We start from the raw sequence: 231,787 nt of genomic DNA, 5'->3' as shown, positions 1-231,787 counted from the left end.
GATAGATTCTTGATGAGTTATGGAATGAATGGGTATTGGGAAAGAACACAGTAACAGGCTTGTATGGAATGTCAGATCAGACATGATCCTATTGAAAAGCAGAGCAGGCTGGAGGTGCTGAACAGCCTACTCCAGTTCCTATTTCTTATGGTTTTATGTTCTTCATAGACACACTGGTCATCCTGTGCTGTATCATTCTGTGAGTTAGAGAATAGCATCCAATAATGTAGCACTCAGTAAAAGAATATTCTGTGCATGGGCATCTTCAGGTCAAAAGAGTTGCATTGCATTAGACAATACTATACAGTCATAGAGATGTACAGCACAGAAACAAACCCTTCGGTCCACCCCATCCACGCTGACCAGATATCCCAACCCAATCTAGTCCCACCTGCCAGCACTCAGCCCATATCCTTACAAACCCTTCCTATTCATATACTCATCCAGATGCCTTTTGCAATTGTACCAGCCTCCACTACTTCCTCTGGCAGCTCATTCCGTACATGTACCACCCTCTGCATGAAAAAGTTGCCCCTTAGGTCTCTTTTATATCTTTCCCATCTCACCCTAAACCTATGCCCTCTAGTTCTGGACTCCCTGACCCCAGGGAAAAGATTCTATCCTTTCCATGCCCCTCATGATTTTTTAAACCTCTACAAGGTCACCCCTCAGCCTCTAACATTCCGGGAAAGCAACCCCAGCCTATTCAACCTCTCCCAAGAGCTCAAATCCTCCAACCCTGGCAACATCCTTGTAAATCTCTTCTGAACCTTTTCAAATTTCATAACATCTTTCCGGTAGGAAGGAGACCAGAACTGCACGCAATATTCCAACAGTGGCCTAACCAATGTCCAGTACAGCCGCAACATGACCTCGCAACTCCTGTACTCAATACTCTGACCAGTAAAGGAAAGCATGTTAAACGCCTTCTCCCAATCCTATCTACCTGCAACTCTACTTTCCAGGAGCTACGAACCTGCACTCCAAGCTCTCTTTGTTCAGCAACAGTCCTTCAGACCTGAATTTATCTGAATTAAACTCCATTAAATGCCACTTCTCAGCCCTTTGGCCTATCTGATCAAAATATTCTGAGGTAACATTCTTCGATGTCCACTACACCTCCAATTTTGGTGTTATCTGCAATCTTACTAACTATACCTCCAATGTTCACAGTGGCACTCCAGTGATCACAGGCCTCTAGTCTGAAAAACAACCATCCACCACCACCCTCTGTCTTCTGCCTTTGAGCCAGTTCTGTATCCAAGTGGCTAGCTCTCCCTGTATTCCATGAGATCTAACCTTGCTAACCAGTCTCCCATGGGGAACCTAGTTGAACGCCTTACTGGAGTTCAGATAGATCATGTCCACCCCTCCGCCCTCATCAATCCTCTTTGTTACTTCTTCAAAAAATTCATCAGCAGTTGTTTTAATGTGGTTGTGGGCTACCACTATGCCTAGGGGATGGAGTAGTCTGGTGGTCACCTCTGAAATGTCTTTGATATATGGTAGAGTGACTAGAATCTCTGGGCGTATTATGTCTTCCTGTTTAGGTCCGTTGTGCAGGCATCGGCCAACTGAGCTTATCATGTAACCATTGCTCCTGAATACATTGTACAGGTATTTCTCCTCAGCTTCCCATAGTTCCAGAGTGCTGCAGTGTGTTATGGCTCATTTAAACAATGTCCTGATGCAGCTCCATTTGAAGGTGTTGGGATGGTTGCTTCTGCAGTTGAGTGTCTGGTCAGTGGGTGCGGCCTTCCTGTAAACACTGGTCTGCAGTTCTCCACCGGCTTTTCATTCTATTGTAATGTCCAAGAAGGGGAGTCAGTTATTGTTCTCTTGCACTTTAATGAATTTTATACCGGTTGATTCCTAGGAAGTCCTTTTTGCCTGCCTCCCTGTGGCTATATTTCATCTCTCGTATTAGGACAGCTTTTGCAGTGTCTGTGAGTGGTCGGTCAGATAGACTCTTGACACAGTTCTTTGATTTGTCCATGTCATTGCTATGTGTGAGCTTGGTTACTTTCTCTTGTAAGGCCAGTCCTTTCTTTGTTCTGGTCTGCTGGTTCGATTAGATTAGATTAGATTAGATTCCCCACAGTGTGGAAAAAGGATTCGCCGATCCTCTGAAGAGTAACCCACCCAGACCCATTTCACTCTGACTAATGCACCTAACACAGTGGCCAATTTAGCATGGCCAATTCACCTGACCTGCACATCCCTGGACTGTGGGAGGAAACAGGAGCACCCAGAGGAAACCCATGTAGATACAGGGAGAATGTGAAAACTCCACACAGACAGTCGCCCTATCTTATCTCATAAGACTTGCCAGGTTCCTGCACTTACAAAGAATGGAATCTGCATTATTTGGACACTTGGGAATTCTGCCTTTCGAGCTTGATTGATGAGGAAGCATTTAAAACTTAAAGATGGGTGACAGAGCAAAAAAAAGGTTTATGCAGTTATAGGAGTGTACAGGTAGTAGTTCTTTCCTGAGCTAAATCTACAGCAACCATCCTTTGGACCGAGGAATAGAAAACCCAGGAAGTCAATAAGGTGTCCATTGTGACAAACTTCATCAGTTGGTCTTTGAACTATCACAGAGAGTGTGGTCAGTGCTCAACAGGTTCAGGATAAGCCATGGCCCCTGTGTAGCCATCCTCCACTGGGTTGTTACTACAAACCCCTTATTCACTTACAAAGAGACAAACAATGCTGTACATTACCCAGGAGTCCCCTCTCTGAAGACTAATGCTTAATAGCATTATTCCTATAACAGGGCAACCAGAACTGGGCACAATATTCTAAAAGATGCCTCACCAACATTCTGTACAACTTCTATATAAGGTCTCAACTCCCATACTCAAAGTGCTAAACACTTCTTAACCACCCTGCCTACATGTGACACAAACTTCAAAGAATTATGAACCTGAATACAAGGGTCTGTCTGTTCTACAACACTACCCACGGCCATACTTTTAATTGTATGAGTCCTGCCCTTGTTTGTTTTATCAAAACACAATACCTTGCATTTATCTGAATTAAACTTAATTTATCACTCCTCAGCCCATTGATCCAATTGATCAAGAGATCTTTACAACCTTATAAAACCTGGATTTGATGATGACCAGATCAGATAGAAAGGAGGTGGCTTGTCCCTCTTCCGCGGTTATGTTAGAGCCTGGGTGTTTCTGGAGAAGGAGCACGCAGTGTCCACCAAAACCCTGGAGTTGTTCAGGGAGAGGTGGGCACCGCAGGGAGTGGAGTGTATTATTTCCCCGTCCAACTCTATTTTGATTTAATCCCTGCCCTCCCCTTCACTGTTTGATCATGCAGCATTGCCCTCTAACAAGGGCACTGCTTGTCACTGGCCACTTGGATGTTTCCTTTCTTCCTGGTGGTGGAAATTAAATAAAAATTTGTACACCTCATGTCTTTCACTGTGTCTCACACCTGCACACACACAACATGGATGCGGGGTAAAAATAAGATAAACAGGCGTGTCATTGCCAAAGTAAAAAGAAAGGACGTGGCTATGGAATTAAACATATTGGTGAAGGACAGAGAGCCAACTATCACTAGTGTAGTCTTCACATCGAGGTAATGCCTCCTGGAGTACTACATGGACTATATTTGAAGTTTGCCAAGGGAGACTATACAGGAGACAGAGGAGCCATTGCTCAGTGAAAGTTGGAATGCATCCAATTATAAATGGTCCAACAGAAGTGGAATACTGTTGGTGGATCATTTCAGATGGATCTGAGAGGTTCAAGAGAATGAAGAGGGATAATGTATTTTGTTTACCTTCGCAGGATACATGCACCGTGGCACAGTGGTTAGCACTGACACCACACAACACCGCGTCTCTGTGAGGGCTTCTGCCGGCTGTTCCAGTTTCCTCCTACAGTTCAAAGATGCACAGGTTAGGTGGATTGACTATGGTAAATTAATGTCCATGGATGCACAAGCTAGGTGGGTTAGCCATAGTAAAGTGTTGTGGGACAAGGGTCACAGCAATGGTCACAGCACCAAACCTTGTGGCACTGCGTTGGTCACAGGCCTCCAGTCTGAAAACAACCCTCCACCACCACTCTCTATCTTCTACCTTCAAGCTAGTTCTCCCTGTATTCCACGTGATCTAACCTTGCTAACCAGTCCCCATGAAGAACCTTGTTGAAAATCTTACTGAAATCGACGTAGATCACACCCACTGCTCTTCCCTCAACTATTCTCTTCATCACTTCTTCAAAAAACTCAATCAAGTTTGTGAGACACGATTTCCCATGCACAAAGCCATGTTGACTATCCCTAATCAGTCCTTGCCTCTCCAAATACATGTAAATCCTGTCCCTCAGAAACCCCTCCAACAACCTGCCTACCATTGATGTCAGGCTCACTGCTCCCTGGCTTTTCCTTACCACCTTTCTTAAATAGCGGCAAGACATTAGCCAACCTCCAGGCTTCCGGCACCTCACCTGTGACTATCGATGATACAAATATCTCAGTAAGAGGGCCAGGAATCATTTCTCTAGCTTCCCTGATCAGGTCCTGGGGATTTATCCACCTTTATGCATTTTAAGATGTCCAGCACCTCCTCCTCTACAATATGGACATTTTTAAAGATGTTGCTATTTACTTCCCCATGTTCTCTGTCTTCCATCTCCTTCTCCACTGTAAACATTGATACAAAATCCTCATTTTGTATCCCCCGATCTCCTGTTGTTCCACACATAGGCAGACTTGCTAATCTTTAAGGGGTCCTACTATCTCCCTAATTATCATTTTGTCCTCGTTTGTAGAATCCCTTCGGACTCTCCTTAATCCTATTTGCCAAAACTATCTCTTCCCCCCCTTATTACCCTCCTGACTTCCCTCTTAAGTATACTTCTACTGCCTTTATATTCTTCTCGTGATTCATTCAATCTCTGTTGTCTATACCTGTGGTGTGCTTCCTTCTTATTCTTAACCAAAATCTCAATTTCTCTAGTCATCCAGCATTTCCTGCACCTACCAGCCTTGACCTTTATCCTAACAGGAATATACTGTCTCTGGACTCTTGTTATCTCATTTAGAATGCTTCCCATTTTCCAGCCGTCCCTTTACCTGCAAATATCCACTGCCAATCAACTTTTGAAAGTTCTTGCCTAATGCCATCAAAATTGGACTTCCTCCAATTTAGAACTTCAACTGTTAGATCTGGTCTATCCTCTTCCCTCACTATTTTAAAACTAATAGAATTATGGTGACTGACCCCAAAGTGCTCCCCCACTGACACCTCAGTCTCCTCCCCTGCCTTATTTCCCGAGGGTAGGTCAGGTTTTGCTGCTTCTGTAGTAGGTGCATCCACATATTGACTCAGAAATTTTTCTTGTACACACTTAACAAATTTCTCTCCATCCAAGCCCTTAACACTATGACAGTCCCCGTCTATGTTTAGAAAGTTAAAATCCCCTACCATAACCATCCTATTATTTTTAGGAATAACTGAAATCTCCTTCCAAGTTTGTTTCTCAATTTCCCTCTGACAACTCGGGGGCGTCTATAATACAATCCCAAGAAGGCGATCATCCCTTTCTTATTTCTCAGTTCCACCCAAATAACTTCCCTGGACATAATGCCAGGGATATCCTCCCTAAGTACAGCCATAATGCCATCCCTTACCAAAAACGTCACTCCCCCCTCCTCTCTTGCTCCCTTTTCTATCCATCCAATAACATCTATACCCTGGACATTAAGCTGCCAGTCCTGTCCATCCCTGAGCCACATCTCTAATTGCTATTATATCCCAGTCCCATATTCTAAACCATGCCCTGAATTCATCTGCATTACCTGTTAAGCCTCTGGCATTGATATAAATGCCGTTTAATTTATCAGTCCTACCTCGTTCTCTGCTTTTTTCCTGCTTACCGAATGTTTGACTTACTCCTTTTACCAACTGCACTAGTCTGAGACTGATCTCTTTCCTCACTGTCTCTCTGGGTCCCTCTGTCGCACTTACTAGTTGAAATCCTCCCAAGCAGCTCTAGCAATTCTCGCTGCTGGTATATTAGTCCCCTCCCAATTTGTCCCTCTTATACAGGTTACTTCTACCCCAGAAGCGATTCCAATGGTCCAAAAATGTGAATCCTTTTCTCCTGCACCAGCTCCTCAGCCATGCATTCATCTACTCTGTCTGCCTCTACCTATCCTCACTAGTTCATGACACTGAGAGTAATCCCAATATTACTACCCTCGAGGATCTACTTTTTAACTGTCTCAAGATAAGTTGCTGGACAGAGAAATAATTTAAATAATCCTTTGATTAATTCTTCTGTATAAAATCCACTTTCGTTGAGTTCCCCAGTCTTGCAAACTCCCAGCCTATCTCTTCCCAAAGCTTTGAACATGCTGGCACCCTATCAAATCCGAGCCCCTTTCTCTTGGAACTCCATACCTGAATCCGTCCAATTGAGGTTCCACTTGTCCCACAGGTGTGAAACAGTTCACATCAAACTCACAAATGACCTCCTTTTTGACTGGGATAGATGGAATTGATCCCTTTCTATATTTTTGCTAATCCACCTCTAGCTTTTGACCTGGTTGACCACATCATCCTCAATAATAAAGGTACAGATACATGGTGGAAACTCAGCTTGGGGTCAAATAGACAACAAAAGGTTGAGGGTAACTGCTGCAGAGGTGGGAACGGGAAGAGAACCCAAAGCAGGAATTGCTGGTAATAAACTGGATGGATGAGAATGGAACCAAGTTAAAGTAGGAATTGGATTCTGGGTAATCCAAGATGGAGGATGGGAAAAATCTCTGGCTGGAAGAGCTGCTCCTTTTTTTAACGTATTTTAGATGCTGGAGGTGATTTCCTCGAATTCCAGGAGCAGAAATTACTGCTTTATATGCTGTTGCATTGTTTTGGAACTTTGGAAAAAAAAGTCAAAACAACAGCAGTTTTAAAGGGAAAAGAGCAGACAAAGGAAGCACATGGTGAGGACTGTGCAGGAGAGAGAGAGAGAGAGAAAGAAAGAAAGAGAGAAAGAACCTGTACAGTTACTGCCTTTGCTATTTTTGAATTCATGTGTCGCTGGACATCGGAGTGCATCTGGGAAAATTAACAAACAGTGAATTTCACAACTAATCTTGGAGGAATCGGTTTGGGCGAAGTTCACAGCACAGAATCAGATAAGTTAATTGTTGTTTTAAGTCTGTCCAAGAGAAAGGCTGCATTAGTGAGTACAGTGGGTTCTTTCTTGATTATATGTTTTTGGAGTCTGTGGATTGTGAAGGAGCAAAAATGGCCTTTGCAGTGATATGTACTTCTTGTCAGATGTGGGAGTTTAAAGAGAGTTTAAGGGTTACTGCGGATTATATCTGCCACAAATGCTGTTGGATGCGAATCTTATCAGATCAAGTGGATTGGTTGGAGAGACAGATAGAAGTGATGAGGAATTTGCAACAGCAACAGTATGTGATGGATGGCAGTTATAGGAAGGGGGGAAGTCTCAGATACAGTCACATAGATGGGTTAACTCTAGGAAGGGTAAGATAGGTAGGTACCTAGGGCAGGAGTCTTTTGTGGATATACCCTTTTCAAACAGGAATGCTGTTTTGGAAAATGTAGGGGAAGATGGATTCTCAGGAGACCATAGCATGAACAGTCAACTTTCTGGTATTGAGACTGGCTCTAATGCAATGAGGGGTACGACGGCTTCCAAGAGATCAATTGTGTTAGGGGATTCTGTAGTCTGAGGTACGACAGACATTTCTGTGGCCAGCAGAGAAAAAGCAGAATGCTGTGTTGTTTCCCTGGTGCCAGGATCAAGGATGTCTCAGAGAGGGTGCAGAATGTTCTTACGGGGGAGAGGGGCCAGCAAGAGGTCATTATCCACATTGGAACCAACGGTATAGGAAGGGGAAAAAGTTGAGACTCTGAAGGGAGATTACAGAGAATTAGGCAGAAATTTAAAAAGGAGGTCCTCAAGGGTAGTAATATCTGGATTACTCCCAGTGCTATGAGCTAGTGAGGACAGGAATAGGAGGATAGAGCAGATGAATACATGGCTGAGGAGCTGGTGTATGGGAGAAGGATTCACAGTTTTGAATCATTGGAATCTCTTTTGGGGTAGAAGTGACCTGTAGAAGAAGGACGGATTGTAACTAAATTGGAAGGGGACTAGTATACTGGCAGGGAAATTTGCTAGAACTGCTTGGGAGGATTTAAACTAGTAAGGTCGGGGGGTGGGGGGGGGGGGGGGGGAACCCAGGGAGATAGTGAGGAAAGAGATCAATCTGAGACTGGTACAGCTGAGAACAGAAGTGAATCAAACAGTCAGGGCAGGCAGGGACAAGGGAGGACTAATAAATTAAACTGCATTTATTTCAATGCAAGGGGCCTAACAGGGGAGGCAGATGAACTCAGGGCATGGTTAGGAACACGGGACTGGGATATCATAGCAATTACAGAAACATGGATCAGGGATGGGCAGGACTGGCAGCTTAACGCTCCAGGACACAAATGCTACAGGAACGATAGAAAGGGAGGCAAGAGAGGAGGGGGAATGGCATTTTTGATAAGGGATAGCATTACATCTGTGCTGAGGGAGGATATTCCTGGAAATACATCCAGGGAAATTATTTGGGTGGAACTGAGAAATAAGAAAGGGATGATCACCTTATTGGGATTGTATTATAGACCCCCGAATAGTCAGAGGGAAATTGAGAAACAAACTTGTAAGGAGATCTCAGCTATCTGTAAGAATAATAGGGTAGTTATGGTAGGGAATTTTAACTTTCCAAGCATTGACTTTGACTGCCATAATGTTAATGGTTTAGATGGAGAGGGATTTCTTAAGTGCGTACAAGACAATTTTCTGATTCAGTATGTGGATGGACCGACTAGAGAAGATGTTTGATCTACTCTTGGGAAATAAGGCAGGGCAGGTGACTGAGGTGTCAGTGGGGGAGCACTTTGGGGCCAGCAACCATAATTCTATTTGCTTTAAGATAGTGATGGAAAAGGATAGACCAGATCTAAAAGTTGAAGTTCTAAATTGGAGAAAGGCCAATTTTGATGGTATTAGGCAAGAACTTTTGAAAGCTGATTGGAGGCAGATATTCGCAGATAAAGGGACGGCTGGAAAATGGGAAGCCTTCAGAAATGAGATAACAAGAATCCAGAGAAAGTATCTTCCTGTTAGGATGAAAGGGAAGGCTGGTAGGTATAGGGAATGCTGGATGACTAGAGAAATTGAGGGTTTGGTTAAGAAAAAGAAGGAAGCATATGTCAGGTATAGACAGGATAGATCGAGTATAAAGAAAGTAGGAGTATACTTAAGAGGGAAATCAGGAGGGCAAAACGGGGACATGAGATAGCTTTGGCAAATAGAATTAAGGAGAATCCAAAGGGGTTTTACAAATATATTAAGGACAAAAGGGTAACTAGGGAGAGAATAGGGCCCCTCAAAGATCAGCAAGGCCACCTTTGAGTGGAGCCACAGAAAATGAGGGAGATACTAAATGAATATTTTGCATCAGTATTTACTGTGGAAAAGGATATGGAAGATATAGACTATAGGGAAATAGATGATGACATCTTGCAAAATGTCCAGATTACAGAGGAGGAAGTGCTGGATGCCTTGAAATGGTTAAAGGTGGATAAATCCCCAGGACCTGATCAGGTGTACCCGAGAACTCTGTGGGAAACTAGAGAAGTGATTGCTGGGCCTCTTGCTGAGATATTTGTCTCATCGATAGTCACAGGTGAGGTGCCAGAAGACTGGAGGTTGGCAAACGTGGTGCCACTGTTTAAGAAGGGTGGTAAAGACAAGCCAGGGAACTATAGACCGGTGAGCCTGACGTCGGTGGTGGGCAAGTTGTTGGAGGGAATCCTGAGGGACAGGACGTACATGTATTTGGAAAGGCAAGGACTGATTCGGGATAGTCAACATGGGTTTGTGCATGGGAAATCATGTCTCACAAACTTGATTGAATTTTTTGAAGAAGTAACAAAGAAGATTGATGAGGGCAGGGCAGTAGATGTGATCTATATAGACTTCAGTAAGGCGTTCGACAAGGTTCACCATGGGACACTGATTAGCAAGGTTAGATCTCATGGAATACAGGGAGAACTAGCCATTTGGATACAGAACTGGCTCAAAGGTAGAAGACAGAGGGAGGTGGTGGAGGGTTATTTTTCAGACTGGAGGCCTGTGACCAGTGGAGTGCCACAAGGATCTGTGCTGGGCCCTCTACTTTTTTATCATTTACATAAATGATTTGGATGCGAGCATAAGAGGTACAGTTAGTAAGCTTGCAGATGACACCAAAATTGGAGGTGTAGTGGACAGCGAAGAGGGTTACCTCAGATTACAACAGGATCTGGACCAGATGGGCTAATGGGTTGAGAAGTGGCAGATGGAGTTTAATTCAGATAAATGCGAGGTACTGCATTTTGGGAAAGCACACCTTAGCAGGACTTGTACACTTAACAGTAAGATCCTAGGGAGTGTTGCTGAACAAAGAGACCTTGGAGTGCAGGTTCATAACTCCTTGAGAGTAGAGTCGCAGGTAGATAGTATAGTGAAGAAGGCATTTGGTATGTTTTCCTTTATTGGTCAGAGTATTGAGTACAGGATTTGAGACGTTTTGTTGCAGCTGTACAGGACATTGGTTAGGCCACTGTTGGAATATTGCATGCAATTCTGGTCTCCTTCCTATTGGAAAGATGTTGTGAAACTTGAAAGGGTTCAGAAAAGATTTACAAGGATGTTGCCAGGGTTGGAGGATCTGAACTACAGGGAGAGGCTGAACAGGCTGGGACTGTTTTCCCTGGAGCGTCAGAGGCTGAGGGGTGACCTTACAGACGTTTACAAAATTATGAGGGCCATAGATAGGATAAATAGACAAAGTCTTTTTCCTGGGGTCGGGGAGTCCAGAACTGGAGGTTTAGATAGAGAGGGGAAAGATATAAAAGAGACCTAAGGTGAACGTTTTCATGCAGAGGGTGGTACATGTATGTAATGAGCAGCCAGAGGATGTGGTGGAGACTGGTACAATTGCAATATTTAAAAGGCATTTTGATGGGTATATGAATAGGAAGGGGATATGGGCCGGGTGCTGGCAGGTGGGTTGGGATATCTGGTCAGCATGGACAGGTTGGACCGAAGGGTCTGTTTCCATGCTGTACATCTCTATGACTCTAGTCCCATGCACCTGCACAGTAGAGGAGGGTTGGTTAAACAGGGACAGTGTCTGGGTACACACACAATTCAAGTTTACTGAAACTAGTATACGTGTGTTAAAAGTATTCATGACCAATATGAAAAATGGCATGATCAAATAGTCACAATAACTATCTAATGAGGATTGAGGCCTGAGTCTTGGTGTGGTTATGTCTGCAATGTGGCAAGTAGTGGGAGGGGGACGCTTTGAAAGAGGGGTGGGGGGGTTTGCGGTCCCCTCTTTTCCACCCCTATAACTGACCCCACTAGTCATTCTATACTTTGACGATGGGTCACTGGACTTGAAACATAAAAACATAGAAGATAGGAGCAGGAGGAGGCCATTCCACCATACCGCTATTCATCACAATAATGGCTGATCATCCAACTTAATAGCCTAATCCTGCACTCTCCCCTGAACCTTTGGTCCCATTCTCCCCAAGTGCTATATCTAGCTGCCCCTTAAATACATTCAATGTCTTGTCATCAACTACTTCCTCTGGCAATTAATTCCACAGGTCCACCACTCTTTGGGTGAAGAAATGTCTCCTTATCTCCATCCTAGTGGTCCACCCAAAATCCTCAGACTGTGACCCCTGGTTCTGGATATACCCACCATCGGGAACACCCTCCCTGCATCGACCCTGTCTAGTTCTAATCCACCTTCCAGCAGCTGTCAGACTTATTGGGTTTCTCCACCACTGTTTTTGTTTCAGATTTTCAGCATCTACAGTCCTTTATTTTTAGACTCAAGTGGCAGAATAAGTGGGACATTTGCTGTTTACAATTTAGATTTATGATTATGAACTTTGGAATCAGATACATAATTTCTAAATTTACAGATAACACCAAACTGGTGAGTTAGGGGAGGGGTGTGGGAGATTAAAATGGAGAAGAATGACAACAAATTACAGGAAGGTAATAATTAACTTGCAGAATGGACAGATAGTTGGCACAATGGATTGAAGTTTAACTTGGGTAAATGCGAGGTATTGCATTTTGGTAAAACATACAAGGGCAGCAATTATAAAATTAAAAGCAGAGTGATGGATAGTGTTGTAGAACAGAGAGAAGTAGGGGTTCAGCTACATGATTCTTTAAAGTTTTTGACACTTGTAGACAGGGTGTTTAAGAAGGCATTTAGCGCGCGTGCCTTCATTGCTCAGGCTTTTGAATATAGATGTTGGGACGTCATGTTGAGGTTGACTTTGCATGGGGCTCTTTTGGAGTACTGTGTTCAGTTCTAGTCACCCTGTTAGAGAAAGGATATTATTAAGCTGGAGAGGGCTCAGAAATGTTTTACTAGGATGTTGCCAGAGAATTGAGAATTTGAGTCATAAACCAATGCTAGATAGGCTGGCACATTTTTCACTGGAGCAGAGGAGGTTGACAGTTGACCTTACAGAGGTGTATATATTCATGAGTGGTGTGGATAAGGTGTTTTTTTCTTATGGTGGGGGATTTCAAGACCAAGGAGTATGTGTAAAGTGAGAGGGAGGAAGTTTTAAAAGACATGAGGGGGTAATTCTTTGACACAGAAAGTAGTTCATGTATGGACTGAACTATCTGAGGAAGTGGTGGTTTCAGATACAGTTATAATGTTAAAAATAAATTTAGGTAAATACATGAATAGGAGAGGTTTGGAGGGATATGGGCCAAATACAGGCAGGTGGGAATAATTTAATTTGGGATTATGGTTGGCATGGACTGGTTGGACTGAAGGGTCTGGTTCCATGCTCTATGACTCCATAACAAGAAAAAATGGGAAATGTACAATTTGGGAAAAGGAACAGGGTCACATTTGGACTGGAGGCTGCAAGTCTCGATGTGGTAGAGAAGCAATGGGATCTCTGAGTAGCAATACACCAATCACCAAAATTGCACCTCAGAGATAGCAAGATCGTTAAAAACAAACAAACAAACCATAGCATTTTATTTCTAGAGGGATAGAAGTAAAAATAAAAATTATGAATTTGTTTAAATCTGTATGGCTACTCCATATTATCAGGACATAAGGGCACTTTTTGACATGGTGCAAAGAGGATTTATAATGATGATAAAAATGATGCTTGCTTTGGGGGGAGGATAGCTTCTTTCTCCTTCCTGTGGAAAAACAGAATCTTGTTGATCAGCCACGATCGTAATAAATAGCAGCACAGGCTTGAAGGGCCAAATGGCCTACTCTTGCTCTTATTTTCTATGTTTGATTTCTAACACCCAGAATTAACGTGGTGATCATGGGTAAAATACACTGTTCAAACCCCCCACGGTGCACATCAAGTGGCAAATGTGATCAAGACAGATCCAACAGATTTCTCAGTAATTCCCCACTTGACAATAAGGACTCAATGAATCACCAAATCTTATTTTCTTCACAAGGGATTACAACTCTTCACTTCTGCTGATCAGCCTTGAAATTCCCTTTTACGAGCGGTACCACTGAAATAATGCACTGCCTCAATGAGTCCGCCTGTTCTCATCAATCATGACTCTGAACCCATATTCCAGTACTCATTCACAAGCATAACTCCAGCTCGACATTGACAGGTAGTTTCAATGAGAAAGATAGGTTCCTGTGCTTTACCAAGTTCTAATCGTGCTCAGTTATATGAAGCAAACACTTCTCCATTCCCACACTCCAAGTTTTAATCCTTGCAGTTTGTTTTTGAGCCCCTCAACTTCCTCTATGAGTCAGTAATCTTGTGTCTTCCCAGGACCCTGTCTGCATCCTGAATCCTTCACTTAGCCACTTATTAATTCCTCGAGCTTATTCCCAAATTTGTTCTAACAGCAAAAAGCCGTGCAACTGCTCTCAACTCCTTCCCTGCAGACAGCTAACTGTTTCTCTACTTCCAGCTAATAAACTCAGTCCCCAGTGACCCCTGAAATGTATTGATTAACTTTTTAAAAACTTGCGGAAGTCTTACTCCTGTCATGTGGCAGAATTGAACATTGCCCCCAAACGTCTTTTGGAAAGTCCTGTTCTCTGAATATTGTGTTCTGCGAGAATGTTGGAAAGAAATTTCACCACGCCTACTCACGTGAAGAAGGAAATCTTCATCGTAGTGAAGGATTTTTACAATGGGTTTGAAAATATAGCAAGTTTTTTCTGAGAAATCTCGAACAAATAGGTTACTTTATACTATACAGATAACCCATTTATTTACACATTTACAGATAGTGTAAAAGCTTAATTTAAACAAGAAAACGTACACATAACATGATTTAAATGTCAAATACTCCTGATCATCAGCAGGAAGCCATTGCCTCAAATAAGTATCAAATTCATTGCTGTGAAATTATACAGTCATCCTGTAAATCCATGTTTTTTTATAAATGGTTCATTATTATTGTAGTCCCCAGTTTCTAAAGACAAAAATAAAAAGGCACAGTCCTTACAAGGACATTAGGAACAACATTGGAATTATGTTATGTATGTCCTTCTTGCTATGGCTTCCTGCTATGTGCTGACAATCAGGAGCCAAAGAGTTGTTTAGAACCATCTGATTGGTTCTTAGCAAACTGAGCAGGTTGGGACAGGAAACAAATTACAGAGACATAGACACAAAGAGAGAGAGCAAGAGAGAGAATGGTATGCAGTTGTTCTCCCAATAGAGGCTACCTGTTCTCTGCAAGAAAAAAATCCACTTAAACTTGAAGAAAAGTGGTTTTGTTCCTGCAGCAGTTGCTCTCAGCTGTAATCTTAAATTGATCAATCAGAGGTATTTTGCAAGTGCATTAGTCACTCGGTACTTCTTACACACCAGCAGAAGCTTCCAGGTGAAAGACAACTGAACACCAAAGGGCTGTCTAGCTGAAGAAGAATAATCTCAACAAGGAATCAGGAAACAAAACTAGCGAATAATCAGTGTTGCCTATTTGCTTGTCTGTGTGTGTGTAAAGGGTGTTTTAAAAATGAACTACTGTTTTAATAAGGAACTATATATAGTTGGTTTATATCTGTAACTATAATCTAATTACTTATAGTAAAAAGAAATCTGTGTTTAGTACAGAAACCTGGTTCATGTTTTCTATGAACTTTTGTCTGAATTGTAAATTGTGGTATGGTGCATACTTTAAAACTAACCAACTTTAACACTGCAGGAATGGGGCAGCTTGATTTACAGCATGGTATCTCAGTGAGTCATAACAAACTCTGGACACAGCATTCACGATTACATTGTCTTTCCCAGCAAACACCTTCAATTTTTAAGTTGATGAGCTGCAGCAATCTCAAGTAGAACAGCCTGGGATTTTTCATATGGAACATTTCCAAAAGCACCAATGAATAACAATCAGTATAAACTATTTTCTCTGGAGTATTTGAGGCATATACTTCAAGATGGAGATGAGCCAAAATGAGATGTAATATTTCTTTCCTGACGGTGGAGTATGTTTCAGATTAGCATTAACTTACTGGAAAACTGGCCGACTGGAAGCTAAATGTCATTGTCATCGCCTTCTAATACTGCTGCTCCTACATCTACATCACTGGCATCAACAGCCACTTTCAAAGGTCTACTGAAACTCAAGAGGAGCTAAAACAGGCTTATATATTGACACGACTTTCAAAATAAGACTATAAGAAATAGGAGTGGAAGTAAGGCCATTCAGCCCACCGAGTCCATTCTACCATTCAATCATGGCTGTTAGGCATTTCAACGCCACTTACCCGCACTGTATCCCTTAATTCCTTGCAAGATTTTGTCAATCTCTGCCTTGAAGACATTTAATGTCCCGGCCTCCACTGCACTCCATGGCAGTGAATTCCACAGTCCCACCACTCTTTTGCTGAAGAAATGTCTCCTCATTTCCGTTCTAAATTGACCCCTAACTCTAAGGCTGTGCCTACGGGTCTACCTGATGAAAACATTTCTCCAGCGTCCACCCTTTCTAAGCCATACATTATCTTGTAAGTTTCTATTAGATCTCCCCTCAACCTTCTGTACTCTAATGAATACAATCCCAGGATCCTCAGCCGTTCATTGTATGTTAGACCTACCATTCCAGGGATCTTCCGTGTGAATCTCCGCTGGACACGCTCCAGTGCCAGTATGTCCTTCCTGAGGTGTGGGCCCCAAAACTGGACATGGTGTACTAAATGGGGCCTAACCAGAGCTTTATAAAGTCTAAGCAGCACCTCACTGCTTTTACATTCCAACCCTCTTGAATTAAATGACAACATTACATTTGCTTTCTTAACCACGGACTCAACCTGCAAGTCAACCTTTACAGAATCCTGTACAGCACTCCCAGATCCCTTTGTACTTTGGCTTTATGAATTTTCTCACCATTTATAAAATAGTCCATGCATGTGTTCTTTTTTCCAAAGTGCAACACCTCACATTTGCTCACATTGAATTTCATCAGCCATTTCTTTGACAGCTCTCCTAAACGGTCTATATCTTTCTGTAGCCTCCCCACCTCCTCAGAACTACCTGCCTGTCCACCTAAATTTGTATCATCAGTGAACTTTGCCAGAATTCCCCAGTCTCTTCATCTAGATCATTTTTTATATAAATTGAACAGCTGCAGCCCCAACACTGAACCCTGTGGGACACCACTTGTCACCAGCTGCCATTCCGAAAAAGAACCTTTTATCCCAACTCTCTGCCTTCTGTCAGACAGCCAATCCTCAATCCATGCCAGTAGCTCACCTCGAACAACATGGGCTCTCACCTTACTCAGCAGCCTCCCGTGAGGCACCTTATCAAAGGCTTTTGGAAGTCTAGGTAGATTACATCCACTGCGTTTCCCTAGTCTAGCCTACTTGTTACCTCTTCAAAGAATTCTAACAGGTTTGTCAAGCATGACCTCCCCTTACTAAATCCATGCTGACTTGTTCTAATTCTATCCTGCACTTCCAAGAATTTAGAAATCACATCCTTAACGATGGATTCTAGAATTTTACCTACAACTGAGGTTAGGCTAAACAGCCTATAATTTTCCATATTTTGTCTTGATCCTTTCTTGAACAAGAGGGTTATAACAGCGATTCTCCAATCATCTGGGATTTTCCCTGACTCCAGTGATTTTTGAAAGATTACAACCAATGCCTCCGCTATTTCTTCAGCCACCTCCCTCAGAACTCTAGGATGTAGCCCATCGGGGCCAGGAGATTTTTCAGTTTTTAGACCTTTTAGCTTATCAAGTACTTTCTCCTTTGTAATGGCCACCATACTCAACCCTGCCGCTTGACTCTCCTTAATTGTTGGGATATTACACCTGTCTTCCACTGTGAAGATTGACACAAAGTATTTGTTAAGTTCTTCATCACTAGTCTCCCTGCATCAATTTGGAGTGGCCCAACAATATTTTTGATTCTCATTTGTTTCTTATGTATTGAAAGAAACTTTTACTATCATTTCTAATATTACTGGCTAGCTTACCTTCATATTTGATCCTCTCCTTCCTTATTTATCTCTTTGTTATCCTGTTGTTTTTGTTGTCTTCCCAATCTTCTGATTTCCCAGTGCGCTTGGCCACTTTATAGGCTCTCTCTTGTTCTATGGTACATTTCCTGAGTCCCTTCTTCAGCTGTGGTTGTCTAATCCCCCCTCGGGTAATCTTTCGTTTCTTTGGGATGTACCTCTGTACTGTGTCCTCAATCACATCCAGAAACTCCTGTCATTGTTGCTCTACTGTCTTCCCCACTAGGCTCTACTTCCAGTCAATTTTCATCAGTTGCTCTCTCATGCACCTATAATTATCTTTATTTAACACCATTACATCCAATTTTGCCTTCTCTCTTTCGAACTTCAGACTGAACTCTACCATATTATGATCGCTGTCTCCTAAGTGTTCCCTGACATTAAGATCTTTTATAAAGTCTGGCTTGCTACATAGCACTAAGTCTGGAATAGCCTGCTCCCTTGTGAGCTCCATCACAAGCTGTTCCAAAAAGCCATCCTGTAAGCATTCCATGAATTCCCTTTCTTTGGATCCACTGGCATAATAATTCACCCAGCTATTTGCATATTGAAGTTTCCCATGATCACCACAACCTTACCTTTCTGACATGCCCTATATTTCCCGGTACATGTTGTGCCCCTGGTCCTGACCACTGCTGGGAGGTCTGTACATAATTCCCATTATGTTTTTTTTTACCTTTGTGGTTCCTCAATTCCATCCACACAGACTCCACATTATCTGACCCAAAATCATTTAATGCCATAGATTTAATTTCATTCTTAACTAACAGGACAACACCATCCCCCTGCCCACCTCGATAAGTTGTAAATCCTTGGATGTTTAACTTCCAGTCCTGAACCCCCTGCAACCACGTCTCTGTGATGCCTGCCACATCATAATCATTTACGATGATTTGTGCTGTTAATTCATCTACTTTGTTTCGAATGCTTCGAGCGTTCAGGTAAAGCATTTTCTTAATGCTAATTTTCTTATCCTCATGATTTCCATCACATCTAAGGTATCCTTCCTTTTTGCTTCATTGCTAGTCTGCCTTGAACTTAAACCCCGCACACATGCTAACCGGCTGCTTATCTTACTACTTGATTCTATATTCCCTGTTGCTTTCCCTTTCCCTCGACTCACAAGTTTAAAGTCCTAGTGACCACCCTATTTATCCTTTTCGCCAGAACACTGGATCCAAATCGGTTCAGTTGGAGACTGTCCCATCGGTATAGATCCCCCCGGTTCCAAAACTGATGACAATGTCCCATGAAATGAAAACTGTCTTTCCCACACCAATCTCTTAGCCGCATGTTTACTTTCCTAATTTTCTTATCCCTATTCCAATTAGCATGTGGTTCAGGCAGTAATCCAGAGGTTATGGCCCTCGAGGACCTGTTCTTCAATTTCCTTCCAAGTGCTTGATAATCGTCTAACAGGTCCTCCTTCCTAGCCTTGCCTATGCTGTTTGTGCCAATTTGATCTTCAATGCAATTTAATAGGATTCTGTCCAGTAAAATGTAACATTTTTCTTCAATGTATTTGTTCAGGGAGCTAATATCTCACTAAATTTTGGGATAAGCTTTCTTTAGAATCCAAATATCCTCCCCAGGAACTGGAGGAACTCCTGTTTTGTTTTAAGGACAGAGAAGCTTCAACTTTAGCTTTGTGGGGGAGCACTCAACCTTGCTCTACATGCTCAAGATATATGACCTTAGCCCAGTGGGTCCAGGGGTATATCACTGGGTTATGAGGTGTCCCAGGCTCAGTCCCTGGAAAATCCCCAAAAACTGTGTTACAATCCCATACCAACTTATCTTACAATCTGTTTAGATATCAGTACTTTTTGTTTTTTTTTAAAGTAGATAAAATTTGACATCAAGAGACTTAGTAACAGAATATTTGATTTTGAACAAACAGCAATATTGTACAATTTAGAACCAAAATACAATATACAAAGCAACAATAAGAAACAAAGAGGAATTATGAAAAAAGACTGGCAGCTAACATAATTGAAAATCCTAAGACCTTCTATAAGCACTTCAATATGAAAAGAGTGGTACTGGAGAAATTGGGCTGATAAGGAACCAAAAAGGGGTTTACCCTTAGAGGCAAGAGGCATTGTTGACATGTTAAATGAATATTTTGCATTGGTCTTTACCTACAATGCAGATGTCTCCCAGGGTGACAAAGGAGGAACCAAAGTCATTAGTAGGGTTTAATATTCATAAGGCAATTAACAATTGTATTGGGTAAGCTGTCAAAACTTAAAGTTGGTGAGGCCCAGGACTTGAGGAACTGAATCCAAGGATATTGAAGAAAATGATTGTGGAAATTATGGAGACACTGACAACATTCTTCCAATCTCCCTTGGATTTGGGGTTATATCAGAAGACTGGAAAATTGCACACATCACACTTTTGTTTGAAAAAACGTTACAAAGGTGGTGCCAGTAATTACAGATCTATCAGTTTAACTTCAGTGGTGGGCATACTTCTAGAAACAACTATCCAGGATAGTCATTTAGAAAAATGGGGATGGATTCAGAAGAGCCAACATGAGTTTAAAGGAAATTCAAGTATAACTAACTTGCAGGTTCTTTTGAAGAGGTAGCACAGATGCTTGTTGAGGGAAAGGCTATTAATGTGATGTAAAATAAACATGGGTGTGATCTAAAATGTAGTTGATATGGTGCGACACAGCAGACTAGTGAGGAAAGTTATAGGTCATGTAATAAAAGGAACAGTAGCAACATGGCTACAAAAAGGATATGAATCATTGAGTCATGGTTAATGGGTATTTTGCAAGCTGGAAGAAGGTTTGACACATTGTAGTGGAGTCAGTATCGGGACCCTCACTTTTCCTGCTATATATATATATATATATATTAGTGTGCAGGGGACAATGTCAAAATTTTCAGATGACATAAAACTTAGAAGAATTGCAATTTATGAAGAATACAGAATAGAACTTCTAAAAGACGGACATATTAGTGGAGTGTTGGATACATGGCAAATGAAATACAATGTGGAGAACTGTGAGGTGATGCATTTTGGTACAAGGAAACTGCAGAGACAGCATAAAACAAAAGATGCTAATCTAAAAGATGTGCAGGAGTTACCTGTGTGTATAAGTACATTAAAAATAGTAGGACAAGTAGTGAGGGCTGTTAATAAAGTATACGATATTCTTGACTTCATAAATAGGAGAACAGAGTACAAGAGGAGGGAAGTTATGAACTAATACAAGTCACTTGTTACATCTCAGCAGGAGTATTTTGTTCAGCTCTGGGTGCCATATTTTAAAATTGAAAATGCATTGGAAAGCAGGCAAGTCTAAACAGATTATAGTCAACACAGAATTTGTTCCAACTGTAACGCAATAGAAGTTTCCTTTCACAGGAATGGCTCCAAGATGAGACACTTAATTAATGATAATAGATTGGAAAAGATTGTTTTCTTTGGAAAGGAGGAAGCTAACAGGAGGAGGTTTGATACAACTTTTTAAAATGCTGAGGGATCAGGAAAGAGTGGGTATGAAGAAACTATTTTACTCATAATCGGATTGAGAACAAGAGGTCACAATTTACATGCTTTGCAAAAGTAATTGTGAGGTGACCAAAAAACTTATTCACACAACATGTGGTTAGGATACGAAATGCACTGCTTGCAAGTGTGATAGAGGAAGGCTCAATTAAGGCATTCAAGAGGACATTGGATAATTATTTAAATAGAAATAATGTGCAGTATTTCTTAATCTGTCATAGGACATGGGCATTTCTGGCTGACCAGCATTTAATGCTCGTCCCTAGTTGCCCTCAAGAAGGCGGTGCAGTCCATGTTCCCCCAGTAGACTCACATTGCCCTGAGGGAAAGAATTCCACGATTTTGACCCAGTGACAGTAAATGACTGGCAACATATTTCCAAGTCACGATTGTGAGTGGTGGCACTCCCATGTATCTGCTGCTCTTATATTTCTAGATGGAAGTGGTTGTGGGTTTGGAAAGTGCTATTTAAGGATTTTTAGTGAATCTTTCCTGTGCATCTACTAGATAGCATACACAGCTGCTACTGAGCATTGATAGTGGAGGGTGTGAATGTGGTGCCAATCAAGCAGGCTGCTATGCTGTGGATGATGTCAAATGTCTTAAGCGCTGTTGGAGCTGCACTCATCCAGGAAAGCGGGGAGCATTCCATTACACTCCTGACTTGTGCCTTGGTGATCAGGTTTTGGGGTCTCAGGAAGTTAGTTAATTACTGCAGGATTCCAGCCTCTGACTTGCTCTTCCTGCCGCAGCATTTAAATGTGGAGTCCAATTGAGCTCCTGGCCAATGGTGAGCCCCAGGATGTTGACAGTGGGAGTTTCAGTGATGATAATGCCATTGAATGTCAAATGGTAGTGTCTCCTAATGGAAATGGTCATTGCTTGATAATTGTGTGGCATGAACATTACTTGTTAATTGTCAGCTAAGCACAGATATTGTGTTGGTTTTGTTTCATTTGAACATGAGCTTCTTCAGTATCAGAGTCGTCGCGAATGGTGCTGAACATCAGTGAACGTCCCCATTTCTGACATTTGGATGCAGGGAAGATCATTCATGAAGCAGCTCAAGCTGGTTCAGCCTAGGACACTACCCTGAGAAACTCCTGCAGATATGACTTGGAGTGGAGATGACTGACCATCAAACACCACAACCATCTTCCTGTGAAGGGCTTATGCCTGGAACATCGACTCTCCTGCTCCTCGGATGCTGCCTGACAAGCTGTGCTTTTCCAGTGTTACACTTTTTGACCTTGACATCTTCCTATGTGCCAGGTATGACTCCAACCAGGTAATGGGAAAAAGACAAGAAATTGGCTGGAAGTTTTAATGCTGAGAAAATCAGTGTAGACATGGCGTGCCAAATGATCTCCTTCTGCATTGCCCCAATTCTAGTAAAGTACCTGTGCAGCATTCAGTTAGCTTGTGGTAAACATGGGTAATGCACTTATTGAACATTGAACAGTGCAGACCAGATAGCAAATGCACTCAAGCCAGATCCCAAGGATTACTCCCAAGATACTAATATGATGGGTCATTGGATCTCATTAAATTTCCCAAGAGACTACAATTCTTCACAATTGTTGATCCAGCCTCCCTCTCAAGAACTACACCATTCAAATCTGCTCCTGCTCTGATCAATGGCACTACTTTCCTGGGTCTATATTCCCTTGGACTCTGAAACTACACCCCAGTACTCATTCACAAGCATAATTCCAGCTCTTAACTAACAGCTAGCTTCATAAAACAGGATATGTTCTTGTACTTTCCCTGAACACTAACCTTGCTCAACTTTATGAAGCAAATACTGCTTCGGAACTTTTCAACCTGCACTTCCTCAGCTGCCCTGAAGTTTTAATATTTACATCCTTCTCTGATCTCCTCACGACTTTCCCAAAAGCCAGCAACTTCTCCACTTTCTCAGCTCTCCATTATGTTTTCTGAACCTTAACTCCAACACTTAGGCATTTACCAATTCCAAGAACTTCTTCCCAAGTTTGTTCTAACAGCACAAAGCCATCCAACTGTTCTCAATTCCTTTCTTGCAGGAGAGCTGAAAGTCAGTACTCCCGAGATGGAGTCTGACCCTCTCTCTACTGCCAACTATTTAAACTCTGTCCCCAGGAATGTTGTGCATTGTTCTTAGTTTTGTCACGAGAGTTGCAAAATTGTTACTGTGCAACAGGGGGGCTATTCACTTCATCATACATGTATTCAGCCTCCAAATCAGCAACTCATTCAATCATTTTACATCTTTGTTCTCTGTCACTGGAAACAGGTTCTTCATATTTGCTCTATCAAATCTCCCATTAACTTTCTCTGCTTAAGAAACATTTTAGATGGCAATATCTGATTCTTTAGTTCAGTACTAGTTGATTGACAATGAAAATAGTATTTCAAACACCATTAACTCAATTCCTCTTCATAAAAGATAGTGATTAGTCAGTTGTATTAATTCATACTGCTACATTTCATATATCAGAAATGAAGAGACCGACATATTACTGAAATATCTGAAATGGGAGAATAGTTTACTTTTGCATTGCATATTTTAACACCAAACATATGTTAAATTCTAAACAGATTAAAATCATCACAGAATTTGTTCCAACTGTAACACAGTGGTAGTTTTCTTTCAAATATAGAACTGGGAGATTGGTGTGGAGAAGAATCATGAATGATTCCCAGAGGCCTATCCCTTTCTCTGTACAATGGCCATTTCCATTAGATGACTAACTTTCAGTAGATCACGTGTTGCTGTCGGGTAAGAAGCAATTTATCAGAGGTCAAATTGCTCTGACCGCAAGTTAGGAATGCAAGTTAGGTATTATGTACATCAAACTCACTGTTACTTGACAACCTGGGCCAACAAACATAATCATGGAGGGTTGTTTTTTTGACTGGAGGCCGATTTCCAGCAGTGTTCCAAAGGGATTGGTGCTGTGTCTGCTTTTGTTTGTCATTTATATAAATGATTTAGATGAAAATATACAAGGTGTTGTTAATAAGTTTGAGGATGACACCAATATTGGTAGCATAGTGAACACTGAAGGTTATCGAAGATTACAACCAGACTTTGATCAATTGGGTCAATGGGCTGAGGAGTGGCAGATGGAGTTTAATTTAAATAAATGTGAGATGTTGTATTTTAGTAAATCAAAAAAGGGTAGGACTTGCACAATTAAAAGTATGGCCTTGGGTAGTGTTGCTGAACAGTGACATCTATGTTTTAGGTACATAATGTTTTGAAGTTTGCTTCACATGTAGACAGGGTGGTTAAGAAGGCTTTTAGCACACTTGCCTTCATTGCTCTAACCCTTGAGTAAAGGAGTCAGGAAGTCATGTTGAGGTTGTACATGACATTGGTGAGGCCTCTTCTGGAGTACTATGCCCACTTCTGGTCACCCTGTAATAAGGCGGCTATTACCAAGCTAGAGAAGGCTCAGAAAAGATTTGCTGGGAATTGAAGGTTTGAGTTATAAGGAGAGACTAGATAGGCTGGGACTTTTCTCACAGGAACACAAAAGGTTGAGGTTTTTAAAATTATGAGGGGTAGAGATAAGGTGTGTGACAGGTATATTTTCCCTAGGGTGTGGGATTTCAAGACGAGGAGGCATTTTTTCCAAGGTGAGAGGAGAAAGATTTAAAAAGGACACGAGGGGCAATGTTTTACACAAAGTGTGGTTCAGAAGCGGAATGAACATCCAAAGGAAGTGGTGGAAGCAGGTACAGTTACAGTTACAATTTTGAAAAGACATTTAGATCAGTACACGAATAGGAAAGGATTTGGAGAGCTATGGGCTAAGTGCAGGCAAATGGGACCAGTTTAGTTTGGGGCTATGGTTGGCATGGACTGGTTGGACCCGAAGGGTACGTTTCCATGCTGTATGACTCTGTGATTATCTATATGACTATCATGGCAACAGGATTCCTCATCAAAGCAGAGATAGATGAGTTCACTTGTGACAGTGAAAGGGGATGTCTGCAAGAATAAGTGAATAGTCATGAAATAATATAGGTGCCTGTCAGAAGAAGCTAGATAAAGACACACAAGGGAGGTAGATCCAGAAGGCTATGTTAATAAGTCAAGATGAAGGAGGATGGGAGGGGGCTCCTGTGATGTGTGAACATTTGTGTAGACACTTTGGTCTGCATGGCCTATTTCTGTAGTGTAAATTCAATGTAAAATCCTTTATCATTTAGTTTTTGGAGGCAATATGTGCAAGTATCACTTGTCATCTTTACAGCAAAGACACAGGACAAGGGAGGTGATTTTCAATCTGATCTACAACATTCCATTACACCAAATGGGAACACTCATGCCTGAGTCAGAAATATAACTTGTGTTTGTGAAACTAGAACATATTGATATGACTTTTTCAAGAATGTGCTATTTCCCCTTCAGCTACTTCAAAAATGGATAATCCCCCAGGAAAACAAAGAAGATAAGTTATTGAAAATGGATGGAGATAATTGATACGTTATTGATCAGGAAATGCTTGGCACAGTTTGACAATATAAACATCCATTTTTAGTAGCAGTTATTACGTTCCTGGTCAAGCAATGACTTGATTTTAAAGTTGTCATCCCTGTTTTCAAATTCCTCCGATGTATTCACTTCCAACCAGCAACCCTCTCAGATATCTGTGCTGATCTGATTCTGGCCTCTTGAGCAGCTTTGATTTTAATTGATGCACTAATCGGTGAATAGGCCTTCTGCTGCCTAGGCCCCAAACTTTCCTTCCTTAAATATTTCTACTTCTCGCTCCCTTGTAAACGCTCCTCAAAACTGACCTTGATGATGAAGTTATTCACAATTTTCCTTAATGATTGCCATGTTATTTGCAGTTTTGTTTTGTATTTTCCCTACAAAGTGCCTCAAATGTTCTAATGCATTATTAAAGATGCTATGCAAGTGCAAGTTGCTATTCCCTCAGAACTGACTTCAAATACAAAACATTTGCAGAAAAGGTTTTTCATGAATCCAAATCCTGCTTTTTGGTAAGGGGTGGCATTAAAGCCACTAAGTACAAAATTGCTTTGAATAAACTGGTTTCAATATAGAAACAATTGCCTTTGACTTTGTTGTTTAATCTATTTATATCAAAAGATAGAACGCTGATCCACAATTCAAAGTCTACAGAGGCTGAGATAGGAGCATTTGTGATTCCAATTGAGGTGTATACATCTTTAAAATATACTTGTTAAATTAAAATGGACAAAATTTTGGGTTGTATGAATTGATTATTTTCTTCTTTGCAGATATCAAAATCTGAAAAGTTTAAAAAACTTACAGCAAGATAAAATTAATCAAAATAAAAGACAATTTTAACAATTTGTTTGAATGAGTTAGATCAACCCGGTTCTGAAAAAGATGCATAACAATTTCATTGTGTACAAAACTTTGTAGCAAATAATTAGCAAAACTCTGTTTCAATTATATTTCAAATGACTCATGCAAAGAGAACATAAAATGAAACAAAATGGAATAATTTGAAATTTTTGGATGAGATTTTTTGATAGCACACAGTGAAAAGGTCACAAGAGTCCTGAAGATTTAACTCTGTTTCTCTTTTTACAGATGCTGCCAGACCTGCTGAGCCTTTTCCAGTATTTTCTGCTTTAATGCCAAGTTTTCCAGCATCAACAGTATTATATATTAGTTGGAAGACAGTTCTGGATCAGCACTGCTCAAACTTCATTGTATCTCATTGGAAAGATAGGTTGACAAAGTCCCTTGCAACCTTCCCCAAAAGCCTTTGAAGTGGGTGAAAAGGGATTTTGAAACTTTTTTCTTTCCTTAAAAAGCTTGCTTTATTCATAGTTTCCTTAATTGAAGTGAAGCAATCTTGAACATAAGGAGGACTGAGGTATGTTCACAATTTCCAGCACGTTTGTTTTAAATAAACCTTGCACCTTCCAAAATTGTGCACGTCTCTGGCAGCCACACACACAGCGAGAGAACAGACTCCATAGTGAAACGCTAGTGACACAAACAAAGTGAAAACAAAAGCAAAATCAGTTAAAATTATGAATGAATGAATATGAGGACGGACAGATATGCTATGCACAATGTTTCAGCCTAAAAGCTGCCAAGCTAATCTTCCGAGTTAATATAACTCTTGATTCTTTTTTTTAAAAACAATATAGCAAATCATTTTTATGTATATATTTATATAAAAAGGCTGACTAATTTCCATGGCAGTAATCTGTTTGCTTAATCCAACACAATCTTTTACATCATTCTGGCTATTTGGTGCATTTCCTTTCCTTACAGTAGCCCCACCAGATGTGCAAATCAGTATCTGGATGGTGACCATGAAAAGGAAATGCATCTTTTGTCCACACAAAAAAAGCTACAGTAACCACCGGAGTAAAAGATAAAGTCACCGTAGTTGTACCAGACCTCAGGGTTGCTCTTTCATTACATGGAGACAACTGGTGGTGGTTTCAAAAGAGGGTCACCACACCTCAGGCAAGGGGAGAAGTTGAGAAGGAGTGTCATGGTAACCTCAACTGTTGCAGGAATTGAACCCACACTGCTAGCGTCACTCAGCATTGCAGACCAGCCATCCAGCCAACCGAGCTAACCAACCCCTAGCCACTAGAGTAAATGAGACATGTTACAATTGACAAGCTCAGAAGTGTAGGTTATTTCAAGCCACTGTATGCTTTAAAAAAAAATTAGTGTATATACACCATCATATAAAGAGATAAATAAAAAACAAAAATGTGCACCCTGTACAAGTACAGTTTTAAAAATTAATTTTTTCAATAAAAATATAATTATTTCAAGTTCTCAGGGTAGCTTTGCTATATCGGCTAGCTGCATTTACACTGTTCTTTCCCTTCCACATCCTTTCCCCTCCCCATCGACCAAAACAACTCGACATTTCCTCTTCAGTAACTGATGGGGGTGAAGCGTATATTCTTAATTTCCAGCTCCAGCTGTTTCACTCGAATTTCCTTTTGCCCCAACTGCTCACGTAGCCTTCGAATCTCTTCTTGTTGTCGGTAAAACATCTGCAGAAGCTGGACAAAAGTAAACCAGAAGTCATGTTTTTTCCCCTCAAGAGAAATCATTTTTAATTGGAAAGCTTTGCCTGCTTTGATTAAATCTTTCAAGGGTTACGTGAGAAAAACCTGAAGTGGCTGATCCAGGAAATGCTTATTAGCAAAACTGAGGGAGAGCTGGTGACTGAATACATGACTAGCTAAAGGAGAGGCAGGCAGTCGTTTCCTCCTCAGAGGGTATTATGCAGCATTGTTGGCCTAGGAAATGGGAATGCAAAGGTAAACAACCAGTGACTAAAACCACCAAGACAATAATTCAGTGAATGAGCTGAGGACCTGCTTCACAGCAGAGCATACATAAATGAATGAAACACAGAGGGGTTTTGGACAGTACGTTTCAGGGAATTAGTATGCAGATGTAGCAAGTGATTAGGAAGACAATTAGAATGTTGACGTTTATTGGAAGGGGACTGAAAATATAAAAGTAAGGACATTCTGCTACAGTTGCATCGAGTGCTGATGAGGCCACAACAGGAGTACCGTGTGGAGTTTTGGTTTGCTTATTTCACAAACAATGTAAATGCATTAGAAGCAGTTCAGAGACAATTCACTCAACCAATACTTGGGGTAGGCTGGGGTGTTATCATACAAGCACAGGTGGGTTTGTATCTACTGGACTTTAGAAATAATGAAGAGTAACCTTATTCAAATACAAGGCCCTGAAGGGACTTGACATGTTAGATGCTTCCTTTGTGGGAGAGGCTAGAATTAGGCACATGGTTTAAAAACGAGGGGTCCTCCATTCTAGACAGAGGTAAGGAGGATTTTCATTCCTCTCAGTCCTTGACAGTCTTTGGAATTCTTTTCCCTAGTGAGAGAAGGAGGCAGAGTCATTGATCACTTTAAAGGCAGAGGTAGACAAACTATGATGATAGGGATTAGATGGGAATATGGAGTTGAAGTTCTGATCTTATTGAATTGTGGAGCAAACTAGGAGGGGTCAAATATGGTACTTCTCCAAATTCATATGCTTACATGCAACAGACAAGGACAAACTGTTTCAAATGGCAAGAAAGTTGGTAACTAGAAAGCACAGATTTAAAATAACTGCAAAAAAAGCAGATATAACACGAGGGGAAAGTAAATTACAAAGTGATTTATGATGACCTGGATTGCTTGAAAAGGGACAAAGTAGACGAAATCTGAAAGAGTAGATCCCATTGGGAACCACAAAGGTAATATGTTGTAGACCCAGAAGGAGTGGGCAGAATCCTTAAAAAATATGTTGCATCAGTCTTTACGGAAAAGGACAGTGAGGGTATGGATTTCAGGATGGAGGGTGTGAAATATAAGAAGAAATTAACAGAGAGAAGAGATAGCCGGTTAAGCAGCTTCAAAAATGGATAAATCCACAGGCCTATAAGCGATGTAGCTGAGGCTGTTGAGGGAGGCAAGATATTAGGGGTCTTTGGCTCTAATTTTCAAATGCCCGCTGGTCACACGAAGTACCAAAGGACGACTACTAATGTTGACCCATTGTTAAAAAAATGGAGGAAGGAATAGACCAGAAAATTACAGCTCAGTCAATCTAATCTGAGTGATGGGGATTAGAATTAGAAATAATTCAGAGGAACAGAATATATCTGTACTCCAAGAGATATGGATTAATCAGGGATAGTTGGCATTGATTTGTGAAAGGAAGGTCATGTTTGACGAATTTAATTGAATCTTTTGAGGAGGTAACCAGAAGCATTAATGAAGGTAATGCATTTGATAATGACTTATATGGACCGCTTCAAAGCTTTTGATAAGCTGTCTCATCAAGAAAGCAAGAGCCCATGCAATCCAGGGCAAAACTTTAGGTTGGAACCAAAATTGGCAGACAGGTAGGAAGGACAGGATTGTATTACGAGGAATGTTTCTGTGTCTGGAAAGCTGTATTCAATAGGCTGCCACAGGGCTCAGTGCTGGAGCTCTTCCGGTTTATGATGTACATTCATTTGGACTTAAACAATCAAGAAGTTTGTAACCTTCAGAAGGTTACTTGACAATTGATCAAACCCCCAATTGATCAGCTGGTAATTAGTAAGGTCAGCCTTAAACTGTGAAGGACATCAATGGATTGGTGAGCTGGCCAGAGGAGTGGCAAATGGAATTCAACCTGGAAAAGTGTGAAGTACTGCATTTGGGGAGGGCTAACAAGACAAGGGCAACACGCTGAATGGTAGGACCCTGGAAAGTACTGACAATCGGAAAGTACTGGAAAGTATGGACCTTAACACGCATACCTATAGATCCCTGAAGGAAGGAGGGCTGTTTGATAAAGGCATTTGGGATACTTGCCCTTATTAGCTGAGTCGTAGAATACAAGAATAGGGAGGTTATGCTGAAACTGTGTAAAAATCTGGTTAGGCCACACCTGGAGTACTGCATGCAGTCCGGTTAATGCACTGAAGTGAAATGTTTTCACCCAGAGGGTGATTGGAGTATGGAACTAACTGCCTGGAAGGGTAACTCTCGTGATATTACAGCAGTGTTTAGATATTTACATGTATTGCACAGACTCCAGTGCTACAGGCCAGCTCTCCTGAATAGGTCCAATCAGGTTTTTTTGCAAATGGTGAGGAGATACTCTCAGAAACTCAGGGCGGGGAATAGAAACGGTCTGTAGATATCTGAAGGCATAGTCCAGCATTAGGTTGAGAAAACAAAACTCAATATAGGCTTTTATAATTCTATATATTTTTGAGAAAGTGTTTCTTAGCTGGAATAACATAAACACAAAAAAGAAATATATCTTTTTTCTGATTCTTATTTCATCATACCTCATTCTCTGTTTTAGGAACTGGACACTGTGACAGATCATAACCATTTGTGATGAAACCCTTCCTCTGATCTTGTACTTTCTCTGCATTCCTTTGTTCTTGAATGTCCGGAAATGTATTCGTTGTCACTTGTTCTTTTTTGGTGTGTCTAGATGGGTCCCACTGCTCACTTCCCATTTTCAGAGGGGAAGACTGTGGGGTGTTAAAACCAGGCTTTAAGGAGACAAATATAGGATCTGAAACAACAGAAGACAAAAAATGTGACTGAACCAAAAATATGAACCAAAAGGAAAGGAGTTAAGACAATGAATAATGAGCAAGCCTATTGAGATGCAAAATTGTCACATGCATGGGTAAATGCCAGATTTGGGCCTCTGAATCAGATGGGCATGAGTTTAAGAGTCACTCCTGGGAGTTGAACCGAAAATTTCAAACAGTTTTCCCAGTGTAGTGCTGAGGGTGTGCTGCACCTTCGGGAGGGTTATTGGGCGATCAGCCAGTCACAGATGCTGGTCAGTAGTTTGCAGGCCCAGCTGGGGTTGGCCCAGTGAGGGGGCTAGTGAGATTGCATGGGGGAAGCCTCCAGCATGGAGTGACTGTAGTCCACAGAAGAACTGCAATGTTTAACGTTTAACTTTATTTCTTTATTTTCCCTAATTTGTACTAGGAAGAACTGTAATGTAGAACTTTTAGCTGTTTTCTTTATTTCTCCATTTCTGTGGCTTACTTTAGTATTTATTTTTGTTTTACCTTAGATTTGTAACTAGCTACTTTATATCGAAGATGGTGCTGAGTGTGGTGACATTACACACTTTTCACTATACTCCTGTATTTCTGTACCTTGAGTGCACATGTCAATAAAATCTAACTCTAATTCTTTTGGAATTGAAGTTAATTTGTTAAATGATTCTACATGGGGAGATGGAAAGTTTTCCTTTGTAGAGGAAGTTGATTGGTCAGTTCTGCATTTCTCTCCTGACAATTTTAGTGCCTCAGCTGCCTCCCACCCACCCCATTCTTTTTTTACATCCACCTGTTAAGAGGTGTTATTACATACTTCTGGATCAGGTGGGACTCAAACCCATCCTCCTGGCTCAGATGTAGGGATGCTACCACTCCATCACGAAACCCCCCCCTCCCCAGCGACCCTTTATATTTTCTTCTTTTTCACATCTGGAAGGGCTCTCACACCCAACTGAATATGTTTTGTTCCATCACTAAATCACCCTTTAGCACTGAGTCACAAGTCTTTCCAATTAACCAAATTATGGGCAATGCCAAGCAAGGGCAATGCAGACCACCAAAGATGAGGGAGAGGTAGGGGGCAAAATCTAAATACAGTAGGAAGGGGGGGGGGAGGAATAAAGGACCCCCATCCCCTGCATGCCCTCCTTTCTGAAAAGTCATTGAGTGTATCAGTGAATATTGCATGCTCCCTCTCCAAAAACACGCAGGCATGAACATAGCCATGGAAGAGGGGCAGACAATAAGTGACTTAAGACCCTTCGCACAGCCTATCCAGACCCAACTTGTCCAGGCCCAGGAGCAGACCAATGAGAAAATCCTCTGACCTGCTCACAGCCCACTGCACCAGATGCCCAAAGATAGGGAGCATAAGGCTGAACTGCAACCAAAATCACAACAGGTTTTTCAAATAACCAGAAATCACCCAAATTCAATATAAACATAGTACATGGATTCCACAAGGCAACAAAATACTGTTAGCTGTAAACCACTGAAATCTGTATTGTTCTTTCATTAATTTACGCAAGATGTGGGCATCGCTAGCTGGCCAACATTTATTGCCCATCCCTATTTGCCCTTGAGAAGGTGGTGGTGAGTTCCTTCTTGAACCGCTGCAGTCCACCTGCTGTGGATTGACCCACAATGTCTTTAGGGAGGGAATGGTAGGATTTTAACCAAACGACAGTGAAGGAACAGCGATATATTTCAAATCAGGATGGTGAGTGGGTTAGTGGGGAACTCAAAGGTGATGGTGTTCCCATGTAACTGCTGCCCTTGCCCATCTGGATGGAAGTGGTCATGGGTTTGGAAGGTGGTGTTTGAATTTCTGCAATGCATCTTGTATATAGTACACACTGCTGCTACTGAGCAATCAAGCGGGTTGCTTTGTCCTAGATGGATTCAAGTTTCTTGAGCGTTGTTGGGACTACACATATTTAGGCATTGATGAGTATTCCTTCACACTTCTGACTTGTACGTTGTCGATAGTAGACAGGTTTTGGGCATAGTCAGGTGGTGAGTTACTTGACGCAGCGTTCTTAGTCTCAGACCTGCTCTTGTAGCCAGAGAGTGTTTATGTGGCAAGTCCAATTGAGTTTCTGGTCAATGGTAGCCCCCACGATTTTGATAGTGGGGAATTCAATGATGGTAACACCACTGAATGTAGAGGTGATGGTTAGATTACCTATTCTTAGAGATGGTCATTGCCTGGTATTTGTGTGGCATAAATGTTACTTGTCACTTGTCAGCCCAAGCTTAAATATTATCCAGATGTTGTTGCATTTGAATATGGACTGCTTCAGTATCTGAGGAGTCACAAATGGTGCTGAACATTGTGCAATCAGCTAATGTCTCCACTGCTGATGTTATAATGAAGAAAAGGTAATTGATAAAGCAGCTAAAGATGGTTGGACCTAAGACACTAACCTCAGGAACTCCTACAGAGATGTCCTGGAGTTGAGATGACTGACCTCCAACAACTGCAACCATCTTCCTATGTGCCAGGTATGACTCTAACTAGTGGAGAATTTGCCCCCTGACATCAACTGATTTCAGTTTAGCTAGCGCTTCTTGATGTCACACATGGTCAAATGCAGCTCGATCAAGGGCTATCACTTTCACCTCACCTCTGGAATTCGCTCTCTTGTCCACGTTTGAACCAAGGCTTAATGAGATCAGGAGCTGAGTAACTCTGGTAGAACCCAAACTCGACATCAGTAAACAGGTTATTGCTGAGCAGGTGCTGCTTGATAGCACTGTTGATGACACCTTCCATCAAGAGTAGGCTGAGGGCCGGTAATTGGTTGAGTTGGATTTGTACTGCTTTTTACACACATAACATATCTCGGCAATTCTCCACATCGGCTATGGGAGCAACACATTCTGGAGCACAAGTCTTCAGTATTATTGTCAGAATGTTGTCAGGGCCCATAACCTTTGCAGTATTCTATGTTTCTAACCATTTCTTGATGCCACATGGACATCAATCTGAGCAGATGCAGTTTTGGTTTAACAACTCATCGGGAAGGTGGCCACTCCAATGATGCAGTACTCCCTCAGTGCCTGAATATTTGCTACCAGCCACTCTGGCCACTGTTTTGTTGATTATTAAACCAGAGCATGAAACTTGTCTTAGAACATAGAAAAATACAGCACAGAACAGGCCCTTTGGCCCACGATGTTGCACTGAGATTTAATCCTAATGTAAAATATAGTAACAACCTACGCACCCCTCAACTCACTGCTATCCATGTGCATGTCCAGCAGTTGCTTAAATGCCCCCAATGACTCTGCTTCCACCACCACAGCTGGCAACGTATCCATGCATTCACAACTCTCCATGTAAAAAACCTACCTCTGACATCTCCTTTATACCTTCCTCCTAATATCTTCAAATTATGACTTCTCATACCAGTCAATCCTGCCCTGGGAAAGAGTCTCTGGCTATTGACTCTATCTATTCCTCTCATTATTTTGTACATCTCAATCAGGTCGCCCCTCTTCCTCCGTCTCTCCAGAGAGAAAGGTCCGAGCCTATTCAACCTTCCTTCAGAAGGCAAGCCCTCCAGTCCAGGCAGCATCCTGGTAAACCTACTTTGCACCCTCTCCAAAGCCGCTATATCTTTCCTATAGGAGGGCGACCAGCACTGGACACAATATTCCAAGTGTGGAGCTGCAGCAAAACCTCACGGCTCTTAAACTCGATACCCCTGTTAATGAAAGCCAAAACACCATATGCTTTCTTAACAACCGTATCCACTTGTGTGGCAACTTTGAGGGATCTATGTACTTGCACACCCAGATCCCTCTGTTCCTCCACACTGCCAAGAATCCTGTCTTTAATCCTATTTGCAACATTTGAGTTCCACCTTCCAAAATGCATCACTTTGCATTTATCCAGATTGAACTCCATCTGCCATTTCTCAGCCCAGCTCTGCTTCTGTCTTTGTTGCGCTGCAGCCTGCAGTAGCCCTCTATACTATCAATGACACCTCCAACCTTTGTGTCATCTGCAAATTTACTAACCCACCCCTCAACGTCCTCATCCAAGTCGTTTATAAAAACTACAAAGAGCAGAGGCCCAAGTACAGAGCCCTGCGGGACCCCACTCAACACTGTCCTCCAGGCAGAATACTTTCCATCTACAACCACTCTCTGTCAGCCAGCCAATTCTGAATCCAGATAGCCAAATCTCCCTGTATCCCATACTTCCTAACTTTATGAATGAGCCTACCATGAGGAAATCTATCAAATGCCTTGCTGAAGTCCATATACACCACATCCACTGCTCGACCATTATCGACCTGTCTTGACACCTCCTCAAAGAACTCAATAAGATTTGTGAGGCATGACCTGCCCCTCACAAAGTCATGCTGACCGCTTTTAATCACACTATGCTTTGCCAAATAGTCATAAATCCTATCCCTCAGAATTCTTTCCAAAACTTTGCTGACCACAGACGTAAGATTGACTGGTCTGTAATTGCCAGGGATTTCCCTATTACCCTTCTTGAAAAGAGGAACAACAGTTGCCTCTTTCCAATCCTCTGGAACGACTCCCATGGAGAGTGAGGAGGCAAATATCCTTGTCAGTGGCTTAGCAACCTCCTTTCTCGCTTCCCGGAGCAGCCTCGGATAAATCTGGTCTGGCCCTGGGGACTTATCAATCTTAATGTTTTCCAAAATTTCTAGCACATCAACTTCATCAATCTTGATCTGGTCAAGACTGTATCCCAGCTCCTCTAAGTTTTCATTTATAACAAGTTCCCTTTCCTTGGTGAAAACCGAAGCAAAAAGCTCATTTAGGGCTTCCCCTATCTGCTCAGACTCCATGCATAAGTTCCCTCCACTATCCCTGATCTGCCCTACCTTCTCCCTGATCATTTTCTTATTCCGCACGTAAGAGTACAATGGCTTTGAGTTCTCCCTAATCCTTCTTGCCAAGCCTTTTCGTGCCCCCTCCTGGCTCTCCTCAGTCCATTTCTGAGTTCCTTTCTAGTAAGCCTGTAATCCTCTAAAGCTGTGCTAGATCCTTGCTTCCTCCACCTTACGTAAGCTGCCTTCTTCCTTTTGATGAGAAGTTCCTCTGTTCTTGTCATCCAAGGTTCCTTAATCTTACCTCTTCTTGCCTGCCTCAGAGGAACAAATTTGTGCATCACTCGCAACAACAGCTCCTTAAATAGTCTCCACATGTCTACTGTGCCCTTCCTGTGGAACAACTGCTCCGAGTCTATACTTCCCAACTTCTGTCTGATAGCATCATAATTTCCTTTTCCCCAGTTAAATATCTTCCCTCGGTAATTGCTCCTTTCACTTTCCAATGTTATGCTAAATGTGAGGCAGTTGTGATCAGTCACCGAAGTGCTCTCCCACCGCAAGATCTGACACCTGTCCTGGCTCATTGCCGAGCACCAAATCCAAAATGGCCTCTCCCCTCATCAGTCTGTCGACATACTGAGTAAGGAAACCCTCCTGAACACACCTGACAAAATTGGCTCCATCCAAATCATCTACACTTAGGAGGTTCCAGTCGATATTGGGAAAGTTGAAATCACCTATAACAACAACCCTGCTACTTTTGCATTTTTCCAGAATCTGCCCGTCTTGGAGATCTTCAATCTCTGTACTGCTATTAGGTGGTCTATAGAAAACCCCCAATGCGGTGGCTGTTCCCTTGCTGTTCCTAACTTCCACCCATACTGACTCAGTAGACAAAACTTCCTCAACAACCTTTGTTTCTGTAGCTGTGATGCATTCTCTGATTAGCAATGCTACACTACCTCCTCTTTTTCCACCCTCCCTGTTCTTTTTAAACATTCTAAACCCTGGAACATCAAGCAACCACTCCTGCCCCAGTGAAATACATGTCTCCGTTATGGCCGCAACATCGTAGTCCCAAGTACTGATCCATGCTCTTAAGTCTGTCACTCTTATTTCGGATACTCCTTGTATTAAAGCATACACACTTTAACCGATCCCTTTGTTTCATCGGGTGAGAAACCTTCCTTTTAGATTCAATATATCCTGTCACTGACACGTCTGCAACTGTCCCCCTCTCAGACATGTGGCTCTGATTCCCAGCCCCCTACCAAATTAGTTTAAACCCTCCCGAATCGCACGAGAAAATCTCTCACCCAGGACTTTTGTGCCCCTCCAGTTCAGGTGCAACCCGTCCTTCATGTACAGGTCCCACCTTCCCCAGAAGGTATCCCAATGGTCTAGGTATCTGAAGCCCTCCCTCCTGCACCAACCTCACAGCCACGTGTTAAGCTGCATTCGCTGACTGTTCCTCATCTCACTATCTCGTGGCACCGGTAGCAAACCTGAAATCACTACTCTATTGGTCCTGTTCTTCAGTTTCCAACCTAACTGTCTAGTCACTTTTCAGATCCTCAGTCCCTTTCCTGGCTATATCATTGGTGCCTATATGTACCAGGTTTTCTGGCTGCTGACCCTCCTCCTTCAAAATCTTGCAAAACCTGATCGGCAACATCCTGGACCCTGGCACCAGGGAGGCAACATACCTCCCAGGAGTCCTGTTCCTGACCACAAAATCTCCTGTCAATCCGTCTAACTATTGAGTCCCCTACCACTAGCGCTTTTCTATTTCCCACCTTCCCTTCTGAGCCACAGTGCAAGGCTCAGTGCCAGAGATCTGACAACTATGGCTTCCCCTGGTAGGCTGTCCCCACCAGCAGTATCCAAAATGGTATACTTATTGCTGAGGGGAACAGCCACAGGGGATCCCTGCTCCGACTGTCGGTTCCCTTTCCTCCCCCTGACAGTAACCCAGCTGTCCTTATCCTGTGTCTGGAGAGTGACCATCTCTCTGTACATCCTCTCAATTTCCCCCTCAGCCTCCCAGATGACCCATAGTTCATCCAGCTCCAGCTCCAATTCCCTAACTCCGGTTTCGAGGAGCTGGAGTTGGGTGCACTTCCCGCAGATGTAGTCGGCAGAGACATGTGAAGTGTCTCTCACCTGCCACATTCTGCAGGAGGAACTGCCCTAATGTCCATAACCCGTTACTCTGAAAGCCCGCACAGAACTAAACAAAAGAAGAGAAGGAAAAACAAAGAAAGCTCGCCGACTTAAAAACCTTCCCAAATGTCCTTCGCTCCTCCCTCACACCTCTTGGCAAATGGAGGCCCTGACGCCTGAACTGAGTCTTTTAAACAGTAAGACAATTCAGCAAGGCCCCAGGGAGAATATAAGTCTGCTGAACGTCAATCATTACGGCAACAAAATGCGGCAATCTGCTCATTGAGATTCCCAGCAGTCTACCAACGTGTCATCCAACCTCATGAACACTAACCCATCTACTGTTAATGAGTCGAGTACTAATTTGGTGATGCGATTAAACCAGGATTAGTAATTTTAAGAAAGATATTACAGGAATCAAGTTTATCTCTTCCTGAAGAGAAATTAAGAATTGCAACTCATTCCCAGTTTATCATAGAACATAGGGCATAGAACTATACAGCGCAGAACAGGCCCTTCGGCCCTCGATGTTGCGCTTACCTGTGAACTTTTCTCATCTCGTCCCCCTACACTATCCCAAAATCATCCATATGCTTATCTAAGGACTGTTTAAATCTCCCTAATGTGGCTGAGTTGACTACATTAGCAGGTAGGGCATTCATGTCCTTACCACTGTCTGTGTAAAGAACCTGCCTCTGACATCTGTCTTAAATCTATCACCCCTCAATTTGTAGTTATGTCCCCCTCGAACACGCTGACGTCATCATCCTAGAGAAAAGACTTTCACTGTCTACGCTCTCTAATCCTCTGATCATCTTGTACGTCTCTATCAAATCCCCTTTTAGCCATCTTCTTGCTATTGAGAACAGGTTCAAGTCTCTCAGCCTTTCCTCAAAAGACCTTCCCTCCAGACCAGGCAACGTCCTGGTAAATCTCCTCTGCACCTTTTCTAATGCTTCCACGTCTTTCCCGAAATATGGGGACCAGAACTGTACACAATATTCCAAGTGTGGCTGCACCAGAGTTTGTATAGTTGCAGCATGATATTGCAGCTCTGGAACTCCATCCCTCTACGAATGAAACCTAACACATCGTAGGCCTTCTTAACAGCACTATCCACTTGGGTGGCAACTTGCAGGGATCTATGTACATGGACTCAAAGATCCCTCTGCACATCCACATGACCAAGAATCTTTCTATCGACCCAGTACTCTGCCTTCCTGTTATTCTTCCCAAAGTGCATCACCTCACATTTAGCTGCATTGAACTCCATTTGCCACCTCTCAGCCCATTTCTGCAGTTTATCTGAGTCCCCCTGCAACCTGTAACATTCTTCCACACTGTCCACTACTCCACCGACTTTAGTGCCATCTGCAAATTTACTAATCCACCTACCTATGACTGCGTCTATGTCATTTATAAAAATTACAAACAGCAGTGGTCCCAAAACAGTTCCTTGTGGCACACCACTAGTAACCAGACTCCAGGCTGAATATTTTTCATCAACCACCAATTGCTGCCTTCTTTCAGAAAGCCAGTTTCTAATCCAAACTGCTAAATCACTCTCAATTCCATGCCCCTGCATTTTATCCAACAGCCTATCATGTGGAACCTTATTGAAGGCTTTACTGCAGTCCATGTATACCACGTCAACTGCCCTACCCTCATCGACATGCTTGGTCACCTTCTCAAAGAAGTCAATGAGGTTTGTGAGAAATGACCTGCCCTTGACGAAACCATGTTGACTATCTGAAATCAAATTGTTGCTTGCTAGATGATTATAAATTTTATCTCTTATAATCCTTTCCAAAACCTTTCCTACAACAGAAGTAAGGCTCACTGGTCTACAATTACCTGGGTCATCTCTACTGCGCTTCTTGAACAAGGGCACAACATTTGCAATCCTCCAGTCCTCTGGTACCAAACCTGTAGACAATGATGACTCAAATATCAAAGCCAAAGGCTCTGCTATCTCCTCCCTATCTTCCCAGATCCATATGTACTCTGTAATCATGTACAAATAGGCTTTGTGTTGAACAAATGTTGAGCTTTCTAATAAGTGACATACATCACTACCTTTCCCTGTAGAACACAAATGGGATGACTGACAGACTAAATGAAATTGGGATGCTGGAGTTCAGAGGTTATCCAGAAAAAGAAGATGTTGAGAGGTTGCTTCCCTGGCTGGGGAATCTTGCATTGTGTGCTGGTGATGGTGAGAGACTTGCGGACTTTAGGAAGGATCTTTGGGCTAAGGAAAAAGCCATACAGTTGACACATTACTTGAAACAGGACACAAATATGAAACGATAGCAGCAAGCCAATAAAAATTATGTATTTTTTTGTGCTCTCAACTATTGCTCTGGTCACCAAACAGCATCAAACCTAGAGGATTTGTAATTGATGTGATTGCCTGCACCTACCAAGAGCTGTCCAGCTTTTCTTGAAACCTGTAAACTAGGTGGCACCAGAAGATATGGGACACGTGTACAAGTCAGACCCCACAACAAAGCACAGATGACCAACATCATGGTACAACACCACAATCCTGACAGCAAGGTGGGTAACAGGGGAGTGCATCATCGCACTTTGTCAGTAAGGTTTAGAGTTAACAAAGTGAACAGTAAATTTCAGAAGAACGATCAAGCTCTCCACATTGTCAACCTCACACACCATATCAATGGTCTAAGGTGGTCAGAATCTTTTACAATCATTAATGTCATGTGCTCTAAAAGGGCAGTCTTGGCCTAGACCAGAAAACGTGCTTTGATGACGACATCGTTAAAATTAATGTTTTTCAGAAGATTTAGCCAAGTAAAACATGTCTAAGACTGACCTTTATTGGCTCCACTGAGCCATTCTTGTGCAGTCATTGCTGGCTGTGCTCCGGCTGTCATTGGATAGATATCATCCTGGTATGATTCAGACTGCAAGATACAAGGGGATATAGAATGACTGTATTGGCTGCATCTGCATCAGTATCCTTTGTCCATCATAACAATTGCATGCAATCTCTGGCTTCTTTAGAATACTTTTCAAGTCCAATTTTACCTGTTATGGTCTCCCACTTTCCACCTGCCACAGACCTGAGCTTATCCAAGTCTCTGATGGCCTATCACCTACCCTTCACTCACACCAAATGGACCGTGCCCCAGAGTTTGAATGGAGATAACTGAAGAGATAGTGAAGGCATTTCTGGTGATGTTTCAGGGATCATTATAATCAGGGCATGTCCCAGAGGACTGGAAAATCACTAATATGGCACCCCTGTTTAAAAAGGGAGTAAAGCAAAGGACAGAAAATTACAGACCAATTAGCCTGACCTCAGTCATGCGTAAAATCCTGGAATCCATTGTGGAGGATGAGTTTTCCAAAGACTTGGAGGGGTATTATAAATTAGGGCAAAGTCAGCCTGGTTTCATTGAGGGGAAGTCATGCCTGATAAATTTGCTAGAATTCTTTGAGGAAGTAACAAGCAAGGTTAGATCAAGGAAAACTTATGGATATTATCTACCTGGACTTCAAGAAGGCCTTCGACAAGGTGCCGCACAGGAGGCTACTGAGTAAGATAAGGGCCCAGTGTCAGAGGCAAGGTGCTAGCATGGATAGAATCTTGGCTGTCTAGCAGAAAGAGGGGGAGTGGGGATAAAAGGGTCCTTCTCAGGATGAGCGCCAGTGACAGTGGTGTTCCAAAAGACTGAATGTTGGGACCACAGCTTTTCACTTTTTACATTAACGATCTAGATGAAGGAGTTGAGGGCATGCAGGCTAAATTTGCAGATGATACAAAGATAGATTGAGGGATAGGTAGCATTGATGAGCCAGGGAGGCTGCAGAAAGATCTGGACGGTTTAGGAGAGTGGGCAAAGAAATGGAAGATGGAGTATAATGTGGGAAAGTTTGAAGTCATGCACTTTGGTAGGAAGACTTAGAGGCATGTAATATTTTCTAAATGGGGAGAAAATTCAGAAGTCTGAAGTGCACTGGGAGTTCAAGTCCAGGATGCTCTCAAGTCAGTAGTTAGGAAGGCAAATGCAATGCTGGCATTTACTTTGAGAAGACTTGAATATAAAAGAGGGGATGTACTTCTGAAGTTCTAGAAGGATCTGGTCAGACCACATTTGGAGTATTGTGTACAGTTTTGGGCCCCATATCTCAGGAAGGAAAGTATGGCCAAGGAGTGTGCTCAGGGGAGGTTTATGAGAGCGATCCCAGGAATGAAAAGCTTAACATATGAGGAACATTTGAGGACTCTGGGTTTATATGCGATGGAGTTTAGGAGGATGAGGAGGGATCTAATTGAAACATAAAGAATACTGAATGGCCTGGACAGAATAGATGTTGGTAAGATGTTTCCATTGGTAGGAGAGACTAAGACCCAAGGACAGAGCCTTAGAGTAAAGGGAATAACTTTAGAAAGGAGATAAGGAGCAACTGCTTCAACTAGAGTGGTGAATCTATGGAATTCATTGCCACAAGGCTGTGGAGGCCAGGGCATTGAGTACATTTAAGATTGAGATAGACAGGTTCTTGAGTATCAAGGGGATCAAGGGTTACAAGGGAAAAGTGGGAGAATGGGGTTGAGAAACATGTTAGCCATGATTGAATGGCGGAGTAGACTGATGGGCTGAATGGCCTAACTTCTGCTCTTATGTCTTATAGCCCAGGAGAACAAGTCACTGCATTTATGTTTGGTCAGGTTCAGACCTTGGATGATTGTCTCTGGGACCCAGAACATAGCTGGATCCCAGAAGATGGATCTAGAGGTTACTCTCAGTTGTGTCTGAGCAATGCCTCCTTGCTGTCATAGGTGAGCTGGAGGGAGCTGCATTTAACAAAGGATGCAAAAGAGAAGAATACACGACGAGAGAGAGAAGGAGGAAGCTGCAAGTTGGAGAGTCGGACGGAAGGTGGTTGCAAGTCAGGTAGATGTAGACTACAAGGTGTCAGGGAGAGGGCAGCCACTGCAATGTTAAACAGAAGGAAGCTACAAAGGAGACAGAACAGTTTCAACCAGTCAAAAGCAGAACACAGACCTCACTGGGAGGCAGCAAAACTTGAAATCACTGAGGGAATTCATTCCTTACAAATCAGTGTGGAATTTGTAGTTTAACATTATGTTCAGAAGCTACTATATTGGGAAAATGTAATCAATGCTACAAAAATGAACAATGTTCATTTAGATCTGTGACCAAGGTCAAAAACATAGCAAAAAAGCTAGTAACTGCCTGGTTAAAATGTTCTAGGTTTATGAATAAATGATGGAAACACTGTGGTGAGGGCTATGCAAGGTGCACTTTTTTTGAGCAAAAAATGTTAGGTAGTTATTTTGAAGAAGATTTTCGTTGCTAACATATGCCTGTTGAGTTGTGCTAGTTTAAATAATGTGTTATGTAGTAAATTAATGCTTTCCTTGTTTCTTCTGGATAACACTTAATCGAGTGTGGATAATTGAAGATATTGATGAGTTCTTCAAATTCTGCTTCTGCAAGAGTTGAAATACTGTATATGTAAAACAAATACTGAAGGCAGTGTTTCTACTCTTCTGCATCAACTAACAAATGTGTTTGTGAGATCGAAAAAGTAGTCCCTGAAAAATCACAAAAGTAGTCTTTGAAAAATTAACTTTGACATAGGGCCAGGCTCGAATACATGGAGCTACTTATATAGCATGAACAACCAATTTGTGTACAATTGTCTGACAAAGTTTTTGGTTTGGGGAAAAGAGATTTGACCTGGGGAGAGGGGGTGGTGCAGCAGAGGCACAGCATGGGACAGGGTGAGAAGAGCCTTCACCAGGGTGGGGGGTTGGGGGTGGAGTACAGGAAGTGGGGCAGCATGGGGAGATGGGGAGAAAGGCCTTGGCAGGGGATAAATGGGGAGGGAGTACTTGGATGTGAACAGGTTAGAGTGAATGAGCAGGGGCTGAATAGGATAGGTGTGGAGGATAAGCTGAGTTATGCTATCCTGGGAGGAGGGGAGGGGAGGAATTGAGTGGGGGTATTGGTTGAACTGGACAATGTGCAGGGGGTGAGGGTGAACAGTGATGAAGATGAGGGGGTTGGGGTAGGATGAAGGAAGGATTAGAGGATGAGGTGAGGGTGAGGTAAGTTGAAAAAGGGAATGTGCACAGCTTGAGTGTGTGGGAAGGGTTATGAGACGTTTGTTCGGCAAGTGTTCAGGGTAGGGCTAGGATGGGATTACAGGTAAAGGTTGTTGTGCTTTGGAATGGGGGCTCAGTGAGCTACTTCATTCATAATACTGTGGGAAGTTGCTTGTTGGCATCTGTTTATTATTTAGAGAAAAACTACGCCAACAGAAACAATCAAAATCTATTTATTTTCATTAGGAGAGACAATGGTTGTTTCAAAAGAAATCTTCCAAGTACTGACCTGAATGCTGTAAATCAACAAAACATGTACCAGCAGCAATGGAAACTTTCATTGCAAAATCTCAAATATGGACAGTGAGAGACTCAGATTTCTTTAGACTGAAAGTTTGGTAAACGTAGCGTACTTATTCCCATCCAAACTAATCTAGACTTATTTGAGTGGGAACAAGAAGTGCAGCTTACATTTTGCAAAATTGGATTAATATTTGTCCCAAAAGCACAGAAAATATGTTCTAGTGCTTTAATGGGGTATGGGTGGGCTGGCATCCATTTCAGAGGACAGTTAAAGGTCAACCACATTGCTGTGGGTCTGGAGTCAGAAGTAGGCCCGACCAGGTAAGAATGACAGATTCCCTTCCTTAAGGGACGTGAATGAATGAGATGGATTTTTTTTAGTGTAACAACTGATGATAGTTTTGTGGTCACAGTCACTTAAGTTAGTTCTTACATTTAGGAAGATCTGAGAAACCACAAAAATAGCATCAGATAGAAGTCTTGGTGCAACTAAACATCATGACTCTGATCGTCCTTCACCTCATTAATGAGCTGTCAAGTTGTCTCCTGGGAGAGGCAGAAAACCAGTCAAAAGAATAATTTCTCTCTGGTGAACCTGCAAACATTGGTTTGGCCACGGCTGGAATGTTGGTCCCGATATTCGAATGATCAGACAGTTGCTGCAGCCATACAGAGTGGGGCTCTTTGTTGGGACCATGTGGAATCCCTGATGCAGCTGATTCTGTGGTAACTGAATGTTCAAATGAATTCTCCCCAAGCCCAGTATCTTGACCTCTCCAAGAAAGCTGAAAATGTGTTGCTGGAAAAGCGCAGCAGGTCAGGCAGCATCCAAGGAGCAGGAGAATCGACGTTTCGGGCATGAGGCCTTCTTCAGGAATGAGGAAAGTGTGTCCAGCAGGCTAACATAAAAGGTAGGGAGGAGGGACTTGGGGGAGGGGCGTTGGGAATGTGATAGGTGGAGGGAGGTCAAGGTGAGGGAGATAGGCCGGAGTGGGGGTGGGGGCAGAGAGGTCAGGAAGAAGATTGCAGGTTAGGAAGACAGAGCTGAGTTTGAGAGATTTGACTGAGACAAGGTGGGGGGAGGGGAAATGAGGAAACTGGAGAAATCTGAGTTCATCCCTTGTGGTTGGAGGGTTCCTAGGCGGAAGATGAGGCACAATTCCTCCAACTGTCGTGTTGCTATAGTCTGGCGATGGAGGAGTCCAAGGACCTGCATGTCCTTGGTGGGAGGTGGTGTCCAACCCCAACCTCACTATCAAACCAGCAGACAAGGGAGGCGCAGTAGCAGTTTGGCGCACCGACCTTTACACCGCTGAGGCTAAACGCCAGCTCGCGGACACCTCCTCCTACTGCCCCCTTGACCATGACCCCACCTCTCACCACCAAACCATCATCTCCCAGACCATCCATAACCTCATCACCTCAGGGGATCTCCCACCCACTGCCTCCAACCTCATAGTCCCACAACCCCGCACCGCCCGTTTCTACCTCCTGCCCAAAATCCACAAAACCTGGCCGACCCATTGTCTCAGCCTGCTCCTGGGGTATGGATAAGGTGAATAGCCAAGGTCTTCCCCCAGGTTGGAGCGGCATTCAAAAACTAAAGGACATAGGTTTAAGATGACAGGGGAATAATTTAGAAGGGGCCTACAGGATAATTTTTACACACAGAGGGCTATGCCTGTATGGAACCAGCTGCCAGAGGAAATGGTAGAGGAGGGTACAATTACAAAATTTACAAGACATTTGGACAGGGCATGAATAGGAAAAGGTTATGAGGCCAAACTCAGGCAAATGGGACTAGTTCATGGACAAGTTGGACCCAAGGGTCTGTTTCCATGCTGCATGACTATGACTCAAAATGACAATTCTGCTGGGCAACTTTCTTGTGTTTGGAATCCTCCAAAAGTCTCTATTTAAGTCGGATCATTCAAAAGGCTGCAAAATAGTTACTCAGGAAAAGCTAAATAGCTGGTCTAACTCCTGAATAACAATTAAACTGACCCTCAACTTACCACATCCTCCTCCATTACACTTTCCCCAGGACCCTTACACAGCCCAGACCCTGACCCAACACCACCCAAGATCCAACACACCCCACTGCTGGATTGGAGACTCTTCCCTGCCCCAGGATCCAAAGCCCAAGGCCTCCCCCCAAGACTTCATATCCTTTCCTGGGACATAACCCCTTTTTACCCAGATATTTCCTATTCACTCTGACATACCCTAATCACTTATCTGATTTCCTTGCCACTTGTACCCTGACACTTACTTTACAAACCTATCTTTTCAGAAGAGCTGTCAAAGTGGCTGTCTATGATGCTGGACACTTAAATTACAGAATGCTGCAATTGACTGCTGTGAAAAAGTGATTTATCTTTACCCCAACTATCCCGCACTATGAGGTACCAATCAGACTATGGGCTTGGCATCTATGAACGAGCCGTAAACAGAAACTCAAGACAGAAATGTGGAGCTCCTACATAATGTAAAAAAAAGATTGGAATGGTAATCTCTGGGTACCCCTCTTTTTGACCAAGCTTTTAGTCACCTAACAAACAAATCCCCTTACATGGTTCAGTGCTCAATAACATTCCTGTGAGACGCTTTGGAAGATTTGAGAGAGAGAAAGAGAAGGAAAGGCTATTAGGAGTAGCAGAGACTCATTGTAGCATAGAGACCAGCACTGACCAGTTGGGGAGTATTTCTATGTTTTTCTTACCCGTCGAGGTACAATCATTGAGATGGGCTCAATAAGGCTCTTGATTGTCACTAATTTGTAGAACCTGAAGACTTCACAGATCGAGACATCCAAACCCCTCTTTGGCATTACACCTGCAAATTAAAATTAATATAAAAATTATACCCAGTGCTGGTAGGCTTTCACATCCAACACTGACTGCAGCTTCTTGTTGCTGCAAGTTCTCCTCACCCAAAGAAGGGGTTATACTCTATCAGTAAGTAGTTGGCTACCAAGTTGCTTAGATCCATTTAATGTGGTGGGCTCATTGATTCTGTGTTGATTATTAGGGTCAGTTTGCTATTGGGACTCACTGTGCTTGATTGGTTGAGACTGCATATGGACTCAGCGAAGTAAAAGAGCAGAAAGCTGGAGCTGAAGAATGGAATAGATACTTTAAAATGTGGTGAATAAAAGCTGGTACACACTCCGAGATGGGCATCAACTCTGCATAACTCAGATATAAAATAAACAACACAATGCTGTAACCAAATCATACTGCGTCTGCACCGGTCCCCACTGACTTGTTTCTGAAATCCCCACCTGTATGCCCCTGTTACATCTAAACCTGACTGTTTCAATGATCATCTGAGACAGCTTCCCACTTTATAGCTTCCATAAACTTAAACTCATCCAAGACATTGTATGCCAACTCACACCAAACCCGGGTTTGGTCTGTGCCACTGTCCTTGCTGACTTTCATTGGTTCCCTGTCTGGAAACATGCAAACTTCAGCCAGACACTCCTCCAAGATCAATTCAGGCCTTGACCTTAACTGATTCCATTTGCTACCTGGGATTCAAGCTCCCCAATATCCTCCCTAAAACCTCCCCACTTCTCTAACTTCCTTCCTTCTTTAAGGCACTCCTTAAAACCGACCTCTTGAACAATATCTCCCCATATGGATCAGAGTCAAGGTTCACTTGTTAGCACTCACATAAAGTTCACTGTGACATTTTATTGTGTTAATGGGGAAATTAAAATGCACCTTGTTGCTTGAGGCATGTTTCTGTTTTGCTGCAGAAGTATTAGAAGGAAGAAAAAATTAAGCCCTTGAGAAGTTTGGACTTGAAACTGAAGCAAAATCCTTTCTCTTGGATTTGTGAACAAATGTTAAATACTAGCCACAGCTTAATAATTGAACAAAAACAGAAACTTCTGGGAAGATGGAGGAGAAAGGCAGGGAACAGGGTGGAATTGCAATCACAGAAGAATGACACTGTTCTCCACATGTGGGCGGCACGGTGGCACAGTAGTTAGCACTGCTGCCTCGCAGTGCCAGAGACCCGGGTTCAATTCCCGCCCCAGGCAACTCTCTGTGTGGAGTTTGCACATTCTCCCCGGGTCTGCGTGGGTTTCCTCCCACAATCCAAAGATGTGCAGGTTAGGTGAATTGACCATGTTAAATTGCCCATAATGTTAGGTGAAGGGGTAAATGTAGGGCTGAAGGGCCTGTTTCCACACTGTAAGTACTCTAATGAAAACAGGCACTTTCTAAAATCTCAACCGACTCAAGCAACAGATTATACCATGTTTTGATTGTACCACGCATACGCACAATGGATTCAATTCCGAAAAAAAAAATCGTTCATGCTCAAGTACTGGAATTTGCTATGATTCAAGTTATTGTGTGATAAAGTCCAGCGTAATAGGAGGCCACTCAGCCAACAGCTCAAGTACAACCAGGGTCCAGGACTGATTCACGTGTCTGCAGATTGTCTAGGCCTGGGGAATGTGCAGAGGGAATGTACCAAAATGGCATCTAGGATAGGAACTGCAGTTATTTGGAGAAACTGGAGAAGCTGGGGATGTGCATTTTGCAGCAGTGTATATGGTGTGCACCTGTGTGGTGTAGCAAGCATGCATGTGTGTGATGTGTAAGCAATGGTGGGAGAGGGTGTGTGAGTATATAGTCTGTGTGCATTGTGTATATGGCGTCTGCATGTTTGTGCATGTGTGTGATGTGTATGAAGTCTGTGTGTGTAGGTCATGGGGGTGGTGGCGGCAAGGGTGGGGGGTGGTCGTGGGTGTGTGGTCTGTATGGTTTTATGTGGTGTATGTGAGGTATGAGAGGTTTATGTGTATATCTGGTGGTGGGGGAGGGTTGTATATGATGGTGGATGAGAAGAATTATTTTTCGTATTTGTGCTTTTTGATACACAATGCACAGGGATTTGGGTAGATCTTTCAAAGAGCTGGCAGGTTGTTGGTCCAAATAACCTCTTCCTTTGCTACATCACCTTATCCCTCAACAGTGCCTACATTGAAGAAATATTACATTGAAGGGCAATATATTTCTTCAAGTGTCACTAAAAGGAGTGAGGTAATATCTCTACAATCACAGAACTATGCCATTCGGTCCATTCTGTCAATGCCAACGGAGGAATTGCCTCCTGCCATTTCCTGACCTCATCCCTCCCTTGGCTCTGGAAAGTTTTTCTCCCCCAAAATTAATCTAATTCCCTCCTACATAATTTAGTTGAGCCAACCTCCAACATACCCAGGCGATACACTTGCAACCCCAAGCACTCGCTGCGTGAAAAAGTTCCTCCCCATTCATTGATTCTTTGACCAATTATATTGAACCTATGACCCTCAGGTCTTTATCCATCCACCAATGGAAGCTATTTTTCCTAACTAGCCAATTATCATCATTGCCCACTCACTGGACATTGGTAATTAATTACATCTCAATCATAAATACTGCTGGTTTACATTTTTTTACCATTTTAAAAAAATAAGCTTTTTACCACTTTAAATAAATTCTCTCAAGCCAGGCAAACATACCCATTCCTTTTTGAGGAAATGATGAGCGAAAATCCATCAAGAAATGAAGATAAGGTTTCTCAGAGCTCAATTCATAATATCTGATATTTCCTTCACCCTAGAAAAATGCAAGGATGAAAGTAGGTAACGAGAGGTGTGTGTAATTGTTGCAGCTTTCAATAGAGAAAGTGTTCTAACAGACTGTAATCTCAGATAGACAAGGATGATGTTAGAATAATTGCTCCCTTAAATTAATGATGTAAAATGCATCAGAGCAAAGGGTCAGCCTCATGCAGAGATATTACTCTTGTGGTCAGGTCAGCAAGGGTCTGAATCTAAATCAAGCAGATAATCTAGCCCCACACTGTCGGAAGTGCTGTTTTATGTATATAAAAAAAATTTAACAAGAACACTCTATACCCTGGCCCCATCTGGGGACAGGCTGGGAGGGTAGAAAAAAAGTTAGTATAAACATATTTCAGAGGTGGGGATGGTGCGAGACAGACTTGATAGACAAGCAAATCTCCTGCCACCCACTCCATATTTCCATAATTCCATACACTCAAAGGATATCGGGGGTAAAACAGTGGAATAGAATTTGACAAAGGGGCTCAGGGAACTTAAAAGGCCAGCTCAGGATCGGAACAAGACGCAGAGAGAAACAATTCTGGAAATAAGCCAGTCATCTCTTTGGGAATGTCTGCATCGCAGAGTTGTCACAGTGAATTTTGGAAAGATTTCTGCACACAAGGTGGTAGTAATTTGGAATTCTCTACCACGACAGGACAGTAAATGTCAGATCAACTGTTAACTTTGACCTCAGGACTGATAATACCTTTGGCTGACAAAACAAAATCAAGCGATCTGAGGCAAAGGTGGAAAGATGGAATTCGGTCACAGATCAACCATGCCTTGCTGCATGGTGGAAAAGATTCAAGGGTCGGTATAGTCTCCTCTTCTCCCTGTGTTTTTACAGAACCAGCTTTTACACAAAGGCTGCCACTGGAACAATGCCAGATGATAATATATCTGACTGCTGTTCAAAGAAAATTACTAACATGCTTTGGAGTGTTTAGTTAGCTGTTTCTCACACAGGTTAGAGGAAATCAGTTATTAACTTATCTCACATTTGTCATGATTGAAACAGACATAATGCCAATGGCAGCCTGAAATACTTAAGATACCTTAAAATGTAAAATACTTGTAAACTATCGCAGAGGGAGGATAAAGAATTAATGAGAAGGGAATGAACAGTCTAGAAATAATGCTCTTAAACATTCAGTAGGAGTATATTTTGACATGGAGCTAAATGGTAAATGGTGCATTTTTGCATCAGCCTATTCCCCTTAGGAATGGTGCAAAATTAGAGCATAATTTCAACTCCTTGAGGCTGTTCCAGCCCCAGTCCTTTAGATCATGGCTGATCTGCATCCTAACCCCATTTACTTACTATTATAGTCATAACCTCAGTGCCCTTACCAAACAACAACAACAAAACAAATCTCCATCAGATATGAGATTGCACACCTCTTCTGATTTTCATTGACATTGACTTCAACCTCGCCTGTACTGTTTGCTCAAATAACTCATTGTGATTAGCAGCCTCCATTGGAAACCTGGCCAAGGTGGAATGGATTGCTTGAAGATAAGTATTTACAGTGGAAGCAAATAGGTTGCTGTCATTCTGAATGGAGTTCACTTTGACACTGAATAATAAAGAAGTATGGGATCATTATCGTCTTTATTACCAAGTTAATAACTTGGGGGAAGAGGTCCATTTGCATGCTTTAGAATCCTCATCTTTCACTCTCTCCAGCACTCCTGTCATCTCTGTTTCAATGGGAAACTATCATCTAGGTTCTATACAATTCCACATCACCTTGCCCGTTAATGAAACTGCCCTGCATCGACTTGGCAAGAATCTACCCGAAAGCTTGTCTTTAATGTGAGGCCAGCGATCTTACCTTTCCTGCCAAGTACAGCATGTATGTGTCAGGGTCATAGAATGGAAAAAGCACTCCCAGGGACCCGTCCAGATCCTCCTCCCGTAAAGGCACAGATATGTCATCCTGAATTAATAAGAAGGAGTGCTTATTAATGCAAAGGGGAAGAAGAGGCAGCTGACTCAATCACTTAAAAAGTAAGGTATCATGTTTAAGTTGTATCATGTTTACAGTTGTTAGCTGGTAACACCATCCAGGACTCAAACATGTAGGCTGACACACCCAGGGAAATACTGAAAGAATGCTGCATTTTCTGAGATGCATCTGTCAGAGGAGTTTGAAAAAGGCTCTGTCAGTTCCTTAGTGAGATTCTAAAGTTCCCATGGATCCCTTTCAATTATTGCTGAGTCCCTTACTATCAAGAACATAGTATTACCATTGACCAGGAATTTAACTTCACTGACTATATAAATACTGTGGCATAAATTCCTGCATATCATAGACCAGTTAGTATTACTTCAGTCACCACTAAATAACAATAGCTTTATTAGTCATGTCTAACTCGACAGCACTCCTTGAAGGAATATGCATGAAAGAAACTGAAAGTGAAAACGTGAAAGAAAGGCAAAGAGGTCTTTGCTGCCCACATCCCTCCAGATGGTAAAGATCTCAGCTTTTTTAGAATAAACCGCATCATTGTACTTGGGAAGGGGGACACATTGCCACAAAATGATTTTTTAAAAATTATATTGTTGCTTTAAAAAGTGAGGAACTAAAGAAAATTGCCCAATTTTACATCGGTGGTTGAACAGCAAACCACAAAATTTGGGGTGAAGAGGGCATTTCTTGGATTGAAATATGGCAAACTGTGCAACCTCATTCAATAGGTTACTATCGGTTATGCAGTTATGGACTTTGCAGGGTCTTCTTATTTTTGTTGCTTTTAAATCCAATACCTAGGTCAGTTTAGTTTCGTGTTTTTTATTTGTACTGATTTGGTATGATTGATTGGCTTGATTGATCATTCCAGAGGACTGTTGAGAATTAGTCACATTGTTGGAGTTAAGTATCAGACAAACTGGATTAGGGCAGCAGGTATCCTGTGAAGCCAAGGAAGAGCGAACATGTTAGCAATCCAATAGCTTTATAGTCACTTGCTTTTATTCTAGTTGCTTTTTTTAAAAATTTAATCTAACTAAATTTAATTTCACAAATTTCAGTTCTGTAATTTGAATATTTAATCCATAGTTATTCCACGCCTCCAGATTGATTTCCTATGGTTCCCTAATGCAGATGCACTGAATTGAAATTGCCATCCTTCTTTGTCCCGCTCTATTTGTACAACACTTGGTTATGTCCCAACATGAAACTTTTGTGGTTCGTACTCAGATCTCCTCACACAGCTACTCCTCTCCTGGCTCTACAATCGATGATGATCAATTAATAAAAATATGGATAATTATAATAAAATAATAATTAACATACTCTCAGTGTTGGTGTCCATGGCAGCTATCGTGAGTTGCTGTAAACCTCATCTGATTCATTAATATCCTTTAGGAGAGGAAATCTGCCATCCTTGCCCATTCCGGCCTACATGTGACCCTAGGCCCACAGAAGTGTGGTTGACACTTAACTACCCCCTGATTTGCTAGATTGTATTGTTTAGCCAATCAAGAGGAATTAATTATTTGAGGGTAATAAGTTCTGTCCTTTATAGTGATGTCCACATCCCATATAGAAAAATAAAGAAAAAATATAAGTAAATTATTTTTATCTAATTACCACTGCAGAGACACGGCTTCAAGGTGATCGAGGTTGGGAAACAAATGTCCCTTGGAACATCCATTTCAGAAAAGCAGACAAATGACAAAGGAGAGGGGTAGCCATGTTTGTAAAGGACCACAAAAAGACCATGACAAAGGACCTGGCCTCAAAAGATCATGAACTAGAATCAATATTTGTGGAAATTACAAACAGTGAGAGTCAGGCAAAGGAACAGGAGTTATACCATTGAGCAGAGCAATAAACAAGAAATTATTGGAACTGGTAACAATTGTAATATGGTAATTTTGAAGGTATTGTAATTTTATCTTCAAATAAGGTAAGCCATTAAAATTAGTAGGAATGATTTAGAAGATGAATTGGCAGAATGATTTCATATCAGTTTTTTTAAAAGCAATATATTGTGGAACCATAAGGATGTGTAATGAAGCAGGGTAAATTAGTAATTTCACAGCAAAAGTACCAATGAGAAAGGGACCATACTATTGAATTCCATGTTAAGCTTAATTGTGACATACTCCAATCATAAAACAAAAATGTTAAAGTTAAAGACAATTATGTAGACAAAGAGGATAATTGACAAAGATGTCCAGCAGTGTACCAAAAGGATCAGCACTGGGACCCTTATTGTTTGTTTTGCGTTGGGGGCAGATTTGCAAATTTGCAGATAAAACCAAGATTGGTAGCGTGGTTAATAGGTTACAGGAAGATTCAGATGGATTGGTCAGATGGGTAGACCAGTTGAAAATGATATTTAATGATGATTTAAGACTTAAACCACTGATAAGGATGAGGTTGATGCGCTTTGGAGGAGATACAAGATGAGGGGGTGTTTAATGAATGGCAGGACACTGGGTAGCTTAGAGGAATAGAGGGATCTTAGGCTAATTATTCACAGATCCCTGAAATCTGCAAAGCATCTGAGTAGGATTGTTAAGAAGGCATATGGGGCACTTGCTTTCATTGGTTGTGGGATAGAGTGTAAGAGCAAAGACATAATTTTGGAGTTGTACAGAGCATTGGTCAGGCCCCAGCTGGAGTAGTGTGTGCAGTTCTGGGTCACTTCACTACAGGAAGGATGTGATAACACTAAAGGGATTACAGAGGAGGTTCACTAGGATGTTGCTTGCAATGGAGAAATTAAGCTACAAGGAGAAACTAGATAGGTTTGGATTGTTTTCTTTAGAGCAGAGAAGACGGGGAGACATGCTTGAGGTAAAGATGAGAGAGGAATATTGACAGGGTAAATAGACAGCAGCTATTCCCTTTGGTTGAGGGGTCAATTACAAGAGGACATAGTTTTAGGGTAAGGTACAGGGGATTCAGAGGGAATTTGGGAAAAAAACATTTTCAGTCAGCCGGTGGTGGGAATCAAGGATGCACTGCCTGAGAAGGTAGTGGAGGCTGGAAATCTTGTAAAAAATTTGGATGAGTACTCCAAATATCATAACATTCAAGGATCCGGAATAAATGCAGGAAATTGGGATTAGTGTACTTTTAGTGGTAGTTATGTTAGTGCAGATTTGATAGGCCAAAGGGCCTTTTCTGCACTTTACGAATCTATGAAGCTATGAAAATCTCCAGTAAAGAGGTTTACTTGGATGGTGAATGGCTTGAAGGGAAACTTGCAGATGGTGCTTTTCTAATGTATCTGATACTCCAACCTATCAGAATGGCAGGGTGGCACGGTGGCCCAGTGGTTAGCACTGCTGCCTCACAGCACCAGAGACCCAGGTTCAATTCCAGCCTCGGGCCTGTGTGGAGTTTGCACATTCTCCCTGTTTCTGCGTGGGTTTCCTCCAGGTGCTCTGATTGAGAACAAAGAAAATTTACAGCCCAGGAACAGACCCTCCAAGCCTGAGCCGATCCAAATGTACTGTCTAAACCTGTTGCTCAATTCCTAAGCATTCCTCTGCTCCCCACCTACTCATGCATCTGTCCAGACACATCTTAAATGAAACTACCGTGCCTGCGTCTATCACCTCTGCTGGCAACGTGTTCCTGACGCCCAGCACCCTCTGTGTGAAGTACTTGGCCACGTATATCCCCCTTAAACCTCGAACCTTGAAAGCATGACCTCTTGTTATTGAATCCTTCACCCTGGCAAAAAGCTTGCTTATATCCACCCTGTCTATACCCTTCATGATTTTGTAAACCTCAATCAGGTCCCCCTTCAATCTCCTTTTTTCTAATGAAAACAAACCTAACCTACTCAACCTCTCTTCATAGCTAGCACCTTCCATATCAGGCAACATCCTCGTAAACCTTCTCTGCACCCTCTCCAAAGCTCCACATCCTTTGGTAATGTGGCAACCAGAACTGTACACAGTATTCTAAATGCAGCCGAGGCAATGTATTGTAAAATTTTAACAAGACTTGCCAGCTCTTATATTCAATACCCCGCCAATGAAGGCAAGCATAATATATGTCTTTTTGATGACTCTATCCGTGCAACAACCTTCAGGGTACAATGGGCCTGCACTCCCAGATCTCTCTGCCCATCAATTTTTCCCAAGGCTCTTCCTTTCATTGTATAATTCGCTCTAGAATTAGCCTTGCCTAAACGCATCAGCTCAGATTTGTCTGGACTGAAATCCATCTGCCACTTTTCTGCCCAACTCTCCAGTCTATCTATATCCTCCTGTATTCTTTGACAGTCCCTTATGCTTTCTCCTACTCCACCAATCTTTGTATCATCTGAAAACTTATTGATCATACCAACAGTGCCCTCTTCCAGATCATTTATGTATATCACAAACAACAGTGGCCCCAACACTGACCCCTGTGAAACACCACTGGTCACCTTTCTCCATTTCGAGAAACTGTTTCCTCCCACAGTCCAAAGATGTGCAGGTTAGATCAATTGGCCATGCTAAATTGCCCATAGGGATGCATTAGTCAGGGGCAAATACAGGATAGGGTAATAGGTGTGGGTCGGTTACTCTGAAGGTCTGTGTGGACTTGTTGGGCCGAAGGGCCTGTTTCCACACTGTAGGGATTCTGATTCTTGACTGATAGAGGTCACAGGAAAATAAGAAAATATAAACCTGAAAATAAAACAAGGTAAATTGACCAACAGAAACAATCCACATCAATGACAGGATATCAAGAGGAATTAAAATTTTCTTTCAAAGGGAGATTATAAAACTGGAACTGGAATTTTCCACAGAAATTGGTTCGTAAGAACGAGGAATCAAGGAGTTTTAGAGTACAGTCAAAAGAGGGCAGCATTGTTCTATTAACATTTCTGGCATACAATCACTGACACAGTGAATTAATTTGGAAAATATAGGCCTGTTGCTGACAGTTTACTTCAGCAAGCTCTTTCACAGAAGTACTCTTTTTTGCCTTCTTCCTTTTTAGGATTAAATTAAACTGAGGTCCACTCTACCCTTGAGAGAGGACACCACACTGGACAGCAGTGGATCAGGAAGACAACTTCTCAGGGAGGAGCAATAAATGCTGGTCTTGCCAGTGAACCATGAATTACAAGTAAATCCCAGAACAGGTGGTCTCACTGCCTCCTGATATTCCATTAGCCAATATTGAAAAAAAGGATCATTTTTACATTATTGATGCAATTTCAATATCAGAAAAAAAACATTTTAGGAATGGAATTTCAAAGTTGAAATCCTTAGAAAACAATAGCTACAATTTAACACCAAGATTCCTTTACTGTTAACAGAATGAAATCCATTGAAATATGTACATACTGTAATGATTATTCATAATAATCAGACTTGCTTCATGTCATTAGGCGTTGTGGCTGCCAATATGAACAGAAGACATCGTTCCAGGGTTTGTCTACATCCTGATCTTTGAGGCTCATGAATAAGTGCATCAATTTGTCAAGCCTTCTTTGACAGCACTCCCAAACCCATGACCTCGACCACTTAAAAGGACAAGGGCAGCAGATGTACAGAGCACCACCATCTGCAAGTTCCTCTCCAAGCGACCCATCATCCTGACTTGCAATTATATCATTCTTCCTTTGCCATCACTGAGTCCAAATCCTGGAAGCCCCTCCCTAATTGCACCGTGGGTGTATGTACACCAGATAGACTCCAATAGTTCAAGACATTCATGACATTGAAGTTGGGCAATAAAACATCAGTGACACCTACATCCTACAAAACTAACTTTTTGAAAATTATTGTAGAAGATAGAATGTGGTGCTGAATGCAACTTAACTGGCTGGGAGGAGGAAATCGTTTCACAAATTTGGCTCATTTAAGACAGACATTTTTTTTTCTGAATCAGTGATGTTGTCTTTTAGTCAAGACATGTTAACCCATAGTGTCCACCTGCTGGTTCGAGTAAACCAGAGGTCAAGGGCATTTATAGAAAAGATGATCAAAATTTCTCAGTGCTACACCCTTCCTTGTGCACAAACGCAACAAAAAATAGACTCACCAAAAGTGTATCATATTCAGGATTAGTGAGACTTTGGCTGTGCGAAGTCTGGCTGCCTTTCTTGCCCACACAATAGTGGATATTCCACAAAAGCAACTTGAATGTGAAATGTTTTAAAGAAGCTAATAAATCTTTACACATGCAGAAATCAATTCATTTGACTATTTCTGAAAAGAATCTTAAGTACTGTCAAAGCCTTGCACTCTTCAGGTCTGAATCAGAAGACTACCAAAACTGAACAGAGACAACAATTTATACTGCACAGAGAGAAGTGTACTGACTGGTTGGCAGATAAACCCTGATTGGCACAGTCATGGAGTATACAGTAATGCCAAGTTTCCACTTCAATTCAAACCAGGCAAATTAACTGATTGGCTGCTCCCACCAAGCTTTTATTTAGTAGGTAAAAATGCAATGTGGCAACATTTATTTCTACTTCATTTGGCTAAGATTCATGTCCTTCAAAATTACTTAATTAAGGTAATGTGAGAGACGAAGTTTAAGCAAACTTTTAATTAGTTATACAGTGCTTTCTCCAAGTTTCCCATCATGTTAATTGTTGGTTTAAGTCAACTAACAATTCAAGGAATTTTTAAAGAGCATTTTGGAAGATTTACATGTTAAATGGAATCAGTTAAATGTTATGTCGGCATGGAGGGAAGTGTACAAGAAAACACTAAATTGATAACGAACACTGAATACATGTCAATACATGAATTGGAGTGGTTCAAAAAGGCAGTCAGCCAACACCACCTTCTCAATGGCAACTAGAGATGGACATTAAAGGAAAGTGGAAAAAGGTTTATGAGAAGTTTTCAGGGTTAAAGAACTCTCATTACGTGGACCTAGCTACATTGGAGTTGAGAGGGCTGTTGAGTTTAGTTGAGATGCTAAGAGGAGATTTGTTAGAAAAATTAATAAAAGTAGATAGAGAGAAGCTGCCATTGGTATAAGTCAAGAACCAGCACTAGGACACAGCACTAGGGTAGTTGGCAACACAAGAAAAAACTTTTATTTATTAAGCAACAAATGGGTCGGATCCAGAATGGAGATGTGTAGTAAAAACATCTTCAGTTAAGGTTTTGACAGGGAATTAAATGAATATCTGAAGCACATTTGCAGATTACAAAGAAAGGGCATGGAAGTCAGACTAGTTGGGTTACTCTTGCAAACAGTATGGAAATGAGGGGCTGACTGGCTTCCCTCTGTGCTGTAGCCATACTATAAATGTACAAGATTTCCCCTTAAGGTTTCTAACATGCTTGCTATTTTTAAACTAGCACCCATCTTCATTTACCTCATCCCAGAGGGTAATTTGTCGATTATTCCATTTGGAATAGCCAGTGGACATCACCATCTTCAAATTGCCGAGGTACAGAACTTTGTTGGTCTTGTGGGACTTGGAGTTGGATTCCTGCAAATTATAAGCATACCATTCGGTGAAGAAAGCAAGAGACAGACTTGAACTCAGAAGTGATGAAAGGTGCATTGAATCATCAACACATTAGGCTGAGTCATTCACATCTTAATGACTGGATATAAAATGTACAGTAAAACAAGTTTAATATGCATACATATAACATACGTTTAATATTTAAATAAGCAAATAAGATACCTATTGCAAAACTGCCAAGGTTGGAATGTATGGAGGAGCAGGTGCAAGCTAAATGATTAACTACTGCTCCAGTTCCTAAATACTGTTCATAATATCGTACAGTATGAGTTTAACACTCATTTTAGTTTTCAAACCCCTCATGACCTTGCCTGTCCATACGCCTGCAATCTCAAGTTTCAATAATGCTCAAAAATCACACTGTTTCTCCAATTTTGGCTCCTTAACAGAACAAAATATTCCGCAAGCACTTTTTTGGAGCAACTGTTGAACAGCATTCTGACACCAAGCCACATGAGATGATGTTGGGCCAGCTGACCGTAAGTTTGGTCAGAGGGGCAGGTTTAACAGTGTGTCTTAAAAGAGGAGGGAGAGATAGAGAGATAGAGAGGTGGAGAGGTGGAGTGGGAATTCCAGAGGTTAGTGCCCAGGCAACCCAAGATATAGTGACCAACATTGGACTGACGAAAATGGATGGGCAAGAGGTCAGAACTGGAGGAGCTTGGAAATCTTGGAGGAGCATTGGGCTGGATGAGATCTCAGAAATTTGAGGGGTTTGGAGGAGGAACAAGTGGAGAGAAGAGGCAAAGTTGTGAAGTGTTTGGAAAACAAGTTTGTATAAGATTGTGGGGATTACTACAGATTCTTGATGGATTGCCTTGAAATCGCTGAGAATGAAAATATTAATCTCCTGGACTCCGCTGCATAACCGATCAACATCTAAAAACTACTGAGATTTCATTTATTTTATTTGAATTCTGATGAGGCCACTAAAGGAGGTAAGCTATGTGACCAAATCTGTAGAAGACCCCTGGCCCTTGATGAAAATATCACATCACTATTTGAGAGAACTTACTACGTGTAAATTAGCTGCTGTGTTCCCACCTTTACAAAATGTGACCACATTTCAAAACATGCTTTATTGGCTGTAAGATGTTTGGTGACATCCCGAGTATGTGAGAGGTGCTATACAAATGTACCTTTCTTTTCTAATTGATACGTTAGTTAGAACAGTTCCTCATCACAAGCATTCTTGTTCTCTGTACTTACCTGTAAAACTTTTCCTGTGTGACTATCAATGATTCGTATTTTCTTATCTTTGCAGGAAGTCACGAAGCGACTGCCATCTGTGTTGAAAGACATGCAGAGAACAACATCTTTGTGGCAGTCGAAGATTTTCACTGGATTATGAATCACTTGCTCTCCCGAATTCAGGTTCCAAATCATAACCTGGAATGACAGTGAAAGGTTGTAAGAAATGTATTTAACACACCATCACCTCTTCTTCACAGTGTTAATGAAGGAGTTCAATTACATTAGTAGGATATCTACAGCATAGCTGAAAGGCCATTAATGCCCAACATGGCTATATTAGATCCTTGATCTTGAGAATGTATTTGCAGACTCAGCCCAGGAAGCTCTATACAGTAACTACTTCTTTACTTACACAAATTCTCCCTCTACTGTCCAATCTAGAGAACACAGCCACATCCCCTGATACAGGCAGAGAGGGAATGGGGATAGAGTTGGGGAAAAGGGGGAAAGGAGGCTGGGGGACAGGGGACAGAGAAGGTAAGTGAGAAATAAAAAAGAGATATTGATACGTCAAAGGACTAACCAAATTAGGTTTGAAATGCCTAAATTATCCGGTCTCCAGCTCCCAGATGAACAAAAACAAAATAAAAACAGGACTGAATATATACACATTTGTGAATCAATCCAACTCTGATCCCTTCTTATTTCTGTCTAATAGAGACTGGCAGAATACCGGCAAAATCTCACCAAAAATATAAACATTTGTAAATGATGGATAATAATGGCCAGATGGTCCCCATGGTCTGCCCTGTTTAGTCACTTTGTAACCAAGCGTCACGACTTAATGTTTCATCCTTATCAGCAGACACACTTTAGACCATCCACTTAACGCAAAGAGGTCATTTGCCTGTCCAAGTGAGAGACACCAAAAAGAGAAAACGGTTTAAGGAAGTGCTATCAATGGATTGGGATGATCAAGTTTGACAGAGTTGGTTTAGAGAGGCTAAACACTGAGTTGCCTGGAATAAAGTGGATGTGAAGAGCAATGGCAACACAGTGCAGGCATTTATCAGTGTCCAAAAGGAACATTATTACTGTGCAATTGCCAGATAATTATTATACATAAAACCTCATGTACAATTTTTAAAGGGATTAGTTTTACATTTAAAGTTTGTGATTTACAGCCTGGATGAAATAACCGGAAATATCTTCCTGAAGATTGTCTTTGGGAAATGGCTTCCTTACCCTGTAATCATAGCCAGCACTGAACAGAATATCCCTGGCTGTTGGATGCCACTCGATGAGTCCAACTCGCCTTGAGTGACCCTGAAGCTCCAACTTTGGGTTGGTTATGTTTTTTAAGACTCCACATTTAGGAATTTCCCATATTTTAACCTGTCCAGAAGAGAAGAAGTTGAAACGGTATTCTATTAAAGTGAAAAAGTTGTAAAAAAGGAAAATCAGCCTTCATCCTTTTTATGGATGACCCAACTGCGACCCAGATCTTTATAAAATGGGATGAAAGGGTCACCGGAAAGACCAGTATTTGTTCCAATTTTGAATCACAAACTGAGTGGCATGCCAGACCATTTCAGAGGGCAGTTAAGAATCCAACACACTGCTATGGTCTGGAGTCATATGCAGGCCAGACTGGGTAAGGGGGAAGGAAGGAACATTAATGAACCAGCTAGGTCTTTAAACGACATTAAAGTTTCATTATGTTAAGTAGGTTTTGAACCTGATATACCTATTAAGTGAGTTAAACCTCCCCCAGCTTCCACAGCGGGATATGAACTGGTGTCCCCAGAGATTTCATAGAATCCCTACAGTGTGGAAGCAGGCCACTCAGCCCACTGAGCCCACTGCACCCTCCAAAGAGCATCCCACCAAGACCCACCCCATCCCTGCATTTCCCATAGCTAATCCACCAAGCCTGCACATCCCTGGACACTATGGGCAATTTAGCGCGGCCAGGCTATCTAATCTGCAAATCTTTGGACTGAGGGAGGGAACCAGAGCACCCGGCAGAAACCCACGCAGACACGGGGAGAACCTGCAAGCTGCACACAGATAGTTGTCCAAGAGTGGAACTGAACCTGGGTCCCTAGTGCTGTGAGGCAGCAGTGCTAACCACTGAGCTGTCTCTAGATTACTAATCCAGCATTATCAACAAACTACTAATAGTCACAGTTACAGAGAGACTACTGATGCTTGCTGTGATTTGTGTACATATGTACAATTGTTTAACTTTTGGTATCCAAAAGTCACTGCACAGGTTTCAGCATCTTGTTGAATGCTTCATGCAGCCAATGTTGTGGCATGTATTTGAGAGGTAGATATAAACTAAGTTCACTGCAGAAACATAAGAATTGTCCATTCAATGCTAAGTGTATTTTTAGCACAATTACAAGTGTTGATTGCTCCTAAACAGCCTCTGTGGCACTATTTTCGCAAGTGTGGAGTCCCACTCTGTCACTTGTTAATTATCCTTAGAATTTTCATTCTCCCTCTGTTTGTTTTTGTGCATCTGACTTGACATTGAATTCACTCATTCTAATTTACATTTCTTTCTTAATATATTAGTTCTTTTGCTACCACAAAGCATGGCGGTGAAATGTCAATTTAGTCAGTCGGAGATTGAATTCTGGTCCGTGCTTTTGATCTTAATTATCTTCAGCATTGGGTTCAGCTGATCTGGTGGTGCCCCCATTATAATTTTATAAACTTGAGGGTTGGGCTGTTTTCTGCTCCGTGGTAACTGTGTCTCACAGACCGCCCATTATACTTTGTTAAGTAATGACTATGATTTCTCTCTGCCTGTCTGCAGATACTGTATATATATTCTCTCTTGGAGAAACATGGATAAATAAAAGGCCAGCCACCAAGGATCAGTAAAGGGCAAACAGTGCCTGGGCTTGGGTAAAGTGATTGGGGAAAAGAATTTAATAGCTTGCAGATTATACTATTTAATAAATTGTCAAGTTTAGTGAGCTTCCCAGCTCCAGATTTCGAGGGCCATAGACAGAGTGGTGGGATTGACAGGCACAGTTCTCCAGGTAAGATGAACAAAACTGGACCCAATACTGCAGGTGTGGCCTCACTAAGGTAAATCATAATTGCAATAAGCTTTTTCACTCTTACACACATAAATCCCTTCATAACAAAAGTGAACAGACCATCTGTCCATCCCTAAGATTCATGTTCAAGGACACTCCAAACACATCTGAATTAATTTCCCAGTCTGTGTCTTTAATTGGCTTATCTATTTACCCTCCAAAGTGGATAACTTCATATTATATTCAAACTGTGATTTTCTTAACTATTGCCATGAGCATGGATCATTATCCCAGATCACCTGTGGACACATCAAGCTTTTAACACAGGATTTTGTTTAAAGAGAAGAGGACTGATAAAGTCATGATGACTGCAGATGCAAATTCAATTGTTGCTGCTTTGGGGAGGAAATCTGGAATGTCACATTCTATAGAGTCAAGGAGATGTCAAACAGAAAGACTAAAAAGGAGATAATAAAAAGGTGATTACACCTACCTTTGCTCAGCAAAACACCATTTCCTACAGACTTGCCTGTAATTTTTCCCTTCCAGAAAAAAAGGGTTAAAAACAAGCTTCAACTTTGGCCTCTGTGTGATCATGCCCTTTGTGTGTTAGTGGCCTGATGCCCTAGTGTGTTAAATAGTGTGCTTTGAGGATCACAGCTTGGAATAGCTATTAAACACCCCAGCACTGCAGGTAGAAAAAGGCAAAAAACTTTACCTCACTCTGAGCAAGAAAAGCCTAACCAAAGAGAGTATAAAAGAATTTCAATCAACTTGCAAAACCACAAATCACAAAAATCAACTGTTCAATTACCAAAATCCATACAACAACTAATAACCACTGTAACAGATCCTTCTTTTTAAAAAAATGTTTTTTTGAGGGCTCATTTCTTATTCCCAATCTCTGTATATGTGTTATTTTATCTTACATTGTGAACTGATAAATGCACCCTTATATTTACTCAAGAAAGCCTAATCAAATTGGCTTGCTTTAAAACATAATTTTCTTAGTTCTGGCAGAAAGGTATCCGCAAGTGAAGACATCCTTTTCAAATGGACCCTGCTGCAACAAAGAGATAACAACAACAACAAAGAAAAATAGGAGTGATATTACATTCCCCCTCACCTGGGAGCTTAGTAACTTGGGGTATCCAGAGCTTGTAACCATGAAAGGTTAGGGAAATTTATCCAGGATTTGGTCATAACACCACTCAGTAGACCTATCCCTTTGCAGTGTCTTTGCATCCTCCTCACGGTGTACATTCTTATTTAGCTTTGGGATGTCAGTAAAGTTGTCGGAGTTGACAATTGAAAATAGCTAAGGCTCAAGCACTGATCCTTTTGATAGCCCACTGTTTACATATCAACCTGAACATGACCCATTTATTGCTACTATTTTCTGTCTGCAACAAATCTTCAATCTGTGCTAATGTCCTATTTCCAAAAGCCGTACTTTGGTGTAACCTTTATCTTTAAGAAATACCTTTTTAAATGCTGTTTAGAAGCACAAATAGACGAGATCCACAATTTATTTATCCTATCATTTACACCTCAAAAAGCTTTATCAGGTTCATTAAACATTACTTGCCCAAGACTGGAGCAGGTTACAGAGTCAGCAAGGGTTAGGAGGCCCATAAACATGTTTAGAAACAAGATTGGGAATTTTAAAATAAACCACTTCCAGAACAGGAGCTGAAAGAGATCAATGTGCACACAGACAATGGGTGAATGGATTTGATGAATACAGGCAGAGGTTTGTACATTGAAATTTATATGGGCTGGTAGGTTGGCCCAGGGCCATTAGAATAGGCAGGTGTAGATGTAACAAAAGCATGGATGTGGATTTAAGCAAATGAGCTTGGCAGGTGCAGAGCCTGGAGAAGTTGTATCAATGATCAGAGATGGTACTGCATCTCGGCTCTCATTCTCCCTCTAGCTCCTTTATTCTATATGTCAATCTCATTGCCTTTCTTTACACCTTTGAGAATACATACTACGTCCTGCATTCTCAGCGTGCATTTCACTTTAGTAAGAGCTTGGTGTGGAACTTTAATCAAAAAGCCTTCTGGGACTCCAGGTAAACGAAATCAGAAATGGTTCCACTGTTGATTTTATTGGCTGTCTTTCCCTGGCAAACAGAAATAGAAGGAAATGTGAGGAATTAGTGACTTACTGTGCTATCTTCAGAGCTAGAAGCAATGATGTAGTCGTCAAATGGATTCCATTTGATGTCCAGTACATTTCCTCTGTGACCACAGACTTTTGGCTGAAGTGGGTCTACTTTTCCTGTCTATTAACAAAGCGATATTAATGTTAAAAGCTTTGCCATTCAAAACCCCATAGCGAAACACAGTAAGTGCTCAAGTCAAACCACCCTAACAAATTTAGGATACATCACCTAGAAACATGATCAAAGGGGAAGAAATAAATTGGTCATGAATCATTGCAGGAAACTTCAGAGCACTCAGCAGCATGAATTGGTAGAATGACTTGCCCACAACCACCACAAATGACAGTCTAAAATACTTTTATCTAAATAAACACAAATCAATACGGGGTCAGTCAAAGATCCTCTTGAACGTAGATTATATGGTTGAGTTCTTTTCCTGTTGATGCCAAACTCCATAGTAATTAAGCAAGTCACATCTATTTCTGATGTTTACATCAGAGTCATTGGGACGTTAACAGAAGACAAGTTGTTAAAGTATAAACACAACTCCAGATTAACATCAAAAGGCTTGCATTTGTACGTTTTATCCATAATCTCTCAGCATTCCGAAGCAGATTATAGCTGATGAATCACTTCTTAAAGTGTGATCACTGTTATAACGTGGCAGCCAACGTATGTGCTACGATGTCCCACAAGCAACAATGATAAAATGCACAGATTATCAGTCTATGGAAACACTATTTGAAATTAATGTTGAGAATACCTAAAGATTTTCCCTGCTCCTGGAAATAATGTTGTCTTATATCCACCTAAGGACAAAGACATGGCCTTCATTTTGCATTTCATTCAAAACAAATCATCAGTGACAGCCAACACCCCCTCAGTGTTCCATTGGGAACTTCAGCTGAGGTTTCATACTCATATTACTGTAGTGGGACTTGAACTCATGGCTTTCTGACCCAAACCCAGGAGTGTGGTCACACAGCCATTTGAGGAGCCTTTGACCGACAGCAACTTGAATTTTGCTGATTCTACTAGAATACCCTCATCAATAGGTCTAGCCTTCAGAGGCAGAGTTTCCACCAAGTGGAAGTTCTAAAGATCACATAGATCAAATCAGAATCCAAGTAAAAGTAGAAAGGGCTGGAAAGATTCAGAATGTTTCCCTCACCACAGCCTGCCCTGACAGAGTCAATGGGCCAGATTTTACTGGTGGGTTTGAAGGTGATGGGAATGTTAATGGGGTGTGGGGAGAGATGCAGATAAAATCTAGAGTGGTCACCCACCATGTTTCTATTTGACTCCAATCTGTCAAGAAATTACCTAGGTGGGGAAGCAGCTTTGGACAGTACACTTACCCTGGGGATTATCGACAATCTCAAGTGACCAATTAATGGCTACCGTAGAGATGGCTGGGAGGGCCATGCCTTGGGTAGAAGTCTGGCACCTTTAGCTGCAGGAGTTGGTCTCAGGCAAGAAAAAGGGAAACCCTTTTACAGGTATTTGGGGCTGTTGGAGGTACCCACCCAAATGGTTCTCTCTCCATTTGTTCCCACCTTCCAACTCAAGCAGATGGTGCCCCGTTTCTCTGAACATTTTCAGGACTTTGTTTTCATTTCAGATTCCCAAAATGCAAGGAATTTTGCTTTTCTATCAGAGTTGACGAAATTGTCCCAATCTCTTTTCTGTTTCACTCCATTCTGTAGGCACGTTATGTCTACTTCTGTATCGGCGCAAATTTCTTTCAGTACAAATTTTTTGACAGCAACTAATGGTCAGCAGAAAAATCTACAGATTCAACTTCCAGTAAAATAGACCTTAGATGTCCAACCACCAAAAAGCACAATATGAAACTGAGCATGCATGAAAACCAATGACTTAAATTCTAATCAGTCATTTTCTAATTCATGATTTTCATTTCCTCAAGTGTTACTTTCACAATTATTGTTTACAAGATTTATATAAATTTTCCAACACCACTCATTTTAAACATGGACATTAAGCTCTTTACTTCAAACCCAACAGTGTTGCGTTTTTTTTTAAAAAAACAGAAGCATGTCAAAATGAATCTTGAAATTAATGTTTTGATTTTTTTTGATATTTAAAAGAGGGATACACTCCTCACGACTACATAGTAAAGAGAAAAAAAAATTAAGACTTACAAAATGGCCAAAGTAACACAATTATCAAAGAATGATTATAGAACAGAAGACCATTCAGCCAGTCATATCCATGCCAGCTCTGGAGCAACAGCACCTTGGCAAACCTCACTCCTTCATTTTTTGTCCCCCTGTGGCCCTGCAAATTTTCTTTCTTTGATAATGATCAAATACTCTTGAAATCCAATATGGAATCTGCAACAGACGCACTCAGGCAGTGTTTCTTATTCCTCCACAATATACCCCATACAAAACTGCACCTGAAAGAGGTTTCCCTATTGCAGTCAGGTGTATGTTAAACATAGAATGATTTCGATAGCCGGTGTTGGACTGGGATGGACAATGTTAAAAAATCACACAACACCAGGTTATAGTCCAACAGGTTTACTTGGAAGCACTAGCTGATCAGAGCAGTGCTCCTTCATCACTTGCAGCATAAAAACAGGCCACACTGATGTTTATGCTCCATACAGGACTCCTCCTATCCCCCTTCATCTCATCCCATCAGCATATCTTTCTGACCTTTCTCCCTCACATGCTTAGCCAGCATTCTTTAAACACTATTCACCTCACCCTATTCCACTGTTCTTTAAGTATCAGCTCTTATCAGTGAGGTGATCGCTGAAATGTTGACACAGTAAAAACATCTTTATGCCATTGTGGACAAATGGCTGCATGTCCCAATTACTGATTCATTTGGAGTCCAATTCACACAACTTTGAAAGACCAAATTCACTCCTCTCATCACTGCACACTTACGTCATATGGCATGTCAAACATTTCAACTGATCTATTTAACTGCAGACTGTGAAAGGAACATTCAGATCAATGTATATTAGCGTTCATTGTCGTCATGCCGATAATCAGTCTTGTTGTACCTGCAACTCAAATGAGTTAAAACATAGAAAAGAGCAAGTGGAAGGTTGACTGGCTAGATATCCTTAAAATAATGAAAAAGCTGATGATAGTATAGGTACGAAGAAAACATTTCCAGTTGGAGACCAAAACTAAAAGGTCACAAAGATAAGATGCTGTGTTGCAGTGTTGCAGTTGCTACAGTGAATCGGGGTTGCCATGGGTAAATATACACATGTTGTAGTCTGGAGCTTGGATAGAGATGGTAGAGGCTCAAACGTTCTTTCCATTGCTCGAGTGACCGGGAATCTGCCCACTCTTACCACCCACCCATTGGTGTGTGTTGGAAGGATATTCCAGTTTGACCAGGTTATCAATATGCCTTCCTTGGCCATCAACACTTGGAGTGGGATTTCAACCTGAGACCTCTGGCCCAGTTCAACAAGACCTCCTCAAAATAAGTTCTTCACCAATAAACCTTGTCAAGACCAGCAGAGCTCAAGTGACATTCTGTACTGACACAAAGATAGGTGGGACGGCACATTGAGAGAATGATGCAAAGTGGTTGCAGAAGGGTTAGACTAGTAAAGGGAATGGGCAAAATCTTGACAGATGGAATTTAATGTGGGAAAATATGAGATTGCACACTTTGGTGAGAAGATTAGAGAAGCTGAATATTTTTAAATGGAGCAAGACAGTACCTACTGAAGTGTTTGATGGCTCCCAGGAAAATGCCCTCCTCAAAGACCACCAGCTGCTGATAACTAATGAAGCACTCACATTGACATAGGACCTCAAATAGAAACTTACTAACTCATCTGAAAAGTCCAACTCAAGCTGCAGGAATAACACCTTAGTTCACAGCGTTCCACACTCAACATGGAGTTCAACACTTTCAGACCATGAACCGTGTCCTCCATTACAATGTTCCACCAACCCGCCGAGTGTCTGTATCTTATTTCTCATTTGCCATCAGTGAGAGTTGGCGTCCATTCTGCTGTTAACACCGATACTGGATTTACGTCTTGTCGTTCATCATGACCATTCCCTTTGCCTTTTGCTCAGTGCCACCTGTGACCTCGAATCTCCCTCATCCTATCACATTCCCTTGATCTACCATTCTATCCCTCTAGCCACTCCCCAACTTTGTCCAAACATAAAACCCATTACTTTCCACCTCTCTTCACCTCTGAACGGAGTCACATTCGACTTGAAATGTTAACTCGGTTTCTCTTTACACAGATGTTGCAGAGTTTTCCCAGCACATTTAAATATTCTGTTTCTCTGGTATCCAGAATATTTTGTTTCTCTTTCAATAATCTAATAGTATTCAACACTGACTCCTTTAACCATACAGCAGGTGAGTAACTGAGATAAATAGGATACAGTAGATGCATTTAAGCAGAGGCTGGATAAACAGGAGGGATAAAGGTAAGAGATGAAGGTGAGAGAGGAAGTTGAGAGAAAGCTCATGTAGACACTAATGTAGACTAGTTGGGCTGAATGGTTTGTTTTATGCTCTGGACTTAATTTCTATAGAACCCAGCAAAATAAGTTTTAAAAGGCAGAGGCAGGAGTCTTCATCTGGACTACTAATCACATTGATTTTTTGCAAATAGATTCAATCTACTATAGAAAAGAGATCTTGGGGAATAAAGGAGGAACAACTAGTGAGTAATGGTTATTGGAACACCAGTGTTAAACGATAAGTAATTAATAAACCAAAAACATTTTTCATTTTCAAGTCAAAAGGCTGAAATTCGTACCTGGCCAATGGGAATGATGTAGAAAGCTCCACCTCCTGCACACTCAGTCACTACCGCAATGAATTTTGGATTCACAGAACAGAAATAGTTGTCTTGAACACTCTTAGTGATGGGGACCCCATCATAGCAATTCTCCTTTGTGGCTGCCTTGCCGTACACATGACGGAATTTTGACATGCGAAACTGAGGCCGCCATGACATCTGCAAGATAGGAGCAAACTTAAGTCACTAAAACAGAATATCCACAACAATTTACATCAGTCACCTCTTCAGACTGGAAAGCCTGAATGGCCTACTTCTGCGACAGTTTTTCACATTTCTATTAAGACAATTAGAGCCCATAGTAGTTGGAGGGAGTTTACTTGAATAGATAAAGGATTGGCTAACAGAAGATAGAAAGTTGGGATGAGGAGGGTGGCATTTTCAGAGCAGCAACCTGCAAGTAGTGGAATTCCAGAAATATCAATGCTGGGGCAATATATATTAATAAATTGGATGATGGGAGTAAATAGACTATCGCTGAAAATGTGTTGCTGGAAAAGCACAGCAGGTCAGGCAGCATCCAAGGAGCAGGAGAATCAACGTTTCGGGCATGAGCCCTTCTTCAGGAATGAGGAGAGTGTACCAAGCAGGCCTCCTTCTTCAAAGACCGCAATTTCCCCCCAGACATGATTGACGATGCTCTCCACCGCATCTCCTCCACTTCCCGCTCCTCCGCCCTTGAACCCCACCTCTCCAATTGCCACCAGGACAGAACCCCACTGGTCCTCACCTACCACCCCACCAACCTCCATATACATCGTATCATCCGTCATCATTTCCGCCACCTCCAAACGGACTCCACCACCAGGGATATATTTCCCTCCCCTCCCCTATCAGCGTTCTGAAAAGACCACTCCCTCCGTGACTCCCTTGTCAGGTCCATACCCCCCACCAACCCAACCTCCACTCCTGGCACCTTCCCCTGCAACCGCAAGAAATGCAAAACTTGCGCCCACACCTCTCCCCTTACTTCCCTCCAAGGCCCCAAGGGATCCTTCCATATCCGCCACAAATTCACCTGCACCTCCACACACATCATTTACTGCATCCGCTGTATCCGATGTGGCCTCCTCTACATTGGGGAGACAGGCTGCCTACTTGTGGAACGTTTCAGAGAACACCTCTGGGACACCCGGACCAACCAACCCAACCACCCCGTGGCTCAACACTTCAACTCCCCCTCCCACTCCACCAAGGACATGCAGGTCCTTGGACTCCTCCATCGCCAGACCATAGCAACACGATGGCTGGAGGAAGAGCGCCTCATCTTCCGCCTAGGAACCCTCCAAGCACAAGGAATGAACTCAGATTTCTTCAGTTTCCTCATTTCCCCTCCCCCACCTTGTCTCAGTCCCAACCCTCGAACTCAGCATCACCTTCCTAACCTGCAATCTTCTTCCTGACCTCTCTGCCCCCACCCCCACTCCGGCCTATCACCCTCACCTTAACCTCCTTCCACCTATCGCATTTCCAACGCCCCTCCCTCAAGTCCATCCTCCCTAACTTTTATCTTAGCCTGCTTGGCACACTTTCCTCATTCCTGAAGAAGGGCTCATGCCTGAAACGTCAATTCTCCTGCTCCTTGGATGCTGCCTGACCTGCTGCGCTTTTCCAGCAACACATTTTTAGCTCTGATCTCCAGCATCTGCAGTCCTCACTTTCTCCCGTAAATAGACTATCACCAAATTTGCAGATGACACAAAGATAGGTGGGAAGGCACATTGCAGAAGGTTTAGACTAGTAAAGGGAATGGGCAAAATTTTGACAGATGGAATTTAATGTGGGAAAATATGAGATTGTGGACTTTGGTGAGAAGATTAGAGAAGCTAAATATTTTTAAATGGAGAAAGACATTAGAAAGTTACAGAACAAAGGGATTTAGGAGTCCTTGGCTACGAATCACAAAAAGTTAGCATTCAAGTTCAGCAGGTAACAGGGAAGGCAAATGGAATGCTGGTCTTTATTTCAAAGGGAATGGGGTATAAAAGTAGGGAGGTTATACTAAACTATATATCAGGCATAAGTAAGATCATGAACTGCTCTGAGCTCTTTACCTGAGGAAACATACACTTTTGCATTGGAGTCAGTCCAGAAAAGGTTCACTGGGTGATACCAGGTATGGAATGACAGTCTTATGAGGAGAGGTTGATTAGGTTGGGCCTGTACTCACTGGAGGTTAGAAGAATGAGAAATGACCTTATTGGAGCATACAGAATTAATCAGAGAGTTTACAGGGTAGATATGTTTCTCCTTATGGGAGAGGACGATAATTTCAGAATAGAGAGGGCTGTTGAGGCTGAGTCATTAAGTATATTCAAGGCCAAGATGGACAGAATTTTAACCAGCAAGGGAATCAAGAGTTATGGGGAAAAGGCAGGAAAGTGGAGCAGACAATTAGCCAATCAGTCATGATCTCATGGAAAGGCAGAGCAGACTCAGGAGGCTGAATGGCCTACTTCTGTGACATCTTAGTCTTAACATGGTCGGTGAAAATAGTAAAACCTCAAGATCACCCAAATTTGTAAATTCAAAAGACCTTTTTGTGGGGGTAGACAGAAGAGGGAATGATAACTAGCAATCCTTGCAAATGTTCTATGGATACACATTCAAATCCCACCAAAGAAGGTGTTGAAATTTGAATTCAATCAAAATCTGGAACTAAAAGCTAATCAGATTCATGAAGAAAGAAAAGTGCCATCTGACTTTGATGTGACTCCAGGCCCACGGCAACGTGGTTGACTCTCAACCACTCTTAGGGCAATCAAGGATAGGCAGTAATGTCCATGAAAGAGAAACGTGTCACAATAATTATATAGGAGAGCTGGCAGAGGAAGTGGTTGAGGCTGGTACAATTGCAACATTTAAAAGGAATTTGGATGGGTATATGAATAGGAAGGGTTTGGAAGGATATGGGCCAGGTGCTGGCAGGTGGGACTAAATTGGGTTGGGATATCTGGTCAGCATGGACAGGTTGGACTGAAGGTCTGTCTCCATGCTGTACATCTCTATGACTCAATGACTAAAACTACACAAATAAGACTGTTCTACATCAGTTTGAAGGGTTAGTGTGTGAATGAGTACAATAAACACCACCTGCTGGGGAAACACGGTTAAAGCAAAGAAGGCAATTGTGAGAGACAGACTTGAGGATGATATGCTCTATCGGTCTCTACTGGTCATATTCATGAGGCATGTAAAAAGCTGCATTACTACAATTAATGTCATATTGTTTACTTCAACAGGTTCTTAATTAGACCTGAAAGGTGGACATCTGAATCTACAATACACCACTTCTGAACTGGCCCACAACAATTTGTACATAGCAAGCTGACAGATGGACAATAATCTGTTCTTTGGGATGTTGGTTAAAGGATAAAGGCTGGTCAGGATACCAGGGAGAGCACATACTCTTTTTAGAACATTGAACAGCATAGCACAGTACAGGCCCTTCGGCCCTCGGTGTTGTGTCGGCCTTTTATCCTACTGGGGCAGCACGGTGGCTTAGTGGTTAGCACTGCTGTCCCACAGCACCAGGGACCTGGGTTCAATTCCAGCCTGAGGCGACTGTCTGTGTGGAGTTTCCACATTCGCCCTGTGTCAGCGTGGGTTTCCACCGGGTGCAACGGTTTCCTCCCACAGTCCAAAGATGTGCAGGTTAGGTGAATTGGCCATGCTAAATTGCCCATAGTGTTTGGTGCATTAGTCAGAGGTAAAAGGGTTTGGTTGGGTTACTCTTTGGGGGGTCGGTGTGGACTTGTTGGGCCGAAGGGCCTGTTTCCACACTGTAGGGAATCTAATCTAAGATCAGACAAACCTACATACCCTTCACTGTACTAACTTCCATATGACTATCCAAGAGTCTCTTAAATATCCCTATTGTAAATAACAAATATCCCTCATGTATCTTATTCAAATTATTGCCATGGGGTCTTTCACATGCACCCCTCCACAGCTGTCCCTATCATTATAACCCTCTCCATGCAAACCTCCAAAGGTCAATGCACTCCTCCAATTCTGGTCTCCCATATCCCAATTCTCATCTCTCCATCATTGGCAGTCATACCAAAGCTATTTCAGCCCTGAACTCTGGGAGTTCCCTCCTGAAATCTTTGCCTTCCCTACATCCCTCCACCTTTATGACTCTCCTCAAAACCTACATCGTTAATCAAGCTTTTGACCAAATGCCTTTTGCAGCCTAAAAGGTTTGGTACTCATTTAGGAGAAATGCCTTGGGGTTATTTGGTATACTAATGGCACAACTTAATGCAGTTGTTGTTAGATGAAGATAGAGATGCAAAATAAAAAGCCTCTGTCTCCCTTTGGAATGTATTTGAGCCTAAATTACAGGTCACCCTCGGAGCACAGACTCTTTGCTGTCCACTTTGAAATGATGTGATAGAATTGAGCAAATAAAAAATGCATTCATTATGAAAAAAGATTTGGCCTCATGATGAAATTTTCTGGCAAACCTTGTTGTTCAGGAATGACAAACAGTTCAGAGCTTTGTGCTAGTCTTATCGCACACAGCAACACAATGATGCATTCTGGTGGAACTGGCATCATTCCACTGTTTACCACGGAAAGTGTTGGCCACTGCTTTTCCCAAAATAATCACTTCTTAAAATGAGGCAAAAGAAGAAATGTCCCTGGAAGTCAGACAGTTACATGTTGAGACAAAGCACAAAAAGGAAAAGGTGAGAAATAGGAAAAAACCAAACAGAAATGAAGACAGTGAGTAAAACAATAGGACAGAAAGAGAAAAAATGAAAACAGGAAACGTAAGGGGAGAAGCAGAGACAGAGAGTGGGGAGGCGGGCGGGGGAGAGAGAGTGAGGTGGCGGGTGGAGGGAGAGAGAGTGTGGGGTGGCAGACGGGGGGGAGAGAGAGAGGAAGAGAGAGACACAGACACAGACACAGACACAGCGGAGGGGGGGGGTTGTGGTTGGCAGCAAGGGAAGGGAAGCAGCAGCAGCTGGGGGTGACAGTGAGAGGGAGAGAGACCAGACGATGGAGGAAGAGAAGGGGTGATGGGGAAGAGAGAAAGAGAATGGGGAGTGGCAGAGGGAGAGGGAGGGGGAGAAGCAGAGAGGGAGGTGGATGAGGAAGAGGGGGAGAGGCATGGATGGGGAGATAGAGCAAAGCACAGAGGGAAGAGCAAGAGATAAAAAGGTGGTACAAGGCAAAAAATAAAAAACTGTGCTGAAATAGCAAATATCACAAAATTCAGAATCTCCCAGACAGCAAAGTATTTGTTAGAAGTGTAGTCACTCTTGCAGCAAACAGGCAACCCATATCCACACAGCAAGATCCCACAAACATCAGTGTGATAATGACCTGAATTAATCTGCTTTAGATTTTCTTTGAGCAGTAACAATAACAGGACACAAAGGATATTATTCCTGATCTACACTGAGATAGTTCTTTTTTATTTCAAAAATATACTTTCTTCATAGAAAATAAATCTTTGGGTTCAGAAAAGATTTACAAGGATGTTGCCAGGGTTGGAGGATTTGAGCTATAGGGAGATGCTGAACAGGCTGAGGCTGTTTTCCCCGGAGCGTCAGAGGCTGAGGGATGACCTTATAGAGGTTTATAAAATCATGAAGGGCATGGATAGGATAAATAGACAAAGTCTCTTCCCTGGGTGGGTCATCCAGAACTAGAGGGCATAGGTTTAGGGTGAGAGGGGAAAGATATAAAAGAGACCTAAGGGGCAACCTTTTCACGCAGAGGGTGGTATGTGTATGGAATGAGCTGCCAGAGGAAGTGGTGGAGAATGGTATAATTGCAATATTTAAAAGGCATCTGGATGGGTATATGAGTAGGAAGGGTTTGGACGGATATGGGCAGAGTGCTGGCAGGTGGGACTAGACTGGGTTGGGATATCTGGTCGGCATGGACAGGTTGGACCAAAGGGTCTGTTTCCGTGTGGTGCATCTCTATGACGCTTTGACAGTTAATGAACCTGCTCAGATCTATACTCTTTTTACTAACAGATGACAAATTAAGTCTTTGATGTCCACCATACTCTATATTTACAGACGACCTCGGCTTATAGCTGAGGCGACAGTGAAGCCCAATTACTGAATGGGCCCCCCCTTATTCTTCGGCAGAGACACCTTACACGGTGGTCTTTCCCCACCTCGCCTTGGCGGCCCCAAGCTTCAGCGCATCCCTCAGCACGTAGCCCTGGACCTTGGAATGTGCCAGTCTGCAACACTCAGTCGGGGTTAACTCCTTTAACTGGAAAAACCAGCATATTTCAGGCAGACTGAAGAGGGTCTTTTACCGAGTTGATGGTCCTCTAAGCACAGTTGATGTTTGTCTTGGTGTGCGTCCTGGGAAACAGACCGTAGAGCACAGAGTCCCATGTCACAGAGGCCCATTCCAGAAGGTGATGGTTGACAGTCTCATCCCCTCCACAGCTGTTTCGAGGGCAGCGTGTGGTGGCGCAGAGAGTCCATCCGGGAATCTCACAGGCAGAGCCCTTCTCACCACCAGCCAAGCCATGTCCTGGTGCTTGTTTGAAAGCTCTGGCAATGAGACGTTCTGCCAAGTGACTTTGACAGTCTGCTCAAGGAATCACCCAAGAGGATCCACCCTCTCCTTTTGCCGAAGGGTCTCAAGGACACTATATGAGAAATTTGTGAAGAAAAATACCTTTGATCTACACGGAGATAGATGTTGATGTTGAATTAGAAAGCAACTAGAGGAAATGACAGTTTCTGGAGTTCAAAAGTACCTCAGTGACATTAAAACACTTTAAGATGATTTCACCCGGTCAAAGGCACGACAGAAATGTACAATAGCTGTGCTGCTTGCATCCCTCAGAGCTATCTATTAACAGATACACGCATGCTCTGAAGTATGAAGTTGTGCTGCTGCAATAGGTTTAAGGTCACCCTATATAAAAGAGGTTCTGACCCACTGGATAAGATGCAGTTATGCAAGTAGCAAACTCTAAAAGAAGGTAAATCTAATTACTCCAAACTGGCATGCTGTTCTGTCCTTGAATGCTGACAATACTTCTGTCTGCTGTTCAGAGTGCTTCATGAAAGCATTGGCCCATTCTACTCAATACACAAAGCAAAATCAAAGTTATCACTCTCCGAGGGTAGAAGCGATTCTCTAAACAAATGCTGCAACAATGTTCCAAACTAAGCTTGCATGCCAGAGTATGTGAAAGAAAAAAACAAAGTGAGAGAGAGATAGGTTAGTCAGATTTATATAAAACATTGACTTAATGCACATTTATCCTATGAAACATTGTTATGTTCTTTTTAATTCACTTATGGGATGTGGGCCAGCATTTATTGCCTGTCCCTAGCTGCCCTTGAGAAGGTGGTGGTGAGCTGCCTTCCCAAAACCGCTGCAGTTCACAAGCTGTAGGTAGACACATAGTGCTTTCACAAACAGAATTCCAGGATTTTAACCCATGACAGTGAAGGAATGGCAATGTATTTCCAGATCAGGATGGTGAGTGGCTTGGAGGGGAACCCACAGGTGGTGATGGTGTTCTCGTGTATCTGCTGCTGTTATCTTTCTAGGTGGTAGTGGTCATGAGTTTGGAAGATGCTGTCTAAGGATATTTGGTGAATTTCTGCCATCCATCTTGTAGATGGTACATAGTGCTGCTACTGAGCGCCAACGCTAGAAGGAGTGTCTAGGAGAAAGTGAGGACTGCAGTTGCTGGAGATCAGAGTCAGAAGGTGTGGTGCTGGAAAAGCACAGCCAGGTCAGGCAGCATCTGAGGAGCAGGAGAATCGATGTTTCGGGAATAAGCCCTTCATCAGGAATGAGGCTTATGGATCAAGGGAGCTGTAAATGTGGTGCTAATCAAGTGGGCTGCGTTGTCCTGGATGGTGTCAAGCATTTTGAGTGTTGTTAGAGCTGCACTTATCCAGTTAAGTGCAGACTAATCCATCAGACGCCTGACTTGTGCCTCGTAGATGGTGGACAGGTTCTGGGGAGTCAGGAGGCGAGTTACTTGCAGCAGGATTCCTAGCCTCCAACCTGCTCTTGTAGCTACTGTGTTTATATGGGTTAAGCACAAATCATGCTGAAAAAATATAAACTGTTTCCCTCTTGAGCTAAAAGGTTTGCTTTATTCTATTGCTTCAGTATATCAGGACATAGCTCTTTACCTTTGCGCATTACTATAAAAACTCATGATAGATAATCATTCTCCCATTCACAAAAAAATCTTTAGACTCATTCCACAATTATCCTCTTCACTTTCTTTTGACTTACATCCGTCCTATATATATTTCAGTGAAGAGCAAGCTTCAAAGCCAGTCAAGTAGCTACTTTTTTGAAATCTCAGCATTGTTGCAATGTAAGAAACATAGTTTTCAAGACATAGCACAAAGTTCCACAAACAATATTAACAGAATACCAGGTAAGGGCGTTTTTATGCTGCACTGTTTCCAGTGTTCGTGCCGAAAGAAAGGAAGAATTTTCATTCATGCAGTGCCTTTCATAATCTCTGAATATTCAACAACATTTACAGCCACTGAGGTACCTTTAGAAGTGCTGAAACGAGGCAGCCAATTTATGTACAGCAAGATCTTACAAACAGCACTGAGGTGACCAGTTGATCTACTTTTAATGATACAGCACAAATATTGTTCAAGGCATGCAGAAGAACTTCCCCTGCCCTTTGAACATGCAGTGGGGTCTCATACATCCATCAAGTAAGTGGAGCTGCAGGACAAAAATCTTAAAATTCAGTCCAATAATCACAAACATAATGACAACAGACCTTTTTTTTCAATAAAAAAAGTGTTTCTTTAAAGCAATAAATGTCCAATCCACGATGTTGAATCATTCAGTCGAGTGACTGGTATAAATAAACAGTTGAGTTGTCATCAGCTTCAAGGTTAATGTTGTTTCTGAATTTTGCATTGAGCTGGAGTCATAAAGTCATACAGCACGGAAACAGACTCTTCGGTCCAACCAGTCCATGCTGACCATAATCCCAAATTGATCTAGTCCCACTTGCCCATATCCCTTCACATCTTTCTCATTCATGTACTTATCCAAATGTCTTTTAAACGTGGCAGCATCCATCACTTCCTCTCGACATTCATTCCATACACTAAACACTCTGTATTAAAAAAAAGTTGGCCCATGTATCTTTTTAAAAATTTTCTCCATTTGAATTGTCTGAATACACATTACTGAATAATACAACATCAGGGAAATCACACAGCCCACTGCAGGAAAAAGAAGCTGTCGCCCTCCACTACATTTTTAATTCTTCATTCATTGGATGGAAGTGTGTCTTACTGGCTAGGCCAGCATTTATTGCCCACTCCTAATTGCCCTTGAGGTGGTGGTCATGAGTCACCCTCTTGACCTGTTGCAGTCCACGTGGTGATGCTATTGCCAGAGTACTATTAGCGAGGCTGTTTTAAGATTTTGACCCAACGATAGTGAAGGAGTGGTGACATAGTTTTAAGAATGGTGTGTGGCTTGAAGGGGAACATATGGATGGTGGTATTCCTATTATTCTGCTTATTTTGTTCTTCTAGGTAGTAGAAGCCTTTTCTTTAGATGATGTGTCAAAGGATTCTTTATAAATTGCTGTAAGACACCTTGCCAATAGTGTACACACACTGCAGCATGCCAGTTGTTGGCAGAGGGGGAAAGAGTGAATAATGAAGGTGATGATACAAATCAAGTGGCTGCTTTATCCTGGATGATGCTGCGATTAAAGTATCAGCCTATGTTTTTATAAAGCTGCAGCCTTCTGCATTTTTGGCAACAAAATAACATTAGCCCTGGCAGTCAGATGATCATTTGGTACTTAACTATGTCTTTTGATCAGTTTAATTTTTAAGAACCAGAAGGAGGTGATACAAAACAAAGAATGTGGCATCTGTTACAAAATTGCACTAAATGCATCAAGGAAAGGTGTCTCTGATAATGATCTAGCTAAATTGCCAAATTAAAATTTCTCCTTTTAGCCTCGAGATTTAATTTGCGCTTCAAACACATTATGTTTAATTATCACATATTACATTTAATCAACACTCACTTGTGGTTTCTAACACTTTAAGTACCACCTCTCAGCTTTTCAAGTGCATCTCATCTGTTCATAACAAACCAATTTTTGGTAAGGAAATAAGCAGATAGAAAAACAGAAAATTTTCAAACATTTTAAGGCTGTGTTTTAATGCTCTCATGGACTCAGCATGGTTACACACTCAATGCTTGCTGCAATCCTCTGCCATATCGTTAAGAAGGAGCAGAGATTCATGGTACCGTAGTTGGTAAGGAAAAGCAGCACACAGCTGACAATGTGATTCCCCAACAAAACAAATTTTTGGTAATAGTCAGGCCATCACGAGGAAAATTCCAAATATAGATTAAAACAACTTGCACCTACAGCACCTTCAACCTCATTAAGGGTCCTCACAGGAAAACACTTGGGCAAAATTTGTCTCTTAAGCACATTCGTTGACATTAGGTCAAATCATCAAAAGCATGCTGAGAGAGGTAAATTATAAAGAGAGGGAGGAGGTGATAGGTATTTATTGCATTCTTTTCCTCACTTCCCAATTCTTGCCCTGTCTCTGTACTAGCTTAACAACCTGTTACATTTTGCTAAAATGTTCAGGTTCCGAGGAAGAGAAGGTTCTTCCTTTCTGCAGAGACTAACCAACCTGTTGAGCAATCTCTGTTTAAATAACAAATTGAATGAGATAGCCAATTATTTCTATATATCTAAATGGCCAATATTGCTACCCACAAGCACTCTCATGAAGGAAATGCTGAAAAGGAGGTACTTTCATTCAGGGACAGATCAAACTGGGATTAGGACAAAAGACCAGGTCTCAAAAAGCAATGCTAATTGTCTAAATGTATAATTACAAAATATGTCAAATGAATCACATCAAATAGAATGAACACTAGGAAGATAAAGGTGATTTTAGATTTGCAAACTATCCTGCTGATCATTGGATGCTGGTACATAAGATTACACATCAAGAGAGTGCGAGTGTGTGCGAGTGCCTGTGAGTATGTGTTGGGGAAGGGTGGTGGTGGGAAGCCTTTTAAAAATGTTTAAAAAGCAGAAAACTCAAGCTCCACTTCTCCAGAAAAGCAGTACAAAAACTGTTAAACCAGGAAAGCAAAATACTCATTCTTACTGCTTTAGTGACCAACAGTCAGTTCTTTAAAAAGAAAACAAAATTCCAGATGAAATATTCAGCAAAGATGCAGCTCCTGTTACATTGTGTTCACATTCTTTGCGCATGGTTCTTTGGCAACAGAATCCATTTAACAAAGCAGAGCAGCTCAGGCAAAGCAGACAGATAGGATCACACACGTGTGAAACCTGGTCTGTGCTTTCAACTGGGTGGAGCTCTGGATTCTCATCATTCAGGTGAACAAAGTCATTGTACATTTTAGACTGAAATTTGTCTGAAGGGGAAAACGTGCTCAATCTACTTCTCCTTCCTCCCTTCTTTCTTAAGCATTCCTTGGCTTCAAGGATGACTGATGTCATGCTCTGCTTTGCCAGGTTCTGGAGCACCAGAGGCTGAGGGGTGACCTTCTAGAGGTTTATAAAATCATGAGGGGCATGTTTAGGGTAAATAGACAAAATCTTTTTCCTGGGGTGGTAGAATCCAGAGCTAGAGGGCATTGATTTAGGCGAGAGAGGAAACATCTAAAAGGGACCTAAGGGGCAACTCTTTCACGTAGAGGGTGTTGTGTGTATGGAATGAGCTGCAAGAGGAAGTGGTGGAGGCTGGTATAATTACAACATTTAAAAGGCATCTGGATGGGTATATGAATAGGAAAAGTTTAGAGGGACATGGGCCAAGTGCTGGCAAATGGGACTATATTAGGTTGAGAGATCTGGTCGGCATGGACGAGTTGGATTGAAGGGTCTGTTTCCGTGTTGTTCATCACTATGACTCTACTCCTCCAACCCCATCCTCAGCAGATACATCAACCTTTTCCTGACTACAATCAGCTCTGAAGAAGGTTCACTGGACCTGAAATGTTTACTTTCTCTCCACAAATGCAACCAGACTTGCTGTGTTTCTCCATCAATCTCTGTTCATGTTTGTGTTGGACATTAATGTGGACAGTTTGCAATTCCCATCAGGAATACCTGAAGGGTTAACTACTTCCATTATTTACAGCTGACATTTCCTTCACCAGGAGTCCTGGATACATACCCAGTTTATTCATACACCGAGACACACTAGGACTCAGCACTGTTGCATCTCATTTCTTGTGTTGTGTCACTGGCAGTGAGAGAAAGCAAGGGAACTATTAACAACCCTTGTACATCCATAGCCAAATACTGCTCATGGACTGAAGTAATCACATACAACTTGCTGTTGTCCAACAGCACACTGCAAGATAGCAGAACACCATAAATCACACTGAGGAGGTTGTAGTTATGTCAATGGAGTAATTAAACAAAGGTTCATGCTGATGTTCTGTGGGTATGGGTGCAACTCTCACCAGGCCGAAGGGAATAATGGCAATGTGTCAAGTTGTCAAATCAAGATACTGTATATGGAATGGCCAGCACTGTTAACCATCCATATTAGGGAAGAGAATTGTTATATGAAGGATATTATTAAGCTAGAGAAGGTTCAGAAGAGATTTACCGGGATGTTGCCAGGTTTGGAGGTACAAGGCTGGATAGGCTGGGACCTTTTTTTTTTACTGGAGTGTAAGAGATTGAGAGGTGACCTTGTAGAAGCTTATAAAATCTGAGGGCTACAGATAATATTAGTGGTAGGAGTCTTTTCCCTCGGATGGGGAATTTCAAGAGAATGGTGCACGTTTTTAAGGTGAGGGAAGTGAGATTTAAATAAGAAGTGGTGGATATGGGCACAGTTGCAACATTTAAAAGACATTTGGATAAGTACATGAATAGGAAAAGTTTGTAGGGATATGGGCAAGGAGCAGGTAGGTCAGACTAGTTTGGGATAATGTTCGGCATGGACCGGTTGGACTAAAGAGTCTGTTTCTGTGCTGTGTGACTCTGAGTCTATGATGAATCGAGCTGACTAACAATATGTCCCAAACTAAATGCAAGTTAATACAATCTATGCTTAGGTTGACTCAGGATTGAAGATGACTTCCTCCCATTCCAGTTCAGTGCATTTTAATATGGTTAGTGAGTCCAATATGTGATCTGGTGATCAGACCACTGGCAGGACATTTGAAGGATTGGTAGATGGGAATGGGAGGATGGAGGTGTAGGGCAGGATTGGTATTTGAAGTGATGTTCATTCACTACCCAGGCTTGACCTCAGCACTTCAAAGCCTCTCAAGGTTCCTACTATCTTCCGGAGTGCTAATTCTCTACTTTAGCTGACCATGAAGCAGAGATGCGTGGCAAAATCAGTGAGGATCCTGACGTTTGTAGGGATGCTTTGAAAAATGTTCCTAAAACATTTCCTCGGTCCTTCTGGACTATCCTGCAGCAACAATGTTTAGAACAGATCAATTATTTGGAGCCTGGTGTCAGACATGAGAGTACCCACCAGCAAAACAGGTTTTGCGTACTTAGCCCTGAGATGAAATTAAATGATAACCTGTTTTGAATGTGGAAAACCAAGTTAATTTCTGCTGCTCCGAAATACTTTGTCGATCTGCATTGTAGAGATGCATGGTAAGTCACTGGACTAGTAATCCAGACTAAAGCTTTGGGGACCAGGGGTTCCAATCCTATTGTGGCAACCAGAGAATATGAATTCAACTACAAAATCTGGAATCTTGTGATGGAGTGGTAGTGTCCCTCCCTCTGAGTCAGGAAAGCTGTGTTCAAAGTCTCAGCCACTCCAGAAATAAAATCTCTGAACAGGGTTGATTAGAAAATATCCAGAAATTCCTGAAGAACGGCTTATGCCCGAAACGTCGATTCTCCTGTTCCTTGGATGCTGCCTGACCTGCTGCGCTTTTCCAGCAACACATTTTCAGCTAGAAAATATCTGTGGAAAGCTAGTTTCAGTAAAGGTGACCACAAAACCACCACCAATTCTTGCATAAACCCATCGGGTTCACAAATGTCCTTCAGGAAAGGAAACTGATCATCCTTCCCAGGTCTGACCAACATGTGACTCCTGACTCACAGCAATATGGTTCATTCTGATCTACCCTCTGAAATGGTCTAGCTCGCCATTCAGCTCAAAGGCAACGAGGGATGGGCAATAAATGCTGCCCTTGCCAGTGAAGTCCATACTCCAAGAAAGAATAAAGAAATAAATGTTTACTTTAAGTTGCTGTATCATTGATAGCATTTCAGCTTGGAGGCCTGGATTGCTGTGCAATCATTCTGTTAGTTAATAGTTTTTTTGCTCAGGGAGGGGGGGGGGGGGGGGGGGGGGGAGTTAAGGAATACTGGAAATATTTTATTGAGCTAACAACAGGAAATACAATAGGAGAAGTGGTTACATGCTATCCTGCCATTCCCTTAGCCCAAGCGCCTAGTAAATTTTGACTTCGTGTTGGTTCCTGTTCTGACAAGCTTTTAGCTCACAACAAAATAAAACACAACACTACGTTTTCTTTAAAAAGCATTACGCGAGACAACAAAAAAAAAATTTGTGTATTCCGAGAAAAGGAGAATCTTTCCGTTTCCCCTTCCCATCCCAAGATTAATGCTTTTCTTCAAATCACAAAACAAAAAGTCAAATCTTGGGACAAATCATTAACACTAGTTAGTCTGGATTTGTATGTCAATCTCCAAGAAATTATGACAAATACTGAAAATCAGGAATTGAACTAGAAAATGCAGGTAATACACAGCAGAATAGCCAATGCTTGACTAAACAAACTAGATTAGCACTCAATGTGAGACTTGCTTCGTTTTAACCAACTCTACATTTTAAAGATTCCAGATTTTGACTTCATTTCCTGAAACAATCCCATCATGGAGACTCAATTACTTAGTTTGGGTGAGAATTTAACTCATTCTGAACAGCTCCTTATCTCTAGGGGTATAACATTCAGGCAAACATTGGAAAATTGTACATTATGAAAGGACACAGATTTAAGAGGTTCAGCAGAAGTATCAGGGCAACCTGAGAAGATTTGTTTTTGAAACTCAGCAAGTTTATGACTTGAATCGGGCTGCCTTGAAAGAGCAGTGGAAACAATTGATAATTACTTTCAAAATGGAATTCAGAAAGGGAACATTTTGAACGACTTGGAGAAAAGAGCATGGGAGTGGAACTGCTGAATAACTCCTTCAATGAGCCAACAATATTACAATGGACTGAGTGGCCTCCTCTTGTGCTAGAATTCTAAACACCTTAAGATTACACTGCTCTCAGAGGTCAATTGATGATTCTGGGTTAAGCTACCATTTCTCTTAACTGTGCTTCAGAACTACTTTCTATCCAAACCGTAATACAACCATGAGTTAAATTACCATGTGCCGCTACTATGGAGACCTTTCATCTGTATTGGGCACTGCTATTTATTTCTCAGACTCATATTACCAGCCAATCAAAAGGTCTTCAATCGCAAACACCAGTTTTGTATTCTATGCCCAAGTTTGGTTTCTGTTTGGGCCACGTGTTCGTGACAGTTGAATGTGGACAAATACATTTCGTGTTCAAGAACTGGAAACAATCAGACATTAAAGTACTAGTGCAAATCTGAGAAAATAAATTGCATACGTTTAAAGCAAAGCTTGACGAATTGCATTCAACACCAAATCAAATGTCGAAACATGCTTTCTAAAACAAACTAAATAGGTGCAAACTTTGAGTGCAGCAGTTTGCTTCCTTCAGCTATTTATTGTGACTGCTAACATAGGATTACCCTTCACCAGATCATAACCACAGCTCTAATTTTCTGTCGTCATTCACACTACTTCCAGACCCATTTTTTGTTTACTTGCTTTTTTTCACCCTCATTTAGCCTTGCACCATCACTGCTTTTTTAAAGAAAGTTACATCGTGTTAACCTTCCTTTTATCACAGACCCACCCTATTGTCCTCCCAAAACCACTCCATTTGCCCATCTCAGAACCTGTGTAAAAGCTATTAATATTTTGTAACCAACATCACCTCTGTCAAAAACGATGGACACATTTGATTGTCTCCTGAAGATCTCTCCAAGATCTGCTGGGATTATTCAACACCTGAATCAGGTCAACTCATGTCTAACCAATGGGATGTTAGCCTTTACTACAAAGGCACTAGATTATGAGAGGATGCAGTTAGAGATTCTTACTATGACCATACCTGGAAAGCAGTGTGTAGCTTTGGTTTCTCAATAAATAGCTGAAAATGTGTTGCTGGAAAAGAGCAGCAGGTCAGGCAGCATCCAAGGAACAGGCGAATCAATGTTTCGGGCATTAGCCCTTCTTCAGGAATCATGCTTATGCCCAAAACGTCGATTCTCCTGCTCCTTGGATGCTGCCTGACCTGCTGCTCTTTTCCAACAACACATTTTCAGCTCTGATCTCCAGCATCTGCAGCCCTCACTTTCTCCTTTCTCAATAAATATTATCCTTACTTTCAGGACAAGTGCAAAGATTCATGAGATTGTCTCCTGGGATGAGAACATTGTCTATGAATAGAAACCGAGTAGATTGGACTGATGTGAATCTTTGGTGCTACAGCGATTCAAGGAATATTGGGAGCAAGCAGGAAATTTGAGCTAAAGCCCAGGATCAGCCATGAACATAGTGAATGGCACAGTAGGCTCCAGAAAAAAAAAGTTATTAAAATTATTAAAAATTCTAATTATTGTGTTGTTGAGATATACCCTTGAGAATTTTAAGAATGAGAAGTTCTTGCTAAAATATAAAAGCAGAGACTCCCCAGGGGGAGGGGGTGAGGTCAGCAGGCAACCAGAGGCTGGCAGCTCCTTTGCTTAGCAGCGCCACTGGAAATGTGGTGGTTGCTGCTGGAACAACAGGAATGAGGAAGTTTCAATTGAGCACAGAGTCTCTTTAACTTGGGGGAGTGGGGCGGAGAATAGAGAAGGTAGTGGAGCTCGTGTACACCACCATACTGCCTTATTCAAAGCCCTTCCTGCCCTCAAATATCTCACAAGAGAGATGGAGATTTCTGGTCATTGTCTCAGAAATAGGGGCCAACCATTCAGGACAGGAAGTAAGGAGAGATTTCTTCAGAGGGATGTGGAGTTTTACAAATTCTCCACCACAGAGGGATATGGATTGATTCATAGTCGCTGAATCATAAAATGGTTACAGTATAGAATGAGACCATCAAGTCAGTCCATCGTGATAATGCTGGCTCTCTGCAAGAGTAATTAATCCTTTATATTCAAGTCAGAAATTGATTAATATTTAGGCACCTCCAGGAATAGTGACAGAAGATATCATTGAGGTAATAATTAGTCATGATCTTACTGAATGCTGCAGCAGACTCAAGACAATAAAGTTGAGTATAAGTTCAGATCCTTTGTCTTAGGTTATACAATACAAAACAGCACAGGAAAAGGCCCTTCGACCCACCAAGCCCACGTTAATTCCTAATCATTATTTAGGTCCACTACTTATTGCCCATACATAGTTTCTATCCCTTTATTTGTCTCCCATTCATGTGACTATTAAGGTATGCCTTAAACGTTGCCAATGTGGCTGCTCCACCACCTCCTCTAGCAGTATTTTCCAGGCATCCACTGTGAAACATTTTCCCTGCACTTTTCCCCTAAACTTTCCCCCTTACACCTTGAATCAGTGTCCTCTTGACCTTTCCATGCTGGAAAAAAGCCTCTGACTATCTACCCTATCCATGCCTTTCATAATTTTGGAGACCTCTAACAGGTCACCTCTCAGTCTCCGTCTTTCCAGTGAAAACAGAGTTTATCCACTATCTCCTCATAATTAAAACTCTCCAGACCAGGCAACATCCTGCTAAACTTTCCCTGCACCGTCTCCGAAGCATCCACATCTTTCAGGGGGTGTGGCAAGCAGAACTGCATGCAATATTCCAAATGTTTAAACAGCTGTAACATAATTTGCCAGCTTTTATATTCGATGTCCTGGCTGATGAAGGCAAGCGTGTTGTATGCCTTCTTGGCCACCCTAGCCACCTGTGTTGCCATGTTCAGGAGTCTGTGGACTGGTACACCCAGAGCCCTCTCTATGCCAATGCTCCCAAGGGTTTTGCCATTTATTTTATAATTTGTACCTGATTTTGATCTCCCAAAATGCATCACCTCCCATTTGTCCAGATTAAACTCGAGCTGCTACTTCTCTGCCCAAATCTGCAATTTATCTATATATTCCACTGCAGCCTTTGACAATCCTCCTCACTATCTGCAACGCTGCCAACTTCATTGTGTTGACTTACTCAACAGTAGTCACACATCTTTCCCTAACCTCAACATTCCTCACTACCCTCTCTTTGGTGAATATCGATGTAAAGTATTCATTAAGGATCCCAACCATTTCCTCTGACTTCAAACATAACATCCCTCCCTTTATCCTTGTGTGAGGCTACCCTTTCCCTAGCTACTCTCTTGCTCCTAATATATGTACAAAATGCCTAGGAAATCTCCATAACCCTGCTAGCCAAGGACACTTCATAGCCCTTTTTACCCCTCCTAACACGCCATGAGCGCCTTCCTAATCTCTTTATATTCTTCAACGACTTCATCTGTTTTTAATACTGATTAGGAATGCTTTTTTTTGGCTCAGCTGAATCTCCCCTGTCATCCAAGGTTCCAGAAGACTTTCAAAGGTCCTTAAAAAGACTCCAATGTGTCGGATGTGGATTTGCCTTCAAACAGCCAGTCCCAATCCACATTTTCCAATTCTTGCCTAATTCAGTTAGTGTATGCCTTCCCTCAATTCCCTTCATCCGAGGTCCACTCTTGTCCTTATCCATAAACATCTGAAAACTACAGTATTATGGTCACTATTCCCAAAATGCTTCCCCACTGAAACATTGATCACCTGGCTGAGCTCATTTCCCAGTTCCAGGTCCAGTATGGCCCTCCCCCTTGTTGCATTGTCATTATACTCTTTCTAAAAACTCTCCTGGGCACACCTAACAAACTGTTCCCCATCCAAACCCCAGCACTATGGGAGTTCCAGTCAATTTGGGGGGGAGGGGGGGGGAAAGAGTTAAACTCACCCAGCACACAACAACCCTGTTATTTTTACATCTTTCCAGGATCTGACTACATATCTCTTTATCTATCTCCCACTGGCAGCTGGAAGGTCTGTAGTCCGACAATCTTGGATCTGACTGTAGTTTGGGTCACCATAGTCAAGATACAGCAGTTGCTCCTATCAATGAGTAACATGGATCACCTTCTAACTTTGGAAATGCCTTCTTATTTATCACATCTCACTATATTGTCTCATAGCAGCAATTATTTTGAACATCTTTAATAGGATTATAACAAAGTATCTCAAAATCCTGGTGAGATATTATGTGATTTTAAGTATTCCCACCTGAAATCACTGATTGGTATATGGCATCTCACAATAAACTTCAAATACTACAGAATTCTGATGCTAAATGTAGAGCTAATCAAACTGCTCAGTAAATCCACTCATTAAATTATGCATTTGCATAAATTTGTACTAATCAATCTCTGTAATAATAAGCGGAAATAATTTAACAACTAGATCATGCATATAAAACATACAATTTTTAAATTTGTGCAATGATTGAAATTGAGTCTATTTGGTAAAAAAAACTGCTCATGCACATTAATCCTTGAGGAATCCTAAATGCACCCGTTATATGCCATGTACAAAAACAGTGAGCCATGATGTCAGGGAGCACTTCCCCAGATTATGGAAATCTGAACACCCTTTTCCCTCTCTCAAAATATTTTTGAGGCTGTGGTTGGGGTGGGGGGAGGTGGAGAAGTCAACCGAAAATGTTACAACTATGATTGAGGGATTGGGCATTAAAGGTTACAAAGCGATATGGAATGCAGAGTAATCAGATCAGTCATGATCTTATTGAATGGCACAGCAGACTCCGTGGGATTGAGTAGCCTTTTGCTGTTCCTAATTTTCATGTTCCTGTAAAAGGGTGGGTAAAGAGCTTTAAAACAGAGATCAGCCATCATTTAGCTCAGTGGAGGGATAAACAAGGCAATATGATTGGCCTGTTCTGAAGGGTCACTGAACCCTAATTTTTTTGATTCTACTTTCTCTCGAGAGATACTGCCAGACCAAAAACAGCAATTTCTGTTTTTGTCTCAGATTTCCAGCATCTGAATTTTTAAAAAATCTAATTGGCCTTTTCCTGTTCCCACTCTATGTTCTAATCTATGACTATTCCAATGCTCTCCTGGGTGGTCTCTAACCTTCCATTGTGCTTAAATGTGAGCTTATCAAAAACTCTGCTGTCCATTTCCTGCTCACACCAAGTCCATTCAGCCTTCACCTCTGTGCTTGCTGCCCTAGGTTAGCAATCAGTCCAGCAACGACTTACTACTGAAATTCCCCATCCATCTTCACGATGTTCCTTAAAACCAATTTCCAGCAAGCTTCACAGCAGAAGTGAGTTCAAGGGTACAGGAAAAGGTCTAGCAGGATACCCAATGAGATGCCCTGCTCCGGCATGGTTCAGTCCCAATCAATCCACTTTATATAAAGGAGTCCTTGAACAATAGAAAACAACTTTGTTCTATATCAGCTATGGCTCAGTGGGCACAGCACTCTCACCTGAGAGTCAGCATTTTGAGTTAGATATCCACTCCAGGACCTGAGCACAAAATCGAAGACTGGCACTTTGGTGTGGTATTGAGGGACAGCTACTTTGTCTGAGGTACAGTTTCATATGAGAAACAGTTGAGGCTTGTGCTTTAAGTCAATACTGCTACCTATACAGAGAAAATACTAATTTGGAGCAGTTCCAACTGTGGGTGTCTGCACATACATTGTCCTTGAGGCTGCTTGCTCCTAATTGCTAAGTAAAGCTCTTGCAATGTTCTGAAAATAAAGGAGTGTTACATCAGTTATCATGGGTTATCAAATACAGCTCTCTGGTGTAATGTCTATAACCTCCCTCTTTTCATATGCTCACTTTAGATTGGTGCTTTATCTCTCAGTGACTGGCAAAATCATGTGACCAGTTACATCATAATGTACATGAAACTCACTATATTTCACTGTTAGTCCTTTCAGATGAATGTAAAAGATCATATGGCAGTCTTTCAAAGAAGCATAGGGGATGTTAACCCAATTCTGATCCCTGAGTCATATCATGCAAATGGATTATCACATTGCCCTTTGTGGGAGCTAGCTGTGTGTAAATCGGTTGTGTTGCTACATTACAACACTGACAATACTTCAAATATTTTATTCACTAGAAATAACCTTTGAGATATCCTGTGATGATGAAAGGTGATATAAAAATGCAAGTGTTCTTATTCATGTTATAAAGATATCCAGAAATGCATCATAAGTACGCTTCCACATCAACTATCCAATAATAAGTCCAAAGCGAATCACTGTCTAACTGATTAACTGCATGAGCTCAAATTGTTGTAAATTTTGTTCTCCAGTAATCTCTTCATAAATTACAGTTTAATCATAAAATAAGTGTGTTCCTCTAATAGCTAACTTCTAACAGTGGCCAAAGTATAATGTCCTCATTAACATTATCAGCAGCCATCAGGGTTCATTATCAACTACTGTATATACATCTCACATAACGGAATCATTGAATTCCTACAGTGTGGAAGCAGGCCATTCGGCCCATTGGGTCCACACCGACTGTCCAAACAACATCCCACCCAGACTCACCCTACCCCTGTAACCCTGCATTTCCCATGGCTAACCCACCTAGGCTGCACATCCCTAGACACGAGGGGAAATGGAGCATGGCCAATCCACCTAACCTGAACATCTTTGGATTGTGGGCGGCAACTGGAGCACCCAGAGGAAACCCACACAAACACAGAAAATGTGCAAACTCCACAGACAGTCGTCTGATGTTGGAGTTGAACCCGGGTCCCGTGAGGCTGCAGTGCTAACCACTGAGCTACACCCTATCAATCAACTGACCCCAGGTAAATGTTTGCAAATCATCACAAATGACTCACTTAATTGCAATCAACACAAGATAGAATTATGCAAGGTTGAAACTGGTGCTCAGCGTGTCAGAGAACGTACCGGGTGACCTAATCGCAACAGGTTTTCCCAGGGGCTGTGTCATTTTTCAGTTGGAACACAAACAGGTAAACTTTGCCACACTGTCAAACATTCATCAGATACCAACCTCAAGCAGCACATGTTTACAATGGTCATTAAATTGTAACTTAATAAGAAAAGCTGTACCAATGATAAACTAGTGAATACAGAGAATGGCATTCCTTCAAAAACTGTGACTTCAGTGCAAGAAGATCTCTGTGACCATAAGAAGTATTCCAACTTTCAGGCTAGGATTCAAAAGATAAGCTTTCAAAATATTTCATACAGCCAATAGAGATTTAAAAACAAAAGGGACTCTAATATTTGTTAAGATACTTAAACATTATATTTGTGTTGTACACTGACGTTTACTATCCAATAGGTAATCTCTCTCTCTCTCTCATATTCAGCATCGAGTCCCTTTCCAACACAACCACGCTCATTATAAAGTCTCTCTTTCCTTCGATCATTCTTCTCAACGGCTCTCCTTTCACACTGTGCCTTCTTAGGGCTGAGAACTGAGACTGTCTAAGAATTTATACAAGTATTTGAAGATGACAGAGCAAGTTGAGAATGTTGCCTGGAAGAATTTGATAGTGATGTTCAAAATTATGAAGAACTTTGACTGAGTAAACAAGGAAACACTGCTTCCAGAGACAGAGGGGTCAGTAACTCAAGAACACAGATGTAAGGTGCTTGATGAAACAAGAAATATTGAAAAGGAAACAATGAAGTTGCATAGGGAATTATAATACTATGATTTGGAATTTGCCAGGAAGGCTGGTGGAAAAAAAATTTAATGGTAACTTTCCAAAAGATGTATGGACAATTGCTCTAAAAAAATTGTTATCGGGGTTATGGAAAAGATCAGCGACTTTGTGCTGATTGAACAATTTGGTCTGGCGAATAGAGATATAGGAGGGGATTAATGGCCTCTTATTGTTCCATCAATTCACCCAAGTGGCCATCGGCACATATGATCTTTGCAGTGAAATTAGGCAAGCTTTTAAAATTATGAGGTACATCGGTCCAAACCCTCTCATGATGTCCAATGGCACACATTTCTAGCAGAGTTTGCTGGATGACAATCAGAAGTGGGAATCCCAGATATTTATCCTTTACCCTAATCTGGAGAAGTCAGTGTAATTCACCGCCATGAGAATTTAATTCAGTACACGTCAGTGATCAAACTGGAATTTTCTCAACAAGACAGCAACATGTCTTCATTGCGTTATGCACAGTAAATGGATCACTGCCCTCCTCAATGTTTCTTTCTTTGATCCTTTCAAATACTGTCCAACAAACTCTCTTCCCGATGAGAGTGGTGCTGGAAAAGCACAGCAATTCAGGCAGCATCAGAGGAGCAGTAAAATCGACGTTTCGGGCAAAAGCCCTTCATCAGGTATTCCTGATGAAGGGCTTTTGCCCGAAACGTCGATTTTACTGCTCCTCGGATGCTCCCTGAACTGCTGTGCTTTTCCAGCACCACTCTAATCTGGACTCTGGTTTCCAGCATCTGCAGTCATTGTTTTTACCAACAAACTCTCTTGCTGAGGTGATACCTCACCTCATGTGCTGTGCACAGATTTGGTCTGCTTACCCAACGACGGCTATCGTTGTCTCGAAGATGATGCTGTGAAGATTCACTGGATTAATTCCTGGGATTGATGAGAGACTGAGTAGATTAGGCACAGTCTCAGAAGAAGGAGATTGTTTAAGATTGAGATGGTGAGAGATTTATTCAGTCAGAGGCAACATAGGTCAGGTGACCAAATGTCACTGAAAGCGGCATGTTAAAAGGCAGAGAATGTGTTAAAGGAAGTGAACAAAGGAGCTTAGGGCCCTGGCAGATGAAGGCATAGGGATTAATGGTGAAGCACAGGAAATTAGGAAGACCATGAGTGGGAAGTTAGACCACACTTACAGCAGTGTCTGCAGTTTTAGCCTGGTCTCAGGAAAAATAATATTACCATTGAAGGAGAGCAATGAAGGTTCACCAGACTTACTCCCAGGATAGTGGGACAGTCCTACAAATAGAGATTAGGAAATTTGGATTTGTGTTCTTCAGAGTTTTGAAGAATGAGAGGTGCAGTCATTGAAACTTACAAAATATTTAAAAGGAATAATCAAGTTGGATGCAGGTAAGATGATTCCCCCGTTAGGGGAGCCTGGAAACAGGGGCCATCATTTAAAAATAGAGGGGATGCCACTTGGATCAAAGATGAGGAGCTTTTATTTTTACTTAGAGGTTTGAATATCTTTATCATAGAGGATGGTGGAAACTCAGTCTTTAAGCATATTTAAGATAGAGGTTGATAGATTTCTGATTACCAACAGCACTGACAGTTATGGGGATAAGGGGATGGGGGAGCAAAGAAGTGTTTGATCAGCTATGATCATATTGAGTAATTGGGAAGGTTCGATGGACTTAATGGGCTACTCTTCTTCCTACATTGCAAGATCTAGACTGACAATTCTAGTGCAGTACCAAGAGACGGCTGTGCTGTCAGAGATGGCAGCGTTCAGATCAATGTCAAACCAATGCCCTGCCTGCTCTCCAAGGTGGACATAAAAGATTTAACTATTCCAACAACAACAGGCAATTTTTCTCTGGTATTGCAGCAAATATTGATCCCTCAAACAGTATCACTAAAATACAGATTATCGGGTCATTATCAGATAGCAGTTAGTGTGAGTACACTGTTTGTAAATTGGATGCACTGTGCAAATTGGCTACAGTGCTTCCTACACTGTGATCATTACTATATTTCAAGAAGATTTTTTCTCTATTGATGTTATATGCAACAATGAGTTGACATTGTTAGTTTGCGAACTTATTCAACTCACTGAAAGACACTCTTTGGTCTGCCCGAAAATACTTGGTCTTCCACAGCAAGGAGTTCATCTCGACCAAGTGTTGCAGCCTGGCACATTCCAACATCCAGGAAAACTTGCTGAGGCACATACTATAGCTTGGGGCAGCTGCCGCCAAGATGTAGTAAGGAAAGACGCATCATCTAAAGTATTTCTGCCGAAGTTAAATGGGGAACCATTCAGTTATTGGACCATCCCAGTGCCTCTATATATTTAGTCTTGTACCAGTAAGAAATGCCTTCAGTTTGTTTGTTTTCCATATAAAAAGACTGGACGAAATCAAACTGCTCTAATAGCTATATATGTGTGTATAGATTTTTATGAATAAAGAAACTTTCAAAATAAGAAAAATGCCAAGCCATCTCAGGTCCAAAAGATGTTGAATGAAATATGAATAACAGGCTATAGTTACAAGGTATTTTCTCGGAAGCATATAAAAGGGAAGTTGCCACTGTCCTACCGGACCACAGGGCTGCTCTCTCGGTAGACAGAGATAACTAATGGGGAATCTAACTAAAGGGTCACCACACCTCAGACAAGGGGAGATGCTGAGAAGGTGAGTACTTTATGCTGGAAAACGGGACTACATTAGGTTGGATTATCTGGTTGGCATGGACAAGTTAGACTGAAGGGTCTGTTTCCATGCTGTACGTCTCTACATAAGCTCAGCTGATGTGTTAAGCATATATTAACAAATAAATGAATTAATTCTTTAAGGGAGAAACTGATAGAGGTGCTGCTTTTTCATGCATCATTTTATGAAGAAAATTACTTCGCAAGTACAACGAATGTTCAGCACAAATGCATAATTTCTTTGAGTAATCGAAGGGTCGAATAGGATATAGTGCCAATGTACGAGCACAGTGAATGAATGAGTGAGAGAGAGGTCAGAAAGAAACCTACAGCTTGGCATTTAGGATTTCTCATCTGTCGACAATCATTTTTGGGCAAATTCAACAATTCAAAGATCTGCTTCAAAGCAGCAAGGTCAAAAAGAAGCTGATCCTCGAATAATATGCTTGCAACTTTCACTCAGCTGCAAATGACCCATGTTCACAGAGGCCAGCTGCCTTTGTTATTAAGATGAAATGATATTCATGTAATCAGATACAAAGGTCCATATGCCACAGAAAGAGCTGGAAAGCCACAATTACACGCTTGCTCACACTGCTACTGTTGAGGCTTATTTGCATTAGCAACGCTTGTAGAATTTTGGCATGACAATGATTGCAATTTTAGAAATTTAGAAGTGGTGGCCTTCACTCTCCAAAAGACCCTTTAAAAGATTTTGTTTTGCATAATCCTTAGAACCTGGTGGTAGCTAAGATATGACCCATCAAACTGTCCCCATTACCACCAACCCCTTCCCTTCCCCTCCCATCCATAGCACTATGCTTATCTCAAGAAAGAATAAAAGGAAAAAACAAATTAAGAGATGCTACAACAAAATGATGAAATCAATAGGATTAAAGATGTAAAGTAACAAAGATTGTATTTATACTGGCCTTTCACAATCTTGACTCACCTCACAGAAGTTGAGATGATGTAAGAAATGTGCTGGCCAATTTTGCATTTTCTGGAAGTTTGCTGTGCAATGTGACAATGATCAGATAAAGGAAGGATAAATATTATCCTGGAAACTGGGAAGAACACCCCTGTATCTTCCTTTTCGGAATACTGTTCAGGCAATCTTTTCATCTGCCCTAGGAAGCAGGAGAGATCCTAATGAGAAGCACAGCTCTCCCATGTCACGGTCAATATTCATCCTCAAGGCCCAGGTAACAGAGTGTCTAATCATCATCATATTGCTGTTTGTAAAATCTTGGTATGTACATATCAGCAGCAGAAACTACACTTCGAAAAGTTACTTCATCAATTCTTAGACATTATCCACTCTTGTTTGAGTCCTGCAAGAAATTAAAGCAATGTCAAGCCAGCTTAACAACCAAAATTATCTTGCAGATTCAAGATGCTGCTGTTGATTTCTTTGATTTTATGAATTTCAAAGTATAATTTCCCTCATACATTCATTCCAAATTTAACTCTGCACTCAGTAGGATTACTTTCAGCAGATTTACAGCAACATGAAGCATACACAGTCATAGAGTCATAAAGCATGGAAACAGTCCCTTCAGTCCCACCAGTCCATGGCAACCATGTTCCCAATCTAAACTAGTCCCAGCTGTCTGTGTGGCCCAAATCCCTTCAAACCTTTCCTATTCATGAACTTATCCAAATGTGTCCTAAACACTAACTATGCATTGCATCCACCACTTTCTCTGCCAGTTCATTCCATACATGAGCCAGTGTAAAAAAAGTTATCCCTCATATCCTTTTTGAATCTTTCTCCTCTCACCTTAAAAATATGCCCCCTAGTTTTGAACTCCCCCTACCTAGGGAAAAGAACTTTGCCATTCACCTTATCTATGCTCCTCAGTTGGCCGGTAGGGTTACAGATTATAAAGGCGTATTAAAGTTAACTCGGCACACTCCAAGATTGCTCCTCTCCCTTTTCATTTGCGTAAGAGCAACACTGGATCAGGAGGGTGGCCATTCAGCCCTTCAAGTCTGCTTCGTCTTTCAGTTGATCTGCACCTCAACTCCCATAGATCTAACTTAATTCCATATTCCTTAATATCTTTTTATAAAGACTTAGCTACCTCTCTTTGAAAGCTTTCCAATTGACCTTGCTCTGAGGGGAGGTTGGCAACAGGGGTGTAGGAAAAGTTGTAGGAGTCCAAGGTGAAACTGTCTGGTCAAATAAACAAATTAGCATTTTTAGAGGGTTGGAAAAGTAAAAACAAATGTATTCTCACACTCCCTTAAAGAGGATATGTTAAAGTCCATCAATTATCGAGAGACATTGTTTCTATTCAGTGTTTTAGTTGGCATGGTAACTATTATTTTATGATTCAATGTAAGTGCATCATTTCAATGTTAGGCTAATAAACATATCTAAATAAAGACTTATCACTCAAGTAACAAGGTAACTGGAATTGCTGCACACTCCAAAGTGCTGGGAAGCTCAGCGGAAAATTATAGAATCATAAAGACGTACAGCATGGAAACAGACCCTTTGGACCAACCCATCCATGCCAACCAGATATCCCAACCCAATCTAGTCCCACCTGCCAGCACCCGGCCCATATCCCTCCAAACCCTACTTCCTCTTAACTAGTTGAACAAAGGTAGTGATGCTTATTTGAGATTACCTGGATGTTGCTGTATTACATATAATAATCCAAAGGTCACCTCATGCACTCAAAACAAACAGAATTAACTAACAGTGCAAGTGCTCAACTTGGTTCCATAGCAGACGGAAACCATCATTCAGGAGAAAGTAGAATAAACCAAGCATTAAATCAAAACCTGTGCAAAAGGCTAGTATTTAAAAACTTGAGTATCTCAAATTACCATTGTCAGATATTTTCCAAATTCTTTTCATTTATCAGAAAATTGTAATGAGTCTCAGCTCAGATCTTGTGAAGGACTGGTGAGAATAGGTGGCCTCCTCTATGTTTATTGGGAACTACTCAGAGACACATTGTTCAGAAACGCAGAACATCACTCAGGAGGCAAGAGGCCCTGCTCAAAAACTACCTCTTAACTACCAAGCAAATTTTCCTTTGTTGGGAAAAACAAGAACCTATTGTTTGCCTAGTTTGTCTACTTAGTTATTCACATAGATGCGTATATCTCCTGAGCATTTGTATAGCTGCTTTTACCACCTCAGAATGTCTAACTGTTGATGTGAAGTACTTTTGAAATGTGTTCACTTCTGCAACGCAGGAATGGCTGCAATATGCGCACAGCAAGCTCCAAAAGGATAGCAATGTGAGAATACCTAATCCATCTGATGCTTTAAATTATGTGAGTTGAGGGATAAATATTGACCAGGTCCCTGGGAAAAACTTCCATGTTTTTCCTCAAATTAAGTGCCCTGGGATTGTTAGCGATTATCCCTGAAAGGACAATCAAGACCTTAATTTGAAACCTCACCTCAACAGTGCAGCACTCCCCTACACTGCTGCATTGGAAGAGAGAGGATTCTGGGTAATCCAAGATGGAGGACAGGAAACATTTCTGGTGGAAACAGCTGCTCCTTTGAGTTATTTTAGGTGCTGGAGGTGATTTCCTCAAATTGCAGGAGCAGCAATTATTGTTTTATATGCTATTGCATTGTTTTAGAACTTTGGAAAAGTCAAAACAACGGCAGTTTTAAAAGGGAGAAGAACAGACAAAGAAAGCACATGGTGAGGTCATTGCAGGAGAGATAACCTGCACAGTTACTGCCTTTGAAGTTTGAATTCATATATCGCTGGACATCGGAGTGCATCTAGGAAAATTATCAAACAGTGAAATTCACAACTGATCTTGGAGGAACTGCTTTTGGTGATATGTCTCTTGATTAAACTTAAAATATAAGGCATTACTATTAATTTAACCTGGGGCAGTGTTTGTAGAGGAATAAGACGGTGTTATTTTCTGGTTCTATAGATTGTGAAGGAGCAAAAATGGCCTTTGTAGTGATATGTACTTCTTGCCAGATGTGGGAGTTTAAAGAGAGTTTAAGGGTTACTGCGGATTGTATCTGCCACAAATGCTGTTGGATGCGAATCTTATCAGATTGAATGGATCGGTTGGAGAGACAGTTAGAAGCAATGAGGAATTTACAACAGCAACAGTCTGTAATGGATGGCAGTTACAGGAGGGGGAGGGGAGGGGGGTGGGGGGGTAGGGGGGAAGAGAGTCTCAGATACAGTCACATAGATGGGTTAACTCCAGGAAAGGTAAGAGAGGTAGACAGCTAATGCAGGAGTCTTTTGTGGATATACCCATTTCAAACAGGTATGCTGTTTTGGAAAATATAAGGGGTGATGAATTCTCAGGGGAACGTAGCACGAACAGCCAAGTTTCTGGTATTGAGACTGGCTCTAATGCAACAAGGGGTATGTCAGGTTCCAAGAGATCAATTGTGTTAAGGGATTCTCTAGTCAGAGGTACAGACAGACATTTCTGTGGCCAGCAGCGAAAAAGCAGAATGGTGTGTTGCTTCCCTAGTGCCAGGATCAAGGATGTCTTAGAGAGGGTACAGAGCTCAACTTTTAACAACATCAACTTGCATTTATAAAGCATCTTTAATACAGTATAAAGATCCAAGGTGCTTTGCAGGAGCAGTTATCAAACCAATTTTGACAAGTACAAAAGGAGATATTAGGACACGTGACCAAAGACTGGTTGAGAAGGCAAGTTTTTAAGGAACATCAAAATGGAAGAAAGTGAAGTAATGTTATGCTGCCTTTTCACTGATGTTCTATTTGAATTCTTGAAGAAGCTTGTACACAGACCTGTTTTCCTGACATGATCCTGACATCAGTGACTACTCAGTCACAGAGTCATAGAGATGTGCAGCACAGAAACAGAGCCTTCAGTCCAACTCATCCTTGATGACCAGGTATCCTAACCTAATCTTAGTCCCATTTGCTAGCACTTGGTCCATATCCCTCTAAACCCTTCCTTTATATATACCCAGCCAGATGCCTTTTAAAAAGGTGGCTCAGTGATTAGCACTGTTGCCTCTCAGCGCCAAGGACCCGGGTTCAATTCCGGCCTTGGGCAACTGTCTGTGTGGAGTTTGCACATTCTCCCAGTGTCTGCGTGGGTTTTCTCTGGGTGTTCCAGTTTCCTCCCACAGTCCAAAAGATGTGCACATCAGGTGAATTGGCCATGCTAAATTGCCCATAGTGTTAGGTGCATTAGTCAGAGGGAAAAGTAGGGAAATGAGTCTGGGTGGGTTACTCTTCAGAAGGTCGGTGTAGAGAGTTTGGGCTAAAGGGCCTGCTTCCACACTGTAGGGAATCTAACCTAATCTAAAAATGTTGCCATTGTACCAGCTTCCACTACTTCCTTTGGCAGCTCATTCCACCCACGCACCATCATCAGTGAAAAAAATTGTCCCTTGGGTCCCTTTTAAATCTTTTCCCTCTCACCTTAAACCTATGCTCTCTAGTTCTGGACTCCCCCACCCCAGGGAAAAGACCTTGTCAAATTTATCCTTATCCATGCTCCTCATGATTGTCTAAGCCTCTATATGGTCACCCCTCAGCCTCTGACGCTCCAGGGAAAATAGCCCCAGCCTATTCAGCCTCTTCCTGTAGCTCAAACTCTCCAACCCTGGCAACATCCTTGTAAATCTTTTTTGAACCCTTTCAAGTTTCACAATATCCTTCCTAAAGTAGGGAGGCCAGAATTGCATGCTGTATTCTAAAAATGGCCAAACCAATGTCCTGTACAGCTGCAAGATGACCTCCCAACTCTTATTCTCAATGCACTGACCAACAAAGGCAGGCATACCAAATGCCTTCTTCACTATCCTATCTAACGGTGACTCTACCTTCAAGGAACTATGAACCTGCACTCCAGGCATATTTGTTCAGCAACATACCCCAGGACCTTACCAGGAGGCAAAATACTAGACTCTATTACATTGGATAGAATTACTGGATATTTAGAAAGTAATTGTCTAGTTGAGGAAGGTTAACATGGATTTTTGAAAGAGAAAATCATGTTTGACAAACCTGTGAGTTTTTTTCCCTGGGGACGTTATTAGCAGAATCAATAAGAGGGAGAGTTAATGGACTTTCACAAGGCTTTTAATAAATTCCCATACAAGAAGTCAGTAAACAAAATGCATGGGGCTAACAATAAATTACTAGCATGGATTGAGGAATGATCAACAGGCAGAAAGCAGAAAGTAGCCAGGTTGTCAGGCTATAACCAGTGGGAAACCCCAAGGGTTAGTGCTTGGGTCCAGCAGGTATCAACGAATTGAATTGGCAGATGGGAGTCAATTATATTACTTCCAAGTTTGCTGATCATGCAAATCTTTGGGAGATTGTGAACTGTGAGGAGGATGCAAAGGGGTTTTGGGGAAATTTGCTCACACTGACTGAGTGAGCAGGAGCATGGCCTAAGTGTGGCATTATTCACTTTGATAGGAGGAATGAAAGTGCAGAATATTTCTTCAAGGGAGAGAGTTTAGAATGCGTTATGTTGAAAGGGACCTGGGTGTCCTTCTTCATAAGTCACCATGATCTAGTATATAGGTGCATCAAACAGTTTTAAAGACAAATGTTATTAATCCTTTATCACAGAAGATTTGATTATCAGAACAAAGAAGTCTTGCTTCAATTATATAGAACACACTTTGAGGCAGCACTTGGAGGTCAATATCAGTTCTGCTTCCCCTTGCCGAAGGAAGGATATAATTGCCATGGCAGCTCACCAGTTTGAATTCTGGTGGCCGCACTGTCCAATAAAGAAAACTTGAGGAGACCGTTCCCATATTCCTTGGAGAGGAATAAAAGGTGACTTCCCATAAACTTACACAATACTTAAAGAAATAGACAGAGTAGATGCAGAAAGGATGTTTTCCCTAGCGATGGGAGCTAGGGCCAAGGAACAGTCTCAGAATAAAAAAGGCAAACAATTTAGGATTGAGCAAAACAGGAGCTTCATCATTCAGAGGCTGGTGAATCTTCGGAATTCTGTACCAACCATAGAGAGCTCTGAAAATTCAGTCATTGAATAAATTCAAGACAGAGATCGAGAGATTCTAGTTATTATTGACATTTTGCATTTTGACATAATGACATGCTGCATTTTGGGAAAGCAAATCTTAGCAGGACTTATACACTTAATGGTAAGGTCCTAGGGAGTGTTGCTAAACAAAGAGACCTTGGAGTGCAGGTTCATAGCTCCTTGAAAGTGGAGTCGCAGGTAGACAGGATAGTGAAGAAGGTGTTTGGTATGCTTTCCTTTATTGTTCAGAGTATGGAGTACAGGAGTTGGGAGGTCATGTTGCAGCTGTACAGGACATTAGTTAGGCCACATTTGGAATATTGCATGCAATTCTGGTCTCCTTCCTATCGGAAAGATGTGAAACTTGAAAGGGTTCAGAAAAGATCTACAAGGATGTTGGCAGGGTTGGAGGATTTGAGCTATAAGGAGAGGTTGAATAGGCTTTCCCTGGAGCATTGGAGGCTGAGAGGTTTATAAAATCATGAGGAGCATGGATCGGATAAATAGACAAAGTCTTTTCCCTGGGGTGAGTCCAGAACTAGGGGGCATACGTTTAGGGTGAGAGTGGAAAGATAGAAAAGGGGCAACTTTTTCATGCAGAGGGTGGTACGTGTATGGAATGAGCTGCCAAAGGAAGTGGTGGAGGCTGGTACAGTTGCAACATTTAAGAGGCATTTGGACGGGTATATGAATAGGAAGGGTTTGGAGGGATATGGGCCAGATCATGGCAGGTGAGACTAGATTGGGTTGGGATATCTGATCAACATGGACAGGTTGGACCAATGGATCTGTTTCCATGCTCTACATCGCTTAGGACTATATGACATTAAAAGAATATGGAGATAGTGTGTGAAAATGGATTGGAGGCAGATGATCAGCCATGAATGGCCTACTCTTGGTCCTACGTTATATTGAGTGATGGGTCCCTCATCCGAAATGCTACTCTTTGTTGCCAAATGTGGCTGTGTTGGCAACAATCTTGTCCTTAAAATGCAAGGTACTACGTTCAACTTCCACTTCACTGATCAAGCACCAAGTCTAGTCTTAATCAAATGCTCCAGTGCAGTACTAAGGGACAGCTTCAGTTGTTAAATGGCCTCCTTTCAGTTGAGACGTTAAACCAAGTCCCCATTTACTTCCCCAAAAGGGTGTGAAAGATTATGTGGCACTATTTCAATGAAAAGCAGAGGAGTTCTCCCCCAGAGCTCTGCTCATTTTTAAACCATCAACCAATATCAAAGACAGATTATGTGGCCATTATTACATTGTTTTCATGACTACGCAACAGGGAGTGCATTTCAGAAGTTTGCATTTGAAAATAAAGCACTGAGATGTCCGGTGTCATGAAAAGCACTATGTAAGTTCAAAACTTGCTTCTTTTAAAAAAAAAGGTTGAGTATTATTTTCACCCCCCAGAAGAAATATTTCAGCAATTCTTAGCCTGAGTTATCTTGTCAAAAGTTATGACTTAATTGTAGGTGATGCACTCCATATTTGCTGCCAGAAGCAATATCTTATCACTAGTCCAGAAACACATCACACAACACTGGCTGGCTACACTGATTCTGATACTACACAGAACCAGAAGCTGCAAAAACAAACATCATTCATTTTTCCACATTGTTCAGCTGTGATCTGGAATGCTGTGCCTCAAAAGGGCTGTGGATGCAGATTTAACAAGAACTTCCAAAAACATGATGAGATATGTATTTGAAAAGGGCAAAAATATAAAAGGTAAAGGACTGAGAAGTTAGACTAAATGAATAACTCTTTCAACGAGTCAGCTAAAGAACAGAAGAAATAAGAACAAGAGCAGACCACACAGTCCCATCGAGCCAGTTCCTGCACAAACAAAAACAGGAATTGCTGGAAAAGCTCGGCAAGTCTGGCTGCATCTAGGAAGAGAAATCAGAGTCAACTTTTCGGGTCCAGTGACCCTTCTGAGAATTCAGTCTGTTCTATCGTTCAATATGACTGAGAATTAAATAAAAGCAAAACACTGGGGATGCAGGAAATCTGACAAAAAAAAAGTGCGAGAGAAACTCAGGAGGTCTGGCAGCATCTGTGGAGAGTGAAATAGAGTTAATATTTTAAGTCCCGTATGACTTCTAATCACAAAGGAGAGTCACTCCAGACTTGAAACGTTAAGTCTACTTGTCCCTCCACAGCTGCTGCCAGACCTTCTGAGTTTCATGACCAAGGCTAATCCTGAGTGACAGCTGTACTTTCCTGCCCACTTCCTATATCCTTTGATTCCCTGGAGAGATCAAACATCTATCCATGGCCTCCATGAATTTATTCACAATGGAACATCTCCAATCCTCTGGGGCAGAGAATTACACAACCCTCTGAATGGGAGGCCATTTCTCCTCATCTCTGCTGTTGACAGGCCCATTCCTCTGAGACTATGCCTCCATGTTTTAGATTCCCCAAACAATGGAAAAATGCTCCCTGTATCTCCCCCTATCAAGCCTCATTTGAATCCTGCCTGTTTCAACAAGATTGCCTCCCATTCTTTTAAGCTTCAAAACAATATAGGCCCAATTTGCTCAGTCTCTCAACAACACATCCCAGTGACTATTCTAGTACTTCTTCGTTGCACTGCAAGTACATTTTCCTGAAATATGGAGACCAAAATTGGACATAGCATTCCAGGTGCATACTTAATGACCACATCTGAACTGGGAAATATTCTAACTCCACATCACACAATAATCTGCTGTGAGAGCAGGTCACCCAAAGCCTGTCCACTATCTTCATGGTACATAGCAAGAATGTGATGGAATATTCTTCATTTACCTGGATGCACTGCAGCTCCACCAACACTCGAAGTTCAACACCATCCAGGACAAAGACATCTGCTTCGTTAGCACCCCATTCACCAGGTTGCACAGTGCATATCATTAACAAAATTCTCTGTGGGCAACTTCAACAGCACCTTCCCAATCCACGGCCTCTACCACCTGGAAGGATGAGGCCAATAGATGCATGGGAGCATCACTAGCCGAAAGATCCCCTCAAGCTGCACACTATCCTGGCCTGGAATTTTATAACAGTTCCTTCACTATTACTTAATCAGTCTCCTTTCTAACAGCAATGTGGGTGTCCTTATAACCCCAAAAGATTTTTTTTATTTCAAAAATATACTTTATTCATAAATGATTTGATGGTCTGTACATTGGATCATGCCATACATATGTCCATATTTACAAACACAGATTCGACTTTATTCTTGTCCTTTACAATCCTGTGCATTTTTTCAATCTTGTATATATACATATATTTGGCTGAGGCATCAGCAGAGCCCAAAAAAACGTCTGTATGGGCCCCCTGTTCTTCTTTCGGCAGGCCGATCTTACACAGTGGTCTTTCCCCACCGCGCCTTGGCGGCAGCTGCCCCAAGCTTCAGCGCGTCCCTCAACACGTAGTCTTGGACCTTGGAATGTGCCAGTCTGCAACACTCGGTCGGGGTCAACTCCTTCAGCTGGAAGATCAACAGGTTTCGGACCGCCCAGAGAGCGTCCTTCACCGAGTTGATGATCCTCCAGGCGCAGTTAATGTTCGTCTCGGTGTGAGTCCCGGGGAACAGGCCGTAGAGCACGGAGTCCCGCGTCACGGCGCTGCTCGGGACGAACCTCGACAAGCACCACTGCATTCCTCTCCAGACTTCCTCTGCATAGGCACATTCCAGAAGGAGGTGTGTGACAGTCTCGTCCCCCCCGCAGCCACTTCGAGGGCAGCGTGCGGTGCGGCAGAGAGTCCGGGCGTGCATAAAGGATCTCACAGGCAGAGCCCTTCTCACCACCAGCCAAGCCACGTCTTGGTGCTTGTTGGAAAGTTCTGGCGATGAGGCATTCTGCCAAATGGCTTTGACAGTCTGCTCAGGGAACCGCTCGACAGGATCCGCCCTCTCCTTTTCCCGAAGGGTCTCAAGGACGCTACGTGCTGACCACTTCCTGATGGACTTGTGGTCAAAGGTGTTTTTCCTCATAAATATCTCCACGAAGGACAGGTGATACGGAACGGTCCAACTACTCGGAGCGTTCCGCGGCAGCGAGGCCAGGCCCATCCTTCGCAACACCGGGGACAGGTAGAACCTCAGTACGTAGTGACACTTGGTGTTTGCGTACCGGGGATCCACGCACAGCTTGATGCAGCCACACACAAAGGTGGCCATCAGGGTGAGGGTGGCATTGGGCGTGTTTTTTCCCCCATTGCACCGGTCTTTGTACATTGAGTCTCTTCGGACCCGGTCCATCTTTGATCTCCAAATGAATTGGAAGATGGCCCGGGTGACTGCGGCGGCACAGGTCCTGGGGATAGGCCAGACCTGTGCCACATATAGCAATACTGAGAGTACCTCACACCTGATGACCAGGTTTTTTCCCGCGATGGAGAGCGACCGTTGCCCCCATCTGCCTAGTTTCTGTCTCATCTTCCTGATCCGCTCCTCCCAGGTCTTGGCGCACGCCCCAGCCCCCCCGAACCAAATACCCAGCACCAAAAGATTGCAGAGGTTCAATAAGGTGCCTTACCAACACCTTCTCAAGGGAAACTAGGAACAGATAATCAATGCTGGTCTAACCAGTTACACCTTTAGGTTGGCAAAGGTTGAATCCAATCAAGAGCTAACTCGTTCACAGCTTCAAACAGAGGGGCAACATGTCTCATTTTGAAACTTTTATGAGAGAGGTCATTCAAAGATTTTCACACAGGATAAATGTTTATAGTTGTGCTTTCACGAAATAACAGTTTAACCTGCCAATCAACAGCAATTGGAAGAAGTATCATTTCAAGTTGTGTTGCAACTTTAAAACTAGTTTTGGTTTGCCACCATGCACAGTCCATTTTCCAGGCAATGATGAACATAGTTTAAGCAGTAGCTTATGTGCCTTTTGAACCTCTAGATACTGCAGGAACTCACAAAGTTATTTTAAATATTTTGAGAGAATGCTCCTGCTTGCTTACTGGAAAATGCTTAATTGGAGTGGAGCTCAGCTCCTGTAGATAAGTTCCCACAAACAGATCTCTCTAATTGAAACACTGGTGCAGAATTGAGCAATGTGAGAAATCTCCTGTTGATTATGAACAGGAGGATCATAGCTACAATATAAACACAGACTCCAAAAGAAAATAAAATTACTTATGTAGCTCAGAGAATCCTGAAGCACTTTACCGCTAATGAAGCACTTCTGAAGTGTAGTCAATGCGGTAATGTAGGATATACAGCAGCCAACACCCATGAATGATAATGAAATCATAAATCGTCGGTTTCATTGATGTTTGGCTGAGGAATAAACAGGACTAAGGTGAACTCCCTTGCTCTTCTTTAAATTCACAGTTGTGAATTTTTTTGTATTTGTCCAACAGGGCAGATTACACTTCAGTTCAGCATATCATAAAACCATAAGAAATAGGTGTAGGCCATTCAGCCCCTCAAAGCTACTCCACCATTCAATAGGATCATGACTAATCCAACATGCCTCCATCCACTTTTCCTGGAACTCCTACCTATCTATCTCAGCCTGAAACATAGACAGGAACTCTGCCCCTACAACCCTCTGTGGCAAGAAGTTCCAAAGGCTCATAACCCTCAGAAGAAATTCCTCCTCATCTCAGTCCTAAATGGGCACCTCTTCAATCCAACATGTCCTCTTCTCCAAGACTCTACCACAAGGGGAAACATCTTCTCAATATTTACTCTGTCAAGCCCCTTAAGAGTCCTGTACGTTTCAATCAGATCACCTCTCATTCTTCGAAATTCCAGTGAGTAGAGTCCCAACCTGTTTAATCTATGCTCCTAAGACATTCCCTCCATACTGGAAATCATCCTAATGAACTTCGCTGAACTGCCTCCAAAGAAATGACATCTTTCTTTAATTAAGGAGACCAAATTGCTCACAGTACTCCAAATGTGCTCTCAACAGCACCTTGTACAGTTGCAGGAAGACTTTCCCACTTCATAGTCTAACCCTTTGAAATAAGGGCCAATATTCAATTAGCCTTCCTGATTACCTGAGAGACAGCATGTCATCTGAGAGACAGAACCTTGGTCTGTGTACCATCTTTGACTCGAATTAAAACCTTTGTGACCCAGAGGCAAGAGTGCTTCCAAACAATGTGACAGCTAAGGCCAGAAAATTCCTACAAGTGAGATGGGTGCAATTGGTTCATGCCAATTGTTGAATAAGAGTGCTGTGTCTTTCCTTCAAGGTTCATCAAATGCTAGTTCAAATTCCTTTTGAAAATTGGTTTTCTTGTCTTGCTACTTCTCTTACTCTGTTTGAAATTAGAAATCTTGGCCATTTTTCTTGAGTCAATGGAAATTAAAATCTTACGCAGTGAACAGAATCATCTGCCGCTTTGCTAAGAGCCTCTGGTGCCTGATGTCAATCAATCTCACCCCCAAGAAAGTTTAAAATTACTGTGCACCAGTCAGTAAGGCAAGCACAACATGAACTTTAATGTTCAAGGATTGGAGCAAATCAACTCCTGCATGAAAATGTGTTGTCATGTGGGAACAGGCAGAAACTGGACTTGTTCATTTGGAAGTTATGAATAATTATAAACTCTCGTATTACCAGTCTTGTAAATTTGGAATTTGCATTCTTCTTTCCTTCACAAGCAGGGGAGAAAGAATCTGTTTTACGTCAGCTACAATACAGAACCCTACCTTAGTGTCTTTAAAGGGCATGAAACTAGACTAATCACCACATTTACACCGAAGGAAAAGGGGTCCAGTTTCAGCAAAGGGTAAGCAAATATTATTTCTTCAATCTTGAAGCTATACAAAAAAAAATTACCATTAAACAGACTTCACAAGAGCGAATCAATCAATGGAATCAAAATCACTTGTCTATACTAAAGAAGCAAAGTACGCCAGTGCAGAATACCAACTAAATTTTGGCCAATGAAGTTCTATTAAAGTGCAGTCAATGTTCTCAGTCAGAAAAGCAGTGCTAGTTCATACATGTTAAGCTTCCATGAACATCAATATGATAATGAACAGATCATGGATTTGAAAGATAACTATTGGGCAGAACGCTAGGAACACAACTCCCTTGCCTTATTTAAAATAGTTGTCATAAGTTTTGGACCACACTAAACCTCTCAAAATATTTAGAAGGTCATCTAAACCCTAACTTTTTCTTATTTTAAAAAGGTAAATGTAAGGTGTTGCATTCCAGTTGCAATTCAACTGGTCAAACTACCAGCTTTTAAGCAAAACACACTTCATCCATCCACTATAGTTAAAATATAACGAAAGAACTGAAAAATCCGAATTACTTAATCTATTGGAAAACCTAACAGAATAGTAGACCCAGTTACAATCAATAATTAACTGTTCTAACATAGTAATATCCCACAAACACACCCTTGGCAAAAGGCAAATTCGGAAGACAGATTATTTCTCATGCAACTCCACCAGCAGGAAGAGAACGCACAGCTTTTAGCTGTAATCGAAAAGGGGAAAGAACAGTTTCCACTTCAAACCCCAAACAGTAACTGCTGAAAGCTAAACTAAAGATCGGGTTCTGCAGGAGCCTGACTACACCCATCCAGGCTGCTGCTGTTGTTCCAACTTTAAAACCAAACCCTAAAGCCTCAAAAGCAGTTTATTCTAGTGTCTACTCAGTACCTCTGCCTTAAAACCTCTCTTCAAAACAAAACCCAGGGCAAAACATACCTCTTGAAGTCACAGTATTGTCATGCTTGGGATCTTTACATTTATTTGAGGCAGATGGTTTCAGTTTATACTGGAGAGTGTTCTTTTCTCAGTCTCCATGATAACAGTAGTTCAGCTAAGAAAGGACCTTTGTTTGTGAGGGAGTTAAAAACAAACAAACTCTCTTGGAGACACTGGAGAGAATAGAAGCTCCCAACTATAACATTCCACATCAGTATTATTATAGTTAATGCTGACAACCATGATGCATTGGCTAGCACTTTTGACAAAGCTAGAAGTCTTGGAATTTGAGACCCACTCAGAAGCACGAAAACACCATGGATGTTGACATTCCCGGTACCAGTACTGAGGGAATGCCTGCACTGCTACAGGGGTCATCTTTCAGCTGAGCTGCAAAACCAAGGCCATCTTCTTTAGTGGACATGCATTTTCATGGTACACTTACAAAAGAAGAACAGCAGAGTTTTTCATGTCGTGCTGACTGATCTTTATTCTTCAGCTTACACTTGATGGAAAAAGAAACCCCTAAGTTATCTGGTATTATCACATTGCTGTTTGTGGAATATCATGCACTAACTGGCTGCTATATCTCCCACGTTACAGCAGCGAACTGCATCTCTAGAGTACTTCATTGACTATAAAGAGCTTTGTGATGCCCTCAGGTGGTGAAAGGTGCCATGGAGTTGCAAGGCTTTCTTTTCCACTTGATATAAAAATGTGTTAAATGCAAAATACTCCTTTCTCCCTCGCAGGTTATCTTATATTAAAGTATCAGCCATTGTTGAGATAGTAGCATTTTTCCCCTTGGCGTTCTACTCTTAGACTAGAGTATAAACATTGAGGCAGTCAGTCCAGTGCTAGTACTGAAGGTATGCCACATTGACAAGCAACGTATTTCCGATGAAATGTCAATTCAGAGATCCTACCAGACTGTCTAAGTGGTTGTACAAGTTCCCATGGCCACTAATTCGAAGAGAAGGTGGTGCTTTCACCAACGACCCAGCCAATGCTCAAACAATATCAGTGGAACATACTGATCTGGTCACTGCTGTGGGAGCTTGCTCTGTGTGACTAGCTGACGCATAACAGTGACTACACTTTTAAAAGTACTTTATTAGCTTTGTGTCTCCAGTGGTTGTGAAACGTAAAGGCAACTCTTTATTATTGTTTTAAAGTCATTGCAAAGCATTAATTTAGCTGTTCCTTATCCTATAAATGTATTTTAACTTATTTCAGAATACATGGGATGGTCAAGAAGAAAAGAAAATAATCGGCTTCCATTTTGTAATTCACAGAAATTAGTCACTATGAGTAAAAGGGAACAAGAATCTGAAATAAAGGGCAACAGGTTTTTCCAGAACTTATGAAACAAACTTTCAGAGGATATGGTTTACAACATCTTCCAGAACAAGGAGTTGACCTCGACCCAGTATTGCAGATCAGCACAATCCAAGGTCCAGAACTATGTGCTAAGAAACGCACTACAGCTTGGGGCAGCTGTTGCTACCAAAGCGCACTGGGGAAAGACTACTGTCTGAGGTCTTCCTGCTGAAGTTAATGGGGGTCCATTCAGTTATCAGACCCTTCTAGTGTTCAAATGCATGTTAATATAGTCTTGTATATGTAAGAGATGCCTTTGATTTGTTTGAATAGAGTCAAACTGCAATGTTTGTTGGTTTCTTTGAGACACATTTGTACAGAACCAAATTGTGTTTGTGACTATGCATTTATACACAAAAAATATTTTTAAGTTTAAATATACTTTTGAAATAAAAATCAACTCTGGTTCTCCAGGGTGATTATCCCTGTTGCAATTGTCTTATCAAACTCCATATTAAATTTTAGATAGAGCCAAACTATTCACAACAAAAGTTACGAAACAGTGTCTCAATAGCAAGTTGAGGAAAGGAATGCTGCAGGCACCCCCTTTGACAAAATCAGCTGGAGATTTTTCAAATACCTCTGATGGCAGAGTGATAATTTGACACATGTTGAAAGTAAAACTAAAAAAGTTGCCAGCTTCAAGTTGGACCAAAGCAGGCTTAAGTTGGCCAGATGGGAACCTCTTGTCATCCCAGATCACAGATCACCGATAACAGTTTCATCCTCAGTCTGCATTCGATACTTGTAACTATGACAACCGAGTACACTAAACAGTGAGCAACACAGCCTTTTTTTTTGCTTAAATAGTAATCTTTTGGTTCGACAAGTTCAATCAATTTGGACCATTGCCAGACTGTGCCTACTTTACTTTGCTTTTCAGTGGGGGTGAGGGTAATTCAGTGTATTTTAAATTTACCCTCTTACCATTTCACTAAAAGAATGTGAACTGTGCCGTACCACACCTGTCCATTCCTAAAGGCAATGTTTCAGACATGCGGAGGTCTCCTGTGGGTAAGGTGACCTTGTTCATGGGGAAATCTACACAGTGAGCTAACTGGCAGTGGAGAATTCCTACCTCCACCCAAAAAAAAAAATCTCGTTGCCTAGATTTTATAGCCAAGGTTAATGGGTAACGGACAGGTCACCATTCTGCAACCAGCAGTTCAGAACGTGAGCCTTGGAGAGTTGACAAGACAGATTTATCAGAATGTAATGGTTAAGTCACCATAGATTTTCCAGAGCATCGGGCTGCTCTTTCATTAGAGAGAGATGACTGATGGCGCTTTAACCTGAGGGTTACCACGCCTCAGGTGAGGAGACAGACTAAGAAGGAGGGTCCGTCGTCATAACCTCAGTCAGTGCAGGAATTGAAACCACACTGTTGGCTTTACTCTGCCTTACAAATCAACTGAACTAGCACCCCCCCACCCCCCATTATCAACGTGATAAAAGTATATGGTGAAACTGCTTCTGCTGGTGGAATCCAGAACAAAACAGGCTGCCGTCACCTGACAAAAAGAACTAGCCCAAACAGACTGAAATTGTGAGGCTCTTTTGTACATTAGGCCGACTTTTTATGAAATGACCACCCCCCCCCCCCCCCCCCCCCAACACCAAGGGAGGGGCAACATGGAATACAATAGGTAGCCTATCAACTGATTTTACTGCAGACAGTGGACAGGAACAAGGAGAAATTGGGGGTGGGGGTGGATCGGTAAGTTGTCAGGCAGCCTGCACACCATTAGGTATACTGACAACCTTAAGTGGACAACAAGTGTCGACTTAAAAGCATTATCCCATCACAATGCAACAATGGAGGGCGGGGCAAGAGGAGTAATAGGACAGTGTTCATGGCTGAGGTCAAGCTCAAAAATCTCTACATTTATAAGTTTGCATTTTCATCGGGTCACTAATGTAGTATGGGTACACAATCCTTTATCTGAAATCTGAAATCCAAAGCTTGGTCGTGAAGTTTTTTTTTGCATAACAAGATTGTTTGGCGTGCGAACAGGTAACCCAACTCCGCACCCACTCAGATGTGACATGGCAGGTGCTAACTGTTTCTCAGCGCACGTACTATTCACATGTGGGTCTGCTGTTCAGCAAGGTTTTTTTTAATTTCACTGTGAAAATGTCATTTATTCCAAAATCCAAAAAATTCCGAAATCCAAAACAAAAACTGGCCTCCAAGGATTTTGGATAAAGGATTGTGTACCTGTAAAAGGTTCAGCATGTCAAATAACATGCGACATTGAGTCACAGATAAGGGCAGGTGATCAAAATTTAGGTTAAATTATAGGGAGCATCTTAAAGCCATTTTACAGACGGAATTCAAGAGATTAGGATCTGGACAGCAATGAAATTTAGCCACTTTTTAAATCCAATTCCATGAGATCCACTCCTTCTGAGGGAAATCAAGACTCCTTTCCCAAGTGGAAAGACTACATAGGAAAATCTGGACACGAGGGGGTCAACAAATGAGATATGGGTTCTTTGTGAAACCACAGAGGTGGATCATGCATCCTGAATCCTAATAAGGAAAGGTTGTGTTGTTACATTACCAAAAAGAAATTAGCTGCTGCATTTTTCCTACAGAGCAGGGGGGGATTTGGCCCATCCCACTTCAGTGATCACATCATACCACTTGACAAATGGCTGCTTCCTGCACCATGTGTCAACTTGTCATTACATCACCCATCATGTCAAATCAAGTCAGAACTTGCCAGCATAGCACAGTGTTTCCTGGAATCGATACACACGCAGAGAATCATTGAAATTAGAAATCATTATTTCTGTCTCCAAGCTATCACCACCTTCAACAATAAACTTGTCAAAACTCCTCAGACTAGCCCAATGTGAACGCTAAGACTCTTGTGCCAATTTGTTCATCCTAGGGTAAGCAAATTAGACAAAGCTTGATAAATTGAAAGATAGAATCTCCCACCAAATCTCAGAACATGGTTTAAAACTTTGAAATATGGGTCATTTGTTGCTCTGTCTTTTGAAGTACCCAGCCACTTCGAAGGAATTTCTAAAACATGATTTAACAAATACACCCTTTGCCTCCTTGTTTGACTCATGTACTCCTGAAAACCACATTTCCAGAGGGCACAGATTTAAGGAAACTGGCAAAAGAACTAGAAGGGAGATGAGGAGAACTTATTGTTCCACAGCAGGTTATTGTGATCTGGAATGTGCTGACTGAAAAGGACTGTGGGCAAAGAGCCAATAGTAACATTCAAAAGGGAATTTGATAAATACTTGAAGCGGAGAAAATTGCACGACAATGAGGAAAGGGCAAAGGGAGGTCTTGACACAAGTAGAGTGGCTCAATAGCTCTTTCAAAAGGACGAACACAGCCCACATAATTTGGATGGCCTTCGGTGATTCTGTTCTATGAATCCTTCACTTTATCTCATTCAAACAGTTTTGCAACGTCTGACAATTAATTAATTAGAGCAAATCAAGAATCATCCAGGACTGAACGTCAGATAAGTGGTCTGATGATAAAGTGACAGAAAGCGGCCATGAGAGGTGGTGGTGAGCGAGAACAGAGTGGCCAGTGAGACCTGGCATCAGGTCTTCATCTTGTATTCAACCCTTCATTCTGAGGATTTCCCAAGAAAATGCCAATAAGGATAACAAAAATGTCACCAGCAGAAAAGAAATTAAGAAAATTATCAAATATAAACAGAAAACAGTAAAGGTCACAGACCTGAAATGTTAACTCCTGTTTCTATCTCCACTGCCTGATCTGACTAAGCATTTCAAGAACGTTACATTTTTATGAATGAGGGAAATCCACACTAGTGTTCTGTTTTAAGAAAAAAAATCCCTTTTGTTTAGTAAAGATCAAAATTAATAACAAACCAGAGTGAAACAAAAAAAACTTAGCAAATTAAATTGAGGTGTAATTCCTGATGCTGATAAACTCACTCTGGGCCTATGGTTACAGAAGGCCTCAGGCCTACTAATGAACACCATGTTCACCCTGTTCATGGACAGCCCTGACATTGTCATAACCACAGAGACAATCCAAACATTCCTCTCAACTCTTCATCTCCAGTGCTATGCCTTGCAACTAAGTTTAGTTTAGAATGCTTAAACTCACGCTTACAGCTCACAAAGAGAGAGGACACTCAGCCCAACAGCTTGGAGATGCATTCAAACACAAGCACCCGAAGTACAGAGGTCAATATTGGTTCGCCACTTGAAATTCATACACACTGAAATATAATCTGAAATTGCACAGTCCTGCCCAAAAATGTGTTTTATTCGGTGCAGATTATGTTCAACAGAGTACATTACTTTAATTCGGTTTCAAGCTATGATCAAGGTCCTTCTAATAGGGGTCAAATTTTGCTGCTTCATTTCTCACTAGTGTTACCAATTCTTGCTTGGCCACACTTCTGGGGGCTTGATCATATGGCCTGTGCCTCTAAATGTCCTGTCTCCGCACATGCTACTGGTCACGCAATGTGTCCCTTTTTCTTTAATTCATTCACAGGATGAGAGTGTCGCTGACTGGGCCAGCATTTATTGACAATCCCTAATTGCCCAGAGGGTAATTGCTGTAGATCTGGAGTCACATGTAGGCCAGGCCAGGTAAATATGGCAGTTTTCTTCCCTAAAAGGACATTGACGAACCAAATGGGTTTTTCCAACAATCAATAATGGATTCATGGTCATCGTTAGACTCTTAATTCCAGATTTTTTATTGAATTCAAATTCCATTGTCAAACCCAGGTCCCCAGCACACCAGCTGAGTGTCTGTATTAGCAGTCCAATAATAATACCACTAGGCTATCGCCTCCTTCACTTTGCCCTGCATTCCTGTGACCAATCAGATAACCCTTTACTTCTAACTGGCTTGTTTGTTCACCATGGATGATGTTTCTTTTGGTTCCAAAAACAAAGAAAATTAAAAGAAAATACACAATGCCCTGTGACTTCTCATCTTAGCTGTGTTCTGCTCACTAATTCCTAGAAACTCCAGGGCAATCTGGAGAGTTGGCAAGACAAGTTAGAAAGAATTTTGCAATTAGCCCGCAAGACAAGTTAGAGAGAATTTTACAGAGCTGACACATGTCAATGAACCAGATTCATCAAATGAAAAAAAATAGCAAACCTTGCAATTGGTCCAATTTGGGGAATCCTAGCAACGCAGCTATCCAATGTAATGCCTGACCAAGAAAGACTCAAGATGGTGATTGGATTAAACAAGTCTTCTCTAGAAGGTCATCAGCTTCAGAATCCTGAAACAGACAAGATAGATTTTTCAACATTGTGCAGAACACTTGCCCCCAGTAACTAAACTTATTGACACTAAAATAGGATGTATCATGAGATTATAAATGACAGACACAGCACAAATGGTGGAAGATGTTTGGAATTCTCTTGTGCAAATAGCAATGAATGGTAGATTTATCCGTCAAATTTAAATCAGAGATTGGCAAGATTTTGGTATGCAGAGTAATTTAAGAATATGGGTCAAAAGCAGGTATGGCTGTCAGGTGGCATAGCTACAATATCTGACAGAGTGGCAGAACAGGCTCATTTGACTAAAACCCTCCTCCTGTTCTTAAGTATTTTTATAGCAGCATCAGTTGATAATTCTTACTATGTTATTTTCCAGATTAAAGACCTGTCATTGCAAAAATCAAAATTAAATCATCTATAAATGTCCACAATCAGTGTCTGGGTATATAATTAAAACAGAAAGTGCTAGAAATACTCAAGTTAGGCAGCCTGTATGGAGAGAGGAGTAGAGTTAAGGTTCAGTTTTGGGAAAAGAGAGAGAAGTAACAAAGTTTGACAGGCAGGGTGATGGGCAGGGGAGGACTGAACAAAAGGTAAAACCTGCAACAGTTGCAAATCAGGAAAGGTTAAACAGCAAAAAAAATGGATCATGATGCAAGGCCGCACCTGGAATACTGTGTGCGGTTTTGGTCTCCATACTTGAGAACAGATGTACTGGCACTAGAGAGAGTGCAGAGGAGGGTCACTTGGTTGATTCCAGAGTTGAGAGTGTTGGCTTATGAGGACTGAGTTAGACTGGGATTATATTCATTGGAATTTAAAAGAATGAGGTGGGGATCTTATAGAAACATAAAAAATTCTGAAGAGAAGAGAGAAGATAGATGTAGAGAGGATGTTTCCACTGGCAGGTGAAACTAGGACAAGAGGGCATAGCCTTAAAATCAGGGGGAACAGAGTTAGGACTGAATGGAGAAGTAACTTCTTCACCCAGAGGGTTGTGAATCTGTGGAATTCCCTGCTCAGGGAAGTAGTTGACGCTACCTCAGTAAATGCTTTTAAAATTAAGATAGCTTTTTTTGAACAATGAAGGAATTAAGGGTTACGATGAGAGGACTGGTAAGTGGAGTGGAGGCCACAGAACGATCAGCCATGATCTTACTGAGTGGCAGAGCAGGCTCGATGGGCCAGATGGCCTACTCGTGTTCCTATTTCTTATGTTCTTAAGAAGGAAGTGATAAACAGCAATGGGACACATGAAAAGAATCAAAGGCAAGTCAGGAGGGAATACAAGTAGCATAGCAGCCCAAGAATTGGAATGAATGGTTACAATGTCAAATTATTCAACTCAATTTGGAGTCCAGAAGACTGTAAAGTGATTGGACAATCTAAAAGCACTCACATAATCTCTTTAATCAGTAAAGTGGAGACATTTGTTAAGCCTGCTGCCAAAATTCAAGGCCGCAATCACTCTGCATAGAGAGAGTGAGATGCTCACTAATCAGCTAAAATCAGTCCCCAAACAAATACTATAGATACTTTTCAGTCTATAACCCATTCTGCCACCTGCAATAGTGGTTAAGTAAGGAGGGGATTGTCTTAGATGCTGTGTCTTCAAAACCCTAACCATAGAAGCAAAATGGTCATCCCCCCAGGAGACAAGTGCGGAGTCAAAGGAATGGGTGAGAAAATCTTCCAAAAGTTTACAAAGTATTAGAAGTAACAGAAATAGGTCATTTGGCCTATCAATTCTATACTTGTGCTTATGCTGGATAATGAGTCTTGTTCCAACCTTCTTTGAATCCCAGCAGCATGTTCTTTTATTCCTTTCTCCTTCAAGAGTTTACGCAGCTTAAAAGGTATATGCTCCTCATCTCAACCACTCCCCATAGTAATGAGTTCCCCATTCTCACTACCCTCTGGGTAAGCATATTGTGCCTGAATACCCTGTTGCTTCTACAAGTGAATATCTAATAATTATGGTCCCTGGATCAGATCAACCTGACAAATGAAAACAGTTCTCTACATTTACCCTAACAAACTTCATGATTTTAAAAGATCCTAGTCCTCATCTTTCTTGAGTAAACAGCCTTTGGGGTGGCCTCCAATGGGCATAGAGGGCTGGAAAGAGAGGCAATAGACACCCTTGCTCTGCCACCAGGTTTCGCTTGGCAACACTGTGAGGTGGTGTCCATCTCCTTCTCTGCAGGTACCATGACCTCCAGGACCTTAATTGGGTGGCCCATGGGTGTGCCAATCCCTCCTCCATTTCTGGTTAACATCATAGAGGTGGATTCTGACCATGGTGATGATGGCATGGCATGGAGTTTAGAGCATGTCTGTGTCCAAACCAACCTGTCCTGCAAAGTTTCAAAGATTTACTAATGAATTAAATTCAAATTTTTAATTGGCCATGGTGGGATCTCAACTCCTGCTGACAGACTGTACATTCCTGGTCCAGTAATATAATTATGATGTTAGCAAACACTTGTGTGCAATATCATGCATAATCTCAGCTCAGTTCATCTGGGTGACAGGAACCTCAAACAGCAAAATGTGCCTGTCACATTAAGTTTCTTATGCTGAGTATTTACAACAAAATGTAGATCTGCCTCCAATATGAAAGGAAAACATTAATTTTCATTTTATGCATATTAGGATCTGTTGCTATCTGCCACACTCTCACAATGGGCCATTTAATTACTTCTTTCCCCTTCCATCCTGCAAATGGCAATTTTACTATTTTACTGAGATATTGAAGGGTTGTACCCGATAAATCCATTGCTGAACTATAAAACCAAAATATATTTCTATCACAATAAGACGTGCTCTTCCACATACCCAATTTTCACTGCATGTATGCAATCACGCTAAGCTTTTCCCAGAGGGCACAGACAATGTGTTAAAAGAAATCTGATGAAACACAGAGGAGTGGCTTGCCTTTTTCAAAGTCCACCCTGATTAATGTGAAATTCATCAGCACTAACCGAAAATACACTTTTAATTGCTTTTACATGGGTTTGTTATCACCGTCGACAGAGTCAGGCAGCTGGGATGCTACACCGTGACACCTCAAAACTACAGGTACTATCTAGGCATTCAGGGCATATTCACACTGGAGCCTTCTGTTGATTCACAAGTGCAGATTGTACAGGATCGGTGGAAGGTCTGTTTTTCTTCCTCTCATAGCATCTTGAAAGCGATAAGCTGTTTTAAAGCAACACCACTGCCTTCAGGGGGAGCCTGAAAGCATCAGCAGCCACAACCCCATATTCCTGAAACCTGTTCATCAGGGGAGGTTCTACACAGGAGCAGAAGGAAAATGAAGGTGGAAGGCTGGCCAAAAATGTGATCAAATGGATGACTTCCACAGCAAATAATAAAAACCGAAACAACTATGGATGCTGTCAATCAGAAACAAAAACAAAAGTTGCTCGAAAAGCTCAGCAGCTCTTCCGCATCTGTGAAGAGAAGTCAGAGTTCAGGTTCTATGGATTTCTCTTCACAGATGCTGCCAGATCTCCTGAGCTTTTCCTGTAAGTTCTGGGTTTTTTTTATGACTTCAGCAGCAACTTACACTTGTACACACCTTTGGATTAGTAAAACATGCCAACTTCATTGCAGCATTAAGAGACAAAATTTGTCAAGAGGAGATTATGACATATGGTCACAGAGGTAGATTTTAAGGGTCTGAGTAACTCCTGTCATTGCACTGACAGTGGTATTGACATCTCAGACGCAATCGAGAGCCAGGCGATGATGCTAACTCCACCCACATGCACTTGCATGATATTACCGATTCCCAAGGAACCCTTGCCACCCTCCATCTGCTCAGTGCTGCACTCGTCACTTCACTGAGTTCAGCCCCAATTCTCCTACTACCTCTCTCACTGTTTCACTCAGCACCATCCCTCCCCCATTCAGTGCTCCACTTGCTACCCTTCCTGGTCAGTCCACTCCTCACCCCTTTGCTACCTCTCTCCTCCTTCACTACGAGGGACAGTGAACAATGAGGCAAAAGGATTGTGAGCAGGAGGGAAGCAGTGAAGAGGGAAAGGGATAAGGCAGTCAAGGGTTTGACACTAAGCAAATTATGTTTATTTAAAAAAAACTTACATACATACATAGTCACTAACGCAGTTCTGTTCAGTACCATCTTTGCACATGAAGAACAAAACAAAACATTGGAGATTGACTTTCCCAACAGTTCCAACAAACCAACCCCAGGCATTTCTTACTCATGCAAGATACTATTTACACATATTTGAGGCACCGGAAGGGTCTCCCATTGTAGTTTGGCAGAAAGATGGTGGTCTTTCCCTACTGTGCCTTGGTAGCAACGGTCCAAAGCTTTATTGCATCTCTCAGTATGTAGTCCTGGATCTTGGAATGTGCAACAATTGGTCAGAGTCAACTTCTTGCACTAGAAGATCAACAAGTTTCAGGCAGACCAAAAAGCGTCTTTCGCCAAGTTGGTGGTCCTCCAGGTGGAGTCCATGCTTGTTAGTGTGCGTCCCAGGGAACAGCCTGTAAAGCACAGACTCCTGCATCTCTCTCCAGACACTTTTTTTTGCAAAGGCACATCAAAATCCTAGATTTAATTCATTTAAGATATTTGTAAAACACTCATTTTATCGTACCTATCCATTGACACAGGCATCTCACTGTTGCATTGTTGCAAGTGTTGCTACAGTCACTGTGACTGCATGAGTGGTAAGTGTGTGCATGCCTTGCAGATGCAGTGGACATAAATGCAGCCTTTAAAGATGGTCAAAAAGAGAGAGCTTCTTTTTGCCATTACCTTTCACTTTCAGGCCCAGATCTACCCTCACTAGAACAGCTATTCTCAAGCACATGCCAACTATCTCACCAACTGAGCTAACTGCTCCCTGCAACCCCCTCACAAATTAGGAGAGGTTTTGGGAGGGAATTTCAGAACCAAGGACTCAGGCAGCTGAAGGCATTGCCACCAATAACGCAGAGAATAAAATCGAGGATGGAAAAAGGGTTAGAACCAGAGGAGCACAGAGATCCCTGGAAGGGTTGTGGAGTTGAAGGAGGTTACAGCGATCAGAGGGGGTAAGGTCATGGAGGGAAGACAAGTACAGTTGTCCCCTTGTACTCACTGGGCTACGTTCCAAGACCCACCGTGGAAACCCGAAACTGCGGATAGGACTGAACCCATTCATCTCAATGGGAAACTTACCTTAACGGCAGCCCCGAGTCCCTGGTTTTGGAAGGTTCCCTACAATATGTTCAAGCCATGGTAAACCATGGGTAACTGAAATCACGGAAAAGGATTCCGCAGGTATGGGGTTCACCCTGTAAGTGAATTTTAAATTTGAGGTTTTGAAGGACCAGGAGCCAGTACAGTGTACATTAGGATAGTGGTCCACTCTTACACTGGCTCCATGCCATTTGGAGATCAATGTTCATCGAATAAAGAATCATTGCTTTGGATTGAAAGATATAAACATCAACGTTGTAGATTATAATGTGATTGAATGCTTCCCTCTTGGAGTAATTATCAAAGCAATTGAAAGCACAGGTCCCAAGGACTCGCATTTTACAACATCTGTGAACAGAGTCAGCCAATATGCAGCATGGGATTGTTTCACAGTAGAGTTGATATACTTGCATTTGGAGGAGAAGGGACTTATTAGGGATAGTCCATAGGGCTTTATGCAAGAGAGGTCTTGTCTCAGAAATTTGACTGAAATTTGAGCAAGTGACAAATATGATTGATGAGGGCTAGGCAGTGAATGTTGTCCATAATGACTTTACTAAACATTTGACAAGGATCATGGAATTCATGGTGAATTGCTGAGTTGGATACAATATTTGCTTGGCCATAGATGAAAGAGGGTAATTGTGGAGGATTGTTTTCCTGACTAGAGGTCTGCGACCATGATGTTCCACTAGAATCAGTGCTGGGACTTCTGTTATTTGTAAAATATACAAGTGAGTTGAATGCCAATGTCAGTGGTCTGATTAATAAGTTTGGAGAAGTGAGTACTGCAGATGCTGGAGATCAGAGTCAAGATTAGAGTGGTGCTAGAAAAGCACAGCAGGTCAAGCAGTATCCAAGGAGCAGGAAAATCGACATTTCAGGCAAAAGCCCGATTCCTGATGAAGGGCTTTTGCCCGAAATGTCGATTTTCCTACTCCTCGGATGCTGCCTGACCTGCTGTGCTTTTCCAGCATCACTCTAATCTTAATAAGTTTGCAGATGACAGAGAAATTGATGGAGTTGTGGATAGGAAGGAAGGAAATCAAAGGATCCAGTAGGGTTTACATTAGCTGAAAAGCTGAATTGAGGAATGACAAATGGAATTTAATCTGAGCTAGTGTGGAAAGACTCATTTTGGAGGTCAAATTTAAGAAGAAAGTGTGCAGTAAATGGCTGGACTCTTAGGAACTTTGATATACAACATGATTTTGCGGGTCCAAACTCATAGCTCCATCGTGGCAACACAAATGGATAAGGTGGTAAAGAAAGCACGTAACAGCATACGTGTCTTCATCGGTCAGGACACTAAATACCAACATTGTTAATTGTACAAGCCTTTGGTCAGGCCACATTTGAAATGCTGGTCACTGCACTATAGGAATAATGTTATGAAGATATAGGGGTACTGTACCTTTAAAAGAGTTGAAAAGCTAGCAAGGACTTAGAGAAGCACAGAGGGTCCGTTACAAGGTAACAATGTAACATTTGGTTGAAATAACTAGCTAAGAGCTGTGTTGCCTGGATACAAAAACAAATTCAATTTCGGCCAGTTTAAATTATGCCCCAAGATACCAAACTCCAATCAAGTTTGAATTTAGTATTTTGTCAATATTAAAACCAATGAAATGATCCGATGTTTTGAAATATAAATATCAGACATTGTTAACAGTTACCCAGAGCAGCAAAGAGTAGCTAGCACCAACAACTACACAGAGACTGCTTGTAGAACAATCTGTTCTCTTAAAGGTACTTTTATCTACCAAGACCTGTGAAGCAGAATCGTTAAGAAGAAAAGAAGACCGAGGAAAATCTACAGAGGAAATTTGGCAAAGCTGCCTGGTTTTGAAAGTTTTCTTTGTAAATTGTAATTGGAAATTATATCGGACTAGTATTACAATCAGGGAAGTAAAAGATAGGTTTAAGAGAAAGGAGTTGCAAATAGTTGTTAGTTAATTATTCGCTGTTAGATTTCTAAAAAAAATAAAATTGTTAATTTTTACTTTAAATAGTAACTTTTGGGATAGCTCTTTCCCTCTCACATTTTAACAGATTACAGCACGTGGTGAATCTTTTCTATATTGCTGGTTTAAATTAGCAGAGGGGTTTACCCAGTGTCATAAGAGTAATGTGGTGGCTTTGAAGAAGATGCAGAAGAGGTGTAGTTGAGTGGATTGGAGTGTATTAGCTAGAAAGGAGGAGAGGTTGGACAAACTTGGATTCTTTTTGCCAGAGTCTTAGTGAATGAAGGGTAACCTGGTAGAAGTATATGAATTTATAAGAGACATGGAAAAAGTGGATAGTTGGAATCTCTTTCCCAGAGTGGAAATGTCAAACTCCAGGATGCATAGGTTTAAGGCAAAAGTGGAAAAGTTTAAAAGGACATGTGAAGAAACTTTCTTTTTTAAACACAGAAGGTAGTAGGTGCTTGGACAGCACTGCCAAGGGAGGTGGTAGAAGGAGATATGGTAGCAAAGTCTAAAAGGCATTTAGACAGACTCATGAACATGTGGGGACACAGACCATATGCTGGTAATTGGAATTAGTTTAGAAGAGCATACTGGTTGGCACAGACATGATGGGGCAAAGTGCTGTACAGTTCTCTGTTTTATGTTCCACATCTGCAATTTTTAAAATGGCTTCTTTCTAACAATAAAAAAAAACAAACTGACCCTACATTTCAATGTACCTTATTAGCTGTAGAGCATTTTGTAATGTCCCAGTAAGTGAAAGATATACTAGAAACATGAATCTCTTTCTCTCATTTTTCCCACCAAACATGAAATGATCACAGCACAGCCAATAGGTTAGTCTTCAGAGAAATAAATCAGGCTATGCCTGGGGTATTTAAAAGGACTGGTGCAATTGGAAATGAGAAAACCATGATGCAGTTGGCCATCACAAATTTGGAAGGCATTGTGGCCTTTTTGGATCCTGCCTGGTTTAGTGTCTATAACTCAGTGGTAAGTAGTTATGAAAATGTTTCCTTTTAGTGGTATATCCTCAAATGTCTGGTTATTATAGACATGTAAAATTTAAAAGAAAGACTCAAAAGAAATTCCCAGAATCATATATTCCTATTCTAAGTAGGTCCCAGAACATTGATATATAAACTGTAGGGAACAATTTTCTTTTGACCATGATTGTTAAGTGGGGCAGAGGGCTGGGGAAAAGAGAACAGAGCAGATGGCAGCTTGCAAAAAAACTTAACAGCACTCAAATTTTTTGTGAGTTGCAGTAACCATTAGCCTGGGAAATTGGTGAGATTATGTTGCACGTGAAATGTAAAGGCCATTTCTTACTATCAATAAGTTTGCTTAATAGCTATCTGTTTCTCATTAATCACATTGTGCTGAATCTTACAGATATTTGGCCAAGTGCAAGTCGCATTGAATTTGGTGAACAATACTTCCTGCCAAGTGAATTTTCTCACCATGTTACTTGAGGGTTCAGCTCCCCCTGGTCAGAGTCAAGTCTGATTTGCACCCCACCTTACCACTTACCATTCCTGGAGCAACCCGCCAATGCTTGGGAGATCTTGGGAGGGACCTGCATTCTAAGCATTGTGCATCGAACAAGCACTGTCAGTCTGAAGCTGCCTGGCATGGATCCTGACACTTCTGAGGAATCTCGCGAGGTTACTTCAGAAAACAGTGAGCAAGATACAACGAGGTAGCAAAGTGGCTAGCACTGCTGCCTCATAGTGCCAGGGATCAGACTTCAATTCCAGCCTGGAGTTTGCACATTCTGGCTGTCTGCATGGGTTTCCTCCCACAGTCCAAAGACGTGCAGGTTAGATGTGAGATTACAGAGATAGGGCCAGGTGTTGTGTTTGGATGGGATGCTGTTTGAAGATTTGAGGGGCTGAATGGCCTCTTTATACACTGCATGAATTCTATAATCTTAACATCAAGATGGGCCTTGCCAACCATCTCACCCGGATCTACCACTCATCTCATCATAACCCAGAAGGCTCAGGGCCTGGTAAGGCTCTGACCATGCACTTTTCTTGCGTTGCACTGTTTCTTCACTGAATCCTTTCTAATGATAAACTCCACTGCTTGACCAACTCCATCCACCTCAACTCCCAATTACACAGTGGTCTGAATCAGTAGAACCCTGGTACCCTGTTCAACCTTAAATTGAGCTTCAAACCCTACATTCTAGCCATTCTGTTAGTGCAACATCAACTTTGCTGAGGTCTTTGTCACAGTCCTCCGATTCTTCCCACCCCCCGCAGAAATCACACTAATTCAAAACCTGCTCATGTATATCTCATCCAGCGGCAAGTTTTACTCACAGAGACGTAATTGAACAATTTTAAAATTGTCATTCCACTTGTCAAATCCCTCAATGGCATCACCTCTCCCCCTTTCTGTAACCTCCTCCAAGATATCCTCACACATCTAATTCTAACCTTTTGAGCATCCCCACGTTTAATCTTTTCACAGCGATAGCTGGTCTTCAGCTACTTCAGTCCTAAACTTTGGAATTCACTTCCTAAACCTCTCCACCTTTCTCTTCGTTTTTAGAATTCTCTTTAAAATCTACCATTTTGACCAAATGTTTTTGCAACACTCCAATTAACTCATGTGGCATTGTGTCAAACATTGTTCAATTACACTCCTGTAAAGTAATATGGAAAGTTTTGCTATTTTAAAGGAAATGTACGGAATCAAAGTTGAGATTCCCTCACCCTCCTAATGTGTCAATCCAATAAAGCATTAAATTTCACATGACCTTTTTCAAATCCCTTCAGGTTCTCATGATCCTAATTTGGAAATCTTAATTTGCACTAGACCCCAACCACTTCAAGAAAATCCACAATTTCAACAGGCTGTGTTCACTGCGTACCCAAATACTGAACTACAGAAGCAATCAGCCCAACATCCAAAAACAAAGCTGCATTAGAACATTATTTCAATGTTCTAATATTTCGACTATCACCTGATGAAGGAGCGTTGCTCCGAAAGCTAGTGTGCTTCCAATTAAACCTGTTGGACAATAACCTGATGTTGTGTGATTTTTAACTTTGTACATTCCAGTCCAACACCGGCATCTCCAAATTATTTCAATGAGCCACCACACACTGCAGCATAGAGGAATTACAAAGAGCAAAGGAAAATCATCTACACAGTGTATTCAAAAAGAACAGGTACCCAATGAACACAATCCGCTGATGTCTCGGCAACAAATCCAAACAAGCAGACAAGACATGTCCAGAAACCCGAGCCACTCTCCCCTACATCAAAAACATCTCAGAAATGGCTGCCAGACTACTTAGACCTCTTGGCATCATGGTAGCCCAGAAACCTACCAATACACTAAAAACAGCAGCTAATGAACTTGAAAGACCCTATACAGACAACAAGCAGAACTAATATCATTTACAAAATACTTTGCAAGAACTGTAGCAAACACTACATTGGACAAACAGGCAGAAAACTAGCCACCAGGATACATGAACATCAACTAACCGCAAAAAGACATGACCCACTCTCACTAGTATCTTTACACATACAGATGAGGAAGGACACCACTTTGACTGGAACAGCACATCTATCCTAGCACAAGCCAAACATAGACACGCACGAGGATTCCTAGAAGCATGGCACTCCAACCAGAACTCTATCAACAAACATATTGACTTGGATCCCATTTACCACCCTCTGAGAAAAAGAACAAGAAATGACATCACCAACCCAAGGAAACCTTAACACATAACTAAAAAGCGGGCCATACCACCAGTGCTTCACCAGAGGCTCACTGATGATGTTGCCTAGTATGGTGACGGAACATCTGAAAATGAACCTTCCAGCTCAGCAAGCAAACTTACATCATAAGTTTAGTGTATTTATATTAGATGTCAGCCAAGACTTAGAGGATAACATTCTTATCTATGAAGACAGAAGATTGTAGGATCATGACCAACTCCCAAGGCTGGATCACAAAACTAAAGCTAGACTACTTCCAGTGCATTACTACTGTTACAGTTTCCTGATTTACAACATGAAAAATATCCTAGGCATACAAACAGTGTCATTCCATCCCAGATCAACCAATCATGACTAAAAATGTGAAGAACCTCACAAAGTTTGGTAAATGTTTAGCTAATGTCTGTCCTTTTGGGTGAATGCAAGAATTTCCTGGTCCCTATTCTGCTGATATCATTAGTGATATGGTAAATTGTGAGGAGGAGAGCCTGAAACTACATCATGGTATGGATAGGTTGTTCAGATGGCAGAACAATGGCAAATGGAATTTAATTGTGAAAAAAAAGTGAGGTACTGCATTTGAAGAAGACTAACATGGTGACTCAGTGGTTAGCACTGCTGCCTCACAGCACCAGGGACACGGGTTCGATTCCCACCTTGGCTGACTGTCTGTGTGGAGTTTGCACATTCTGCCAGCGTCTGCGTGGGTTTCCTCCGGGTGCTCCTGTTTCCACCCACAATCCAAAAATGTGTGGGTCAGGTGAATTGGCCAGGCTAAATCGCCCACAGTGTTAGGTGCATTAGTCAGGGGTAAATGGTCTGGGTGGGTTACTCTTCAGAGGGTAGTGTGGACTTATTGAGCCAAAGGGCCTGTTTCCATACTGTAGGGAATTTAACCTAATCTAGTCAAACAAGACAAGGCATACGTATTAAATGGTAGGACCTGAGGAAGTAAAGAGGGTCATCGTGTGGATGTGCATAAATCCTCAGGACCATTAGGATAGGTTGATAAGATGGTTAAAACAGCATATGGGACACTTGCCTTTAACAGTCAAGGCATCAAATACAAAAACAGGGAGGCAATGATGTAGCTGTATATTACATTAGTTAGACCTCGGCTAGAGTACAGTGTGCATTTCTGGTGACTCCCTGTAGAAAGGATGGGCCAGAGGGGATTCACCAGGATGTTGTTTGGGCTGAAGCTATGAAGAGAGACTAGACAGGCTAGGGTTGTTTCTCTTAAAACAGGAAAGTCTGAGGGGTGATCTGATTGAGGTGTACAAAGTTCTTAGGCGCATAGATGGGATAGATGGGAAGAAACGTTTACCCTTAGTAGAGGGGTTAATGACCAGGCATAGAGGATTGTGGGTATCTGAAATTTGCTGTCTTAAAGTGGTGGGAGAGGCAGGAACCTTCAAGAAATTTAAGAATGATTTAGACAGACACTTGAAATGTGACTGCACATAAGGTTGTGGGGCAAGTGCTGGAAAATGGGATTAAAGCAGATGGACCTTTGAAAACTGGCTCAAACGCAATACCATGGGCCGAAGGGACTCTCTCTGAGCTGTAAAACCTCTATGACTCTGTGTAGGTGAAGAGCAAGGGAGTTTTCCTGGCCAATATTTATCATTCAACCAACATTACACAAAAGAAAACAACAGATGATGCAGTCAGCATCACCCAACCTGCTTGCAGGACCATGCTGTGCACAAGCTGGCTGCTGTATTTCCTACAAAATGGAGACTATACTTCAAAAGCACATCACTGGCTGGTGAGGCAATGGAGTGCACCAAAGTAATGAATGACACAATAGAAATCCATCTCGACATTTGTGAATATGAAAGCATCAGGAAGTACATATGGCACCACAATCTCCAAACTAATTAAAGGGATATCTACTACATTCATGAAAGAGGGAAAAAAACCTCCCTTAGTCAATCTGAGATTATTTATTAATTTTATATTAGGTTACCAAACAGGGAAACTTATCCCCTGATCCAGCTGCTCCCATTTCCCTTCAGGTCATGCTGAAATGATAAGAATATTGCAGCTGTCACATTGTAATATGTACCACTTCTGGGTCTGGTTTAGTCAGGAAAGCGTGAATCATTGTATTATTCAGTCTAAAACTAGGCTGATCAGCCTATTGTGCCTGGGTTGGCTCTTTGAAAGAGCCATCCAATTAGTGCCCACTTCTTTCTCTCAGACCTGCAAAGTTTTCCCAATGCTGCTGGCGTAGTCTCACCAAGACCCTGCTCAGTTGCAGTAAGACTTCTTTGCTCCTGTACTCAAGCCCTCTTGCAACTAAGGCCAACAAACCTGTTGTCTTCTGGACTGCTTGCTACATCCGCAAGTTTACGCTCAGTGATCTGTGTCCTTGTACATCAGTCACTACATACATCAACTTCTCCCTCTCAGCAGTTAAAATAATTTCTGATTTTCACACTGAAGCATATAACTTCATATTTACTCACACTGTACCAAATCAAATGGGTATGTGCCCACTCATTCAACTTGACTAAGTCACCACGAAACCTCCAGATATTCTTCTCACAAATCCACCCAGTTTTGTATCATCAGCAAAACTTGAAAATATTACAATTTCCCTTATTCAAATCATTGAAATATATTGTGAATAGTTGGATCCAAGCAGCAATCCCTGCAGTACCCCATTTGTAATGGTCTTTCACTCACAATAAAATGGCTCATTATTCATACTGTTGTTTTCTGTTTGCCCTCAATCCATGTCAGCATATTACCAACAATCCCACGAGCTCTGATTTTGAGCAACGACCTCTGAATGTGGGATTTTACTAAAAGTTTTCTGAAAATCCAAACACAAACATTGGCTCTGCCTACCTATTCTGCCAGTCATGTCCTCAAAAAACACTAACAGATTTGTCAAACATGATTTGCCTTTATTAAATCCATTGACTTTGTGTAATACCATTGGGTTTTTTTAAAATGTCCTGTTCTCACATCCTTATAAGAGATTCCCATCATTTTCCTATCACTAATTTTAAGGTCTGCAGTATAATTCCCATTTTTTTGTGCCTCCCTACTTTTATAAACAGAAGTTACAATCGCCAACCACCAATAAGCTGGGACTTATTTGTTCTTGAACCGATGGCAATCTCCTTTAATACCCTGGATGTAAATTATCAAGCCCTGGGGATTTCTCGGCTTTCAGTCCCGTTTATTTCTCCAGCCCTAACTTATTCTTACACTGATAATAATTTTCTTCAAATTTCTTCTTCCCAAAGGACCGTAGCACCAGCATTCTCACTCTTATATTTCTTTTCTAAACCTCCAAGGACCACACACAGCAGTGACTTCCAGAATGGAAGGTCAATGCTGCTAATGAGGTCAGCATGCTGACCACAGTGCACAGACCCTCAGAGCGAACGTGGGCATGCACACCCAGGCAGATTAGAGGGGAGTTTGGCTAGCACTTTCAAGAAGCTTTTTGTGACTCCTGTAGACAAATAAGAAAAGTAGTTGTTTGATTACTCTGCCGTTTCATTGTTCTCCATCATCAATGCCCCCATTCCAGACTGAAAAGGGCCTATGTTTGTCTATACCAAGCATTTCCTTTTTGCATACTTTAGAAGCTCTTACATTGTTTGCTGGTACAATTGCAACATTTAAAAGGCATCTGGATGGGTATATGAATAGGAATGGTTTAGAGGGATATGAGCCAAGTGCTGGTAAACGGGACTAGATTAGGTTAGGATATCTGATCGGCATGGACGAGTTGGACCGAAAGGTCCGTTTCCATGCTGTACATCTCTACGACTTTAAATCCCAGTCTTCCATCACTCCATACATATTAAAATCCTTGCTTCAAACCTTCCGTAGTCATGCTGACCACACCCTGCCAATCTATCCTCTCGCCCCTCTCTCTCTCTCTCTCACGCACACACACACACACACACACACACACTCTTCAAAAAAGTGTCTGTAGCACTCCTGATGCAGCAGTGTCAAGCAACATAATCAATGCTTTGTCCTTCCCAATGACGATGGTCAATGGTCACACAGATGAACTTCCTAAGGATGTCCTTTAAACATTTGCATGGGGCATTCCTATTCCATTCACTACTGTTCAGCCCTCTGCACATACAAGCTTTAGCAGACAACTATCATCTATCCAGGGAACACAAAAATGACAAAAAAAAGGTGGGAAGGCAAGTGGTGAGGATGTCACAAAAGGAGCCCGCAGAGAGATACAGACAGATTAAGCAAGGGTGCAAAAACTTGGCAGATGGAATAAAGTGTGGGAAAATGGGAGGTTATGCACTTTGAATACAGAAGAATACAGAGCTGAATATTAATCAAATGGAGAAAGACTGCTGAAAACTACAGAGCAGAGGGATTTGCAAGTCCTTTCCATGAATCACAAAAGGTTAGCATTCATCTTCCACAGGTAATGGGAAAACAAGTGGAATGTTGGCCTTTATTTCAAAGGGAATTGCTGAAACTGTACAGGTCACATCTGGAATACTGTGAACAATTTTCATTCCCATATCCAAGAAAAGAGACACGGGATTTAAAAGCAATCCAGGCAAAGCTTGCAGACCCGAGCCCAGGAATGGAGGGACTGTCTTATGAGGTGAGGTTCAAAAGGTTGGGCTTGGACCTACTGGAGTTGAGAAGAATGAGAAGAGACCTTATTTTCATATACAAGATTCTTAGAGAACTCAACTGGGTAGATCTGGAAAGTTTTCTTGCCTCTGTGGGACAGCCTAGGACCAAAGAGCATAATCTCAGTGTAAGGAGCTGCACAGGTAAGACAAAGTTGAGGATTTGTTTTTGCCCAAGGGCATTGAATCTGTGGAGTTCCTTACTACAGAGAGCTGTTGAGCTGCGTCATTAAAAGTCTGGCTATCTCAGCCTTGACAATAAGTAGAGTATGTAATAAGGAATAGGAATCGGCAAAGCCTTGATTGGTGGAAGGGCCTGTTCCAAGGGTTGTGGAGAAAGGGCAGGAAAGTAGAGTCGAGGATTATCAAACCAACCATGAGCTCACTGAATTATGGTTAAATTTGATGGCTTGAATGGGCTAGTTCTGCTCCTTGTTCTTATTGTCTTAGGTCATGTCATCTGCCCAACATAATTAGATTTGTAGGAGAATGGTCATGATACCAGTGAACTTAGTGGTTCACAAGACTTGAATGTTTGTGATGCAGTGGATGTTGAAGATGCTGTGGACCCAGTGCCGGTGAAAATGCTCTGCAAGGCATATATGACAGTGGTACAGAACCATATCTCAGTAACACACAGAAAGGGTGGTGAGGATGACACCTTTGCACGCTTAAGAGTTTGGTCTGTGTTATAAACTTGTGGGTAGTGCACACTCATTTGTACAGAGTCTGCCAAATACACTGTTTACTTTATAGTCTACTGTCAACTTCCGGGTCTATGGCACATCAGATGAGACGATGCTCCCCCAAATAGTTAAATTGCATGACGAGATTCAGCTTGATTCCCTTGATGACAATGCATGGCGATCTCTCTTCTTCCGAGAGAGCAGGCTGATGCAAAACTACTTTTTTCTTTAAACTTATTTTTAATCTGAAGAATCGTGCTACCTCAGAGAAGTGTGTTGTTACATGTTGACTGATGGTGAGCCAATCGTTACAGAAAAGAATAATCTTTGAGATTATCCTGTGTTACTGAACCCAAAGAATCTTTTTGCCCTTCACTTTCCCTTTTCATTTTGTCATCTTTGGTTCTCAAAAATGTCTACACCTGACCCATATACACAGTCTCTATCTAGTTCAATCCAGGGAATCAGTCTCCCAGGAGATACCAACGTTGCGTACTTTGAGCATATCTTTTGCTTGCTTCTGGTGCCCTCTGGTCAATCTCCCCTGACTGAGCTGGGAGAAGACCACTAAGCTTTGGAAGCCCGATATCTGATATCTGAAATGTATGACCAATGCAATGATATTAACGGTGAAATGATTGTAGCCTCTGTGCCTGTTTACGAGAGGACATGATATTGCTGCGTCTGTTCTCCCACTTGGTATGTAGTATCTTTTACAGACAACAATGACGGAATAATTCCAGACATGTCCCTTGTGCACTTCCTTTATTTCACCTCCCCCATGCTGTAAGATAGGGAGCATGACTGGGTGGTACAACACGTTTGATGTTGAAACCTTCAAATAAACACACACAGTCGGAGATTAAATAATTTACTACTTATTTGATAACTAAGTTGCAATCCAGCAGGGAGCTTGTTCTAGTCTGAGCGTGATAGCTAGGAATATTGAAAGAGAGAGAGCGTTGGGGTGATGACAGAACCTTGTTTGATTCCTGTCTTAAACAAAGGAGTATGTAATGGACCATTTTATCAGAGGAAATGAGGAGAGGGGAGGTCAAAGAGAGATTTCAACACAAGGATGTGAATTTTATGATCCAGGTATTGTTTAACTGGAAGCCAACGTAAGCCATCGAGCACAGGGGTGATGTGTGAGCAGGCCTTTGTGAAGTTTGGATGCCTGACAATTCTATTTTGATAATGATTTTAAAAGCATGGAAGACAAACTATTATTAAACAGAAATTTATATATGCTTCAGAATGTGGTGGGGATGGGTAAGAGAAAGGGGGGGTGGGGAGGGGGAGGAGAGAGAGAGACAGAGAGAGAGAGAGAGAGAGAGAGAACACATTTTAAAAAAGGCCTTGGGCGTGAATCTTAAAATAAATTCCTCTCCACTTTTTCAATGACAGTACTAACTCTTACTGGGACAAATGGACTAAGAACCACAAGGGGAATAAAAAGCCACAGTTAATCAACAATTGACCTTTGTACCATTCCTCACTTCATCTTAAACCTGAAGTATGGGTGGGGCACAACTGCTTGACAGAAGTTGAGAACGGTGTTGTAAAGGATTACAGCCATTGGTAAGGCATTTATAAACAAGTTTGATATCTAATGGACTTGTTTCAATATTTACTGAAGAAATCATTCAAATACATTCGTTAACAGAACAAAGAGTGCCAAGGCCAACTCTCCTTTGCTGCAACCATTTTAGTCACCTTGAAAAAACCTCTTCATACACTTGCCTGCTGCAATAAGAGTGCTACAAATTTACTATTGGAAATTTCACCAATGGAGTCATCTCACCCTGCAATCCCAACACTAACCTTTTCATTAAATTCCAATATCACAGCTTCTGAGTTCATGAAAAACTTAGCTATGCACTGCTAATCACAGAAGTCAAGACCAGGCTCCTGGGTTGAGACAATGCAAACAGGATTAATTTGGACACTGCTCTGCTTATCATTAACTGGCACCTACTTGAACAGGACTGTGCCAGTTGATTAATATTTCCACTTGATCAAGAGATCCACATGAATCAATGTAAAAACACACACTAAGTACTAGAAATGTGATGCAGAGGGTATACACATCAGTTAAAATTTACAGCAAATCATGTAAATAATAATGCACTTTGTCTGAGATTAAAAACTTACCAACAGAGAGCCTTCTCAATCACCCTCCACTGACTACTCAGAGATTACGATAATATAGTCAACTTCCGGTCTTTCAGCTGTATAATTTTGCCTGTTTATGGGTGTGTCAGTTCATAACCTGGTTAAAACTAAGTTTACTCCCAAACTCCCCATCCTACCCCCATCAGATTCTTATGCGAGGTGCATTTACGGCTTGGATTTTCACCATGTCAGCTTGCAGGCAATAGGAAATGTCCCAAACTAACCATTCTGCCTCAGAAGAAGGTGCCTGCAAGATTAGGATCTTCATGATGGTGGGCTGGGTTCAAGCTGTCCCATCAGGGGTAAAAGTTCAGAAGCATTCACAGAGTTGGGATGCCAGGGCCAGCTATTTATAAAAGGTTTGTGATAGTGTGGCATTTCATTGCAGTTATAATGAAAACAATAGGGCCCTCTAACATTCACCCTTAACATCTCCTGATCCCTTAAAACACTGCCCATGCCTTCTCATAACCCCTGTGCCAAGCTATGTCCCCAGCATACACCATAGGCTGTTCATAATTCCCACATTAAGGATTGCCCCTCCATGTCTTCACAGACCCTTAATGCAAAGCTACAAATTTCACGATTGACATCATCATGTATCAATAGCACAATCCATTACTGCTTGAAACCTCTAACTTGTATAAATAGACATCACGCAGTTGACAGAGGAGATCAAAGAGCTAGAGTTCTCTGTCAGCAATTTGGGTTCAGCTGTTTCAATAGTCTAATGGAGGTATGTGCACTCGACCAATCCTCACTATTTGTGCTTGAAATGTTTACTTTGAAAAAAGTTAGAAGTTATGAAAGAATTCCTGTTGTTTAACAGTTTTTATAAACACATCTTATTGTCAATACAGGGTTCACTGGCTCTATCTAGTGAGTAAAAGGGGCATGGAAATACAACAGCTTGCCCTGGAGGATATGCTTGGCATGTGGATTACAGTTAAGAACAAGGTGGAATTGCCAATTATAATGCTTCACATTCTAATTGGCTCCCTGGTGTTTTACTAGCTTGGGCAAAATATAAATAGCACTGTTACTGTCTGTGTTAAAGTCATATTGACAAAGAGCCATTGATATTTACCTAACTTCAAGACCATAACCAAAATGAAAGCAATAGGAATGGCATCTTTCACAGATACATTTTCACCCTGCTTCACTTTCCAGCGCTAATATTCTCTCAAATTCCTCAGAGCAGACATATCCTCTCGGCCACATTCATGAACATTACCCGTATGCACTGAGCTAGCTAAAGTTCAGATATTAACATACCAATCTCACATAATCCAGATTATCAAAACTGCATTGGATTTATTTAGGTCAGAACATGAAAACTTAAATCCCATAAAATACTAAGGGACATTTGCAACCAGGCTTTTGTTTAAAATAAAAATCACAGCAAAAATCCAAGTCTGCCCCAACAACGGACATTGAAAGGACTTGTACTAGTACTCTTCATACTCCAAAATACATCACAGCCTATTCAATGCTTCTGAAGTATAGTTACTGTTGTAAAAGTAGGAAATGCTGTAATCGGTCTGCACAAGCAAGCTCCCATTAACAATAATGTGCAACATAGGCTGGAATAACCAGAAAACCTCTCCTAATTCTCCTCAAATAAGGGCTGGGGAATCTTCTACACCCACCTGAAAGAGCAGGCAGGCCTTGGGCTCACTAACTCTTCCAAAAATTATAGCAGCACCACCCACCCCAACTGTGGGGCACCCCCTCATCTCTGCAGTGCCTGGATCAGCCTGGGTTAGGTACTCCGGTCTCAGGAACAATGTTTACAAACCCACAACTTTCTAACAAGGAGGGGGGGGGAAACAGACATAAATGTTACCCATTGAGTCACAGCTGACAAGTCATACCAATAGTTTATTTTAATTAAATCCTCAATATAAAATGTTTTGGGAGAAATCACTCGAAATCCTATTGAAACTGGTGGAAGGTGAGCCTCACCAGAGTTATACCAGGACCTTGCAGAGCAATTTCAAGCAAACACCACACTCAAATTTGTTCACATCAAGTTAAATAGCATTAAATTAATTTATTGCCTTCATAGAACTATCTTAATTGGAGATTATATAATCGTTTTCCTTACCTGCTTTTTCCAACACCTGACATAACTTATGCTGTGATACAGTTCAAGGCTTTGTTCTCATTCATTACAATATCAATTTTTTTTAGAAATCATGGGGACTTTGTTCCTGTTTTCTAGAGCTAGGGATGGGCCTGACCAACCTTCTCACTGGAATACGCAAACTCAACTTCCAAATAAAACCCTAACACAGCAATCATTCTAGTATTTGAAGTATAGTGGAGAAAACATAAACCTTATCAGAAACACTCAATACTGATTAGAATGATACAGCACAGAATGCCATTTGGGCCGTTGTACCTTTGTCAGCCTCTTAAAAAGAACTAGGAGAAAGTGAGGACTGCAGATGCTGGGGATCAGAGCTTAAAAATGTGTTGCTGGAAAAGCGCAGCAGGTCAAGCAGCAAAGGAGAAGGAGAATCGACGTTTCAGGCATAAGCCCTTCTTCAGGAATGAGGAGGGTGTGCCAAGCAGGCTAAGATAAAAGGTAGGGAGGAGGGACTTGGGAGAGGGTCGTTGCACCACTCCCCCAAGTCCCTCCTCCCTACCTTTTATCTTAGCCTGCTTGGCACACCCTCCTCATTCCTGAAGAAGGGCTTATGCCCGAAACGTCGATTCTCCTTCTCCTTTGATGCTGCCTGACCTGCTGCACTTTTCCAGCAACACATTTTTAAGCTCTTAAAAAGAACTATCCAATCAACTGCCCCCAACCCCCTTCAAGGGCTTAAAATTTTCAGTCAATGCATTTATCCAATTCCCTTTTGAATCTGCTTCCATTGCCTAACCTGTCATAGAGTCATAGAGATGTACAGCACGGAAACAGACCCTTCGGTCCAACTAGTTCATGCCGACCAGATATCCTAACATAATCTAGTCCCATTTTCCAGCACTTGATCCATATCTCTCTAAGCCATTCCTATGTATATACCCATCCAGATGCATTTTAAATATTGTAATTGTGCCAGCATCCACCACTTCCTCTGGCAGGTTATTCCATACATGCACCACCCTCATAAGAACATCAAAGTAGATTTGAAAGAGTGCCACAATGTGGTGATGTTAGGATAGACGATTAAGGAGATAGGAAGGCAGTGGGTTGTAAAAGATTCAGAAAGGGAACTTCAGGGATTAGGGATTTGGTGACAGAGGGCATGGCCAGCAATGAAGTTGCTGAAAAAGTTACCCCCAGGTTCCTTTTAAAATTTTCCCTCTCACCCTAAACCTCTAGTTCTGGACTCTCCCACCCCAGGGAAAAGACTTTGTCTATTTATCCTATCTATGCCCCACGTCATTTTATAAACCTCAATAAGGTTACTCCTCAGCCTCCAACACTTCAGGGAAAACAGCCCCAGATTATTCAGCCTCTCCCCGTTCTCCTGAGCTCCTCACTGGTTATTTTTTCAATGATCTTAAGTTTGTCAGAATTCTCTTGCTAGTCAAAACAGTTTCTTCTAATTTAGTCACATCAAAACCTTGGATAATATAAGCATTAAAGTAAAAAGATGGAATGAAAGGGTTAAAATAGATGAGGCCAGGTTTGGAGTTTGAACATTGCAACAGAGGTCACAGCATTAGATGTTATCAAACCTCAAAAACTGACCAATGTTCAGTCAGAAAGTCATCTGAATCCTGACCCATGTTAAAGCTTTGCAAATCCCAATCGAACCACAGACAATAAATTTTAAGGTAGTATTTTTCAGCACTGGCTCCTATCACAATTGTGTCCTCACTTTGTACCTTGTGCAGTCAACATCAGGTATTGATATTGGCCCAGACAGAATGAATCTAAAGGTTTCACTTTTCACGTTGTCGCTTGTAAGGATCACATTACAGTATAAGACAATTCCCATGTGTACAATGGGGTAAGCTGGCGTAAACACAGGAGCTGATACATGACCCAACCTCCCCATGGTCGAAACTGAACAGCAGCAATATATATGTACATAGTGCTTTGCATGTGGTTAAACAACCTGAAGTGTTTCATAAGAACACCAAAGTAGATTTGAAAGAATGCCACAATGAGGTGATGTTAGGATAGACGATCAAAGGTAGCTTCTTAAGGAGTGTCTTCAATATGGAGATAGGAAGGCAGTGGTTTGTAAAAGATTCAAAAAGGGAATTTCAGGGATTAGGGATTTGGTGACAGAGGGCATGGCACCAATGATGCAGCAATTAAAACCAGAGATGCAGTAAAAACCGAAATTGGAGCAGTCTAGAGAGCTCAGTAGGTAGTGTGGCTGGAGATAGTTACAAAGATCGAGAATGGTGAAGCAATGGAAGGATTTTAAAAACAAGGACGTCACTTCTAACTGAGAACCAAAACAGATTAATGGGGTGATGAATGAACACTCTTGCTGCAAGTTAGGATATGGGCAGCAGAAATTTGAATGAACTCAAGTTTGCAGAAGCTGCAAATCAAAAGGCAGGCAGAGCACCATTGCTTTCATTATTTAGAAGGATGGGGTGTTCAGGAGTATAAGTTTCTAGCATAACAACAGGTCACTGAAACTAAAACAGTCTCTACTAGCATTAAGGATCAACTTGAACCTCTTCCACCAGTATTCATCTAAATCCACCATTGTAACCTTTTCTCTCCTTCTCCCTCAGAAGTTTATGCCATTTCCCCATAAAATCAATCATGACTATTACCCTCAACCAAATTCGTTCAACGTTCTGATCATTCTTTGAATAAAGTAGTTTCTCCTAAAATCCCTTTTGGACTACTTGGTGACTATGTTATATTTTCAGTCTCTCATCATACTTTACCTGACCAGAGGGCACATTTGCTCTGTTCCCACCCCATCAAAACCTTTCTTAATTTTAAAGACCTCCATTAGGTCAACCGTCAGCCTTCATTTTTCTTTGAGGAAACCCTCTCAGTTCTTTCCTGTAACATATGCAGAGATACTCTGTAAAATACCTTGACATTCACTTGAGTGGATTGAAGCAGAAATTATGATTAATGCAAATCGGTCTGTCTTGAATGGTACTGAATACAGCACAAGGTGAAAACCTAGAAATTACAGAACAGGAATACAAAAAGTTGACAAAAAGGTGTTAGTAATGGAAGATAATTCATTGAGGGTAAAGATCAAAATTCATCTGGGTTTATGAGACGTTGGCATTGAAGAACAAACACAGATTTATTTTTGTTGAAAAGATGCTTAGAATTGATGGAGGTTTTTTGCCATGGTTACAAAGACAAGACTTTCACAAAAGAAGAGACAACATGTGCCCACTGTGAGAACACTTGGCTTTGAAAATGTTTCTACATTAAAAGGTGCTATGTCATGCCAGTAGCTGTTGAATTGCTAGAAGATTTTCGAGACAAAATACAGAATAGTGATAGGAGAAGTTACTTAAGTCTCCCATTTAAGACAGATGAGGAGGAATTCTCTATTTTACATGGTAATGGAATCTACAGAATTCTTTACAGCAAAACGTTGTCAAGAAGAATATTGGAGACTGAGTATGACAGATTTTTAAATCAGCAACGGAATCTAGGGTTATAGGGGAAAGGCAGGAAAGTGGACTTAAGAATCATCAGATCAACCTCAATCTCATTAAATGCAGAAGCAACTCAATGGGCCAAATGGCCTAATTCTGCTCCAACACCTTATGGTCTTATTAATGTCTATGCTGTGCCCATTTAGGAGACAAACTGGTTGCTAACTAGAAGCCTTCGAATCTCCTTAAAAATCTAACACAAAAATAATTCTAGTACTAGAAAAAAACATTTTACCCAAAACACACATCTCATTACTGCAGCACAGGTGAAAAACGCACAAGGATTTCCCATTGCAATTGTGTGGATTTACATCATTCCTTTCTTCAATCAACCTGAGAAATGCAAAATGTTTCCCGCAGAAGTTATACATTACCATCCCAAAACATTGAGCAAGCCATTTATCTCAGGTTTTCCAGGAACCTCACTGCAGATGGTCCTGCCTGAATATACACTGTATAATTTTAACAAAAGCAAAACACAGCAGAAGGCAATCTAGCCATAAGGGATATCCTCAATTCTATTCTTTTTGTTCCAAAATTCCTGTATGTTAAACATTAACTTTATTCCAAAGAAAGACAATCTACATCCGAATACACCCACAGGTGACAATTACAGGTCAGTAATGAAAGCTATCCATCGGCCCCTCCCCATGTTTAGGGATATCAGTAACCAATCAAAAAACAACATTACAATCAACGTTACAAGGAATGTTGCAATCAGCACTCGGAGAACTTTGTGAGGGGGTGATAACCAGGTAATTTTACTGGATCTTCCACTAACACCTTCTGGAACAGCTCCACTCTAGGCTCCCCTATTTAACACCGGTGCTTAGCTGGTCGCAAGTGTGACAGGTATTCAATCTGACTGCAAAAGTAAATGCAGAAGCTAGTCTTGATTGTCCAGTTTGCTTCTAACAAAGTTGGGAAAAAAAATAAAAGTTGAAAAAGGGAAGTAAGTATATAAGGGAATTAGATGAGCTAAATACTAGTCCAAAAATTTGAACTTTGCAGAACGTAATGCAAGTTTATGCATGTCCTAAAGTTCTCATGACCAGAGAAGTCAAGACTTACCAGAATCAATAACATCTTTGAGGAAGCTTCGAAATGGGCTTTCCCATGGTTTCAAAACGATTTGAAAAGAAATTGCTTACACCAAAGCAGTTCTCCCTTTTGTTTTAAGACTCCAAAGTATCATGCAACAACTTTAATTTATGTGTCACCTTTAAGAAAACTAAAGACTTGCATTTCTTCAGTGGCTATCAAAAGCACTAGAGGAGGTAAAGTGATTTGTAGCCAATTGAAGGACTTGTTAAAAATGTAGTTACACTTGTAGGAAAGTAATGAACACTCCTGTGCACTCGAGAGCAATATGGGAAAAGGCCAAAGGCAAGCTTGGAAAACTTTGAAGTGACAGGTTTGACAGTGGAGACAGACAAGTTCCAGGTGGAAGTAGAGATGCCAATTTTGCTTGGCTGTGCTCCAAGCGGTTTTGTCATGCATCATTTGCAAATATTCTTGCACTGCACAACGCGTCTATTACTGCCTGGCCCGACCTGCTCACTGAGCAGGTATGAACATCTCCCTAATCATCGTTCCTTCTCACAACTGTTGAGAGATTTTTCAGAAGCAGTACTGACTAATGCAAAGGGAATTAAAGCATTGGAAACAGATTAATGGGGTGATGAAATTAATGGGGCATTGAAAAGTCCAATGCTTCCTCTGCTTGACTTGTGAAGGATTGACATTTCAAAACAAGAATCCCTATCTGCAAAATAAACCTATGATCACCTTAACCTCTGAATCTAGAAAGAAGCATTGAAATCAGGAACAGAAGTGAGCCTTTTGGCCATTCAAGTCTGCTCTGCCATTCAATAGGATCATGGCTGATCATTGAACTCAGTACCCTATTTCCACTTTCACCCCATACCCTTTAATCCCTTTAGCCATGAGATATCTCTCTCAGATATTTATAAATCTCCTTGAAAACATTTAATGTTTTGTCCTCAATTACTTTCTGTGGCAGAGAATATCATTAGGGTTAACATTAGCTACCCACCAATTCAGAGGCGCTGTTCTAGAGTCTATAGATACTTGCAATGGTGGTCATCTTTTATCAACTATTTCTTGGGCCACTTCCTTAAATACTCTGGTCGTAGATTACTGGACCATGGAGGTTTGTTGGCCTTGAATTCCCCCAATCTCTCTGACACTATTTCCCTAGTAATACTGATTTACTTTAGTTCTTCTTCCTCACTCGACCATCCAATTTTTTGGGATGTTCTTGGTGCCCTCCCTTATGAAGGCAAAACCAAAATAAGCATTGAAGTGATCTGCCATTTTTTTTTCATTTCCATAAAAGGCATTCCCTGTTTCTGACTGTAAAGGGACCTACATATGTCTTTAGCATTCTTTTTCCCTTCACATACCTATAGAAACTTTTATGATCAATTTCAATGTTTCCAGTTTACTTTCATACTCTATTTTTCCCCTCTTAATCAATCCCTTTGTGTTCTTTTTCTGAAATCTAAACTACTCCCAATTCTCAGCTTTCCAGCTTTGTTAGAGCAATTTGTACACCCCTACCTTGGGTCTAATACTACCCCTAATTTCCCTTATTAGCCATAGGCCAGACCATTTTTCCCATTTTATTTTTGTGCCAGACAGGAATAGACAATTTTTCCAGGTCCTTCATGCACTCAATAGGCATTTGCCCTTGCTTATCTATTATCACCCTTTAAGTAATACTCCCTAATTTATCACAGCCAGCTCACATCTCATACTATTTTAGTATCCTTTATTTAGATTCAGGACCTTAGTCTCAGAATCAACTATGCCATCACCATCTTAAAGCATTTTATCATATTGTGAGTCATCCCTAAGGGGTCTTGCTTAGCTAGACTGCCAATTATTCCATTCTCATTACACAGTACAGAGTCTAGGATGGCCTGTCCTCCAGTTTGTCGTCTGGATCAACATGTTGAGCAACCATCTTGGACACATTGCAGGAATTCCTCCTCTATAGTATTGTTACTGATCTGATTTAATTAACCTGTATGCAAATTAAAGTCACCCATAATTACAACTGTACTTTTATTGCTTGCATCTCCAATTTCCTGCTTAATGTCTTCCCCAATGTTCCCACTATACAATGGATGTCTATTTACAAACCCCACTATCATTTTCTGCCCCTTGGTATTTCTCAGATCGAATCAGCACATGTTAATATATCCACATTTTTGTAATTCGCGAATCAGTCATTGAATACAAAAATTTGGAAAGGCATCTTTTTATTTCTTGCATTTTTGGACCATGGACTAAGAAAGAACGTAAAGGCAAAATACTGCAGATGCTAGAAATCTGAAACAAACAGATTGCCGGAGAAATTCTGGCAGCATCAGCAGGTGGAGAGAGAAAGAGCCAATTTTGAGAGTCTGGACTAACTCCTGTATATAAAGAAGTTGAGAAAATTATCAAACCAAAACTTGACCTCAAGCCACATGTGGAGATATTGGGTCAAACGTGAGGTCAGAAGCTGGATCAGAGAGGTACAGATCTGCACTGGAATGAGTCTCCACTCAACCAGACAGAGACCTGGGGAATGCCAGGGCCTGTCAGTCAAATCACCTGATTTGGGTACTGTTTTCACTGAGGATAGGTGGTACCGTTGCCATAGGAATGACTGTTTCAAGTAAAGTACTCTAATAGGAAGGTCATCATTCCCATAACCCCTCATAAAACGTGAATGATAAGACCTTTGAACTTTATCTGACAGTGTCTCCATGTAGTGGATCCAACACCATTGGTATTCAACTGGCCTCTGACCTATCCATCACCTTTCCCGCTGATGATGAGATGGTACTGCAATGGAAGAGGGGGCTACTCCACCTCTACCATCCATGGCTGCTTTCCATGCTCCCTCATCTCCCAACCTTTCCTAGAGGGCTGGTAAATATTTACCCAATATTAAGCAGCTCACTGGTGTTTACTTTGTAATCACAAGCATCCAAGAAGCTCCTAATGTAACAGGTTTGAGGAGCTGAATGGTCTTTCAGTTTCTCCAACACTCCAAGTCAGTACATTTAATTTTACAAAGTAACTTCAGAGGAAAAATTGATCCAACGTAAAATAGAAGCTTGATGAAGCCACGATCTTGTAAAGTTTCTCTCGTGTCAAAATATGAGATGTGTCTTTTTAGAAGGTACAATCTAATTAAGGTCAAAAAGGTTACGAACATTTTATAAGAGAGTTAGAGGATAATGGAACACCATCTGCAAATGCCTACTCTCCAGGGTGTACGCAGACTGACGTGTGTGTAAGGCCAAGAGAGAACAACACACGTCAGTGGAGTATCAGAGTGCTCGTCAGAGGTCACAGGTCATCGCACTTCATAAAAATTACAGAGTAAGACTCATCAGGCTCTCAGACACATGTCATCATTCATCATACTGATTTTAGACTCCAATCTAGTGGCATCATGGACTAGGCAAGTAATCCATTGACAAGGGTAGCCAATGCATGCAAGTTCCCCTCCAGTCACACACCATCCTGACTGAACTATACTCACTTACCCTTCACTGTGACTGGGTCAAAATCCAGGAACTCTCTTCCTATCAGAACTGCAGGTGTGCAGAAATTCAAGGCAACAAGGTTTATGTAAAGTTCTGTAGTTCGAGTGCTGGTTGTCATGGTTTTGGTTATGTTCGCTGAGCTGGGAAGTTGATTTGCAGAGGTTTTGTCCCTGTAGGACCTACGTAGATGACACTTTTGTTATCATAAAGAGAACAGATATTGAGAACACACATTGGATTATCAACACCATACTCAGATTTATGTGAGAAGAGGAAGCCAACAATCAACTCCCATTCCTGGATGTGATTGCAGAAAGAACACAGAACGGTGAATGCACCACAAAAAGAAGTGTACAGGAAAACCACACACACCAACCAGGACCTGAATTACAACAGCAACCACCAAAATACATACAAGAGAAGCTGCAGTAGGAGCCTGTTCAAAAGGGCACTCCCGACCTACGAAGAGAAGAATACCTCTACAAAGTATTCACCAAGAACAGATATCCCCGCAACTTCATCCGCAGATGCCTAGCAGACAATCAGCATGATGAGGACATGCCATGACCCAACACACTAGCCATTCTACCTTATATAAAAAAGGTCTCGGAACTGACAGCCAGACTTCTCCAACCACTAGGATCCACGACAGTGCATAAATTGACAGCCACACTCAGACAACAACTCACCAAGATAAAAAGGACCCTCTACCCATCATGTGCAAGACTAATATAATTTACAGGATTCCACGCAAAGACTGCACGAAACACAATATAAAGGTAAACAGGCAGACAACTAGCAATCAGCATCCATGAACACCAACTTGCCAGTAAACACCATGACTAGCTGTCCCTAGTAGCCATACACTCAGATGACAAGGTCCACAAATTTGGCTGGGACAACACAACGATCATAGGACAAGCTAAACAGAGCACAGCCAGAGAATTTTTAGAAGCACGGCACTCAGCCAAGAACTCCATGAACAAGCACATTGACCTCGACCGAATACACCGGCCACTACAACAAACAACTGGTACCGGCAACTGGAAGCAGCAGGAACAGAACCAAAAAAATTCCAGAAGAGACAGTACAGCACAGCATTGCTGCACAGGAGGCTCCACAGCACTGAAGAGGTCACCTCAACAGGGGACAAAACATCTGACATATCAACTTGCCAGCTCAGCGAACATACCCACAATGATTCAAGACAACAGTTCATCACCACCTTCTGTGATGGACAATAAATTAGAGATGGACAATAAATTCTGAACTAACCACATCACTTGAATTAAAATTCATTAAAACTTAGAATTGGTATCCTGTGTGAACAAGTTTCTTCCCCTTTATTTGACATTTTAAACCTCTTCAAAAACACTCAACCTGAAAGAATGAGAATTCACAATGATTGTCCACTTTCTAGGCAAGCAAAACAGTTATTCATTATTTTGTTGCCAAAATGCCACACAGATCATCAGTGGTCCATGTATCACACTTTAAGAACCCCCTGTCGCAGGACCTCTGTGGGATATTTGCAAATGCTAAATCAATATATCTTGTTTGCTTCTTGCTGGCTAGAAAGATCTATGCGCTATAAACTCATGTCACATCCTTTATACCAAACCTTTGATGTGGTAAAATATCCCAAAAGTGCATCATAGGTGTATTATGAAACCAATTTTGACACTAAAGCAGCATAAAGAGATGACTAAGTTAAGAGATGTAAAGATTAGTCAAGGAAATGGGTCTTAGGGAGTGCCTCACAAGCAGAACAGTAAGGGAGATAGATCAACTTATAGAAGTTCATAACATCATGAGGGGCGTAGATATGGTGAATAGCCAAGGTCTTTTCCCCGGCGTGGAGGTGTCCAAAACTGGAGGACATAGGTTTAAGGAGAGCAGGAAAGATTTACAAAGGCATCTAAGGGGCAGCTTTTTCATGCAGAGGGTGGTGCATGTATAGAATGAGCTGCCAAAGGAAGTGATGGAGGCTATTACAATCACAGCTTTCCAAAGTCATTTAGAGGGTTATATGAAAGGAAGGGTTTAAGAGGGATAAGGGCCAAATGCTGGCAAATGGAACTAGGTTAGCTCAGGATATCTGGTCAGCATGGACATGTTGGACTGAAGGATCTGTTTCTGTGCTGTACAGCTCTATAACTGTATAAGAGGTCTCAGAAGGGAATTCCAGAGTTTAGTTGCCAGACAGCTAATAGCACTGCCAGTAATGATAATACAACTAAAGTTGGAGATGGGCAATATTGCTGGGTGTTGGGGCTGGGGAAAGTTGCAGAGATAGGGAAGTGAGGCCTTAGTGTGACTTGAACACAAGGAATTAACTTTTTAAAATTGAGTCATTGCTAGACCAGCAACTAATGCAAGTCAGTGAAAACAGAGGGTGAGGAGACTTGGTGAAAGTCAGCGGTCAGACAGTAGAGCTTTGAAATGAACTAAAGCATGAAGAGAAAGTGCGGAGAGAGAGGCTGGCAATGGAACAGTTGAATCTAGAGGTAACAAAGGCCTGGATGAGATACTTGGAGATACAGCCCGAGAGTGCAGCATAAGCAATGGCCCATTAAGTTATGGCAAAAACTAGCTAATTTGTACACATCCAAAATTACTGGGTTGCTACAAGCCTACTAAATATTATTCTATTGATCTTGTTCCTGTTGGACAGGCAAATACAACAAAAAATATTGGAATAGCCTAATCTCAAACTCCCATTAGTCTCGCACTGCAACCTGAAACAAAGGTCAGCACATTTGTCCAGATGCTTTGGGATTTGTCCATATGCTCTGGGACTCCACTTAACTACATCAAGGATCATTTACTTCTAACCAGTCTCCATCAGACATTCCCCATTGGCTCATTCACCATGTTGTTTACTTTTTATCTGCATCACTGAGAAACAGTTATCATTCGATATTGTTTGACAACCTATTGCTGGGTTTCAGCTGATGCAGTGTGAATGATTGTGATGCAAAGGTCTGACTTGAATGTCCACAATCACATTTTGAGGCGTTTCTTGTCTTCCACTTGCGGACACATCTTCCCTGGCTTGTCCAGAAGTGGCTGTACAGATTTTTCACGGAAGTTTGAAAGTTGAGACATCACCATTTGGGCCAGTGACCAGGATGCAGTTAGTTATGTTTGTAATCAACCAAGAAGTTGATGGACAGCTAGGACTGTCACCAGTTTGTAGGGCATGGACAAATGTTCCCACATGGACAATAGGATTTCAGGTGATGTCAACAGGTTTTGATATAAGAAGTCCTGTATCAATGCGAGTGCTTCATTATCTTTCAGCCACTGATGTTTTTTGTGGAGGGTGTGACCCATTATGCACCAAAATAGAAAGCCAGCCACATTGTGTTGGTTCCTAAGATGGCTATTCCCAGTGGTGAATATTGACCTCATTTGTGTGGCAGCTCCTGAGCCTGATTGAACAGCAGTTCTCAGCTCCTGGGTAAACCAGGTCAACTGAAGCAGAACATGCTGTATTGGCTCTGCTGCCCCTGGTGCCAGCTGTCAATTCCTACATGAGATTTCCTCTCATGAAGATGGTGGCTCTTGCCTTCTGGGGGTGGTTGCTGGCAGAACAAATGTAATCAAGTGTGATGCCAAGGAAAGAACACAGCAACTTTCACATGGCTCTCCTGTTAAAAAGGAGGCTCGAGAATCCGAAATGCTGTAAATCAATTCTGTGAAGAAAGTGACCTAACCCCAGGCAGTAGGCTGCAGAAGCAAGCAGTAAAAAAAAAATCAATCATGCTGTGACTCGGTCTAGTACAGTTGCTTCATAAACTATTTAACCACATAGAAGGGCCTTTGGTCAGAATGGTGAACCACATACTAAATTACAATGTAAGGAAAGTCCTGTTGGTCCTCTTCCAGATTATATTTTTGGCAATTCAAAATGAGAAAAAAAAGTGTATTTATACAGTGCCTTTCACAACCTTAAGTTGTCCTGAATAGACCCCTACCCATTAATCCTAAAGAAACTCTATTCTTTCCCCAAAACTCTATGAATGTCTATTTTTTCAAATATTTATCTACTTCTCTTTTGAAGGGAGTTATCAAACCTACTTCCACCACCCTTTCAGATCATAAGTCATTGTGTTTAAAAAGAACACCCCTTCTCATTTCCACCTCTGGTTCTTTGACCAATTATTTGAAATCAGTGTTTTCTGGTTACAATCCTGACACCAGCGGAAACAGGGTTTTCCTTATTTCACTCCAATGCAACCATTCACAATTTGGAACACTTCATAACTTTAGGAGGTCAGTTAGGGAAAGAAATGATTGACAAAACTCTGAATGTAAAATCCAGTAGGATCTCCAGAACTAAGCCTTTTGAGAGATGATGATATCTGAATTGTACTTCTATGAATATGTCCCTCAACATAAACCACCACATGACAGCTCAAAATATTGTCTCTCTCCACGACTCTTGAAATTTGAGAGTCACGGATTGATTTTTGCAGCCACGTTTCCACGGTCTTACTACCCCCTATATTAGGTGGCAGAATCATTTGGTAACAATATTTTGCATTGGTGTTTGGGAAATTTTTTATTCACACAGGCACAGAATTAGAAGAATTCACCAATATCCCCAGAAATTATCATCGCTTCATTAAAGTTAAAATAACAACACCTTAAGGAAGCATTAATTTCCGGGACAGCATAATACTTAATTCGACGCAAGAAACTAGGCATGGGTTGGGAACAGAAATGTTCATTTAAAAAAAAAACAAACACTTCTACACACAAAAAGCCATCATGCTAAATGTGCTTTCAGTGGAATGGTGAGGTAAGAATTAAACCGTTGCATGTTTGGCTCCAATTTATAATATTAAGACAGCTTGAGATACGATAGCTCATAAATACAAATGTTTATGAAATAAAATCGATCAATTTTAAATTGCATAATTGACACAGTGTTCATTACAATTGCACCCATCACCTTTTCCCCCTATGTAGCGAATCAGCACACAGGTTGGTCTGCTGTAACTTTTGCCCACACATCAGGTGAGGCCAAGATTATATCTATAGTTGAACTGTCTGCACAACACCACTTGGACAAGATTGCAAGTGAGGATGGTCACTGTCAACAGACCTACACCTGAGCATTATGTCAGCCTCTTCAGGAAAGTGTGAAAATCTAAACTAAAACTAGCATAGAATTTTACACAAGGAACCTGTCCACTTAGCCTAACTCATCTACGCTGTGTTCATGCTCAACATGAAGCTCCTCACTCCACTGTATCTCATCAGTATGCCCGTCCATCTCTTTCTTTTTCATGCGTTTATTCATCTTTTTCCTGTGATATATCCATGTTATCCTCAACAAGCACTCCAAATAGTTCCACAAAGCAGAGGGAGAAGGGAGAACATGTTCTTTCCTTCAAGCTATCTGAAAGCAAAAAATTAGCTGCCATGAACTAACAATACCCTGATAGTCAACTGCAAGGTAACCTGTAGAGAAAACCACCTTTGCACAAATTGCAACCATAAACCCTGAGACTGGTGTTTGTTTGGAAGTAGCATTTAAATATCTACATAGACAGAATGACCAAAAGGAAATAAGACTGTTTAAATATCAAGAACAACAGATACTTGCTTTGCCTCATGCATCTTCCCACAGCACCTTATAATCAACAGATAGATTCAGAGAGCAAGAACTATTTTTCTTTTCATGAGGTTTTTCTGCAAAATTGCAATAGTGAAAGAAAATTGCTTCCCAAGTTAAAAGATTATACCTTGCATACTAAAAGAATAGTATAAACTCTTCTAGAAGCTGTAGCTAGATCAACCAACGTAAAAATCTTCAAAGACTTGCAACACAGAATGTCACACAATGTTCAAACTTATTCCCTGCCAGAATAAATGTGTAAATATATCTGCCTATATACATAGCATGATTTAATTCACCTCTCATACACCAAAGTGAAATTAGAGGCAATCCACAGGCACTATTCAATTTAGAGCTTGGTAAGCCAATTGGAAAAGCAAATGAGCTCCAGGCAATCTCCACACCTTGACAGTAACACACAAGAGGGTCATCAGAAACGTACTCTGTGGGCTATTAGCATTAATTAATACATATTGGAAACAGAAGCCGACCAAAAAATGATAGTTAAATAAAATGGTAAAGAAAAAAATAAGTTCAAGGCTCACTGAAAACAGATGAAATAAAATGTCAAAATTCTCCTTCAAAGGTGTGGAAGATTAACTGACTAAAGTCCAAGATTTATCATGTACATTTCAGAATAAAGAAGTTCACTGCACTGGTATCTCACTTAAATCCTATTGCACCTTGGGCAGTGCAGAATGTGGAAAAGTATGCACCAGAATTCATTATCCACAGCTCCATCTGCACTATACCTCACAAACATATACAGACAGAGGCACACTTACAGTAATGAGGAAGGGTTCACATGCAAACAAGAACAGCAATGCAACTGGAGTCCTAGTCAGCACCAAGTAAATTGTTTGAAGCCACGTATGATTGAAAATACCCAGTAGATTATTCATGAATGGATTAGAAAGCAACAAGGGATGATCCCATGGCCAGTATAGCCTCAGACATCCATATGCATCTTATACCACCCCCTTAATACCAGGTAAGGAAAGGTCGACCTGGACTATTACAAAATAAAGCTGGTCAGCATTCTGAGTTTGTTTCAAATTTCCAGCATCCTCAGTATTTTGCCACAAATCCTGGGGTCTGAGTGAACAGTAACACATATATAATAATGAAATTAGGTGTCTACACTGAATATTTCATATTACTTTTGTAAAAAAATTACTTTGCAAAGTGCTGTGATTACTGGTATATGACTGAAATTTATTCAGTTATAGCTTCCAAAAGGGAACTGTCTCAATATTTGACAGCAAAATAAATTAGTGATATGAGAAAAAGAAAACAGGGAGAAGTGAATCTAACTGGACTGCTCAAAACACCCAACAATGAATCAATGGGCCGAACAGCCTTATTCTGTGCTGTATTATTCTACAATTCTCAAAACTTCTCTCAGAAACAGAACTGTCATAGTGGATTCACATTACTTCACTGTCAAACTCCACCTGTTAGCAACCCATAAAGCACTCAGTATGCAGTTAGCAAACTGCATAGAAAGGCTTTTGTCCACAGCCTGACTCCTTGTTTTGTTTCTTATACAATTGCCTATGAGAAGAGGCCAAACTGATGAATTCCTGCTGGTCTTTGTATCTCCAAGTGCAATTAACAGGGAAAATGCCCAATCATCTATATCGTAGGGTATATGTTGTCACGGTGGGTAGTATTAGGTAATAGGAATAGGTAAGAGGATTAGGTAAGCAGAAACCAGGTGGAAATATATCCAGGGACTAGAAGCATTGCCATGTTTTCACACTGTAGGGATTCTATTAAAACAAAATAATCATTGTGCAAAAAGCCAGTCAGCAGATTCATGCTATACTGACTGGTATAGAATAGCATCCCAACTGTGAATATTAGCAGCCAATTGGTATCCATAGGCAGGTTTCAGCGGCTTAGTCTGCTGGCAATTAAGCAAACAAAGTAATCCCCCACATGGATACTGAGAGGGCAGAAAGAATTGCATTTGTATAGCACCTGTGATCATGAGATACCTAGGCACTCTAGGGATTCTATGTTTCTACGAGAAGGCATCCCCATTGAACTTTGTGGCCAATCATGTACAGTACTCTTAAAGGGGAGTCACTTCATTATGTAAGAATGATGGGAACTAATTATGACACAGCAAACACTCACAGGCAGCAAGGTGGTAACAGGTAGGTAGGCTTTTTGATGCTGGCTGAGGAATTAGGGAATGAACCAGGCCAGTTATCGCACACAAACAAGGACAAAATGATAAATTCTGATCAGGACAACAGGGAGAACTCATCAATTCCTATTTAAAATAATAACATGGGATCTTCGATGTCCAAAAGGCAGCACCTTCAACAGTGTCGAACTGGGTGGGTGGGTGTGTCAGCAGGGGTCAGATAAAAGATGCGATCACGTCTCAGGAGTGGGGCTTTAATGCACAAGGTTCTAACTCAGAGGCAACAATGTGACCCACTGACTCAGGAAGATTGAACTGATGGCTGCTTCCCATCTCTATAGAAAGGAGAGAGAAAGCAGAGCTGCTCGAGGCTGTTAAAATCATGAAGCAATTTGATATGGTCATTTGAAGAGGAAACCAGACCCAGTAGCCAAAAAAAAATTGTTCATAATAAATCCCAATAGGAGCCTCAGGAGAATGATCTGAATTGCTTCCTAATGAAATCACCAAATAACACATTCATTTAAGAGGAAGCCAGATAAACACATGCAAAAGAGATTTTTTCTTAAAATCCAGATATCAATGGGGTTGGATGAACAATGAAGGGGAAAAAGGTTCCTGTGGAGTATGACACCACTTATACAGAGGATTAGGCAAATAGAGTGTTCCTGTGCTCCACGTTCTGTGTAGTGATTTCAGTTTTAAAGTTCACATGGAGTGAGGGAGAGATAGAGCCCAGTCGTTTACCCCACCCTGTTGAATTGCCCATCACTCACTGACTCAGTTAATATAAATACAATGGTCACTGGAACTACTAGAAGACTGCCAGTAGCCCTGGGACTGTGTCCTATCAGGTACAAATATCACAGAGACAGAAGCCGAGAAACAACTAATTTATTTTTTAAATCGGCAGTCCTGGAACCAGCTAATAGCATGTGTTATTTTGTGCAAGAGATGAGATCTGATGCAAAATACATGATGTCACTGGAGGTTGAACATAGCAACATTCATAACCATAATGCAAAAACAAAAAGACTGTACATATCTACCCATGTTATTAATCATTTGCCTGTGCAGCAAGATATTTTTTCGTCAATTCTCACTGCAAATTGCCTGCGGCTGCCACATTCCTGTATGTGGGATAATATTCTCCCCAGTATTGCCCACACCACAGTGAGAACACATTGCAGTTTCCATTCTGTACAGAACAGGCTAAGCCAATTCATTTGCACCCCAACACATTCAGGAACTGGCGCAGCCTCTTCACAGTCTAAGCAAAAACAGCGGCCTGCACCTTTTGGACTCTGGATCATCGGACACAGCAAATACAACCAAAGATCTGCTTTGGAGCCTCATGGGTATCCTGATGCACTGATCGCCATGGCAACTGCTCGGAAAGTTTGAACTTCTGACAAGCAACCGCCCTGCTCCCTCTGGACCCTCTGTGAAAGTCTCGGAAACTTTGTAAAGTTCTGATGTAATGACCTGAATTGTTACCCAGGAGATATTAGGCAGCATAATTCTAGTCTAACTCCTGGGTAACTACACAACTGACCTTCCATGCCCTTCAATCATATTTTCCCTCCAACTCCCTGACATCACCTGATTAACTGCCTACTACCCAATAGGCCCATCTTCTGACCCAACTAGTTCCCACCACCCAACATTCCCTCCTGACCCACACATCCATTCATCAACGTACCAAGCTATCCACATACCTATTCATTCTAATTACCGTCCATTCACTCATATACCCATTCACTAACATTCATGAACTTGCCTTACAGCAGCTGGTGCTGCCAAAAAGCAGTACTGGTAAGCCTTCCCACCTCCTGACACTCCAGCACTGCAACACAGCTCTCTGCAGGACTTTACGCTTTGCATTCCAGGCTCAAAAGGCCTGACCAGAAATGCTGAGCCATGCCAGGGCACAGAAACATAAGAGCAGAGTGACAATCCTATGATGACTGATGCTCAGCCGAATATCCAGGCCAGTCTCACATCATTATCAGTGCACTGTACTTCCTGTAGTTAATGTCAAACATTGACACAAATGACAGCTGAAATTTCCGTTTAATTTCCATTTATCCGATGCAACAGAAGGTTATAAATAATCAATGAATTTACTACACATATAACCATTTCACCAGCATCTGTTTTAGTCAAACTGATAGAATGGCATAGTGTTACTCTCAATGTAAGCAGCAACAGCACATTTCTGATGGATGGGCTTTCTACACAATAATGAATTGATTCAAAGAAACTAACTCCTGTATGAATTTCAAATATCATTCAGTATTATTTTTTAAATTTTTTTCATAGGTCACTGGCAAGGCCAGAATTTGTTGCCCATCCGGATTTGCTCTCAAGATGATGATGGTGAGCCCTACTCAAAAAGTCCACTGCAGCCCATGTGACGTCAGGACACCCACAGTGCTGTTTGGGAGGTGTCCCAGGATGTTGACCCGGAGGCAGCGAAGAACAGCAATATGGTTCCAAGGCAGTCAGTGTGTATCTTTTATTGGAGGGGGGTGGGGGGGAAGAGAGAGAGAGAAAGAGAGAGAGAGAGAGTGTGAGTGTGAAGGTGTGGTAGGTTGGTGTTCCCATCCATCTGTTATCTATGATTATCCTCAATTTTATTTGCTCCATTACTGATGGCCATTCCTTCAGCTGCCTGAACCCTAAGCTTTTCCTAAATCTCACTCTCTCTTCTTATAACTGACTTTAAATGTTGGGCCTCATTTGACAATTGCTACTTCAAGTATCTTGTTAAAGATGCTATGTTAATATTGTTGTCAGTGGTTTGGTGGCTTTGCAAAGGCATTTACAATTTTACACAGCTGAGATCTCTGTGCAATTTTGCCTCAAATCCAAGTCTGCATGAAACAGTAAAAGAGTTGTCTTATTGTCAAACTATCATTCCCACTGAAATTTGCCAAAAGCTTATGGCATAAGAAAAAGTCATTTGACCTATCATGTCTTTATCACCCAAGAAATAAGTCATCCAACCAGATCCCACTCTCCAACACCTACTCTGCAGGATAGAGTGCATGAAGCTGATAGATTTAGAAAGTGCTTTTAAAGGATGTTTGACATGCTATTGCAGTGCATCTTGTAACTGGTACACGGTTGTCAGTGGTGGAGAAAGGGAATGTTCAAGTTGATAACCTAAGGGAAAGAAAGATCTTGGCTTAGAATTGCTTTTTGTTATGTGCCCCATACGGTTCTACTATCCACCTTATAATACATATAGTCTATCTTGCCTCGCTAGAGTCAAAGTATTATTCATTCAGCTGTCATGAACTAATGCAATGTCAACACAGAGTCCACGAAAGTAATTATCGAACAGAATTTTTTGTTTAATACCATAGTTACAACACCTATTTGCTCAGTATTAATTAGACTGAGCTATGTCTATACAAGTTAATTTTAAAAAGTTTCCAAGTGAACACTTTTTTAAGAAAGCAATTCTACCCTGGCGCATTTTTTCAAATGGCAACAATTCATCTTGCCATAGTTGATTTTAATTTCATTATTGGGGTTATTCGATGTGAACAACTTTTGAGGTTCTAAAGTTGCAGCCTCTGCCTCTGACAGTTAACCCAGCCGCCATCTAACCTGCCAATGTCCTGACTCACAAGTTCCAGTCACCCATCACTGCAGTGCTCACTGACAACTTCCTCCATTGTCTTGCAGCACATTATCTTATAACTTCCTCCAGCACTAACAGTCTGACACCTCTACTCTCTTCCAATTCTGATCTCAAGAGTCTTCAACTTTAAATTACATTACTGTAGAAGGCTGTGACTTGAGCTGCACGGAACCTAATTCCGACCCTAAACCTCACAGATGCTCAGGGAGTTTGACAAAATAGATGTGGATGGGTTGTTTCACCCTGGGGGAGTCGGACCACAGGGTGCACTCTCAGAGATCACCCAATTAAGACAGAGATGAGGAGGACTTTGTTTCTTTCAGAGGGTAGTGAATCAATGGAATTCTTTAGCAATGAGGACTGCAGAGTCTCGGTCATTCATATTCAAGGCAGAGATAGAAAAATTTTTAAATCAGAAAGGGAATCAAGGGATATGGGGAAAAAGGAAGAAAAGTGGAGTTAAAGGTTATCAGCTCAGCCACAATTTCATGAATGAAGGAGCAGACTCAATGGGCTGAATGGCCTACCACAATGTAACCAAGCAATGAACTGAATCTAGTTGAAGACAAGAGCCTCATCTCATGAGGGTACAAGTGGTTTTTCTCTAATACATGAAAGGAATCGAATCCTGTGGATTCCTCCAAGAGGAAGATGATATAAAATCTGTCTTATAAGGAGAAACAACACACTTCACACAATATGATGAGCAGGAGTACAGAGGGCTCATATAAAATTAAACTTTCTTGATTAACCCACATGCCTTTTCAGTCACTGTTTTATCCTGTCTCTCAGAATTGATTCCAATAATTTATTAAGGTTTGAGAGGCTTAACAAAATAGTCTATAGTAATTTAGTTTATTCATTGCTGTAATTTTAAACAAAAGGCAAATATTGTCAATCCACCATGTAATCATTTACAAATAGCTTATAGGTCAAGGAAACAAGTTCTAAGCTCGATCTCCTTGGACAGCATACTTACCTGAGCTGGAAGGATGTGGATTCAGGATTTCAGCATAAAAATCAAAAATGATGCTCCTGAAGCAGTGCTGACTGATCGTTATGTTGCCAGAGGTGCTGTCTTTCAGATGTGGCGTTAAACTGAGACCATGTCCACCATCTCGGGTGCATTTTAACTTAGCGCACAGCACTATTTTATAGAGGAACAAGGATGTCATCTACCGGTGTCCTAGCTAATGTTTATCCTTCAATCATCTCAAAATGGAGCATAACCACTAGAAGAGTGTCATCAATGTGCACCTTCCACAAGAAGCGCTAAAGCAATTCCCCAAAGCTCCTTTGAGAACACCTTCCAAACTCATGGCTTCTAACATCCAGAACACAAGGGCAGCAGATGCATGGAAACAGCAGCACATGGAAGTTCTCCTCAAACCACATACGATCCTGATTTGGAACTGGATCATCATTCCTTCACTACTATATGGTCAAAATCCTGAAACTTCCTCACTGATATAGCTGAACAAGAAAAGCAGCTCACCACTAACTTAGTGAGGAGGGCTATTTGGGACAGTTAATGAATACCAGCCTAGCCAGTAATGCCAACATTCAAACAATTTAATTTTAAATGTTCTTGAACTCAACTTTTTAAAATTCCATTGTGTTGTTCTTTGTTCCATTTATGTTTTATGTACATTTTTAAAATTCTATTCATTTCCCATTTTTAGTCCCTCATGAAACAGCCTGATATCTATGATCAGTAGTGATGTTGACACTTAAAACAAAAATTGTTTATGAAGAATCGATTTTTCTTTCCACTCAGTAGCAAGGTTAAAGTGCGTTTCAGTTTATCTAAGTGATTTGTTCCAGGCTGGAAAATGAATGTTAACTATCAAATTCCTTCCACCCAACAGCTACCCACAAATTTGGGAAGCAACTTCACAGGGTCCAGTTCCTTTCATTAGTACCTAACCACTCGACAGGTCTCGTAAACTTGTGAACTGACAGCTTGTATAATGTACAAAGTTGTGATAAGATTATCACAAAAAGAAACACTTGCATTTATATAGCACCTTGCATATGAACATAAGATGGAACAGTTGGTAGCAATGCAGCCCCTCCACAATTCAATACGATCATGGCTGATCTCATCTCAGTCTTGATTCCATTTTCCTGCCTGCTATCCAAAACACTCAAACAAACACCAATTAAAAATCTATTGCCTCTTTAAATTTACTCAATGCCCTTGCATCCAAAACACTCTGGAGTGGGGGGGGCGGGGGGGAGTGGTTGGTGAATAACTCTTTGAGAGAAGAACTATCTCATCATTTGTGTTTTAAATCTGCTATCTCTTATCCTGAAACTTGGACCCCTCATTCTGAATTGCCCCACAAAAGGAAGCAATTTTTACACATCTACTTTGTCAATCCTCTTTAGCATCTCATATACCTCATTAAATCTCCTGTCATGCTTCTACGCCCTGGATAGTGTTCCCTAACCTGCTCAATCTCTTTTCATAAGACAAACCCCTCTTCTCTGGGATCATTGTAGTGAACACCCCCTGAACTGCCTCCAATGGAACTAGAGCCCTCCTCAATAAGGTGATCAAAACTGTACACAATACTCCAGGTAGGCCATGTACAATTACAGTAACACTTCTCTATTTTTAAACTCTATTCTTTCTGCCAGAAATTCCAAAGCTTCTTTATCGCCTGCTATACTCGAATATTAATTTTCTGCATGTCACGCACAAGGACACTCAGATCCCTCTGCACCAAAGCACTCTGAAGTTTCATCACCTGAGGACATCCCAAAATAATTACAGCCAGTGAAATATCTTTTGCCAGTGTAGTCACTGTTGTTCTGTAGAAAACAGAATTTGTACACAGTTAGTGCCAAACTATAATACGATGAACTGAAAATGTTCTTTTCTATGACGTTGGTAGAAGAATAAATATTGTACCCTGAAATAGTGCTATGGGCTCGCAACAAGGAACACAAAAAAGCCATTCAGCTGCTCTGCCTGCAAAAGGACAATGGCTGGTTCGGATTGTAATCTCTATAGTCCCACCTATCCCCAATAACCTTTCACCACAACCCCCTTTACTCAACAAGAATCTATCCACATCTGCTTAACAGTATTCATGGACTCTCCTTCTACCATGTGGATTTCCACAGACTCTGTTTTAACAAGCAACCTCTGGTTTAAAAATAGTGACACCAAGTTCTTGATTCTCCTATAAAGAGGAAGCATTCTCTCCTCATGTACCCTGTTAAGATCTCTTGGAGTCTCACATGCTTCAAGTTGGCATGGTGGCACAGTGGTTAGCACTGGTTCAATTGGTTCAATTCCCACCTTGGGCAACTGTCTGTGTGGAGTTTGCACATTCTCCCAGTGTCTGTGTGGGTCTCCTCCCACAGTCCAAAGATGTGCTGATTAGGTGAATTGGCCATTCTAAATTGCCTGTAGTGTTAAGTGAAGAGGGGAATGGGTCTGGGTGGGTTGCTCTTCAGAGGGTCGGTGTGGACATGTTGGGCTGTTTCCACACTGTAAGTAATCTAATCTTCTCAACCTCAGCAGGTAGAAGCTCTTTTTGCTTAAATTTTCTGCATTGAAAGAATGATTTTAAATTCCTTATTGTTAAGTTGTGTCAAGAGGGATAAGTGGCATCTAAAGAAGACCTTGAGCTCATTTTCTGATAAAGCGTCACACAAACACATCGTCATTTGTTGATGTTAAAAATCATACAACACTAGGTAATAGTCCAGCACTAGCTTCCAAATAAATCTGTTGGACTATAACCTGTTGTTGTGAGATTTATAACTTTGTCCACCCCAGTCCAACACAGCACCTCCAAATCATTTGTTGATGACAGAAAACATTAGCACATTTATAGGCTATTAACAAATGTAGATAAACAGCTTAATGTCTCCAGTAAGACAGTAAACAAGAGAATGCCACATGATTGCATTGATTTGTTATGGTCAACAACAATTTCTAGACAACATTGTTCTTTTGTACTCAAATTTACAAGTTGAGATGATTAAAAATGATAAAGGGATTCAAGTAAAATAGGTACCGAAAACCTGTCTCAGTGAGTGGAGAAATCAAGAACAAAAGGGCCAAATGTACTAATTAGGTATTGGTCACTTACGAACAAGAGGAAGACACTTTTTCACATAAAAGGTTAATGGAAATCTGAATGTCTCTTCTCATTCAATCATCTCTGGTCAATACTGAGTGGGGTATCAGTCAAAACTTTTGAGACAGAGAATAGGATTGTTTTAAACATCTATTCATAGGAATCCTTCCCCTGAAACCAAAGAAATACCTTTCCAGCCTTGAATTAAATTGAAATTATTGTCACGTGTACAGAGGCACAGTGAAAAGCTTTGTCTTGCGGGCAATACAGGCAGATCACAGAGTTAAATTGCACAGATAAGTAACTAAATAGGTAAACAGCGGCAAAAAACAGAAACACAAGTACAGGCGAATGCTAAGAGTTTGAGAGCCAATTCAGTATTTCTTGCAGCTTTTCTTTGAATTACCCTGGAACTCAGAACCTCAAAAGAGTCACATTCAAATTGAAACATTAACTCAGCACAGGTGCTGCCAAACCTGCTGGGTTTCTGCAGCACTTGGCTTTTATTCTGGATCTCCATCATCTCAGTATTTTGCTTTTATTTGTGGAGGTGGTAAGAGATCTGACCAATCTTTTAACCACACTCCAAAGTTAATTTCAGTGGTTGCACTGTCCTACAGGTTAACATACAAATTGAAAGCTGCTGCTACTCATCATGCAACTGGAATTCTCACATTATCAACTGTCAAACAAAGACGACAAACCCCTCAGTCACTTCTTTACATGAACATGGGCCAGTTTTACACAATAACAGGATGCTGAATGATGTTTTTAATTTCAAAATTCTAATTTATTCATAAAAAAACCTTTTTATACATACATAGTTACAAATGGTTCTGTACATTGCACATCAAGGAAACAAACAAACATTGGAGTTTGACTATCCAAACAAATCAAAGGCGTGTCTTACTTAAACCACACAACATTTACGTGCATTTGAGGCACTAGGAGCATCTGATAACAGAATGGACCCCCATTTCAGCAGAACTTGCAATGAGTTTGAACTGCCCCTGCATCTCTCAGTTCAAAAAATATTTGCCCCCAGGGTTGCTTCATTATAAGCTCCCATTTTCAGGGAGGGTAATAGGACATAAAGACGAGAATGAATGAGGCAAGCAACAGGTCATCACCTTAACAATGAGATTGAAGGATTCGTAAATAAAGGTTTGGAGCGATATGGGCTGGGTACTGGCAGGAGAGACTAGACTGGGTTGGGATGTTTGGTCGGCATGGATGAGTTGGACCAAAGGATCTGTTTCCGTGCTGTACAACTCTCTGACTGTAAGTCTGAGAAAGATAGCGAATTCAAGAGGCTCAATTCAATATAAGAACGAGAAATACCAAAAGGGAAACAAAAACTGTCAGAAGAGGAAGAATTATATTCTGTGTGCACTCTGCCAAAAAGCTGGTCTTTGGCTGATGGTTCACCCTGAGCTGTTTTTCTTGGCAAATTTCATCAGTGGCAGTTTGCCACCCTCTTCCAATCTCAGGGAAGAGGGCAAGGAGGCAGATCCTAAATCAACATCAACAGAGCAGGAATTGAACTCATGATAACAAAACAAAGAACTCTGAAAGCTGAAGATCTGAAGAAAACAAAAACAGATATTGCTGGAGAAACTCAGCAGATCTGACAGCACCTGAACTAAAGAAGGGTCACTGGATTCAGAGCGTTAACTCTGTTTTTCTCTCCACAGATGCTGCCAGACCTGCTGAGTTTCTCTATCAAATTCTGTTTTTGTTTTTTATTGTTTGTTTTGTATTGAATCCATGATGTTAATGTTGTTCTGAACTACATGCTGGCTATCTATGGAACTGAACTAACAACCTCTTCAGAGTGACATGGAGAATGAAAGCAAAAGATGAGCGAGAAAAACATTAAATTTAAATTTTAAAAATGACATTTTTTAAATGTCTCCCTGAAGGTTCAAAACCTGTTTTTTTTTACATTTGTAACAAATCATTTTCAGAGTCATGACAGCTGGCTGACAGCAATTAACATCTAGCGCATTAATATAAAGGCACTTACTTGCATGATAATTACCAACTTCACTAAAGTCTGAACAGCAACTAATGGACAAATACAACCAATTTGCCTGTTAAGAAAATTGGAATTGTAAAAGCAAGATGCAGTTTATGTGAAGCAGACAGATATTGGAAAGGTGCAAAATTAGACAAATACATTAGAACATCCACATTTAAACCTTGCATCTGCCCCTCAACTGAAGCTTCCATATCATATACATTTGGTGATAGTCTTGTTAATTTGTGAGAAAATATATTGGTCCATCGTTCCTCTCCAATTAACCTGTATTGACATTATTTAACCTGCTTTTTATAGCAAAGATTTGCTTTAGGGTACATTTCATAAGCCTCGTTGCAAGCTGCTGCTTTTACTTTCATGATTCAAACCCCATAAATAAATTAACGAATGTCAAGCAAGAAATACAGTAAAGAAATTTAGAAATTTTGGTCTCTGAATGTAACACAATATTCTTTTAAAAATATTAATATGATGTTTAAGTTTTGTTAAGTTTGTAGGACTAAAATGTTGAACTTTATAGATTCTATATTCAGTTCAGCATTAAAGGGTCTTTCATCCAAATCATGTGACAGTTCATTGCTAATGTCTCTTTTTATATTGTCTTTGAGTGCTTGGAATTTTTTTTATTCATTCAGGGGATAAGAGTGTTGCTGGGTAGGCCAGCATTTAATGCCCACCTCTAATTGCTGAGAGGCAGTTTCCTTCCCTAAAGGGCATTAGTGAACCAGATGGGTTTTTCCTGATTATCAAAAGACTCTGAATTCTAGCTATTTATTGATTTCAAATCACACCACCTACTGCGGTGGGATTCGAACACAGGTCCCCAGAACTTTATCTGGGTCTCTGAACTAAGAGTCCAGCGATAATACCACTTGGCCATCACCTCCCCTTGCCCATTGAAAATGGTCAAGACAGACCATAAGGCAAGATGGAGTGGGTGGAGGCATGAGGTCTGTAAAGAATCTGTTCCTTGGCCAGGCCAGTGCTAATATGTACAATTACAAAATGAAACCATTTAAAGTGACTGTTCTAGGCTGAAACAAAATAATAGTTATGAGGACTGATGTAATTCAGTAAGTTCAGGGGAGGGTGAATGGAATATAATGCGAGATAGAATACTATTTACTGCAGTTTAATCTCACGGCCCAGCATTTCCTCTGTGAGTATACAAGTATAAATTTGAAAGGCTTCCCATTTTTCTGATGTCAAATACTAGCCAAGAAATCTGTCCAATCTTTACAAGGATTTATAGCCCGTGGAAACATCAGAACCAGATCAATAACACTTATCAAATTTTAAAGTTCCAGATCTTTCAATCATCATTTGTAAATATTGCATCATATGAGACAGCCTACATCCAGATCCCTTATGGGAAGACAGCTACAGTGTTGGAGATGCCATCTTTACAAAGAGGCAGTAAATTGAGGCCTGTCCTGGCTGCATGCAAAGTACCCCACAGCCACTATTTTGAAGAGCAGGAGAATTAAAAACTAAATTAAAAAGTGCTTTGCTGGCTACAGTTTGGGAATATGCCGAGGTTGTGGAACTTGCAATAAAAACACAAGTTTTTCCTTTCACCTACTGGGAACTCACTCAGCCAAAACTGCACAATTTTTAAAAATCACAATGTTCATGTTTTGCAAGGTTGGTTTATCAAGAAGAGGTTTTCTACTCTAGATTTTGAAGAAAGAAGACATACCTTGACTAGTTGCCAAAGGTCCTAGCAATTAATCCGAATGAAAAAGCAATTATTTGTTCTGCTATTGTGCAATGCACCTTGTTGTTTAAGAAAAACAACTTCTAAAATGACTCCTAAAAGACGTGATGTATTCTTATCCATTCGTCACTAGATAGGCCCATGACAAAGGAGAATTGACTGCAGCAAACTACAGTACTACAAACAGTCCTTTCCACACATTATTAAAGGTATCAAACTCCCCAGATGTCAGCAGTGGTCATCTGGGAAACAGCACATGGTTGCAATGCTGCAGGTCTGACTCCCACCACAAGAAAACCAGGAAAATCACAAGGGAAAAATCTCAAACCAGTGAATTTAATCATTCTAGGATTACATTGACAGTCTGCAGCTGAAATACAATATCTGTGGGAGCAGCAAAAAAAAAACTGCAAGTCCAGCAAATTCAATCCAAATCTGAAACTTCATCCAGAAGCTTCTAAAATGGATTGGGTTAAGAGTGTATGCTAGGCAAAAAACAAAGTCCGAAAAGCAAGCCACACTTAGAAAATGATGTGGAGGTGCCATTGTTGGACAAAGTTAAAAATCACACAGCACCAGGTTATGGTGCCACAGGTTTATTTGGAAGCACTAGGTTTCAGAGCACTGCTCCTTCAGCAGGTTGCTAGCTATAACTTGGTGTTGTGTGATCTTTAACTTTGTACACTTAGAAAATACAGAGGCCTTCACCAAGGAGGCACTGTAGAAAGCAACAGGAGACTCCAGCAGGTGATGTTAGAGATCATGAACAAAGAACATTAAAACTCAGGAACAGGCTCTTTAAGTATTCCAGTTCCTTTCAGTAAACCTGTCACCTATTTTCTAAGGATTTGTATCCTTTTGTTTCCAAGGTGAAAGTGAGTATTGCAGATGCTGGAGATTAGAGCCAAGAGTGTGGTGCTGGAAAAGCATAGCCAGTCAGGCAGCATCCGAAGAGCAGGAAGATCAGTGCTTTGGGCAAAAGCCCCCCACCAGGATTCCTTCATTCCCGAGCTTCTACCCAAAACGTCGACCCTCCCACCCCTCGGATGCTATCCGACCGGCCGCGCCTCTCCAGCACCAAACCTTTGGCCCCTTTTTGCTCCCTGCCCATCATGACTTGATACATCTTGAAAGACGTGATCATTCCCACCCCTACCACCTCTGCTGGCAATGCGTTCCAGGCACCCATCACCCTCTGTGTGAAGAACTTGCCACACATATTTCCCCTAAACCTTTCCCCTCTCACTTTGCACTTGTAACCCCTAGTAATAGAGTCCTCCATTCTGGGAAAAACTGTCTTGCTATCCAATCTGTCTACACCTCTCATGATTTTGTAGGCCTCAACCTCCTTCTTTCCAATGAAAATAATCCTACTCTACTCAACCTCTCCTCATAGCTAGCACCCTCCATACCAAGCAACATCCTGGTGAACCTCCACTGCACCCTCTCCAAAGCATCCACACCCTTTTGGTAATGTGGCGACCAGAATTATATGCAGTACTCCAAATGTGGCTGAACCAAAGTCTAATACAACTGTAACATGACCTGCCAACACTTGTACCCAATACCCTATTTGCTGAAGGAAATCATGTCGTATGCCTTCTTGGCCACTCTATCAACCTCTGTTGTCACATTCAGAGCACAATGGACCTGAACACCCAGATCTCTCGATACATCAATTTTCTCCAGGACTTTTCCATTTACTTTATAGTTTGCTCTTTAATTGGATCGTCCAAAATGCATCACCTCGCACCCGTCCGGACTGAACTCCATCTACCACCTCTCCACCCAACTCCCCAATCTACCTATATGACTAAGGGAAAAGATCAGAATGGGAAAGCAAAGGAGTGAAACCGAGATCTCACAAGGAGTGTCATAGACATTGACAAGGTGCAGCTGCAAGTAGTGGTGAAAGAGCCAAAAAAGAAATTTAGACCAGGGCTACAGAATCATGAAGGCTTCAGAATTTAAGCTGAAAACAAGTAAATTTAAAAGAAATCGATCAAATGATTCTAGCACTAGAAGAGTCAGGTAAAATTCAAGATTTAAGGAGGACTGGTAGTTAAGCTGGGCAAGATTTATGATGATCGCAGCCAGAGATGGTTTGGATCATTAAGAGACAGAAAAGCACCATTTCATCAGGGAAGAAGTGGGAAAATTCCAACTCGGCTGTAGAAAGTGGAAAACATTTAGAAGAATCAGGCAGCCACCATTTTGATTATAAAGGTAGGGAAATCCAATAAACATAATAGAAACACAGTATCAAAAGATAAATAAATGAAATTTTTAAAAACTTGACAGCAGTAAATCACTGCAAAACTCCCAATAATACAAGTTAAGACTTTATAGAAGAATTTAACATGGTCACACAGAAATACAATAAAAGGATGACAGATAAAGGGAAAGCTGCACAAAGCTGCAAGCTCGACACCAATTAAATAGAAAACATTTGTGAATATAAAAGATAAGCTTAAGGAATAGAAGATTACAAATAATATTGTGATAATGCAGATAGATTTGAAACAGCTTACTGGGATTAATCAGCCCATTAAGAAATGGAAAAAGATATAATTCCTAGCATACTCAAGGTCAGAAATTAACCATACAAAACACCAGAGTGGACTTCATGGAGGCGAGACTTCTAAAGACATAGCATTTCCCTAAAATCAAAGTTAAAAATCACACAACACCAGGTTATAGTCCAACAGGTTTAATTGGAAGCACTAGCTTATGGAGCACCACTCCTTCATCAACCACCTGATGAAGGAGCGACGTTCCGGAAGCTGAGGCTTCCAATTAAACCTGTTGGACTATAACCTGGTGTTGTGGGATTTTTAACTTTGTACATCCCAGTCCAACACCAGCACCTCCAACTCATGCCCAAAGTCAAATACTGAGTCCAGAGGAAGCCCACTGAGAGTGAAACGAATGGAGGAGAACACATGTTAAAAACCTTATTATAGAATAGCAATCTCATTCAAAAATGGTAACCAAGACAGTAATAGCAGAAATTAGTGATTCTAGCATTCTGGGATTCACAGAACTTGTTTACCTCAATAGAGATCCCTCATTCCTGATGAAGGGCTCATGCCCGAAACGTCATTTCTCCTGCTCCTCCGATGCTGCCTGACCAGCTGTGCTTTTCCAGCACTACACTCTCCACTCTGATCTCCAGCAGCTGCAGTCCTCACTTTCTCCTATCTCAATAGACAGCCTATTAAACTTAAGCTGGACATCAATGTCAAGATCACTATCTATCAGACCAATTACCAAAGCTGAAGCAGCAGTTATAGCTTACAAAGATGAGATTCCATGGCTCAGCCATGGAATAACTTCGAAGTATCAGAATGCTACATTACACTAGAAGACAACACTAAGACAATTGAAATGTCTATGTTGTTTTCAATCAATCAACTTCACTTTTGAACTTGCAGGCATATCATGGCTTCAACTTCCTTCAGAGATTAGGAGTTTGACTACCTTCCAAAGAACAATTTGGTCCAGAAGTAAACCTTTGTCAAACAACCACATAAGAGGCAACCTGTAGAAGATTTCATTGGGTTTCTTATACTTTGTTTTAGAAATAATCTGTTGAGATTATCTACCATGGTGTGAAAGAAACATTTGATATGGCAAAGAAGCAAGCCAACAGAGGCTCAATCAAATTTGACAAGAGCGACAGACTGACCAAGACTGTGCTGGCATTCACTAGTATTGTGCTGAAGGAATACTACAGCAAAGATTCAGTGAGATAACCACGAACACATACCATCAGCATTTCACAATGATGGACAATTTTCAAACCATTTTTAACTATTCACACATCTCATTAGCACCTTGCTTAGCATTTAGATCTCTCTCTTAGCTTATCATCAGCTCTTTCTTTGTCTATCATTCCCTCTCTTTCTGGGTTCTATCTCCAAGTATTCTATTCACTCCCCTCTCACTCTGTCATCAGCATAAACTCAACCTTACCCAGTTGTCTTCAGTTCTAAAAAAAACGTCACTGAACTCAAAAGTGTTAACTCTGCATTCTCTCGACAGATTCTGCCAGATCTGCTGTGTTTATCCAGTATTCTCCAGTTTTGTTTCAGATTTTCAGCACCAACAGTTCTGTGCCCTTATTCTAATATGAACTGCTCCTGTGGTTTAATGGTAATGTCCCTACCTCTGGACCAGGAGGCCTGAGATCAAGTCCCCACCTGCTTCAGAGGCACATAATAATATCTCTGACAGAGTGCTTAGAAAATGACCTGCCCTTTGGCTGGTTCCAAAACGTGACAGAATCCCTACCATGTGGAAGCAGTCCATTTGGCCCACTGAGTTACACCAACCCTTCAGAAAGCATCGCACTCAGACCCATCCCACCACCCTATCCCTCCTGCACATCGGGCAATTCAGCATGGCCAATCCACCCAACCTGCACATCTTTGAGCTATGGGAGGAAACACTCACAGACACAGGAAGAATGTGCAAAACCCACACAGTCGTCTGAAAGTGAAATCGAGCCCAGATCCTTAATACTGTGAGGCAGCAGTGCTCACCACACAACTACTATGCTATTCTAAAAAAAATCATCTCAAAATATTCCATGAACTCCTCACCCAGGCTATTACTGCCGATCTGTTTTTTTTCAGTTTATTGGTCGATTAGTCATCCATAATTGCGTTCTCCCTTTATCATAAGCAGGGAGAAAGGGAGGACTGCAGATGCTGGAGATCAGAGTCGAGAGTGTGGTGCTAGAAAAGCACAGATCAGGCAGCATCCGAGGAGCAGGGGAATCAATGTTTCAGGCACATGCCCTTCATCAGGAATCCTGATGATTGAAAATACTTTCAAGATACTAGGAGTGATCATCTGGGAAATACCACAGAAAGTACAGTATAATGCCATTCTTTCACGGTCACTGAGTGCAATCCTAGAACTTCCACTCCTCATCACGTGAAATGTAGCTATTCAAGAAAACAACTCACCAGCACTTTCTCAAGGGCAATTAGGAATGCAGAAGAAATGCTGGACCAATGCTCACAGTCAATGAAAAACCAAAAGCCTGTGCAGAAATACTTAAGTAAACTGGATCTGTCACGTGGACAACATGCACTGGCTCCAAGTAAGAACAAAGGGACAAAGTAAGATGGACAAACATCAAGGTACAACTACTTTGATTCAAAAAACAAAAACATTTTGCAAAATAAAAAGATTGCAACGTGATTTTGCAGTTCTGGTCATCTGAGTCCTTAAAGCTCACTTTACAAATTGAATTATTACATTACTGTCTGAGTACAGACGCCCATTTACAGACACTGCTCAAAGATAAAAGGTCAAGACCCAGCTTGTTTGTCTTCTATCATCTTGAATACAACATGATAGAACAGCTTTACTGACTAGTCATAGCCAGCAGTCTTTCTTGCAATTAGTCCACAACAGTCTCAGACATGAGGCGAACTTTCAATCTTCTTATTTAGCCCATTTCTCTCATCCATACATTAACAGTTCAAAGACATCTAAATGATCTTTAGTACAATAACTTCAGTAGTGTGCATTAAGTAAAATATGATAATTATCTTCCACCCACAGGACAGACAGTTGATTAAAAGTTATTGCTGCACCCTTTTGGAGCTTTGCAACAGCTCCAGTTCCTGAAATAGCGAAATGCAGTTGACTCTGTTGACCTGACCACTAGCTGTGAGAAGGCACATTACAGACTATAAACAGGGTAATTTTTTAAATCCTCATTTTTAATACATTGGATAATACATAACAGCAACAAATGACCATACAGTTATCTTCTGCTTGCAAAGGGGCTTTTACTTTGTTTTTTCCCAATGATCAGTTTCAGCAACAACCTTTATTTATTTAGAACCTTTTGAGGTTATTGGATGGGCAGTGAAAGTGGATGGCATCATAGTAATATCCCTGGACTAGAAGTCGAGAGGGCAAAACTAATGCATTGGTCACATGGGTTGAAATTGCATTGCAGCAGTGAAATTTAAATACAGTTAATAAATCTGGAATTGAAAACTTGTCTCAATGATGCTAACTGTGAAAGCATCACCAACTGTTGTAAAAATCTACCTGGTTCACTATATCCTTTAAGAAAGGAAATATATGCGTGTCTCCAGATCCAAAACAATGCGTTTAAATCTTAAATGCCCTCTGAAATAGCCCAGCAAAGCACTTAAAATTGGGAGCAAAAAAATGCTGGCTTTGCCCATCCCCTATGCAAGAATGCTTTTCAAAATATCCCAAGGCACTTCACAGCATGATTAATCAAACAAAATGTAAGACAAGTTGCATAAGGAGCTAGGAGGATACACAACCAAAAGCTTGATCAAAGAGGTAGATTTTAGGGGCTATTTAAAAAGGGGGAAAGAAGACAGAAGTGAAGGGAGTAAAGTGCAGAGCTTAAAGCCCTGTCTGGTATACATGGTGCAGAAATTTCTGCCTTTGTTGCAGAAATTAAAATCTGGGATGCACATTGAATCAAAATTGGAGGAGTGCAGATACGTTGGGGAGTTGGAAGACTGGAGGAGGCTAAAGAAATAGGGGACTACATAGAGTGGATTGAAAACAAGGTTGAGAGGTTGTAAATTGAGACTGTTTGAAGAATATTGTCATAAACTAATGCATAGCTTTGAACAGTTTATCCTCATAAGATGACATAATGTTTAACTTTAACAAAGAGGGGAGAGAGGAATTGATTTGTGCTACAACTTATTTTTGTATCAAGTCAAATTTTATGCCCCCTCCGTACACATTCACACTCCGATTCTCTGCTAACCTGTGAATTTGAAGCTCAACCATCCAAGTTCAGCTCCAAGAAATGGAGCACTTAATCAGAGCTGGCATTTCAAGAGCTGTACAAGACAGAGTCCTGCATCTCTGGAATTTTTCAAATTGATAATATTGGTGCAAGGGGAGAGAAGGATCAGACTTCTATCCATTACATTGAAATTAGAATTACAACACTCCCTATTAACGTTCTTTGAAATTGGATTAAAGAAGATGGGGCATAGGATGTATATCAATAATCGTTTGGAGTTTATACTGCAGGATTAACGGTTGGCTATTACATTTTAGATGATTTGGCACCACAAATTTAGATTAGCATTACAAATGCTTTCATTTTAAACTCTTGATATGTGGAGCAATCTCTCGTCAAAATAAAGAAAAGGCACTCTTACGTCCACTGCCCTAGTGATCAAGTCTGCTGCACCCACTCACTTTTAACAAACATTTTCCTTGCCAGTATTCTTGAATTTCTGGACTCTAGTATAGACTTCAGCTCCACAGAGAGACAGACTAAGTCTTCATGTCTCCGGTTTCAGTCTCAGCACAGACCTGCCAACCATGCAAGTGTGACTGCTACACCACTGAGGCCCAGACCATCCTCATGCACACTTCCTGTAGGATTGTCTGGTTACTCATCAGGACTATAAACCATGACAATTTTTAACCTCCTGACCTCATTGCCATCACCAACTGGATGCAAATCTGAAAATATTGTGTTGTTGGTTGAAATAACTTGAATCTCTCTCGAAGACTGCTATCTCTAAAGCAATAACTTCATTATAACATATGTCCAATGATGAAAACAGTCCATTACACTAACTTCTTTCCATGCTACTTTCTCTTAGGCTCAAACCACAAGTGTATATTATTTTCCATTCTATCAAAGATTATTACAGACACAATTCAATTCTGGTCTCCCTGCAATAGGGAAGATGTAGTACAATTTAAAAGGGTGCAGAAAAAGGTTTACAAGGATGATGCCAGAGTTCGAGGATTTGAGCTATATAGGGAGGGGCTGAACAGGCTGGGGCTATTTCCTCAGAGCGTCGGAGGTTTATAAAATCACGAGGGGGCGTGGATAGGGTGAATAGTCAAAGTCTTTTCCACCGGTAGGGGAATCCAAAACTAGAGGGCACAGGCTTAAGCTGAGAGGGAAAAGATTTAAAAGGGACCTAAAGGACAATTTTTTCACGTAGAGGGTGGTGCATGTAGAATTACAACATTTAAAAGGCATCTGAATTGGAACATGAATGGGAAGGGTTTAGAGGGATATGGGCTGGAAAATAATTTGATTAATTTACAATATCTGGTTGGCATGGACAAGTCAGACCAAAGGGTCTGTTTCTCTGCTGTATAACTCCAGGACTCTGTTACAGGACTTACTTTTAACACACTCCGTCCGACTACCTGCAACAACTCACATTTACAGTATATAGTGCCTTGAGCATAGTGAAAACATTCCCAGACGTTTCACAGGAATGGTCTATGACAAAATTTGACAAGTGATTTACTTAAGGAGACATGAAAACAGAGAGACAAATGTTTGATCAAAGAGGCAGGTTTTAAGTACTCTTAAAACAGAATACTGGAGCTTGAGACCTGGCAGTTTAAAGTAGGGTCACCAAGCCAAAGGACGGGGGAGGTGAACAATTGATAAGAATTTAAGGAAGTCTGAGATCCAGGAGGGGAGAAGGTTAACGCTAGTGTACATGGTGGGGATCTTGCCGCCTGCGGGTTAGTAACCAGGGAGAAAAATTTTGTACACCAGAGGAACGAGGGTTTTGACGCTTAAAACTCACTGAATCAGGAATCTCACATTTACTAAAACAACATATGCAGGTGTCACACTCCAGTAGATCCAGGAGAGGGCAAGACTGAGTTTAGGAAACATGGCCAAATAATTAAAAAACAACACGAGTTCTTTTTGAAAAAAAAGCAACGTTCATCTCAGAGAAAGGGCAGGCAGAACAGCTTAGTAAACATTCAGCAATATAAGAAGTGTACATTTAACAATCAGAAAGGAATTATACATTTTCGTTTTTAAGTAGTTTTTTTGTGGGGGGGGGGGGTGCTAGGCGCCTTGTGGGTTCAAGATATTTTTGTTTAGAGACATGATCTTGCTCCAAGAGGCTGAAGAAAGTGAGGGGTTGATTTTCATTGAACAGGTGCCGGCTTCGACTCTTTTACCCCAGCTTTATTTTATTATTAACGTTGCTATTCTGGTCAAACAGCAAGACGGGTGGGAGATGATTTACCTTCATGCGCCAACAGAATAGGGTATTGTCTTATCGCCAGTCATGAGCATTTACACAACAATCTTATTGTTTAAATAATGCCCATGTAAAAGGTAACTGATAGGCAGGAGGACAGGTGAGGTACTTAAGTCTCTATTTACATTGCATGGCCATGTTTTTTTCTCTCGTTGTTTCTTACCTTGCAGGCACTCCTTCAGGTTCTCACACACACAGCCAGGTAACAAGCTAAGCACCAGCTCAAGTTTCTTTCTCTCTCCCTCTTTTGTTCCTGTTCAAAAATATCGTGCCCGTTCCTTTGCCAGCAGCTTCCCGGGGGGGTGACTTGAAAGCCCTGAGCTTCTGCCGAGGTCCAATGTTCATTCATAAAACATGCCGTCAGTACCAGGCAGGACCAGAGAAACAGGGAGGGGGAGAAAGAGGTGGGGCTGGTTTAAAGAGAGAGGGAGAAAGGGCACCCAGAGAGAGGGGCACTCAACGTTGTAACTAGGACTGAGAGGGTAGCAGATAGTGATGATCCTCCTCCCTTTGTGCAGACTAGAGTTGAAAGCAAGGAGATTTAACGAGGCGGAGTCTCTCTCTCACACACACACAGCAGCAGCTGCAGTATTCACACGTAACACAGCAATAACAGGGTGCGGCAATTTCCCGCATCTGTGCCCTTTTTTGCTTTAAATGTGTTATTTTCTGTGCATCTAAGTCTCTTCATGCAAAATAACATTCTGCATGCCTTCAGTAAGTAAGAATTCAACCTTGCACCATCATCCCTTTTGTCATTTAAGCAATTCCCCTTCCCAGACCTTTCCCAAGCCTCCTCTGTACCTGCAGCAATCTGCAAATAACTTCCAAACTCACAACATAGTGGGGGAATCTTGAAGCCCAGAAACGGGTTCTCCAGCTCTGGAGAAAATCTCGCCGATAATGACACGGGGTGTCCCCGAAAGACTGCTCCTGGATCTCAGCAAATTCTTTACATTCCGTGTAAGTGCCAGGCCAGGGAACCCGAGAAAAGGGGTGACTGGAAAGAAAAACTGGCATTGAGTATTTATATCTGACAGAAATGGCCTCAAAGGGAGAATGGCATTGTCAAGCTGTAATGCAATGCTCTGCAAGGATTTTTTTTTTAAAACTCCGTGTTCAAAAGTAAATTCTTTTATTGGTAAAAATACTTACCAAGGTAGATGTTGAGGTTGGTTTTCACCTAGTTAGGGTACATAGACCATCGGGTCAGAGTAAAAGGTCAGACATTTAGCACACACATGTTGAGAAATCAAAGGATTGTGAATATTCGGAGTGGTTTCACTTATTCAATATTGCGATCAGTCGATTTTTGGGGAATTGAAGGATGTGGGGTTGAGACAGAAGGTCAGCCTTGAATTCATTCAATTTATTGGCTCATGGGAGACTCTCTTCCCTGGTCCAGCATTTATTGCTCATCCCTAATGGCCCTGGAGGTGGTGCTTTGAACTGCTGCAGTCCATGTGGCCCAGGTACATCAAAAGGTGCTGGAGGAAGGGAGTTCCAGGATTTTGACCCCAGTGCCAGTGTGAGGGAACAGAGATATAGTTGCAAGCCAGGATAGTGTGTAGTTTGGAGGGCAACCTGAAGGTATTGGAGTTCCCATGTATCAGCTGTCATTGTCCTTCCAGATGGGTATGGAAGGAGCTGTTGAAGGGGCCTTGGTGAGTTGTTGCAGTGCCTGTTGTAGATTGTCTACATTTCTGCCACTGCACACCCATTGGAGGGAGTGAATTTTGAAAATGCTGAATGAGGTGCCAATCCATTAGGCTGCTTGCAGACAGAGTGGTCCAGGCCACTTTCTACCCATTAGCTTTGTGGATGTTTGGTCAAATCAAAACAAAGGAATATGAATTCATCTAAGAAAATGATGCCCTGTAGTTGCTGCAAGAATTAAAATGTATTTAATGTACCTTTTAGCAATAGCAGGATAAATGAACCCAATAATATTCATCCTCAATATGGGATGTAGGCATCTTCTCCTTTCTGATGTGCATTCTGTGTCTGCAATGACACTAATAATCAGACATATAAACTCCTGAAGTAAGACAAATGAAAATTCATTACTCAATAATTGCTTAAACTAACTGGACTGTAGCTGATGATATGATAACAATCTTGGAATCCAGATAACTAAAATAAGAATTACCATGTGGCTTTAAGATTCAGTTTCTCAGCATTTTCTTCAAGTGGTCCTACTACCCAATTCTCTCCCCTCTCACACAGTCCCACTCTTCCTGCGCACCCCCATGACTGTCCCACTCTCCTTGTGAGATAGTCCCACTCTATATACCTTGATACTGTCCCACTCTCTCCTGCCCATGGCTCTCCCACTCTCTCCCCAGATACTGTTCTCCTTCTCCCCGAGAATGTTCCTCTTTCTGTCTCCCCTTGAAACTGTCCCTGTTCTCTTTTCGACACTGTCCCACTCTCTTGGTCTGAGTCTGCTCCATTCTTGTCCTGCCTCAATTCTGAGCCACTCCTAGTGCACTGTGGGTAACACTGTTCCCTCCAAGCTGTGGGTTCAAGGTTCACTCCAGAAACCTGAGCATCAAAATATAGGCTTACACTGCAGTGCAGTACTAAAGAAGTGCACATCTAGATAACATCTTGTGGGGAAAGAATTAGGCCTTTCCTTCATGATCAAAATCCTGGAACTTCCTTCCCTTTGGCATTGTGGATGTCCCTACACAACATAGGGGGCAATGATTCAAGAAAGCAGCTCACTCACCACAGGAGCTATTAGGGATGGACAACAAATGGGTGACACTCTCATCCCAATAAACACACATTTCAAACTAAAGTCAGACATGATCAGAGCGACTAGTCCATCCACATATAATTGTGATGGCTCTGCCTTTCGTAAAGAGTACTGTCACCATCGACAACTAACCTCTCAGAAGTTTGTAATATCTTAAGAGATATAGTGAATATAGAGAAGAAAATCAGATGAACTAATTTGCAGTACTGGGGGAGGGGATATCTGAAAAACTCTTCTCTGGTCCTTTTAAATGATCAAAACTAATCCAGGAAGCCTCATCAACATAAACTTGTGGTACTGGGCACACAATTCTCACAGGTAGTAATGCAGCTCCATCCCAACCAGGAAGATGTTAGCTTGCTATTGAATCAGTATTCATTGGAAGAGTCAGTAGGTTCACTCTAACCTGGAAAACAAGCAACTACCTTGTTTTGTTCTCCTCAGTGTTATGATGAATCCTCATGAGACAGTCCCCAATTTGTTTTGGTTCCAGATGGGGCACATCAAATTGTCAAGCTCTGGGATGAGGACGGATGAATTGCTCCTCTTGGTTATTCCCCTTCAGTTGGTCAAAACAAGGTCATTTTAAAAGATCCTTTACTTTGTGGATGTCTTTCGCCCAGAACTTCAAGTAACTTCATTTTAAAAGAAGCTAATTTAACTGGGCTTTCCATAATTAACAAAAAGAATAAGTTTATTCATTATTGAATATGAGAACAAACCCACACACACATTATAAATAAGAGCCAAGTCATAGAATCATAGAGATGTAAAGCATGGAAACAGACCCTTCGGTCCAACTTGTCCATGACGACCAGATATCCCAACCCAATCTAGTCCCACCTGCCAGCACCTGGCCCATATCCCTCCAAACCCTTCCTATTAATATACCCATTCAAATGCCTCTTAAATGTTGCAATTCTATCTGTCTCCACCACTTCCTCTAGCAGCTCATTCCATACACGTACCACCCTCTGAGTGAAAAAGTTGCTCCTTAGGCCTCTTTTATATCTATCTCCTCTCACCCTAAACCTATGCCCACTAGTTCTGGACTCCCCCACCCCAGGGAAAAGACTTTGTCTATTTATCCTATCCATGCCTCTCATGATTTTATAAACCTCTATAAGGTCACCCCTCAGCCTCTGACGCTCCAGGGAAAAAAAACCCTAGTCTACTCAACCTCCCCCTATAACTCAAATCCTCCAACCCTGGCAATATCCTTGTAAATCTTTTCTGAACTCTTTCAAGTTTCACAACATCTTTCCGATAGGAAGGAGACCAGAATTTCACACAATATTCCAACAGTGACCTAACCAATGTCCTGTACAGCTGCAACATGACCTCCCAACTCCAGTACTCAATACTCTAACCAATAAAGGAAAACATACCAAATGTCTTCTTCACTATCCTATCTACCTGTGACTCCACTTTCAAGGAGCTATGCACCGGAATGCCAAGGTCTTTTTGTTCAGCAACACTCCCTAGGACCGCCCCATTAAGTGTATAAATCCTGCTGAGATTTGCTTTCCCAAAATGCAGCACCTCACATTTATCTAAATTAAACTCCGCCTGCCACTTCTCAACCCATTGGCCCATCTGAACAAGATCCCGTTGTAATCTGAGGTACAATGCTGTCCACGACACGTCCAATTTTGGTGTCATCAGCAAACTTAGTAACTACACCTCTTAAGCTCACATCCAAATTATTTATATCAATGATGAAAAGTAGTTAATCCAGCACCGATCTTTGTGGCACTCAACTGGTCACAGGTCTTCAGTCTGAAAAACAACCCTCTACCTTTGAGCCAGTTCTGTATCCAAATTGCTAGTTCTCTCTGAATTCCATGAGAACTAATCTTGCTCACCAGTCTCCCATGGGAAACCTTGTTGAACGCCTTATTGAAGTTCATATAGATCACATCTACCTCTCTGCCCTCATTAATCCTCCTTGTTACCTCAAAAAACTCAATCAAGTTTCTGAGACATGATTTCCCATGCATAAAGACATGTTGACTATCCCTAATCAGTCCTTGCCTTTCCAAATACATGTACATCCTGCCCCTCAGGATTCCCTCCAACAACTTGGCCACCACTGATGTCACGCTCAATGGAATATAGTTCCCTGGCTTGTCCTTACCACCCTTCTTAAACAGTGGCACCATATTAGCCAACCTCCAGTCTTCCGGCACCTTACCTGTGAGTATTGATGATACAAATATCTCAGTAAAAGGCCCAGCAATCACTTCCCTAGCTTCCCACAGAGTTCTAGGGTACATCTGATCAGGTCTTGGGAATTTATCCACTTCAATGCGTTTCAAGACCTCCAGCACTTCCTCCTCTGTAATATGAACATTTTGCAAGGTGTCCCTATTTCCCTACATTCTATATCTTCCATGTGCCTTTCCACATTAAATATTGATGCAAGATATTCATTTAGAATCTGCCACATCTCCTGCAGCTCCATACAAAGGCCGCCTTGCTGATCTTTGAGGGGCTCTATTCTCTCCCTAGTTACCCTTTTGTCCTTAATGTATTTGTAAAATCCCTTTGGATTCTCCTTAACTCTATTTGCCAAAGCTATGTCCCCCTTTTTTCCCTCCTGATTTCTCTCTTAAGTATAGTCCTACTGCCTTTATACTCTTCTAAGTATTCACTAAATCTATCCTGTCTATACCTTACATATGCTTCCTTCTTTATCTTAACTAAACCCTAAATTTCTTTAGTCATCCAGCATTCCCCTTACCTACCAGCCTTTCCTTTCATCCTGACAGGAATATACTTTCCCTGGACTCTAGTTATCTCATTTCTGAAGGCTTCCCATTTTCTAGCCATCCCTTTACTTGCGAACATCTGCGCCCAATCAGCTTTTGAAAGTTCTTGCCTATTACAGTCAAAATTAGCCTTCCTCCAATTTAGAACTTTAACTTTTAGATCTTGTCTATCCTTTTCCATCACTATTTTAAAATTAACCCCAAAGTGCTCCCCCATTGATACCTCAGTCACCTGCCTTGCCTTATTTCCCAAGAGTAGGTCAAGTTTTGCTCTTTCTCGAGTAGATACATCCACATACTGAATCAGAAAATGTTTTTGTACACACTTAACAAATTCCTCTCCATCTAAACCCTTAACACTATGACAGTCCCAGTCTATGTTTGGAAAGTTAAAATCCCATACCATAAACACCCTATTATTCTTACAGATAACTGAGATCTCCTTACAAATTTGTTTCTCAATTTCCCTCTGACTATTAGGGTGTATATAATACAATCCCAATAAGGTGATCATCCCTTTCTTATTTCTCAGTTCCACCCAAATCACTTCCCTGGATTTATGTTCGGGAATATCCTACCTAAGTACAGCTGTAGTGCTATCCCTTATCAAAAAACTACTCCCCCTCCTCTCTTGCCTCCCTTTCTATCCTTCCTGTAGCATTTGTATCCTGGAACATTAAGCTGCAAGTCCTGCCCATCCCTGAGCCATGTTTCTGTAATTGCTATGATATCCCAGTCCCATGTTCCTAACCATGCCCTGAGTTCATCTGCCTTCCCTGTTAGGCCTCTTGCATTGAAGAAGGGCTAATGCCTGAAATGTCGATTCTCCTGCTCCTTTGATGCTGCCTGACCTGCTGCGCTTTTCCAGCAACACATTTTTCAGCTCTTGCATGAAATAAATGCAGTTTAATATATTAGTCCTACCTTGTCCCTGCCTGCCCTGACTGTTTGACTCGCCTTTGTTCTCAACTCTACCAGCCTCAGATTGAAGTCTTTCCTCACCATCTCCCTGGGTCCCACCCCCTCCATCTTAGTGGTTTAAATCCTCCTGAGCAGCTCTAGCAAATTTCCCTGCTAGTATATTAGTCCACTTCCAATTTTGTTGCAATCCGTCCTCCTTGTACAGGTCACCTCTAACCCAAAACAGCTTCCAATGATCCAAAAATGTGAATCCTACTCCCTTACACCAGCTCCTCAGCCATGTATTCATCTGCTCTATCCTCCTATACCTGCCCTCACTACCTCATACCACCAGCAGTAATCCAGAGATTACTACTCTCGAGGACCTTCTTTTTAAATTCCTACCTAACTCTCTGTAATCTCCCTTCAGAATCTCAACCTTTTCCCTTCTTATGTCATTGGTTCCAATGTGTACAATGACCTCCTGCTGGCCCCTCTCCCCCTTGGGAACACTCTGCACCCTCTCTGAAACATCCTTGATCCTGGCACCAGGGAAACAACACACCATTCAGATTTTTCGCTGCTGGCCACAGAAACGTCTGTCTGTACCTCGGACTAGAGAGTCCCCAAAGACAATCGATTGCTTGGAACCCAACATACCTCTCATTACATTAGAGCCAGTCTCAATACCAGAAACTTGGCTGTTTGTGCTACATTCCGCTGAGAATCCATCAATCCCTACATTTTCTAAAACAGCATACTTGTTTGAAATGGGGATAGCCGCAGAAGACTCCTGCACTAGCTGCCTAACTCTCTTACCTTTCTTGGAGTTAACCCATCTCTGTGACTGTATCTGAGACTTTCCCCATCCTAAAACTGCCATCCATCATATCCCCTTGCTCTTGTAGATTCCTCATTGCCTCTAACTGCCTCTTCAACTGATCCATTCGATCTGATAGAATTCACAACCAACAGCATTTATTGCAGATATAATCGTTGTTGTGGTTCTGTTCGCCGAGCTGGGAATTTGTGTTGCAAACGTTTCGTCCCCTGTCTAGGTGACATCCTCAGTGCTTGGGAGCCTCCTGTGAAGCGCTTCTGTGATCTTTCCTCCGGCATTTATAGTGGCTTGTCTCTGCCGTTTCCGGTTGTCAGTTCTAGCTGTCCACTGCAGTGGCCGGTATATTGGGTCCAGGTCGATGTGTTTGTTGATAGAATCTGTGGATGAGTGTCATGCCTCTAGGAATTCCCTGGCTATTCTCTGTTTGGCTTGCCCTATAATAGTAGTGTTGTCCCAGTCGAATTCATGTTGCTTATCATCTGTGTGTGTGGCTACTGAGAATAGCTGGTCGTGTCGTTTTGTGGCTAGTTGGTGTTCATGGATGCGGATCGTTAGCTGTCTTCCTGTTTGTCCTATGTAGTGTTTTGTGCAGTCCTTGCATGGGATTTTGTACACTACATTGGTTTTGCTCATGCTGGGTATCGGGTCCTTTGTTCTGGTGAGTTGTTGTCTGAGAGTGGCTGTTGGTTTGTGTGCTGTTATGAGTCCTAGTGGTCGCAGTAGTCTGGCTGTCAGTTTGGAAATGCTCCTGATGTATGGTAGTGTGGCTAGTCCTTTGGGTTGCAGCATGTCCTCGTTCCGTTGTCTTTCTCTTAGGCATCTATTGATGAAATTGCGAGGGTATCCGTTTTTGGTGAATACATTGTATAAGTGTTCTTCTTCCTCTTTTTGTAGTTCTGGTGTGCTGCAGTGTGTTGTGGCCCTTTTGAATAGTGTCTTGATGCAACTTCGTTTGTGTGTGTTGGGGTGGTTGCTTTCATAGTTCAGGACTTGGTCTGCGTGTGTGGCTTTCCTGTATACCTTTGTGCTGAATTCTCCATTCGGTGTTCTCTGTACCATCACGTCTAGGAATGGGAATTGGTTATCCTTTTCTTCCTCTCTCATGAATCGGATTCCTGTGAGTGTGGCGTTGATGATCCAGTCTGTGTTCTCTATTTCTGTGTTTTTAATGATTACAAAGGTGTCATCCACATATCTGACCCAGAGTTTGGGTTGAATTTGCGGTAAAACTGTTTGTTCTAACCTTTGCATTACTGCTTCTGCTATGAGTCCAGAGATCGGTGAGCCCATGGGTGTTCCGTTGATTTGTTTGTATATCTGGTTGTTGAATGTGAAGTGTGTTGTGAGGCACAGGACTAGTAGTTAAGTATGCCGTCTTTGTTGATAGGTTCAATGTCCTGTTGTCTGTTCTGTATGTCCAGCAGGTTGGCTATTGTTTCTCTGGCTATTGTTTCTCTGGTTTTCACCTCTATCGACAAAACCCTAGCCAGAGAAACAATAGCCAACCTGCTGGACATACAGAACAGACAACAAGACGGTGAAACTATCAACAAACACGGCATACTTAAACTACTGGACCTGTGCCTCACAACACACTTCACATTCAACAACCAAATATACGAACAAATCAACGGAACACCCATGGGCTCACCGATGTCTGGACTCATAGCAGAAGCAGTAATGCAAAGGTTAGAACAAACAGTCTTACCGCAAATTCAACCCAAACTAGACAGGGGACGAAATGTTTGCAACACAAATTCCCAGCTCGGCGAACAGAACCACAACAACGAGCACCCAAGCTACAAATCTTCTCCCAAACTTTGAGCAGATATAATCCTCAGTAACCCATAAACACTCCCTAAACTCCCATATCCAACAAGAAGAGCATATCACTCTACTAAGGGCCATTTTTGCTTCTTTCACTCGACAGACCCAGAAAATAGCACTGTCCTATTTCTGTACAAAACACTACTCCAGGTTAAATTAATACGTATGGCTTATATTTTAAGTTTAATCAAGAGACAAAGCTCAATAAAACATGTAATCAAGAAAGAACCCGCTCTACTCACTCCAGCAGACTTATTTTAAGGCCACGCTTTAAATTCCACTTAATTGCTTCTGTGCTGTGACCTCACCCAGAAAGGTTCCTCCAAGATCAGTTGTGAATTTCACTGTTTTGTAATTTTCCCAGACACTCTCCGATGTCCAGCGATACAAGAATTCAGCAACAAAGACAGTAACTGCTAGCTCTGTCAGTTAGCAATGTGGGTTTCTTTCTCTCTCTCTCTCTCTCTCTCTCTCCTGCACAGACCTCATCATGTGCTTCCTTTGTCTGCTCTTCTCCCTTTTATAACTGCTGTTGTTTTGACTTCTTTTTCTCTCCAAAGTTCCAAAACAATGCAACAGCATATAAAACAGTAATTGCTGCTCCTGGAATTCGAGGAAATCACTTCTAACACGTAAAATACCTCAAAAAAGGAGCAGCTCTTCCAGCCAGAGAGTTTTTCCGTCCTCCATCTTGGATTATCAAGTCCAAGAAGATAATTGTGAAGGAAATGGTATGAGTCTGAATTGTTTGTGTAGAGCAGGTACAATGATATATCAGTCATTATTGGATGGCACAGTAGTGTTGATATTGACAGTTGTGCAGTTGGTTTTGAGATTCTTGGTTTTGCAAGTTGGTAGATATTCTGTTGATCTGCTTCCTTTCAATATGACTGAATTCCAATATTCAGGATGGGAGTGTGTCTTCCCCTGCAGTGTCTTACCTGCAGCGTAGGTGTATTTAACATGGATGTCATCAAAGCTGTGACCACCCCCTCCCCCCAACCCCAACAGCACTGTAATGCAGACACTAGGATGTTCAGATAATAACACACAGACATATTGCTGAAGTTAATTTTTAATATTGTATTTTTATATATTTCTGAAGGATAAAACAGGCAAGTTGACAGGAGGTGACTTTCTGATGAGAAGGTGGACAGTGAGTCTCTTATTATCTCTTCTTGTAATTTAGATTAGAGTAGATTCCCTACAGTGTGGAAACAGGCCCTTTGGCCCAACAAGTCCACACTGACCCACTGAAGAGTAACTCACCCTGACCCATTTCGGTCTGACTAATGCACCTATGGGCAATTTAGCATGGCCAATTCACCTGGCCTGCACATCTTTGGACCGTGGTAGGAAACTGGCAGAAACCCATGCAGACACATGGAGAATGTGCAAACTCCACACAGTCGCCCAAGGCTGGAATCAAACCTGGGACCCTGGTGCTGTGAGGCAGCAGTGCAAACCACTGAGCCACCATGCCAGAGTGTCTCTATCTCTCTCTGTTTGAAGTTTCCCTGACACTTTGCAGGTGCGACATTCCATGGGCTTCACACACCATTTTGCCAGACAATCAACTGATATACAGTTTTATTTTTCCTCTCTGCAGCCGTCCTTTTCAAAAATAAACAATGTTTGAAATCAAAAGAATAACACGTCTATAAATATTTTTGGGTTCTGATCCATCATTGTAAAACCTGACTTGATTCTATTGGCCCTGGACTAAAGGTTGTGAGTTCAAGTCCAACTGCAGAGATTTAAATTCAATTCTCATGAACCACTGGGCTTGTCTGCTGGATGTCCAGAGTCATCACAAATGTGAAAATTTGATTATATCATCAAATTGCACAATTTTACATAACTGTCTAAATCAGGTTAACAGAATACGCACACCACGCATTTTAGTTAACCAGAAAGGAACACTAAAGCTTGAAATCTACCCCCTTTGAAAACGTTGATATACAAACAAACTGAAACACAAATAGACAGGATATGAAGGATGGGAAATGATTGGCAAATCAAGGAGAAACAGTTCAAGTATGATTAGTGAGTTTTCAGATGACATCAAAATTAGAGGTGTAGTGAACAATGAAGAAGGTTACTTCAGAGTAAAGGGGGATCTTGATTAGATGGGCCAATGGGCCGAGGAGTGGCAGATGGAGATTAATTTAGATATATCTGAGATGCTGCATTTTGGAAAGGCAAATCAGGGCAGGACTTATACACTTAATGGTCAAATCCTGGAAAGTGTGGCTGCACAAAGAGACCTTGGAGTGCAGGTTCATAATTCTTTGAAAGTGGGGTTGCTGGTAGATAGGATAGTGAAGGCCGTGTTTGGTATGCTTGCCTTTATTGGTCATTGCTTTGAGTATAGGAGTCGGAAGGTCATGTTGCAGCTGTACAGGACATTGGTTTGGCCACTATTAGAATACTGTGTGCAATTCTGGTCACCCTGCTATTGGAAGGATCTTGTGAAACTTGAAAGAGTTCAGAAAAGACTTACAAGGATGTTGCCAGGATTGGAGGGTTATAGAGAGAGGCTGACTAGACTGGGGCTATTTTTCCTGGAGCTTCGGAGGCTGAGGGGTGACTTCACAGAGGTTTATAAAATCATGAGGGGTATAGATAGGGTAAATAGACAAGGTCTTTTCCCCAGGGTGGGGGAGTCCAAAACTAAACTGCATAGATTTAAGGTGAGAGAGGAAAGATTTAAAAGGGACCTAGGTGCAAATTTTTCAGGCAGATGGTGGTGCTTGTATGGAATGAGCTGCCAGAGGAAGTGATGGAATTGCAATATTTAAAAAACATCTGGATAGACATATGAATAGAAAGGGTTTCGAGGGGTATGGGCCAAATGCTGACAAATGGGACTTGATTTATTTAGGATGTCGATCAGCATGGTTAAGTTAGACCAAAAGGTCTGTTTCCATGCTGTATGTCTCTATGACTCTATAACAGTGTCAGGCAAGAACTTTTAAAAGCTGATTGGGGGCAGATGTTTGCAGGTAAAGGGACGGCTGGAAAATAGGATGCCTTCAGAAATGAGATAACGAGAGTCCAGTGACAGTACATTCCTGTTAGAGTGAAAGAAAAGAATGAAAGGTGTAGGGAATGCTGGATAACGAGAGAAATTGAGAGTTTGGTTAAGAAAAAGAAGGAAGCATAAATCAGGTATAGACAGGAGAGATCGAGTGAATCCTTCGAGTATAAAGGCAGTAGGAGTATAGTTAAGAGGGAAATCGGGAGGGCATAAATGGGACATGAGATAGTTTTGGCAAATAGAGTTAAGAAGAATCCAAAGAATTTTTACAAATATATTAAGGGCAAAAGGGTAACTAGGGAGAGAATAGGGCCCCTCAAAGATCAGCAAGGCGGCCTTTGTGTGGAACTGCAGGAGATGGGAGAGATTCTAAACAAGTATTTTGCATCAGTGTTTACTGTGGAAAAGGACATGGAAAATATAGAATGTAGGGAAAGAGACGGTGACATCTTGAAAAATGTCCATATTAAGAGGAGGAAGTTCTGAATGTCTTGAAATGCATAAAAGTGGATAAATACCCAGAACCTGATCAGATGTACCCTACAACTCTGTGGGAAGCTAGAGAAATGATTCCTGGGCCTCTTACTGAGATATTTGTATCATCGGTATTCACAGGTGAGGTGCCGGAAGACTGGACGTTGGCTAACGTGGTGCCACTGTTTAAGAAGGATGGTGAGGACAAGCCAGGAAACTATAGACCGGTGAGCGTGACATCAGTGGTGGGCAAGATGTGAAAGGGAATCCTGAGGGACAAGGTTTACGTGTATTTGGAAAGGCAAGGACTGATTAGGGATAGTCAACATGGCTTTGTGCATAGGAAATCATGTCTCATGAACTTCATTGAGTTTTTTGAAGTAACAAGCAGATTGATGAGGCCAGAGCAGTAAACATGATCTATATGGACTTCAGTAAGGCGCTCGGCAAGGTTCCCCATGGGAGACTGGTGAGCAAGGTTAGATCTCATGGAATACAGAGAAAACTAGCCATTTGGATACAGAACTGGCTCAAAGGTAGAAGACAGAGGGTGGTGGTGGAGGGTGTTTTTCAGACTTGAGGCCTGTGACCAGTGGAGTGCCACAAGGATCTGTGCTGGGTCCACTACTTTTCATCATTTACATAAACGATTTGGATGTGAGCATAAGAGATATAGTTGTTAAGTTTGCAGATGACACCAATATTGGAGGTGTCATGGACAGCGAAGAAGGTTACCTCAGATTACAACAAGATCTTGACCAGATGAGCCAATTGGCTGAGGAATGGCAGATGGAGTTTAATTTAGATAAATGTGAGGTGCTGCATTTTTGGAAAACAAATCTTAGCAGAACTTATACACCGAATGGTAAGATCCTAGGGAGCATTGCTGAACAGAGAGAACTTGGAGTGCAAGTTCAGACCTTGAAAATAGAGTCACAGGAAGACAGGATAGTGGAAGAAGGCATTTGGTATGCTTTCCTTTATTGGTCAGAGTATTGAGTACAGGAGTTGGGAGGTCATGTTGCGGCTGTACAGGACATTGGTGAGGCCACTGTTGGAATATTACGTGCAACTCTGGTCTCCTTCCTATCGGAAAGATGTTGTGAAACTTGAAAGGGTTCAGAAAAGATTTACAAGGATGTTGCCAGGGTTGGAGGATTTGAGCTATAGGGAGATGTTGAATAGGTTAGGGCTGTTTTCCCTGGAACGTCGGAGGCTGAGGGGTGACTCATAGAGGTTTATAAAATTATGGGGGGCATAGATAGGATAAATAGACAAAGTCTCTTCCCTGTGGTGGGGAAGAACTAGAACTAGAAGGCATTCATTTAAAGTGAGAGGGGAAAAATATAAAAGAGACCTAAAGGGCAACCTTTTCAAGCAGAGGGTGTACGTGTATGGAATGAGCTGCCAGAGGAAGTGATGGAGGCTGGTACAATTACAACATTTAAAAGGCATCTGAATAGGTATATGAATAGGAAGGGTTTGGAGGGATTTGGGCCGGATGCTGGCAAGTGGAACTAGATTGTGTTGGGATATCTGGTCAGCATGGACGGATTGGACCGAAGGGTCTGTTCTGGTGCTGTATATCTCTCTGACTCTGTGACTCTAATTCTAGAAGGACCAATCTGGAAAACAGGAGTTGATCCGATATTTTATTTTTAGCTGCTTCCATTTTGCTTTTCTCTTTCCATTTTCTTATTGTGTCATGGGAGGTGGGCATCACTGACGAGGCCAGCATTTGTTACTCATCCCAATTAACCAGATGGCAGGAGAAGCTCAAACACATTGCTGTGAGTCTGAGTTCACATGAAGGCCAGACCAGGCATGGAGAGAAGTTTCCTTCCCAAAACTGAACCAGATGGGTTTTCTTGACAATTGACAATGGATTCATGGTCATCATAAGACTCTTAATTCCAGTCTTTAATTGATTGGACATTGTTGTTGCTGAGGTGAGATTGATTGCCCATCAATGCCATCTTTCATCCATTTTACTATACTGAGTCCCTTTCAACCCACACAGATGTTCAATTGAAAAATGAGCCAAAAGACTTGTTCCTGGGCACAGCTGTCCAGAATGCACCCACATAGTGTCATTCCATCTAACATTCCCCACTACCCAAACCCCTAGCCCCAACTGCTTGAATAAGGCAACAGGACAGCCACAACTCATTAAATTCCATTAACTCATTTGTAAAAGTGCAACATCATTTCTACAGTTTCCTTGGCTCAAAACATTATATCTTCCCATTTTTCAGTCTTCGGTTCAAAGAAACAAAAGTAATCTTTAAACAACATCTCATCTGACACACCAATGCATCATGAAGGAAGTGTTGCACTGTCGGAGACGCTGCCTTTTAGAGCAAACATCCTGCTGCCTGCTCATTAGGATGTAAAACGTTCCATGTTACTGTTTTAATGGAGAGCAGGAAGTTCTCTCTGAGATTCTGGTCAATATTCATGAATTAATACCAGCAAAACAGAATATATCTTTATTATATTATTATTTGTGACTTTACCTCTTTTTATTCTTTTCCAGGATGTAGGCATAGCTGACTATTGTTGCTATCACTAATTTCACCAGAATTGCGTGGCTTTGTTGTGGTTCTGGAGTCATATGTAGGCCAGATCAGTTAAGAGAAGCAGATTTCCTTCTCTAAAGCACAGTAGTAATCCAATTGTGTTTTTATTGCAGTTGATGATAGTCTCCTGTTCATCCTGACTGAAACTTGCTTTTAGAGTCATAGAGATGTACAGCATGGAAACAGACCCTTCGGTCCAACTGGTCCATGCTGACCAGATATCTTAAACTAATTTAGTCCCATTTGCCAGCACTTGGCCCATATTCCTCTAAAATGTGGTGCTGGAAAAACACAGCAGGCCAGGCAGCATCCGAGGAGCAAGAGAATTGATGTTTCGGGCATTAGCCCTTCTTCAGGAATCCTGAAGAAGGCCTAATGCCCGAAACATCGATTCTCCTGCTCCTCGGATGCTGCCTGGCCTGCTGTGTTTTTCCAGCAACACATTTTTCAACTCTGGTCTCCAGCATCTGCAGTCCTCACTTTCTCCATATTCCTCTAAACCCTTCCTATTCATATACTGATCCAGGTGCCTTTTAAACGTTGCAATTGTACCAGCCTCCACCAATTCCTCTGGCAGCTGATTCCATACACGCACCACGCTCCATGTGAAAATGTTGCCCCTTAGATTCCTTTTATCCCTTTCCCCTCTCACCCTAAACCTATGCCCTCTAGGTCTGGACTCCCCCACCCCAGGGAAAAGACTTTGTCCATTAACCCTATCCATGCTCCTTATGATTTTGTAAACCTCTTTACGGTCATCCCTGAGCCTTCGACGCTCCAGGGAAAACAGCCCTAACCTATTCAACCCCTCCCTTTAGCTCAAATCCTCCAACCCTGGCAGCATCCTTGTAAATCTTTTCTGAACCCTTTCAAGTTTCACAACATCCTTCTGATAGGAAGGAGACCAGAATTGCACGCAATATTCCAAAAGTGGCCTAACCAATATCCTGTACAGCCGCAACATGACCTCCCAACTTCTGTACTCAATACTCTAACCAATAAAGGAAAGCATACCAAATGCCTTCTTCACTATTCTATCTACCTGTGACTCTACTTTCAAGAAGCTAGGTACCTGCACTCCAAGGTCTCCTTGTTCAGCAACACTCCCTAGGACCTTACCATTAAGTGTATAAGTCCTGCTGAGATATGCTTTCCCAAAATGCAACACCTCGCATTTATCTTAATTAAACGCCATTTGCCACTTCTCAGCCCATTGGCCCATCTGATCAAGATCCCATTGTAATCTGAGGTAACCTTCTTCACTGTCCACTGCACTTCCAATTGTGGTGTCATCTGCAAATTTACCAACTATACCTCCTATGTTCATATCCAAATCATTTATATAAATGATGAAAAGTAGTGAACCCAACACTGACCCTTGTAGCACTCCACTGTTCACAGGCCTCCAGTCTAAAAATCAACCCTTCACCAGCTCTCTCTGTCTTCTACCTTTGAGCCAGTACCCAAATGGCCAGTTCTCCCTGTATTCCATGAGATCTAACCTTGCTAACCAGTCTTTTAATTTCAGATTTTTATTGACTGAATTGAAATTCAACTACTATGGTAGAATTTAAACTTATGTTGCTCATTACATGAACCTAGTCATCTGGATTATTAGTCCAGCAACATTACCATTATGGCTACCACATTTCCAGCATTACTTCAAAATTGCTTTTTTAGCTGTAAAGCACTTTGAGACTCTGAAGGTTGTGAAAGGTGCTCTATAAATGTAATTTTTTCTTTCTAACACATAACGAGAAAGAAGTTTTGGTCAATAAAGCAAATAACTTGGCTGACCCTTTCCTCCAGAGACATTGAAGCTGAATCCAGTGACGCCCATTACTGCCCCATTTCTGTCAGAAATAGGAAAACATTAAGAGTAGGATTTATGTCTTACAGGAATATCCCAATAGCTTTTGCAGGCAGTAAATTGTAATAACTTCAGCAGATGCTCTGGTGTGGGCATACTTGCAATGAGGTCTTCACAGATTGTAACCATGAATCTCTGCTTGCCTCAGTTCCAAATCACTTGATGCATTTATCCATTGCTGCTTTGGGTGTGGTTAATATTAGAAGCAGTGCTACAACAAAACCTTGAATTTATATAGCATTTTGTAGGTGCGGCTTGGAGGGATCATTGTTCTAAGTTATATAAATGATATGTAGAAACACTGGAGAAGCTGTAAAAAAGATTGGCAAGTATAATACCAGAATGGAGATATTAGGGCGGCACAATGGCGCTGTGGTTAGCACTGTTACCTCACAGAGCCAGGGACTTGGTTTGATTCCACACTTGTGCAACTGTGTGAAGTTTGCACATTCTCCCTGTGTCTGTCTGGGTTTCTACTGGGTGCGCCGGTTTCCACTGGGTGCGCCAGTTTCCTCCCACACTCCAAAGATGTTCAGGTTAGGTGGATTAGCCAGAATAAATGCAGGGTTTACAGGGATAGTGTAGGGTCTAGGTGGGATCCTCTTCGGAGGGTCGGTGCAGACTCAATGTGCTGAATGGCCTGATTTCACACTGCTGAGATTCTATGATGTTATAAAATATCAGGGAAAGAATAAAGAGGGTGAGACTCTGCACTAGAAAAGAGAAGACCAAGGTGTGACCTGGTAGGACAACTTAATATTTTGAAGGTTTAAGATAGACTTTGAAAATATTTCCATTTGTGAGGGAATCTAAAACTAAAGGCCATAAATACAAATGTCACTGATAAATCCAATAGGAAATTTAGGAAGAAAATTCTTGCCCCAGACAATGGTGGGAATGTGGAGTAGTTGAGGTGAATACTATAGTAATTGTAATGAGGTCAGCCAGATGGTCCTCATAGAATATGAATTCCCTGATTGAGGGTGTAATTGTGGTGTAATCAGGGAGTTCTGGCTGACAGATATAAACAGCAGTGTCAGAGGTTCTGTTCACACTGAGAGTTGGCTCTGAGGGAATGGGATCAGTGTCCACTTGTAAATAAAGGGCAACTTAGTGTTAGGATACCAGTTTTTGTGGAGTTATTTCAGTGCCAATGAGAGAAAACCATACTTCTGAAGAAATCCGCTCACAACAGTCATCTTTGAGTTGGGGTAAGCATTTCTGGCATCATGCCATTATTCAGGAAGCTTGACTCATTCAATCCTACCACCGAAGATTGGGCCCAGGATGTGGAAAGAATGTGTGGCCACTTCCAGGTAAATAACATTGGGGCAGATGTAAAGGAATGAATAATTCTCCTGATAGCTTGTGGACCCACAGCTTTTTTGGGTATTAGGAGCCTAACTTTCCCTGAGGCACCAGATACAAAAGCCTTTCAAGAGTTGACAAATTTAGTTTAGGATTATTACAACCCAAGCCTCCTCGAATTCTGAGCTACTATAGGTTTTCCTCAACAATTTGAGAACTGGGGAAATCCATATTAGGATTTTTGATTAGGTTTAAGATGACTGGCAGAGACATGTGAGTTTGTTTTAACCCTTAATGAAATGCTGAGAGACTGTTTGATATATGGGATTAATGATGTAACTCTGCAAAAGTGTCTACTAGCTGAAGCCCAACTCAACTTCAAAGAGGCACTGCAACTGGCTTTATCATTGGAAAAAGTGGCAAATGGCATGTATGAGTTGCAGAGTGGGCACCCTCTCCAATCCAACAGTGCATTTGTGTAAATGCAATTGCATAGCCTCATTCTGGACAGATCCTGAACAGAGGGATTCCAGGTCAGCACAAAGCAAAACCCCAAACAAAGCCAAGCCTGGGGCAAATGGTTAAAATATTCTTCAGGATCTGGGCCAGTAAGCCATTGTAGTTGCTGGTGGTATGCAGACTCAAGACAGCAAAAGAGTCCCACTAAACCTAAATGGAGTAAAAGAACTCATAGATCTGTATCCAGAAGAGCGCAGATCCTGGAAGGTCCACATTCATCTGGTTTGGAACGGTTACATTGCTTAGCAACATCCAAATCAGAGCCAATAAAAATAAACATTTGGTTAAATGGTCACCCAGTATTAATGTTTCGGTAATCACAGAACCAGGCTTTAACAAAATTTGCTCTAACTTCAATCATTAAGTTTGCACAAGACCTCAGCCAGACTGAGAATCTATGCCAGGAACCTTTACAGATTAAGGGTAAAACTTTGATTCCAGTCCCTTATGAGCAGCAGCTGGTTCAGTTCCCACTGATTGTAGTAAAAGGCTCAGGTGCTTGATGGTGGAGAAAGATTCACCTTGATTGGCTCAACATTTTTCCTTTAGAAAATGGTTGTCTAAACATCCGGAAGTTTTTCGGGAAGGTCTAGGGACTAACAAAGGAGCCAAGGTCACCTCACATGTTGACCAGGAAGCAATTCAACGATTCTACAAGGCCCACCCAGTACCACTTGCCATATGGGCAAAAGTAGAGGCAGAAATTAGAAGGCTGGAAAGTGAAGAAATCATCAAACCAGTCCACTTTGTGGACCAGTTGTACCAGTTGTGAAGTCTGATGGGTCAGTTTGCCTTTGTGGGGATTTTAAACAAACAGTAAACAGCTTTTTGCAGCTGGATAAATGCCCAATCCCTCGCATAGAGGATTTATACACAAAGCTCACAGGGAGGCTGTTCTTCACAAAGCTGGACATGAGCCAGGCATGCTTGAATTTGCAATTAGATGAGGATTCCCAAATGTCTGCTCCAATTATTTACACCCATAAGGGTTTGTACCAAGATACAAGGCTGCCAATTAGGGTATAGTCAGCCTGTGCAATTTTTCAGCAGATGATGGAGAACATTTTACAAAGTCTACCCCAGGTCAAGGGCCATCACAACCAGAATTGAAACCCTTTTGGACACAGAGAAACCAGATCACAGTACTGGCTGAACTCTGCCAGGGTGTTCCAGGAGGATGTTGGCGACAAGTTATATCTGGTGGTCAGGATTGGGTGCAGACATAGCTGTATTGGTGCCAACAAAGACAAACATTACCACCAGCAGCTTCCCACATTCATGGTAATGGCCAAGAAAACCCAGGGCTTGGTTACACCTTGACTATGCAGGTCCTTTCATGGGCTCAATGTTCTTAGTAATTGACGATGCCCACTCAAAACAGCTGGACATGCACTGAGTTTGTCAAAAGGAGATGATGATACAAAAACTGTGCATATCTTGTGCAGTACATGGACTCCCAGAGGTATTTGTCACAGAAAACGGACCATTGTTTACCAGCGGGGAGTTTGACTATTTCTTAAAGTCAAATGGTGGGGGGGGATCTAAGATGGCAGCGATCTGAGAAGATCACACTGCAGAGCTTCGCATCGCAGCAGGAGCAGGACAGTCCTTTAACCCACCCAACCTAGGTCATCAGGATTTCTTGGGGCATTGGAAAGATTGTGGAGCCCCAAGAAACATTTAAAAATGGACTTACCTGTCTTGTCAGCTGTCCAGAAATACCTAAAAAGGGAGGAGGAGCATCTGAGGCCGGGCCTGCAGCTCAGCCTGCAGCAGCCTCAGAGCAGATTACTCTCCAGGACCTGGTGAACCAGCTCTCGAAATCTCGCGAGATGTTGGGGAAACAGATTGAAGAGAAGCTGGCTCCAGTCTCTCTCCTGCTGCAGAAGCATGAGCAGCAGCTGGGAGACCTGGAGAAGAGGACGGATGAGGTGGAGCACAGGGTCACAGTGGTGGAAGCTGATGCCAGTTCATCCAAGGAAGAGATCCAAGCCCTGAAGACACAGGCTCATAATTTGCATGACCAAGTGGACGATCTTGAAAATGGGCAGGAGAAAAAACATTTGGATCATTGGTCTGCCTGAGGGTAAGGAAGGTGAGTGGCCTGCAGAATTTGTTGAAGATTGGCTTCCGAAATTCCTTGACTTGGAGACTGGCATGAGAGGATTGAAGATAGAGAGGGCTCTCCAGGTCGCAGCACGGAGGTCGGGTCTGGGTCAACGCCCTCGTCCGTTCCTGGTGCGGTTCCATCATTACCGGGATAAGGAGAGAATCATGGAGGCTTGCAGACTCCAGGGGAAGGATCCAAAGGCCCTAATTTATGAGGGGTCTAAGATCATATGTTTTCAGGACTTTTCAGTGGTGGTGATCCAGAAACGAAAATCGTATGATGGTGTCAAGAGAAGATTGAAGGAGCTTGGGATTCAGTACTCCCTGAGATATCGGCAGTGCTTCGGATCACCTTAGATGGATCCATGCATCTCTTTGACACATCGGAGAAGGCAAGAGACTTTGTGAACAAACTAACCTAAGTTCAACAATTGTAGTATGTATAAATATTGTTGCTTGGGTATGCGTTTATCATTCTGTAAAAGAAATGGAGGAAATTCAGTTGGAGCTTTGTTTTTCCCCTTTTTTTTCCTCTATTGATAATAATTTGGTTCAAACTATGTCTGGTGGTGGTTAAGACGTACATTTTAAATTTCTAAGTTAGGACATACCAAAGAATAGGTGGGGTATTTATTCCACTTTTTTTTATAAAGAAATTTTTTTTTATTCATATTGATATTCTATGGCGTGTTTATTCTTTTTAGGCTTGTGCTTGCGATGTGGCTGTAACTGGGAGAAGTGAAGGTGGTTGAGATGGTTACATGCATATTTATGGGCAGTTTGGGATGGGTAGTTGCCCCCTCCTGGAAGGGGGTGAGTTCCCCTACTCAGCGCTATTGGCGCTTTATATGTTGGTTTGTTTTTTGGTTTTTGTTGTTTTTTATTTTTAATAATTTTGTATGTTTGCTAAATGTAGTGGTTTTAGTTTATGTAGTTTTTATATTTGGTGGATCATGCGACATTAAGGCTCAGCAATTTGTGGTTTGGGTTCCTCCTCTCTGGAATTTAAATGTAATTACAGAAGATTATGATCTGATTAAATGGTATACCTGGAATATCAAGGGAAGCCACTCACCAATTAAGAGGAAGAAGGTACTCTTGAGTCTTAGAAAGGAGAAGGTGGATACTGCTTTGTTACAGGAGACACATTTGGATGACAAGGAGCATCTGAAATTACAGCAGAATAGCTTTGACCGAGTTTATTTTTCATCATTTAATACCAGAAGTAGGGGAGTGGCTATGTTGGTTACGAAAAATCTCTCATTTAAATTGTTGGAATGTGTTAAAGACACATGCAGGAGGTTTGTAATTCTTAAAGCCTTGATAAATGGGGAAAAATATGGCATTTTAAATGTTTGTTGTCCCCCAGCTCATCCTCTTAAATTCTTGGTAGATGCTTTTTCTAAACTGATAAGTCTCAAGTCTCGGCACATCATTATAGGGGAGATTTTAACTGCCGCATGGACGCCACAGTAGAGAGGTTGCCAAAAGGTCCCTCGATATCCTCTGCACAAACTAAACAGTTGTGTGGGGAATTAGGATTGGTGGACGTCTGGAGATGTCTCCACCCTACAGGTAGGGATTTCACATTTTTCTCCAATCTGCACAGATGTCACATGAGGATTGATTTTCTTCTGACCCCTGTGGTAACCCTGGATCTGGTGGCATCCTGTACAATTGGTAATATTGCCATCTCTGATCATGCTCCAGTGTACCTCATGGTTAAAATTAAGGATGTTACAGTGGATTCAAGGTACTGGCGAAGGACCCCTTTATTCTCATGGACAGCAAGTTTGTGGAGTATTTCTCTAGGGAATTTCGGGCATTCCTAGACATCAACCAGTCCTGATGGACTTGCCAGTGAATTCTATAAGGAGTTTATAAGTATACTGTCAGGCCGACGCTGAATATGTTTAATGATTCATACAGTCATGTTTGTCTCCCACCATCTCTGAGAGAGGCCAATATTTCACTTATCCTTAAAAAAGGGAAGGATCCGGAAGACTGTGCTTCATACAGGCCCATCTCGCTCTTAAATGTGGACTTTAAGATCCCTTCTAAGGCTCTTGCTTTAAGGCTGGAGATTGTGTTACCTTCTATTATTAAAGAGGATCAGACGGGCTTCATAAAGGGTCGCAGATCCTCCAATAACGTTAGGAGGCTGCTTAACGTAATTCAAGCATGCCAACAGCAGTCAATACAGGGATTGGTGATTTCTTTAGATGCAGAGAAGGCATTTGACCGAGTTGAGTGGCCGTACCTTTTCTATACTCTAGACCGGTTTGGTCTGGGCGAAGTTTTCATAAGATGGGTAAAGGTTCTCTACAGTGTACCTCTTGCTGCAGTCATTACCAATGGGGTACGATCAAGCAATGTTAATATTTCTAGGGGCAGCCGGCAGGGCTGTCCCCTTTCACCATTACTTTTTACATTGGTGATTGAACCGTTGGCAGAGGCCATTCGTGGGGATCTCAATATATCAGCTCCAGAAGTGGGGTCAAAATTTCATAAGATCTCGCTGTATGCAGATGATGTTCCAATTTTCTTGACAAATCCAGCAGTCTCAGTGTCTTGCCTGATACAATACATTCATGTGTTTGGCACTTTTTCAGGGCATGAGATTAATTTTGCTAAATCAGAGGCTATGCTTATGGGTGGTCTTAAGAAAGAGTTGGCTCTTGAGAGTGACTATAGATTCCCATTTAGGTGGTCACAGGGGTTTTGTGTATTTAGGCATAATCATTACTCCAGTTCTGGATTGGCTGTTCAAAGCCAATTTTACTCAATTATTTGAAAAAATTAAACAAGATCTCCAAAGATTGGAGGCACTTCCAGTCTCATGGTTGGGTCGGATAGCACTTATTAAGATGAATATTCTCCCTCGTTTGCTATACCCTATATAGATGCTCCCCTGATTTTCAATAAACAAACACTCAGGAGACTGAACAGTTGATTCAGCTCCTTTATCTGGCACTGTAAACGGCCCCTCATTAAGTTAGCCAAACTGCAATTGCCTCACAGATTGGGGGGAGTAGACCTTCCGGACATTAAAAATTACCAATTAAGCTCGCTTTTGACCTACGTAAGTGATTGGGTTTGTGGGGACCCTCTTTCAATATGGCTAGATATCGAAGTCTCCCAGGTAAGGTGCCCCCTTACCAGTTTGCTGTTTTTGGACAAGGTGAGGACAGTTAGGGAATATTGCCATAACCCAATAGTCATCAATACTGTTAAAGCATGGCGGGCAATTCGGCAGAGGGAAGGTAATATTGGCAAAACATCTTTGTTTATACCTTTAGTGGGTATGCCAAGTTTTCAACCAGGTATGATACATTCAGGATTTAAACATTAGGCAGCTAGGGGTATATCTTGCATGGGTGATTTATTTGAGGGAGATGTAATGATGTCCTTCGATCAGTTAGTACGGAAGTACGAGTTACCTAATAGAGACCGCTTTCGTTTTTTTCAAGTTAAGGATTTTATTCAAAAAAAGACCACACTTTTGACTGATCCCTACAAATCTGACATAGAAAGAGGGGTACTAAGGGCTAAGAGTACACTCTCTGTCAGTACTCGATATCACCAATTGGGGGGTGCCACCTCAGATGAGTCTGATCGACTCTGCAAGAGAGCTGGGTGTTGAAGTTTCTTCAGAGGCATGGGAGGATATTTGGGAGAATGCAAGGAAGATATCAATTTGCAATAGGACCTATGCTTTAAAGTTGAAGATTCTCCACAGGGTCCACTTAGCCCCAGACCGCTTGTCAAAATTTAAACCGGGGATATCTTCAGCATGCCCCAAGTGCAAAGTCTGTATGGGTACTCTTACCCATTGTCTTTGGTCTTGTGACAGGCTTCAAACATATTGGAGCACTGTGGTGGGTGCAATGGAGAGGATTTTAGGTGTAGGGGTGGAGAAGGACCCTATTTTGCTCCTTTTGGGCCTACCCATTCTATTTCCTGCAGACTCGCATAAGGCAAAACTTTTCAATATTCTTCCATTCTGTGCAAGGAAGAATATCTTGCTAGGTTGGATATCAGAACCCCCCCCAGGCATGTCAGGTTGGCGGAAGATTGTTATGGAGCATATTCCCCTGGATTTTCTCACAAACATGGTACACCACAAAACTGAGAATTTTTACAAGACATGGCAACCCTTTTTGAAATACCTGGACACAGATTTATCTGTCACACTAACAAGGGCTTTTATATCACCGTAACAATTGTGTTTCATGAGTCCAATATCCAGGGAGGAGGAACTGTGAATGTAGGAGTGTTTTGTTTGGCTGGGCTGAGTTATTACTATTTATTTGTTTGTTGTTAGGCATTTATTTAGTTAATTAAATAGCTAGTTTAGGTTTTTTTTAATTTTATACTTCTCTATATATGTTTATACATTCGTATATGAGGGTGGGTTGGGAATTTTTCTTATTATTTGGGTTTAGTGTTGTACTATTTTTGTACTGTTTTGAATTGCATTGTTTTGTATTTGTTGTAATATTTAAAAATCTATTTTTTCTTAATAAAAATATATTATATAAAATATGAAAAAAAAAGTCAAATGGTATTTGTCATAGAAGGACAACCCCACACCATCCATTATCTAATAGTCTGGTAGAAAGAGCAGTCCAATCTTTGACAGCAGTCTTAGAGAAAAAGCTTACAGCGTCACTGGGCACCAAACTGTCCAAGTTCCTATTTGATTATAGGACAACCCCTCATGCAAATATGGGGTTATCTCCAGCAGACTTACTAATGGGGAAAGGATCCTGCATCAGGTTAAATCTGATGTTCCATCAGACCTGGGGGCGAGAATGAAATGGCATTAGGAATACCAATGCCAGACACAAGACTCCGCTAACCGAGAGAGACAATTTACTTCAGAGGATGTAGGAACCATGGGAATGGCCCTGCATGAGTAAGAGGCATGGTCGGTGTGAGCTTAGGTCCAGTGACATATAAAGTTCAGGTAGGTGTGACGGTCCTGAACAAGCACATGGACCATATGAAAGCTGCAAACTTGCAAACAGTGCAGGGGCAAAATGTGCCAGGCTTCTCGACTGCCTTTCTGACTGTTCTAGAACCTGTGGGTTCTCCATCTCCATCAAGTGTTAAAGATACCTCAGAATCTAAAATAGACAATGTGGATGTTGCTGCTTTGATGCCTTTGCCACCTGAAGAGGAGAATTAATTTCTTCTGAGACGCTGCAGGTACATGAGGCGAGGTGTTATACACACCCATAGCAGAGGTAGAGTTGGAGAAACCTGACCCAGTGCTAAAACACCCCAGGAGGAGCCACAAAAAAATGAACAGGCCTATGTCCTCAGATTCAGCGCAGGAGGGATGTAGTGAATGTGATGAGGTCAGCCAAGTAGACCTCATAGAGTATGAGTTCCCTGATAGGGACTGTTAATATGGTCCAATCAGGGAGCTTTGGCTGACAGATATAAACAGGAATGTCATATATCCTGTTCACTCTGAGAACTGGCTCTAAGAGAGCTGGATCAGTGTCAAGGACTCGCCACGTGAAAATAACAGGTGACTTGGTGACAGGATACCGGTCTCTCTGGATTTATTTCAAATACAGAAGTGTAAATTAGGAAGCTGGAAAGGCAGTGACAAGAAAAAAAATATAAGGATATAGAGTGAGACAATGTTAATAGAATGGAGAATACTTGTGAGTGTAACAGTGATGTAGATATGTTGACTGAATGGCCTGTTCCTGTTTGTTAACTCTCTGTAACACATATTGTAGAAATAGAGCCTATGAACAAAAGTAAAAAGGCACAATTGAAATAGATTCAGCTGTAGAGTTGCCAGGCAGCATAAACAGGACAAACACACTCAGAGGGACACACACTCCAGCCTATAGCACAGAGAAGGGTGTGTGATTAGCTTTTCTGGATAATATCAGCTTTTCTGGATCTACCTGAGATCACCTTATCTGAATAAGTTCAGCAATTAATGTTTATTAAAACCATGTTTGTTTTTAATTTTGCAGCAGATAGTAACATTAGTATTAACTTGTTTACACACAATGCTTTAAATGAACCTTGTCAAAGCACATTAGTGAGTTACCTGAGCTTAGCAAATACGTTATGAATATTCTTGAGCTCTGTCCACAGTATAAACAAGCCAAACTCACCCGTTCCAAATGTACATCTTGTTCTATGATTTCATTGTCAGGGTAATGAGCCAGTTTTGGAATGGTAAACACAGGGAGCTAGACCAGCCCATTGTGTTCTCTGCTGGATTTCCTATACCACCACACCTCCTGGGACCAGCTCCCCATTGTAACAGTGAAACAAATGAGCAGTATAAGGACACATTCCTCTCCTACATAACTGAAAGGTAGAAATGACAAAAAAATGGTTGGTCAAATCAAACTACTACAGAGGATTACTTAGTAAAAACAGACCATTTGACTGCGTATTAATGTTTATTCTCCACGTATATCTCGCTCCATCTATTTACTTCATCACAATATGCTTCTATTCCACTATCACTTGTGCTTATCTGCCATGTGTTGCAGTTCACTCAAGGAGTTGAGTTGCTGTTGCAACATGCAGTTTTTACCTTGATACAGACTCCAACATTCTTACCATTGTACCATAGACCAGTGGGTACCTGGCAACATCAGCTTACTGCAAAGAGCTTCCATGCTGGGCAGCACAAAACAGCATCTCAGAGTAAGATCCATGAGTATCAACCACACGTACCTTTGTTCACATCTCTGATCCGTTTGTAGGATGATTACAAAGATCTGATTTCCAGGCAGACCATCAACTAGCATTGAAAGGCCAGTGTATGTAGGGACAGGCACCCAGCTCACAGATTATACCAGGCTGAACCTTCACTCATTTAGTGCCTACCTCTACGCTTACAGCATCCAGCCTTGCCTTTCCTGTTAGTCCATTGATTCTTCAGCCAAAGCCTATAAAGTCCATCAGTGCTGCCATATTGACGTGTTTTTGTATGAAAACATACAAACATACAGACAGCTTGACAGCAGGGATCTATCTGGTGGATGGGTGAACTCTTGCTGTCTATGGCATATCAAGACATCAATCTTACATCTACCACATGTTCTGGCTACCTGCATGGCAAATGCAATGCACATCCATTCATATTGAAAACTGAGTAGGGGCTAGTCTTTGGTTCAGTTAGGGAGGAGGGGCTGTCATATCTTTTGTGTTCATTAAAGGACACAACAACAAGGGATCAAGCACTGAATTTGTGGTACACCACTGGACGCAGGCTCCCGGTCACAAAAGCACTCTTCAACTATCACCCTCTACTTTTTGCCACAAAGCTAATTTTGGATCCAATTTGTCAAATTACCTAGGATCCTATAGTCTTTCAGCTCCTTAACTAGTCTGTCATATGAAATTTTTTGAAACCTTTGTTGAAGTCCATGTAGACTATATCAACGACATTACCCTCACCTACACACCTAGTCACCTCCTCGAAAATTTCAATCAAATTTGTTAAACATGATCTCTGCCTTACAAAGCTATGCTGACTATCCTTGATTAATCCTTGCCCCTCCAAATAGAGATCAATTCTGTCCCTCAGGATCATTTCCAATAGTTTCCCAACCACAGACTTGGACTCACTGATCTGTAGTTTCCTGGTTTAGCCCTACCACCCCTCTTCAACAATAGTACCTTGAATAATTGCTTTGTTCATTTTCACCAAGAATCATGCATCCAACTGCTAGTGGTGGTGATGGTGGATACATTTGGATGAGAGCTAATGGCAAGTCCTCGTACAGCAGTAGCAATATTTGAGGAGCAGCCAGTATAGGCAGAGGTTTTAGGTGCAGGGCTCCTCAGGATGTATGGGCTTTGCAGGAGGACCATGCCTTCATTTACTGGAAATGAGTGAGGCTCAGTGCCAGTGCAGCCTCTATATGCCTCAGGACACTGCAAATGAACTGTGCCAGCTGCTAGACCAGGACCTGAGGGCTGCAGGAATGGGAAACAATCCTCTGCCAGTGGCTAGAGAGGTGACAGTCACTTTAAACCTTTATGTACTGGCTCTTTCCAGGGAGCAATGGGTGACCTGTCTGGGGTCTCTCTGCCGTGCACAACAAAAAACATCAGGACAGTGACTGATGCTATCTGTGCAAAGTCACACTGGTCCATTTCATTCCCCCGTGTGGAGGTTAATGCTGCAGCCCATGCAGTAGGATTGGGGAACAAAGCTGGTTTCTCCTTGTTGCCATCGACTGCACACAAGTGCACATTGAGATGGCAGTGTCACAACACTACAGAATTCATCAACAGCAAGTGGTTTCATTCCATTAGTGCCCAACTTTTACCACTTCCTGGAGGTGGGTGCCCATACACTGGCATTATCATGTACCTGATGCAAATGAAGGTTCAGGTGTCTTAGAAGGCTGGCTGTAGGAGAAAAGAACTATCCACTGCAACCATGGCTCAAGATACCATTCCACAAAACCCTCTCTGATGCAGGATGCCGATATAATGCCAATCACGTATCAACTTGGACAAATTATAGGGCTGCTGCAGATGTGGTTCTGCTGCTTTGACCAGTCTTGCGTTGGTGTGGAGGAGGTGCAGTATGACCAAGAGAGAATGTGTTGCATTATTCTGGCAACACAATAATAGCAGGCAATCTGGTGACCTGATAGATGGTAAGGAACCAGGGGAACAGGAACAGTCTTCCAATGAGGACACTGGGGAGGATGAAACTCTCCTTGACCATGACTGAGCTCAGCTGCATCAGGCGCTATGAGCTAGAAAGCTAGACATCCAGTTCAATAGATGGGAGCTGGATGCAACAGACCATCATGGATCATGAAACAGTCATTGGTCACGATGCTGGTATTTGGTTTGCCTTGTGGCAGTGAACTGCAGCCTTTAATCATTTTGTTTGTGTTCTATTTTGCTGGCACTAAATAAAAACTCATGTTTGGAATTATCCATTTGTTCGACTCTATGTGATGTTCTCAGCAACTAGGAGAAAGTGAGGACTACAGATGCTGGAGAGTCAGAGTCGAAAAGGGTGGTACTGGAAAAGCGCAGCAAGTCAGGCAGCATCCAAGGAGCAGGAGAATCGACATTTCAGGCATAAGCCCTTCATCTTATGCCCAAAACTCTTGACTCTCCTCCTCCTCGGATGCTGCCTGACCCGCTGTGCTTTTTTAGCACCATTCTTTTCAATCCTATGTGATGTTCACCAGCTGGACAATGGCAAGCTGCAGGTCTAGAGTGAGTATTGGACACTGGACGGTAGTGTTGACTTAGAAGGTGTTCAAGATGGGATGTAGCTAAGGAGAGTTAAAGTATGCAGTTAAACAGTGACTAGGGAGGGAGAATGGGGTTGTATGTGCAGGCAAGTGTTAGTCATTTTCAGCAAGTCTTTGTGGCTGGTGCATCATAAGGGGCAATAGTAGATTGCCAACATTTACCCTGGTGCTCAGCAGCCTGTTAAAGATAGCACGGGCACCAGGAATGCTGTTTTTGTTAGCAAATGTGCAGTAAGTGGCAAGTTGTTCTGGGAATAGTAAATATCACAAAGGGGCTAGAATTGGGTGAGAAGGTGCAATAGGGGTTTGGTAGATAGCTAACGAGGCAAATTTGTTAAGATAAGGCAATGGATCTCACGAATCATCACAAAATCCTCCATAAAACTTGGCAGTCAAAAATATGTGAGAATCAGCCCTAATTACTTTTGGAAAGGGAGGCAGTCATTTGGCGCGATAAATTAAATGACATAATTGGGATTAAATTTAATTTTTCAATCGACCATTATTTTCATGGTATTCTCTCTTTAAGACACATTTTAAGTTGGACAGCATCAAACATAATTCAAGTGAGGCTAGTATGGATGGACTAGGCTGAAAGGTCTGTTTCTGTGCTATAAATTCTATGCAATTTGCCCTTTGAGCCTGCTCCACCACTCAATAAGATCATGGCTGATCTCTTCGTGAACTCAGCTCCACTTACCCATGTTTTCACCATATCCTTTTTTTTCGAAAAAGTATCTACTTTTGCTTTAAAGGAGATTATTGAAGTAACATCAACTACTTCCCTTGGCAAGGAATTTCATAGATTAACAACCCTCTGGGTGAAGAAGTCCCTTTTCAGTCCAGTTCTAAACCTGCTTCCTCTAATCTTGAGGCCATGTCCTCTTGTCCTAGTCTCACCTACCGGTGGAAACATCCTCTCTATTTCTATTTTATCGATTCCCTTCATAATTTTATATGTTTCTATAAGATAAACCCCTCATTTATCTGATTTATAATGAATATAAACGCATTCTCCTCAGCCTCTCCTCATAAGCCAGCCTCCTCAACTCCGGAATCAACCTCGTGAACCTTCTCTGCATCCCCTCCAGTGCCAGTACATCCTCTCTTAAACAAGGAGACCAAATCTGCACACTGTACTCCAGGTGTGGCCTCACCAGCACCTCGTACAGCTGGAACATTACCTCTCTGCTTTTAAATTCAACCCCTTTAGCAATGAAGGACAAAATTCCATTTGCCTCCCTAATTACTTGTTGTACCTGCAAACCAAACTTCTGCGATTCATGCACAAGGACATCCAGATCCCTCTGCAAATCAGCATGCTGCAACATTTTACCATTCAAGTAATAATCTGTTTTGCTGTTACTCCTACCAAAATGTGTGACTTCACATTTACTAACATTGTAGCTCCTAAATAGTATCTGAAAGGAAAAGAGAGAGGAAGAGACATTTAGATAGCTGAAGGTTTTGGCACAGTTGCTAAAAGTGGAGCAATGAAAAACAGGGATAAACAAGAGACTAGCGTGGAGAGCTGCAGAGATCTCCAACGGTTACAGGGCTGGAAGAGATCCCAGCTTTTGGGATGGGTTAGGCCTTGGAAGGATTTGGAAACAAGCATTAGAATCTTAAAGTAAACAGCTGTCACTAAAACAAACTTTAGAAGAGAAAGAGCAAATGGGAGTTGAATAGATTTCTTAATGAAATGGACAGACCCAATTTTCATGCCTGTAAGTGATAATGCAAATTGGGTGTTAAGTGTTTAACCCATAAAACAATTTTACCTTTGTCCCCTGACAACAGAGTCCTTCTTTGTTATTAAAGTGAATTGCAATATCCACCTTCGAATGCTTATGATCAATTTACACCTGTGTTGCTAAGATAGAACCTCCAAGGGGATTACATTATCTGGATGTTTTAATGGACAGCTGTAAGTGATTGTTAAAGAGTAGCTCAATTGATTTAGTTTTTAAAAATCTGTTCTTTGGATGCAGTTGTCATTGGCCAGGCCAGGATTTGTTGCTCATCCCTCATTGCCATTGAAACAGCAGAGTTGAGCTGCTTTCTTGAATAACTGTATACTCTGGAGTGTAGATACACCCACGGTTTTATTAGGAAGGGAGTTCCAGGATTTTGAAGTGAGGGAGCAATGATACATTTCCAAGTTAGAATAGTTTGTGACTCAGAGAGGAACTTGCAGGTGCTCATGTTGGCAGGTTTGCCTGGTACTGTCAAAGCAACCTTGGCGAACTGTTACAGTGCACCATGTGTTGACAAAACCTTTCAAACCCTGCAATGAACAATATTGGTAAATGTAGAAGCAACACAGTGCAGAATTAAGATGGTTACTTTTATTCCTATGAATATTGGTTGTCATTTGGCAAAAATATAATGGACTTTTAAGTTCATATTCAGCAATGTAAATTGCTTATGCCTGTAAAATTTTATCCATTTACACAGTGTTAGTTAGTTCATGGTTCTGTGTTTTGTCCTGCTTATTAGATTCTCTAATTGAATTCTGGAGGCTGCTTTTGAACCATAATGCATTGAAACATTAGCTTAGACAAACAAACCATAGACAGAACAGTGATAAGATTTGGAGTCAGGAACTGCCCTTTTCATAGCCATATTGAAACAAAGGCTACAGTTTGAATACTGATGAGATTTGAATCAAAACTTTCTCCATCTAGATTTAGATCTGTATCCACTCTGCTGCTGAATCCAATCTCTGCTGATTTTTAAAAACTTTCATTTCTGCAAAAACCAAGTAAAATCAGTTTCTGTATTATCGCATTGATGATATATCCTGTAATTCCAGCTCTGATTTAAAGCAGTAATGTGATGCAGTCACACCTTCTTACCAGAAATCAGGTTATTGAGTCCAAAATGAACTTTGCACTTCCTATGATAAAAACAACACACTGAGGGCTCTTGTGGTGTAATGGTAGTGTATGGGTTCAAGTGCCATCTGCTACAGAGATGTGTAATAACTTACCTCAACACGTTGATTAGGAAAATACCTAAAAGCCATATACTGGGAGTGGTTAGAAATGTGAAATAAAAACAGAAAATGCTGCAAAAATTCAGAACCAAGGTGAAATAACGCTCAGAGGCTTTATCCCATCATCAAATCACTCTTTATTTAGACGTGGAGAGTTCCTTGACACTGATCCAGCTCCCTCAGTGCCAGCTCTCAGAGTGAACAGAAAATCTGACACTCCTGTTTTTATCTGTCAGCCAGGGCTCCTGGTTGGACCTGGTTAACAGCCCTAATCAGGGAACCCATGTTATGACCATAAGATATAGGAGCAGAAATTAGGCCGCTCAGCCCATCGAGTCTGCTCCACCATTCAATCATGTCTGATATGCTAGGAGGGCCACCTGGCTGACCTCGTTACAATCACTACACAAGGTGACTTGTATTCCAGTTGAAATTTTAACTCTGACAGTCCACAGATCTAGGTAGACTTGCTGAGTATTTACACCAATCTGTTTGTATTAGTGTTCCCTATATCTGGAATATAACTTGTTCTGCTGATTATCAAAGTAACTGAAAGCAATTATTTTAGGAATAGAATGGCGAGAGCCCCATCTGGACTATTGTGTCCATCTCTGGGCACTGCACTTTATGAAGGCTGCCATGGTCTTGGAGATTGTACAAAGATTTACCAGAAATGTAGTGGGAATATGCAAATTAATTTAGAGTCATAGAGATGTACAGCGTGGAAACAGACCCTTCGGTCCAACCCGTCCATGCTGACCAGATATCCCAACCCAATCTAGTCCAACCTGCCAGCACCCGACCCATATCACTCCAAACCCTTCCTATTCATATACCCATCCAAATGCCTCTTAAATGTTGCAATTGTACCAGCCTCTAACACATCCTCTGTCAGCTCATTCCATACACGCACCATCCTCTGTGTGAAAATGTTGCCCCTTAGGTCTCTTTTATATCTTTCCCCTCTCACCCTAAACCTATGCCCTTTAGTTCTGGACTCCCCGATCTCAGGGAAAAGACTTTGTCCATTTACCCTATCCATACCCTTCATAATTTTGTAAACCTCTATAAGGTTACCTCTCAGCCTCCGACGATCCAGGGAAAACAGCCCCAGCCTGTTCAGCCTCTCCCTATAGCTCAAATCCTCCAACCCTGGCAACATCCTTGTAAATCTTTTCTGAATCCTTTCAAGTTTCACAACATCTTTCCGATAGGAAGGAGACCAGAATTGCATGCAATATTCCAACAGTGGCCTAACCAATGTCCTGTACAACCGCAACATGACCTCCTAACTCCTGTACTCAATACTCTGACCAATAAAAGAAAGCATACCAAATGCCTTCTTCACTATTCTATTTACCTGTGACTCCACTTTCAAGGAGCTATGAACCTGCACTCCAAGGTCTCTTTGTTCAGCAACACTCCCTAGACCTTATCATTAAGTGTATAAGTCCTGCTAAGATTTGCTTTCCCAAAATGCAGCACCTCGCATTTATCTGAATTAAGTTCCATCTGCTACTTCTCAGCCCATTGGCCTATCTGGTCAAGATCTTGTTGTAATCTGAGATAACCTTCTTTGCTGTCCACTAAACTTCCAATTTTGGTGTCATCTGCGAATTTACTAACTGTACCCCTTATGCTTGCATCCAAATCATTTATGTAAATGACAAAAAGTAGAGGACCCAGCACTGATCCTTGTGGCACTCCACTGGTCACAGGCCTCCAGTCTGAAAAACAACCCTCCACCACCACCCTCTGTCTTCTACCTTTGAGCCAGTTCTGTATCCAAATGGCTAGTTCTCCCTGTATTCCATGAGATCTAACCTTGCTAACCAGTGTCCCATGGGAAACCTTTTCAAACGCCTTATTGAAGTCCATATAGATCACATCTACTGCTCTGCCCTCATCAATCCTTTTTGTTACTTCTTCAAAAAATTTAATCAAGTTTGTGAGACATGATTTCCCATGCACAAAGCCATGTTGACTATCCCTAATCAGCCCTTGCCTTTTCAAATACATGTCCCTCAGGATTCCTTCCAACAACTTGCACACCACTGATGTCATGCTCACTGGAGTTTATTCCCTGGCTTGTCCTTCCCACCCTTCTTAAACAGTGGCACATTAGCCAACTCCAGTCTTCCGGTACCTCACTTGTGACTATCAATGATACAAATATCTCAGCAAGAGGCCCAGCAATCACTTCTCTAGCTTCCCACAGAGTTCTAGGGTACACCTGATCAGCTCCTAGGGATTTATCCACCTGTATGCGTTTTAAGGCATCCAGCACTTCCTCCTCTGTAATATGGGCATTTTGCAAGATGTCACCATCTTTTTTCCTACATTCTATATCTTACATATCCTTTGCCACAGTAAATACTGATGCAAAATACTCGTTTAGTATCTCCCCCATTTTCTGCGGTTCCACAAAAAGGCCGTCTTGCTGATCTTTGAGGTGCCCTATTCTCTCCCTAGTTACCCTTTTGTCCTTAATGTATTTGTAAAAACCCTTTGGATTCTCCTTAACTCTATTTGCCAAAGCTATCTTATGTCCCCTTTTTGCCCTCCAGATTTCCCTCTTAACTATACTCCTACTGCTTTTGTACTCTTCTAAGGATTCGCTCAATCTATCCTGTCTATACCTTACATATGATTCCTTCTTTTTCTTAACCAAACCCTCAATTTCTTTAGACATCCAGCATTCCCTATACCTACCAGCCTCTCCTTTCCCCCTGACAGGAATATACGTTCTCTGGATTCTTGTTATCTCATTTCTGAAGGCTTCCCATTTTCCAGCCGTCCCTTTACCTGTGAATATCTGCCCCAATCAGCTTTTGAAATTTCTTGCCCTAATACCATCAAAAGTGGCCTTTCTCCAATTTAGAACTTCAACTTTTAAATCTGGTCTATCCTTTTCCATCACTAGTTTAAATCTAATAGAATTATGGTTGCAGGTCTCAAAGTGCTCCCCAACTGACACCTCAGTCACCTGCCCTGCCTAATTTCCCAAGAGTAGGTCAATCAGAAAATTTTCTTGTACACACTTAACAATTCCTCTCCACCTAAATCCAAAACACTATGGCAGTCCCAGTCTATGTTTGGAAAGTTAAAATCCTCTACCATAATCACCCTATTATTCTTACAGATAGCTGAGATCTCCTTACAAGTTTGTTTCTCAATTTCCCTCTGACTATTAGAGGGTCTATAATACAATCCCAATAAGGTGATCATCCCTTTCTTATTTCTCAGTTCCACCCAAATAATTTCCCTGGATATATTTCCAGGAATATCCACCCTCAGCACAGCTGTAATGCTATTCCTTATCAAAAATGCCATTCTCCCTCCTCTCTTGCCTCCCTTTCTATCCTTCTTGCAGCATTTGTATCCTGGAACATTAAGCTGCCAGTCCTGCCCATCCCTGAGCCATGTTTCTGTAATTGCTATGATATCCCAGTCCCATGTTCCTAACCATACCCTGAGTTCATCTGCCTTCCCTGCTAGGCCCCGTGCATTTTAATTTATTAGTCCTACCATGTCCCTACCTGCCCTGACTGTTTGACTCGCTTCTGTTCTCGACTGTACCGGTCTCAGATTGATGTCTTTCCTCACCATCTGCCTGGGTCCCACCCCTCCCTCCATCCATGCCCCCACCCCCCCCACCTTACTAGTTTTAATCCTCCTGAGCAGCATGTAGCAAATTTCCCTGCCAGTGTATTAGCTCCCCTTCCCCTTCCGTCCTTCTTGTACAGGTCATTTCTACCCCAAAACAGCTTCCAATGATCCAAAAATGTGAATCCTTCTCCCATATACCAGCTCCTCAGCCATGTATTCATCTGCTCTATCCTTCTACTCCTGCCCTCACTAGCTCGTAGCACTGGGAGTAATTCAGATATTACTACTCTCGAGGACTTCCTTTTTAAATTCCTGCCTAACTGTCTGTAATCTCCCTTCAGAATCTCAACCTTTTCCCTTCTGATGTCATTGGTTCCAATGTGGACAATGATCTCTTGCTGGCCCCTCTCCCCCTTGAGAACATTCTGCACCCTCTCTGAGACGTCCTTGAGCCTGGCACCAGGGAAGCATCACACCATTCTGCTCTTTTGCTGCTGGCCGCAGAAACGTCTGTCTGTACCTCGGACTACAGAATCCCCTAACACAATTGATCCCCTGGAACCCAACGTACTCCTCATTGCATTAGAGCCAGTCTCAATACCAGAAATATGGCTGTTTGTGCTACGGTCCCCTGAGAATCCATCACCCCCTATATTTTCCAAAACGGCATACTTGTTTGAAATGGGTTTAGCCACAGAGGACTCCTGCACTAGTTGCCTACCTCTCTTACCTTTCCTGGAGTTAACCCATCTATGTGACTGTATCTGAGACATTCCCCCCTTTCTATAACTGCCATCCATCACATACTGTTGCTGCTGCAAATTCCTCATTGCTTCTAACTGTCTCTTCAACTGATCCATTTGCAACCTGATAAGATTCGCAACCAACAGCATTGCAGATATAATCTGCAGTAATCCTCAAACTCCCTTTAAACTCCCACATCTGACAAGAAGCACATATCAATGCAATGGCCATTTTTGCTCCTTCACAAGCTACAGACCCAGAAAATAACACCGTCTTATTTCTCTACAAACACTGTCCCAGGTTAAGTTAATAGTTATGGCTTATATTTTAAGTTTAATCAAGAGACATATTTCCAAAAACATAGAATCAAGAAAGAACCCACTCTAATCACTACTATAGGCCACACTTAAAACAATTCACTTATCTCATTCTGTGCTGTGAACTTCGCCCAAACAATTCCTCCAAGATCAGTTGTGAATTTCACTGTTTGTTAATTTTCCCAGACGCACTCCAATGTCTGACGATACATGAATTCAAACAGCAAAAGCAGTAACTGTGCAGGTCCACTGTGGTGTCAGTTTCTTTCTCTCGCTCTCTCTCTCTCTCTGCCTCCTGCACTGACCTCACCATGTGCTCCCTTTGTCTGTTCTTCTCCCTTTTAAAACTATTGTTGTTTTGACTTTTTTTTCCAATATTTCAAAACAATGCATATAAAACAGTGCTGTGTGTCTGGAGTAACATGTAGACCAGACCAAGTTAGGAAAGCAGTTTCCTTCCCTAAAGGAATTAGTGAACCAGATACATTTTTCCCAATGATCAGCTGTGATGGTCATCATAAGACTACTAATTCTACATTTTTATGGAATACAAATGCCACCATCTGCTATGTGGGATTCAAACCCAAGAGCCCAGAACATTCCCTGGGAGTCTGGGTTAATAGTCTAGCAATAATATCACTAGGCCATCACCTTCTGCAAAGTCTTTGGGTGGACAATGAGGACTCTAACATAACGTTTTGATAGAAACAGAGGTGTCATCTCTTGCTCCTGATAGTCTTTGAAATTCTGCCTAATTGGTCAAAGTAACTTGTGCCTGTTACCATAATGCAATAATTGACCTTTATATGAGGCAATTGCCTCCACTTATGAAGACCAAATAGTGGGTAATCCTCTACCACTGCATATTACTTAAGCTCTTGGACTCACCACAGAACTTTATTTATTATTTTCTAATTTATACAATGAATCACTAAGGTAATGTAACTTCTTTATCTTTATTTGTCTATTTTGCCTATATGTACCTAGATACTTTGTATCTAAGATGTCTAAGATGTCTAAGATCTAAGATGTCACATTGTAAACTGTGCACTGTACTCCTACACTTCTGTACTTTAGTATACATCACAATAAATATAATCTAATTGTAAAAGAGGATTGTTTTTCAAAACTGGTGGGAAATGCTGGGGCTGATGTGGATCATTGAACCAGATAATGTTTTGACTATTTTGATTTGATTTTGATAAGTTTACATTCCAGTTCTGTAAATTTCCATATATCATTTGATTTAGTCTCTGTTGACATGTCCCAACATTTAATGTTTGTTCTTAAAAGAGTAGAAAAGGGGATGGGTGGTAATACTCCATCCCAACCACAATTCACCATTGATTGGTATCACAGCATATGGCACGAAGACAGTAGTGGGAACTGTGCTATAAGTACTTCAAAGTAACAATGATTAAAAAATATCCTTTTCACATGGAAGAAAAATATTTTCAAAAGAAAAGTGAATTTATCCCTTAAAGAGTATTAACATATTAAGAATACTCTGATAATCAGCAGCATTCAAGCAGTCAGCAAACCTTACGGTAGCAGCAGGGCAAACGAAACACTCCAGAAGAAAAGCTTTACTTCACAACTGGTAAAAGGCACTGGAAAAACAACATGGGCAAGGAAGGGGTAAAAACTAGTCACATTGAGAAGTGACAACACCCTTAGAGTAGAAGGATTTATAGAGTCATTGAGTCATAGAGATGTACAGCATGGAAACAGACCCTTCGGTCCAACCCGTCCATGCCGACCAGATATCCCAACCCAATCTAGTCCCACCTGCCAGCATCTGACCCATATCCCTCCAAACCCTTCCTATTCATATACCCATCCAAATGCCTCTTAAATGTTGCAATTGTACCAGCCTCCACCACTTCCTCTGGCAGCATGTTCCATGCACATACCACCCTCTATGTGAATAAATTGCCCCTTAGGTCTTTTTTATATCTTTCCCCTCTCACCCTAAACCTATGCCCTCTAGCTCTGGACTCCCCAAACCCAGAGAAAAGTCTTTGTCTATTTACCCTATCCATGCCCCTCGTAATTTTGCAAACGTCTAGAAAGTCACCCCTCAGCCTCCAACACTCCAGGGAAAACAGCCCAACCTGTTAAACCTCTCCTTATAGCTCAAATCCTCCAACCCTGGCAACATCCTTGTAAATCTTTTCTGAACCCTTTCAAGTTTCACAACATCTTTCCAATAGGAAGGAGACCAGAATTGCATGCAATATTCCAACAGTGACCTAACCAATGTCCTGTACAGCCGCAACATGACTTCCCAACTCCTGTACTCAATACTCTGACTAATAAAAGAAAGCATACCAAATGTCTTCTTCACTGTGACTCCACTTTCAAGGAGCTATGAACCTGCACTCCAAGGTCTCTTTGCAACAAGCCCTAGGACCTTACCACTAAGTGTATAAGTCCTGCTAAGATTTGCTTTCCCAAAATGCAGCACCTTGCATTTATCTAAACTAAACTCCATCTACCACTTCTCAGCCCATTGGCCCATCTGATCAAGATCCCATTGTAATCTGAGGGAACCCTCTTCGCTGTCCACTACACCTCCAATTTTGGTGTCATCTGCAAACTTACTAACCATACCTCATATGCTCACATCCAAATCATTTATATAAATGACAAAATGTAGAGGATCCAGCACCGATCCTTGTGGCACTCCACTGGTCATAGGCCTCCAGTCTGAAAAACAACCCTCCACCACCACCCTCTGTCTTCTACCTTTGAGCCAGTTCTGTATCCAAATTGCTAGTTCTCCATGTATTTTGTGAGATCTAATCTTGCTAACCAGCCTTGTGGTAGAAATTCATGGGTCCATGAATAAAGTTAGAAATACCTATGGGCAACGTGAATAAGCAAACAGTAATGACGCTGAAGACCATCTGGCAGGGATAGGAAATGAAATGAAGTGCCTGCTTATCAAAACAATCATCACTGCCACATGAACAGACTCCACAAGGCACAGCTGCAGTAGATAGAGCAATATCCAGAGGAGTGAGTTATATAGAGATCACTGTATTGGAAAACTCTCAGCGTACATTTAGGGTGGCTAAAGGCCAATATAAAAGAATTTGAAGAAAGATTCTAACAGAGGAAGATAGACAAATTTTAAGATTGTACGAATTAACCTGCGATTTTGGTGGCTGCATTTATAAAGCTGCAGTCAGAGAATTTGTTTTCTGCGAGGGGAGTGAGCATTGTGTTTTAGATTGTGAAAGGGAGGAAAACATGCAGTTTGCCTGTGAAAAAGCAAGCAGTGTTCACCTTGGCTGCAGAAGGCTGGAAATCAGAAGGTAGAAAATCAATGTGATCTGGAAAAAAGTGCGAAAATCCCCAGTGAGCAGCACAGAGATAACTTATTGCAATTAAAAAAAAACTTAAAAGAAATGAACCATTCCAGTACTGCCATATATATAATTCAAAGCTTTATTAGAATGAAATGTAACAGCACTGCATTAATACAGCATTTAAAGGCTTGGAGACAAAGCAAAAATTACAACATAGCTTTTTTTTTAGATTCCCTACAGTGTGGAAACAGGCCCTTTGGTCCAACCAGTACACACTGACCCTCCGAAGAGTAACCCATCCAGATCCATTTCCCTCTGACTAATGCACCTAGCACTATGGGCAATTTAGAATGGCCAATTCTCCTGACCTACACATCTTTGGACTGTTGGAGGAAACCGGAGCACCCGGAGAAAACCCGCACAGACATGGGGAGAATGTGCAAACTCCACACAGCCACCCGAAGCTGGGATCGAACGTGGGACCCTGGTGCTGTGAGGCAGCAGTGCTAACCACTGAGCCACCGTGCTGCCCCAAGTTTAAAGAGACTTTAAGGCAAGAGAATTAAAACAGCTTTCATTTGATGCAAGCTTACAAGCTTTAAAAGCCATCAGCATTTATCTATTACTAAATCATTAAATCCCAGAAGGAAGTAGTACAAACAGCATTGAGATACTACAGATTTAAAAATAGCTTTAAAGTAAGGTCATTCTGTTATATTGCGCCTTTCGTCAATGCAAAATCACTGTCATGCGGTTGACAAATTGGGAACGCAGTTTCTAAAGTGCAAACCTTTAAAATGTGTGTTCCTATAATGCGATTACAGGACCAATTCTTTAAGCACTGTTTCTAAAGTGTGATGTTTCTATAGCAAGGAGTTGCACAAAAACGCAATCATTGTGTTATAGGAGAACTGACTGTAATAAGAATAATAACCACATTGAGGAGAAATGGCAGAAGAAATAATATTACTATTGTTATGACCTAATTTGTTTCACAGTAGCTCAGTACATGTGACAACAATAATTCAATCAATCAATCACTTCCAAGTAGGATACCTCAAGCCCTTGAGTGGTGAGGTCATGAACTGACTCACCCTCCCTTATTCACCTGCCCACAAAATAAGGTCACATCAAGGCTAATTTTAAAATGTTCCCTCTTCTTGTGAATATTTTTCACTTAGACCTAAATAAACTTATGTTTTTAAAGGAGCTAATTTAACCAGGCTTAAGTGAATTACCAAGAAGTTTGAGTTTATTAATTACTAAATGCAAGAAGAAACAGCCATTCATGTACACACAGATTAGAAATAAGATGCAAGTGTAAAAAGATAAAAGTAGGAAAGGATGTTGCCAGGGCTGTAAGTTAAACAGTCAGTTTTGAGGTTCCTGGCTTTGTAGTTTGATGAAAACTCTTTTGGTCCGATTCCTTTCAATAGTGACATCTGGCACCACTAAAAGTGAGGAAAAATCTTTTTCTCTTTCTTTGCTTGCAGGGATTTTTGGATGGCTATTCTCAGAGCTGTGAAACTCACAGCACACCAACTCACACACTAGGATATTTGACTGTTAACACATATATTAATATTGCAATCAGTTTTTAAGCCCTTCGCTGTGTATTCCTGGAAGGCCAAAACAAAAATATTCTGCAAGGTGTGTCTTTCTGCTAAGGTTTGGACCAGGGTGAAGATATTCAGCCCTTTTATTATCTCTTTCTGTAATAATTCTGTTTCTGTTTGAGATTTCCCAGACATTCTACAACACATGGGTCCCACTCATGACTTTGCCAGACAGCGACTGACTTTATATCTGTAGTCATTTTTTGACTGCAGCTTACTTTCTTAAAAATACACATACACATTTTGGAGTTAGAAGTTAACAATGTCCATGATACTTTAGAGTTTTGATCCATTATCATGACATCACGATCAAGATTTAATGTCATAAATAAGCTAAACAGAACACAAGATTGGACATCTAGGAGAAAATAGGTCTGCTTAAAAGTTAAATACTAAATCTCAAGCAGAACAAATATACACACTATTGTATTCAATGGGTCTTGCAGCCAAAATATCTGAAGTCTCAGTAATGTTTGAACGAGTTCTCTCAGATTTTGCTAATTATTTTATCTGAGAATTTAAATAAACTTATCAAATATGCAAAATTTACCTATAGAATTAAGCATCCAATACAATTCATAATTTCTGTATTGACTTGTACAGATTAATGGATAACTTGGACTATGGAGTTCTGAAAGCAGAATGAACAAGAGACATAATTATTGTTGAAATTATTAATGAGTCCTTGTCAAATTAATTACAGCCCGAGGAAGATTTGTCTTGGAGAAAGTACTTCAAATTGTGCAGGAAGCAATCATCAGGAAGACTCATGGCCAAATCCTGAGAGGAGAAGGTCAATTTTACCTCAGGAGACGAACAGAACCTATCCAGTTTAAGAGATACAAACACTTTGCAGATATAGATGACAAGCCAACACAAAGAAGAGAAACACCAGATATTAAAAGTCATTGACAGTGCTCTATAACAAACAGAGCTTCGCAAGTAGTAGCAAAGCAAAGCTATGAATTCTGTCCAAGTATAAATAACTTCCAGAAGATGTGTAGAGGTAGGAACAGTTTCAGAGCAGCAAAAAGCCAAATGCTTAATCACACAAAGTGTTTAATGTGCTAGAACCTCTGCCTTTAGAAAAAATGTCAACATTGGACAACATTAGAAAACACACGTGAGGAATTCCAAAAGGAAATTGATGATCCAATCAATTTGAATTTGACAGAACTTTTGTATGTCCGGTGGACATTCCATTAATGATATAACCACGAGTGTCGCTGTTCTCTCTGATCAAAAGCATGGCTGAAGAAGCAGGCATTACAGCCTGCAGAAATTAAATTTCATGGCACAGGTGGAATTTCATGGCACAGCAAAGGTCTGTTACAGATAATAATGCAACACAAATAGCGTAAGTATGTTGAAATGTCTCTGTAATTTGCAATCAACACTTCTCACTTATAAGCCTGCACACAAGTCTTGGCCTTAACATCCTTTCAGTAGCAGAAGGAATTCACTGAATGAATTTCAAGAAGGAAATTAATTCAGAAACAAAGCATTGTTAGCCAACCAATCAAGGTGCAATCCATTAAAAAAATGTCATTGTATTTTCTGTTGCAGGAATTGTGGAAATGTTCTCATTCCTACCATCATAATCATAGAGTCACAGAGATGTATAGCATGGAAACAGACCCTTTGGTCCAACTGGTCCACGCTGACCAGACATCCTAAAATTAGTCTAGTCCCGTTTGCCAGCACTTGGCCCATATCCCTCTAAACCCTTTCTAGTCATATACCGATTCAGATGCCTTTTAAATGTTGTAATTCAGAAGATCAGAATCAGGAAAGCTCACTAGAAAGATCAAATACTGAGAACAAGAATGAGCAGTACAATCAACTTGAGCTCAATGACAATTTCACTGACCGGAAGTTCAGACAGTAAAGCAGGGATTAAAAGTCTTCCAGATAAGGTGACATACAAAATGTCAGCTTTAGCTGCAACAACATCCTCAAAGAAGCATGCCCAAGAAACAGACAATCCTCCAACAGATAAATGATTTACAGAGAATCAGAAACAAGATCAAAATTTTCAAGGCAGAAACCTACTAATCTTCCAACTCTACTCAACCACAAGCATCATGGGATAACTGGCTATGATCTGGAATGTTGGAAGGGTGACAAAGCAGATTCAATCATAACTTCCAGAAAGGAACTGGGTAAATGCTTGAAGGGAAGAATTTTCCAGGGTTATGGAGGAAGTGGGACAATGGTGCTAGTTTGAATTAGAACAGTTATGAAAGGCTGAATGGTCTACTTCTCTGCTATGCCATTTACAATCCTAAATGGTGCACTTTAATCACAACCATCTAGCTCGTCCTAAACTGACCATAATATGAAGACATACTCCTCCGATTCTTTCTTCGTTGTAAAGGCAGACTAGTTCCAATCAATACTTTAGGAGTAAATCTCAATTTACTAGAAGAAGATAAAACTGGGTTTGCAGTTGGGGTATAGTCTGGAAACTATCTAATTCATGATACACTTTTAAGCGCTCCACCACCTTCCATTGTTACCAACTGCATGACAAATGATAGAATCTTCTGCCTGTGTTGTAATTTACACGAAATCCCATTGTGCCTCGTCATATCTGTGACCACTGACCAGGGTATAAATGTTTTGAAAATAGGGCTTTTCTTGAGATGTTTGGGGGATACTTGGTGATGTTAGCAGGTTCCTTTTGATTTTTAGATCTCCTTTTTAAATCTCACTAACTTATTTATCAGGTGATGCACTCCCTTAGTAACAATACCTTCCGCGTTTGTGTTGACATATGTGATATCTGGACTCACTTGAAAGCAGAATTGGAAGAAATCTTTAATAATTACCAATCCTCCATTATGCTTAAAGCCTCAATACACAAAGAAAGTATTAATTTCTGAGACACCACACTTCACAACAAGCGTACATTGAAGAGGAGTTTTTCTTCAAAACAACTGACATGCTCTACGATTCACTTTTCAAGGAATTATTATTTCAGTCATCACACGTTTTCCTAGCTCCCAGTTAGTGAGGTATTTCTAAATTGACAGGTATAAACTGTTCACCACCCCCTCCCCCCCCCAACCTTCTGGCAGCTTCCATCTCTCCTCCCACCCACCCCTAACTGTGCAAGGTCTCTACTCCCAATCCACCCTCTACCCCTTTCCCATCAACCTTGCAGTCTTCCCTCTCACCAAACCCCTTGCAGCTTCTCCCTTTCTCCATCCCTTTGCAGCCTTCCTTCACTCCCTACCCTCTTTGCAGCCTCTCCATCTCCTTCACCCACCTCAATGACTTCCCCTCTCCCCCACTCCCTTGCAGTGTCTTCCTTCACCCAATTACGCCCACCTCCCTTTGAGCTTCTTTCTTACCCTCCCTGCCACAGAGATTCTTTCTCCACCCTCGCCTTCCCTGGAATCTGTTACTTTGCCCACCCAGCCCTGGCACATAGCACTCTTCTGGACGATTACTCAGCCCCTCACTCAGCAAAAGATCACTGGAGGCTCACTCACTTGCTCTTTTATTCTTGCCTACAGTGCTTCTTTAATCACAGGCTGCTTCTCTCCTGCATTCGCTGATGATGATGTGAGCCTATCAGCAGCAGTGGATGCAGAAGACAAGCTGTCTGTGATTCGAAGAGCAGCTCCTCATAGATTCTATCTATTCTCCTCATGGAGGGGTCTTTTACCAATCTGGCCACCTCCACAATCGAGTATTCTCAGATATTGTTTGGTCTTACCCATGTATTTTGAGCACCGTCATTAACTTACTTTGGTTCCTAGCCAAGCAATTACTGATCCTTGTCTTGAAATTCCTTCATGCCATGACCCGTCCCTACCTCTGTAACCTGCTCCAGCCTCCCAACCTCTGAGATATCCAAGCTGCACTCATTGTGGCCTCTTGAGCAAACCCCCACTTCTATTTGCTTCATCACAATGGCCTTCTGTTGCTTAATCTTCAAGCAACGGAATTTGCTCGCTATACCTCTCCAGCTCTCCAACTCACTTTCATCCTTTAAGAAACTCATAAAAGACACTTCTTTAAGCATCTCTCTTTGACCAGGTTTTGGTCATCTGGCTAGATGACTCCAGATATGGTTTAGTGCCATTTTAAGTTTTGTAAAGCTCTGGTGAAGTACTGTGGGACTTTTCATTATGTTAAGAGATACTATGTAAATATAATTTGCTGCTGGATCTTCCCTTGAAAGTATCCTTTCCACCAGTAAATTGTATAGCAACCCAGTGCATAAAATAAATTCTTCTCATCTCCCCATCTTGCCAATTCTTTAAATGTGTATCCTCCAGGATACTGCCACCTCTACCATGGAGTCAGCTTCTCTCTATTAAGACCATAAGACCATAAGACATAGGAGTGGAAGTAAGGCCATTCGGCCCATCGAGTCCACTCCGCCATTCAATCATGGCTGATGGGCATTTCAACTCCACTTACCCGCATTCTCCCCGTAGCCCTTAATTCCTCGAGACAACAAGAATCTATCAATCTCTGCCTTGAAGAGATTTAGCGTCCTGGCCTCCACTGCACTCTGCGGCAATGAATTCCACAGGCCCACCACTCTCTGGCTGAAGAAATGTCTCCGCATTTCTGTTCTGAATTGACCCCCTCTAATTTTAAGGCTGTGTCCATGGGTCCTAGTCTCCTCACCTAACGGAAACAATTTCCTAGCATCCACCCTTTCCAAGCCATGTATTATCTTGTACGTCTCTATTAAGTCTCCCCTTAATCTTCTAAACTCCAATGAATACAATCCCAGGATCCTCAGCCGTTCCTCATATGTTAGACCAACCATTCCAGGGATCATCCGTGTGAATCTCCGCTGGACACGTTCCAATGCCAGTATGTCCTTCCTGAGGTGTGGGGACCAAAACTGGACACAGTACTCCAAATGGGGCCTAACCAGAGCTTTATGAAGTCTCAGTAGCACAACGGTGTTTTTATATTCCAACCCTCTTGAGATAAGTGACAACATTGCATTCGCTTTCTTAATCACGGACTCAACCTGCATGTTAACCTTTAGAGAATCCTCAACTAGCACTCCCAGATCCCTCTGTACATTGGCTTTACAAATTTTCTCACCGTTTAGAAAGTAGTCTATGCTTTTATTCTTTTTGCCAAAGTGCAAGACCTCGCATTTATTCACGTTGAATTCCATCAGCCATTTCCTGGACCACTCTCCCAAACTGTCTAGATCCTTCTGTAGCCTCCCCACTTCCTCAGTACTACCTGCCTGTCCACCTAACTTCGTATCATCGACAAACTTCGCTAGAATGCCCCTAGTCCCTTCATCCAGATCATTAATATATAATGCAAACAGCTGCGGTCCCAACACTGAACCCTGCGGGACACCACTCGTCACTGGCTGCCATTCTGAAAAAGAACCTTTTATCCCAACTATCTGCCTTCTGTCAGACAGCCAATCCTCAATCCATGCCAGTAGCTCACCTCGAACACCATGGGCCCTCACCTTGCTCAGCAGCCTCCCGTGTGGCACCTTATCAAAGGCTTTTGGAAGTCTAGATAGACCACATCCACTGGGTTTCCCTGGTCTAACCTACTTGTCACCTCTTCAAAGAATACCAACAGGTTTGTCAGGCATGACCTCCCCTTACTAAATCCATGTTGACTTGTTCTAATCAGACTCTGCTCTTCGAAGAATTTAGAAACCTCATCCTTAATGATGGATTCTAGAATTTTACCAACAACCGAGGTTAGGCTAATTGGCCTCTAATTTTCCATCTTTTGTCTTGATCCTTTCTTGAACACGGGGGTTACAACAGTGATCTTCCAATCATCCGGGACTTTCCCTGACTCCAGTGACTCTTGAAAGATCTCAACCAATGCCTCCGCTATTTCCTCAGCCACCTCTCTCAGAACTCTAGGATGTATCCCATCGGGGCCAGGAGATTTATCAATTTTAAGACTTTTTAGCTTTTCTAGCACTATCTCTTTTGTAATGGCAACCATACTCAACTCAGCCCCTTGAATCCCTTTAATTGTTGGGATATTACTCATGTCTTCCACTGTGAAAACTGACGCAAAGTACTTGTTAAGTTCTCCTGCTATTTCCTTATCTCCCATCACCAGGCTTCCAGCATCAGTTTGAAGTGGCCCAATGTCTACTTTTGCCTGTCGTTTGTTTCTTATGTATTGAAAGAAACTTTTACTATCATTTCTAATATTACTGGCTAGCCTACCTTCATATTTGATCCTCTCCTTTCTTATAACTCTTTTTGTTATCCTCGGTTTGTTTTTGTAGCCTTCCCAATCTTCTGATTTCCCACTGCTCTTGGCCACTTTATAGGATCTCTTTATTTCTTTAATACATTTCCTGACTTCCTTTGTCAGCCATGGCTGTCTAATCCCTCCCTGGATAATCTTTCTTTTCTTGGGGATGAACCTCTGTAGAGTGTCCTCAATTATACCCACAAACTCCTGCCATTTTTGCTCTACTGTCTTCCCCGCTAGCCTCTGCTTCCAGTCTATTTGTGTCAGTTCCTCTCTCATGCCTTCGTAATTACCTTTATTTAACTGTAACACCATTACATCAGATTTTGCCTTCGCTCTTTCAAACTCCAGACTGAACTCTACCATATTATGATCGCTGCTTCCTAAGGGTTCCCTTACTTTAAGATCTTTTATAAAGTCTGGTTCATTGCAAAGCACTAGGTCCAGAATAGCCTGCTCCCTTGTGGGCTCCATGACAAGCTGTTCCAAAAAGCCATCCTGCAAGCATTCCATGAATTCCCTTTCTTTGGATCCACTGGCAACATTATTTACCCAGTTCACCTGCATATTGAAGTCTCCCATGATCACTGTGACCTTGCCTTTCTGACATGCCTTCTCTATTTCCCGGTACATGTTGTGCCCCTGGTCCTGACCACCGTTAGGAGGTCTGTACACAACTCCAGTTATGGTTTTTTTGCCTTTGTGGTTCCTCAATTCTACCCACACAGACTCCATATCATCTGACGCTATGTCATTCAGTGCCATAGATTTAATTTTGTTCTTAACTAACAAGGCAACCCCGCCCCCTCTGCCCACCTCTCTGTCTTTTCGATAAGTTGAAAATCCTTAGAGGTTTAACAGTCATTCCTGACCCCCCTGTAACCAAGTCTCTGTGATGCCTACCACATCATAATCATTCACTATAATCTGTGCCATTAGTTCATCTGCTTTGTTATGAATGCTACATGTATTCAGATAAAGTGCCTTAATGCTAACTTTCTTATCATTAGAGATATTGGAAGTCATATGATGTCCTAAGTTATCCTCGCTTTTTTCTGCATTCCCAGTCTGCCTCAATTTTAAATCCGCCTGGACACATGCTATCCTGCTGCTTATCTTTCCATTTAATGCTATACTCCCTGTCGCTTTCACTTTCCCTTCTTGGTTTCTGCTTCTTGGTTTTGTACTTCATCAAATTTTTGTTTAACCTTCTATGCTTTCAGGAGAACACACTCAACTTCACTCTTCCCTCCATGTTGTTGGAAGTCCTTCAGACACTGGTACCATTCCATTAAAATCAGTCCTTAGTCTTCTGACCTCTAAGAGCCTGAACGCAAACATAATGTGAACAGGAAGTTAATTATTCTAAAAAGATATCTGGAATAAAGCCAATGGTAGCTTATGATTGCCTAATGTCTGCTATTGATTTTTCATGAATTTATGGGCTTCAATGAAAATGTCTTGCTCACTCTTAAGAACCAGAGGACACCAGTTTAAGATAATTGACAAGAGAACAAAAAGTAACAGAGGAAGAAAGATTGTTGATAGTGAGTGGTTAGGATCTGCACTGTGGATTTCAAACGGAATTGGATCATTATACAAAGACATAGCAAAATTACAGGTAAATGGCACAAGAGCAGGGACATGTTGCTCATGCAGACAGCTAACAGGAAATGATGGATCACATGGCTTCTTTCTATGTGTTAACTATTCTATGATTGATGTACTGTGTTTGGACTGGACAAATTTAATTGTTCCATCCCAAAGCCCATTAATAGGCAATGAGTGGCTTCCATACTCAACATGGGTACACACCTACCTGCTCACATCAATCATGTCATCTTCCAAAGGGATAGAAAAACAGCAGAAGAATCTGTGAATGTTCAGTGCAGGAGAAGAAACATCTAGGAAATTCCTCTCAGCTTCTTAGGCAATATAAATCCATCTCAGGAGATCAATTGTGAAGCAGATATTTTAACAACCTTTCATAAAATGTGATCTTCTTCCTTCTTAGGATATGATCCAACATTCTGTCAAAGACACATGATAAAGTAATTTGTCCCATATGTGTACCGATCTCTGGGAAATGAAAAACCCTCTGACACTGAACCCAGGCTTATCTTTAGTACCAACAGTTTATATGCAACTTTCTCAACATATCTAATTAAAAGGGCCTCTCAAGACAAGCACAAATTCAAAATTCTTTTCATGTCATTATCAAATCACTCCGAAGGGAAATGGGTTGAATAGCCTATTCTTGTTGCTGTGTCAAAGGTGGGGGTCCAAACTTTAAATCCATTAACTAAGGTCTTTTATACTGAGAATAGCTAAGATTTTTACTTTAAGGAGTGTCCTCAACATCATACTTTGAATCGATTCCAGATATTTCGAAAGTAGCACCTATATGAGAGCATCAAAACTACGTGTAGGTATTCAAACATGGCCTAACCACGGGTCATACAAGAATAGGTTGCAGCACTTTGTTTAGTTTGATTTAAGCACCTTTTTAACATGATAACTTTAGCTATGATTTTGTGGCGCTGCTCATCAACCTTAGAGAGTATTGTACTGAGTAGGTCACAGCAACAAAAAAAAACCCAGGAAAAATCTGATCTTACACAATTCTGAGCTGGTTTCATGGCAAGGACATTGGACTGGGCAGAATCAATATACTTTTAAATAAGGAAGGAATTAAAAGAGAAAGGAAAGCAAGTGAGAAAGAGTCACAGAGAAAGAAGATGAATGAAATTCTTTGGAGAAAGAGACAGAAAGAAATAGTTGCAGTTTGATAGTTCAAAACTTCAGGATCCCAAATGCTTCACAGTTAATAAAATGTAATGCTGATTGGAAAATAGAAAAGACAGCAACCAATTTACACATGACTAGGTCCTACAATCAGCACTGAGATAATAGCCAGGGGATATATTTTTAGTAATGCTGGTTAATTAATAAATAATGGTCTGTGTCTGAGACAGAACGTGTTTACTAATTGTAATCAGTAAAGTTGCATGTAAAAGAAGTCTGCTTTCTTATCCCCAGCATTGACCTTTTGTGTTTTTCATTTTGTATTGGGATGTGAGCATTCCTGGCTAGTCTCGTATTAATTACATCACTAGCTGCCTTTTTGAACTGCAAAGTGCTGTGGGTAGATTCATTTGGGACCCATTAATGCCATTAAATGAGAAATTCCAGGAATTTTACCTAATGATACAAAAGGAACAGCAATATATTTCCAACTGACAATGGTGAGTGGCTTGGATTGAGACTTATGGGTAATGGTGTCAATACAATAATACAATACAATATGTCACCATTGCATCTGCGGCTCTTGACCCTCTAAACAGAAGTGGCTGAGTTTGCAAGGTGCTACCTTGTGGGGCATTGCTGAATTTCTGCAGTTCATCTTGCAGATGGTACACACTGCTGTTACTGGACGTCAGTGCTGCAAGGAGTGGATATTTGTAGACATTCAAAGTTTGTGAGAAGATTTGTAGCTCGGGTGCTCATTGTTGTGGTTCTGTTCGCCGAGCTGGGAATTTTTGTTGCTGACGTTTCGTCCCCTGTCTAGGTGACATCCTCAGTGCTTGGGAGCCTCCTGTGAAGCGCTTCTGTGATCTTTCCTCCGGCATTTGTAGTGGTTTGAATCTACCGCTTCCGGTTGTCAGTTCCAGCTGTCTGCTGCAGTGGTCGGTATATTGGGTCCAGGTCCATCCACAGATTCAATCAACAAGCACATCGACCTGGACCCAATATACCGATCACTGCTATGGACAGCTGGAACTGACAACCGGAAGCAGCAGATTCAAACCACTGCAAATGCCGGAGGAAAGATCACAGAAGCGCTTCACAGGAGGCTCCCAAGCACTGAGGATGTCACCTAGACAGGAGACGAAACATCTGCAACACAAATTCCCAACTCAGCAAACAGAACCCACAACATTTGTAGACATTGTTCCAATCAAGTTGGCTACTTTGTCCTGGATAGTGTCAAGTTTCTGGAGTGTTGTTGGAGCTGTAGTTGTCTGATAAGTGGGGGATATTCCATCACACTCCTGACTTGTGACCCTGGTAGATAGTGGATAGGCTTAGGAGAATCAAGAGATGAGTTGCTTGCTTCAGTGTGTCTGGCCTCTAACCTGGTCTTATAGCCATTGTATTTATGTGGCTTGTCCAGTTCAGTTTCTAAATAATTAATATTAAAATAAATTGTTACATTTTTCCATCAAAAGCTTTTCAAAAGTTCAAAAATAATCAATATTTATTATCACACATTTACCTCTAGTTTAATATGGCACTAACTCCTCTGAAACCACAATGATCAAATATAGGTGAAGGGAAAGATTGTTAGAGCATTGAACAGGTCAATTATGAAATAGTTATAACTATGTAATTGTCTGGGCTCTTGGGTGCACTGGTAATTTTTGAAGGCCCAAGTTCAGGTCCAATGGTGTGTTTTGTTTAATCTAAAATTGTCAGTGAAATAATGGAACAAAATAATATGGTAGGAATATAAAACCTGCTGTAGTTGTCTTGTGGTATCGTGTAATGTACCTACCTTTAGACCAAGAGGCCTGGTTTCAAGTCCCACTTGTTCCAGAGGTGTGTAACAACACATTTAACACATTGATTAGAAAATATCTATAGTTATCAGTACTTTCCTTGGCAGCCCTATAGTTTCTTGGATGGAATTAATGCTTTCACCTTTAAACAAAAGTCTTGTGAAATAAAGGATTCTCAGCAGACTGTGAAGATTCTTTAATTAAATGACGGTATGTTGGTTTTCTGGTGGTTTGAAACCAAAAGAGAAAATGCTGGAAAATCTCAGCAGGTCTGGCAGCATCTGTAAGGAGAGAAAAGAGCTGACGTTTTGAGTCTAACTGACTCTTTGTCAAAACTAAGAGTCAGTTAGACTCGAAACGACAGCTCTTTTCTCTCCTTACAGATGCTGCCAGACCTGCTGAGATTTTCCAGCATTTTCTCTTTTGGTTTCAGATTCCAGCATCCGCAGTAATTTGCTTTCATTCTGGTGGTTTGAAGCTGGAACAGGTTGGGAGTCCTTCTCTCTGTTCAGATCTTCCACTTTCAAACTATTCCTGTATATTAACTTGGCTAATTGGATATCTACCCACATACTTTGATGGCTTTTGGTGATATCTTTTCTGTAAGGTTACTTCTTGCAAATTTTAAAGCAGGCAATAAAAAGGCTTTCCCACGTCACCTGATCTCCACAAGCTCAAAGTCCTTTTCTCCCAAAATGGTTGGTGTACATACTGATTCCAGTCATCCTGTTTTGTCAATTGACACCTCTAGATTTATCTAGTCTATTATAGATGAATAAAACTAATCATAACACAATGAAAGATCAATAGGATCCATTCACATCTGTCTTATGTGCATTGAGTTTCAATGTTTCTTTTGTCCAGGGTGAAACAGAACAGCTGACTAGAATTCTGTTTTTTTTAAACTTGATCCATTCTTAAACAAGGGAATGTATGAATTTCCCAGATGCCTGTGAATGTCCATATTTAATTAGATTAGATTACTTACAGTGTGGAAACAGGCCCTTCGGCCCAACAAGTCCACGCCGACTCACAACCCACCCATACACCTAACACTACGGGCAATTTAACATGGCTAATTCACCTAACCTGCACATCTTTGGACTGTGGGAGGAAACCGGAGCACCCAGAAGAAACCCACACAGACACGGGGTGAATGTGCAAACTCCACACAGACAGTGGCCTGAGTTGGGAACTGAACCTGGGTCTCTGGTGCTGTGAGGCAGCAGTGCTAACCACTGTACTGCAGTTCCAATGAAGTATTCAACTGAGACTTAGAACTGTTTAAAGCTCAAATGTCAAAGGTCATGTGGTTTAGAACAGGCATTTTAATAGTCTCTGTGCACAACTTTAAAAGCATTGATTGAAAGTTCATGATTTTCTGGGATATGGCACCTCTCAGGTGATGTGAAAAGATCCCATGACACTATTTCAAAGAATAGAAGGAAATCTTTACCTATTCCGAATTATGATAATTTGCTTGCTTTTGTACTCCATGTCCCTGACTGTGTCAGCTAAATGGACTACTTTATTATCAAGGAGGCAGAGAATAGAGAAAAACCAAGGATTCATTAGCAAACAGCCTCATCCTACTTTTAAGTTGGAGGAAAGTTAATTGATAAAGCAGCTGAAAATAGCTGGGCCATTAACTCCTTCACAGTCAGCATGCAATTGTGATGACGGCTAATGACAAGCACAATTGTTGTGAGATAGCTTTAGTGCTGAATAATGTGACTCAATGAGTTATTTAGTAGGATACTGGTAAAGTGCATTGTGGGATTATGTGCATTTTGACAGCATGATTCGGCTATAACGCCGCTGAAAAACTGGGGGATGGTATTTTGGAGGATGCTGACCTCTGTTGGCAACAGCCCGATTCCAGCATGGATCAGTTCACACACTTCATTCTGCACATGCACGAATGTTCTTGCCGTTCTGCGCACGCAAGACATCAGTGTCAGTCTTCGTACCATTCTACACATGCACAACGTCAGCTATTGACAGAGCAGCTTTTTGTGAGAGGTACTGTACAGAGAGCAGCTTTCTTTTTTATTAAATATACTGTGCTAAATTTACTTCTGATCCATTAATAAATATGATTTCAACCTTCATTCAGATTGTGCTATGTTTTGTGTTAGACTTTTGCATGATTTTTGAGCGATCATAAGTGATATTTTTTGCTGATCTACCCCGAACCCCACTTTTCCCAAAAGCCCCATTATTTCTATTAAGCGATTTTCTATGAAGTGAGCTTTTGCTGGAACACAACTATGGTGTTACAGGAGAACTACTTGTATAAGATAGACTGGACCCCTTCTGCATGGCACTGACAGTTCTTGTAGTCTATTGGAAAAGTCAAAATGATTAAATAATAGAACATAGATGAGGACAGCACAGGAATGGGCCCTTTGGCCCATGATGTTGTACCGATCATGACGTCAAATTAAAGTAATCCCTTCTGCCTGCCCTTGATCCACATCCTTCCATTCCTTGCATATTCATGTGCTTATCTAAAAGTCCCTTAAATGCCCCTATTGTAGCTGCCTCCACCACCATTCTTGCCAGTGCGTTCCAGACTCCTACCAGTCTGTGTAAAAACACTTGCCCCTCACATCTCCTTTGAACTTTCTCCCTCTCGCTTTAAAGGCATTCCCCGCCCCCCCTCCCCCTCTCCCCCCCCCCCCCCCCCCCGTGTAAGACATTCCAACTCTGGGGAGAAGATTCTGACCGTCGACCTTGTCAAAGCATCTCAATATTGTAGAATTCTATCAAGTCTTCTCTCAACATCCTCCACTCCAAAGAAAGCAACCAGAGTATTTTCTAGCCTCTCCTTGCAGCTCATACCCTCTAATCCAGCCAGCATTCTGATAAACCTCTTCTGCAGTCTCTCCGAAGCCTCCATATCCTTCCTGTAATGTGGTGACCAGAATTGAACGCAATACTCTAAGTGTGGCCTAACCAAAATAATGTAAACAGTATGTCTTTTGGTTTGAATTTGAATTCAGTTTGAATTTAATTTGAATTATTGAGAAGTGGCTCCCTGATATTGGAGGGTCAGCAAACAGCATCACACAGTGGGGAGATGTAATTCCTCTTTGTCATCCAAATTGAGATTCTAAGCTGTGTTCTCCCGTAAAAGACGTTGAAAGAAAGAGCGTCAAACTGCAAAGACCAGAGTAATGTTTGTTGGGGGTGGGGGCGGTGGGTCTCACTTGGATGGTTCTCGGTTCAAGTAGGATTCCAGAGGATGAAGCACAAAATGCAGACTGACACTCCCAGTATGA

General features: G+C 41.6%; 1 protein-coding gene across 2 annotated transcripts; it reads right to left on the bottom strand.

Annotated features, from left to right (window-relative positions):
- Positions 1 to 23,686: 23,686 nt before the first annotated feature.
- LOC140488862 (coronin-2B-like) lies at positions 23,687 to 175,389 on the bottom strand. Of its 2 annotated transcripts, XM_072588148.1 has the most exons (13): positions 175,008 to 175,389; positions 117,741 to 117,867; positions 70,929 to 71,129; positions 66,152 to 66,268; positions 62,168 to 62,317; positions 60,938 to 61,117; positions 59,573 to 59,689; positions 52,102 to 52,206; positions 50,159 to 50,255; positions 47,354 to 47,466; positions 41,062 to 41,152; positions 31,003 to 31,238; positions 23,687 to 28,195 (listed from the first exon to the last, which is right to left on the bottom strand). In XM_072588148.1, the coding sequence occupies exons 3-13, from the start codon at positions 71,127 to 71,129 to the stop codon at positions 28,064 to 28,066; spliced, it is 1,539 nt and encodes a 512-aa protein (XP_072444249.1). In that variant the 5' UTR covers positions 117,741 to 117,867; positions 175,008 to 175,389; the 3' UTR covers positions 23,687 to 28,063. The 2 variants fall into 2 exon arrangements, with proteins under 2 accessions (XP_072444249.1, XP_072444250.1); XM_072588149.1 differs by lacking the exon at positions 117,741 to 117,867.
- Between the last annotated feature and the right edge of the window lie 56,398 nt (positions 175,390 to 231,787).

Source organism: Chiloscyllium punctatum, chromosome 2, assembly GCF_047496795.1.
Source record: "Chiloscyllium punctatum isolate Juve2018m chromosome 2, sChiPun1.3, whole genome shotgun sequence".
Lineage (NCBI taxonomy): Eukaryota > Metazoa > Chordata > Chondrichthyes > Orectolobiformes > Hemiscylliidae > Chiloscyllium > Chiloscyllium punctatum.
Note: the sequence above shows the minus strand (reverse complement) of the source record. Positions and strands in the feature narration are given on the sequence as shown.

Excerpts from the sequence above, each read along its gene's own strand:
- LOC140488862 (XM_072588148.1), bottom strand. The coding sequence starts at position 71,129 with ATGTCATGGCGGCCTCAGTTTCGCATGTCAAAATTCCGTCATGTGTAC. Across the intron at positions 50,256-52,101 it reads TGCTGTACTTGGCAGGAAAG|GGTGAAGGAAATATCAGATA; the intron begins GTAAGATCGCTG and ends GCATTTTTCTAG. Across the intron at positions 47,467-50,158 it reads ATTTCCTCAAAAAGGAATGG|GTGTAATGCCAAAGAGGGGT; the intron begins GTATGTTTGCCT and ends TTTAATTTGCAG.